Source organism: Nerophis ophidion, linkage group LG25, assembly GCF_033978795.1.
Source record: "Nerophis ophidion isolate RoL-2023_Sa linkage group LG25, RoL_Noph_v1.0, whole genome shotgun sequence".
Classification (NCBI taxonomy): domain Eukaryota; kingdom Metazoa; phylum Chordata; class Actinopteri; order Syngnathiformes; family Syngnathidae; genus Nerophis; species Nerophis ophidion.
Window position 1 is genome coordinate 24,078,940 of NC_084635.1, and position 239,928 is coordinate 24,318,867.

The 239,928-nt window shown below is 40.5% G+C and overlaps 2 protein-coding genes across 2 annotated transcripts; one reads left to right on the plus strand and one right to left on the minus strand.

Moving 5' to 3' along the window:
• Positions 1–519: 519 nt before the first annotated feature.
• On the minus strand, positions 520–116,418 carry iqgap1 (IQ motif containing GTPase activating protein 1). The gene is made up of 37 exons (XM_061887740.1): positions 116,157–116,418; positions 106,178–106,280; positions 67,063–67,219; positions 62,749–62,826; positions 57,768–57,844; positions 57,094–57,161; positions 56,603–56,716; positions 54,619–54,797; positions 53,804–53,891; positions 53,573–53,730; positions 53,408–53,492; positions 53,173–53,336; positions 52,717–52,877; positions 52,513–52,637; positions 52,240–52,403; positions 49,038–49,128; positions 48,704–48,871; positions 45,453–45,595; positions 45,209–45,379; positions 42,955–43,038; positions 42,814–42,885; positions 37,151–37,220; positions 36,690–37,054; positions 36,447–36,610; positions 31,929–32,153; positions 27,507–27,647; positions 27,340–27,424; positions 23,361–23,593; positions 23,147–23,279; positions 22,899–23,001; positions 20,187–20,322; positions 20,015–20,102; positions 14,504–14,713; positions 14,266–14,432; positions 14,075–14,194; positions 12,160–12,268; positions 520–4,055 (listed from the first exon to the last, which is right to left on the minus strand). The coding sequence occupies exons 1-37, from the start codon at positions 116,200–116,202 to the stop codon at positions 3,942–3,944; spliced, it is 4,959 nt and encodes a 1,652-aa protein (XP_061743724.1). The 5' UTR covers positions 116,203–116,418; the 3' UTR covers positions 520–3,941.
• A 26,871-nt stretch (positions 116,419–143,289) lies between these two features.
• On the plus strand, positions 143,290–154,252 carry cartl (cocaine- and amphetamine-regulated transcript-like). The gene is made up of 3 exons (XM_061887373.1): positions 143,290–143,520; positions 146,646–146,720; positions 153,949–154,252. The coding sequence occupies exons 1-3, from the start codon at positions 143,383–143,385 to the stop codon at positions 154,054–154,056; spliced, it is 321 nt and encodes a 106-aa protein (XP_061743357.1). The 5' UTR covers positions 143,290–143,382; the 3' UTR covers positions 154,057–154,252.
• Positions 154,253–239,928: the final 85,676 nt, after the last annotated feature.

Below are 239,928 nucleotides of genomic sequence, written 5' to 3' on the forward strand. Positions count from 1 at the left end.
CATTTTATTTTGTTTATATTTGATAATACTTCAAATAAGTCCCAGCACAGTCCTGTCACCAACATTTTTTATTGATAAATAATAACAGAAAATATTTACTTTTTGTTGTTGAATCGCTAAAATGTGCTTACATGCTATTAGCATGCAGGTGAAACACCAAAAATTACAATATGGTGCAAAAGTCCAGTCATGTCAGCAATTCAACTCCAAAAGTGAAAACTATACGATATAAACCCGTTACATGCAAATAGAGACATGTCAAGCTTTTATTTGTTATGATCTGGAAAACTCCTCATTTTCTGAGATTATCAATTTGAGGTTTTCATAAACTGTAAGACAATCATCAAAATAAATCAAAAAAAGGCTTGAAATATCTTGTGTGGCATGTTATGAGTCTAGGTCTAGTATTAGTTTCACCTTGGAAATTTAATTGCTGCAATAAAAAAACCTTTGCAGGATATTCAATTTGTTTTTATTTGAACCTGTATATTTTCTAAAATTGATAATTCCATGCTCATAACTCATTCGTGTTGCTCAAATGGGTCATCTTCAGCTTGGAAAATGTTTTTTTTTTTGAGATGGGCCAATACATATTTTGAGTAGTTCTATGTACAGTACAGGCCAAACGTTTGGACACACCTTATCATTTCAATGCCTTTCTTTATTTTCATGACTACCGTATTTCCTTGAATAGCCGCTGGGGCGCTAATTAATTTCAAACCTCTTCTCACTCCTGCGCTTATTCAAGGAATGCGGTAAAAGTAAGCAGGCGCTAATACTTTTAAAACCTCCTCTCACCCCTGCGCTTACCAATGGTATGCAGTTGGAAAAAAAAACAAATTAATTAAAAAAAATGTAATTAATAAAAAAAATATTTTGCGGCCCGGTACCGGGGCCGCGGCCCGGTGGTTGAGGACCACTGCTCTACAAAATGTCATTGCGCCCGCCTTTACACCATGTTATCTACGTGCCGGCCGGACATATGCATTTTGCTGCCCCTCGTATGAGATCGCAAGTCATACTTGCTCAACAGCCATACCAATTACACTGAAGGTTGTGATATAAACAACTTTAACACGCTTAATAATATGCGCCACAATGTGAACCCTAACCAAACAAGAATAACAAACACATTTCTGGAGAACATCGGCTCTGTAACATTATAAACGCAACATAACAATTATCCAGAATGCCATGCATCCATGACTCTTGGCTATATTATACACGCGCCAACAACACCGCCCACCTCAACCAACGCACGGAGGGGGGGAGGGTTGGTGCTAGTGGGGTTTGTAAGAGTCATGGATGCATGGCATTCTGGGTAATTGTTATGTTGCGTTTATGTGTCACAGAACCGATGTTCTCCCGAAATGTGTTTGTCAATCTTGTTTGGTGTGGGTTCACAGAGTGTGGCACATATTAGTAAGAGTTTTAAAGTTGTTTTATATCACAACCTTAAGTGTGATCTGTATGGCTGTTGAACAAGACCCCTGGTTTACACATAGTACAAGCAAGAAAAACCTCCTCTGCCATTTTAAAAATGACGACAGGGGAAGCGTCACTCGTGACGTCACAAATTTTACCCGGCGGTAATAGTAAGCATGCGCTAATAATTTTGGGAAGCAAGTTTGACCCGGCAGTAATTCAAGGCAGGCGCATATTACATGCCCGGCGGCAATTCAACGAAATACGGTATTAATACTGTAGATCGTCACTAAAGGCATCAAAGCTATGAATGATCACATGTGGAGTTATGTACTTAATCTTTTCACACACTCTTGATGAGCCTCAAGAGGTAGTAGTCACCTGAAATGGTTTTCACGTCACAGGTGTACTCGAAGCTCATCGAGAGAATACCAAGAGTGTGCAAAGCAGTAATCAGAGCAATGGGTGGCTATTTTGAAAACTAGAATATAAAACATGTTTTCAGTTATTTCACCTCTTTTTGTTAAGTACATAACTCTACATGTGTTCATTCATAGTTTTGAAGCCTTTGCTGCTCCCAATCTGTGGAACACTCTCCCTGACCACCTGAGGGCACCTCAGACTGTGGATGCTTTTAAAAAAAGCTTAAAAACTCTTCTTTTAAAAAAAAGCCTTTTTATAGACTTGCATGCTGGTTCTAGCTATTGGGCTGTTTCTAGTTTTATATTTGATTTATTTGTCTTATCTTTTTATTATTATTATTATTACTATTTTTTTACACTGTGGCACTTTGAGGTTGTTTGCTCAACGTAAAGTTATTTTTTTTACAAATAAAATCTATTATTATTATTATTATTCAGTGACAATCTACAATGTATATAGTCATGAAAATAAAGAAAACCCAATTGAATGAAAAGTTCTGTCCAAACGTTTGGCCTGCACTGTACGTGTGATCAAAAAAAGACATTTATTTTGAGAGTGAAAACAAGTTGATAGTACTGATTCTGGGATATGACTTGGAAGATGTCCTACTTGGCAATATTTTCACTAAACATGTTAGACAGGAAGCTAATTATATACGGGACATATGGAGCATGTCATCATCATCATTGGCTTTTTATGCACACTGGCCTTTATGAATGTATGCTTAATTAAATTAAAATGATGTTGAGAATTACACAGCTCAATGTGAGCATAAGCCTGATATTGTGTTTCACATACAGTAGGATAAGAATCCATATGCCCCATTTGTCGCGGTTTGGGGGGGTCTACTTCAGCCACGAGTGTCAAGTACTGTATTTTTCGGAGTATAAGTCGCACCTGCCGAAAATGCATAATAAAGAAGGAAAAAAAACATATATAAGTCATACTGGAGTATAATTCGCATTTTTTGGGGAAATTTATTTGATAAAACCCAATACCAAGAATAGACATTTGAAAGGCAATTTAAAATAAAAAAAGAATAATGAACAACAGGCTGAATAAGTGTACGTTATATGACGCACTAATAACCATCTGAGAAGGTGCCTGGTATGTTAACATAACATATTATGGTAAGAGTCATTCAAATAACTATAACATACAGAACATGCTATACGTCTACCGAACAATCTGTCACTCCTAATCGATAAATCCCATGAAATCTTATACGTCTAGTCTCTTACGTGAATGAGCTAAATAATATTATTTGATATTTTACGGTAATGTGTTTAGAATTTCACACATAAGTTGCTCCTAATTATAAGTCGCGGCCCTGGCCAAACTATGAAAAACACTGCAACTTATAGTCCGAAAAATACGGTCTCTTAAAATGCATTGAGTGGCAATTCCAACTTTGACCATAGTTCCATCATTTTCAGCAGACCTCTTCTTCTCACAGCAAACCCACCCAGAAAAGGGACCATATAAATCCGTTCCTTACTTTAAGGTCTGGTGGTTAAATTCAGATTCATCAGTGGTTTGGTCAAATATAAAAAAAAACCCAACAAAAACAGTTTGAAAAGTCTTTCAAAATATGATTGGTGAGTGCATACTTTCCAATGTATTTAAAAAAGCAATATAAAACATAGAAATAGAAAAGATAGAGTCATGTCTAATATTATATTTATCTAGCACTTTGGCCTCGGCAGAGAGATGCTGATAAGGCTTTATCAGTCGGGTCGTGAGCCATCAACCAGCAAATAAAAAGACAATCTCTTGACATAAAACATACATTTTATATGGGTGATCAAAGCCTGTGCACCTGATATTCATAATATTTAAAGACACAAAAGCAGCTGGCGACAGAACATTACTCCCGCGAGCACTTGTGGGAACGTAAGTGTCCCGTGAGGAAACCAGCCTGTGTGGTGATGCACGTACTATCAAATGTATTTGCCAAGGCACACAGGACAAGTGTACTAAGGAAACTTTAGACAACCGTTAACGGTTCAGGTCGGGGCCTTTTTTTCGGCAAGCATAAAAAAGGTTATATTTGTGGCTAAATCAGTCTGTTGCGTTCTTATAAAATGTTTTCTCTATTTGCCATAAAATTTCTTGTTGAGCAAGAAAATGAGCAGGTTTACATTGATGGTCGCCCTGTCGAAGAGCTTCATCACCGCCACGCCTTCGTACTGCAGCTGGAGGAGATCCTGGGGGCGAGAGAAGAAGTGAGAAACGCACAATGACTATTCAGAAGCGAAGTTCTCCAGATAATCTGCAAAGGTTGAATAAAAGCAACTGAACTCTGTTGAAGATGTTTCATCCAAAAGCATTCTTCAGTTCTAAAGTTCATGTGTAAAGCTCCCCTGGGCATGGTCACAATAAAGTAGGACTGTCAAAATCGCCATTTGATTTGCGATTATTAATATTTTATACATAAAAATGCGAAAATAACAAGTGAAAGAAAGCATGTAATATTGCTACGGGGTTTGTTCTCCCGGGATGCAAAAAGACTAATCTGGACCAGGCGTGAAGGTAGGAACATTTTTAATGAATAACTATTAAAATAGGAACACATAAGCGTATTTTTCGGGTATTACTCCCAAGGATGCATTTATTCAGGTATTATTAGCCATTTTTTACGTGTAGTTTAGAAGTTGTGTTTAAATAACTGTCATTTTGAGTGTGCTAATTATACTGTCATATTGAGTAAACAAATTAACTTGTGTCTTTGGAAACCTTACAAAAGAAAATGTTTCTAGTAAAACTCACAAATATACATTTCTTCACGCACTATTAGACATTTTTCATGTGTAATTAAGGATTTATGATTAAATAACTGTCATATTGAGTGTGGCAGTTATACAGTCCATCCATTTTCTACCGCTTATTCCCTTTTGGGGTCGCGGGGGGCGCTGGCGCCTATCTCAGCTATAATCGGGCGGAAGGCAGGGTACACCCTGGACAAGTCGCCACCTCATCGCAGGGCCAACACAGATAGACAGACAACATTCACACTCACATTCACACACTAGGGACCATTTAGTGTTGTCAATCAACCTATCCCCAGGTGCATGTCTTTGGAGGTGGGAGGAAGCCGGAGTACCCGGACGGAACCAACACAGTCACGGGGAGAACATGCAAACTCCACACAGAAGGATCCAGAGCCCGGGATTGAACCCAGGACGACTCAGGACCTTCGTATTGTGAGGCACATGCACTAACCACTGTTCCATCGTGCTACCCTACAGTGCAGATGTTCTCCCAAAATGCGTTTTGTCATTCTTGTTTGGTGTGGCTTCACAGTGTGGTGTTTATTTGTAACTGTGTTAAAGTTGTTTATACAGCCACCCTCAGTGTGACCCGTATGGCTGTTGACCAAGTATGTCTTACAGTCACTTGCGTGTGTCCGTAGAGGCCGCTTACTACATTTTATTGGGCCGGCAATATATATATATATATATATATATATATTAGGGCTGGGCAACGATTAAAAATTTTAATCCAAGTTAATCGCACTATTTCTCCGATTAATCACGATTAACTGCATTGTATACGCAAAGCCCAATAATGAATTCAAAAGTAGTGTGTAGTGCACATTTATTGGAATATTCTCCCACATGAACAAAAGCGCCAAAACATTTGTTGTGCAAACACAATTTAAATCAGTCCTTGTTAAACAGCAGCAGTTAAATAGCATATTTTATGAAAATCAACTCAAAAAATGTAAATACAAACATTTAAGCTTATTGCCACTGCCAGGGTATTTAAGTTATCCTGTTTGTTATTGAAAATAAATATAATCTACATACAAATCTCTGAGCCACAATCATAACATCTTAACAGACAATTTCTGAGGTAACAGCAGAAACATTTTTTTTTATCAGGGATCTTATGTTTAAAAAACCTATATTATAGGTAGTGGGCTGTTTTAGGGAATTTTTGATCAAATTATCCGTAGTAGCAATATTAATAATGTTGTGTTTATTCTGTTTAGTGCACTTAAAATAATTATGACCATATCTAGGAATTGATATGATGGGAATTTTCCGATTGTTTGCTTGGTGCTTTGATAAACGCAACGCATCATATACATGGTACTATATTGTGATGTTATGAGCCAGGGAAAAAAAGAACTACCCTACCCAGCATGCAACAGGAGTGACGAGCATGCGCGGTAGCCCGGTATAGGTTGTGTCGCCATGACGGCATCTTGTATGTTGTGATATGCACGCTCTGAAAGCAAACGTTAAGAACTCAGCCAACACTCCTCGTCTGCATTATTCATAAATAGACAGACAACACATATACTCCGCTGCTTCACAGGCCGCTGGATGTAGCCGGCAAAGTATTACCATGCTAGCTAGCCGGTCTAGCAAGCACGCGTCATTCAGTCCAAAACGGCCCGATCTATCCACATTCAGAATTGTCTGGCGGTCGTAAGTGATCCCGGAGTGACCACGCTGTAAGCCAGCCATGAAATTTGCAGAATTGTCCGGTACTTTTGCCGAATGTTCCATCTTTACCAAGAGCCCCTCGACGCCGAAGCCCATCCGGGCGACGGCATCTTGTTAAGAACAGGCGTTAACAAAATAAAGGCATGTAAACAACATACGCAAATGTGCGATAAAATAATTGTCGGCATTAATTTGCCCAACCCTAATATATATATATATATATATATATATATATATATATATATATATATATATAAGGCTGGGCGATATATCGATATATACGATATATCGCGGGTTTGTCTCCGTGCGATATAGAAAATGACTATATCGTAATATTCGAGTATACGTTTTCACGCAGGACTTTTAGCTGCGGGCGTACACTCCAGGCTCTCCTCGCTCATTCCCGTGTTTCGTTCCCGCAGACAAGCAGGCGCACATTCTTACATACGTCACAAACTGTCACGTCACACCTCACATACACGCCCTCGCAGGGCAGAGAGGTAGCGGCGTGGCTAACGTTAGCTGCTAACGTAGCCGTACGAGAGAATGAAGGTGCGGATCTGGTAACAAATGAAGGAAAACTTAATTCCCAATAAAAACAGCAGGGTTTCCATTGTCTGGCGGTGGTTCGGCTTCAAGTGGGAATATGTCGAACAGACAACCGTAATTTGTCAAGTGTGGGGGGGAAAGCGTTGCTATAAAAAGTAGCATTACTGCTAATATGTAGCATTGTTTGTAAAGTCACTCGCTAGAGTATGAATAAAATTTCATAACCGTAGTAACATACCACATAGTGAAGGACGAATACTATTTGATTACTTATTATGCAGCTAATTTTTATTTGACACTTAAAATTTATATGTTATGGAAATGGCTTGAATGTTTGTGCCATTGCTTAATAACTTTATTAAATACACTTTTGGTTAATTGACTTAGTTGTGATTTCCCTCTCTGCATAAAAGTTTAAAAGTAGCATATATTATTGCAGTATGAATATACACATAGAATCATCATACTGCTGTGATTATATGCATCGAGTGTTCATTAAAGGCCAGGGCAAAATATCGTAATATATATCGTATATCGCGATTTGGCCTAAAAATAAGGCAATATCCCCCAGCCCTAATATTTATATATATATATATACACATATATATATATATATATGTATAATCAAAATAAACGCTTGCACAATGTCATGCATTACCAGAATTTCTTTCCTAAGCGCATTCACTTCCGTTCCCATAGCAACACATTTCCGACTTCCGGCAACAATTGCGTGTTGCTGCTTATGGAAACAAACGCGAGTGTGTTCTAATCATGGCAGACTTGGTAACAGACAACTAAGACAACTATTTTTGGACAAATGAGGATTCACAACCTTATATTTTTTTACCTGAATATACCGAGGACAAACTGCTGCTTATAAAAGCGAGCGCCAAGAAGAGGATGAAACGTTGGAGCAGACGGAAGCTGAGAGAGTGCGGCATGGTCACACTGCAAATATAAAACCTTTGAGCCAAGCTATGCCGAATTAATGGAGTGCCCAAATCAACAGGAAACGTCCACGGCCAGCTTGACCAAACAGACAACTGTCCATTGAGTGTGTCACTTCTAATATTGATCATGGTACATGCAGCACATCATGCGTGTTAATACAAATACATACAGCAGACCTGGGCAATTATTTTAAATCGAGGGCCAAATTTAGAGAAAGAAATGTGTCTGGGGGGCCGGTATATCTATTTTTAGGAACACTAATACAAAAACCTCAAAATAATGTCTGATTGATTGCTAAAAACGTTATGACAGACCGCCTTAAAAACGGAATGGAATTTCAACTTCTTTTACTGAATGAGACACCCAGAATGTACGTGAAAATAAAGCATGTGCGATTTACAATCTTAACTATTACCGATAAAACACTGCATATTGACATATGCACGTCACACACCCTCTCGATTGACATATTTTACAATCAAGTGAAACGCAAGAAAAATACAACAAACACAACGAAATATGAACGCGAAGGGTAAAAAAACCCTCTTATAATCTGATTTATCACTAAACTTTAGAACTTTGTTGTACAAATCTCCTTCCGCGTCTGTCCCTGACACCCGAATTTCAGGCTGTGGTGAAATTACCTTTTACATTTGACCCATACCCTTGCTCCACCCCCGGAGAATTGAGGGGAGCAGTGAACAGCAGTGGTGGCCGCGTTCGGGAATCATTTTGGTGATTGATGTTTTGCTGAGTATATGCAAAAGCACATATTCCAACCATTGGAATACTTTGTTTAGTTGAAGACTTATGGTCATTAGAAAACATGACTGCACATCATAATGGCAGCTACACTTTCCATCTTAAAGATCTAAACAAATATTTTGGGAATGTCCGGCGGGCCGCGTTGAAAAAGTTAACGGGCCGCATGTGGCCCCCGGGCCTTAATTTGCCCAGGTCTGACATACACCGTCGAGCTAGCTGTGGTCAAACAAAACATGAAATGTGGGCTAATACTTTACAGATACTATAATATTATTGTTCATGTTTTTCAGTCAGTACAGATTGGAATTATATCACATTGTGTTGGGCATTACAAACTCAAAAGCCATTCAACTACTGACGCAAACGCTAGCTTACGTCTAACACCGAAGCATACCGTCACAAGACTATGTGTTAGTATGCTAGAAAAACAGTTCCTGTGTGTTAGCTCTTAAAATAAAGTCACTAAAGCTTGTTTATTGTACAGGTTACGAAACGTCAATGAAGTATTGTCGGCAGTTTTTCAATGCATTTTAAAAGGGACTTAAAGGCGGAACGGATTGATAACATTAGCTGCATTACTAGCCACCTAGAACGAGCTGATTACTACAAATTTTAATGCAAAAAAACCCAAAAACAACTTTTATTTTCTTGTCTCTCATAAGGATTGTGAAAGAAAAAGAAAGACAAATAAAATAAAACATAAAATGGACTCACAAACATAAACTTAACTCAAATATATATTGAATACCTTAAAGCAGACCTGGGCACTCTGCGCCCTTTGTGCGTCCCTGTCCGACCCGTGTGAGACCAAATATAAATTACAAAATACATTTAAAAAGGTATCTATTTTGAGTGTGCAATACAACTGTGCTGCTTTTATTGTGAAAACTGTTATTTAAGGGCGTATGTCCGTGTGTAACCTGTGAGTGAAGGTGCACAGCGACAAGTGATGCCCGCTTACCCCTGAGACGTCAGCTCACGCTAAAAAAATAAAAGTTGATGACGAATGCAGTGTTTTCAACCAGACATGGACTGCCAAGTATTTCTTTACAGAAATGAAAGGTAAAACTGTGTGCTTAATTTTTGGTACACAGGTTGCTGTGTTTAAAGAATATAATGTGAATCGGCACTACACGACGAAACACGATGAAAAATACCGGAATCTGTCTGATGAAGAGTGCGCAAGGGAGGCTGATGCGTTGATGGTAAAACTGCAAACCCAACAAGGACTTTTTGCCAAATTTCATACCCCCAGATATGCAGCCGTCAGGACAAGTTTCATAATTTCTCACAAAATCGCCAGAAAAAGTAAGGCGTTTTTTGACGGAGAGTTTATTAAGGAGTGCTTATTGGACTCTGTTGCGCTGATATGCCCAAAGAAGAGGGGCGCATTTGACAACGTGTCACTCTCCCGACGCACTGTAACGAGGCGTGTTGAGACCATCGCTGGAAACTTGGAGCTTCAGCTGAAGAACAGAACGGCCGACTTTGACTGATTTTCGCTGGCGTTGGATGAGAGATGCGATGTACGTGACACCGCCCAGCTGCTCATCTTCTTACGTGGGATATCTACTGACTTTTAAATCACGGAGTAGCTGGCAGCCATGCAGTCAATTAAAGAGACAACCACAGGTAATGACTTGTTCACATAGGTAAATGCGTGTTTGGACATGTTAAGACTGAAATAGGACAAGCTGGCAGGTGTGACAACAGATGGTTGTCCAAATCTGAAGGGGAAAAATGTTGGACTTTTAAAGAGGATGCAGGATAAAGTGATAGAAATTGACATTTTTGCATTGACATTAGGAAGTGTTGTGTAAAACAGTGTTAAAAATAAAACCATCAAAAGCGATCTGCTTTTGTATAAAGTAAGGTTAGGTTAAATGAAATAATAATAATAATAATAATTATTATTATTATTAATTATCTTACGGTATTTTAAAAATAATTTGAGCAAAATTTAATTGAAAAATTGCCGGTGTGGTCCTCCAGGAGTGCTTGGGTTGCTCATGCGGCCCTTTGTAAAAATGAATTGCCCACCCCTGCCTTAAAGTGTTTAGGTTTCTTTCCAGTTTAGAAAAACGAGGTCGGACGTTGTCTTTTTGTTCATTGCCATCACATGAGCGCTACATTCTCGCTCGTTCGTCCGTGTTGATGGGCTCAAATTGCCATCCTATTTGAAGCTGAAATATTCCTATAATGAGACATTTGGCTTTGTAGTCATATTTTCCCTCCTAATTTTTGTTCCTTTGCGGCGAGTATGGAGGCTGCCTGTAAGTGCTGCCTTTGTGTAAAGCTGGCGCCTCGCTCTAGTCTCCTCTCATCGAGACAAAGATTGTGTATGACTGAAAAGAGGGCTCACTGCGTTTAGTTAATTCTACTGTTGAATAAATGCGCTCGGGTGCTGAGAGTGAGGCACCGAGTCAAACGTATTTCTTCCTGTTTGAAGCGAGTAATAAAAAAAAAATTCTGATTGGCAAACATGTCTGTCACTCAAATGCTGGTGACGACGAAGGAGAAAAAAAACAAACACTTATTACAACCTCGATTGCAATTTGATGTAAATTAAACATGCAGCCCTACAATTGGGTTGTTGTTACTGTTGCATGGCGTGGCTGGTCGACAACCATGCTGCATAACAAAAGATTATTCACCCTACTAGTGGCAAAACAGCTCATTAGTGGACGCTCTTCCCATGGAATGAGACTGTCCCCACGTTAACGTTTTTAGATGTAAACCAGGAGTCCCCAAACTTTTTGACCCAGGGGCCGCATTGGGTTAAAATAATTTTGCCTGGGGCCAGGCTGTTTTTATTTATACATATATATACATATATATATATATATATATATATATATATATATATATATATATATATATATATATATGCATATATATATATACATATATATATACATATATATATATATATATATATATATATATATATATATATATATATATATATATATATATATATATATATATATATATATATATACATATATACATATATATATATATATATAAAATGGATCATGGTACATGCAGCTAAGATATATATGTATATATATATAAATAAATAAAAACAGCCTGGCCCCAGGCAAAATTATTTTAACCCAATGCGGCCCCCGGGTCAAAAAGTTTGGGGACTCCTGGTTTACATCTAAAAACGTTAACGTGGGGACAGTCTCATATATATATAAGGTTGCAGACCTCCATCCAGCTGGACTTCCCAAATAGTAAAACAGTCCTGAATCCAGATGGTGATCCATATCATCCCCAATATATACTCACATGTTCCTTATCCTTTCTTGAAAGTTCTCCGCCCATTAGTTATGTTTCTAACTAACTAACTAACTAACTAACTAACTAACTAACTGAAATTATTTTAGAACATCCTGGCGGAGGAAATAACCCCGATGTGACCATCCTCAGGGTAAACACCTACTTAAAACACATTTTTTAGAACTGAAGAAGCCCTTTGGATGATAGATGCACCGTCTTCCTTTACATAACTCAATGACCATACACTGTATCTCTGTACTATGTCAACCAACATACAATATATGTAACATATACACAAGCAAACCTGGTATTCTAACTGTAATGTCTCCAAGTGTACCCCCATCAACTTGGCCTTCACTTCAAAAACTCCAACTGTCTCGGACGGAGAGATCTCAAAAATGACATTCTTGAACCTGTGATGAGAGAAACACACGGGAAGGAGTTGATACGGTAACATTTAGAAAAGCAGTCCCTGAAATATTTCTAACCTGCCTTTAAATTAGTCAGTATTGGTATCGGTCCGATACTTGCTATACTTACTGGATTGAATATTGTAAACAAATAATCCAAAGACCCAAACTATAGCCTAAATGGTCCGTCCAACATTACGTAACATGCCATAAACAAAGATGCAGCAGCTACTACTAACTGTAGCTATCTAGCACATTTGATTTATATCACTGCTTCTCAAAAAGTTGGGCAATTAATGCTCGAACAATACAAAGACTGCAAGATACGTAAGGAGCAGGGCTCAAATTAATCTGACCACAAAGGATGAAGAAGTACAGGTAGCCCCTAAATATGGTTGATAATGAAGCTACAGTTTATAAGAATAAGCTCTTTATTTGGCAAAAGTGTCAGTCAATATTTGGCTTGGTGCATAGAGCTAATAAAACAACAAATTATTTTGAACAGTTTTTAAATCCATCCATCCTTTAATCTATCCATCTATCTGTCTATCTATCTATCTATCTATCTATCTATCTATCTATCTATCTATCTATCTATCTATCTATCTAGCTATCTATCTATCTAACAATCCATTTTTGACCGATTGTCCCTTTTGGTGTCGCATGGGCGCTGGAGCCTATCTCAGCTGCATTCGGGCGGAAGGTGTTGTACACCCTGGACGAGTCGCCAACTCATCACAGGGCCAACACAGATAGACAGATTAGAAAGGATAAATGAAATATCCTGGGGCGTGACAGAAAGTAATTGTGAACCACTGGTTTCTACACAGAAACCTCAAGACCACAGGTTTTGATACCTGTGGTCTTGAGGTTCAACTTCCTCAAGGCCTGGGGGCCAAACATGGCTATCTACATCATTGTATAATGCCAAAGAAAGCCTGGAAATAATATGCGTCAATAAAGTACTTTTTTTTTCATACTAAATGTATTCGTTCTTTCCAATTTGACAGAAAAATTACATGTACTGCATGCAATTCCATATACAGTATTTTAAACTTTAATATTGTCTATAATAATACAGTAGACATTTTATTATCATGCATTCCAAAAAATTATTTGTAAAAAAAACAACTTTAATATCTACTTGACTTATGATCAAAGCAAGTTATCCATCAGGTTGTACACTGTAGAAATGATGGTAGATCTTAAGGTAAAAAACTTTTACCATAACAAACTGTGGTACAGCTTTTCTATTTACAGTGATACAACGTAAAAACTACAACTAAAGATTTTATGGTAGAAACCTGGAAGCTCAGTAGCCACAATTCTAATGTAAAATTTTTTTTTTTTCATTTACAGTAATATGCTGTGCTGTAATATTCTATAAAAAAAACTGTCAATTTTGAAGGTAACATTCTGGCACCTGAACTAAATTTTTGTTTAACAGTGTACCTAAATATTTCAATAATCATAAAAATGACAATAACAATAAGAACCCAATGCCTATTATAAGCAATTCAAAATCATGAGGTAAATCCTGACACATGTCAATAAATATATTTTTCACTGTATTAAGCAGCCGTCTGATGGCAACCATAATTGTGAAATAATAAGGAGTTTTAAACACCTGCTCTAACCATGAATAGAAGACAAAACTTTCTGAGGGGAGAGGGCAAAAGGGTAATAATTTTCAGTTTGATTTTTAAAGCTGGTTGAGAGGAATCCAATGGTTTTACTGTCTCATACTATTTAAAAGTTACAAATGTAGTTTAAAAAAGGTTTTAGACAGACAACAAGCACATCACTTACTGGTTGGGCTGCAGATCCTCGATTTCAATCAATACACCCTTCTCATATAAGCGTGACGCAGTGTATTTCTGTGAAACTTGTTTACTCTTTTTGGCCTTGTTGACTCCAGGCTTTGACAGCCTGAAAAGAACCATGTGTGTTAGGATAGTTTAAGATGAATAAACATGGGTCGAAAAGAGGAGGACACTCACTTCCCCTTGCTGCCCAGGTTGTCCATGCACGTCTTAATATACTGATTGTACGAATCAATCTGCACATTGAAAAAGTTGCTCTTGGAATTTAGGGCAGTGTTGGTTTGCTGGAGTTTTACCAGCTCAGCTTTCCTGCGTTGGCGATAACGTCTCTGATTTCTGATGTCCTGAATTACACAATCACAATATTCAGAAAATTTTGACCAATTACACTTAGTTAATACGTTGTTCTTTCAACCTTGGCTATGTCATTGATGAAGTCCTGATAGCGATTCTCAGGATTGACTTTCCCAAGCTCCGATAACCGCTGCAGGTTGTTCTTAATCCTCTCCTTCTTCCCTTGTAATGTGAGGCTGTCATCCACCACTGGTTTGACTTGCTTCATCTTCTCTGGGGTCTTGGCATCTCGGATGGCCCTCCGCTGCATGGCACGCTGGTACTCCGCTTCCTGTCGCCACAGAACAAAATATAGTAAGCACTGTCTTAGCTTTCGCTACAGAAAACCAGCTTTGCTATTATGAGTTAAATTTGTTCTTACTGTATTTTTGGACTATAAGGCGCACTTAAAATGATTACATTTTCTCAAAAATAGACAGTACGCCTTATAACCTGATCCGCTTAATATACTGTATGTATCAATTCTCGTTGTGGTACAATGCTGTGATGACAAGTGTGACCAGTAGATGGAGGTTGACGCCTCTTCAATAAATCATACTAGCAATTACTGGTATGCAAGCAAGAAAAAAACTTTGAAGTTTCATTGAGAATATAGAACATTACACACGGCTGTCAAAAACTCTGTCTAAATGTTTTCGTACAACTTTGTTAAGCTAAGAAGTCGCACCTCCTGACAGAAGGTGGAGCATTACCACTACTGTAGTCTGGTGTACTGCGCTCCAACATACGAATATTGTTATTGTGTGTCCATAAGGACCCCAAAATGGCACCTGTTATGAGACATATTATCTGGTGTTTTGTTTTGATTATGCAAAACCAACTTTTCTTACCTACTGGTACTTTCTGTGGTGCATTCGTGATCTGCATAAGTAAGTCTTTAAAGTTTGCGCACGTCTGCCATTATGGTCAATAAGCACCTATGTTTTCCTATCTTCTTCTTGTCGGGAATTAATCTTCCACTGTTGCCATTTCTAATACAAAGTAGTACAGTTTTTAATCATATACGTCAGTAGGCTCGCTATGAAAGCGCTAATAACTACAACATAAATGGCAGGGAGAAGATGCTGTCGAAGTAGAACCGCGTAAATAAGACTACCCACAAAACAGCGCAACCTGAGAAGACAGTCAAAAAAGCAGCTTGAAAATGGTCCGTAAAACATAATGTATGCAACATTTTGACCAAAGAACTACCGTGACATGTTATGTAGACCACAAGCATGTGTTTTAAATGTAGAACAAAAATCATAAAAATATGGTAATTCAGTAAGGGCCAGATTTACTAAAGGTAAAACATGTGGAAACTTAATAGCACACGCAAAGTTGAGCTGCTAAACTTGTGCATTGTGGATTTTGTCTGTTAAGTGAGCAGAATAATGCCTGCAATCCATTTTGCGTCTATGTTGTCTTTAGTATGCAAAATACAGTATATGATGATCATCAAAACGGCCACACTACTGGGAGGAGAAGATGCAAATAGTATTTGGCACGCGCAATGTGATTAATCAACTCTCATCACTGTTTTAGGGGCTCTAATTAGTGTTTTATTTACCACGTGTCAGAAGGATATGCAAACTGACACCGACGCACAAAGCTGTGAGAAAGGACTGTTTGTTGCATGTGCTGCTAAGACAGACCATGGACAGAGAATCGTCCGGCCTACATGTGTGTTTTAACATAATTGGACAATCAGAAATAACAATTATTAAATATATCCTCTAGTCAGCAATTTCCTTTTATAATTTTATGGCTGCTAGATGGCTTGTGGGGCTGATTAAAATTAATTCAATTAATGCTGTTTGGTCTCTGCTGTTTTTTTTTTTAAATGTTTTTTTATGTAGGAAAAACATGTATATTACTTTAATATATCTCTTGCATGAAAGGATGTCTTTCATTATGTATTTTCTTGCGTTTGAATCATTGTAGACGCACGAACGCGCTGGTGATGTAATCCACAGCCTCACGCACAGAATGAAGTGTCAGTGTTCATGTGTTTCTGTTGTCTGGACTGCGATTCAGAAAAGGTGTTACAGATTATAGATGTGTGCTGCAGGTTCAACACATCGCACAAAAGTAAAACGATAATGTTAATGTGCAGAAAATTATCGTCCCCGTGCTAAAATCCTAATTTGTGTTCGTCGATCACAGGCAAAATGCCCACTGACTGGACTTGCTGTCTAGCGCATGGTATTTGGATCTTAATAAATCAGGCTCTAAGTTTAGAACTTAACAACAAAGAAAAATGTTGAGTTTCCAATTACCGTATTTTTCGGACTATAAGTCGCAGTTTTTTTAATAGTTTGGCCGGGGGTGCGACTTATACTCAGGAGCGACTTATGTGTGAAATTATTAACACATTACCGTAAAATATCAAATATTATTATTTAGCTCATTCACGTAAGAGACTAGACGTATAAGATTTCATCGGATTTAGCAATTAGGAGTGACAGATTGTTCGGTAGACGTATAGCATGTTCTGTATGTTATAGTTATTTGAATGACTCTTACCATAATATGTTACGTTAACATACCAGGCACCTTCTCAGTTGGTTATTTATGCGTCATATAACGTACACTTATTCAGCCTGTTGTTCACTATTCTTTATGTATTTTAAATTGCCTTTCAAATTTCTATTCATGGTGTTGGGTTTTAACAAATACATTTCCCCCCAAAATACGACTTATACTACAGTGCGACTTATATGTTTTTTTTCCTTTTTTATTATGCATTTTCGCCAGGCGCGACTTATACTCGGGGCGACTTATACTCCGAAAAATACGGTAGTCTAGCATGACTGCTTTGGGACAGTGGGAGGTATGGTATCTACTGTATGTTGCCTTAGAAAAAAACCCCACAAGCATCACAATCAATAATCATCACATTCTAACATGTATGCACACAATTTTGCCTATGAGTAAAAATCAATCAATCAATCATCAATCAATGTTTACTTATATAGCCCTAAATCACTAGTGTCTCAAAGGGCTGCACAAACCACCACGACATCCTCGGTAGGCCCACATAAGGGCAAGGAAAACTCACACCCAGTGGGACATCGGTGACAATAATGACCCAGTGGGACGTCGGTGACAATGATGACTATGAGAACCTTAGAGAGGAGGAAAGCAATGGATGTCGAGCGGGTCTAACATGATACTGTGAAAGTTCAATCCACAATGGATCCAACACAGTCGCGAGAGTCCAGTCCAAAGCGGATCCAACACAGCATATTAACATATTATAACATATATATAACATATTAAAACAATATGTTAATATGTGTGGGAAATACTAAACTAGTTGCCTGTGGGTCAAATTCAGCCCATTAATGACCTGTGAGATAAGTTTAAAACTTGGGACAAATATTCTTGAAGTACAGTGGTACCTCAGTTTTGGGATGCTCTGTTTTGCAACAGAATGTTGCCCCCTTTTTGGATACAGTCTTGATTATCCTAAGGACAAACATTGTGTGCAACAAAATAGTCCCTTTACCCGCGTAACATTTCGCGGAAACGAGTGCCTTAACAAAGAATGACGACTTATGGGGCCAAAGAAACTTTGCGTCTGCCAGCTCTTTGATAAGAAATGTCATGGGCACCGAAACCCCGGGCCATTCTGCCATTGCGTGCTAGTAACCAGACCGAAAAAAAGAAGTAGCTATCGGTGCTAAATGAATGCAGACTCAGCAACATGCAACAAGTGTTTGCGAGTTATATTGTGCAAATGACGTGATGTAGCATCTCGACAGAAGCACGAGTCTGACGCTCATTTTAAACTTTATTGCCGACCAAAACAGCCAAAACAGAATCCCTCATAACACTACAGAGCTAGCCAGCAGTCAAAACAACAAGGCAGTGCGAGGACTTACATAATATGCACCAATGACAGTTATGGCGAGCGAGGCTGCATTTATAACCCCCCGTAATAATAATGTATTATAAGCCCTTTTTTGCACGCTCTATGTGTTTTATATTTCTCCAATATAAATGACAATTTGCTGCAGATTTAATTTATTTTGAATGCACTACATAGTTATTTAAATTATATATCCTGAGTATTTAAATTAATCATAAATTCGCTTTGACACAAACTTTCATACAAAAATAAAGGAATAGTTTTTTCCATTTTTTTAAGTACAGATGTAAGGACTGGTGGGCATCGAGGTGCCGGGTTCGATTCCCTCGAGGATGCGTTGACGTGAACACATCAAATGTAAGATCTTAAAAGATTTATTTAACAAAAAGAGAGCTCTGAACAGAAATACTGGAGCTAATAAAAAGGCAAACCAAAAACGCTAGTAAGAAAACTAAGAAATACAAACAGAAAACTAGAATTGGCATGAAAGCACAAAAATGTAAAAACAAAAACAATTAGCATGTGAGCTAAGAAAAGGCAGGTGGCTTAGCATATGAGCTAGCGAGAATAAACATACCGAGAAGAGCAGTCGTCACTTGTTGCATGTGAGCAACTCTTATGGACCCAGACTGAACAAGGAAAAGAGGAAGGCTTATATAGGGAGTAATCAAGTAGAACCAGGTGTGTGTAGAAGACGAGGAGCAGGTGAAATCAATGTGTAACCATGGTAACGGACTAAACAGGAAGTAAGTGGGTCAGAAAGAGAATGAAACAAAGATGGAAAAATAAACATGTGAAGATCCGAGTCACGGATCGCAACAACAGATATCCTATTAATTTTGAAATCCTTTTTTGGTCCGTTCTGATTGGCGTCTTGCGGTCTCCTTAGATCAAACATTGACATTGAGCCCATTCCCAAAGAGGGAATGCTAGTCATTAAGACTGGGAGAGTGCTAAGCATAACTTTGGCTACCAGATACCAGCGAGTATTGGTGTTGAAAAGGCAGATATTTCTAGTTTTACTGGGCAGCAGCAAGAACAGACAATAGGACACAACCAGTTTGGAGTGCTGTGGGGGGATGGACCACCCTGACACCGCATGCCGGAGCAGCTTTAGGTGTGGACAAGAAACCGAGCCGTGGATGTAGAAGCAAGCCTAAGCAGTGCCAACGGAGGACGTTGCTGACTTCAACAGGAAGGCTGTGGATGCTGAATCGCTGCTAAAATTCATGCTAGCAAGGAAGACTGGATGTTTTAGGGCAAATTTTACACGGTTCACTCTGACATTCGCTATGCAAACTAGCAACAGAGATTAGGCTCGTAACTCAAATGTATGCTCGCAATGTGAAGCATAACAAAAAGCAAACGGACAGTTAGTATTTAAAAATATTTGTAAGTTGGAGTACTCATAAATTGAGGTACCACTCTATGTCAACTTACGATCATCGGTTGAAACATCCTTTATCACCAATTGTTTGTGTCTTTTGCCACAGTCACAATTAAATGTGCAAAGGCTAGTTTCGCTTACAGTTTCAGTTAAAGCAACTTTTTATGTTTATTCAGCCAGTCCGAGGCATGTCAACATACGCAGGGTTGCACAGCAATACCGTTTTGATGACGGTGGAAGTGAAAACGTAGCCTTAAGTACATTCTGTCCATCATTTGGTTCATTTCTAGTTATGTTACAGAAAAGCAGACAAATATTTGGTGTAATCTGACCTGCTCCGGACCAGCTGTTGTGTCCAATATCTCAGTCAGAGTCTCCCCAGGCTGAAACCGGATCACATCCACAATCAGCCTCTTGGTGCTAGAGTGACATGACAAATAAAGACTTATGGAAGCACCTAAATGAAGGTAAGATGTAAGCAATCAACCCACAGTATGAACTTACTTGAGCAGGAGGGTCTTGGCATCTACTTCAGTATTGGCCTCACCAGCGACATCAAACTTGTTTGTCAGTGTTAGCGACACCTCAGTCTTGCCCATCAGCTCTTTGTTTGGGTCATCAGGAGGAAGGGGATTTTCACCTGTGTATCACCGATATTAGTAAAGAAATACTCCCCATTGCGTATAATTTTGCATTCCTGATTGTGAATAATCAATCAATAAAATTACATTATCTGCAGTCTGCCTGTGTACAATTCTTCTATATTCTTATTATGTGTAGGTAGTTGCTTCTCAATCATTTTCTTTACGTCTTTCCCAGAAAGAAGAAAATATTTTGAGCCCCCCAACTCTCCGCGGCGACAATAAATATTATTTATAGGATTATTATTTGTCAATAAAATCTGTTATAAGTACACCTCTGCAGAACACTGTATCCTTATTGACACTAAAGAAAAAAAAAATATTTATCAACTTACAACAAAAAATAACTTGGCTAACACTGCTTTTAGTCTGTAACAGGAGAGATTTAAAGTGCATCAATTTGTCTGAAATCAATAAAAAATTAAATCCATCTAGAAATTTTTTGACCAACTTGAACCACTTGATACTGAAAAATAAAAGCGGTAGGAAATGGATGGATGGAACTTCAATAAATAAACACAAATTCAAATTGATCAGCAACAATAATTTGGGGGGACTATATACAAACGTTTGTATAAAACCCTTTAACCTACAAAACAAAAATTCCATCCAACCATCCATCCATTTTCTACTGCTTATTCTCTTCGGGGTCGTGGTGGGCGCTGGAGCTTATCTCAGCTACAATCAATTAATACAACAATTTGAGCAGACTTAGTTTTTTTAAATCAAAATGAGTAAATCAGGATTAGTGGCAACAATGAGCACGTTTTTTTTAGTGCACAGATTTTCAAAGCGGGGTTTGAAGCATGATACTGATAAAGCGTGTTTATGGTCATCACTTCAAGCAATATTTGTAAGTTTTTACAATATAACTAAAACAATTAATTCTTACTAAATATTACTATCATATTTGTACGCGCTACTGTAATGTAATCAAGCTAGCATCGTTAGCATCAGGTAATATGCTAACATGTTTAAGTGTCTGTGTTTTTTATTATTAACTTGCAGTGGGATTCTTTTTGTATTATATCAGTTTCAAAACTTTCTCAATAGATTGACCAAACACCGTGGAGTTATTGAGTCTGTTTAGCTGTTTGAAGAGCTAGCTTACGCAGTTAGTGGGTCGATGACAATGACCATACTTGCCAACCCTCCTGGATTTTCCGGGAGACTCCCAAAATTCAGTGCCTCTCCCGAAAACCTCCCGGGACAAATTTTCTCCTGAAAATCTCCCGAAATTCAGACGGAGCTCCAGCCCACTCCAGCTCCATGAGAACCTGACTCAATGTTGTGACCCTCTTAAACAGGACAATACTGCCATCTACTGTACATAGAATAGAATGTCTGTTCTGAAGCCCACAGTAAAGAGACGTAACTTCATCACGTCGCCTGGTTATTGACTCCAACCCAATATATTACACCTTCGACGAGCAAAATGAAGAAATACGCTTGCAAGTTCCAGAACGATTGGAAACAAGAATTTCAGTTTATCCAGGAGAGTTCAAAGGGAAGGGGGTATGTTACCTGTAAATTTTGTAGAACAGACTTCTCCATTGAACACGGTGAACGGATATACTCGGCCATAACGGTCAGTCAGCAAAGCACAAAGCGTCCGCAGCACAGCATCGTTCACAACCCAGTATTATGGCCCATCTTGCAAAATGGAGAACCGATGATGTATCTTATGTTGAGACAAAGATGGATGGCTATGCTGATAGCTTGAAGCAACATCCCGTTTTAATTTGCGGATGTCTACAACAAATCCGTGAAGGATGTTCCCGGATTCGGAGATCGCTCACCAATACGCAAATGGCAGAACAAAGGTTATTCAAATAGTGAAAGGTAAGTGTTGCTGTTGTTTTTTAGTAACCAGCAAGCACAGTACAGTTAGTAGAACAACTGTGTTTTTATTACTGTGTATTTGATAGGTACCGTCTGAAATTCACTATTTCTTTTATTTATGTATATAATAAAATAAGTATATATAGCTAGAATTCACTGAAAGCCAAGTATTTCATACATATATATATATTAAATAAATGGCTTGTACTTGTATAGCGCTTATATATATATATATATATATATGTATATATATATATATATATATATATATATATATATATATATATATATATATATATATGTATATGAAATACATATGAAATACTCGAGTTGGTGAATTATACGCCACCCCTCTTAATCACACCCCCCGTCCCAACCACGCCTACGCCCCACCCCCGACCATGCCCCCTACCTCCCGAAATCGGAGGTCTCAAGGTTGGCAAGTATGACAATGACTTTTCTGTTTTGTTTGATCAGTTGTTTAACAGCCTTGTTACAGGCACTGTTTAGAAACAAGTAAGGTATGTTGCTGGTACAAAATCATTCTGTGTAAATAACTAATTTTGCAACGTATATATCCGCGGCATTTAAACATTACGGCTAATATATGGAAACCAATTTTTTCTTCTAAAATTTTGTGAATGCTGCTTATATACTGTACGCACTATAGCCTGGAAAAGACGGTATATGAAAGGTGTTCGGGTTTTCTTTTTGCATTATTCTGTTCACTCACCGATGAGGGACTCTACAGTGGGAACTTCGCCAAGATCCTCCAACAGCTCATGGACGGGATCATTGTGCTCTGGAGCAATGGCATCCTGATGGTCCAGGAGCAGCTGCAGCAAATAACAGTGAACCCGTTACGGACAAGTCACAGAAATTATTAATTCGAATGATAGCGATATTGTTCATGGCGCATTGAAGCACATAATGGGTGGGATTTTACAAAGATATGAGGAATTGAGGTGAATACAAACTTACTGTGTGAGTGTTAATAATCTCTCCAATAGAGATGTATATGACCGGTTTGGTGACGTTGACTAGGTCAGAGTACTGATCCACGTTAAATTTATCTTCAAGCGAAGGGACATCGCATGCTGTCAAAAAATAGCGCCTGTGTGAAAATAAAATTATCAAATCAACCATCCAAAAAGGTACAACAGATTCTACAAAAATCTTCAAAAAGATTTAACACCTAAACTTCTGATAAGAATTGCTGAGATATTCATTGATGGGATTCAGGTGGGCATTATCTCCAAGGAACATCTTGTTCGAAGCAGCGTGCTGCAGCATCTTGGCGACGGAGCCCAAGTTTCGCCGCTGCTCGTTGGTGAGCTGGCCACCCGCCGACACCTCAATGATGTCAAAGGCATCAGGGGCAACGATGGCTGGGTTCATGTAACGGTAATACAGAAGGTTGCCCACGATCTGAAATGTCAAAATCAAAATTGTTTGTTACAAGTGGGTAAGTCTGTATGATTGTAGATATATTAATATGTGTTCCACAATTGTTGAACCATGCAAAAAAATGATAACGGATAAAAGGGGTCACCTAAGAATGGGTGAAAAAGGCCAAAAAGTAGAATAATTCCTAGTACGTCAATTTAGACACTAATTGCCATATTTGTCTGTAAATTGGTGGCATATACAATAGTTTTGCAAAGGTGTACGGGAATAAGATCGGAATATTCATTATGTTATTTAATTGTAACGGACCTGCAACCCAAGTGTAAACTACAATTATCGGCATTAACATTTTATATGAAACATGAGAAAGTAGTGGAAGAGCGCAGACCTCATCAAGGATCTACTACTAGTAAAGACTCTTTTACACTAGTAAAGAATGTTTTAAAGAAATCCTGACTCTAAATGGTGATGTCGTTCACCCCCAAAATGTAATCACTTGAAAGTTTCCCTTTTTAAAGTTCGCATCTGTCTACAATGTTGAGGCGAATGCAATGAGTGTGCGACAGGCATCCCAACAACGGTTGGGTCACAACATGGGGGCGGTGATGCTGATCAAACCCAAAATCTAATCACTTTTCTGCCATTTACAGAAGTTTTATCGAAATCTTTAACGAACGTTTTTGGTACATTAATTACTAGCTGACAAACAGACAAGCCCCAGAAAACTTTATGTGCAACACAGGTAATAGTTATGTTTTTTGTATTCCATCCATACATTTTCTACAGCTTGTCCCTTTTGGGGTTGCGGGGGGCCTATCTCAGCTGCATTTGTGCGGAAGGTTGCCAATCAATCTACCCCCAGGTGCATGTTTTTGGCGGTGGGAGGAGCCGGAGTACCCGGAAAGAACTCATGCAGTCACGGGTAGGACATGCAAACTCCACACAGAAAGATCCTGAGCCCGGGAATCCGGGATAGAACTCAGGACTACTCAGGACCTTTGTGTTGTGAGGCACATGTACCAACCCCTGCTCTACCGTGCTACGCTAAAGTAAGTCAGTGTCCTTTCCACAAATACATTTGAACTAGGACTGGCCGATGTAATGATATACAAACCCCGTTTTCATATGAGTTGGGAAATTATGTTAGATGTAAACATAAAAGGCATACAATGATTTGCAAATCCTTTTCAACCCATTTTCAGTTGAATGCACTACAAAGACAAGATATTTGATGTTCAAACTTAGGGACCTTATTTTTTTTTTTGCAAGAAAAAATGGCTACAAAACGTGCCAAAGTAGTTGGGAAAGGGCATGTTCACCACTGTGTTACATCACCTTTTCTTCTAACAACACTCAATAAACGTTTGGGAACTGGGGAAACTAATTGTTAAATTTTTGAAAGTGGATTTCTTTCCCATTCTTGTTTTATGTAGAGCTTCAGTCCTTCAACAGTCTCCGCTGTCGTATTTTACGCTTCATAATGCGCCACACATTTTCGATGGGAGACAGGTCTGGACTGCAGGCGGGCCAGGAAAGTACCCACACTCTTTTTTTACGAAGCCACGCTGTTGTAACACGTGCTGAATGTGGCTTGGCATTGTCTTGCTGAAATAAGCATGGGCGTCCAAGAAAAAGACTGCGCTTAGATGGCAGCATATCTTGTTCCAAAACCTGTATGTACCTTTCAGCATTAATGGTGCCCGCACAGATGTGTAAGTTACCCATGCTTTGGGCACTAATGCACCCCCATACCATCACAGATGCTGGCTTTTGAACTTTGCGTCGATAACAGTCTGGATGGTTCGCTTCCCCTTTGGTCCGGATGACACAATGTTGAATATTTCCCCCAAAAATTAGAAATGTGGACTCGTCAGACCACAGAACACTATTCTACTTTGCATCAGTCCATCTTACATGATCTCGGGCCTAGAGAAGCCTGCGGCGTTTCTGGATGTTGTGGATAAATGGCTTTCGCTTTGCATAGTAGAGCTTTAACTTGCACTTACAGTATTTAGTGACTATGGTTTTCTGAAGTGTTCCTGAGCCCATGTGGGGATATCCTTTAGAGATTGATGTCGGTTTTTGGTACAGTGCCTTCTGAGGGATCGAAGGTCACGGTCATTCAATGTTGGTTTCCGGCCATGCCGCTTACGTGGAGTTATTTCTCCAGATTCTCTGAACCTTTTGAAGATATTATGGACCGTAGATGTTGAAATCCCTAAATTTCTTGCAATTGCACTTTGAGAAATGTTGTTCTTAAACTGTTTGACTATTTGCTCTTGCAGTTGTGGACAAAGGGGTGTACCTCGCCCCATCCTTTCTTGTGAAAGACTGAGCATTTTTTGGGAACCTGTTTTTATACCCAATCATGGCACCCACCTGTTCCCAATTAGCCTGCACACCTGTGGGATGTTCCAAATAAGTGTTTGATGAGCATTCCTCAACCTTATCAGTGTTTATTGCCACCTTTCCCAACTTCTTTGTCACGTGTTGATGGCATAAAATTCTAAAGTTAATGATTATTATTATCAAATTGAACATGAAATATGTTGTCTTTGTAGCATATTCAACTGAATATGGGTTGAAAATGATTTGCAAATGATTGTATTCCGTTTATATTTACATCTAACACAATTTCCCAACTCATATGGAAACGGGGTTTGTACACGATGTATTGCGGGTTTGTCTCTGTGCGATATAGAAAATGACTGTTTTGTGATATTCGAGTATACGTTCTCACGCAGTTGCTTTTCGCTGCGGGCATTACACTACAGGCTCTTCTCAGTCTTTCTTTTGTCTCGTTCTCACAGACAGCAAGCGCAAAAAACTTACACACGTCACAGACTGTTACGTCATACGTGAAGAGAAGTGAATTATATTTATATAGCGCTTTTCTCTAGTGACTCAAAGCGCTTTACATAGTGAAACCCAATATCTAAGTTACATTTAAACCAGTGTGGGTGGCACTGGGAGCAGGTGGGTAAAGTGTCTTGCCCAAGGACACAACGGCAGTGACTAGGATGGTGGAAGCAGGAATCGAACCTGCAACCCTCAAGTTGCTGGCACGGCCACTCTACCAACTGAGCTATACCGCCCTATACGTCACATATGTATACGCCCTCGCGGAGCAGCATGGGTAACGTTAGCTGTGATGCTAGTGGAGCCATGCGAGTGGTAATACGAGAGAAAGAAGGTGCTATGCTGGTAACAAATGAAGGAAGAATTAATTGCCAAGAAAAACAGCTGGGGGTCCATTGTCTGGCAGTGGTTCGGCTTCAAGCGCGAAGATGTCAAGTGTGGGGCACAAGCGTTGTGCCCCACGTTGTGCCCCCCAACACGACCTCGGAGAAGCGGAAGAAGATAGATGGATGGACAGAAACATCATGGAATGCAATAATAAATGCTGAGTATAGATTTGGGTTAAGCTTTAAAAAAATACTGTACATTGCTTGGTGATGAAATCGGTTTATGCTTCTACTGTTATGATGAATATATCAAACTGTTAAAATAAATGTCGCTACTGTATCATTCTTGCGTGGAATAAGAGCAGTTGCTGTTAACAGTAGTCTTTAAGAGTGAAGCTTATAATCGGGGTCACAGTTTCAAGACATGCTGTGGAAGAAAATATAGTGTTGAAGTGGGAGAGCTGTTGGCCCCCTCAGTCTGCTAGCCCTTTTTAGGGTGTTGACACAATAATTGTGTTTAATTCATGTCATTAGGATGAAGAGAAAGTTTGTAACATTAAAAAAATTGTAGAGTCGGCAGACCTTAAGCAGTTCATCCTCTGTAGCATCTGGGAACTTCTCATGGAGGGTGTCCTTCAGGACCTTAGAGATGAAGCGCATCCCGTAGCTAACAGACAAAACAGTGCGATTCAGTCAGACACACTTTAACTGATGTTGCAATAAAGCTGGGATGAAGCAAATGTACTTACGGTATTTTATCTGCTGAGACGATTATTGCAGAAAGGAACTTGTCCGTCACCGTCTTCATGATCTTGATGGAGGCCTCCAGTCTATTCCGGACTTCTTCATGAGCCATTGCCTGCTCAGGTGTTACATCATATGGTAGTTTGCTGTGGACAACAGAACTTGGTTTAGTGATGATCTCTCTTTGGTCTTAGAGATTTAGTACAGCTTTAGTAAAGTCATCAAATTAACAAGTTAAAGCAGTAAGTAGAATAGTAGTGTCGAAAGTGCGGCCTGGGTACAGTTTACTGCCTGCAGCTTATTACAAATAATAATGTATTAGATTTATATAGCGCTTTTGTAGAAACTCAAAGCGTTTCAAAGAGAAGTGGGAACCCATCATTTATTCACTCCACATTCACACAGGTGGTGGTAAGCTACATTGTAGCCACAGCTGCCCTTCCGACCACCACCCATCATCTGGGGGCAACGGTGAAGTGTCTTGACCAAGGACACAACGGCAGTGATTTGGATGGCAAGAAGCAGAGAGCGAACCTGCAACCCTCAAAATTCTGGCAAGGCTGCTCTATCCACCACGCCATGCCGCCTAAATAGAGAATTTAACATTGTACAAATGAAATATTAGGGCAACACTAAAAAAACAAATACAATATATTTTGATTAAACAGTAATGAGACAAGAAATTATACTACAGTGGAACCCGTTAATGTTGATGTGATTTGAACTGGCTGACTCTGATCGACATAAGTGCTTGTAAACACACACTTAATCTAATTGAAAGTAGCCAATGCACTTCTACTTTGGCCAGAGACAAAGCTGAATGGCTTTTTTAACCTGTGTCAGTTTTTTAACAAGATGTTCCTTTATTTGTGCATATTATTATTTTGATTCTTGAGTTAACATATATTTTATAATAGTGTCATCTAAAAGAACTGATAAGGTAACGTCATTAAATGTTCAGAGTACAATGACAATAAAGCTTTCTTTCACATATGCACAATAATTAAACAGTAGATATGTCACCTTTGTTGTTTCACTAAGTTTAGCCGTAATTAAGACCACAATACTACAACACATGTCTCCTTGGACATTTTTTTCATAGTTATATATGTTAATGTTGACCTAAACCAAGCCTTGGCAATTATTTTGACTCGGCGGCCACATTTAGAGAAAAAAATGTGTCTGGGGGCCGGTATATCTATTTTTAGGAACACTAATAGAAAACTTTACAATAATGTCTGATTGAATGCTAGAAACGTTATGACAGACCGCCTTAAAAAACGTAATGGAATTTTAACTTTTTCTATGAAGGATAAAACACTGAATATTGACCAAATATGAATGTCACACCCCCTTTCGATCGACATATTTTACAATCGAGTGAAACGCGACAAAAATGCAACAGTGAAATATGAACACATCACTAAGCTTTAGAACTTTGTGGTGAAAATCTCCTTCCGCGTCTGTGGAAACCCTTCCCACCCACACTGCTTGGTGCCTTGTCTGAGCTGCTGTGACGTAGATTTCCATAGTAAAGATGACCATAGTAACTATTTAGATTACCATAGTAACTAATTTGATTACCATAGTAACTGGTATATCATCCAAAAGCGCAGATCTCAACCATTGAAATACTTTGTATAGTTCAAGACTTACTGCACATCATAATGGCAGCTACACTTTCCATCTTAAAGATCTAAAAAAATGCCCACATATGCAATCCTCTCCAAGGTTTCTCATAGTCATTGTCACCAACGTACCACTGGGGGGAGTTTGTCCTTGCCCTTATGTGGGCTTTGTACCGCGGATGTCATTGTGGCTTGTGCAGCCCTCTGAGACACTTGTGATTTAGGGCTATATAAATAAACATTGATTGATTGAAGGTCCCATTATTCGGTGCGCATACATAACTGTCCCCGCCTCCACTTAGTGGGACAAAGAGAGAGGATGACTGACAAAAGGGTTCGCTCTCTTAATTTAATTACATTATGTATATTAAAAATTACGGCCAGATTTTGATTAAACTTTCAGGAAATATCACAAACTAGTTAGATTGCCAGTCTTGATTCGATTTAAGTGGTGATCCGGATCTCTGTCTGGATGCAGTATCAGGCGATAGGGGCTGACTAAGTGAGGAGAGTATTCTCCGAGTGCTTTTCTAGTTTGATATTTTTAACCTTTTGCTTACTTAATTAAATGCTAAAACCTATTCAACAAAGGTGCAAATATGCGATTCAGTTAAAGATATTTTATGAAAAAAAGTAAATTAGAAACATATTAGCTTTATGTTACATAAAGCATATAATAATTGAACTGTAAATCTGAAGTGCTTAAAACATGCAGAGGTACAATACAAAAATGAACACTGGCTACAAATAGCCTCTGGGCTGTACTTTGGACTAATTTCCTCCATAGGCGCAAGAGGAAGAACAATGCACCTTTCCAAAATTGGTTTAAACTGTGTACTGTTCGAATAATACACCCAAAGGAAAACAACGTTGTAAAAATATAAAACATGCTGGGTAAATAATTCCTATTAATGAGTTTTTTTTAAATAACTAAAACAATGAAGCAACTACATTGTATATACAGTATTTTTCGGACTATAAGTCACAATTTTTTTCATAGTTTGGCTAGTGGTGCGACTTATACTATGGAGCGACTTATGTGTGAAATTATTAACACATTACCGTAAAATATCATGTAATATTATTTAGCTCATTCACGTAAGAGACTAGACGTATAAGATTTCATGGGATTTAGCGATTAGGAGTGACAGATTGTTTGGTAAACGTATAGCATGTTCTATATGTTATAGTTATTTGAATGACTCTTACCATAATATGTTACGTTAACATACCAGGCACCTTCTCAGTTGGTTATTTATGCGTCATACAACTTATTCAGCCTGTTGTTCACTATTCTTTATTTATTTTAAATTACCTTTCAAATGTCTATTCTTGGTGTTGGGTTTTATCAAATATATACATACATTTTCTACTGCTTATTCCCTTCTGGGTCGCGGGGGGCGCTGGTGCCTATCTCAGGTACAATCGGCCGGAGTACTGTACACCCTGGACCAGTCGCAACCTCATCGCAGGGCCAACACAGATAGACAGACAACATTCACACTCACATTTACACACTAGGGATCATAATATTCTATTAGCACGTGTCAAAAAACGTATTGATATGACAGACTTAGCCTTTTTTTGGTTCAACTTGTATCTTACTGACAGGATGCTAAGTCTTTCATAACAACAAGACCTCAGAATTGATTAACGTGGACCCCGACTCAAACAAGCCTGAAAACCCATTCGGGTGTCACCGTCCAGTGGTCAATTACACGGGGTGGCGAAGTTGGGAGAGTGGCCGTGCCAGCAATCTGTGGGTTACTGGTTCAATCCCTACCTTCCACCTTCCTAGTCACGTCCGTTGTGTCCTTGGGCAAGACATTTCACCCTTGCTCCTGATGGGTCCTGGTGAGCGCCTTGCATGGCAGCTCCCGCCTTCAGTGTGTGAATGGGCGAATGTGGAAATACTGTCAAAGCGCTTTGGGCTCCTTAAAAAGGGGTAGAAAAGCGCTATACAAGTACAACCCATTTACCCTTTACCATTCAATTGCATGGAACATGCACTGCACTGTGCAACCTACCAACAACAGTCTCAATCAATCAAAGAGTATTTGAAAGGATTGTGCGGAGTTCCACAGGGTTCGGTTCTTGGCCCTGCACTTTTCAGTTTTTATATGCTGCCGTTCGGTGACATCATACGCAAATATGGTGTTAGCTTTCACTGTTTTGCTGATGACACATAACTTTAAATACCCCTAAAGCTGACCGACACGCCTGTAGTCATCTAAAGGCGTGTCTTAACGAAATCACATTTATCAAATAAATTTCCCCCAATTTCTTTAGCATGCATTTTCGGCAGGCTCGACTTATACTCCGGAACGACTTATAGTCGGAAAAATGCGGTAGTTAGATGTGGTGTCCATAGAAATATTAAAGTTTGTCTGTTAAAATCATGGTTGGTTTTACAAATGATGACAGATGTGAACAAGCGCATGTATTGTCTTTGTGTGATGATGTAAAAGAGGAGTGGTTGTATTGTATATTAAGTATGTGTCCATGAAAGGGCATATTATGATTTTTCTTAATTTGATTACTTGCTATGGTATGATTTTATTGTCATAATTTTATTTCATGATTTTTGTGTCCCTTTATTTTAGGTAGCCGGGGACTGCAGATGGAAATGAGCTATAATCTGGTACAGAACATACTGTATCTGTCTTTGAGCTTAATGTTTCTGTGCATTGTCCCTTGAAATAAAGACTAAACTAAACCAGACTAAACTAAACTAGAAATATTAAAGATGGCACCACCAACATAATTTTTTAGATTTCTCCATAAAGCTATCTCGCTCACCTGGCTTCCCCAGTTTGCGTTTCCATCTGGTTGACCCAACTCTTGTAGATGTCCACTGGGTCAGTCTTGATGTTCAGCGTCTTGTCATCCATGATGTCCTTGACCACCGGCGCCAATATCTGTCTTAATGCATTCTGGCCTCGCGCTCCACGGTGGAAGCTCACCACCATCTTGATGACAGTAGGGTTTCCCGTGACAACCTCCTTAATCTGGTCAACTTTTGACCTGATGACAGTTGATGAATTCCAAATATTATATTACATGTTTTTACAGGACATGTCTAAATAAAGTTGTTGTGGTAAAACACAAATTCCTTTCTTCGGCACGATTTACTGCTAAAATAACACACATCATGGTGTTAATTACCACATTTTCCTTTTTAAAATCATGTTGATTACAGGTGGTCCTCGGTCCGCGTATGACTTCCGTCCTTACAATAGCGATGTAAGTCAAGTTTTAACTGTAAGTCAGAAATTAAACCTTTAAATGGGGTTACGCGATGTAGATGATATAATTTTATAAACGTCCAATATTCTCCATTGCACCGGTCGCCAAAGGGGGAGGGGAATCCGCACATCTGCGGTCCGCTCCAAGGTTTCTCATTGTTATCCCTTTGGGTTGAGTTTTTTTCTTGCCCTCTTGTGGGATCTCAAGCCGAGGATGTCGTTGTGGCTTGTAAAGCCCTCTGAGACTCTCGTGATTTAGGGCTATATAAGTAAACATTCATTGATTGATAGAAATTTGGCCAACTATCATTACATCGTGACAGTGTATGTTGGTGACATATTCCACTGTAGTTGTATCCTGCAAGTTTGACAGCGACAAGCAAACAAACACATCCTCAATGCAGTGTAGCATTCTTGCAAGTGGCTAATGTCCCTCCACAGTGCAAAGCCACTTCTACAAACCCTATTTCCATATGAGTAGGGAAATTGTGTTAAATGTAAATATAAACGGAATACAATGATTTGCAAATCATTTTCAACCCATATTCAGTTGAATATGCTACAAAGACAACACATGTGATGTTCACTTATTTGGAACATCCCACAGGTGTGGAGGCTAATTGGGAAAAGGTGGGTGCCATGATTGGGTATAAAAACAGCTTCCCAAAAAATGCTCAGTCTTTCACAAGAAAGGATGGGGCGAGGTACACCCCTTTGTCCACAACTGCGTGAGCAAATAGTCAAAAAGTTTAAGAACAATGTTTCTCAAAGTGCAATTGCAAAACATTTTGGGATTTCAACATCTACGGTCCATAATATCATCAAAAAGTTCAGAGAATCTAGAGAAATCACTCCACGTAAGCGGCATGGCCGGAAACCAACATTGAATGACCGTGACCTTCGATCAAAAACGGACATCAATATCCAAAGGATATCAACACATGGACTCAGAAACACTTCAGAAAACCACCATTATCTAAGATGGACTGATGCAAAGTGGAAAAGTGTTCTGTGGTCTGACGAGTCCACATTTCAAATTGTTTTTGGAGATATTCGACATCGTGTCATCCGGACCAAAGGGGAAACGAACTATCCAGACTGTTATCGACGCAAAGTTCAAAAGCCAGCATCTGTGATGGTATGGGCGTGCATTAGTGCCCAAGGCATGGGTAACTTACACATCTGTGAAGGCAACATTAATGCTGAAAGGTAAATACAGGTTTTGGAACAACATATCCTGCCATGTACTGTAAGCGGCGTCTTTTTCATGGACGCCCCTGTTTATTTCAGCAAGACCATGCCAAGCCACATTCAGCACGTGTCACAACAGCGTGGCTTCGTAAAAAAAGAGTGCGGGTACTTTCCAGGCCCGCTTGCAGCCCAGACCTATCTTCCAGCCAAAATGTGTGGCTCATTATGAAGCGTAAAATAAGAACGACTGAAGCTCTACATAAAACAAGAATGGGAAAGAATTCCACTTTCAAAGCTTCAACAATTAGTTTCCTCAGTTCCTAAATGTTTATTGAGTGTTGTTAAAAGAAAAGGTGATGTAACACAGTGGTGAACATGCCCTTTCCCAATTACTTTGACATGTGCTGCAGCCATGAAATTCTAAGTTAATTATTATTTGCAAAAAAAAAGAAAGTTAAGGAGTTTGAACATCAAATATCTTGTCTTTGTAGTGCATTCAAATGAATATGGGTTGAAAATGATTTGCAAATTGTATTCCGTATATATTTACATCTAACACAATTTCCCAACTCATGTGGAAACTGGGTTTGTAAGTTAGTAATCCCATTCTTTGCCTCCATAGCGGCAAATAAACTATGTTTCTTACAAGTAACGGAGGATATGCTGTCCTCACGCGAAAGCTCTTGAATGTAAAGGTGGCCGAATCAATACAAATATCAACAGTAATCATACCAAGTATTATAGGATCAGGTCGATAACAGAGTGATTAGGTTGATATTGTCTACCATCAAAAAATATTTTGTCGTTTTTGTTATTGTTTACAGAGTCAGAAAATAACTCCAGAGACACATCAAGACTTAATGCTTTATTTCAGAGCCAATAGTTGGAAATTACTTTAGAAAAAATTGTAATATTGTTACACTGCAATCTTGTGTTTGTGTGTATTCATGGTTGTGATATAGAATGTAACTATTTAAAGGCCTACTGAAACCCACTACTACCGACCACGCAGTCTGATAGTTTATATATCAATGATGAAATATTAACATTACAACACATGCCAATACGGCCTTTTTAGTTTACTAAATTGCAATTTTAAATTTCCCGCGAAGTGTTGTGTTAAAAACGTCGCGGTATGATGACTCGTATGATGACGCGTGCGTTTGACGTCTCGGGTTGTAGCGGACATGCTATAAGTAGTCTGCTTTAATCGCATAATTAAACAGTAATATGGACATCTGTGTTGCTGAATCTTTTGCAATTTGTTCAATTAATAATGGAGAAGTCAAAGTAGAAAGATGGAGGTGGGAAGATTTTAGCCTTTAGCCACACAAACACACGGTGTTTCCTTGTTTAAAATTCCCAGAGGTGAAGCTTTACTATGGATCAGAGCGGTCAAGCGAACATGGATCCCGACTACATGTCAACCGGCAGTTTTCGGTGACAAAATTGTTGTAGTAAGTCGGCTCTTACCGGAGATCAGCGGAGCTTCTGTCCTGCTGCAGCTTCGTGACTTCCCTGAGAGACTCGGCGCCACACCCCTCCGACTTTCAGGTACTATTTAACTCACTAAAACACTAGCAACACAATAGGCAGATAAGGGATTTCCCAGAATTATCATAATAAATGTGTCTAAAAACATCTGAATCGCTCCCACTGCAATCGCCTTTTTTTTTAGTCCTTTACTCTAAATTTCCTCATCCACGAATCTTTCATCCTTGCTCAAATTAATGGGGAAATTGTCGCTTTCTCGGTCCGAATAGCTCTAGCTGCTGCTGGCTATGATTTTAAACAATGCGAGGATGTGAGGAGCCCTACAACCTGTGACGTCACGCGCACATCGTCTGCTACTTCCGGTAAAGTCGAGGGTTTTTTATTAGCGACCAAAAGTTGCAAACTTTATCGTCGAAGTTCTCTACTAAATCCTTTCAGCAAAAATATGGAAATGTTGCGAATTGGGGGTTAAATCACCATAAATGATTCCCGGGCGCGGCACCGCTGCTGGCCACTGTTCCCCTCACCTTCCAGGGGGTGATCAAGGGTGATGGGTCAAATGCAGAGAATAATTTTGCCACATCTCGTATGTGTGTGACAATCATTGGTACTTTAACTTTAGCTTTAAATGATCAAGTATAACACATAGAATGGACCTGCTTTCCCCGTTTAAATAAGAAAATCTCATTTCAGTAGGCCTTTGATGATCAGGAATGTTTTAATCATCAGTATGACCAAAACTGCCCCTTTTGTTATATTATTTGCTCGCAGTCAGCTTTTCCTTACTGGTGTATTGCTTATTGTGCCTCTCAATGAACAGAGAATGCAATACATTAATAAAAATAGTAAATACAATATTTAAATTAAACAATTTTAACGAAACAACTCCTTACCTTGCACACAGAAAGGTATGTTGCAAGGTAGGCTTGTTGGTAGTGGGGAAGTTTTCAATAACGACACCATGACACCGCTTATCACTGTAAATGTCACAGGAGAAAATTCTTCCACATGTTCAAAGATACCATCTTTAACCTGGATAATGGTCATGGGGGTTAAGCGGCTTGGACCGATGTTTTCTCTTTTCTGAGCCTTCGTCTAATTTCTTTTTTTTGAAACACTGCCATCAGAAGAACTTTGGAGACAAAATGAAGGGAAAAAGTGAACTAAAAAGACCAAACGTAACACCTTCCCTCAGACTAGCGAAGCTAGTTTACATATTCTTCCGCCGCACACATATAACATGTGCTCTTTTTTACTTTGTAGAAGTATGTACTGTACGAACTAAGTTTGCAACACGAGGACCACCTGTATAGATGTGTTCAACCTTGAAAAGGACCATAAAATAAATCAATCTCAAGTTGAATATTTTTTAGTGTTTGTTACTCACTTGATCTCTTCCTGCAGGGCGGTCTTGAAGAGCTTGAGAAGCAGGTACTCCTCTCTCTGGTTTGAAGCGTAATTGTACAGTGTGAAGATTACAGAATCCATAAATTTGGTTGATTTATTCTGAGGCATCTGGAAGATCAGCTTGGCCAGATATGTGGGATTGGTCTGAAAACAGGCAATAAAGGGTTTTTAATATCATTAAAGTGGTCATTCTAAAATCCACACCTCAGTACAAAAACAACACCTGTAATAGGTAGAAGAGGTGCTGGTAAGCTTCCAGTTTGACTCTCTTCTCCTTGCTGAGGGCCTTCAGGCCTCCTCTTTGTTTGTTCATCATCATCATGTTGGACAGCTGACCCTTGTTCTTCTTGGTCAGCTTCTTGCTGTGGGACACTACCTCCTGTAAGGTGATCTTGTTCTTCACCAGCAGACCGATCTTGATATCCATCAAGTTTAGGTCATTCTCCAGTTGCTGATTGGAGCGGATGTTAGTGACCACCTCCTCGCGGAGTCGCATCAAATCCAGCTCTTCCTGAAAGTCCTGGTCACTGTGATCCAGCAGGTGGACAAACTTCCTCACGACAGCCATTGGAGGATTATCAGCACTGACTGTGTGAAGATGTTTAGGAGACAATGAAACATCAAAAAGGTACTAAAACATAAAGTTAAAGGTCTGATGAGGTAAAAGGTCTGTCTGCATCTTACTCAGAGTCTTGTAGTCGTCCCTGGCCTTGTTAGCTCTGATGAAAGCCTGAATCTTCACCACATCTTTCATCTGCAGTGAGAGCATCTATCATTAGGCGGATCAATTGTCCATGTCACGCACAAAAAAACAATATGAAAGTCACAAGAGTCAAGGATGCTAAATGAGTACAACACTCCATCAAACTCAAAAGAATATTGAGTAAAAGTCAGCGGATGTGTTTGGGGAAACCATAAACACAGTGTCTCGCAAAATTTCAGACAAGTGTCACACTTTGTACTGGTGAACTACCAAAAGGTTAAGAATGATGCAGCTTAATGAAATATAGCCATCAAAAATTAACAACAAAACTACAATAATGACAGATCAGGAAAATAATTTGCTAATAAATAAGGTATGCCAAATCCAAAAATTTCAAGCAAAACATTTTAGTAATTGATCGAAATTTAGTTACTGACCCTTGTGCACTCCTAGAGCAGTGGTTCGCAACCTGTTTTCAGTGATGTACCCCCTGTGAATTTCTTTTTAATTCAAGTACCCCCTAATCAGACCAAAGCATTTTTGGTTGAAAAAAAGAGATAAAGAAGTAAAATACAGCACTATGTCATCAGTTTCTGATTTATTAAATTGTATAACAGTGCAAAATATTGCTCATTTGTAGTGGTCTTTCTTGAACCATTTAGGAAAAAAGATATAAAAATAACTGAAAAATTGTTGAAAAATAAAAAAACTGATTAAATTATAAATTAAGAATTGTACACATAGAAGTAATCATCAACTTAAAGTGCCCTCTTTAGGGATTGTAATAGTGATCCATCTGGATTCATCAATTTAATTCTAAACATTTATCCCAAAAAAAGAAATCATTAACATAAATATTTATGGAACATGTCCACAAAAAATCTAGCTGTCAACACTGAATATTGCATTGTTGCATTACTTTTCACATTTTATTAACTTACATTCATATTTTGTTGAAGTATTATTAAATAAATATATTTATAAAGGATTTTTGAAATGTTGCTATTTTTAGAATATTTTTGAAAAATCTCACGTACCCCTTGGCATACTTTCAAGTACTCCCAGGGGTACGCGGACCCCCATTTGAAAACCACTGTCCTAGAGGCATTATTAACAGGCATTATATGTGTTGTGCATCCCTAGGGCCTTAAGCCGGTATTACATGTGTACTTAATGTGATATGATTGTTCAGTGTGAAGGCTAGCAGTCTGAAATTTCACCACAGAGTTTTTACACAAGTTTTTTTAAATGAAATTTGCTTTGTGTTTTTGATTACAACATTGTTAGAATAGGATGTAAACATAAAGTGTATATGCTTTCTCTTTTTCATTGACTCTCAATATACCTGCAAAGTTATTAACAAACTGTAATCATGGCATATTACTATGCCTTTTCCATAAAAACCAAATGAAGCTATTCTTGCCAAATAAAGAACATGAAAATATTGTTTTGGTGTATTGCACCCCTGAACCACCATATAGAGCCAGAAAACCATGAGCATAATTTTCAGACCTTTGATTCGCGTAACTGCGTTAACTGCCATTAAACTGCTGAAATGCAATGCAATGAAAATGATATTGGGCAGTTTACTTGTATATATTGATTTTTGAGGTTGCGATTCGATTATATATCCATTTTTTTCGATTAAATGCGATTCTCGATTTAAAAACGATATTTTTCCGATTCAAAACGATTTTGTATTCATTCAATACATAGGATTTCAGAATGATCTACCCCAGCCTGCTGACATGCAAGTAGAGTAGTGGATTTTTGTAAAAAAGCTTTTAAAATTGTAAAGAACAATGTTTTATCAACCGATTGTGATAATGTAAATTTGTTTTAACTGCTAAACGAACCAAAAATATGACTTATTTTATCTTTGTGAAAACATTGGACACAGTGTGTTGTCAAGCTTATGAAATGCGATGCAAGTGTAAGCCACTGTGACACTATTGTTCTTTTTTTTTTGTTTATAAATGTCTAATGATAATGTCAATGAGGGATTTTTAATTACTGCTATGCTGAAAGTATAACTAATATTGATACTGTTGTTGATAATATTCATTTTTATTCACTACTTTGGGTTTGTTCTGTGTCGTGTTTGTGTCTCCTCAATTGCTCTGTTTATTGCAGTTCTGAGTGTTGCTGGTTCAGGTTTGGTTTTGGAATTGGATTGCATTATTATGGTATTGCTTTGTATTGGTTTGTTGGATTGATGAAAAAAAAAAAATAATAATAATTTTTTAAAAATAAATTTAAAAAAAGAGAATCGATTCTGAATCACACAACATGAGAATCGCGATTCATATTCGAATACATTTTTTCCCACACCCCTAATATATATATATATATATATATATATATATATATATATATATATATATATATATATATATATACATACACACACACACTCACACTTTTTTTCCTTCTGCATGCTGCCATGCGGCGGTGACATACAGAGCAGAGGAGTATGTTGAGTGTGTCAGCGCACACACACTCACAGAGCGTACAAGGACAAACAGTGTAGAGAGGAGAAATGGTGAATAAAGGCAATTCTACTGGTTATTAAAGAGGGTGCGTGAAGTGCATAATGAAGGTATTTGGTCTTCAAAACTATCGCTTTACATACTGGTCTTCAAAACTATCGCTATATACACGGAAGCACAACGCTGCAAGCTGTGCTTTAAAACATGCCTCGCCACCTGCGCTTCAAACTCGGGTAAACATTTAAAATAACAATCATCCAGACCAACAAAATGAGTTTCAGCTCCCCTGTTGTGCCCATACAGATACATAGACGCGCACACAGCTGTTTAGTTTGATGCAAAATATCAGCAGATTTAAACCCGCCCACATAGCGCTTACTAATGGTAATGAAATTACTGAATTTTGGAACAAATTGCTACAAGTTGTGTTCTATCTTTAAAAATGTGTGTTTTACCTTCTAAATGTCTTATCTTTGTAGTTTCAGCCATAGTATTGTATTTGTCTTAGAGCACAGACCAAAATTGGCAACCATAAATCATTAAACTGTCTATTGTATTCTAATCTAATCCTAGATTAGGCTATATGTAATATATACAATTTTGTAAATTGTCTATATTACAGTTGCAGTAAGAAAAGCCCAATGTGTTTAATTCCTTTTAATTTGTATCTTTTAAAATTGTTCTTTGAGTGCAATAAGAACCGTATGTTTAATGTATCTCAAGATTATTTTGGTAAAATAATTCCAAAAATAAAACATTTTTGGGGTACCGATTACTTTAAAACATTTTGGTACCAAAATATTGGTATCGGGACGACCCTAATGTATAGACATATAATATGGCATATATATGTATTTATTTATACACATACAGTACAGGTCAAAAGTTTGGACACACCTTCTCATTCACGACACAACTGATAGTCCTAACCCGATTGATAAAGCAAGGAATTCCACTAATCAACCCTGATAAGGCACACCTGTGAAGTGAAAACCATTTCAGGTGATTACCTCTTGAAGCTTATCGAGAGAATGCCAAGAATGTGCAAAGCAGTAATCAGAGTAAGGAGTGGCTATTTTGCAGGAACTAGAATATAAAACATGTTTTCAGTTATTTCACCTTTTTTATTAAGTACAGAGCTCCACATGTGTTCATTCATAGTTTTGATGCCTTCAGTGACAATATACAATAGTCAAGAAAATTAAGGTGTGTCTAAACTTTTGGCCTGTAAAATATATATATATATATATATATATATATATATATATACATATACATATATATATATATATATATACATATACATATATATATATATATATATATACATATATATATATATATATACATATACATATATATATATATATATATATATACATATATATATATATATATATACATATATATATATATATATATATATATATATATATATATATATATATATATATATATATATATATATATATATATATATATATATACATATATATATATATATATATACACACAGTGGGGCAAAAAAGTATTTAGTCAGCCACAAATTGTGCAAGTTCTCCCACTTAAAATGATGACAGAGGTCTGTAATTTTCATCATAGATAAACTTCAACTGTGAGAGACAGAATGTGAAAAAAAAGTCCAGGAATTCACATTGTAGGAATTTTAAATAATTTATTTGTAAATTATGGTGGAAATAAGTATTTGGTCAACCATTCAAAGCTCTCATTGATGGAAGGAGGTTTTGGCTCAAAATGTCACGATACATGGCCCCATTCATTCTTTCCACAACACGGATCAATCGTCCTGTCCCCTTAGCAGAAAAACAGCCCCAAAGCATGATGTTTCCACCCCCATGCTTCACAGGAGGTATGGTGTTCTTGGGATGCAACTCAGTATTCTTCTTCCTCCAAACACGACGAGTTGAGTTCATACCAAAAAGTTCTATTTTGGTTTCATCTGACCACATGACATTCTCCCATGTGCTCTCTGGCAAACTTCAGACAGGCCTGGACATGCACTGGCTTAAGCAGGGGGACACGTCTGGCACTGCAGGATTTGATTCCCTGTCAGCATAGTGTGTTACTGATGGTAAGTAACCTTTGTTACTTTGGTCCCAGATATCTGCAGGTCATTCACCAGGTCCCCCCGTGTGGTTCTGGGATTTTTGCTCACTGTTCTCATGATCATTTTGACCCCACGGGATGAGATCTTGCGTGGAGCCCCAGCTCAAGGGAGAGATTATCAATGGTCTTGTATGTCTTCTATTTTCTGATAATTGCTCCCACAGTTGATTTTTTTTTACACCAAGCTGCTTGCCTATTGTAGATTCACTCTTACCAGTCCAGTGCAGGTCTACAATTATTTTCCTTGTGTCCTTCGACAGCTCTTTGGTCTTGGCCATGGTGGAGTTTGGAGTCTGACTATTTGAGGCTGTGGACAGGTGTCTTTTATACAGATAACAATTTCGAACTACTGCCGTTAATACAGGTAACGAGTGGAGGACAGAAGAGCTTCTAAAAGAAGAAGTTACAGGTCTGTGAGAGCCAGAGATCTTCCTTGTTTGAAGTTACCAAATACTTATTTTCCACCATAATTTACGAATAAAGTCTTTAAAATTCCTACAATGTGAATTCCTGGATTTTTTTTTTCATATTCTGTCTTTCACAGTTGAAGTGTACCTATGATGAAAATTACAGACCTCTGTCATCATTTTAAGTGGGAGAACTTGCACAATTTGTGGCTGACTAAATACTTTTTTGCCCCACTGTATATATATATTTATATATATATATATATATATATATATATATATATATATATATATATATATAACAAACCTGTGTGAATTCAAACTCAACCAAGTCCTGCTTGCTGTATTAACCTCACTCTACAACAAGTGTTATTAAATAAAAACATTTTTGGACAAAAACAGAATTTATTGATATAGTTATCATTAATGGAAGTTGGTAAGTGTTTAGAAAACAAATACATCCTGATCTTGACCATACTGCTTCCCAAGCTGTACACAGATTACCCTAAATTAAATTCAGAATATTAAAAAATGGCTGCTGAAATGTAAAGGATGTACTCACTTTATATATTATATCATGGCTGTTGGGTTTTAATCACAAATCATAAAAGGTATACTCACATGATCTTTGAAGTACTTTAGACGATCCCTATATTTTTTACGTGCTTGATGCATCCGAACCATTGATTGGATCTGAAAGAAACAAAAGTAGGTCGTTCTGCTCAATTTTTGCTTCTGATTGTGTTTAAATTATGTTTTTACCTTTACAGCATCGTCACTATGGTCCTCCAGGTACTTCTTCCGTTCATTGAAATCCTTCCTTTGTTTGTGGCCTTTCCAATGAGCCTGGAATAAAATAATCAGTGATCTACCTGAGAGGAATTTTTCGGTGGAATCATTTTTAAGTCCCACATTAAAACTCATCATAATACTTTAGTATTTAAATAAACTCTGTTTTAAACCTGTTGACCTGCCACTTCTCTTTCTTTTTTGCCCCCCTTTCATACAAAGACAGATTACCAGACGGTAACCGATAATCCCTGGAGAGAACAGTCTGGAGGAAGTGCTAGCTGTTCCAAGTCATGACCGAGATGAATGATGTCATCGTGGTTTGTGCAACCCTTCGAGACACCTGTGATTAAGGTCTATATAACAAAGTTAAGTTAATTTAGTTAAAGTACCAATAATTGTCACACACACTAGGTGTGGTGAAATGTGTCCTCTGCATTTGACCCATCCCCTTGTTCACCCCCTGGGAAGTGAGTGGAGCAGTTTTGGTGATTTAACCCCCAATTCCAACCCTTGATACTGAGTGCCAAGCAGGGAGGCAATGGGTCCCATTTTTATAGTCTTTGGTATGACTCGGCCGGGGTTTGAACTCACAATCTACCGATCTCAGGGCGGACACTCCAACCACTAGGCCACAAAAACATTAATTTATTGACTAGAATGAAAATTAAATCCTTACATGATGAGAAAACCCACAAATATTACACAGTGGAGTAAAATCAATTTTTTTTAACAAAGATTGTTTCTACTTTTAATAGAAATTAATTTAAAAAAAAGCTCAAAATAATATTTTTACGTATTTAAAGACAAAACATTGTGCCAGCTTTGTGCTATAGTGTATTAATTTGTAGTGTTATTAGTAACACTATTTCAACCTTACAACTTTTAGACCATCCCATTTGTTTTTAAGATTTACATATTTTCAAATGTTTATTATTCTCAGTAAAAAAAATAAGATCCATGCCTCAAGTTTTATTTTAATATTATTTTTTACTTTTGTGTTGTATTCTCTTTTATTTATTAATACTACTATACTCTCAATGTTACATTTTTATTACTTATTAATGTTTATATTTTATTTGTACTTATATTTTATAGTATGTTTCATACTATTTTTTACATGGCGTTGTTTTTCTCCAGTGTGGATGCCATCAAAGGTGGCTTTTTCTTTCATTTTCAGTGGCATACCATGTTTTGTTATTATCAATAGTGCTGTGTGAGAGTGTGTGTGTGCATTTGTAGGCTTTTGTTTTTTTCTCTTCTTTCTTTTTTTTTTGGTAAAGCACTTTTGTGTTTGCCACTTGCATGTGTATGAAAAGTGCCATATAAATAAAGTTTGATTTAATTTAATTTATAGTAACTGAATCTGTATGTAGCTGAATCACAATGATAGGACTGCAAACACTCCTCACATTTGATCAATGATAACTAACGATTTGTAACATGAATACAATCTAAAGACTATAAATAATTCAAAATTTAAACCCAAATCATACTAGCTCATGCACGACTACATTTGTGTGCATATTAAAGAAATATCTCACAGGTAATTATAACAGCCGGCACCTTTCACAGTAGAAATAATCCGAATCACTCGAAATAAGAAAAAAAAATCCACAAAATCCGAGAAATCGCAGTTAAGTAATGGGACAAGCAGGGTCGTAACTAGAATTTGACAAATACAGAGGTCAGAAATTGCTGGTCCAAGAGGAGGATCAATTTCAGCTTTTCACATCAATTTCATTCAAGTGAAACCAAAACATTTCGGATCTGATGATGATTATAGTAAAAGTGTACTTCATTGTGTTATGTAGCTGTAAATGTAGCCGGCTGTGCACGACCATAGATCGTGTATTGTGACAGGATGATCCACCGCATGGTGATGTACAGGCACTATACAGTACAGCGCAGAAGATGTCCAACCAAAAGTACATTTGCAGTCAGTTATATTCTTTTTGCCACTTAAAACAAATACAGAGGGCATGACATCGGTTTTCCCTAAATGGTGGTTACGGCCAAGAGGACAAGCGAACGGGCCCTCGTTGGGTTGCTCAGTGTGAGCGCAGGCCACCGGGGGGCCGGGAGAGGCAGGGGGAATGGTGGCAGATAGCCTACTGCAACTACGGCCTTAAATAATGGATTAAAAAGTACAGTATAGAGCATTTTGTGCTTTGATGTTGTATTTTAAGCAATCTGTGAGCGCCTTACATGATCCCGTCCTTCTTACCTGTATGCGTGTAACAGCTGGCTCTTGAGATTTTAGGAAATGCATCCTCTCTTTTAGGGCTTTCCTCGCCAGGTAGCCACGGCAACGGGCTTGGAGCTTGGTGATGAGACTCTCATTCGCCAGCCACAGCTGCTCTCGATTGTAAGCTGTCGTCACCCCCGAAACAACAGACTGAGGCGGATCAGGAAAAAATTAATATTAGACAGCTGGTATGATGCGGAGCTGCACAGTTAGAGGAAGATACCTGAATGTCTTCCTTGTTGAGCTGAGTGTTGTTTTGTAGGAAGCCCACTGGTTCCTCCCAGGTACCTTCCTTTGTATTCATGTTGTAAAAGTAGTTGTGTCCCCCCTTCACCCAGTGTTGTACCCAATCACTCCCGTTATCACCTGAACATCATCACCACAAAGAGCAAAATGAAAATATGAAAAAAATCAGTTAGTACAGTATGTCAGGCCCTGTCCAGAACCTCAGTGTCTGATCACACAAATGTTCTATTGGATGAATCCGGACCCACTCTCTTATGTCCAGAGTGGAACTGGTTTTACTCAACATCCCTCAGATTGGCCGACTCCCATCAACACAAGATGTTTTACATCCATCCATCCATACATTTTCTACCGCTTATTCCCTTTCGGTGTCGCGGGGGGCGCTGGCGCCTATCTCAGCTACAATCGGGCGGAAGGCGGCGTACTCCCTGGACAAGTCGCCACCTCATCGCAGGGCCATCACAGATAGACAGACAACATTCACACTCACATTCACACACTAGGGCCAATTTAGTGTTGCCAATCAACCTATCCCCAGGTGCATGTCTTTGGAGGTGGGAGGAAGCCGGAGTACCCGGAGGGAACCCACGCATTTACGGAGAGAACACGCAAACTCCACACAGAAAGATCCCGAGCCTGGATTTGAACCCAGGACTGCAGGACCTTCGTATTGTGAGGCAGACGCACTAACCCCTCTGCCACCGTGAAGCCCAAGATGTTTTACAACATGAGCAAAAATAGCCCTTACTTCCACATTTACTTTTGTACATAATTTGTCTAGAAATGTGTGAGAATGAGCGATAATAAAGGATTTAAAGCAGTTTGGTTACATCATTTTCCTCCACTTTTCAAACTTTAAATGGCTGCATTGGTCCTATGTGAAAGCTTTGAAGGTTGCAGTTTCACATCTTTTTTGTTTATATTTATTTGGACAATTTTGGTAACTCTGCTTTTGCAATAACGATGATGAGAACATGATGAAATACACACATTTCCCATGCTGGTCTGGATCTCAATGTCAACAAAAGTGGTCGACCGTTAATGTTGACGTCGGCTTAAGCGGGCACTTGCTAGTAGTAAGACGAGCACAGTGGAGCGGGAGAATTGATCAGTTGGTTGAATTCAGACAGGGTTGACTTAAATAGGTTTTAAGATTATGTGGGACATTAAACGAGTCTACTGTAGGTGTAAATCAGGACTAGTCATCCCAACACATCAGCTACTACCTGGTACCACCTTTTAAAGTATTCAGACTGAAGAATATCATTGTGTCTCAAATCGAATACTTCCAATACACTTCAGTAAGCATACTGTGTAGACTTTAGGCCTGATCTACAAATATCCCAAATAACACATGTAAATAGACTGTGCAAACTATAAAAGTGTGTGTATTATTGATATCATTTGATAAAAAAAGCAAAAGCGGTGCAGACGACCCTATTTAAATAAGACTTTTGCGTGTACCCATGGGACACTCTTTTACTGCTCACCCATTCAATCATATAATGCAAAATTGCAGTACATAATTTATATTGTGTATGATCTTTTCTGTGCTATATTGAAGCACGATCTAGAAAAACTGAGTCTATTTCAAGCATGCCAAAGATATTCTATGGGAGGCGCTGCGGTGTTGTGATGGTGCGTCTGGAATAATCCAGATGCAAGAAAATGCACATTGCAAGACATATTTTTTAATAGATATGTACCATATGACAAGGAATTTCAACTGAATTGTGTTGGGGGCCACATTTCCAGGAAAACTCAGAACCCTTCATTATTAGTCGTATTTTGTATACTACAGAGAACCAGCGTCTGCTACAGTAGACATTTAATTTTGATGGATTTATTTTTTTACCGGAGCGTTCTGCTGTTTTTAAGGACCTTCTTCAAAAAATGTAGTCAAAGATCATCTCTATGACAGTACTCACCAGAGTGCTGTTTTTAGGAATCTGATGTAAAAATGTGAGTTTCTCACAATTTCTTTTAACTGAACCAGTTGAATAACCTAAATGATGAAACAGACCTAAAATGCAACCTTTGGGAACACCATTAGTATAACTAAATAAGTTGAATAAATGACTACTGACTAGTGTGTGAATGCGAGTGTGAATGTTGTCTGTCTATCTGTGTTGGCCCTGCGATGAGGTGGCAACTTGTCCGGGGTGTACCCCGCCTTCCGCCCGATTGTAGCTGAGATAGGCACCAGCTCCCCTCGCGACCCCAAAGGGAATACGCGGTAGAAATGGATGGATGACTGCATCTGAAGTAAATAAGCTACATCAATTTAGTTCACATTACAAAAAATGGTAACTGCCAAAAAAGGAGAGGACTCAAAGGGGTGCCTCGAGGAATGCCTCAGTTAGGGAAATCCTAAGTTGGACCCGAGCGTTTTATGTTTGCTTGCAAAGTTTAAATTTCAATTCAAGGATCTGCCTGTAAGTTTACAGTGGTCCAAGTTCCTCAATAAACAAGGACCACTCGTGATTTAGACAATTTGCAACAAAATTATTTGTGTCCCAAGATTTGAGCTGAAATTATGGGCCTGTATGCTGTCATTGCCCGGCCGGATTTGGTCCCCGGCACCGCCAGCTGAATAGCCTTACCCTATGAGAAATATTATTAATATATCGCCTACATTATTAATATATTTCCTATGCAAAACACAAATTACATAAAAAAACGCTAGTAAATACCAAAATGAATCGATTGAATTTGTTTAATAATCCCATTAAATCATTCAGCAATTATAAAATTGTAAAAAGGAAATGCTAAAGAGACGATATGTCTAATATTTTTTATTTCAGACGGTCCAAATATGTTGACACGCACATGGATAAAGGATTCACTCCATCATCTACGTTTGCAGGGATCTTGATTATACAATAATAAACATGAATTTGTTATGGCTTTACTTGTTTCTGCGTACGTGTACTTTCTGCTTCAATCATCACTTTTTGTTTGGTTGTCCCTCCCTCGTCCCACTACGTTGCTAAAATGGCAACTGTTAAGAATGATATGTGTCCAGTACTACACTTACCATTTTGACTGCAACATTGGGGACGGACACAATGTATTTTAATATACTTCTCAATGTACAATGCATTCAAAGTAAAGAAGTGTGCAAAATGAGACATAGGCTATGATTTAACAACTCATCTAATCTATACAGTAGCTGAAAAACATTTTATAAAATTTTTAACCACATTCACCCCTAGATTGTGTCCTCACCGTCTTTCTTCTTCTCTTCTTTGACTTTGGCCAAGTCATTCTGGTACGTCTGCGCACATTCAGAAGTGACCCCATAAAGTCCTGTGCTAGGGTTACGCAGAGCGGGGAGGCTCTGAGCTGCATCGCCGCTATCCACCGCTTCATTTATGTCGTGGATGGCCTGAGAGACTGTTGACACAAGTGCATTATTATAAAATGGACATAAACAGTGTGTATTTTGTAATTTTCAAAATTAATGTGAGATAAATTTAGTGACCCCCTTGATAACAAAATGCTGAATTTCAAGGGGATATTACCCCCCAAAAATTGAATGAACAAAAGAGTGTGTTCCTACATAGCAAGGCGTCTTTTGTGTCCTGGTTAGCCTGCAGAATAGCATCCTGGATCTCATCAAGCCAAAGCACAGCAGAAGGATCTTGTGTCTCCTGGATGGACATTGGAAAGTATGGTCAAGAGTGCACACACACAAACACATACACACATTAGGAGCTACAACAACAGGCCATAACATTAGGTATACAAGTAGCTGATTGTCTGCCATTATAATGCTACAAAATTGACCTTAGACTTAGTAAGTCAGTGGTGTCCAAAATGAGGCCTAACACAAGCACAAAATGAGTATGTTTTGTCCAGATAGTTGAGCATTTATTTCACTTACATTGGATTGGTTTTAGCATATTTGATGCACAAATTATAAATAAGTATACCAAATTTTTCGGAGTATAAGTCGCTCCGGAATATAAGTCGCGCCCGCCGAAAATGCACAATAAAGGAAAAAACAACAACATATATAAGTCGCACTGGAGTATAAGTCGAATTATTTGGGGGAATTTATTTGATAAAACCCAACACCAAGAATAAACATTTGAAAGGCAATTTAAAATACATAAAGAATAGTGAACAGCAGGCTGAATAAGTGTACGTTATATGATGCATAAATAACCAACTGAGAAGGTGCCTGGTATGTTAACATAACACATTAAGGTAAGAGTCATTCAAATAACTAACATATAGAACATCCTATACGTTTACCAAACAATCTGTCACTCCTAATCGCTTAAATCCCATGAAATTTTATACGTCTAGTCTCTTGCGTGAATGAGCTAAATAATATTATTTGATATTTTACTGTAATGTGTTAATAATTTCACACATAAGTTGCTCCTGAGTATAAGTCACACCACTGGCCAATCTATGAAAAAAACTGCGACTTATAGTCTGCAAAATACTTAATGAAGTGGTAGGTGAGTTTTGTCACTGTAAAAACATATAATGTTTACTTGATACAATTAAAAAAGTATGTTTGACTTAGGGTGGAACTTGAAACCATTTATTGCTCTATAATCAAACGCTGCAAAAATACGCATTATCCAAAGGATACCTAAGTATTGAATGTACTGATGAAAGTAAGCAATTCGATTTGTATATTGCAGCAGTTTATTGTAGTAGCCCTTTACTGCATCCAGATGGCGGACTCCTTCTCTATATGGGGCACATCTGCACTAACAGCCACCTCATTTGGTTTCAGCCCTCTCCCTCCCTCTGAGTCCTGCCCCTTCTTGTTAGGCTGCAGGGCAGAAGAGGGAAGGTGTGTGTGTGAGGAAGGGGCGGGTGAGTCAGACTGATACCTGATCTCAAGGCGGAGGGGGCAGGCAGCTATTAACATCTGCAGCATCAGTCAAAGAAGTTCTATCTTTATAAAAGGCAACCTGATCAGCGCATGTTTGCAGTGGGTGTTTCTAATAAGTAGTATTTGCAGACTGTGAATAACGACTGCTGACAGGAACCACCCAGTTAGGGTGTGGTGTCTGAAAGGGTGTTGCAACGACTGTCACATACAAGCTTGTTACATTAAACTAACTTTTCATGCAACATAAGAGGATGTGAAAGTAGAGCGGCCTGGGAAGTTAAATATATTTCTAAAACTCACAACTGAAAACAAGCACAAGATAAGTACAATACGGGTCACTATGTTATGGTTGCAACTAGCCTTCAGGACGCTTGTTTCATCAGCTGAGTCCAAGCGGAACCGTTTGTCTCTGCTCAACCTAGACAATCAAAGCTTTTGGGCTGGTCTAAAACTCATGCAAAGGTAGCGATTTAGAAACAAACAGCAGCCGGTTGATCTGGTTTATTATCTGACCCCAGATCAACTATTACCTGAAACCTCAGCTCTTGCTTTGATTTTTAGACCCTTCTGCCTGTTAAAATACTATTTTGTACTATTATAACCACACTTCTGTTTTTAAACATGGCATTTATGCACAAGTGTCTAGCCAATCAAAAGTAACGGTTAGCTCTCTGCCCCTTTATGGAAGAAAACCCTGATTGCTAATTTCTGTCAAAAAGGCATACAAATGGGGGTTCAGAGTACTTTTTCCCCAGTTTTTGTGATTCTCCATATGATTCATTTAAGAGGAGATGAGAGCTGCTGTTGATATTTGCAACCAAGTGGGCAGTCCTTAAATGTTCAACCCAGATAAGCAACTTCCTTTATTTGTATTTTGGGGGGAACAAAAACAAACCCAACACCGCCCAAGCTCTGAAAAATATAGAGAGCGTATTTAGGAAGATATTCAACGGTATTGTGAGAGGGGAAATGTTTTCTGCTGCGGCAGAATTCCATACCAAATATGGCATGGATTCGCAAAATAAAAACACAACACCGGCCAATAAGTCTGCAATAGTTCAATGGTAAAAGTTGCACAAATAAAACTAATGGAAGTCACGCATTGATACAATCTGCACGGTCTGTGTGACAGGATGTGAAAGGGAGGGATGATGACAGCATGACATCATTAGACTGAATCATGTGCTGCGTTATATGGCTGCACATGACGTGTGTGTAAGCACTGTGATCAAACATTCATGGTGACTCACACTTTTAGTTTAGTCTACAAAACTGTGTACACACAAGAATTATGTCCGTATAGCCAGGTATCACAGCAAGCAGTAACCGTGCATTGTATTTCAAGAAGTGAAAGTGGTGACCTAAGTTAACCTAAGTCTAGATAAGTAACTTCCATTACTGTGAGTTTATTGAGTTGACAGATTTTTGGTGTTTTAAATAAATTTTAATGGATTGATGCAGTGGGTGATCGAAATTGATGTGATTTTAATTCATATTTAATGCATAAATAGGTCATTTTCTCTCACTAATTCACGGGTGAGCTGGAGCCTTTCCCAGCTAGGCAAAAGGCTGACTACATCCTGGACTGTTAGCCAGTCACATCACAGGTCACACATATAGTCAAATGGCCATTCAGTAACCATTCACACTGTAATTGAGTGGTAGCTTAACCCTAAACCTGGAAGGAAGGCAGGCAAACAACAAATCTAACATTGTGGGCAAATAGCTACATTTTTAGAATTTTCAAACATGTCTATCTTTTGAGACACATTTCACTGTTTTAAATGCATTCATATGAAAACGTCTCTAATAGACCATCAAGCACTCTGGAGGTGGTTTGTTTGCTAAAATACAACTTTTTCTGGCAATGTTGTGCTTATTCTGAGCATGTTTATAGTTGTCTTACGTGAGCCTTCTCCCTTCGGGCCTCCAGCAGTTTGTCATGGTAGTGCTGAGCCACAGCTGGGTCTACAGCTGTAAGCTTAGCTGACGGATTCTGCAACATGGCCAAAGTCTTCATGGGATCCCCTTCATCCAATGACTCATTGATCAATCCAATAGCTGCAATACCTAGCATACAGAAATCTACTTTTTAAATTTGGAACTATATCGTTCACAGTACTGTCCATAGAATGTTGGTCCAGTCAATTCCCATCAGGCCTGTGTTAGAGTGTCTTACGTTCATGTTCCTCTTGCACAGTCATGTTGACCTGATCAACACAGGCTTGAATGTCATTCCAGGTGAGATAATCGCAACCATCCTCTCGGGCTGCTGCCTTAAGACGTATCAACTCATCAATGTACCTGATTTACACAGGGCCACACCACTACAGTCCATGTAACAACATGATAATACTATAATACCCCTGAGGTGTGTACAGACCTTTGTGCATATTCAGGCTCCACATTACTAAGCCCAGTGATTGAGCTGGACAGTTGTTTCCATACTGTGTCTCGGTCTCCAACGTCCATGGCCTCATTCATCAGCACCACTGAAGACAACATCTCAACGGCAACAAGAAGCTCTGGGTGGGATAGAGAGCCCTGTAACATAGACAACCCAAATGTTCCATAGTTCATTCACAGCTGTGCTAGATATATTGCAAGAATGTGTGTAAACGTTGTCTGTCTATCTGTGTTGGCCCTGCGATGCGGTGTGGATTTGTCCAGTATGTACCTAAATGCAGCAGGGCTCGGCTCCAGTATTCCACGTGACCCCGAAAGGGACTTGCGGTAGAAAATGTATAGACTTTCTAGCACCTGTGCGAACTTTGCTTTGCAACTTTTCTTTCACCGTGGTACAACTCTGTGCAAGTATGTGTGTTTTGGTAAAAGGTACCTCTGTACTTTGCAGCTGCAGGCTGGCCAGCTCTCTCTGGTAAAGATCAGCAGCACTGGGGTAGACTTCAGACAACTGAGCATCAGGGTTCATCAGCTCCTGCACAGTTTTCTCTGGTACACCGCCCTTAATGGCAGCATTGATCCGCTCCACTGCCTTCAACACTACACACACACAATTGTTTTAAGCCTCTTGAACTTAAGTCAATATTACGTTACACCATATGTGTTCATACTCTTCCTGGAGACTTCTGCTATTTCATTAGCAACGTCAACACCAGCTTGCAGCTCATCCTTAGTCAGTGCATGGCCTGGAGATGCCTAATAAAGACAGTGTCTGGATGAGATTAAAATGAAAAAACACTCATAAAAAATTGGAAATATCTCAGCAAAGATCTTACCAGTTCTTTGTTTTCCCGTTCACCCTGGAGTTGCTTCAAGTACCAGCCTTTGTTTTGGGCCTGCAGGTTTTGAATGCCCATGGCCTTCAGCGCCTCGTACAACCTATCTTCATCCCCACTCAGCAAAGCCTGTTCAGCAGCGCTAAGGGCGTTATGTACTGTTGGGAAAATGTTGACATTTTACTACAGCTACGGAAAACTCACATGCTTGAGTCTAGACAAACCACTCACCATTGATTTTGTTAACATTTCCTTGGATTTCGGCCTGAGTGAGAAGCTCATCGTAGATATCTCTCTCAACGCCTGCATTTTCCATTTGCTGAATAAGCACAACACACATTAAGTTCAATTCCATTTTGTTTACGTAGCCCTAAATTCGCCAGACATTAACTGATAATGACAAAATATTACACATACAGATGGCAGGGGAAGAAACCACCCAAAGAAGGTAAAGGTGATATGCTGGAACCCATTTATCAGTTATAGCAACTTTTGTCGGTTTTATTAGGCACTTTTGGATTCTTTAGTATGCTGCTGTGAGGACACCTCTATCTAAAAGCACACACAAGCGACTCTGTTTAGCTTGTGACAAAGATAAAACACATAATAAAGCAAAAATAATAAATTGTATTTGTATTTGTAAACACATTTGTTTTGCTTTTCCTGTTTTTTTGCTCACTTTTTGTCTCCCTCGTTCATAACAATGACATGCAGATGCACCAGGGCCAATTATGCAAACAGATGACACCATCTTAAATACGGAAATATGATGCATTCCACTGTTGCTACAGACACAAAGAGATTATTTAAAATGTTTGCTGAAAGAACATATTCAAAGCGTATTGTCTGTTATCCTTTATTTGGTGCCTCCAGCAGGTTTAACATTAAATTAGTTTTCTAAATAAAACCAAGACATTGCTTCAATTGACCCTCAGTCTTGGTTACATGCACTTCATATTCTTTACACAAAATGAGCCTCAGGTCCCCATTCCAATCGTAGTCATTTGAAACATCTGCACACTATTAACTGCACTTTCACATCTTACCCGTTTGCGTGAGTTGGCCACCTTCTGCCCCTTGGCCTGGTATAATATGTTGTGATACTGGTGGGCGGAGTTGCGGTCCAGGTTGACCAACATGGCATTGGGGTTTTGCATGGCAGCCATGGTGCTCTCTGGGACGCCTTGGTCGATGGCCTCGTTGATGGCGATCACAGCAGCGTGTACTGATGAAAGGGAAACCTCATCAGTCATTTAACCTCACTGAAGATGATAACATCACTGGCTTTCCTGTCAGGTACTCCATTTTGGAAAGTATTTTATACCTTGAGAACATGGTTTGTCATCATATCCACTACACTAGTATCATCTTTATTGTCTTCCTTGCGGGTTGTATGGAACGCCGTTAAATTAATGACCCTTAGAAATGCAATAAATGAACTTTATGAGGCCACATATCATATCTGCACATTTTATGTTTGTATGTCAATATTTGCCGTGTAAGAAAAAAATGACAGGCGATGAAAATGGAGTAAATGTTGCTCTCTCTACTATTTTACTATCCAAGAAACACTCCCATCTTTATACTCCAATGCATAGATATACCGAGAATCATACGCATCCTAAATTAGTATGATTATCAGAAATTAAGTCGAAAAAAACGTGTGTCATCAACACTTTAGATGTCAAAAAAAAAGAAAAGATCTATACAGCTCTGTGCTTGACTTGAATTTATTAGCTCCCTAAGACATACAGGAAACATTTTGTAGCGATTGTCATTTGACAGTCAAGTGACTATCCTGGATATGACTTCAACAAAATGGAAGTGTGTATTGTAAGATATGTTAGTTACACCATTTTTTGCCATTAAAAGTCCTTTTAAATTTTTTAACAACTGTAATGCTTTAATAAGTCATATAAAACAACTTTAGCCATAAAATAGCCTAATGTGACGTATTGTATTTGTCATAATAACCAACACACTAATAAGCCATGATTTCAATTATTTTCAATTAATAAACATTGGTTCCTTAGGATACCAGTGTCCCATCTATGACTTTTTCGGAATGTAAGCTGTCTCTGCAAATTGTTATGCTTCTCGTTGTGAGCAAATATTTGGGTTACAAGTTTCTCACTGCTAGTTGGCATGGCTACACGATTAACCCAGCAAGATCTGACCAAAACGTTCGGTCTTACTTGGTGGCAATAGTTATCTAGCTAAATATTGACAAAACTTTATTTTACCACCCATAGGAACAAAGCAAGTGAGTGCGAAAGACAGTGCTGAGAAGAAGTATAGAATACAGATGCACAATAAGTCTATAACACCAGCCTAGGACGTTGAAATAATTTCTAAACGGCAGCGATTTATCCTTAAAAATATGAAGAAGCTGCTGATGGTGTGTTTGACAGAGAAGCAGCTTGAAGGAGATACTGTAGAAGTCCACTCCATAAACTAAATGGTGTACTTTATAATTACATTACTTCATAAAAGTACTGTAGTTGTTTTTAGCACTTTATATTGTATTGTCTTTGATACAATACTTCTTATCTAAACGTTAAAAAGGCAAAATCGGGGTGATTTGGCACAGAATAAATGGATTTCAGGATTAGTTTTAATGGGCAATGGTTTTTAAGGTACAAGCTGAATCAGAGAACCAATTAAGGTACCACTTATTGGTCTTTCATTCAATTCAATTCACTTAGCACAAAAAACATGTCATGTTGAGTTATTTTAAAATAAAAATATTACATTTATCATGAACCCTCAAATGTAACATTAAGTAACACCACACATCATTAACATTAACTGCAAATAATCATAAAAACATCAGAAATGTGTTGTTTGTGTTGGTCTCGGGTATATCATCTTTGTCCTTTAAGCAAAATTAGCGTTAGGTTCTATGAGTTAAAGTGCTAATTAAACCGTTGATTAAACATAATGTCAAAAAGATTACTACTGGCATTCATTGGGTTAATTGGATCCCGCCCTCTTGCCTCCCCTTTCCCGTGACATCTGAGCAACTCTCACATGCAGCTTCATCCACTGAGAGCTCATTGGCCAGGATTCCGCCAATCTTGCTGAAGGCGGGCATCTGGATCCCATACTTTTCCAGCTCACTCTTCATGTTGTTGATCTCCTCCTCTGGGAAAAGAGAAGACAAAGCAGAAGGAATAAATCCATGATGGCAGGGAAAAGACTAGAGGGGGCCTGGGTCAGGGAGTTGGATATATCGAGGACAGACTGTTCCTGGCTTATGTGTGATAATGTGCATTCTTGCTCCGACACAGGAAAAGCTCTCACAGTTACTAATGACTTTCACATTGACAGAAGCTCCTGTGCTACGGTTTGCTGGAAAATATTAAAACCCAACTAGGAGGTCTCAGAGTCCTAAGCACAGACTGCAGACAAATTTAACATGTACATGTTAACTGTGTCGATATGGTGACATTCGTAGAAACATAAACGAGTGAACAAAATCGGAGACAAAGGGAGACTTGTTTTCAGGTTCACACTCTTACCAGTAAAATCCACTTTGCCGTACAGATCCTGGATCTGCGGTGCGAGGCCCAGCTTGAACAGGTAAAGGCTGTAAAGGATGAAATAATATGAGAGCACCGCCAGCATTTTGCAGTGGGCACAACATCCTATGTGCAGAAGTTTCAGTCCAAAGTATGTTGTGGTATGCTATGTAAGTGTTAATAAAACCAACTAAAATCACAACAATGCTTGTTTTTTAAGGTAATTATGAACACATTTCTGGTGGAATGAAGCTGGGCTCTCTGGTTTGAAGGCACATACCTGTATAAACAAAAAAAAACCCACCATGACACACTGCCACGCACCAAACCAGACAGTGTTCTTACATCTATTTCACCTTAGGTTGTACTGCTACAAAGAACTCCATAGTGTAAGTCCCATAACATTCAATGCTGTTCTCATGTAAAACTCAACTGTTCACCTCATAAAAAGTTTATTCTCACCTTTTGCAGAAGAATTCACAGTCTTTTGCGCACTCACAGCTATTGATATTTGATACACAGTTGTTTACATTGATAATACCTCTAATTACTAAACTAAACTGATAGATAAGAATTAATGGAGACACTTCATTTGCAGTGTCAGAATAACAAAGTGGACAAAATCAGACAAAGTGATTCGGACAGAAAGAAAGTGAGTCAAACAGAGTGAGTACCTTAGTGCATGTATGCAGTAGATGCAGCGTGGCATGTTCTTTCTGTCATATATGTCTGTAGTCTCAGGGTAGAATATCTGAAACATCAAGATCAATGATTGAATGAATCAATTATGTTGCAATAATAAGGGGACATGAGACAACAATCCTATAAACGATTCACAGAATAAATGGAGTCAAAAAGTGATATGAACATTCATTGCAGAAGCACTTAACTTAAGATCGAGTAGGACAAACCATGACCAGGCTGCATGAAATGAATGCAAAGGCTCTGCCTTAAGACAATCATTGGTACTCAGAGTGCTTATATTCTACATTGTCTCATTCACACAAAGATAACAGTGTCCGCTGTTGGAAAAGAGAAGTCAATTTCTCAATCACACACAGCGATGACCCAGCATCAAGAGCATCTTGGAGTTTACAATATTGAAACAAAGGCATAAGCGATTGTCGACATAACCATAATTAGAAGCAAAACTAACCATTGTTTGCACACATACGTGTTACTTTGGCCCGAGATATAACGAGAATGGGTAATAAAGCATTTTTCAGCCTGTAGTTAAAATTTTCAAACAATGCAGTTTGTTGAAATGGTTTTCCTCTATTAGTATATTTTATTAGATGGTTCTGTTTTCTTTTAATATGTTATACTCTTATCTAAAAGCTTCTGCAGTTATATCATTCTAAAGCAGGGGTCTCAAACTTAATTTACCTGGGGGCCACTGGATGCAGAAATTGGGAGAGGCTGGGCCGCAAGAAAAGATTTCTTAAAAAATCTAACATGCACTTTTTAATGAATTCACCTTCTATGAATGGCTTTCCCACCCTAGCAACATACTTGCCAACCCTCACGATTTTTCCGGGAGACTCCTAAATTTCAGTGCACCTCCCGACAATCTACCGGTGCAACCATTCTCCCGAATTTTTCCCAATTTTCACCCGGCCGACGTTATTAAGGGCTGCCGTGACTGCACTGCCTTTAACGTCCTCTACAACAGTGGTTCTCAACCTTTTTTCATTGATGTACCTCCTGTGAACATTTTTTAAATTCAAGTACCCCCTAATCAGAGCAAAGTATTTTTGGTTGAAAAAAAGAGATAACGAAGTAAAATACAGCAATATGTCAAATTGTATAACAGTGCAAAATATTGCTCATTTGTAGTGGTCTTTCTTGAACTATTTAAAAAAAAAGATATAAAATTAACTAAAAAACGTGTTGAAAAATAAAAAAGTGGTTCAATTATAAATTAAGATTTCTAGACATAGACGTAATCATCAACTTAAAGTGTCCTCTTTGGGGATTGCAATAGAGATCCATCTGGATTCATGAACTTAATTTTAACCATTTCTTCACAAAAAAGAAGTCTTTAACATAAATATTTATGAAACATGTCCATAAAAAGGCTAGCTGTCAACACTGAATGTTGGATTGTTGTATTATTTTAAACACAGTTTATGAACTTACATTCATATTTCATTGAAGTATTATTTGATAAACATATTTATAATGAATTTATGTATTTCTGCTACTTTTTTGAATGTTTTTATTAAATCTCACTTGTCCCCTTGCATACCTTCATGTACCTCCAGGGGTTCGCGCACCCCCTCAAAGAGGACTACTGCTCCACTACATGTCATCGCGCACGCTTTTACATGACACAACCAATGTGCCGGCGCCATAACATGTTGAGTGAGACTTGTGCAGAACAACGTAAGCGACTGCAAGACATACTTGATCAACAGCCATACAGGTCACACTAAGGGTGGCCGTATAAACAACTTTAACACTGTTACAAATATGCGCCACACTGTGAACCGACACCAAACAAGAATGACAAACCCTTTTTGGGAGAATTTCCGTACCCTAACACAACTTAAACACAAGAGAACAAATCCCCAGAACACCTTGCAGCCCGAAGTCTCCCGGGCTACCAGATACAACACCTCAACTGACGCAAGTAGGGAGGGTGGGGGGTTGGTGGTAGCAGGGTTGTGTATATTGTAGCCCGGAAGAATTTGGGCTGCATGGGATTCTGGGTAATTGTTGTGTTATGATGCGGATGTTCTCCCAAAATGTGTCATTCTTGTTTGGTGTGGGTTCACAGTCTGGCACATATTTGTAACAGTGTTAAAGTTTTTTTTACGGCCACCCTTAGTGTGACGTGTGCAGCTGTTGATCAAATATATTTTGCAATACCCCACGTGCGTCTTACATGGCCAGATGCAACATACAAATGGGCTTGCACGCTGTCAGTTCAGGATGTAGGGGGCGCTAAAGGCGGGGCCATTATGGCAATCTCTGAATATTGTTGATCTGGTAAATATCGACAGGGGCTTCGAAATAATTGGTATCCTAAAATTCAGGGGTCTCCCAGGAAAATTGGGGACATTGGCAAGTATGACGCTTTCAAGCGCCCTTCATATTAAACTCGTGGGCCACACCAACATCAAATTGTCATATCGAAGTGCGGGCCGCAATTGGCCCGCGGGCCGCATGTTTGAGACCCCTGTTCTAAAGCTTTCATACAGTACATGTGCAAATCGTACTTCCAGTAGTTGACGTTCTATAAAAATAAAAATTAGTATAAACCCTGTTTCCATATGAGTTGGGAAATTGTGTTAGATGTAAATCTAAACAAAATACAATGATTTGCAAATCCTTTTCAACCCATATTCAATCAATTATTCAGTTGAATGCACTACAAAGACAACATATGTGATGTTCAAACTGATAAACATTTTTTTTTGCATATAATCATTAACTTTAGAAATTAATGCCAGCAACACGTGACAAAGAAGTTGGGAAAGGTGGCAATAAATACTGATAAAGTTGAGGAATGCTCATCAAACACTTATTTGGAACATTCCAAATGTGTGCAGGCTAATTGGGAACAGGTGGGTGCCATGATTGGGTATAAAAACTGCTTCCCAAAAAATGCTCAAGAAAGGATGGGGCAAGGTACACCCCTTTGTCCACAACTGCGTGAGCAAATAGTTTTTCAAAGTGCAATTGCAAGAAATGTAGGGATTTCAACAGCTACCGTCCATAATATCATCAAAAGGTTCAGAAAATCTGGAAAAATCATGTAAGCGGCATGGCCATAAACCAACATTGAATGACCGTGACCTTCGATCCCTCAGACGTCACTGCGTCAAAAACCGCCAATCTCTAAAGGATATCACCAAATGGGCGCAGGAACACTTCAGAAAACCACTGTCACTAAATATAGTTGGTCGCTACATCTGTAAGTGCAAATTAAAGCTCTACTATGCAAAGCAAAAGCCATTTATCAATAACATCCAGAAACGCCGCCGGCATCTCTGGGCCCGAGATCATCTAAGATGGAGTGATGCAAAGTGGAAAAGTGTTCTGTGGTCTGACGAGTCCACATTTCAAAAGGTTTTTGGAAATATTCGACATCATGTCATCCGGAACAAAGGGGAAGCGCACCATACAGACTGTTATCGACGCAAAGTTCAAAAGCCAGCATCTGTGATGGGATGGGGGTCCATTAGTGCCCAAGGCATGGGTAACTTACACATCTGTGAAGGCACCATTAATGCTGAAAGGTACATACAGGTTTTGGAACAACATATGCTGCCATCCAAGCACCGTCTTTTTCATGGACGCCCCTGCTTATTTCAGCAAGACAATGCCAAGCCACATTCACCACATTTTACAACAGCGTGACTTTGTAAAAAAAGAGTGCAGGTACTTTCTTGACCCGCCTGCAGTCCAGACCTGTCTCGCATCGAAAAAGTGTGCCGCATTATGAAGCGTAAAATACGACTCATAACTACTGAAGCTCTACATAAAACAAGAATCGGAAATAATTCCACTTTCAAAGCTTCAACAATTAGTTTCCTCAATTCCCAAACGTTTATTGAGTGCTGTTAAAAGAAAAGGTGATGTAACACAGTGGTGAACATGCCCTTTCCCAACTACTTTGGCACGTGTTGTAAATTCTGAGTTAATTATTATTTGCAAAAAAAAAAAGTTTATGAGTTCGAACACCAAATATCTTGCCTTTGTAGTGCATTTAATTGAATATGGGTTGAAAAGGATTTGCAAAACCTTGTATCCCGTTTATATTTACATCTAACACAATTTCCCAACTCATATGGAAACGGGGTTTGTAAATAAATGCTTGCTATCTTTTGTTGCTGTGCTTTTATTTTGAAGCTTAGAGTACTTTGTACACACAAGTGACTGTGTGCACTTTTTATTACTGTTTGACTATACAGTAGCCATGTTGTTATCGTTTCACACGGATTTGCAGTAATGATGAGCCTGCCACAAATACATTGGGACCACACAAATAGATTTGGTCCTACACGGTCGCACTCACTCATCAACAAATTATAAACCATAGGGTCTTCTATAGAATAAGAAGAAGGCGCAAGAGGGATCTGTGTTGCCATCCTAGTAACGCTGTCTCTATACAGGTTGTATTCCCCTGACGTCCTGTCCGGCTCATTAATTATGCAAGTCTCGAAGTCATAGAGTTCTGGGCCGCATTGTGCCTTTCTCAAATAAAAATGTCCTATGCTTGCAGTTTTTCAGGCTGTTGGAACCGTCAAATTACAAAAAGGATAAGAGTTTATTCAAAGTTCCCCGGGACGTAATCAAAAAAAGCAAAAGATGTCAAGATTTTACGAAAGACGACGAGAAAAGTGGCAGGCACTTTGTTAAAAGCCCGCGACCCCAAAAGGGACAAGCGCTAGAAAATGGATGGACGGACTTTTTTAAAGGTTTATCCGATATACAGTATATTTTTAACATTTAGTATTTCCAATGTAAGTATTATCTTGATATTATTTGTGTTTTATCTTGGTCAGGAGTTCTTAAAATTAGTGTTTGCTACGAACTGTTTCATAAAACACCCACTCGGCGAGTCTAAATAAAACAAAAGAAGAGTTACGTTTTTACCAAAGGCAGCAATCATAAATGTTGTAGTAGTAAACACAGAAGCCTGCTCACCTTTGGCAGGCCTTTCTCTGACATAGCATTAAGCCACTGGATGACATTATCAGTATGTCTGAAATGGAGTCCTGTTGCCTGTGGGAATAAAAAAAAACAGTTACAATCAAATAGTCACTTGCATGTTACAGAGGTTTTTTTTAAGTGTGGCAGAGTGAGTCTCCCATTAAATAATATAATGTAGTGTGGCTTCTGCCTTCTTCTGTACACTGTGGAAAACAAGAGTTTGATTTGTGGAGTTTTTTAATCATCCAAGACAATTGTAGAAATGTCAGCATAATTAACAATCTTTCATGAGTAAACTCTTCATATCATATATTATCATAATGCTTTATCAGACAAGGAACCATATCTGGTTACATACGAGGGTGTTCAAAAATGGACATCACAGAAGCTTTGTTTCCCATACATTGTTCTATTTTATGCGGCGCACCACTGATATATTTAAACTTCTGCAAATAGATTTGGCACTATCTGTTCACCCCCGCTCACAAACACATTATAACGGGACTGTATGTGGCAGTAGCTTTTCATTAAAACTACAGCTGGGCGATGTATCGATATACACGATATACCGCGGGTTTGTCTCTGTGCGATAAAGAAAATGACTGTATCGTGATATTCGAGTATACGTTCTTACGCAGTTGCTTTTAGCTGCGGGCATTTAATTACAGGCTCTTCTCGCTCTTTCCTGTCTCGCCTTCTCACAGACAAGCGCACTTTCTTACATACGTCACATACTGTCACGTCATACGTCACATACGTATATGCCCTCGCGAAGCAGAGGTAGCAGCATGGGTAACGTTAGCTGTGATGCTAGCAGAGCCGTGAGAGTGGTGATACGAGAGAAAGAAGGTGCGAATGAAAGAAGAAGTAATTCCCAAGAAAAACAGCAGGGGGTCCATCGTCTGGCGGTGGTTTGGCTTCAAGTGGGAATATGTCGAACAGACAACCGTAATTTGTCAAGTGTGGGCCAAAAGCGTTGCTATAAAATGTAGCATTTCTGCTATTATGTTGCATCATTTGAAAAGTCACCCGCTACAGAATGACGAGTGCCTACTCTGCATGTCAACATCTCCAGTCTGTGCCACACGCCCACACCATCAAAATGCGGAGGCAAAAATTTCCAGATCAACACCGTATAAAAAATTTGTCAACAACATAATTTAATAACGTCCGTAGTAACCTACCACATAGCGAAGGACGAATACTATTTGATTTCTTATTATGCAGCTCATTTTTATTTGACACTTAAAATGTCTCTGACAATCTTGCACTTTTTGTTTTGGAAATTACATGAATGTTTCTGCCACTGCTTAATAACTTCAATAAATACAGTTTTGGTCAATTGCCTTAGTTGTGATTTCCTTCTCTGCATTAAAGTTTAAAATGAGCATATATTAATGCAGAATGAACAAGAACGTTTTAATGTAGACACATAGAATCATCCTACTGCTGTGATTATATGTATCAAGTGTTAATTCAAGGCCAAGGCAAAATATTGGGATATGTATCGTGATATGGCCTAAAAATATTGAGATATTTAAAAAAGGCCATATTGCCCAGCCCTAGTTATAATTCCATACAGCGGATAGCAGTATGCGAAGTAACTTCACTCGTTAACACACCTTATACTTACGTACCAGGGGCCTCATGTATTAAGAGCTGTTTCAATTTGCAAGTAAAAATTGATGTACGTTCAAATCCAGAAAACATTGTACGCAAGAAAAAAATCAGATGTGTGCATGCACAAAACCAAGTACATTTCTGTGATATATCGCAATCAACATGGAATTGAATGCAGACGTCCGGGCCGCGCCTCCTTATAAATACACAAATCATATTGAAAGTAGTTCTGCCCAATCACAACTTAGTGAGAAGTACTTATTTCTTCTGATTGTGATGAATTTACAACACAATGTGGTCATTTTGTGTGCCTGCTCACAGCCAGAATAGTATTTCATTAGAAAAGTATGTAATTTTTGTAATCATACAGGATTCGAGATACTTAGTTTTATTACAACACAGGAGAGCTTCTTGTGGCAGCACCGTATGTGAAACGCAGACGGGTCATTCCTCCGGTGTCATTAATGGGCTATGGGCGACTAGCCAAGCACAAGTGCTGGAGTCACAGGAACACATAGTGACAGCAATAGGTGGCCAAATGATCGCCTGGATAAATCAATAAACGTCCTCACAAATATTATTATGAATATGAAGCATTACATGCATTGGTGAAAAAGTGAATGTTGTGTCCTTTCATCAATCTTTTTACATTGTCGAAATCAAATGTTGGTTAGTATCCACAGCCTGTAGAAGTGTGCGTACGTCAAGCTTGTGAGGCAAAGCGAATTTTCCTGTCAAATTCACTCTTGGTTCACTCTTGATTCATCTCATATTTGCCATAAAAAAGGGAATATGTCAAGTTTTAATGTGCAAGCAAGCTTAATACATGAGGCTCCTGGTCTGCTAGAGACTTGGAAAACAAAGCAGAAGGGATTGGTGTTGCCAACTTTGCTAATAAGTCACAATATTTAGACCCCTCTAGATTGTCTTTTTTTTTTTTGTTGGACACTTTTGGATATGATAACTTAAAAAGCACTCTTCTCAACAAGCAGTGTTTCAAACCTCCAAACTTAAAAGCACTCACAAAACCGCTCTGTTTTGCTGGTTACATAAAAAAAAAATGTAATTGGAAAAAGAAGCGACGGAGGAAAGTTATTTTCTATTTCTAAACAAAGTTATTTTGGTTTGCATGTGTTTTGTTGATTTCAAATAAAATTAACCATTTATATGGTATACTTATTTTATTGTGTGCTTTACAGAGACACTACTAGTCAGCTATAATCACTAGCAAGAAATGATTAGGCCTTGTCAAGCTAAAAGACATTCTTAAAACCTTCAGCACCAATTATAATAAGTTTTAGGTGAACGTCTATAAACACTATATTTTAGCGTCTATGTATAAATTTGTAAAATTAGAGAACATCAGAGATTAATGATAAATTTGATTCAATTTTGGTGCCAAATTTTCATTGGAGACCCTTGAAATTCTACAAGACGTATAAACTAGGGGTGTAACGGTACGTGTATTTGTATTGAACCGTTTTGGTACGGGGGTTTTGAACCGTTTTGGTACGGGGGTTTCGGTTCGGTTCGGCGGCATAGGGAACGATTTTCCACACGGACATATTAGGTAGCGCACCGCACGTTGTGTAAACAATGCAGATAGAGGCACAACACACGGCATACTAGCAGCGACCGGGCTAGGACAACATGCAAAAGCCAGAGCTGGAAGACCCTCCTACCTAGTTAACATCTCCCCTTTGGGAACACTTCGGCTTCGTGGTGCGATTCAACAATGGAGGACGGAGGTTTGCCGACATTGTTGAGCAGCAGTAGGGCATGCTTCTGCCAACACGTCAAACATGCTAACCCCTTTGAAGCGGCACTACCCTCAAGTCAACCTCTCTTTAAGGAAGAGAAAGAGGAGCGTGGTGCAAACACTGCATTCAAGCAGCCTCTCCTCGGCCAGCCAGGCAGGACTAAAGCAATATCAAATGTTTTTATAGCAGGACATTTAAGACCATCCATCCATCCATTTTCTAACGCTTGTCCTGTCTGGGTATGCGGGGGGTTGCTGTAGTGCATTAAAACTAGATGTTGACCCACTTCTATGGTGGAAGAACAATAAGCCCATATATACTCTTACGACCAAGTTAGTCAGGCTGGGGGGGAAAGAAAAGTTAATATGAGGCTGAGTTGACTTGAAACTGTTTAATGTTGCACTTTTTATATGTAGAAGAAAAGTTTTGTCATTTTATTTCATCTGAGCAACAACTGGAGGCAGTTTAATGTTGATTAACGTGGACCCCGACTTAAACAAGTTGAAAAACTTATTGGGGTGTTACCATTTAGTGGTCAATTGTACGGAATATGTACTGTACTGTGCAATCTACTAATAAAAGTCTCAATCAATCAATCAAAAAAAGCACTTTATATGTAGAAAGGTTTTGTTAACAAACCATGCTGAGCCTTATCTTATTTAGTTTTTATTTTATATATGTTCATTACATTAACCCTGGAAAGTGACCCTGTGTGTATATATGTATGTTATGCCATTGTTTACAATTTGGTAAGTAAATAACTCAAAAATTTATATTTTGTTGTTTTTTTACTGTACCGAAAATGAACCGAACCGTGACCACTAAACCGAGGTACGTACCGAACAGATAATTTTGTGTACCGTTATACCCCTAGTATAAACCCATGATGAGTATATGTAAATATAATTTGAACTGTACTCGTTGTCACCTTGTAGCGCGTTTGCTCGCGGTCGTAGATCTTCTTAAGGGAGACGGTGCGAGGGGCAAAGAAGTTGCCAAGTTTGGCCAGATAGACACCGTTCCGCAGGCCCTCCTCCAGCTCTGTAGTGGGCGGTAATTCCTCATCCAGACAGGCTTCCATCCATCTGCAGGGACAACGAAACAGCCACACTTAACATACTGTATCAAAAGGTTATTATGCCAAATAGACATTTTTACACTGCTATAACAATAATTTGTGTCTCTACAGTATGCTTATGTTCAATTTAGTTCAGTTTCAGTGTATTTCAAACATGCATACGATACAATGTAATGCATCACATATTTCCAGTTGTTTCATTATGAAAAGGAGTATGAAGAAGATGAGATTATTTAATCCTACCCATTTTCATACAATAGCAATTTTACCCCATTTCCGTGTTCTCTGTAACAGAACAGTGAATAAATAAATAATAAATAAATAATATACCACCGTAAATCAAAAAATATTAAATACATTTTTAAAAAAGGGTTAAATATGTTCACAATAATGGTTGTTTTAAAAAAGATTTTCCTCTAAATTTATATTTCTCCTCATTTGTTGACAACTTTGGTTCGTTCTTAACCTGGGTTCGATTGAACCCTAGGGGTTCGGAGGAGCCTCCGCCACGGAGGTCATGACACACCCGACTCATCTTGTAAATAAAAACTTCTCCCTATTGGCGTACGAGAATACCCCCAAACAATTTTCCCTCTAATTTTTCATCTGATTTGCAGGTGTGTATTTTGTTGAGAGTTGATGCACTGTGTTGGTTTTGTTCTTTGAACAAGGTGATGTTCATGCACGGTTCATTTTGTGCACCTGTAAAAAAAAAGTATGACTTTGTTTTGAATTAAAAAAAAAACATTATAAATATTTCACTAAAGAAGGGTTGCACATATGAAACTGGTGGGGTTCGGTACCTCCAACAATGTTAAGAACCACTGGTTGAGAAGATTTGTTGTACATTCTTGGGTAGCTGGTTATAATTTGCTTTGTACATAATTGTAGCTGTTTGCAAATACACAAAATCGTTTAATTTCAATATTTTCAATAAATAAAAGATTTGTATGTTCTCTATATCCAACATTATTTTAATTGATCTTTTTCGTAACACCGTTAGTGAATGAAGCGCCCATTTGCGATTGTTTCCCAATATTTCTACACAATAACTTATTAAGTTATTATACCATATCTGTATGGTAATACTAGTGAGCGGTAGAAAATATAAAGCGATTTTTGGTCCAGAAAATGTTTTGCTTCATTCATTATTGACGTGTTTCTTGCTACTTTGTGTTGTATATTTTTCACATGAAGTTTCCAGTTAATTTTACCAATCACTGATACAGATTTGTCTTTAAATATATTTGAAATATGTTTTTGCCTTTTGAAAAAAAATTGCAAATTTCTAATGATGGACACGCCCCAACTAGGGGTGTAACGGTACACAAAAATTTTGGTTCGGTACGAACCTCGGTTCAGAGGTCACGGTTCAGTTCGTTTTCGGTACAGTAAGAAAACAACAAAATATAAATTTTTTGGTTATTTATTTACCAAATTTGCAAAATCTTCCACCAAAAATATTTTTCTTTGTGGAATATTTGATGTGAAGTAATCGGAACCTTGTAAAGGTCAATAATTCATAATAACATTGATTTTGATTTAATATTATGTTTTGAGCAATGACAGTTTGAAAGCAAAAAAAAAAAACAGCTTTTTTTTTATTAGTCAACGTTGCAACTTTTTCTAAATTACATCTAGCCTTTAAGCTTTTTTATTTCACTTTTGTTTATGTTTTTGTTTATTTTAACAGTATTTTTAGAATGTGCCGTGGGCCTTTAAAACATTAGCTGTGGGCCGCAATTGACCAATTTTGACACCCTTGCTATAGATAATAAAAAATAAAATCTGATAAATCTATGGGTGAAAAGCAGAGCCTGGCGACGCATGCGCGTTTATCATAACTCTCTCGCTCTCTCTGTCTCTGCCCCTCCCTCACGAATGCTGCTGCGTGCACAATTTGTTTTGTTTTTAACCCCTGAACGTACATTGAAAATACACGCAACCCTACCTTAAAATGCCGGACATTTGAGGCATTTAAGAAACTCCACCCGGACAGCCCCGCAAAAGAGGACATGTCCGGTGAAAAGAGGATGGTGTGGTCAGTCTATCGTAGCCCGGTCGCTGCTAGCATGCCGTGTGTTGTGCCTCGGTGTGCATTGTTTACACAATGTGCGGTACGCTACTTAATATGTCCGTGTGGAAACTCATTCGGTACACCTCTGAACCAAACCGAAACCCCCATACCGAAACGGTTCAATACAAATACACGCACCGTTACACCCCTAGCCCCAACAACATTCTCTGCCACGCTCCAACTGCCAAAAATTGATTGCTAGTCTGTAGAAAACATAGCAGCCCCAGTTTTAATGATAACTGGACTTTGAGAAGCGACCCTCAAAATCAAGTCAACATTTTAACAATGACTCTTTATTGGAATTCATATATCAGTCCACCCCCAAGGCGCTTTCACTGAGACACAAACACCCCTGCCTGGTTTAACCTCTTCTCCAGAACATTCCTTGGGTGGGAGACACTTCATTTTTTTAGGCCATATTGTAAGGCCACATTCCTGCTGTGTGCCCGTGTCAGCACTCGGCCATGTGGGAGACCTGCTGAGCTGTCCGACACAGAAAAGACTTGCAGGAATTCCATCCCCTTATATCTTCACCACCTGGTAACAGTGGACAAATTGGGTCAAGTTGTGGAACCAAAGGCTGCGCCTCACACTTATGGTTCAATAATCTGGTCTGGGCAAAAGTAAAAGAATGGAAGATGGTGTGCATATTAGAGCCAACACACTTACCAAAAGTTTATACAAGGACAACATCTGCACGAACGTGATGAAAAAACACACTTATATGACATACTGTATTAGGAGACCAAACTCAAACCATTAAATCATCCAACATAAATGCTGTCTGCTTACCAGGTGACATTTTAAAGCTGTGTTACATCTGATTATATGTTCAAATGAAAAATAAATAAAATATGACCCGTTCATGTCAACAACTCTTGGTCGTGTGACATAACACTAAACAAAACAAGCCATTGTTTGCATATTTACTTGTGACTTTGGCCAGGTATACAAGAGAATGAGTGATAATAAAGATTTTTTTTTGACCTACAGAAGTTTGTTGACATGGTATTCCTCCAATTGTATATTTTTTTATTTTCATTCTTGTGTTTTCCTGTATTTTACACTTAAACTGTAATGAATGTCTTGACTACAATGACAATAGTGATTCCATAGATGTACAAACCTTTCTTTCGATCCAAAATATAAAAACTAAAAATGTGTGCATTTTGTTAGATGTATACTTACTGTATTTGAACTTATTACATACTTATTTTGAAGTAGGGCAGGGCGATATGGCCTTTTTTTAATATCTCAATATTTTTAGGCCATATTGCCATACACGATATACATCTTCGATATTTTGCCTTGGACTTGAATTAACACTTGATCCATATAATCACAGCAGTATGATGATTTTATGTGTCTACATTAAAACATTCTTCTTCATACTGCATTAATATATGTTCATATTAAACTTTCATGCAGAGAAGGAAATCACAATTAAGTCATTTGACCAAAACTGCATTTATTAAACAGTTATTAAGCAGTGGCACAAACATTCATGTCAATTCCAAAACAGAAAGTGCAAGATTGTCAAAGACATTTTAAAACAAGCTATTAGTGCACTCTTGTACATGATGTTACACAAGATATTTCAAAAACTGTCAAATAAAAATGAGCTGCATAATAGGAAATCAAATAGTGTTCGTCCTTTGCTATGTGGTAGGTTACTATGGACGTTATTGACTTCTATTTTTTTCATACGTTGTTGATGTGGAATTGTTTGCCTTGGCATTTTAATGGCGTGGCACCGGAGGGAGAAGTTGAAATGCGGAGTAAGATCTTTTCATTCTCTAGCAGGTGACTTTTCAAATGATGCTACATATTAGCAGTAATGCTACTTTTAATAGCAATGCTTGTGCCCCACACATGACAAATCTTAAACTTTCTGATGACTTGAGGCTGAGGAGAGGATGGAAAGGACAGACTTATTACTCTTAATTTTCAGGAAAATCAAGGGAAGTTGCTTTTGTGTTACATAAATGTGTTCCTTTTGTACACTTTAATAGTACTTCTGATCCAAATGGGAGGTATGTTATTGTCACTGGCCAGATTTCCAACACCTTAGTAGCCCTCGTAAATGCTTATGCTCTCAACTATGACGATGACAACTTTTTCAAAGGCTTTTTTCTGAATCTCCCTGACTTGTCAATGTACTGTGAGGAGATTTCAACTGTTACCTGGCTCGCTCATCACCCAAAACCTGCACACCATCAAAGTCCGCTATGCAAATTCAGTCTTTTATTGATGAATTTTCTGTTTCAGATGTCTGGTGTGTTTTTAATCCCTCTAGAAGGTAATACTCCTTCACTAACATTCATAACACTTTTAACCCACACTGACTACTTTCTAGTTGATAATAAATTACTTTCATCTATATCTATAGGCAAATATTATGCAATTGTTATTTCGGATCATTCTCCAATTTCAATGGATTTTCTCTTCCAAACTTGAGAATCCCACGTCCGTCATGGCGTCTAAATATATGATTACTTTTGAATGAGGACTAAGTAGATTTTTGATTCGCGTCAAAGAGATGTTTTTGTGCTCTTGAACAAGGCTCCTGGGTTGTCGGCTTCTGTACTCTAGAACGCGCAGAAGGCATACATGGGAATAATATCCTATACTAGTTATGAGAAAAAACTCAGGAAGAATAAATTGACTAGTTTGACACAACACATAACTCTCTTAGATAACTTGTACTCTACCTCTCAAAAACCCAGATGCTTATAAGGAATGGTTCGCTCTACAGGCAGAACTCGATGTCCTTGCAACAGACCGTGCAACTGAACAAATGCTCAGTTCAAGATCTCAGTTCTTTGAACATGGCAATAAAACTGGTTGACTATTAGCTCATCAACTACGCCTGATATCAGCATCCCAAAATTTTCCGCCAATTCAATCCGTGTCAGGTATAGTTACAGATGATCTTCATATAAATAATGTATTTAAGAATTTATATGCATCCCTCTAATCATTTGTTCATTATTCTTCACCTAGGTTGATAATTTTTTGACAATCTGGACATCCCCTCAGTTAATCAGTCCACTTTGGTAGAAATATAAATAAAAATTACTGCTGCAAAATTAAATGTTGCAGCGTTATCGCTACAAAAATGGAAAATCCCCAGGACCAGATGGCAAACCTCCCAAATTGTTGAAAACATTTTGGACATATTGGACATGTACAATGAGTCGTTTGAAATTGGCCGCCTCCATTGACCCTTTGCCGTGCACTTCGTATTGTACTATTAGCCTGTTAAATGTATACTTTAAATGCTCTACACTGCTGACTAAACTTCTGGATACTATTCTGTCTTCTGCAAAACCCAAAACCAGTGAAGTTGAGTAAAAACACAATACAATCATTTGCAAATCATTTTCAACTTATGTTCAATTGAATACACTGCAAAGACAATTAACATTCAAACTGAAAAACTTTTTTTTTTTGCGAATATGAACTTATCTGGAATTTGATAACTGCAACATGCCTCAAAAAAGATGGCACAAGTGGCAAAAAAGACAGAGAAAGTCAAAGAATGCTCTTCTAATACTGATTTGGAACATCCCACAGGTGAACCGGCTAATTGGGGACAGATGGGTGCCATAATTGGGTATAAAAACAGCTACCATAAATTGCTGGTTCATTCACAAACAAGGATTGTGCGAGGGTCACCATTTTGTTAACAAATGCGTGAGCAAATTGTCCAACAGTTTAAGAACAACATTTTTCAACCAGCTATTGCAAGGTATTTAGGGATTTCACCATCTACAGGCATATCATCACAAGGTTCAGAGAATCTGGAGAAATCACTGCACATAAGCGGCAATGCCCGTGACCTTCGATCCCTCAGGTAGTACTGCACCAAAAAGCAAAATCAGTGTGTAAAGGATATCACCACATGGGCCAGGAACACTTCAGAAAACCACTGTCAGCAACTACAGTTTGTCGCTACATTTGTAAGTGCAAGTTAAAACTCTACTATGCAGTCGGTGGGAGGTGTAGAGTGAAAAGGTGCCGGACGACTCTGGGTCAGTCTGCGTTTTCAGTGAAAGCCTCACATCTGTGGAACTCTTTGCCACTGGAGTTAAAGTCAAAGTTGGACATTAAACTTTTCTACACAAAACTGAAAAAGCGACTTAAGGAACATCAGCAGTGTGAGCACTAGATCTGGATGTGGTAATGGACAAATGGGGCGAATTATTTTCAATGTGTTTTCATTTTTGTGCTTCTCTTAATCCTTTTGTATGTGTTTTACACTTATCTCAACTTAAAAAAAAAAAGTCTAACCAGGGACAAGGGATGCAAATTAGCCTCTGGCTCGAAGTCTCATGTACTTTGACATCGGTTACCTGTGGGTAGCAATGTTTAATTGTACTGTACCTGTCAAATAAATACATAAATAAATAAATACATTCATGAAGTTGTGGTAACGTTCCCTACATATCACATGCTGCATGATTACCCACATCCATCCATCCATCCATCCATTTCTACCGCTTGTTTCCTCACATCATTAACGCTCAGTCACAGCAGGACGAAAATGAAAGCAACATCTCCCCCATTGTATACTTTTAGCATGGGACAAATGAGTTTGTCTCCAATATTGTCCACACCTGTAGTTATCTAATAGCAGCAGTGCGGTTTTGAACGCACGCCGAGACTCCACAGAAATGAAATGAGGGGAAAGGAAGTTAAACAAAGTGCTCGCCTACGTTCAGTCCGAGAGGAACACTATGGAGCAAAGTCTGTGTAGTTTCAAGCCAGACAATGTTAGTGTGCATGCACCGGCGATGCTGTGACTGTTTCCAGGAGAGGAAGAAGTGTTGCCTAAAATGCAACAATCGATGACGTTTTTACAGTAAATAAAAACTTAAAAGAAATTACTAACCAACTAAAGTTTTACCGGGGTTTATCATTATACCGTTTACCGTTACATCCCTTGTGACAAAAGACCTGCTGACACCCGCTAACTCAGGGTCACCATTACTTCTCCTCCACGTGGACTTGACAGCGGCTTTTGACACTTCAAGCATCTCCATAATACTTTGAGACTGACAGACCACGTACTGATATGGTTTACGTGGAACCGTGGTTTACGGATCATGTCTTGCTTGGAGGATGTCACCATTGGCCTTCCCCAGTGGTCAGTCCTTGCCCCCAACCTCTTTACCATCTGCATGCTTCCCCTCGGCCATGTCATAAGCAAACACGGACGGTCCTCCCATTGTTATGCTACGCATTGTTAAACAACCCCCCCAAACCCTTCCACAGCCCTGTCATCCCTCACCTTCTGCCTTGAAGAAATCAAGACATGGATGAACGGAAACTCCCTTCAGCTACATAGCAATATCCCTAGTTAACTTCAACGGACAGTTCATTCCTCTCTCCCCCTCAGCAACAAACCTGGGAGTTTGCCTCGACCCCAACCTGACTTTTAAGGAGCACACACTGTAAAACATCTGTGCAAAACCTCCTTTCGCGACATCTGCAATATTTCAAGAGTCCCTCATACTTTATCCCTCCCAGCAGCAGAACAATTGGTCCATGCCTTCATTTCCTCAAAGCTGGACTACTGTAAAGGGCGCTTCATCGGGATACATGGCAAGACCATCCAGAAGCTGCAGTACATCCAAAATAGTGCTTCCAGCGTCATAAAGAGAGCTTGTAAACGCGAGCATATCACCCTCATCCTTCCATCATTGCACTGGCTCTCTGTCTCATCCCGGGTTAACTGCACAATTATGCTCCTCACTCATAAATGCATTCATGGTCACACACCCACTTAACTTCAAGACATCATTACCCTACAGTCCACCACCCTTAGATCCACAAACACCCTACTCCTCCAAGTCCCCATCACCAGGGTCTCCACTATGGAGAACCAAAAGCTCGGCCTCACAACATATTTGGAACAGCATCCCTATTGACCTGAAGGCTATTCAGAGCCTGGACTCTTTTTAAATAGGCCTTAAAACCTTCTTTTTTAGAAAGGCATATGATTGCTAACTATCTATATGATTTTGTTTTAATTATGTTTTGCCTAACTCTGTTTTTAACTTTTTAATCTTGTAGCACATTGAGATCCTGTTTGATTAAAAGTGCATCAGAAATAAAATTAATTATTGTTATCACAGTATTATCATTATTATTACACTATTTGTAATACTGAAATATACAATATTTGTAATATTTGTGTATTACAAATACTGTGTATTTGTAATACATTGTTTCTTTTACTTTTTATTCATAGCTGTATGTAGAAGTGTCTGGTTGTATCTGCTGCTTTAATGTCTTTAATGTCCTCTATGTTGTTTGATGTTTGATGTTTCCCTCTTACACACATGTAAGAGGGATGTGTACTATGGCTATGAGTTGTTTTTTTCCCTTGGCCTCAGTCTGCACCCCCTCTCCAGGGCCCAGGCTAAGACCGATTTTTTTAATTTTATTTTAATCTTATATCCTGTTCTGTCTCCCTGTAATGATCTTGAATAGGATTGTGCTGAAAAATGTAATTTTCCTGAAGGAACTCTCCTGACGGAATAAATAAAGTACTATCTAATCTATCTAATCTAATCTAAAAAAGGCTAAGATTTAAATAGATATACTGTGGGCCAATATATGCTAACCTGTCAAGACAAAACAATTAAATCAAGCTTGGTATAGGAAAATAATGTAATAGTTGATAAAATACCTGAATGAATAATGAATCATCCGTAGAATATGTCCGGTCGCACTTTAGACACTTGGTTTAGCAGGAACACCATACCACATTGAATGTGTCAGAATGAACCCAAACGGTTACTTTTTGGTCAAATTAATAAAATAAAATAAAAAGTAGCTTTTTATTAAGGGTAAATGGGTTATACTTGTATAGCGCTTTTCTACCTTCAAGGTACTCAATGCGCTTTGACACTATTTCCACATTCACCTACACACACATTCACACACTGATGACCGGAGCTGCCATGCAAGGCCCTAACCATGACCCATCAGGAGCAAGGGTGAAGTGTCTTGCTCAAGGACACAAAGAAGAGGACTAGGAGGGTCGAAGCCGAACCAGAAACCCTTCAGGTTGCTGCCACAGCCGCTCTACCAACCGAGCCACGATGTTCCCCGGCAATATTTTTAAGACCTTCAAAGTTCAGGTCCGTTTAGAAAAGCCTTGAGTTTATCTTTGCTGGTGAGGAAACTCAGGAGTGAGTGCCTACTGAGTGAGGTCACACTTGGCCTTTATAAAAAGGCACAGTCTCACTTTTTTATCTGCAAGGAAAACACTCCCACTCTTCAATAAATCAGGTCTTTGTCAAACCACGGCATGATTGTGACATTTTAAGTTTTTCTTTCCTTCTATACACCGAGTGCACGCACAATTTCCTCAGTGGTGATTTTCCACTCTCATCACAGTCCCAAAATATATGTTACAGTATATTTAACATGCATTTTAACCAGTTGGACCTCGTACATGCACACCAATGTTCAGCTCAACAACTCCCCTCTAAAGAAGTACGGACACAGGGTCTCCACACAAGCTTGCTATTGAAGCTGGCGTGGCAGACCTGTGGTGCCAGGCCTGGCCCTGCTAGACAGGAACAAACCCCTCCTTTCACTGTGCACTGAAAGTGAAACGCTCCATAAAGACTCTTTCCTAATAGCGCTTTTATCGGGCGACACACCCTTTCCAGCCTCACGCAAACAGAGACACACCCACCACTAAACCAGTAAGCACACAGGAATAATTGGGAGTTTTGAACCTTGAAGAGGTTTCCAACAACAGTGGAAGACAGCCAAATTATTTTTGAAGCTCTAATAGTGTAGCATGCAAAATGTAAATAACACGCCAGAAATGTTTTTAAATTTGTGAGACAAAAACATTATGCCAAATTACCAAATTATTGTTTGACTTAAACAGGTCCTAATATCCAAAATCTGTTGATCCCAAAAGTCCTGAATATTTGAAATCAAACTGTGGAGGCATGGCAGAGATATTTACAAAACAAGTTTGCCATCTTTCAAACTTGCTTCAAACGAGCAGTTTGGAATTTGACACGATAGTGACATATTTTTCCTAAATTACGTTAGCGGATATCTTCATATATGGTAGAGGTTTTCCCAAAAAGCTTTATTCCGCTGTTTTCCAAAGTTGTTTTTTTCAATTGTCCTGTAGTGGGGCAGACTGACTCGAAGATGCACATGAATGTTAAAACCCACTGCTGTTGCCATTTCCAATACAAAGTAGCGTATCAGTTTAACTTATTTGACTTGATATAGCGCTAAAAACAAGCACATGGCTGACGGTGGTAGAAACGCAGTCAAAGGGAACTTGGCATGGAGAAGGTTTTCAGCACGTAAATAGTGGCTTGAATATAGTCTGCATATCAAAATCTACCGCATTTTTCGGACTATAAGTCGCAGTTTTTTACATAGTTTGGTTAGGGAAGCGACTTACACTCAGGAGCGACTCATGTGTGAAATTATTAACACATTACCGTAAAATATCAAATAATATTATTTGGCTCATTCACGTAAGAGACTAAACGTATACGATTTCATGGAATTTAGCGATTAGGAGTGACAGATTGTTTGGTAAACATATAGCATGTTCTATATGTTATAGTTATTTGAATGACTCTTACCATAATATGTTACGTTAACATACCAGGCACCTTCTCAGTTGGTTATTTATGCGTCATATAACATACACTTATTCAGCCTGTTGTTCACTATTCTTTATTCATTTTAAAGTGCCTTTCAAATGTCTATTCTTGGTGTTGGGTTTTATCAAATAAATTTCCCCAAAAGTGCGATTTAAATATGTTTTTTTCCTTCTTTATTATGCATTTTTGGCAGGTGCGACTTATACTCCGGAGCGACTAATACTCCGAAAAATAAGGTATGCTATATTTTGACCAAAGCATCATCATTTTATCATGTTACAGTATGTAAATCACAGTGAAGTGTTTTAAATGTAGGAAAAAAATCATAATACGACCCCTTCAAAGGCCTACTGAAAACCACTACTACCCACCACGCAGTCTGATAGGTTATATATCAATGATGAAATATTAACATTGCAACACATGCCAATACAGCCTTTTTAGTTTACTAAATTACAATTTTAAATTTCCCGGGGGTTTCGTCTTGAAAACGTCGTGTAATTATGACGTGTACGCAAGACGTCACGCATTTTAAGGAAGTATGAGCGCTACGCACACACACAGCTAAATGTCGTCTGCTTTAACGGCATTATTACACAGTATTTTGGACATCTGTGTTGCTGAATCTTTTGCAATTTTTTCAATTAATATTGAAGAAGTCACAGTAGAAAGATGGAGTTGGGAAGCTTTAGCCTTTAGCCACACAAACACACGGTGATTCCTTGTTTAAAATTCCCGGAGGTGAAAATTTACTATGGATCGGAGCGCGGTCAAGCGAACATGAATCCAGACCAAATGTCAACCAGCAGGTTTCGGTGAGAAAATTGTGGTTAAAAAGTCGCTACTTACCGGAGAATAGCTGAGCTTTAGGAGTGAAGTCCATAAAGCTGCCGTCGACTTCCCTGAGACATTGGCGTCAACACACCCGTGGAGACACCCTTCCGACTATCAGGTAATATTAAACTTACTAAAACACTAGCAACACAATAGAAAGATAAAGGATTTCCCAGAATTATACTAGTAAATGTGTTCAAAAACATCGGAATCTGTCCCAATGTAATTGCGTTTTTTTTAACTTCTTTTTTTTTTCTCCTAGTCTGTCGCTATCAATATCCTCAAACACAAATCTTTCATCCTCGCTCAAATTAATGGGGAAATTGTCGTTTTCTCGGTTCGAATAGCACTTTTTGTTGGAGGCTCCCATTAAAAACATTGTGAATATGTGCGGAGCCCCCACACTTGCGACGTCATCGTCTGCGACTTCCGGTAGATGCAGGGCTTTTCTCTTAACACCGACAGTTGCGAACTTTATCGTGGATGTGCTTTACTAAATCCTTTCAGCAAAAATATGGCAATATCGCGAAATGATCAAGTACGACACATAGAATGGACCTGCTATCCCCGTTTGAATAAGAAAATCTCATTTCAGTAGGCCTTTAAAGTGAAAAAATGCACTGCAAGCATCTTCGCTTTCCTCTGCGGGCTATAAGGAAGCTGGAGTTGTGCCGAGATCGAAGGTCAATCTCATAGGAAGAGGAAAACAACGGAAAACTGTCTCTCCAGGAAGAGATCATCACTCCTTCTTCCCCCCACTGCTGTTAAAACACATCATCTTTGTACACCTAAATGTAACATTTATACAATATATTTTCCATAACGTTTATCTCTCTTCACACTGCTTGAAAGGTAATGTTAAAATGAATGTTAATGTTTGATACCAGCTAGGTAAATACAGCCTTACTAACAGGCAAATCAGGCAGCTCAGGCTGAGCAGTATTTTTGTTCTGGACGGCTACACAAAGACCCCCGAATAAGTGCGCCATTGTTTGGAGAGCATGTTGGCCTGTAAACAAACAATGACAGTATACTTCATTATGCACAGTGAATGGTAGTTTATGTGTCTCACGTATCAACCAATGTGGAAAACGATAACAATAAACTAGTATTTTTCCTTTGTTGATTAATATGTTGGTTATTTTAATTTTTAATAATCTAAATCCAAGCACCAGCCAATGGAAATACACCAATTTAGAGTCCAAACTAAGACCTACGTGTCCAAATCAAGGGTCCTAGAAAAAGGAGGCCAGGTTAAGCATTTCAAGCAGCATCCTCGTGTTAAAGGGGAACTGCACTTTTTTGGAAATAATGGCAATCGTTTACAAACATTATGAGAGACAAGAAAACAGATGTATTTTTTTAATGCATTCTAACTTTTAAATAAACATAAATAAAAGTCTGCTTACAATGGAGTCAATGGGAAGTCCTCTATTCCGCCCATAAAGCCCTTTAAATAACCATCCAAAAACCGGCAATAATACTCCATTTACATTTTGTCACCTGAACATGAACCAACTATGACCCTGAGAGGGACAAGCGGTAGAAATGGATGAATGGATAGTAATATTGTTGTAATAAGCACTATCGCAGAAGAAACTATTCATACCGGTGCCGTGATTATCACGAGCTAACAAGCTTGTGCTGCTATATTAATCATGGTGAGCTGCTTTCTCGCTTCGGGGATTGTGAAAGTTTTTTTTTTAAATCATAAATAATCCCTCTCACCTTGATAGTAGAATGACGAGGACATAATCCGACAAATTGGTCAAACTCTAGCTTCCAATTTAGACCCAGAATTGTGAGAAAGACAGAAAAAGACATTTGGTTCCACATTTTTTTCTTTAATAAAAGTCATTCTTCATCTAAACGGGAATATATCCATATCCCATCAGTCGGCATCCCAGTGACAGCAGTCATTGTACACCACAAGATTTTTTATTATGTTTATTGGCTCTCATGAAGTCAACAGTTAGCATTAATCCGTGTTGCAGAAGAAAAAAGCAAACGTTGTGATGCATGTGTGAAATTATTGTGCTGCTGTATGCTTTTTAATGAGCAAAATACGTAAATATTACATGTAATTATGATTGTGCCTGTTACTACATTATACTTACAACATGTACTGTATAGGACATTGATGGATTTCTTTGGATGTTTTATCCGCCTTATAGGCAGAATAGAGCGACTCCCGAAGGCTCCATTGGAAGCAAAAATTTGCTCGCATTTATTTACTAGTTAGAATGCATAAAAACATGAAAAAACATATGTGTTCTTGTTTTTGTCCCCCAAAAAAGTGCAGTTTCCCTTTAAGAAAATCCTGTTCTCTATCCAAACGTATGGGAAAATAATCAACACATACACACACGCGCACACAGTATGTGAACCCGCAACATTGCTTACTCTGATGCGTTCTCTGCTCTACATACCGGTACATTAGGGGCACACACATGTACATGCACAGCATGTGTGCGTTAAGAGGGGATTAGGTTGATGAGGCCGACACAAACGTGCAGACATGCATGCGCACAACATACTCCTCCACAATTTATTTCAAAAACTTTCATTAATAGAAAGCAATGGAAAGACTCCAAAATAATCCACTGAGTAAAAATAATGGTAGAGGGTCCATTTATTTGTTGCCATTTCTCCTACGGGCATGAAACAGGGAGAAGATGAAACCACATTGACACTGAAAAAACATTATTTAACGATTGCATGGACCTGTTCTGTACGAAAGTTAAATTACTTCTGTTGGGTGTCTCTTAACTACCTGTTACTGCTCTAGAACAGTGGTTTTCAACCTATTTCTTGTTCCTGTGAAAAAATTTTTTTTCATTCAAGTACCCCCTAATCAGAGAAAAGCATTTTTTGGTTGAATAAAAGAGATTAAGTAAAAAACAGAACTATGTCATCAGTTTCTGATTTATTCAATTGTACAAAACCCGTTTCCATATGAGTTCAATAATTGTGTTGGATGTAAATATAAACGGAATAAAATGATTTGCAAATCCTTTTCAACCTATATTCAAAGACAAGATATTTGATGTTCAAACTCATAAACGTTATTTTTTTTTTGCAAATAATAATTAAAGTAGAATCATGGCTGCAACACGTGCCAAAGTAGTTGGGTAAGAGCATGTTCACCACTGTGTTACATCACCTTTTCTTTTAACAAAACTCAATAAACGTTTGGGAACTGAGGAAACTAATTGTTGAAGCTTTGAAAGTGGAATTTTTTCCCAATCTTGTTTTATGTAAAGCTTTAGTTGTTCAACAGTCTGCGCTGTCGTATTTTACGCTTCATAATGCGCCACACATTTTCGATGGGAGACAGGTCTGGACTGCAGGCGGGCCAGGAAAATACCCGCACTCTTATACTACGAAACCATCCTGGCTTGGCATTGTCTTACTGAAGTAAGCAGGGGCATCCATGATAACGTTGCTTGGATGACAACATATGTTGCTCCAAAAACTGTATGGACCATTCAGCATTAATGGTGCCTTCACAGATGTGTAAGTTACCCATGCCTTGGGCACTAATACACCCCCATACCATCACGGATGCTGGCTTTTGAACTTTGCGTCTATAACAATCCGGATGGTTATTTTCCTCTTTGTTCCGGAGGACACCACGTCTACAGTTTCCAAATATGATTTGAAATGTGGACTCGTTAGACCATAGAACACTTTTCCACTTTGCATCACTCAATCTTAAATTAGCTCGGGCCCAGCGAAGCCAGCGGTGTTCCTTACTGTTGTTGATAAATGGGTTTTGCTTTGCATGGCAGAGTTTTAACTTGCACTAACAGATGTAGAAACCAATTGTAGTTACTGACAGTGGTTTTTTAAAGTGTTCCAGAGCCCATGTGGTGATATCCTTTACACACTGATGTCTGTTTTTGATGCAGTACCGCCTGAGGGATCAACTGTCCGTATAATCATCGCTAACGTGCAGTGATTTCTCCAGATTCTCTGAACCTTTTGATGATTTTACGGACCGTAGATGGCAAAATCCCTAATTCCTTGCAAAAGCTCGTTGAGAAATTTTGTTATAAAACTGTTCAACAATTTGCTTACAAATTGGTGACCCTCACCTCATCCTAGTTTGTGAATTACTTAGCATTTCATGGAAGCTGCTTTTGTACCCAATCATGGCACCCACCTGTTCCCAATTAGCCTACACACCTGTGGGATGTTCCAAATAAGTGTTTGATGAGCATTACTCAACTTTATCAGTATTTATTGCCACCTTTCCCAACTTTTTTGTCACGTGTTGCTGGCATCAAATTATAAAGTTAATGATTGTTTGCAAAAAAAAATGTTTATCAGTTTGAAGATCAAATATGTTGTCTTTGTAGCATATTCAACTGAATATGGGTTGAAAATGATTTGCAAATCATTGTATTCCGTTTATATTTACATCTAACACAATTTCCCAAATCCTATGGAAACGGGGTTTGTATAACAGTGCAAAATATTGCTCATTTGTAGTGGTCTTTCTTGAATTATTTGGAAAAAATAAATAAAAATAACTAAAAACTGGTTGAAGAATAAACAAGTGATTTAATTATAAATAAAGATTTCTACACATAGAAGTAATCATCAACTTAAAGTGCCCTCTTTGGGGATTGTAATAGAGATCCTTCTGGATTAATGAACTTAATTCTAAACATTTCTTCACAAAAAGAGAAATCTTTAACATCAATATTTATGCAACATGTCCACAAAAAATCTAGCTGTCAACACTGAATATTACATTGTTGTATTTTTTTTTTCACAGTTTATGAACTTATGTTCATATTTTGTTGAAGTGTTATTCAATAAATATATTTATAAACGATTTTTGAATTGTTGCTGATTTTATAAAATTAAAAAAAAATCTCACATACTCCTTGGCATACCTTCAAGTACCCCCAGGGGTACGTGTACCCCCATTTGAGAACCACTGCTCTAGAAATCTCTGTGGCAGAGCAAACTATATATAATTATGCATTCTATAAATGACAACTGGTCATCGAGTTCATCAGGTATGAATTACCACTATAGTTATACAGGGTGTCGGAGCAGTTTATGCACTAACTGACCGAAAAGGTTTGTCCTCAGGTTTTTACAAGCAAGCGTGCTCTGACAGTGTTCACAAAATTAATGAGTGAGAAGTTTTTCATCCATGAATGTCCCCAGCTGAGGCCATCCGAGTGCAAATACCAGACAGAAACAAATGCGAAAAGTTTTAAGAACAGAAACTCAAGTGATGGCCTGAAGGTCCGAATCAGGTAGACCCGCTGATCATAAAGAGAAGGGGGTTCGTAGGGAGGCTTCTGGGTGGGGAAGAACTGAGCTGAGACAGCAGTTTCGTCACCATTCAACACAATGAGATTTCCTGGGCTGTCATCCAAGCAAGAAGAGTAACTTTCAGCCGTCTCAGGCGGCTTAACCAGCCCAGGGGGCTGATGTGGGAATGTTTTGCTGCCTTGGCAGATTCAGCAAAACTCCAATAAGTACTGTACTCCTTTTTTAATTACTGTATTTGGTTCTTAGATGCCTGTTTTGAGCTTAATTAAAGCAACTTTTGTCTAAAACTATAGAAAGAAAACAAGAGAAAATACAGGCCAGTCTTTGTTTAGTAGGTGAGGACATTGAGTGGTTATGAACCACTCACACAAAGACAGTGTTTCTACTTACATAGTATATTATGAAACAAACTTCCATGACAGTACGTCAATGCTGTACATACAGTAGTTTACAATTTCTCAGTATAGCGGTATATGTATACACATACATATATGTATATGTATATATTTATATATTTTTATATATGTATATATATATATATATATATATATATATATATATATATATATACAAACCCCATTTCCATATGAGTTGGGAAATTGTAATTGAATACAATGATTTGCAAATCCTTTTCAACCCATATTCAATTGAATGCAGTACAAAGACAAGATATTTGATGTTTACACTCATAAACTTTTATTTTTTTTTTTAAATAATTAACTTCGAATTTCATGGCTGCAACACGTGCCAAAGTAGTTGGGAAAGGGCATGTTCACCACTGTGTTACATCATCTTTTCTTTTAACAACCCTCAATAAAAGTTTGGGAACTGAGGAAACTAATTGTTAAAGCTTTGAAAGTGGAATTCTTTCCCATTCTTGTTTTATGTAGAGCTTCAGTCGTTCAACAGTCCGGGGTCTCCGCTGTCGTATTTTACACTTAATAATGCGCCACACATTTTCGATGGGAGACAGGTCTGGACTGCAGGCGGGCCAGGAAAGTACTCGCACTCTTTTTTTACGAAGCCACGCTGTTGTAACACATGCTGAATGTGGCTTAGCATCGTCTTGCTGTAATAGGCAGGGGCATTCATGAAAAAGACGGCGCTTAGATGGCAGCATATGTTGTTCCAAAACCTGTATGTACCTTTCAGCATTAATGGTGCCTTCACAGATGTGTAAGTTACCCATGCCTTGAGAACTGATGCACCCCCATACCATCACAGATGCTGGCTTTTAAACTTTGCGTCAATAACAGTCTGGATGGTTCGCTTCCCCTTTGGTCCGAATGACATAATGTCGAATATTTCCAGAAACAATTTGAAATGTGGACTTGTCAGACAACAGAACACTTTTCCACTTTGCATCAGTCCATCTTAGATGATCTCGTGCCCAGAGAAGCCGGCAGCGTTTCTGGATGTTGTTGATAAATGGCTTTTGCTTTGCATAGCAGAGCTTTAACTTGCACTTACAGATGTAGCAACAAACTGTATTTATTGACAGTGGTTTTCTGAAGTGTTCCTTAGCCCATGTGGCGATATCCTTTAGAGATTGATGTTGGGTTTTTGAAACAGTGCCGCCTGAGGGTTTGAAGGTCACGGTCATACCATGTTGGTTTCCTGCCATCCCGCTTACGTGGAGTGATTTTCCAGATTCTCTGAAACTTTTGATGATATTATGGACCGTAGATGTTGAAATCCCTAAATCTCTTGCAATTGCACTTTGAGAAACGTTGTTCTTAAACTGTTTGACTATTTGCTCACGCAGTTGTGGACAAAGGGGTGTACCTCGCCCCATCCTTTCTTGTGAAAGACTGAACATTTTTTGGGAAGCTGATTTTATACCCAGTCATGGCACCCACCTGTTCCCAATTAGCTTGCATACCTGTGGGATGTGTTTGATGAGCATTCCTCAACGTTATCAGTATTTATTGCCACCTTTCCCAACTTCTTTGTCACGTGTTGCTGGCATCAAATTCTAAAGTTAATGATTATTTGCAAAAAAAAAATGGTTATCAGTTTGAACATCAAATATGTTGTCCTTGTAGCATATTCAACTGAATATGGGTTGAAAAGAATTTGCAAATCATTGTATTCCGTTTATATTTACATCTAACACAATTTGCCAACTCATATGGAAACAGGGTTTGTATATTTCTCAGTATAGGGGCGGTATAGCTCAGTTGGTAGAGTGGCCGTGCCATCAACTTGAGGGTTCCAGGTTCTGTCCCCGCTTCCGCCATCCTAGTCACTTCCGCTGTGTCCTTGGGCAAGACACTTTACCCACCTGCTCTAAGTGCCACCCACACTGGTTTAAATGTAACTTAGATATTGGGTTTCATTATGTAAAAGCGCTTTGAGTCACTAGAGAAAAGCGCTATATAAATATAATTCACTTCACTTCACTTCACTTCAGTTGCTCTCTGCATCACTTGCGCAGGAGCTATCACATCAATGAAATACAATACTTATTTTTACCTTTTAGAATATTTTGGACTCCTGCAATTGCTTTCTATTATGTGAGTTTGAACTAGGGCTGGGCGATATATCGATATACGCGATATATCGTGGGTTTGTCTCTGTGCGATATAGAAAATGACTATATCGTGATATTTGAGTATACGTACTCACGCAGTTGCTTTTAGTTGCTGACATTACACTACAGGCTCTTCCCACTCCTTCTCACAGAGTGTAAGCGCACCTTCTTACATACATCACATACTCTCACATCATATGTCACATACGTATACGACCTCCCAGGGAAGAGATGTAGCAGCATGGCTAAAGTTAGCTATGATGCTAGTAGAGCCGTGCGAGTGGTAATACGAGAGAAATAAGATGCGAATCTGGTAACAAATGAAGGAAGAATTAATTCTCAAGAAAAACAGCACGGGGTCCATCGTCTTGCGGTGGTTCGGCTTCAAGCGGCAATATGTCGAATAGACAACTTTAATTTGATGGGGCACGAGCATTGCTACCAGAAAGTAGCATTACTGCTAATATGTAGCATCATTTGAAAAGTCACCTGCTAACAACTGTTTAATAAACACAGTTTTGGTCAATTGACTTAGTTGTGATTTCCTTCTCTGCATGAAAGTTTAAAAGTAGCAGATATTAATGCAGTATGAACAAGAAAGTTTGAATGTTGACACATTGAATCATCATACTGCTGTAATTATATGTATTAAGTGTTAATTCAAGGCTAAGGCAAAATATCGAGATATGTATCGTGTATCGCGATATGGCCTAAAAATATCGAGATTTTAAAAAAAGGCCATATCGCCCAGCCCTAGTTTGAACACGGTTTACGCTCGTGACACAGGACACACGTGGCACATCCAGGCTTCTGAGATTAAAGTCAAAACAAATCTGTAAATTTAAGCGTGTGTACCTGGAGAGTTGCAAAGCGTCAAGGTATATTCATTGGTCAAAGTGCATGGCAATTATAACAAATGCTTGCCTCAGATGAAACAGTAAAGGAGCGATCACATTACAGCCGCTGCCTACGCTTTATGTTTGTGCACCCCAGCTTTCCAAAGCTGTAAAACTACTCTGGAATTCTGCAGGTCATATCACCAAAAAAAAATCTGAACACATCATTAATGTGTCATTGTTCCACTCACACACAAAATAAAGGCAGGTTTGATGTTACGTAACGTGTACTTCAACAGCAGAAATTCACAAGAGGATTTGCACAGTTTGAAAACAGGAAATTACATGTTAATTGGTCGGCGCTTGAGGGAGAATCGGAACAGGCATTGCAGTGAAGGGTCATTGTGAGAAGATGGTGGTTCCGTAAAAAAAAAAAAAAGAATATGATGTGGAAAGCAATGCCGCACAGGAAGTGATTGTGCCATAACAACTGTCACAATGTGTTGTTTAGGAGAATGTTGAGTAAGACTTTGGATTGAGCTGAAATCTCAACTTTTACTGTGAGGACTGATGCCAAGCTACAAGAGAAGATTAATTTAATGCAGCATTTTTCTCTGCATGTTGGATTAGTGTTCATGGTCTGTTTATTGGCATCAACCCTTTATAAAGTTGAGTTTGTACAGTTTAGAAGGATGACGGCAAATCCACAACAATTCCTCCATCTTGCTTTAATACCAGACACAACTAAGTGAATTAGAGAGTGTGTGTGTGCAAAACTGTAAACATATGTATGTACACTGTGCATGGGTTTGATCTTAAACTTAAAGGCAACCTTCACATGGCTGCCTCGAGGGCACTAACTCTCAAAAGTATTGTCAGTGGACCTCTTTGGCTTTCAGCAGGTAATAACATAAACTACGTCGTATGTTACAAACATATACAAGCTTTGTGTTGTCAGCTTATTATAGTGATGGCGACAAGATGACTGGAAATTTTTGGGACTGCTTAAATGAATGTACACACGTTGTGGCGTATACATGTGTGTGACAGCTATTAACGACTGACTGTTTTGGCCAATGAGCAATTTGTATTTAATATAATTGGTAATTGTGAAAAATATAACCTTTTCAAAAAAATATGTTCTGTTAAAGGCCTACTGAAAACCACTACTACCCACCACACAGTCTGATAGTTAATATATCAATGATGAAGTATTAACATTGCAACACATGCCAATACGGCCTTTTTAGTTTACTAAATTGCAATTTTAAATTTCCCGGGACTTTTTTCTTGAAAACTTCACGGAATGATACGTGTACGCGTGACGTCACGGGCTGTTATGAATATGAGCGCTGCGTACACACACAGCTATAAGTCGTCTGCTTTGATGGCATAATTACACAGTATTTTGGAGATCTGTGTTGCTGAATCTTTTGCAATTTTTTCAATTAATATTGGAGAAGTCAAAGTAGAAAGACGGAGTTGGGAAGCTTTAGCCTTTAGCCACACAAACAAGCGGGGATTCCTTGTTTAAAATTCACGTACGTGAAACTTTACTATGGATCACAGCGAACATGGATCCCAACCGAATGTCAACCAGCAGGTTTCGGTGAAAAAATTGTGGTTAAAAAGACGCCTCTTACCGGATATCAGCTGAGCTTGTGCAGCCCATACAGCTGCTGTCGACTTCCCCTTAAACACCCGGCCGTGGATGTACACTTCTGACTATCAGGTACTGTTAATCTCACTAAAATACTAGCAGCACAATAGAAAGATAAGGGATTTCCCAGAAATATCCTAGTAAATGTCTCTAAAAACATATGAATCCATCTCAATGCAACGCGATTGCAATCGCGTTTTTTTTTTTAACTTGTTTTTTTTTTCTTTTTTCTAGTCCGTCGCTATCAATATCCTCAAACACAAAGCTTTCATCCTCGCTCAGATTATTGGGGAAATTGTCGTTTTCTTGGTCTGAATAGCTGTTTTTGTTGGAGGTTCCCATTAAAAATCAATGTGTGACGTCATCGTCTGCCATCAACATGTGACGTCATCATCTGCGACTTCCGATAGAGGCAGGGCTTTTCTCCAGTTGCGAACTTTATCGTGGATGTTATCTACTAAATCCTTTCAGCAAAAATATGGCAATATCGCGAAATGATCAAGTATGACACGTACAATGGACCTGCTATCCCCGTTTGAATAAGAAAATCTCATTTCAGTAGGCCTTTAAATGACTATTGCTAACATAAGGTGTTATTGTTATATGTTCTTGTTTGAGAAATGAGTTTGAGCAAGTTGCAAACAGCACCATTCACTAAAAAGAAGTTGGACACACATTTTACTTAACAGTCCAAGCAAGGATGCCATATCTACTTCCTTAACGTAAATGACTGCGATAACCACAACACCAGGGGGAGCTCCACAAACCACGTTAAACCCAGATTCCCATCTAACAAAGGTCTTAACTCATTCTCCTTCTATGCCACATCAATATGGAATGCACTCCCAACAGGTGTAAAAGAAAGTGCATCGCTATCATCCTTCAAAACCGCACTAAAAGAACACCTCCAGGAAACTTCAACTCCAAACTAACACCCTCCCCCCACCAATCCCCACCTCCCCGGATTGTAAATAATCAAATGTATATTGTTGTTATTATGCTTTCTGATCTCTCTATGTCCACTACTTGCTGTACGTATCCAACCAAGTCAGACCTACACTGTTTCAATGTCCATTTCTCAGATGATGCAAATGTTAATGACTGAAGTGCTGATATCAACAAAACCTAACCCCACCCCCCTCCACATCCCACCCCCAGGATTGTAAATAATGTAAATAGTTCAATGTATATACTATGATAATTAACTTGTGTGATGACTGTATTATGCTGATAGTATATATTTATACCACGAATTGATTTACGTGGACCCGGACTTAAACAAGTTGAAAAACTTATTCAGGTGTAACCATTTAGTGGTCAATTTTACGGAATATGTACTGTACTGTGCAATGTACTAATAAAAATCTCAATCAATCAATCAAATATAAAGTTGTGATGTATTGTTTTCTGGGTTTTTTTGCCTTAAAGAAAAGCAGATCTTCACCATTATCCATCATTAAATCAAATGTGGTGACTATTGTCATTTGGTCCACACATTCAGCAATTATAATTAGCTTAAGGTAAAAATGCAGATTAATTATAGTATTTTTTTAACATCAAAGTACCATACTTAGTACCCATCCCTAATTACAATAGATAATGCTCTTCTTCTCTCTGCTCCTCAATGGGATATATATATATATATATATATATATATATATATATATATATATATATATATGACATCAAATTTGTTTTAAACTATTTTGCGTTCTGTACAAAAAGTGCACTTACATTTAGTGTTGTTTTGATGTGTCATTTTAGTGACATCATGCACAAAAGTGCACTAATAGCTTGTTTTAAAATGTCTCTGACAATCTTGCACTTTCTGTTTTGAAATGGCATGAATGTTTGTGCCACTGCTTAATAACTGTTTAATGAATGCAGTTTTGGTCAATTGACTTAGTTGTGATTTCCCTCTCTGCATGAGTTTAAAATGAGCATATATTAATGCGGTATGAACAAGAATGTTTTAATGTAGACACATACAATCATCATACTGGTGTGATTATATGCATCAAGTGTTAATTCAAGGCTAAGGCAAAATATCGAGATATATATCGTGTATCGTGTTATGGCCTAAAAATAAAAAAAGGCCATATGGCCCAGCCCTACCTTGTATGTGCCTTGTGTGCATAATCATATTTTTTCACTTGTTTGCACTTCATGATCGCACTCTGAAATGTGATATTTATTTTGCGTTAGTTCTTTGTCTTTTCTCAATTTAATTTTATAACTGATGACATTTTTTTTGTTTTATTTTGAAATGAAAGTTCACATACTGTTGGTTTAAAATAGAAAGTAGAATAAAAATGTTTTTCATAACAGTAAATAATCATCCATCCATCCATTTCTACCGCTTATTCCCTTTTTGGGGTCGCGGGGGGCGCTGGCGCCTATCTCAGCTACAATCGGGCGGAAGTAAATATATGTCATTTTAATATTGATAAAAATAATCGTTATTATTATTTTGGTTTTAATCCTGCAGCCCTAACTCCTACCTTGTTTACTTCCGTGACGACCTCCTTAAGACTTAGTAATCAATCAGAAATATCAAGCAGGGGACTCCCAGTGTGGACGTGTGTTGAGTTGGCTCCCTCAGCAAACTTTCCTTATTCACTTTTAAACTTTGTCATTTGAGTAGTTTAAAGTACAGCAAGGTAATATTTTTTTGCACTTTGTGTAAGACTTAGGATTTACTCTTGTCATGTCCAAGGAGAAGACGAAATCAGCCAAAAATGATCCGCCGCCACATGCTTGCATAGCAAAGATGGAGATTAGCTAGCAGAGCTGCGTGCTTTAAGCCTGGACAGGCTTCATACTACTGTTTCAGACCACAGCCAGCGTATTAGCTGTCTAGAAACCACAGCCACCGGTGTGGAAGAACGTATTCATCAGCTTGAGGGCGCCTGCTGCGCTGCAGGTAGGCAATATGAGCTTCTTCAAGCAAAAGTGAACAACCTGGAGGGACGAAGTAGAAGGCAAAACATTCCCATCATCGGATTGCCTGAAACGGTCGAGGGTATTTTTTGCCAATTTAATGGTCGATGTTTTTGGCAGGGAAACGCTGGCTTCTCCGCCCGAGATTGATAGGGCTCAACATAGCCTCGCTCTCAAGCCGGTCGAGGGTGAACGCCCTCGGCCTGTCATACATTGTTTCCATCGCTATCAAGTTAAGGATTTTCTGCTTTTTCTCCTCTTACTCTTATGGTCCAATAGTTATTTCTGATCATGCAACGGTTGTTGCCGACATCTCCCTCCCAGGCGGGCCAATGTGACGCTCTACCGGGTTCTTCAGTCTCCTTTAGCTCTGTGAGTCAGATTTTATTATCTATTGATAACAGTATCCACTTGTTTATCTCAACCAACATGAGTGAAGAAGTGTCCGCATCAACAATTTGGGAGGCATGCAAGGCTTATATTATCTTCACGGGCAGGTAATTTCCCATTCTGCCTACAAAAGAAAGAGTGCCAATGAAAAGAGAGGGCATCTATTAAAAAGTATCACAGAGTTGCAGGATAGATGTGCAAAATCACCTGATGCTGGTCTACTTAAAGAAATACTCACTAAAAAATAATAATTTGATATCATGGCATCTGAGGAGGCAGCAGCAGTATTACTAAGAACACGCTCAAATTTTTACGAATCAGGTGACAAACCCAGCAAATTGCTTTCACACAAAATTCGGCAACACTCTTCACCCATGCATATCTCACAGATAGACACTGGTACTATGATATCGGTGGATCCAGTACTTATGAATTATCTATTTAAGATTTATTGGAAGCCCTATACTCCTCTGAGAGCATGTGCAACAAGTCACAGTCCCAAAAGCTCTTTAAGTCGCTAGATATCCCAACTATTAACCCTAGAATGTCTGACGGGCTGGATGGACCTCTGACCCCTGCAGAACTAATGTGTGTCTTGAGGTCAATGCAGAGTGGAAACTGTCCAGGCCCTGACGGATTTCCTGCTGAATTTTATGAGACCTTTGTTGACAAACTGTCTCCACTTTTGTGCCACTAGAGAAATAGTGAAAAATACCTGAGACCAGGTTTTGAAACAAGTCCACTCCTTAATCTGTACAAGACACAGGGTCATACAATGTAGGGTGGTAGAAACAGTACACTGGTCCAAATCAAACTGGCTCGCATTTTCCCATGACTGGATCTAATTTGCGATAGGTGTCATCAAGGGATAGCTGATCTTACCCATATGTTTTTGACCTACCTTGCCCTTTCCCAGTTTTGAAATCTGGGTTTCTTTCACTCTCAGCTGTCACTACAGTCCATATTAGTCCCTCACCCACAGTGGCGTTATTCGGAGTGGTACCTCAAACATTTAATTGACAATTTATTGTGCCGATCTTGTGATTTTCCTTAGCTTGCTTGCAAGGAGGGTCGTCCTAATGCGCTGGAGAAATCCCGGTCCGCCCTCTCCCTCAACGTTGAATTAAGTTGCTTGAGTTGAGTTTGAGTTTATTTGGAACATGCAAGCATACAACATGATACATCACAATTTTCAGTTTCTCTTTTCAACATGTTCGAAAAGGAGTAGGAAGAAGCAGAGCTCCTACCGCTTTTCTTTTACATAACAGTTGCTAAAACTTTTGTTCACTTCCTGTTCTCAATGTATTCACAATATACTCCATAAGTAATCACAATAAAAATAAATAAATAAATAATTGGAGAAGTAAGTTTTAATGCATACGATGAGATAATGTGGATAAGAGATGATCCGTCCTTAATGAGGTTGGAAAGATAAGGCACTGCCTTTGGGGCTGTGATAAAATTTTACCAAAATATGGCGCTCATTTCAGGATCATGTTGATTCTTTAAGCCTGGATGCTGCCACTGCTGTTTAGGTGCACCCCATTGATCAACTTAAAATTCTCAGTTTATTTGCTTAACATTATATGTTCCAATGCATGGTAGTGGCGGACATTAATTTAGTTATATTATTACTTTAGTAAGGTTTGGTCTTTTTCTTGAGGTTTATGTATGTATGGATGTGTGTATGTATATGTATGTATGTGTGTATGTGTATGGATCATGTGGGTATATATATATATATATATATATATATATATATATATATATATATATATATATATATATATATATATATATGATGATGATGATGGATTAGATTTATATCGCGCTTTTCTATTGTTAGATACTCAAAGCGTTCACAGAGAAGTGGGAACCCATCATTCATTCACACCTGGTGGTGGTAAGCTACATTTGTAGCCACAGCTGCTCTGGGGTGGACTGACGGAAGCGTGGCTGCCAGTTTGCGCCTACGGCCCCTCCGACCACTACCAATCATTCATTCATCATTCATTCACCGGTGTGAGCGGCACCAGGGGCAAGGGTGAGGTGTCCTGCCCAAGGACACAACGGCAGCGATTTGGATGTCAATAGGTGGGAAGTGAACCTGCAACCCTCAGGTTTCTGGCAGAGCCGCTCTACCCACTACGCCATGCTGCCCCAGTATATATATATATATATATATATATATATATATATATATATATATATATATATATATATATATACACACATATATATGTATATATATATGTATATATATATACATATATATATACACATATATATGTATATATATATGTATATATATATACATATATATATATATATATACACATATATATATACACACATATATATATACACATATATATATACATATATATATATATGTATATATATATATATATATATATATATATATATATATATATGTCTACATTATATATTATGTCTACATCGTCAGGACGCTCTCAACGTACACACGAATGTGGACGTCTGTCAAAGTGGCATGTGATAGTGATTATGTTTTCTTTAAAAAAAACAAAAACAAAAGAGCAGAACGAGAGGAAAAAACGCAGGCAGACGTTCACACACCGATGCAGCTTTACAGGACAAACTATTTAAGTATTTTAAAACACGTATACCTTCATGAACGGTATTCGATGTTTTCATCACAGCATCATACAGTATATGTTATTGATACAATTGTAAAAAAACAAAAAAAAACGCCAGCAGCCACAAGCTCACCCTTAACAAGTTGCACAGCACAAATATGTGCTCACACACCCTTCTGTGCACCTGAAGCAGGCATTCCCTTCATACCATTCAGCGTCCAACCACGAGCCGGCTGACAGAAGGCAGGTGCCACACTCACAAAAGAAGCTTGTACAAATTCCTCCACCATGACCTAATTTTTTTCAGGCTTTCTTCCATTTCCTTTGGGACCAAACAAAGGGGCTGTTTGCAACCTTTACACTGATACCTAAAAGGTGCTAACTAAGGTTGTTAAAAAAACAAAACAATAAAAAACAATTCAAACCAATATCCAGTTTGACAAGTGAGACATTCAGCTGTGTTGGTAGCAGACACCTCAATGGATAAGAATATTCTGTGAATCTTTAGATTATTGAGCGTAGAAACATAGACCGGGCATTGCACAAAAATAGAAATCAGTTGTGGTTTTTTGTCTTTAAAGTATCGGTGGAGTGGAAAAACAAGTTAACTTTACATTAGGACTGGGCGAAATATCGATACTGCGATGAGGGGGCGACTTGTCCAGGGCCTTCCGCCTGATTGTAGCTGAGATAGGCACCAGCGCCCCCGCGACCCCAAAGGAAATAAGCGGTAGAAAATGGATGGATATATCAATATACTCGATATATCGCGGGTTTGTCTCTGTGCGATATGGAAAATGACTACATCGTAATATTCGAGTATATGTTCTCACACAGTTGCTTTTAGCTGCGGGCATTACACTACATGCGCTTCCCACTCTTTCTTGTCTCTCCTTCTCACAGAGACATAAACAAACGCACTTTCTTACATACGTCACACGTGCAACATCATACGCCCTCCCCGAGCAGAGAGGTAGCTACAGTGGGGCAAAAAAGTATTTAGTCATCCACCGATTGTGCAACTTCTCCCACTTAAAATGATGACAGAAGTCTGTAATTTTCATCATAGGTACACTTCAACTGTGAGAGACAGAATGTGAAAAAAAAATCAGGAATTCACACTGTAGGAATTTTAATGAATTTATTTGTAAATTATGGTGGAAAATAAGTATTTGATCAACCATTCTCACTGATGGAAGGAGGTTTTGGCTCAAAATCTCATGATACATGGCCCCATTCATTCTTTCCTTAACACGGATCAAGCGTCCTGTCCCCTTAGCAGAAACACAGCCCCAAAGCATGATGTTTCCACCCCCATGCTTCACAGTAGATATGGTGTTCTTGGGATGCAACTCAGTATTCTTCTTCCTCCAAACACCACGAGTTGAGTTTATATCAAACAGTTCTATTTTGGTTTCATCTGACCACATGACATTCTCCCAATCCTCTGCTGTATCATCCATGTATCCATTTTGATGTGCAGTAATGGGAACCTTGGATAGGTCAATAATTCATAATAACATTGATTTTGATTCAATATTATATTTTGAGCAATGACAGTTTGAAAGAAAAAAACAGCTTTGTTTCATTAGTCAACATTGCAACTTTTGCTAATGACATTTAACTTTTAAGCTTTTTTATTTAATTTTTGTTATGTTTTTGTTTATTTTAATAGTATTTTTAGAATGTGCCGTGGGCCTTTAAGACATTAGCTGTGGGCCGCAAATGGCCTCCGGGGCACATTTTTGACACCCCTGCTAAAGATAATAAAAAATAAAATCTGATAAATTTATGGATAAAAAGCAAAACCTGGCGACGCATGCGCGTTCATCATAACTCTCGCTCTCTCCGTCTCTGCCTCTCCCTCACGAATGCTGCTGCTGCATGCACAATTTGTTTTGTTTTTAATCCTTTCTTAACCCTGAACGTACATTGAAAATACAGGCCACCCTAACTTAAAATGCCGGACATTTGAGGCATTTAAGAAACTCCACCCGGACAGCCCCGCAAAAGAGGACATATCCGGTGAAAAGAGGAGGTATGGTCAGTCTATCGTAGCCCGGTCGCTGCTAGCATGCCGTGTGTTGCGCCTCGGTGTGCATTGTTTACACAACGTGCGGTACGCTACTTAATATGTCTGTGTGGAAACTTGTCCGGAACACCTCCGAACCGAACCAAAAACCCCGTACCGAAACGGTTCAATACGAATACACATACCGTTACACCCCTAATATATCATGATATTAGAGGATACGTTCTCACGCAGTTACTTTTAGCTGCTGACTTTACACTACAGACTCTTCCCACTCTGGTTTATCTCCTTCTCACAGACAACAAGCGCACTTACATATGTCACATACTGTCACGTCATACGTCACATACGTATAGGCCCACGCGGAGCAGAGAGGTAGCAGCATGGGTAACGTTGGCTGTAATGCAAGCGCGGCCGTGCGAGTGATAATACGAGAGAGAGAAGGTGCGAATCTGGTAACAAATGAAGGAAGAATTAATTCCCAAGAAAAACAGCAGGGGGTCCATCGTCTGGCAGTGGCTTCAAGTGGGAATATGTCGAACAGACAACCGTAGTTTGTCAAGTGTGGTGCAAAAGTGTTGCTGCAAAAAGTAGCATTACTGCTAATATGTAGCATCATTTGAAAAGTCACCTGCTAGAGAATGAATAGTGTTTACTCCGCCTGTCAACATCTCTATTTGGTGCCACACAGCCCACAAACTCATGCACAAAAGTGCACTTTTTTTGTTTTAAACTATTGTAGTTGCATTCTGTACAAAAAGTGCACTTTATTTTAGTGTTGTTTTGATATGTCATCTTGGTGACATCTTGCACAAAAGTGCACTAATAGCTTGTTTTAAAATGTCTCTGACAATCTTGCACGTTCTGTTTTGGAAATGACATGAATCTGTGTGCCACTGCTTAATAACTGTTTAATAAATACAGTTTTGGTTTATTGACTTAGTTGTGATTTCCTTCTCTACATGACAGTTTAAAAGTAGCATATATTAATGCAGTATGAACAAGAATGTTTTAATGTAGACACATAGAAACAGCATACTGCTGTGATTATGTGTATCAAGTGTTCATTCAAGGCTGAGGCAAAATATCGAGATATATATCGTGTACCGCGATATAGCCTACAAATATCGACATATTAAAAAAAGCCCATATCGCCCAGCCCTAACTACATTACATATATACTTACAGCATGTATATACTGTACAACCTCAATGGAGGTGGTTGTATTTTTTATTAAGGGCTTTACAGGCAGAATAGAGCGACTCTATTGTAAGCAGACTTTTGATTAAATGTATTTATTATTTAGAATGCTTTTTTCTTTTGAAGGCCTACTGAAACCCACTACTACCCACCACGCAGTCTGATAGTTTATACATCAATGATGAAATATTAACATTGCAACACATGCCAATACGGCCTTTTTAGTTTACTAAATTGCAATTTTAAATTTCCCGGGAGTTTCGTCTTGAAAACGTTGTGTAATGATGACGTGTACGCAAGACGTCACGGATTTTTAGGAAGTATGAGCGCTACGCACACACACAGCTAAATGTCGTCTGCTTTAACGGCATAATTATACAGTATTTTGGAGATCTGTGTTGCTGAATCTTTTGCAATTTGTTTAATTAATATTGGAGGAGTCAAAGTAGCAAGATGAGTTGGGAAGCGTTAGCCTTTAGCCACACAAACACACGGTGATTCCTTGTTTAAAATTCCTGGAGGTGAAAATTTACTATGGATCAGAGGTACATGAAACACGACGGAATGTTAACCAGCAGGTTTCGGTGAGAAAATTGTGGTTAAAAGGTCGCTTCTTACCGGAGAAAAGCTGAGCTTGCCCCGTCCATAAAGCTGAGGTCGACTCCCCTGAGACACTGCGCGTCAAGACACCCGTGGACACGCCCTTCCGACTATCAGGTACTGTTAAACTCACTAAAACACTCGCAACACAATAGAAAGATAAGGGATTTCCCAGAATTATCCTACTAAATCTGTGTAAAAACATCGTAATCTGTCCCAATGCAATCGCGTTTTATTTTGTTTTTATTTTTTAATTTTTTTTTCTAGTTCGTCGCTATCAATATCCTCAAACACGAATCTTTCATCCTCGCTCAAATTAATGGGGAAATTGTCGTTTTCTCGGTCGGAATACCACTTTTTGTTGGAGGCTCCCATCAAAAACAATGTGAATATGTGAGGAGCCCCCACACGTCATCGTCTGCGACTTCCGGTAGAGACAGGGCTTTTGTCTTAGCACCAAAAGTTGCGAACTTTATCGTGGATGTTGTCTACTAATCCTTTCGGCAAAAATATGGCAATATCGCAAAATGATCAAGTAAGACACATAGAATGGACCTGCTATCCCCATTTAAATAAGAACATCTCATTTCAGTAGGCCTTTAAATCACCGTCATAGTAGAAGCTTTACGCCAGAATAAATAAATGTTTATACTTTTGGTTGAACTCTTATTGGGGTTCCACTGTGCATAGTGAGACAGAAATGAAAGCATTAAAAGAGTTGAATGAGAGACAAAATGGCTGAAAGTACCCACATTCTTCCACTTGTGAGTTAGTTTAATTGGAGACAGTCAGTCATGGCGTTGTCTGACGCATGCATAAGCAGGTGTGGTACAGTAAGCCAAGTCATTAAGAACCAGAGAACGCTCTTCTCTCCACGGAAAGTAACAATTAACTCTCTATTATACACAAGGTATAAACATACAGTACACGTAAATCACTCAATCATTCAAGAGCATTTTTATATATAAGACAAATGCAGAATAGATGCTTTACATTCAACCAATCAACTGTTTTCAGGCTAGGCTTTCACGATTACACACCTCAGCACTCACACCGGAACCTATTTCTATGGCAACGGCACGTTGCTGTGGCAACTCTGGGGGATATAAAAATCAACAAGAGGACTGAGTCACTTCCTGTTTCACACAATCCTTCCTCTTTTAAATCTGTGAGCCCGCCAGGAGTCTACTCCAGAGTCACCAAGAGGCAAACATACTCTGCCGTTAACACACTCTCATGAATATATGTCAGCAAATAAAGTAGCAGACCTCGCCTACATGTGCATGAAAGCCAAATGGTAGCAACTTTGTAAGCATTTCCACTTGAAATAACGAGTCGGCATATGCATTGCGACGCTTGTTCCCAGAACAGACTTCTAGCACCAACATAAACATGCACGCACGTGAACGTGCACAAGCCTTGCACTGTAATGGGATTGCTCCTTTACGTTTACATTTTAGGTGCACACATGCACGGGTCCGTTGTGTGTGTGTCTAGATTGAGTTTGAGTTTCAGTCCAAGTTTGACTTTATTTCGAACATGAAAGCATACAAAATTACATCACAAATTCCAGTTTCTCTTTTCAACATGTTCGAAAAGACGTAGGACGAAGCAGAGCTTATTTAATCCTACCCCTTTTCTTTTACATAACAGTTGCTAAAACTTTTGTTCACTTCCTGTTCTCAATGTATTCACAATATACTCCACAATTAATCACAATAAAAATAAATAGATACATAATTGGTGAAGTAAGTTATATTCCATACGATGAGATAAGTAAGATTATTTAATGAATGAAAGAATGGACAGAATGGAATAAATTCAGAATGTTTATCATGGTTCTTCTTCTTTGTACTTTGTAAACACTTTAAGTTTGAAGAGTTTCTTGAAGTGGATCATATTAGTACATTGTTTGGTTGCTTTGCTTAATCCATTCCATAAATTAATTCCACATACTGATATACTGAAGGTCTTAAGTGTTGTACGTGCGTGCAAATGTTTTAAAATACATTTTTCTTTAAGATTATATTTCTCCTCTTTTCTTGAGAAGAATTGTTGTATATTTTTGGGTAGCAGATTATAGTTTGCTTTGTGTATCATTTTAGCTGTTTGCAAATTCCCTATGTCGTGGAATTTCAGTATATTTGATTCAATAAATAAAGGATTAGTATGTTCTCTATATTGATTGGAGGGGGATTGGGCTGAAAAAAGCCAACAACAACACACATCCACATAAGAAAAGTAGAATGTATTGCACTGGCTTCCAAAGTAACATTTCAAAGACTTTCATAAAAGAAGATCCTAAAAAAATAAAAAAATAAAAAAAAACGATATTATGGATAAATCAAAATTTTTTTTGAAGGAGACAATTTAAAAAAATAAAAATGTATGTTTTTATTTTCTTGATTTATCATATTTTTTGCCACCAGGAGCTTCCTTAGCTCATACTTGCCAACCTTGAGACGTCCGAAAATTCCGTAGATGGGGGGAGTGAGGTGGGCTGGATTTGGGGTTTGGGGGGGTAACGGGGGGTGTATATTGTAGCGTCCCGGAAGAGTTAATGCTGCAAGGGCTTTTGGGTATTTGTTCTGTTGTGTTATGGTGCAGATTTTCTCCCAAAACGTGTTTGGCATTCTTGTTTGGTGTGGGTTCACAGTGTGGCGTATATTTGTAACAGTGTTAAAAATGTTTATACGGCCACCCTCAGTGTGACCTGTATGGCTGTTGACAAAGTATGCGATGCATTTACTTGTGTGTAAAAAGACTGTGCCCGCACGCTGTTTGTATGGAGGAAAAGCGGACGTGACGACAGGCTGTCCTCAGGTCAGCATGCGGACCTGAGTGAGGGAAGCACGCGGCTGTTAACGTGTGAAGATTTCAGGTGAGAGAGGACGCTAAAGGCAGTGCCTTCAAGGCACGCCCCCAATATTGTTGTCTGGGTGGAAATCGGGAGAAATTCGGGAAAATGGTTGCCCGGGGAGATATTCGGGAGGGGCACTGAAATTCGGGAGTCTCCTGGGAAAATCGGGAAGGTTGGCAAGTTATGCATTAGCTTCCGCCCTCCCCTCAATTTCCTTTAACAGATTCACACACTCATAGCACAACATGGCTAATGCTATTGCATACAAGAGCAAGCGATTTTTTCCAAAGAAAATAATATTGTTGTCAGAGGTTTGGTTTTGCGGCAACAAACCTGCAACAACTGACTGCACGCTGCAAAGATTGTTTAAAAAAAGACAGCAACACAACAAACTCTTTCCAGCATCTGATACAGAAGCCTCCAGCCGAGTGGGGAAAATGTGATTCTTTACAAAGCGAACAAAAACATTACAAAAATCAAACAAACAACCTTGTGACGCTCTGCTGGAATCGTGGCGTGGGTTGCGTTCTCCTGTGGGTGCAGCGAAGATGGACACAGCGTAAAGGTAGGAATAATAATTTATTATACAATAAAACAAACTAAAAACAAAGGCAATTGCACAAAGGCACTAGACAAAACAAACAGAAAGCGCTAGTATGTAAATTAGGGACATAAACTAAACAGGAATAGCGTGGAAGCTAACAAGTAACAAAAGTAGTCTTTACCACAATGCTGGAAAGAGCGACGTCAATCAGGTGCGCGACGACAAACAAGAGACAGGTGACACTAACGATTTACCATGACAACAGAAACAAAACAGGAAGTGCCACCGGGAACCAAAGACGTCAAATACAACACAGGGTAATAACAAAACAAGAACAAAACCAAAAATATGACATGGTGCAAGACGTGGACCATGACCAACCTCCTGCAAAAAAAACAGCTGACTGTGGTGGAATCATTTACACAAAGTATCATGCATGTATGGTAGGAAAGAAGCACTGTGGAATACGGTCGGTCAGTAAAGCAGTCGATCTGCACGTCGCTAAAGACATGGTGCCCAAACAGAGGAGAAGCCTGCGTTTATTCACTTATTAAACTATAGAGATATCTTAATGCTACATTGAAATTTACAGAAGTATGTTATTTAAGACATAAAATTAAGGTTTGTTCTAGTGCTGGGCGATATGGCTTTTTATTAAGATCGCAATATTTTTTGGGCCGTGTCACGATATATGATATATATCGCGATATTTCGCCTTGGCCTTGAATGAACACTTGATGCATATAATCACAGCAGTATGATGATTCTATGTGTCTACATTAAAAACATTCTCCTTCATACTGCATTAATACATGCTCATTTTAAACTTTCATGCAGAGAGGGAAAACATAACTAAGTCAATTGACCAAAACTGTATTTATTAAACAGTTATCAAGCAGTGGCACAAACATTCATGTCATTTCAAAACAGAACGTGCAAAATTGTCAGAAATTTTAAAACAAGCTGAGTGCACTTTTGTGAATGATGTCACTAAGATGACATATCAAAGCAACACTAAATTAAAGCGCAGTTTTTGTACAGAACGCCACTACAATAGTTAAAAACAAATAAAGTGCACATTTGTGCATGATGTCACACAAAATATTTCAATAACTGTTGGATAAAAATGAGCTGCATAATAGGAAATCAAATAGCTGTACAGCTACTTTTTGTAGCAACGCTTTTGCTTCATAATTGTTCAACATATTCCCGTTTGAAGCCAAACCACTGCCAGACGATGCACCCCGTGCTGTTATCCTTGGGAATTCATTCTTCCTTCATTTGTTACCAGATTCGCACCTTCTCTCTCTTGTATTACCACTAGTAACGCACCGTTAGCATCACAGCTAATGTTACCCATGTAGCAACCTTTCTGCTTTGCACGCGTGACGTATGTAAGAAGGTGCGCTTGTTTATGTCTCTGTGAGAAGGAGAGACAAGAAAAAGGGGGAAACGCATGTAGTGTAATGCCCGCACCTAAAAGCAACCTTGTGTGAATATATACTCAAATATCACGATATAGTCATTTTCTATATCGCACAAACCCGCGATATATCAAGTATATCGCCCAGCCCTAGTTTGTACTTTATCAATCTCCAATGTTGGAGTTTATATATTTGCATGCAATGCAGGGTTTACCATTAATGTAACTGAATGTAGTGCATCGCCATGGCAAGATCTTAGCCGGCAAACCTTGAAAAAAAATTTTTATGTGAAAACAAAATAAAGTGATATAATGTATTGTAGCCTCCAGAAAAAGTCTCACAAAGTCAAACGGTATTTTATTATCTTTTATTGATAATCTTATTCTAATAAACGGCACAATTCCAAAAGGTTTTACCGACCGAACACTTGTGTCTCCGTGCTTCCCCGGACATACAACACTTCCTCATTCCCTGCCAATCCGTTTACAGGCACAGACGGTCTGTTTATGATCATTGAAAAATGACCGTCAAATCAAAATTCTACAAACATAAAACATTACCAACATCGGGTCATTACAGTATGAATGGAAATATACCTGTATAACTTATTATGTGTGCACTATTGACGAGTGATGCACCAAAAACTCGGCCACCGAAAAAATACTTTGATTACAGAAAACAGCGCGTCCGAAACAGGATGCACGCAATTGTCTGGAGTGTAGTCAGCATGTATGCCATGTGGACGGGACTTTAATATATCCTAGATATACCCACGGACAGCCATCGACCAAATGTACGTTGGGGACATCGAGGGACAGTAGTAGAGTCTCTAAACATGAGTACATTCTATAATAACACCAGAAAAAGATGCTAGATTTGTTGATAGTTGTTTTTAATTTCAACAAAAAAAAGTAATTTAAAGTCTCTAGACACTTCAAAAATTCTCAACAAAGTACACTGTACAATAAGCAGCAACAATTGCAAATAAAGCAAAAGATAAATAAAAATATATGTTAATACTAATTATTAATAACAGAATTGTTTTTAAATGTATGTATACAGGCTTCACGGTGGCAGAGGGGTTAGTGCGTCTGCCTCACAATACGAAGGTCCTGCAGTCCTGGGTTCAAATCCAGGCTCGGGATCTTTCTGTGTGGAGTTTGCATGTTCTCCCCGTGAATGCGTGGGTTCCCTCCGGGTACTCCGGCTTCCTCCCACTTCCAAAGACATGCACCTGGGGATAGGTTGATTGGCAACACTAAAAATTGACCCTAGTGTGTGAATGTGAGTGTGAATGTTGTCCGTCTATCTGTGTTGGCCCTGCGATGAGGTGGCGACTTGTCCAGGGTGTACCCCGCCTTCTGCCCGATTGTTGCTGAGATAGGCGCCAGCGCCCCCCGCGACCCCGAGGGGGAATAAGCGGTAGAAAATGGATGGATGGATGGATGTATGTATACATGTTTCGGCCTATTTAAAGGAAATCATATCGTTAGAGCAAATCATGCACATTAAGCAATGGCCTCATGGTGACCACACTCCATCACACCCCTAACCACGTCCCAACCGCCACAGGTGCTATGGCAATGATATGCCACTGTACATTTTTGTTTACAGAAGTTTTGACCTCCCATAGGAAGCTCTATGTTGAGTAACTATATTTTATCAGGACAATGCATACTGATCATCGTATAAGCAAAAGCATCAAAGTAAATATTTCAGAATCATCCACAAAAGATAAGTATCATCTGTTTAATAATTTTCAGGGTTTTTAAATCATTGTTTCAAACTCCAATTCAAGTCTGTTTGAAAAAGAACCAACTAAATGAAAATTAGAATTTTGATCAAATAAAAGCTAAACTTTTTTTGAATTACCTGTCATTTGTATTCATTAGTTTATTTAAAAAGTAGAGGGGAAAATTGGATAAAAATCGTAAATTAAATTTCTTTGTGAAAAAATGGGCGATTAAATTTTTAGGGCTCTGAGTCTCTGGGCAACACACGATTCAATTTGATTTGATTCCTTGGGGTAATGATTCAAAATCAATACTTTTTTAATAACATTGGGTGCCTGTTCTATGATTTACTACATGCTTCCATAGAAAAGATAACAGCTGTGATACATTTTTATGTCACCTAAAATAAACTGGTTTTGTTCAACAAAATGCTACCCAAACATGTAATAAAGTTAAATATAAATAAAGTACATCTATCTGTACAGCAAATATTGGCATCTACATCAAAAATATGATTTGCCTGAGTGGCTAGACAGAACAGATTGAAAATAATAAATATATATGTATATTTTGTGGGATTTTTGATGTTTTTTAAATAATTAAGAACCATTACAAATAAGTATCGCGATTCATTCAAAATGTTTTTGTTTTTTTTACACCCCTGTCGCCCAGGTCAAATAGAAAGTAATTGCTAAAAAAGCACTCCCAGAATAGACTTCAAGCTCTTACCGTTTTGCCTCCTCCAGGTGACAAAGATACTCGTAGGCCATATTCTGCTGCCTCCTTTCGTCCATCTCCTCCGCAGTGAGTCGCTCCACGCCATCCAGGACAGCTAGAGAATTAAAAATAAAATTAACATACATGTTAAATAAAACAAACAAAGATGCTTTTGTTGGATTGCAGAACTCAACAGAGTGGAAACATTATGAATTTCATGTCAATCACTGCAGTATGGTTTTTTTTCCACAAACAACTTAATGTTTTTGTCAATCACTGCAGTATGTCTTTTTCCACACAGCCTTCTGGCTTCTTCATAATTCATGACACCGAGGGACTTTTCAAAGGAAGTTAGCTCATTTATTAGTCACCTTGTGTGGGCATTCTTTCCTGATTATCTATACAAGGAAAACAAAAAAAAACAGTGGGTGTTGATTCCAAGAGATTACAGACAGGAGGGAATGAGTCCTCCCAAATTTTGGGTGAGGTGAAGTGAGGTGACGGGGCAAGTAATACAAAGAACTCCCTTTAGTCATAAGTAGACCTTTGTGGCAGTGGTGTCCAATTCTGGGCTCAGATTTAGTTGGTTTTCAATTAATGAAATAATTATTAGATACTACATTTGCTTTGTCAGCTACAACACAAAGTTAACTTATCCTATTATCAGTGATACCTCGGTTATTCTATGCCTCACTTTTCATATATTTCGGTTTTGGCTGAAAATGTTCGCAAACATATTATCCCTGTTTTCCTTTTCCGTTGTTGTACGGCAAAGGAAATTGTTATTTGCTCCTTTTTTTGTTTTTATTTGCCTCACGTATCATTCCGCATAATCGAGTGCCCAAACAAAGTATACCCCGTGTCGGTGACTCAGTCTCTGCTTTTTACAACTGCAAAACAAGCCACCATCTGGCAAAAGAAAGTTGTGAATACCAGCCCTTGAATGAAGAAGGTGAAAAACACATTTGATTTCAATAAATATGGGTGGACGGATCTAGTAGCAAAGTATGTTTGTGGCACTCTTCCCTCCTCTCCTTCTCCACTCATTGACATCTTCTCCAACAAGTCTTCAACAAAGGTAAAAGTAATGTGAAATGTTCATTTATCATTTATCGCTATTTCATAAAAGTGCTTCTATTTTCATATGATTCAGTTTTCGTCTGATCTTTTGGAATGAAAACAGAAGTAGCACTGTATCCATCCATTGCTACACATTATCTATAATTTAACCTTTATATAAAAAATTCCTAAACACAGGAAGTGAACAAACATTAAACTGACACAATGTAAGCAGGGCAAATATTGCAAGTGACAACATGTACAAGTTACTGGAGTGAATAAATTAGTAATAGATATGGAAAAGAGGGAAGGGTGTGTTCCTATTGTAACATGTTAACAGGGTCATAAACACTCTATGCGATTGTTTAGAGCTAGGAGACCAGGAGAGGCCAAATGATTATGGCAACCGGTCACTTCAGTAGATGATCATCATTATAGTCGTCGTGCGCTGCAGGTGTTTTTATTTGTTCTACTTTGATGGACTGAATTACCACATGGATACAATTATACTTTGTTTCAGCTAAACTTCTATTTAGCGGTCACTCGACAAGTCTTTTGTAATCATTTTCGTTCGGTTTAGCAGCATTGTGGCCGCTTCCATTCAAAAGCCCATTCTAATGTTGCTAATTTAGCATCGCTTCACCCGCCGTCATTGTGAGAGATTTACGGATGTATTTTTAAAACGTGCATTTTATTTAAGTATATATTGTAGCCAAATGTTTTCCCGAAAGACATTATGTTGAAAAACCATTACTTTTTTCCTAGTTTTACCAATCTATTGTGTTTTGTTTTCTTTTTCAATCAATGCCAGATTGGCATAACAGTTTTCAATGACCTCTGCGCTCATATGAAGTTTTGACATTATCTGGAATATAAATACATGACTATTGAACATATCCGATAGGACTGAATTGTAGTAGTGTGTATAATAAAAATATTCTAATTCATGTATATATATATATATATATATATATATATATATATCCATCCATCCATTTTCTACCGCTTATTCCCTTGTGGAGTCGCGGGGGGCGCTGGCGCCTATCTCAGCTACAATCGTATATATATATATATATATATATATATATATATACATATATATATATATATATATATACATACATACATTCATATATAGTGGGGCTAAAAATTATTTAGTCAGCCACCGATTGTTCAAGTTCTCCCACTTAAAATGATGACAGATGTCTGTAATTTTTTTCATAGGTACACTTCAACTGTGAGAAACAGAATGTGAAAAAAAAATCCAGGAATTCACATTGTAAGAATTTTAGAGAATTTATTTGTAAATTATGGCGGAAAATAAGTATTTGGTCAACCATTCAAAGCTCTCACTGATGGAAGGAGGTTTTGGCTCAAAATCTCACGATACATAGCCCCATTCATTCTTTCCTTAACACGGATCCATCGTCCTGTCCCCTTAGCAGAAAAACAGCCCCAAAGCATGATGTTTCCACCCCCATGCTTCACGGTAAGTATAGTGTTCTTGGGATGCAACTCACTATTGTAGATTCACTCTTCCCAGTCTGGTGCAGGTCTACAATGATTTTCCTGGTGTCCTTCGACAGCTCTTTGGTCTTAGCCATAGTGGAGTTTGGAGTCTGACTGTTTGAGGCTGTGGACAGGTGTCTTTTATACACGACAAGTTGAGTTTATACCAAAATGGATACATGTATGATACAGCAGAGGATTGGGAGAATGTCATGTGGTCAGATGAAACCAAAATAGAACTTTTTGGTATAAATAAACTCAACTCGTCGTGTTTGGAAAAAGAAGAATACTGAGTTGCATCCCAAGAACACCATACCTACTGTGAAGCATGGGTGGCTGACTAAATACTTTTTTGCCCCAGTGTATATATATATGTTGTGTGCTGACATTGATTCTGCTATTGCATATTTCAATTGTTTTGCCAAATCTATCGGATATTAATTCTTTAAGAGATGAACAGACAACTTTTTGCTCTGTCCTTATCCAATATGTCGGCTGTTCTGTTTTGGATTTCCCAGCGTCGCTCTCATCAGCATCACAGGTTGATTTCGATGTGAGTGGTTGAAGTAACACGTCATTCAAGATAACGGACAAGTCGTTTATCCAGTCACATACAATTATTTTTTTACAAGGCTCCGCCTTCTGAAATACATCTCCTATTGAGAAGTCCCAGATCCTTGTGTGGAGCTCAGCGAACTACAAGGATCTGGCGAGAGTCAGGTTAGTCTGCAGAGGGGACCGGCAGGATAGCTGCACTGTCGAAGGTCCCAGGGGCCTGCCTAGAAGGATGCAAAACATTATCATGAGGCCCAGGTAGAGGGAGCAGACGACCCCAGCGCGGGGGGTACTGCCGTGGTAACCGGCTGACTAAGATCCAAGTGATTCATTATATATTATTGATATTTCTAATCTAGTGCCTGGGGGATCTGTGGTGGACTCTCCTATTTCTGGGGCTGAGGTCGCTGAGGTAGTTAAAAAGCTCCTCGGTGGCAAGGCCCCAGGGGTGGACGAGATCCGCCCGGAGTTCCTTAAGGCTCTGGATGCTGTGGGGCTGTCTTGGTTGACAAGACTTTGCAGCATCGCGTGGACATCGGGGGCGGTACCTCTGGATTGGCAGACCGGGGTGGTGGTTCCTCTCTTTAAGAAGGGGGACCGAAGGGTGTGTTCCAACTATCGTGGGATCACACTCCTCAGCCTTCCCGGTAAGGTTTATTCAGGTGTACTGGAGAGGAGGCTACGCCGGATAGTCGAACCTCGGATTCAGGAGGAACAGTGTGGTTTTCGTCCTGGTCGTGGAACTATGGACCAGCTCTATACTCTCGGCAGGGTTCTTGAGGGTGCATGGGAGTTTGCCCAACCAGTCTACATGTGCTTTGTGGACTTGGAGAAGGCATTCGACCGTGTCCCTCGGGAAGTCCTGTGGGGAGTGCTCAGAGAGTATGGGGTTTCGGACTGTGTTATTGTGGCGGTCCGCTCCCTGTACGATCAGTGCCAGAGCTTGGTCCGCATTGCCGGCAGTAAGTCGAACACATTTCCAGTGAGGGTTGGACTCCGCCAAGGTTGTCCTTTGTCACCGATTCTGTTCATAACTTTTATGGACAGAATTTCTAGGCGCAGTCAAGGCGTTGAGGGGTTCCGGTTTGGTAACCGCAGGATTAGGTCTCTGCTTTTTGCAGATGATGTGGTCCTGATGGCTTCATCTGACCGGGATCTTCAGCTGTCGCTGGATCGGTTCGCAGCCGAGTGTGAAGCGACCGGAATGAGAATCAGCACCTCCAAGTCCGAGTCTATGGTTCTCGCCCGGAAAAGGGTGGAATGCCATCTCCGGGTTGGGGAGGAGACCCTGCCCCAAGTGGAGGAGTTCAAATACCTAGGAGTCTAGTTCACGAGTGGGGGAAGAGTGGATCGTGAGATCGACAGGCGGATTGGTGCGGCGTCTTCAGTAATGCGGACGTTGTACCGATCCATTGTGATGAAGAAGGAGCTGAGCCGGAAGGCAAAGCTGTCAATTTACCGGTCGATCTACGTTCCCATCCTCACCTATGGTCATGAGCTTTGGGTCATGACCGAAAGGATAAGATCACGGGTACAAGCGGCCGAAATGAGTTTCCTCCGCCGTGTGGCGGGGCTCTCCTTTAGAGATAGGGTGAGAAGCTCTGCCATCCGGGAGGGACTCAAAGTAAACCCACTGCTCCTTCACATCGAGAGGAGCCAGATGAGGTGGTTCGGGCATCTGGTCAGGATGCCACCCGAACGCCTCCCCAGGGAGGTGTTTAGGGCACATCCAACCGGTAGGAGGCCACGGGGAAGAGCCAGGACACGTTGGGAAGACTATGTCTCCCGGCTGGCCTGGGAACGCCTCGGGATCCCCCGGGAAGAGCTAGACGAAGTGGCTGGGGAGAGGGAAGTCTGGGTTTCCCTGCTTAGGGTGTTGCCCCCGCGACCCGACCTCGGATAAGCGGAAGATGATGGATGGATGGATGGATATTTCTAATTTTCAAAAACAATGAAATATTTTTTTTTTTAAGGTTTAAAAAATATTTTATGATCTTGAATGGGATTGTGCTGAAAATCTTAATTTCCCCTCGGGGATTAATAATGTATTTCTGATTCTGATTTGGATTATATCTAACCTTCAGACAGTTTACCAAAACAAACTTTGTCAAAAGATATGAAAGTTTTACCACAAAGTTTACCACAAAAAATATTACTAAGGCTTAGGTCAGGCCAGTGCTTCTCAAATATATTCTGTTAGGCCCCTCCCCCCAGGAAGAAGAAAATATTAGCCACCCCCTGATAGTAAAATTTGTATAGAAAATTGTTTTAACTATACCTCTGCATAAGATTGTGCGCTTATTGACAATGAAGGAAAGACACCGGTCTTTTCTCGTCTCCCATCGTGGTTACAATATACGCTTCATCATATTCTAGTACGGCAATAAAAACACGCTCCCCGAGGTCATGCCCGTTGGTTTTCATTGCGTCCAGCGGGCCAGATAAAAGCCCTCGATTGTCGCTGATAATTGGTTCCCATCTAAATTAATTTTTACAAAGTATGAGTTATTATTAGGGAGGTGTTTAGGGCACGTCCGACCGGTAGGAGGCCACGGGGAAGACCCAGGACACGTTGGGAAGACTATCTCTCCCGGCTGGCCTGGGAACGCCTCCGGATACCCCGGGAGTAGCTGGACGAAGTGGCTGGGGAGAGGGAAGTCTGGGCTTCCCTGCTTAGGCTGCTGTGTCTCTGTGCGATATAGAAAATGACTATATCGTAGGGGTGTAAGGTACATGTTTTTGTATTGAACCGTTTTGAGTGCGGGGGTTTCGGTCCGGTTCGGAGGTGTATCGAACGAGTTTGTAAGCTAAAGTCTTAACAAGCTGCTCTGCTTTCTGCCTCTGTCTGAGCACCCAGCATTGTCCCGCCCACACAACCATCTGATTGGTTCCATACAAAGCCAATCAGCAGTGCGCATTCAGAGCGATATAACAGCCAATCAGCAGTGCGTATTCAGAATGTATGTTGTCAATGCTTCCGCGTCGAGCAGATATGTGTTTAGAAGCGGACATCGTACTCTCCCCAAATTATAAAAAACACTTCCCAGTCACAACTACTACTAACGTCACTATGAGCCTGTTGACCTTCTAGAAACTTAAACTGCAGCTCAGCTCGCTAGCAGTTCTGGCTTGAGGTGAAGGCTAATTAGCTTTTAGCGTAATGTTAGCTCATTTTGCTGTGTGTGTGTGTGTGTGTGTGTGTGTGTGTGTGTGTGTGTGTGTGTGTGTGTGTGTGTGTGTGTGTGTGTGTGTGTGTGTGTGCGTGTGTGTGTGTGAACTAACATGAAGTCCATGGTGTTCAGGGATGAATAGTCTCTCCTATTGCTATTGTACTGTTTTTTCAGCTATAGTTATATTAATCATTAGTAATGTAGCAGCCTAGTTTTGAATGGCAGGGTCCCTGCTATTACATGTTGACAAAATATAACATTTACATAATAAAAGTCAACTACAGGCTTCCCAAATGCTGTAATAAATTAACCATGATGAGTTGACTTGAAACTATTTAATGTTGCACTTTTTATATGTAGAAGAAAGGTTTTGTCATTTTATTTAATCAAAGCAACAACATGAGGCAGTTTAATGGGGATTAACGTGGGCAGAATTACTATAGTGTTCCCAACGTTAAAAGGATAAAGCCATTGTTTACAAATTTGGTAAATAAATAACCCAAAAATTTACATTTTGTTGTTTTCTTACTGTACCGACAATGAACCGAACCGTGACCTCTAAACCGAGGTACGAACCAAACCGAAATGTTTGTGTACCGTTACACCCCTACTATATCGTGATATTCGAGTATACGTTCTCACTAGGGCTGGGCGATATTGGCTTTTTTTTAATATCGCGATATTTTTAGGCCATATCGCGATATACGACATATATTGGACTTGAATGAACACTTGATGCATATAATCACAACAGTATGATGATTATATTTGTATACATTAAAACATTCTTCTACATACTGCATTCATATATGCTACTTTTAAACTTTCATGCAGAGAGGGAAATCACAACTAAGTCAATTGACCAAAAGTGTATTTATTGAAGTTATCAAGTAATGGCACAAACATTCAAGTCATTTTCAAAACATAAAGTGCAAGATTGTCAGAGACATTTTAAGTGTCAAATAAAAATGAGCTGCATGATAGGAAATCAAATAGTATTCGTCCTTCAGTATGTGGGATGTTACCAAGGTTATGAAATTCTCTTCATTCTTTAGCGAGTGACTTTTCAAATGATGCTACAAATTAGCAGTAAAACTACTTTTTCCCCACACTCTTGACAAATTACGGTTGTCTGTTCGACATATTCCCACTTGAAGCCGAACCACCACCAGACAATGGAAACCCTGCGGTTTTTATTGGGAATTAAGTCTTCCTTCATTTGTTACCAGATCCGCACCTTTTTTCTCTCGCACGGCTACGTTAGAAGCTAACGTTACCCATGCTGTTACCTCTCTGCTCTGCGAGGGCGTATACGTTTGTGACGTATGATGTGACAGTATGTGACGTATGTAAGAATGTGCGCCTGCTTGTCTGTGAGGAGAGACAGGAAAGAGTGAGAGGAGCCTGAATGCCCGCAGCTAAAAGCAACTGCGTGAGAACGTATACTTGAATATTACGATATTCCGGTAGTCATTTTTTATATATCGCACAGAGACAAACCCGCGATATATCGTATATATCGATATATCGCCCAGCCCTAGTCATACGTCACATACGTATACACCATTGCGGAGCAGAGAGGAAGCAGCATGGGTAACGTTAGCTGTGATGCTAGCAGAGCCGTGCGAATGGTAATACGACAGAAAGAAGGTGCGAATGAAGGAAGAAGTAATTCCCAAGAAAAACAGCACGGGGTCCATCGTCTGGCGGTGGTTCGGCTTCAAGCAGGAATATGTCGAACAGACAACCGTAATTTGTCAAGTGTGGGTCAAAAGCGTTGCTATAAAAAGTAGCATTACTGCTAATATGTAGCATCATTTGAAAAGTCACCTGCTAGAGAATGAAGAATGCTTACTCCGCATTTCAACATCTCCATTTGATGCGACACGCCCATGCCATCAAAATGCCAAGGCAAACATTTCCATATCAGCAATGTATTAAAAAAATAGTCAACAACAGAATTTAATAACGTCCGTAGTAACCTACCACATAGCGAAGGACGAATACTATTTGATTTCCTATCATGCAGCTCATTTTTATTTGACACTTAAAATGTCTCTGACAATCTTGCGCTATCTGTTTTGGAAATGACAAGAATATTTGTGCCGCTGCTTAATAACCGTTTAATAAACACAGTAGTTGTGATTTCCTTCTCTGCAGGAAAGTTTAAAATGAGCATATATTAAAGGCCTACTGAAACCCACTACTACCGACCACTCAGTCTGATAGTTTATATATCAATGATGAAGTATTAACATTGCAACACATGCCAATACGGCCGGTTTAGTTTACTAAATTGCAATTTTATATTTCCCGCGAGGTATCCTGTTGAACACGTCGCGGAATGATGACGCGTATGATGACGCGTGCGCGTGATGTCACCTGTGGTAGTGGACATATTCTCCCAGCACCGAACACGGCTAAAAGTAATCTGTTTTTATCACATTATTACACAGTATTTTGGACATCTGTGTTGCTGAATCTTTTGCAATTTGTTCAATTAATAATGGAGACTAAAAAAGATGTTGGTGGAAAGTGGTGTATTGCAGCCGGTGTTTCTTTGTTTGTTGTGAAGCTTTGATATGGAACAAAGCGGTCAAGCGAACACGGCTCTCTAACACATATCCACCGGCAGGTTTCGGTGAAAAAATAGTGGTAATAAGTCGGCTCTTACCGTAAACATGAGCGGAGCTTGTGTCGTTCCTCCTGCAGCTGTCAAAGAGGCAGCTGCGACTTTCTTGGCTCCTCCATGGCTTCCTTCAGAGACACTGGCGGTCTCCACACCCCTTCGACTTTCAGGTATGACTATTTAATCTCACTAAAACACTAGTAACACAATAAGCAGATAAGGGATTTTCAGAATGATCCTAGTATAACATCTGAATCGCTCCTGCCCTCTTTTTCTTCTTTTTTTTCTTTCTTCTAGTCCTTCACTCTCACTATCCTCATCTGCGAATCTTTCATCCTCACTCAAATTAATGGGGGAATTGTCGCTTTCTCGGTACGAATCGCTCTAGCGGCTGGTGGCTATGATTGTAAACAATATGAGGATGTGAGGAGCTCTACAACCAGTGACGTCACGCACACATCGTCCGCTACTTCCGGTAATAAACTTCCGGTTTATTAGCGACCAAAAGGTGCAAACTTTATCATCGATGTTCTCTACTAAATCCTATCAGCAAAAATATGGCAATATTGCAAAATGATCAAGTATGACACATAGAATAGACCTGATATTCCCCTTTAAATAAGAAAATTTCAGTTATGTAGGCCTTTAATGCAGTATGAAGAAGAATGGTTTAATGTAGACACATAATATCATCATACTGATGTGATTATATGCTTAAAGTGTTCATTCAAGGCCAAGGCAAAATATTGAGATGTGTGTCGCACTATGGCCTAAAGATATTGAGATATTACAAAAAGGCCATATCGCCCAGCCCTACTGTATGTTCATACTGAGTTTAAAGCCTTAATGCAAAAGATATATAAACGTATGTGATGAATACCTTCATCATGTTCATTGGAAGATTTCAAAAATGCGGAAGTCCTAACGATTTTAACGTGCTGCCAGAACTCTTTCAGGGTGTGTTCCAACAAATCAAAGACACTTTCAAAGTCTTGCAGTGGGCGTTTAACAGCAGAAAGCAGAGAGAGGGAGGAAAAGGCGCCATAAAGGTAGAAAAGTGACAACTTACAGCCATATCTCGGCCGGGGTCCGTCCGTCTCGTCTGAAGTTGACATGCTCCTCTCTTACCCGAACTTCCACCTTCAGCTCGTCAAACTATTCAACACTTCAGCCGCCGACCTTCCGAAAAAGTCCCTCCTTGAAGGCAAATAATTCCAAGCGGGACCTTTCGGTCCTCCTGTTGCTTCTCTGCTCACCTCGGGGTTGAAACTTTTTTTCTTCTTCTTCAAACTTGACTGATGTCACTGGGTGTGTTCTTCCTAATCCACAAGTATGCACAAGTATGCGTGTCAGGAAGCCGACTTCTTGCCAGCCTCTCCACGGCGCAACGTGGAGGCGCAGCGCCCTCTGGTGTCTACTGTTGGTGGGACAACGCCTGACTCAATAGCCCAACTGTGCTCTCTCTACTCTAGGGCAGTGGTTCTCAACCTTTTTTCAGTGATGTACCCCCTGTGAACATGTTTTAATTCAAGTACTCCCTAATCAGAGCAAAGCATTTTTGTTTGAAAAAAAAGAGATAAATAAGTATAAAACAGCACAATGTCATTAGTTTCTGATTTATTAAATTGTATAACAGTGCAAAATATTGCACATTTGTAGTGGTCTTTCTTGAACTATTTGGAAAAAATTATATGAAAATAACTAAAAACTTGGTGAAAAATAAACAAGTGATTCAATTATAAATAAAGATTTCTACACATAGAAGTCATCATCAACTTAAAATGCCCTATTCGGGGATTGTAATAGAGATCAATCTGGATTCATGAACTTAAAGGCCTACTGAAATGAGATTTTCTTATTCAAACGGGTATAGCAGATCCATTCTATGTGTCATACTTGATCATTTCGCGATATTGCCATATTTTTGCTGAAAGGATTTAGTAGAGAACATCGACGATAAAGTTCGCAACTTTTGGTCGCTAATAAAAAAGCCTTGCCTGTACCCGAAGTAGCAGAGGATGTGCGTTTGACGACACTGGTTGTAGAGCTCCTCACATCCGCACATTGTTTACAAACATGGCCACCAGCAGCTAATTAATACGTACAGACCTAACTGCTAGGCATCTCTGCCTGTCGCACCTCCTCCAGTGCACTTCGAGGTCAGCTGCAGGGTCGTCAGCTGGTGCCACCGTTCGCCCCCAAGCCAGGACACCTCGTGTTGGGTGGGCAGTGGCTTCGCGGGGGCGTCTCCCCACGCCACTCCCAGCATCTGACCTCACTGGGGTGTTAAGCCCCAAGTGTTGTCCCTCCTTCTTAGCCACATCCAGAAACTTGCCTTCTCTGCCTCCTCTGCCAACTCCTTGATGGCCCTCCTCAGGCTGGAACCGGTCATCCCCGCCGCACGCAGGAGCCGGGTTGCAGAACCTCCTACGAAGCCCCTGCATCCTATCTCCACGGGGTGAATGGACGCAGACCAACCTCTCCCCTTGCAGTCCTCTGCTAGGTCGCTGTACTTTGACCTTTTGAACTCATGTGCTACTGGTATTCCCTCCTCCCATGGCATGGTTAGTTCAATAATGAGGAATTTCTTAGCAGCTGAGGACCACATCACAACGTCTGGTCTTAGCGTTGTCTGTATTACCTCAGTTGGGAAGACTAGCTGCTTGTCCAGGTCAAGGCGCATCTCCCAGCCCTTACCAGGGGTAAGCAGAAGTGATGATCTTCCCTTCTCTGTCTTCTGTCCTACCTCACCTGGTTTGATAAAAGTGATGTTTGGCCGATGGGGATCTGTGGCGTTGTTTGCCCCGACTCTGCATCTCTCTAACAGCTCTGCCAGCTTCCTCAGCACCTGATTGTGTCGCCATCGGAAGCGCCCCTGCGTCAGCGCGATGTTGCAACCTGAAAGGATGTGCTTGAGTCCTGCATTGTCTTTGCTGCACAGGGAGCACTTGCTATCGCTTCCGAACCACTGGGCGAGGTTTCGAGGGCATGGCAGGGTGTCCTACGCTGCCCTCACGAGGAAGATTAGCCGAGATTGAGGAGTTCGCCAGATGTCGGCCCAGGTTATATCCTCCCAGCGAGTCCATGCCCCCTGTTTTCCCTGGGATACGGCCTTGATCTGATACTGGTCTTGTGCCACTTGTGTGACCTCTTCCACCACCATGGCCTTCCTCTGCTGTCTCCTGGCTTTGGACCAGAACTGCAGCTAGAGCGATTCGGGACGAGAAAGTGACAATTTCCCCATTAATTTGAGCGAGGATGAAAGATTCGTAGATGAGGATAGTGAGAGTGAAGGACTAGAAGAAAAAAAAAGACAAGGGCAGTGGTAGCGATTCAGATGTTATTCGACACATTTACGAGGATAGTTCTGGAAAATCCCTTATCTGCTTATTGTGTTACTAGTGTTTTAGTGAGATTATATAGTCATATCTGAAAGTCGGAGGTGTGTGGTGACCGCCAGTGTCTCTGAGGGAAGCCACGGAGGAGCCAAGAAAGTCGCAGCTGCCTCTTTGACAGCTGCAGGAGGAACGACACAAGCTCCGCTCATGTCTACAGTAAGAGCCGACTTATTACCACAATTTTCTCACCGAAACCTGCCGGTTGACATGTGGTAGAGAACCATGTTCGCTTGACCGCTCTGTTCCATATAAAAGCTTCACCGTCATCTTTAGGGAATGTAAACAAAGAAACACCAGCTGTGTTTGTTTTGCTACAGCCGACCGCAATACACCGCTTTCCACCAACATCTTTCTTCTTTGTAGTCTCCATTATTAATTGAACAAATTGCAAAAGATTCAGCAACACAGATGTCCGGAAATCTGTGTAATTATGCAATTAAAGCAGATTACTTATAGCTTGGATCGGGCGGAAGAACATGTCCGCTACAGCCGGTGACGTCACGCGCATGCGTCATCATAAGCGTCATCATTCCGCAACGTTTTCAACAGAATACTTCGCAGGAAATTTAAAATTGCAATTTAGTAAACTAAACGGGCCGTATTGGCATGTGTTGCAATGTTAAGATTTCATCATTGATCAGACTGCGTGGTCGGTAGTAGTGGGTTTCATTAGGCCTTTAATTCTAAACATTGCTTCACAAAAAAAGAAAACTTTCACATCAATATTTATGGAACATGTCCAAGAAAATGTAGCTGTCAGCACTGAATATTGCATTGTTGCATTTCTTTTCACAGTTAATGAACGTACATAAATATTTTGTTGAAGTATTATTCAATAAATATATTTATAAAGGATTTTTGAATTGTTGCTATTTTTTATAATATTTCAAAAAAATCTCACGTACCCCTTGGCATACCTTCAAGTACCACCAGGGGTATGCGTACCCCATTTGAGAACCACTGCTCTAGAGCACTGGCTCTCAAATGGGGGTACGTGTGTCATGCCGGGACAAAGATTGTTTTTGCTTCCTCAATGCAGAGATGATGTGGGGCGAGTCAGGTATGGATGTTAGTACATATTTTTTATTAATACACTATAATACAAAAAAAGGCAAACAAAGGACGTGCTCGGTGGCGGATAATAATCTAAACTAAAACTTCAACAAAAACAGCACAATGGCATGGCTATTTATAAATACACAAAATATGCTATCAAAGATATTCAATAAACAAAAAACTTGCACTGAGGCAAAAAATACAAAGATCTTACGTGGTCCAAATAGTTAACAGCGTGGCAAAGCGTGAAGGTCTGTACGCAAAATGCAGGCATGAAGGCATTAGGCAGAATGCAAAGTACCCAGAACGATGAACAAAAGCAAGTGACATAAATAGTGGCCGTGGTAACTAGAAACAGGAGTGAGAGGCTGAGGGTCGGGGCGTGACTAGGGGAACCAGGTGGAAACTAATGAGTAGCTATGGTGACCAAGAAAACAATGAAGTGCAAACGCAAAAAGAGTCCAGAAAACAAATCAAAACATGATCAAACATAACACCAGATTAACAGGCATGATAACGCGTACCCCTGGGGGTACTTGAATGTATGCCAAGGGGTACATGAGATTTTTAAAACATATTTTAAAAAATAGCAACAATTCGTAAATCATTTATAAATATATTTATTGAATAATACTTCAACAAAATATGAATGTAAGTTCATAATCTGTGAAAAGAAATGCAACAATGTGTTGCAATTCAGTGTTGACAGCTAGATTCTTTGGGGACATGTTCCATAGATATTGATGTTCAAGATTTATTTTTTTTGTGGAGAAATGTTAAGAATGAAGTTCATGAATCGAGATGGATCTATGAAATTAGCAATATTTTGCGCTGTTATACAACTTAAAAAAATAAGAAATTGATGAAGTAGTGCTGTATATTAGTTCTTTATCTCTTTTTTTCAAACTAAAATGATTTGCTCTGATTAGGGGGTACTTGAATTAAGAAAATGTTCACAGGGGGTACATCACTGAAAAAAAGGTTGAGAACCACTGGACTATGTCTCCCGGCTGGCCTGGGAACGCCTCGGGATCCCCCGGGAAGAGCTGGATGGAGTGGCTGGGGAGAGGGAAGTCTGCTTAGGCTTAGGCTGCTGCCCCTGCGTCCCGACCTCGGATAAGCGGAAGAAGATAGATGGATGAATGGATGTTATTCTGAAAAAAACTCTTAATGGTACAAACTGTTGTTCATAATATTGTAAGTTCAAAACTGATCAAATGTTTTCAAAGACTGTGAGTGTGAATCATACTTGCCAACCCTCCCGGATTTTCCGGGAGACTCCCAAAATTCAGCGCCTCTCCCGAAAACCTCCCGGGACACATTTTTTCCCAAAAATCTCCCGAAATTCAGGCGGAGCTGGAGGCCACGCCCCCTTCAGCTCCATGACAACCTGACTCAGCAATGTTGTGGGGCCCTCTTAAACAGGACAATACCGCCATCCACTGTACATAGAATAGAATAGAATAGAATAGAATAGAATAGAATAGAATGGAATAGAATGTACTTTATGGATCCCTGGGGGATTTTCAGCACCACAGTTCGTTCACAATAAACAATGATAATAATAAATAATATAATATATATAATATATTATATATATAATATATGAACAATATAAATATATTCTAAATATAGTCTACATTCAAATGCAGTCAAGGAACATATGCATTAGGAAATCTGTTCTGAAGCAGACAGTAAAGAGACGTAACTTCATCACGTCGCCTGGTTATTGACTCCGTCTCTATCCCAATATATTACTCCGTTGACGAGCAAAATGAAGAAATATGCTTGCAAGTTTCAAAACGAATGGAAACAAGAATTTCAGTTTATCCAGGAGAGTTCGAAGGGGGAGGGGTATGTTGCCTGTAAATTTTGTAGAACAGACTTCTCCATTGAACACGGCGGCCGAACGGAAATACTCAGTCATGAACGGTCAGCGAAGCACAAAGGGTCCGCAGCCCAGCATCGTTCACAATCCAGTATTATGGGCCACCTCGCAAAATGGAGACCCAATGGTGTATCTTATGCTGAGACAAAGATGGCTATGCTGATAGCTGGAAGCAACATCCCGTTCTCATTTGCGGATGTCTACAACAAATCCGTGAAGGATATGTTCCCGGATTCGCAGATCACTCGCCAGTACGCAAATGGCAGAACAAAGGTTACTCAAATAGTGAAAAGTAAGTGTTGTTGTTGTTTTTTCAGTAACCAGCAAGCACAGTACAGTTAGTAGAACAACTGTGTTTTTATTACTGTGTATTTGATAGGTGCTGTCGGAAATTCAACTACTTCTTTTATTTATATATTTAATGAAATAAATATATATAGCTAGAATTCACTGAAAGTCAAGTATTTCATATATATATATATATATATATATATATATATATATATATATATATATATATATATATATATATATATATATAAAAATCCAGGCTCGGGATCTTTCTGTGTGGAGTTTGCATGTTCTCCCCGTGAATGCGTGGGTTCCCTCCGGGTACTCCGGCTTCCTCCCACTTCCAAAGACATGCACCTGGGGATAGGTTGATTGGCAACACTAAATTGGCCCTAGTGTGTGAATGTGAGTGTGAATGTTGTCTGTCTATCTGTGTTGGCCCTGCGATGAGGTGCTTGTTGGCTTCAATCGTGATCCATAGGCCGTTTTCTTTGAAGATTTGGCATATCCGCTTCTTGGTGTTCTCGCTGCTCCTTGGCCAGTCCGTCATCACGGTAAATACCAAGGTTCAGGTTGAGGCTAGCAAGCTGGGAGAGGAGGAAACTCCCAACGAGTTCGCACGTTTCTGCTCCGTCAAAACTCCCCATAGTAACGTCAAATGTTGAATTGTTCTTTTTTTGCCATGGTGTACTGTTGTGGATGAGTATGGAGTTCTTTGCGTGGATGATGATGTTTCTTTCGTTGCCTGTGATTGAGTCGTAGTCCGAGGCGAAGTTTAGTGCTTGGGTCAGTAGGTCTTGCGTGATGGAAGGGTAAAATTATTCGATGTCGAAGGAGATAAAGTTGTGTTGTTGTTTGTCTTGGATGTTGTTAAACCATTTGATTACTGCTGCTGTATTTCTCCATTGGTTGAGTGGTGTTTTGTCCTTGATTTTTGCGTTGATTCTGTCCAGGATAATTTTGCTGATTTTTCCTATTTCGGATTTAGTTGGGTTTATTAGTCGGCATGTTGGGTTATTTGCGAAGTTGGGTTTGTGGTCCTTCAGTGTGATGAAGGCTTCTTTGTTGGCTGTGGCGTCCACCCTGTCCTCAATGTCCAGTTCGGTTGCGATCCGCTTGTTTTCCAGGTGGATGTTCTGTAAAGTGTTAAGTTGCGCTTTTTTGTATGATTTGGTGATGCTTTTGTTCAAATCTACCAAGACTGGCAGTGTGCCGCGCCTCGCCAAGGAGCAGCGAGAACACCAAGAAGCGGATATGCCAAATCTTCAAAGAAAACGGCCTACGGATCACGATTGAAGCCAACAAGCAAACCGTCAACTTCCTCGACGTCACTTTCAACCTGAGAAATAACAGCTACCAACCATTCACGAAACCCAACACAACACTCCAATACGTGCACCATGACAGCAACCACCCACCCACCACCACGAAAAGAATACCTACCGGAATTAATAAAAGGCTATCGATGCTGTCATCTAGCAAAGCTGAATTCGACCAAGCAACCCCCCCGTACCAGAAAGCACTTGATGAAAGCGGATACAACTTCACCCTCACCTATGAACCCACTCCAGGAAACCAACCAAAAAAGAGCAGAAAACGAAACAACATCATCTGGTACAATCCGCCATTCAGCAAAGACGTCTCAACCAACATCGGCCGCAAGTTCCTCACTCTGATCGACAAACACTTCCCCAAAGGCAACACCCTAAGAAAAATATTCAACAAGAACAACATTAAATTGAGCTACAGCTGTATGAATAACATGCAACAAATCATTTCAAACCACAACAAAGCAATTGCAAAAGGACTGCCTACCCCCAGACTAAACGACTCTGAAACCAATAATGAATGTAACTGTCGCAAGAAACCTGATTGCCCTCTCAACGGAAGGTGCTTACAGACATCAGTCGTTTACCAAGCAAAGGTAACACGCAAGGACATTAACACATCCGACACGTACGTAGGATTAACCGAAGGAGCATTCAAAACAAGATGGAATAATCACAACGCCTCCTTTAGAAACCAGACTTTGCGGAATTCTACAGAACTCAGCAAACACATTTGGAACCTCAAAGACAATAATGTTGAATATTCAATAACATGGCAAATTCTTGCATCCAGCACACCTTACAACAGTGGTAATAAAAGATGCAACCTATGCTTAAAAGAGAAACTGTTTATTATATATCATCCAGATCTATCATCCCTCAACAAGCGCAGTGAAATCATTTCAACATGCCGCCACAGACGGAAACACCTCCTAGGTAACACATGAGCCAATCACCACACCCTACGCCTGCTTGTACCCACCCACTCTGTGCCCTATATAAACCATTGTATGTGAATGCTTCCATTAAAATCTCCTGGTGATTGAGGGAACCCCTCATGAAACAGTTCTGTAGAGATGAAGTAGTCTTGTGATTTTTCCCCCACACCTACATATTGCGCTCTACCACGGTATGGAGCACTATTCTCTGGATAATCCAATCAAGACATATATATATATATATATATATATATATATATATATATATATTAAGATGGAAAGTGTAGCTGCCATATGTTTTCTAATGACCGTAAGTCTTGAACTATACAAAGTATTTCAATGGTTGGAATCTGCGCTTTTGGATGATATACTAGTTACTATGGTCATCTAATTAGTTACTACCACCCGAACGCCTCCCTAGGGAGGTGTTTCGGGCACGTCTGACCGGCAGGAGGCTACGGGGAAAACCCAGGACACGTTGGGAAGACTATGTCTCCCGGCTGGCCTGGGAATGCCTCGGGATCCCCTGGGAGGAGCTGGACCAAGTGGCTGGGGAGAGGGAAGTCTGAGTGTCTCTGCTTAGGCTGCTGCCCCCGGGACCCCACCCCGGATAAGCGGAAGTTTATGGATGGATGGATGGATGGCAATCTAATTAATTACTATGGTCATCTAATTAGTGACTATGGTCATCTAATTAGTTACTATGGTCATCTAATTAGTTACTATGGCAATCTACGTCAAAGCAGCTCAGACGAGGCACCAAGCAGTGTGGGCAAGGAGCGTTTCCACAGACACAGAAGGAGATTTTCACAACAAAGTTCCAAAGCTTAGTGATGTATCAGATATATCAGATTGTAGGTGGGTTTATTTTTTACCCTCCGCGTTCATATTTCACTGTTTGTTGCTTTTTTGTTGTGTTTCACTCAATTGTAAAATATGTCAAATGAAAAGGTGTGTGACATTCATATTTTGTCAATATTCAGTATTTTATCCTTCATAGAAAAATGGAAAATACCATTATGTTTTTTAAGGCGGTCTGTCAAAGCGTTTTTAGCATTCAATCAGACATTATTGTGAGGTTTTGTATTAGTGTTCCTAAAAATACAAACCCCGTTTCCATATGAGTTGGGAAATTGAGTTAGATAGTTGCAAATCACTTTCAACCCATATTCAGTTGAATATGCTACAAAGACAACATATTTGATGTTCAAACTGATAAACATTTTTTTTTTTTGCAAATAATCATTACTTTTATAATTTGATGCCAGCAACACGTGACAAAGAAGTTGGGAAAGGTGGCAATAAATACTGATAAAATTGGAGAATGCTGATCAAACACTTATATGGAACATCCCACAGGTGTGCAGGCTAATTGGGAACAGTTGGGTGCCATGATTGGGTATAAAAGCAGCTTCCATGAAATGCTAAGTAATTCACAAACAAGGATGGGGCGAGGGTCACCACTTTGCAAGCAAATTGTCGAACAGTTTCAGAACAACATTTCTCAACAAGCTATTGCAAAGAATTTAGGGATTTTACCATCTACGGTCCGTAAAATCATCAAAAGCGTCAGAGAATCTGGAGAAATCACTGGACGTAAGCGATAATATTATGAGTCTTTGATCCCTCAGGCGGTACTGCATCAAAAACCGACATCAGTGTGTAAAGGATGTCACCACATGGGCTCAGGAACAATTCATAAAACCACTGTAGGTAACTACAGTTGGTCGCTACATCTGTAAGTGCAAGTTAAAACTCTACTATGCATAGCCAAACCCATTTATCAACAACACCCTGAAACACCGCCGGCTTCTCTGGGCCCGAGCTCATCTAAGATGGACTAATGCAAAGTGGAAAGGTGTTCTGTGGTCTGACGAGTCCACATTTCAAATTATATTTGGAAACAGAGGATGAGGTGTCCTCCAGAACAAAGAGGAAAATAACCATCCGGATTGTTATAGGCGCAAAGTTCAAAAGCCAGCATCTGTGATGGTATGGGGGTGTATTAGTGCCCAAGGCATGGGTAACTTACACATCTGTGAAGGCACCATTAATGCTGAGAGGTCCATACAGGTTTTGGAGCAACATATGTTGTCATCCAAGCAACGTTATTATGGACGCCCCTGCTTATTTCAGCAAGACAATGCCAAGCCACGTGTTACAACAGCGTGGCTTCGTAGTAAAAGAGTGCGGGTACTTTCCTGGCCCGCCTGCAGTCCAGACCTGTCTCCCATCGAAAATGTGTGTCCCATTATGAAGCGTAAAATATGACAGCGGAGACCCCGGACTGTTGAACGACTGAAGCTCTACATAAAACAAAAATGGGAAATAATTCCACTTTCAAAGCTTCAACAATTAGTTTCCTCAGTTCCCAAACGTTTATTGAGTGTTGTTAAAAGAAAAGGTGATGTAACACAGTGGTGAACATGCCCTTTCCCAACTACTTTGGCACGTGTTGCAGCCATGAAATTCTAAGTTAATTATTATTTGCAAAAATATTTTATGAGTTTGAACATCAAATATCTTGTGTTTGTTGTGCATTTATTTGAATATGGGTTGAAAAGGATTTGCAAATCATTGTATTCCGTTTATATTTACATCTAACACAATTTCCCAACTCATATGGAAACAGGGTTTGTAGATATACCGGCCCCCAGACACATTTTTTTTCTTTAAATGTGCCCCCCCGAGTCAAAATATTACCAGGCTTGTTCTAGATTATGAATCATGTCTCTCAATAGGAGGATTTAGCCATAGAGGTTGTTCAGTTTATACTCAGAGATGGAGACAAAGACAATTTGTCCGTCGGCAGCAAATTTTTCTTTAACATTTCGTGTGGATTATGATTTATTATTCATCTAAACGTCTAAAAGTATATGTGATTAGAGTTGTAAATAAAAAAAATACAAATTTAGATACCACGATTGTGCTGATATTTGACTTTATCTCCCAATAGTCATAAGTGAAATACCGGTAGTATCAAATATACAGAAAAAGTCTCTAAATGTGGCTCCCGAGTCAAAATAATTGCCTAGGCCTGCCTTATACCATTCTCTTTACATTTTGCATTTTCAAATAGAATTACATAATCACTATCAACTATTATGCACCAACAAAACAGTAGATTGTCACCCAATTACTATTCAGTATTTATTGGAGGTGGGAATCATTGGGGCACCTCACAATTTAATTAGATTTCTCTGACAGTCGATTTGATTCAGAATTTATTCTCGATTCAGCACGATTATTGTACTATATTATTTTGGTATATAAATTAAAATAAAAACGATAGATACTAAAAAAAAGTAAAACCAACAATTAATAGAAGCATCAATATTGATAATAATAATAATAAAAATAAAAAATTAAACATAATAATAATAATATCAATTATAGTTGTTTAATGGTTTTAATCCAAAAAGGGATTCTAATAAAAAAAACATTTTTTTTAAAAGTAACCGATCCCTAAAAATGAGGGACAGATTTACAATTGGTATGAATAAAAATAGCATTTTTTTGGAGCCCACCTCGTATTCATGGCCCTGTATATCCCGCTTTATGACGCTTCATACTAGTTATGCACTTAAGCTATTATTACCGTACACAGAGAAAAAGTTGCACTTCGCTATAGAAAGGACAAAGTCACTTTTGTTCTTTTATGTTGACTTTTTACCCCTCATGATGTCTCCCAACGCTGAGAAAGTGGAGAAATGTCGAGCAACATTGTGCCACATTCTTTGTTCAGGATAAAGATGGTATCTTTGAACATTTGCTCTTATAAAATATAGACAGTCATAATTTAGTAGCATAGTGGTCTCATTATTGAGACTTCCTACTCGTCTGTCTCTACTTCCCTTGCAACAACCCTTCCATTGTGTACAACAACCACAGAATAAAAGTAAGGATTTTTTTTTCTTCTTCTTACTATTTCATTAATTTTTTTCTATTTAATCTTTCATGTTTTTTGTGTACAGTGTGAGCGACTTAGATATTAATTTGGATATAATTTAGATGTACGTTCAGATTAATTTTAAAGCTCAAATTACACCGTCTTTGTGGGACAAAACTTGCACAAAGAGCAAGCACCTCCTGTGTTCTTGTTATTCTTTAAAAAGTAAATATGTTTTTTATGGTAACTTGAATAGAAAGTGCTTGATTGCACTATTTTCAGGGGCTAGTTGGCGCCATTTTCCATTTTGCATAAATGGCTATTTTTTTTTTTTATTATAAATATATTTTAAGATAAATCTTTGGGTTACCATTATCAGCATTTTGAGTTTTCTTATTATTTCATGCCTTTTTTGCTCATTTGTATCATCTGTTTTCGTCGTTCTACAGCAGTGATCGGGATCTTTTTTGGCTGAGAGAGCCAAGAATCCAAATATTTTAAAATGTATTTCCGTAAGAGCCATATAATATTTTTTCTAACACTGAACACAACTGCATTTTTAAGTAAGACCAGCAGGTCTCTTATTCTGAGTAATAACATTGTTATTCTGAAGCTAACTGTGGAGGGGGCGTGGCCTCAGGGCCTGCAGCAAAGAGGGGTGTTGCCAGGATCGGCGTCGAAATCAACGACAGGTGTGTAGAAGGCCCACCTGGGCCTTGTTATATAATCACTTGTCGTTCTGTTATAAGCAGCAGCTAGGAGGAGAGACATGGTTGGGGCTGGAGCCAGAGCGCAAACGAGAACAAAAGACAAAAAGACAATTGCTTGAAAGCAACTGAGAGACTTTTTGAAAAATAAAACAATATTGCAACCCTAAAACAGGCTCTCATGTATGTGCTTGGTGGTCTGAAGAACCCCCAGGAAGGAGAGCAAGCCCTACATTAACCAATAATAAAAAAAATACTTCTTACGCATAATGCAACTTCTTGAACAAGTGCGGTAGAAACAAGGATGGATGGATTGAAATGCATGAATATGTTTTATATTTTTAACGTTATTTTTAACAATGTGATTACAAGTGAAATTATTCATGTATTATCGTGTTAAGCAGAGTCAGCTCAGATTTATCCGAGAGCCAGATGCAGTCATCAAAAGAGCCACATCTGGCTCGCGAGCCATACGTTCCTTACCCCTGTTCTACAGTGTGCCACAGGCCCATAAAAAAAGAGCTGCTCTCAGCAAATGCCCTCTGGATGCACTTTTGGACACTGTGTCAAATGTGTAATGTTTTGTTTGAAAGTGATGAAATTCTCTTGAAAACTAAACACATCGGCCTACGGTCGTAAAATATTGCGGCTTCACCACATACAGTAGCAGATTTGTTTTGGAATATTTTTTTAAGCAATATTCAACATTTTTTGTGGCCTGAATTAAGCATTTTCAAGCATACCAATAGCGAAATAAACTAAAAATATCAACACCACAGTAGTTTTTGCCAGTAAAGCAGACAAAACCAATTGGCTTAAGCCTCAGCCAGCATTATGGATTAAAATAGTGTAAAGGTGACTAAAGGGCGTTATTTAGATTAGATTAGATAGTACTTTATTTATTCCGTCAGGAGAGTTCCTTCAGGAAAATTACAATTTTCAGCACAATCCCATTCAATATCAGACAAAAATTACAAGGAGACAGAACAAGATCGCTGACGGGTCTGCCGGCTTCCAGCGCTCCTTACAAAAAAGATGAGATACTGGTAAACAAGGGGGCGGGGGGGGAAATAGAAGATTAAAATAAAATCAAAATATCGGTCTTAGCCTGGGCCCTGGAGACGGGGTGCAGACTGAGGCCAAGGGAAAAAAACAACTCATAGCCATAGAACACATCCCTCTTACATGTGTGTAAGAGGGAAACATCAAACATCAAAGAACACAGAGGACATTAAAGACATTAAAGCAGCAGATACAACCAGACACTTCTACATACTTCTACATTAATAAAAAGTAAAAGAAACATATCGACTGTGGTGGCCTCTGCGATGTTCCACGCCATCGTCCGCTTGGGTGGAGGGAGCATGGCCAGAGACAGGAGCAGACCCAACAAAGCAACCAAGACAGCCGACTGCACTCTCGGCCAATGTCCAGTCCACATGGATAAGCGAGGATACGTCCAAGGTGACTGAGGTGTCCGACACCTGCTCACCCAGCCAAGACACCAAGACATTTAATATCTCGAAGGCTCTTATAATGTTGCAAAAAACTATAAAAATATATATTTTTATGCTCTAGCTATGAGAATGTTGGATGTATAATAATGATTACTATACTTGGCGCAAATATTTTTATCTCTGTCATGTCCGGAACCAATTAACAGCGATAACTGAGGAACAACTTTAATTGGGAAAATAACGTTTTTGTAGTCTAGTCGGTGTTAGAAGTCCTATTTTTAGTGTGTGTTTTGCCATTAGCCAACACTAAATTGGCCCAAGTGTGTGAATGTGAGTTTGAAAGTTGTCTGTCTATCTGTGTTCGCCCTGCGATGAGGTGGCGACTTGTCCAGGGTGTACCCCACCTTCCGCCAGAACGCAGCTGAGATAGGCTCCAGCGCCCCCCGCAACCCCGAAAGGGACAGGTGGTAGAAAATGGATGGATGGATGGATGGCTTTGCCAATAGCACCATGTGAGTTGTCTTTTTCTTCTACTGCTTCATTGTGACACGTATGCCTCGCTGTTGCTTCTTGCAGAGCAGAAGAAGTTCTGCAAAAATGAAAACTCTTCTCTAGTGAAACTGAACGATTTCATGGTTTGGGTGACATTTATTGGGCCAAATGAAAGGCCGATAATTGAAGCATTTTTAGGGCTTTTTTTCGGTGGGTTCATGATGCACGTGGTGTCTTTGAACACAACCAGGATCTACTGTACTACTACTGCATAATAATAATAAAACAAATAACATGATATCATAATTTTTTTTCTGACTGATGCCTTGACATGGGTCTTTAAACGTTCCACCAGTGGCTGCATACTGAATAAACAAACAATGTTTAGTCATTTTGTTATTTAAATTTATTTTTTCTAAAGGGTAATTATGGACATTATGTCTAAAAAAACTAGCTTTGTGTCAGCTTTGTTTTAAAGGTGACAACACATATACCATTATTTGTATTAGTAGTATTACAGTTTAAACTTTTTCTCTTTGCAGTACACATTTTTGCTTTTTTTGTGCCAATTGTTGCTGTTGTTTCCTTGTCAGGCTTGGAAAAAGGAATGAACTCCGATGCAGAATAAGGATTCTTAGTAGGGCTTTTATTTTGACGACTCTTTCACCTCCAGAGTCAATATCTACAAATAACAAAAACTGTCCGCGAAAAAGGTTCCAAAAAAGGGAATAAGTGAGAATCACTCTTAAAAGGAGGAAAATACAAAAACGACGAATTTGCTCCGTATCTGCTATAAAACTTATTACTTGTCTTGATTACTGTAACGTATCATTTTTGGGTCTCCCCATGTCTAGCATTAAAAGATTACAGTTGGTACAAAATGCGTCCGCTAGACTTTTGACAAGAACAAGAAAGGTTTTACTACTTACATATAAAATACTACACGGTCTAGCTCCAGCCTATCTTGCCGATTGTATTGTACTATATGTCCCGGAAAGAAATCTGCGTTCAAAAGACTCCGGCTTATTAGTGATTCCCAGAGCCCCAAAAAAGTCTGCGAGCTATAGAGCATTTTCCGTTCGGGCTCCAGTACTCTGGAATGCCCTCCAGTTCGAGATGCCACCTCAGTAGAAGCATTTAAGTCTCACCTTAAAACTCATTTGTATACTCTAGCCTTTAAATAGACCCCCTTTTTAGACCAGTTGATCTGCCGTTTCTTTTCTTTTTCTGCTCTGTCCAACTCTCCCTTGTGGAGGGTGTCCGGTCCGGTGGCCATGGATGAAGTACTGGCTGTCCTGAGTCGGAATCCAGGATGGACCGTTCGTCCATAGTCGGGACCCAGGATGGACCACTCGCCTGAGTATCGGCTGGGACATCTCTGCGCTGCTGATCCGCCTCCGCTTGGGGAGCTTTCCTGCTGGCTCCACTGTGGATGTGACTCTCTCTGCTGTGTTGGATCCACTTTGGACTGGACTCTCACGGTTGTGTTGGATCCACTATGGATTGAACTTTCACAGTATTATATTAGACCTGATCAACATCCATTGCTTTCGGTTCCCCTGGGGGGGGGGGGGGGGGGGGGGGGGGGGGTTGCCTACATATGCGGTCCTCTCCAAGGTTTCTCACTTTCATCATTGTCACCGACGTCCCACTGGGTGTGAGTTTTCCTTGCCCTTATGTGGGCTTTACCGAGGATGTCGTTGTGGTTTGTGCAGCCCTTTGAGACACTAGTTATTTAGGGCTATATAAATAATCATTGATTGATTGACTGATTGATTAACATAAAACGCTCCAACAGGAGGAAGAAAATATTTACTATAAAAATTTCTACACTTAATCTTAATCTCCTAAAGGTTAACAAAAAATAATTCCAAAAAATAATTCCAAAACATTTGAGGAAAGAAAGAATTGTAGGAAAAAAATAATAACTCACCACTTTGGTTGAAAAAACTAAATAAAATTCACTCTACTGAGGAGGAAAAAAAGTCAAACTCAAAAAAGCAGCGTGGGAATTCAGGATCCAGGAATATAAGCGTGGGACGAGGCAAGGCATGGACATAGACATGGAAGTGAGACAGGCCTGAAAACTTGAGACAATCTGGCACAGAACAAGGGGAGGCGTAGGCTTATATGACACATGAGGGTAATGGGAAACAGGTGGAAACATTCAGGGGTCAGGGATGATGTCAGACTGATGACACAAGAGGAAGGGCAAGTGATCTGAAAGAAGAGGAGTTACTTTTCAAAATAAAACATGCAATTCACAAGACAAAAAAACCCAAGACAAGCCATCCCTCATCGCGGTGTGAAATTCAGATCACTTCGGCAACGTTCCTCATAAAAAGCAGAGACACCCCTGACTTAATGAAACGTTTAAAATAAATATAAATCCAAAAGGTAAGATTTGTATACGAATTTAAAATGACATACAATATACTGCCAAAAGAATTTGGCCACCCATCCAAATGATCAGAATCAGGTGTCCTAATCACTTAGCCCGGCCACATGTGTATACAATCAATCATTGGTATGTGTTCATCCACACAACCATTCTGGGTATCACTCCATCTTATCTATTTTGTCTTTAAACAAAGAAACAAGGAAGTCACAATCTTCGTTCAGTGAATGTTCTGCAATTTGTCGTCCCCAAAGTAAAAACTGAACTGGGCAAGAAAGTGTTTAGGTTTTCAGCACCGAGGCTTGGAATAACCTACAATCCAATCTCCAACTTCAACCCTTGTTTCATTAAATGAGTTTAAAGCTTCTGTGAAATGATTGCAGTCTACCTTGTCTGTATGCACATGTGGTATGTGAGCAAATTTAATATTGTAAATTTGAAGTTTTAAGTGTTTTTTACTGTTTTTAATGTAGCCTTGCTGCTGCCCTCTTGGAAAAGAGATCTTTGATCTCAATGGGATTTTACCTGGTTAAATAAAGGCTAAATAAATAAAATAAAAACAAGCACTTAGGCATGGAGACTGTGTCTACAAACATTTATGAAAAATGGGCCGCTCTCAGGATCTTAGTGATTTCCAGCGTGGAACTGTCATAGGATGCCATCCGTGCAACAAATCCAGTCGTGAAATTTGTTCGCTTCTAAATATTCCAGTCAACTGTTAGTTTTATCATAAAAAAATTGAAGAGTTTAGGAACAACAGCAACTCAGCCACAAAGTGGTAGGCCACATAAACTGAGAAAGAGTGGTCAGCGGTTGCTGAAGCGCATAGGGAAAAGACTTTCTCCACATTAAGTTGCTACAGAGCTCCAAACTTCTTGTGACCTTCCAATTAGCCCACGTACTGTACGCAGAGAGCTTCATGGAATGGGTTTCCATGGCCAAGAGCTGCATCTAAGACAGATCTGCGCAAATTAAGGCCCAAAGGCCACATGCGGCCCGTTGAGCTTTTAAATTTGGCCCGCCAGACATTCACAAATTATTTTTTTAGATCTTTAAGATGGAAAGTGTAGCTGCCATTATGATTTGCAATCATGTTTTCTAATGACCGTAAGTCTTGAACTACACAAAGTATTTCAATGGTTGGAATCTGCGCTTATGGATGATATACCAGTTACTATGGTAATCTAATTAGTTACTATGGTGATCTAATTAGTTACTATGGTCATCTAATTAGTTACTATGGTAATCTAATTAGTTACTATGGTCATCTAATTAGTTACTATGGTCATCTAATTAGTTACTATGGTAATCTAATTAGTTACTATGATCATTAGTTGGGGGCGTGGTTAAGAGGGGAGGAGTATATTTATATTATTCATATATTATATATATTATATTATTTATTATTATCACTGTTTATTGTGAGCGAACTGTGGTGCTGAATTTCCCCCAGGGATCAATAAAGTATGTTCTATTCTATTCTATTCTATTGTATTGTATTCTATTCTATTCTATTCCATATTTACCGTTAGATTCACTAAGTCAAGTATTTCGTATATATATATATATATATATATATATATTTATTTATTTTATATATATATATATATATATATATATATATATATATATATATATATATATATACATATAAAAGAAATACTTGCATTGCCGTGTGCATTTATTTGAACATTTACACACACATAACACTCATCTACTCATTGTTGAGTTAAGGGTTGAATTGTCCATCCTTGTTTTTCTAACCATATGCATGTACAGTAGATGGCAGTATTGTCCTGTTTAAGAGTGTCACAATATTGCTGTTTTTGGCAGACAAACTGCTTTACGGTAGACGAAAATGGACTGCTGTTGTTTTGTGTTGTTGCCGCGCTGGGAGGACCTTAATGAAACTGCCTAACAATAAACCCACTTAAGACACCAAGAACTCCCCCTCGATCATTCTACAGTTAAAACATCATTGGGCAGACACGCTCTTTATACACGTCACTCAGGTCCGCATGGAGCTGGAGGGGGCGTGGCCTCCAGCTCCGCCTGAATTTCGGGAGATTTTCGGGAGAAAATTTGTCTCGGGAGGTTTTCGGGAGAGGCGCTGAATTTCGGGAGTCTCCCGGAAAATCCGGTAGGGTTGGCAAGTATGGACCCCTGGGTTAGTGCATATGCCTCACGATACGAAGGTCCTGAATAAACCTGGGTTCAATCCCAGGCTCGGGTTCCTTCTGTGTGGAGTTTTTTTTTTTTTTTGTCCTGTCCAGCTTCTCAGGTAAATCCTATAGTTGATGTAGATGCCCATATCGGCTGTTCAGATTTACTTTACAAAAGAGAAGTGTAGGATACTTCTCCTGTTGCCTTATTTGACTTTGACTTTATTAAATGTATTTATATTATCATTTGGCGCAGCCGGGCCGGAGCAGGAGGGGATAGAAAGAAAAAAAAAGGAAGACAGAGGGGGAAATTGTGGGGATAAGAGGGGGATTAGACAGAGAGACAAAAACAACACCAGCAAACACAACAATAACAACACAAACAACAACAATAGAACAACACGAGCACATACGATATGTACAAATATGATTGAAAAAGTGATAGCAAAGAGGCAGTTAGTGGAATAAATAATAATATATAAATGACAATGAGTATTTTTACACTACAACTGGAGCAATACAAATACCAATAGAAAAAGTGCTATTGATCATGAACAATACCAATAGTTTACTTCTATTATCAACAATACAATTGTTCAAATGCAACAATACATATACATAATGATAACTAGAGAGATAAAAAAAAAAGGAATACCGAAAGATGGAGGGGAAGAGAGAGAGGCAAGCTATATTAATCTTGTAGATTGTTAGACTAACAATGGGTTAAGCTTTGTCAGTGTGCCATGTGTTACCCAATTTCCCCTAGGGCAGGGGTCGGGAACCTTTTTGGCTGAGAGAGCCAAGAAAGCCAAATATTATCAGTACCCCTAACCCTTACATGGTCCCCTAGTGTCCAAATAACTCTTAAGTCTTTGTTACTTAGAAAATGTTCCCCATACTAAAGTACTACCGATATTTTTTAACATTGAATACAACTAAATGTGCACATTTTTAAGTTAGATTAATGTTTTTAGAGTATAATAAGTCTCTTATTCTTTTTAATAGCATTGTTATTCTGAAGCTAACAAATAAATGAAATACTTCTTACCATTAATGCGACTTCTTGGATTGATGGAATAAAATGCATGAGAATGTTTTTGATTTTGAACGTTATTTTTAACCCTGTGATTACCAGCGGAATCATTTATTACTTATCGTGTTAAGCAATGTAAGCTAAGATTTATCTGAGAGCCAGATGCAGTCATCAAAAGAGCCACATTTGGCTCTAGAGCCGCAGGTTCCCTACCCCTGCCCTAGGGCAACAACATTGATATATGTTTGATGAAACGTGATTATGTGCATGAGTGTATGTATGTATATGTACTTGTAGATGTACAGAATGTGTATATAAAGGTTTGTACAGTAAATGTATATGTACAGTATGTGTATATGTATATATATATATGTATGTATATATATATATATATATACATATATAGATTGATTGATATATATATATATATATATATATATATATATATATATGTATATATATACATGTATATATATATATACATATATATATATGTATATATATATGTATATATATATACATATATATATATATATACATATATACATATATATATATATATATATATATATCAATCAATCAATCAATCAATCAATGTTTACTTATATAGCCCTAAATCACTAGTGTCTCAAAGGGCTGCACAAACCACAACACAAACCACTACGACATCCTCGGTAGGCCCACATAAGGGCAAGGAAAACTCACACCCAGTGGGACGTCGGTGACAATGATGACTATGAGAACCTTGGAGAGGACGACAGCAATGGATGTCGAGCGGGTCTAACATGACTCTGTGAAATTTTAATCCATAATGGATCCAACACAGTCGCGAGAGTTCAGTCGAAAGCGGATCCAACACAGCAGCGAGAGTCCCGGTCACAGCGGAACCAGCAGGAAACCATCCTAAGCGGAGGCGGATCAGCAGCGCAGAGATGTCCCCAGCCGATACACAGGCAAGCAGTACATGGCCACCGGATCGGACAGGACCCCCTCCACAAGGGAGAGTGGGACATAGGAGAAAAAGGAAAGAAACGGCAGATCAACTGATCTAAAAAGGGAGTCTATTTAAAGGCTAGAGTATACAAATGAGTTTTAAGGTGAGACTTAAATGCTTCTACTGAGGTGGCATCTCGAACTGTTACCTGGAGGGCATTCCAGAGTACTGGAGCCCGAACGGAAAACGCTCTATAGCCCGCAGACTTTTTTTGGGCTTTGGGAATCACTAATAAGCCAGAGTCCTTTGAACGCAGATTTCTTGCCGGGACATATGGTACAATACAATCGGCAAGATAGGCTGGAGCTAGACCGTGTAGTATTTTATACGTAAGTAGTAAAACCTTAAAGTCACATCTTAAGTGCACAGGAAGCCAGCGCAGGTGAGCCAGTACAGGCGTAATGTGATCAAACTTTCTTGTTCTTGTGAAAAGTCTAGCAGCTGCATTTTGTACCAACTTTAATCTTTTAATGCTAGACATGGGGAGACCCGAAAATAATACGTTACAGTAATCGAGACGAGACGTAACAAACGCATGGATAATGATCTCAGCGTCTTTAGTGGACAGAATGGAGCGAATTTTAGCGATATTACGGAGATGAAAGAAGGCCGTTTTAGTATTGCTTTTAATATATATACATACACATACATATATATACATATACATCTACATATACATACACACACACGCGCATATACCCATATACATACATACACATACAGACATACATACGTATTATATAGATACATATATATACATACACACATATACATGTATACACATACATACTCACATACATACATACATACATACATATGTATACATACCCACATATGCACATACCTGTAACCATACATGCACACACATATACGTATATACACACATCTACATCCATCCATCCATCTGTCCATCCACACACACACACACACACACACACACACACACACACACACACACACACACACACACACACACACACACACACACACACACACACACACACACACACACACAAACATGTATACAACAACAAATCCATACACAGGCCGAGGGACAGCGATTACCGCCCGTCATCCACTGCCCACTGAGAACTAGCCGATCCCCCAAACCCCACAGGTCCGGCCATGTACCCACGCCACCCAGGGACAACCCCCGACAAGCTTGCCCCAGACAACGGGAACGCCACGGCGGCGCGGCAGGGTGCCAGGGCCCCCCAGGCCCACACCCGACAAACCAACCAACACGACAATAAACAAGTATAAAGCCGGCTAGTATGTCAGCCCCGACAACCACCACGAGTGCCCGCTACCACCAGTCACAACATCAGCCACCCCCCTCCACCTCCCAGCAGACACAGGCACCCACACCACAAACCAACGGCATCAGAAACCACCCCATCAAATCAAAGTGATCGAGAAAAAAATAATAAATAAATAAATAAATAAACTGTGATCGGCAACCACACGCCAACAGGATCATAGAGACCAGCCCGCGCCAGCCCGCCAGTCAGCCCAAATGCCAACATGCAAACAAGAGACATCAACACCTCCCCCACCAATAGACCCCACCACCCCAACCCAAACCCGCACAAACACACCACCGCCCAAACAACCGGGACACAGCATCTAGACCAGACAAAGGGGCCGCGCTGCCACCGCATCAAGTCACCAACACAGACTCCACAGTGCAAGGACGGGCCACACGGGCACGGACCCCACTCAACAGGAAGCGAGACCCGCGCAACGCCCCACACAAATAAATAATATATAGTACTATTATTTCTTATTTTAAAATTAAAATTAAAAATAATAATAATAAAATAATGATAATAATAAAATCCTCACATTTTCAGCGAGGTCTTTTTGGAGTTTGTATGTTCTCCCCTTGACTGCGTGGGTTCCCGCCGGGTACTCCGGCTTCCTCCCACCTCCAAAGACATGCACCTGGGGATAGGTTGATTGGCAACACTAAATGGTCCCTAGTGTGTGAATGTGAGTGGGAATGTTGTCTGTCTATCTGTGTTGGCCCTGCGATGAGGTGGCGACTTGTCCAGGGTGCACCTCGCCTTCCGCCCGAATGCAGCTGAGATAGGCTCCAGCGACCCCCCGCCACCCCAAAAGGGACAAGCGGTAGAAAATGGATGGATGGATGCTCCAGGATACCAAAACATTTTGGACAATTCCATGCTCCCAACCTTGTGGAAACAGTTTGGAGCGGGCCCCTTCCAGTTCCAACGTGACTGTGCACCAGTCCATAAAACATGGACGGCAGAGTCCGGTTTGGATGAACATGACTGGTCTGCACAGAGTCCTGACCTGAACCCGATAGAAAACCTTTGGGATAAATTAGTTGAGTTGAGTTTGAGTTTATTTCGAACATGAAAGCATACAACATGATAGATCAAAATTTCCAGTTTCTCTTTTCAACATGTTCGAAAAGGAGTCGGAAGAAGCAGATCTTATTTAATCCTGCCCCTTTTCTTTTACATAACAGTTGCTAAAACTTTTGTTCACTTCCTGTTCTCTATGTCTTCACAATATACTCCATAAGTAATCACAATAAAAATAAATAAATAAATAAATAATTGTTTAAGTATAAGTTTTATTCCATACGATGAGATAAGTAAGATTATTTTGAGAATGAAAGAATGAATGGGTGAATAAATTCAGAATGTTTATCATGGTTCTTCTTTTTTGTACTTTGTAAACACTTTAAGTTTGAAGAGTTTCTTGAAGTGGATCATATTAGTACATTGTTTGATTGCTTTGTTTAATCCATTCCATAATTTAATTCCACATACTGATATTCTGAAGGTCTTAAGTGTTGTACGTGCGTATAAATGTTTTAAGTTACATTTTTCTCTAAGATTATATTTCTCCTCTTTTGTTGAGAAGAATTGTTGTATATTCTTGGGAAGCAGGTTTTATAGTTTGCTCTGTGTAAAATTTTAGCTGTTTGCAAATTCACTCTGTCGTGGAATTTCAGTATCTTTGATTCAATAAATAAAGGGTTTGTATGTTCTCTATATCCAATATTATGTATTATTCTAACTGATCTTTTTTGTAACACTGTTAGTAAATTAAGTGTACTTTTGTAATTATTTCCCCATATTTCTACACAGTAACTAAGATATGGTAACACTAGTGAGCAGTAGAGAATATGAAGTGATTTTTTGTGTAGAACATATTTAGCTTTATTCATTTTTGACGTGTTTCTTGCAACTTTATGTTGTATATTTTTTACATGAGATTTCCAGTTCTATTTATCATCAATCATTATACCTTGAAATTTGGTTTCATTTACTCTTTCAATTTCTATTCTGTCCATGTGTATTTATGTTTGACTTTCTCTTCTACTGTTACCCAATAGCATTACTTTAGTTTTACTGAGATTCAATGATAGTCTGTTTTTGTCAAATCATTTTTTTTATTTGTTCATTTCTTCTGTTATTATTTGTATTATCTTCTGTGTGTTCTCTCCTGAACAAAACGCTGTTGTATCATCCGCAAATAATACTAACTTTAAATCTCTTGTAACTTTACAAATGTCATTTTAAGAGATTGAACAATTTCGGTCCTAGTATTGATCCCTGAGGTACACCACAGGATATATTTAGCGTTGTAGAAGTTTGTTCACCTAGTTTAGAACAGAGACTGAGAGCAAGGCCTTTTCAACCAACATCAGTGTGTGACCTCACCAATGTGCTTTTGGAAGAATGGTCGAAAATTCCTTGTGGACAACCTTCTCAGAAGAGTTGAAGCTGTAATAGCTGCAAAAGGTGGACCCACGTCATATTGAACCTTATGGGTTACGAATGGGATAGCACTTCAAGTTCATGTGAGTCAAGGCAGGTGGCCAGAGGTGGGTAGAGTAGCCAGAAATTGTACTCAAGTAAGAGTACTGTTACTTTAGAGATTTATTACTCAAGTAAAAGTAAGGAGTAGTCGCCCAAATATTTACTTGAGTAAAAGTAAAAAGTATGTTGTGAAAAAACTACTCAAGTACTGAGTAACTGATGAGTAACCTGTTCGTTTAATGATTACGGCAACAAATAATGCACAAAAACATAAAAATAGCAATGAGCAAATTCAGAGCCAGGAATATCTCTTAAGTAACTAAAACAATATTATATATTAAATAATAATACATTAAAATAAAAAAATTAAGGCAAATTGAGCCACAATAACTTAACAGCACCATAGGCTCAGTAGGCATTCATTGATTGATTGAAACTTGTATTAGTAGATTGCACAGTATAGTACATATTCCCTACAATTGATCACTAAATGGTAACACCCCAATAAGTTTTTGAACGTTAATCAATTACTTAATAAATGACCAAGTCAGTGTGTATGTATATATACATATACATACACACATCTCATATATATATATATATATATATATATATATATATATATATATATATATATATATATATATATATATATATATATATATATATATATGTATACATACATTTATATATACAGTATATAATTTATATGTATTTATTTTGCCGTTTTTTTTGACTTGTTAAAGGTGTTTTAATGAATATACATTAATGTTTAACACATAGATTCCTATCTTTCATGAAGACAAGAAAATAAGTTGGTGTATTACCTGATTCTGATGACTTGCATTGATTGGAATCAGACAGTAGTGCTGATAACGTCCACGTTTTCAAATGGAGGAGAAAAAAAGTTCCTCCTGTCTGTCCAATACCACATGAAAGGCGTTGGTTTTTGGCATCTTATTTGTCCAGCTTCCATATTCGTTTTTATACACTTTACAAGAAATACATTGGCGGCAAACTCCGTAGCTTGCTAGCTTGTTTGTGCTGGCTTTCAGAGACTTTTATTTTGTTAGCGCAGGAACTGTGCGATCAGTCTTTAGGCTTTTGATGGGAAGTACGGTTGAAATAAAAAGTGTCTTTTTTCCTTTACACTTTTGATTGATTGATTGATTGAAACTTTTATTAGTAGATTGCACAGTACAGTACATATTCTGTACAGTTGACCACTAAATGGTAACGCCCCAATAAGTTTTTCAACTGTGACGGTCATGTGACCGCCCGGCTCTGTTTGATTGGTCCAACATCCCCGGTGACTGCTTTTGATTGGTGAAACGCAGGCATGCGTTGATCCTAATTTGAATGTGTGTCTGACAAAATCAAAACAAACAAAGCGTTCATTAACAGATCGATTAAAAAAAAGTAGCGAGTAGCGAGCTGATTGTAGATAAATCATCATCATCATCATTTTATTTTATTCCTTTCATGAAAATGCATATTTACAAGCCACGTACAACTGTTTTTTTTGGTTCTTCTACATTTCCATGATCAGAAAGGAGCAGAGGGAAGAATAACATTCTTATATTTATCTGCCCCTTTTTTTTTTAACACAAATTACAGTATTTTAGATGACTTTATAACCGTTCCCTCCACCAACACCCAAACTCCAACATACTTTTCCATTTTCCTTTAAGCGTTTTCAAAATGACACGTTCAATCTAAATCAAAACTCAGTTTGCTATAATTCCAGTTTTCTCTTTTTATAACTCTTTTTAAATCCAAATATATTCTTACAACTTTTTAAGTCTTTGTTTAGAGAATTCCATGGTTTCACACCAACAACAGACGAGCACATTTGTTTCAAATTTGTTCGCACTCTTGGATGTTTAAAGTCATACGGCCTTGTTTGGTTCTCATCTTCAGATGTGAACTCAAATAACTTCTGTATGTCCTTCGGAAGAACTTTGTTTCTCGCTTTCAACATCATTAATAGAGTATTCAATTCTACAATGTCTTGGAGCGGAGTAACAGTAGTGTTTCTTCTCTATGAATGTACTCAAGTAAAAGTATGTTGCATAAAAACTACCCCTAGAAGTACAATTTATCCCAAAAGTTACTCAAGTAGATGTAACGGAGTAAATGTAGCACGTTACTACCCACCTCTGCAGGTGGCCAAATACTTTTGGCAATATAGTGTATATTGATATGAATAATTATGATAACATGTATTTATTTTTGCATTTTTAATAAAAATGGGAAAAGCAGTGCTGCCTGTCCCCTTGCAAGCAGCATGCTTCATTCAGCCTGCCGCAGTGGGCTCGCGGGCGGGGCCACAAGTGCTTATAAGGCGGCAGTCATTCCTCGGAAGGACGCTTCCACTTGAACCTGCTTGCCACGTCCCTGCGCCTCCTCACATCTTCTCCTCCTCACCACTTCGGCGCTCTTTCGTCCAACTTGCAGGAGCAGAACCATGGAGAGTTCCGCTGTTCTCCGCGGGCTGCTGCTGGTCAGCCTGCTGGCATCCCTCAGTCACGGCCAGACGTCCCAGGAGATGTCCCTGGAGGACTTGGAACGGGACAGAGCCGAACCAGCAACAGACCGAGAACTGGTCAGTTTGGTCCCTTTCTGAATTGATTTTTTGGGAGCGTTTACCCTCTTTTTTTATTATCATTAGTATTATTATCATTGTTATTATTATGATTAGCATTATTTATTGGGATGCACACTCACACAAACACACGCACAAAAACACAAATCACGGATATAACATTACAAATTTATAAATAAAATCAATAAAAAAAAATATTGGTTTGTTAATGCACGTGTTTACTTTTTTGTATAGTCTTCATTTCATTTATGTCTCGTTTTAATTTCTGAGACACAGAAGAATAAAAGTTGCATTTTGTTGCATTAAAAGGTTAAAATAGAAGGTACAATATGCTGTTTTGGTTAAAATAAACTATCTATATTTCAATTATTATATATATACTATTATATATATATTATAATTATTCCTTGCTGTCTATTTTTTATGTTGCAGTATATCAATATAGCACTTTTTTTTCTTAAAAAATAAATAAATAAATAAATAAAAGAAGAATAAAATTTGTGTTAAAAAGTTAAAATATTAGGGACAATATGTTGTTTTGGTCAGAATAAATTATATTTCAACTGAATAATTATTTCTTGCTAATTTTTTTTTTATATTGCGGTATCAAAATAGCACTTCTTTGTGAAAAAAAAACAATAAAAGAAGAATAAAAGTTGCATTATGTTGCATTAAAAAGTTGAAATATTAGGTACAATATGTTGTTTTGGTCAAAATAAACTATCTATATTTCAACTGAATAATTATTTCTTGCTGCTTTTTTATTTTGGGGTATATCAAAAGAGCACTTTTTTTATAAAAAAAAGAAATAAAGGAAGAATAAAAGTTGCATTTTGTTGCATTAAACAGTTAAAATATTAGGTACAAGATGTTGTTTTGGTCAGAATAAACTATCTGTATTTCAACTGAATAATTATTTATTGCTGCCTATTTTTTATATTGCGGTATATCAAAATAGCACTTTTTTCAAAAAAAAAAAAATACATTAATTAATTAATAAAAGAAGGATAAAAGTTGCATTTTGTTGCATTAAAAACTTAAAATATTAGGCACAAGATGTTTTGGTCAGAATAAACTATCTATATTTCAACTGAATAATTATTTCTTGCTGCCTATTTTTTTTATGTTTCAGTATATCAAAAAAGCCCTTTTTTTTTTAGTAAAAAATGAATAAATAAAAGAAAATTAAAAGTTGCCTTTTTCTTCTGATAAAAACTTAAAATGTTAGGTACAATATGTTGTTTTGGTCAGAATAAACTATATTTCAACTGAATAATTATTTCTTGCTGCCTATTTTTTATGTTGCGGTATATCAAAATAGCACTTTTTTTTGTTAAAACAAATAAAGGAAGAATAAAAGTTGTATTTTGTTGCATTAAAAAGTTAAAATATTAGGTACAATATGTTGTTTTGGTCAGAATAAACTATCTATATTTTAACTGAATAATTATTTCTTGCTGCCTATTTTCTATGTTGCCGTATATCAAAAAAGCACCATTATGTAAAAAAAAATTTATAATAATAAAGGAAAAATAAAAGTTGCATTTTGTTGCAATAAATAGTTAAAATATTAGGTTCAACATGTTGTTTTGGTCAGAATAAACTATAATCCCACTGAATAATTATTTCTTGTTGCCTATTTTTTATGTTGCAGTTCATCAAAATAGCACTTTTTTGTAAAAAATAAATAAATAAACAAATAAACAAATAAATAAATACATAAAAGAACAATAAAAGTTGCATTTTGTTCTGATAAAAAGTTAAAATGTTAGATACAATATGTTGTTTTGGTCAGAATAAACTATATTTCAACTGAATAATTATTTCTTGCTACCTATTTTTTATGTTGCAGTATATCAAAATAGCACTTTTTTGGTTAAAACAAATAAAGGAAGAATAAAAGTTGTATTTTGTTGCATTAAAAAGTTAAAATATTAGGTACAATATGTTGTTTTGGTCAGAATAAACTATATTTTAACTGAATAATTATTTCTTGCTGCCTATTTTCTATGTTGCAGTATATCAAAAAAACACTTTTATGTAAAAAAAAAAAATAATAATAAAGGAAGAATAAAAGTTGCATTTTGTTGCATTAAAAAGTTAAAATATTAGGAACAATATGTTGTTTTGGTCAGAATAAACTATCTATATTTTAACTGAATAATTATTTCTTGCTGCCTATTTTTTATGTTGCAGTATATCAAAATAGCACTTTTTTGTAAAAATAAATAAATAAACAAATAAAGAAAAAAAAAATAAAATAAAAGAAGAATAACATTTGCATTTTGTTTCTTTACATTTTTCAATATTAGGTACGATATGTTGTTTTGGTCAGAATAAACTATGTTTCAACTGAATAAGTATTTCTTGCTGCCTATTTTTTATGTTGCTGTATATCAAAATAACTGTTCTTAAAATAAAACAATTAAAAAACATTGGTAACTGTCGCTTTGAATTTGGAACATTTTTGGCTTTAGAATGTGGTTCCTATGAAATTTGCCACATTTTTTTTTTAACTCGCATTATAAATGACACATTTCTTGCTTACACACCAATATTTGTGCATCTTGACATATTATTTGCCTTTTCATCATGTGGTTCTGTATGAAAAAAAATAAGTACATATATGGTCTCTGTATCTTAAAATTGAAAACCACAGATTAAACACTTTTGCCTTGCGCTTAAAAAAATAATGTCCACTTTTAAAACCCCAATAACTATATAAAAATCATGACAAATGGCTGGTTTTATTTAGTTGTAGTGTTTTGCATTTACAAAGTTTGTCCATTATAGTAGACAAAAATAATCGCTGGTAATACTGGTCTCCGAACATCACCAAATGTATTTAGATTATATTTGAAATTAAGAGAAAATGAATCCTGTTCATACCCTAAATGACACAAGTAAGCCCTAAAACTGCTAGGAATAATTCATGTTTTGATAATTTCATAAATAATGTATTTACTGTAGTAAAACAAATATTCTTAATACAGAAATTGGTGTTGTTTATAATATTTTGTAAAAAAAATTAAAATATAATTTTATATATATTTTTTATATGTTATAATAATCCCCCAAAGTGTTCCACATCCATTGACGTTTAGTTGTGTTTCTTTGCTAAACAGGTGGAAGCTCTGGAGGTGTTGCTGGGCAAGGTGCATAATGGTGTTTCCACGGAGAAGCGAGGCAGCATCCCGCTGGTAACTCAATATTATTGGCATGTTTATGCAAATGACCCGGCTGTGCTCCCTATTAAAAGTTGAGCTGAATGAAGCGACTGAAAGTCCGTGCTTTTAATGTATTTCATTAATCCCTCCAAGTTCTAATTAACAGAAAAGGTAATAACCATGTTTTCTTGGATCAATTACAGAGTAATCTACAATAGACTGCTGGCCAAGCCAAATTAGCTGAGGAGGCGGGAAAAAAAACAACTTTCCAACTCTCCTGTTTTCTTCTTACTAAGACAAGAATAAGATATATCTGACTGGGGGTGAGAGATACGTTTGATTATGGTATTTACCAGATAACAGTAAATACAAAGGTAACATTGATTATGCCAATACTTCCTTTTAATTTGTTGGACAATTATATTCAAAATTGAACACTGAATTAAGACTTAACTACAAAATTGAAAGTAAACACATTTACAGTAAATCAGAACTTGCAGGATTACGCAAGGTTGCAATCGGTTAAAACTATGCACTCATTTGTGAGCAAATTAATTTAGTTTGATCTGTTGAAACAATGTGTTTTTAGGGGTTGTGTATGGTAACCACAAAATCAGACCTGGTCTTAAATCCTGAATCCAGACTGCAGTTTGGATTACCCCCTCATGTTTTGTGATCATGTTTTGTTTAGTTGTGTTATGTTACTTCAAGACTCCATTAGTTCCTGTTTTTTCAGTCCCTTGTTTTGTCTTCATGTCAACTCATTGGTTTCACCTGTACTCATTTGGACTCACGCACCTGATTTGTTTGGAACTCACGCATCTGTGTTAATCATGTCATTATTATTTAAGCTTGTATTAGCCAGGCAGTCGGCCTGGCGTCATTGTTGTTGTTCCTTGCACTGTTCATTCTCTTCATCCTAAGTGTTTTGCCTTTTTGGTAGTTTTTGTTTTTTTAGCCAAATTTGTTCTCCGCCTCGTGCGGAGAACAAACACCATAGTCCAAGTTCTGTCAGCAGAACGAGGACTATGGTGTGGTTTGTTTTCCTGGAATGCAAAAGAAGGTGACGGGACATGGCGTGAAGGTAAATACATATTTTAATTCATCTATAAAAAAAAAGTGCAAACTAAAGGCGCGCACAAGGCGGAGAACACACTTGGATAAAAAAACAAAAGCTACCACAAAGACAAAAAACTTAGGACATGAAAAACTCACTAACTGTGACTTGAATAAACAAAACTTAAGTGCAGGGCATAAAGCATGAACTATTGCATGAAGAAAATGAACACAGCATCGAGCAACAACAATGACGCCAGGCCGACTGCCTGGCAACTACAAGCTTAAATAATAGTGACATGATTAAAACAGGTGCATGAGTCCAAATGAGTACAGGTGAATCCAATGAGTTATTATGGAAACAAAACAAGGAAGTGAAAAAACAGGAACTAATGGAGTCTTGAAGTAACATAACACAACTAAACAAAACATGACATCCCCAAGATCCAATCCCTTTTTCCTCATCCCATTTCTGACATTTCCTGACAGTTTAATCCAAATCTGCCCATAACGTTTTGAGTTATGCTGCTAACTTACTGACAAACCCAAATGTCACATCTTTCTTCCTAAAATTACAAGCTGATGCACTCGTTTTGAAAAATAACAAGCCTCATACCGTCGCAACTTTTTGAAAAAGCAGCAGTGAAACAAAATATTTTAAGCCACAAAAAGCTAGCGTCCTGATTTATAATACAGTCATTCCTCTCCACATGGCGCTTCGATTACTGCAACTTCACCACATCGCGGATTTTTTTTTCTGACGTTGGAAGCATATTCTACAACATTTTTTAATTTTTTTAATGAGCATTTTTATAATAAAGATGGCCCATTGAACTAAAAATATCAATAATACTGTTAGGGTCTTGGTAAAGTGGGGGTGACCCCAGGATGCAGAGACGGGAGACAGGGTGGAATTACAGGAATGAAAACATTTAATTAGACAAAAAGTGATAACAAAGGGCGATGGGGCAGAAGCGCACATCAGGAAATCTGGACAAAAAAAGTTCCTCAGCGGTCAGCAGGAAAAAGGGCCAGGGCACACTGAGCAGGGCAAGAGTCCAACAAAAGTTATCCATTTTACCTCAGGGGGACTAGGTGATAAACACACAGTAGGTTAGGGAATTCAGGACAAAGGAGCGAAAACATACCAGATCTGGTGAAACAGGTGCATGCATGACAGGAGTACTGGAGACAATAACCGGCGAGGCCAAGCTGACAGTGACGAGCCTAAACACTGGTGTGCTAATTGCGAGCAGGTGTGCTTCAAGGTCCGCCCCTCGCCGAGGACGAATCACTAAAAGCACAGGTGCAGACAAAAAACAAGGCAGGAAAACACTAAAAACACAACAACTACAGTAGTTTTGGCCACCATAGATGAAACCGTGGCAACCGATTGGATCAGCCTCAGGTAGGATTAATATATTGGATTAAAAGAACGTGAAGGTGACTACAGGGTGTTATTTCAAGTCTTGAGGTACGTCATAATGTAGAAAACGTCAAGATGAGGGGGGTCGCAGCTTGCTGAGGGGTCGTTCTCCCAAGAATGCAAACATGATTTAATCTTTAAGTCAGAAGCTACAAAAAAGTACAAACACAAGGCGCGCACAAGGCGGAAACACAATTTAAACAAAATTATGGAAAAAACACAAAACTTATTTCACAGGAAAATAAGCATGAATCTATGGTAGACCTAGGCAAATTAAGGCCCGGGGGCCACATGCGGCCCATTAAGCTTTTCAATCTGGTCCGCCGGACATTCCCAAATCATTTTTTTAGATCTTTAAGATGGAAAATGTAGCTGCCATTATGATGTGCAGTCATGTTTTCTAATGACCGGAAGTCTTGAACTATCCTAAGTATTTTATTGGTTGTAATCTGCGCTTTTGCATTGTATACTAGTTACTAGGGGTGTGGGGGGAAATCGATTCGAATACAAATCGAATCGAAAACGTTGTACGATTCAGAATCAATTCTCATTTTTTTAAAATCGATTTTTATTTTATTTTTTAATCAATCCAACAAACCCCACACAGCAATACCATAACAATGCAATCCAATTCCAAAACCACACCTGACCCAGCAACACTCAGAACTACAACAGAGCAATTAAGACACAAACACAACACAGAACAAACCAAAAGTAGTGAAACAAAAATTAATATCATCAACAACAGTATCAATATTAGTCATAATTTCAGCATAGCAAAGATTTAAAATCCCTCATTTGACATTATCATTAGACATTTGTCAAAATTAAAAAAAAAAGAACAATAGTGTCACAGTGGCTTACACTTGCATCGCATCTCATAAGCTTGACAACACACTGTGTCCAATGTTTTCACAAAGATAAAATAAGTCATATTTTTGGTTTGTTTAATAGTTAGAACAAATTTATATTATTGCAATCAGTTGATAAAACATTGTCCTTTACAATTATAAAAGCTGTTTAAAAAAATCTACTACTCTGCTTGCATGTCAGCAGACTGGGGTAGATCCTGCTGAAATCCTATATATTGAATGAATACAGAATCGTTTTGAATCGGAAAAATATTGTTTTTGAATCGAGAATCAAATCGAAAAAAATCGATACATTATCGAATCGTGACCCCAAGAATCGATATTGAATTGAATCGTGGGACACCCAAAGATTCGCAGCCCTACTAGTTAATATGGTCATCTAATTAGTTACTATGGTCATCTAATTAGTTAATATTGTAATCTACGTCACAGCAGTTCAGACAAGGCACCAAGCAGTGTGGGCGGGAAGCGTTTCCACGGACGCGGAAGGAGATTTTCACAACAAAGTTCTAAAGCTTAGTGATGTATCAGATTGTAGGTGGGTTTTTTTGTACCCTTCGTGTTCATATTTCACTGTTTGTTGCATTTTTGTCGCGTTTCGGTTGATTATAAAATATGTCGATCGGAAGGGGGTGTGACATTCATATTTTGTCAATATTCAGTGTTTTATCCTTCTTAGAAAAAGTTACAATTCCATTACGTTTTTTAAGGCGGTCTGTCATAACATTTTTAGCATTCAATCAGACATTATTGTGATGTTTTGTATTAGTGTTCCTAAAAATAGATATACGGGCCCCCAGGCACATTTTGTTCTTTAAATGTGCCCCCCGGGTCAAAATAATTGCCCAGGCCTGATCTATGGCATGACGAAGCAGCATGAAAAAACTAGCAATGTCACCAGACTGACTGACATGCAAAGACAGGTTTAAATACTGCCTCTGATGAGTGCTCGGGAAGCAGGTGAGCGGGCGAGCACTAATCATGTCACACCACGGTGAGGGATGTGTTGTCTTGTGAATTACATGTTTTATTTTGAAAAGCAACTCTTCTTGTTTCCGATCACTTGCTCTTCCTCTTGTGTCATCAGTCTGACGTCATCCCTGACCCCTGATTGTTCCCACCTGTTTCCCATTACCCTCATGTTTCATATAAGCTCACGCCTCCCCTTGTTCTGTGCCAGATAGGCACGAGAACTCGAGACAGTCTCGCTTTCATGTCTCTGTCCATGCCTTGCCTCGTCCCACGCTTATACTGTATTCCTGGATCCTGAATTCCCACGCTGCTATTATGAGTTTGACTTTTTCTCCTCCTCAGTAGAGTGAATTTTGTTATTTAGTTTTGGGTTTTTTTAACCGAAGTGGTGAGTTATTATTTTTTCCTACTAATCTTTCTTTCCTCAGATTTTTTAAGTGATTTTTTGTCTTACCATTATTAGATTAAGATTAAGTGTAGAAATTTCCATAGGCATTGTTTTCTTCCTCCTGTTGGAGCGTTTTATGTTAATAAGTTTCATAGCAGATACGGCACAAATTAGAGTTCGTCTTTGTTATTGTATTTTCCTCCTTTTAGGAGTGATTTTCGGTTATTCTCTTTTTTGGAAGATTTTTTCCCCAACCGTTTTTTGTTATTTGTAGATATAGTACAAACCCCGATTCCATATGAGTTGGGAAATTGTGTTAGATGTAAATATAAATGGAATACAATGATTTGCAAATCCTTTTCATCCCATATTCAATTGAATGCACTACAAAGACAATATATTTAAAGTTCAAACTCATAAACTTAATTTTCTTTTGCAAATAATCATTAACTAATCATCATGGCTGCAACATGTGCCAAAGTAGTTGGGGAAGGGCATGTTCACCACTGTGTTACATCACATTTTCTTTTAACAACACTCAATAAACGTTTGGGAACTGAGGAAACTAATTGTTGCAGCTTTGAAAGTGGAATTATTTACCATTCTTGCTTGATGTACAGCTTAAGTTGTTTAACAGTCCGGGGTCTTGTTGTCGTATTTTACGCTTCATAATACGGCAGACATTTTCGATGTAGGACATGTCTGGACTGCTGGCGGGCCAGGAAAGTCCCCACACTCTTTTACTACGAAGCCACGCTGTTGTAACACGTGGTTTGACATTGTTTTGCTGAAATAACGTAGCTTGAATGACAACATATGTTGCTCCAAAACCTGTAAGGACTAGTCAGCATTAATGGTGCCTTTACAGATGTCTAAGTTATCCATGCCTTGGGCACCAATACACCCCCATACAATCACAGATGCTGGCTTTTGAACTTTGCGCCTATAACAATCCGGATGGGTATTTTACTCTTTGTTCCGGAGGACACCACATTCACAGTTTCTAAATATAATTTGAAATGTGGACTCGTCAGATCACAGAACACTTTTCCACTTTGCATCAGTCCATCTTATATGAGCTCGGGCCCAGCGAAGCCGGCGGCGTTCCTTGGTGTTGTTGATAAATGGCTTTCGCTTTGCATAGTAGAGTTTTAACTTGCACTTACAGATGTAGCAACCAACTGTAGTTACTGACAGTGGTTTTATGAAGTGTTCCTGAGCCCATATGGTGATATCCATCACACACTGATGTTGGTTTTTGATGCAGTACCGCCTGAGGCATCAAAGACCCGTAATATCATCGCTTACGTGCAGTGATTTCTCCAGATTCTCTGAACCTTTTGATAATTTTACAGACCGTAGATGGTAAAATCCCTAAATTCCTTGCAATAGCTCGTTGAGAAATGTTGTTCTAAAACTGATTGACAATTTGCTTACTAATTGGTGACCCTCGCCCCATCCTTGTTTGTGAATTATTTAGCATTTCAGGGAAGCTGCTTTTATACCCAATCATGGCACCCACCTGTTCCCAATTAGCCTGCACACGTATGGGATTGATTGATTGATACTTTTATTAGAAGATTGCACAGTTCAGTACATATTCCATACAATTGACCACTAAATGGTAACACCCGAATAAGTTTTTCAACTTGTTTAAGTCGGGGTCCACGTTAATCAATTCATGGTAAATGATCCAAATAAGTGTTTAATGAGCATTCCTCAACTTTATCAGTATTTATTGCCACCTTTCCCCACTTCTTTGTCACATGTTGCTGGCATCAAATTCTAAAGTGAATGATTATTTGCAAAAAAAAAAATGTTTATCAGTTTTAACTTTAAATATGTTGTCTTTGTAGCATATTCAACTGAATATGGGTTGAAAATGATTTGCAAATCATTGTATTTTGTTTATATTTACATCTAACACAATTTCCCAACTCATATGAAAACAGGATTTATACTACTCTGACTATGGAGGTGAAAGAGCCGTCAAAATAAAAGCCCTACTAAGTATCCCTATTCTGCATCTGAGTTCATACCATTGTCCAAGCCTGACAATGAGTAACTATGGTGAGAAAGAAAACAGGAATGAATGGGGTCTTAAACAGAAAACAGAAAATATGATCCAAACCACAGATCATGACAGAAAAACGAATTTAGAAAGTCCTAAACTGTTTTTTCAATGCTCTACCAGTACATAAAGATTTGATTTAGAAATAAAAAGGTCCTACTATGAGGCTATTAACAGATTACTGTTTAACAATAATACCTTCCTTAGATAACATTGTGTGAGCAAAATAAAGTCCATCCATCCATCCATTTTCTACCGCTTATTCCCTTTTGGGGTCGCGGGGGGCGGTGGCGACTTGTCCAGGGTGTACCCCGCCTTCCGCCCGATTGTAGCTGAGATAGGCAAAATAAAGTCATTAGTGCAAAATACTAATGAACTACTATTGGCTCTCATTTATTTTTCTGTGGCTCTTTGTCCCTGAGGCGCTCTTGCGTCCTGATGTGAACTTACAATGAGTGTGTCTGTTTCCTCCCCAGTGTGGGATCGGTGACCGCTGTGCCATGAAGTTCGGACCACGAATTGGAAAGCTGTGCGACTGCGGCAGGGGAGCCAATTGCAACTCCTACCTGCTCAAGTGCATTTAAAAAAATCACTCGCATTTTTAAACTGTAAGGACCAATGAATCCTTGGACATTTAACGTCAACATTTTTTGGCCTAGTGAGGCTTAAGATAGTGAGTTTTTTTTTTTGTTTTGGTCCCATGAGGTATGCTTTTGTGGGGAGGACACTTTAAATGTAGCATGGGAATGCATCATCTTCAATAAAGAGATTTATCAACAAGGTTGGCTTATTTTGTTGGGATGCTTGAATTGTATAAGTGTGAAGTGAAGTGAATTATATTTATGTAGCGCTTTTTCTCTAGTGACTCAAAGCGCTTTACATAGTGAAACCCAATATCTAAGTTACATTTAAACCAGTGTGGGTGGCACTGAGAGCAGATGGGTAAAGTGTCTTGCCCAAGGACACAACGGCAGTGAGTAGGATGGCGGAAGCGGGGATTGAACTTGCAACCCTCAAGTTGCTGGCACGGCCGCACTACCAACCGAGCTATACGGCCCCTAATTATGATGTGCACTCATGTAAGTGAGCATTGGAACCGTTTGAGTTGACATAACTCATATTGGCTGACTTACGTCGACATATGCCACCCGAACGCCTCCTTAGGGAGGTGTTTAGGGCCATCCAACCGGTAGGAGGCCACAGGGAAGACCCAGGACACGTTGAGAAGACTATCTCTCCTGGCTGGCCTGGGAACGCCTCCCGATCCCCCGGGAGGAGCTGGACGAAGTGGCTGGGGAGAGGGAAGTCTGGGCTTCCCTGCTTAGGCTGCTGCCCCCACGACCCGACCACGGATAAGCGGAAGAAGATGGATGGACGTCAACATAAGCATTTGTCAACATAACCAAAACTAGCCACTGCTGGGCCATTTAATTGTTAAAGTAAGGAAGGGATTCATAATGCCCCATTCTTGGGAGGGGATCTTCCATGAGCGGAAGAGGTGGGGTTCATCATTTTGCAATCCTGTCTGTTGAAAATGATGGAAAGCGCCATTCTGCAACCGATGCCGTGGTCAAAGTTGGAATTGCCACAAAAAAAACATTTTAAAATATTCAATTCTACTGCCGGGCAGCACGGTGAAAGAGGGGTTAGTGTGTCTGCCTCACAATACGAAGGTCCTGAGTAGTCCTGGGTTCAATCCCGGGCTCGGGCTCTTTCTGTGTGGAGTTTGCATGTTCTACCCGTGACTGCGTGGGTTCCCTCCGGGTACTCCGGCTTCCTCCCACTTCCAAAAACATGCACCTGGGGATAGGCCCCTCCCACTCCCAAAGACATGCACCTGGGGATAGGCCCCTCCCACCTCCAAAGACATGCACCTGGGGATAGATTGATTGGCAACACTAAATTGGCCCTAATCCAATCCAATCCAATCCACTTTATTTATATAGCACATTTAAACAACAATAATGTTTCCAAAGTGCTGCACAGCCATGTTAAAAACAATATTAAAAACAATATTACACTCCACCAATGACTGAATAAAAACTAAAAATAAATAAATATAAAACCAATATAAAAACAATATAACAATAAATAAGATTAAAAACTATTTTAAAGGGTAAAAGCAATTAAAACAATAAAATAGAAATCAAAATGTATAAAAAAAACCCACAGAGGACAACAGAGGACAGAGGACCACACAACTCTCGTAGTGTTAAAAGCCAAAGAATAAAAGTGGGTCTTAAGACGAGACTTAAACACTCGACTGTGGAAGCAGTTTGAACAAGGAGGGGCAGAGTGTTCCAGAGCTTAGGGCCGACCACAGAGAAGGCCCTGTCTCCCCTGGTCTTAAGTCTGGTCTTGGGCACCACGAGCTGGAACTGGCTCTTGGACCTCAGAACGCACGCAGGAGTGCACATTTGGATGAGGTCCCAGATATATTGAGGTGCCAGTCCATGTAAAGATTTAAAAACAAACAGCGATGTTTTAAAATCAACTCTAAAATGAACAGGGAGCCAGTGCAAACTCTGAAGAATTGGGGTTATATGCTGGCGTTTCCTGGCCCCTGTTAAAAGTCGTGCTGCCGTGTTCTGGACTAACTGCAACCGGGAGAGAGCTTTTTGGTTAATGCCAGCATAAAGTGCATTGCAGTAGTCCAGGCGACTTGAAATAAAAGCATGCACGACTTGTTCAAAAAGGTTAAAGATAAAAACGATTTTACCTTTGCTAAAAGACGAAGATGATAAAAACACGATTTTCAAACGCCATTGACTTGTTTGTCAAGTTTAAAATCGCTCTCTATAGTGACGCCAAGGCTGGTGACCTTGGGACGCACATCATTTTGCAATGGTCCCAAGTCACTGAGGGCCGGACCAAAAACTAAAATTTCCGTTTTTCCCTCATTCATTGTTAAAAAATCCTGGGCTAACCAAGCCTTGACGTCGCATAGACAGTTAAGAAGGGGTGTCAGGGGGCCGTGGCCTTTTAAAATCGGCATATAAATTTGACAGTCATCTGCATAAAAGTGATAGAACACTCCATGTTTCCTAAAAATCTCTCCAAGAGGGAGAATGTATAAGGAAAAGAGAATGAGGCCTAAAATAGATCCCTGGGGGACACCGCAGTAAAGCGGGGCAGAAGAAGAGATGGCGTCCCCCAGCCTGAGAGAGAAGGACCTCTCTGATAGGTAGGATCTGAACCACTCTAACGCAGTCCCCCTGACGCCCACACAGTCTCTCAGGCGGTCTAAAATAATTGTGTGGTCGACTGTGTCAAAGGCAGCTGTAAGATCTAAGAGCACTAAAATGGCAGAGCTGCCAGAAATAAACGTTAAAAGCAAGTCATTAAAAACCTTTAAAAGTGCAGATTCAGTACTGTGTAAAGCTTTGTATCCAGACTGAAATGGATCTAAAGAGCTACTTTCATCTAAAAAAGGCTGCAGTTGTGCCAGAACACATTTCTTCAAAATTTTTGACACAAAAGGTAATTTGGAAATGGGCTTGATAATTTGACAAACTTGTCGGATCAAGCCCTGGTTTTTTAATCAAAGGCTAAACAACAGCTCTTTTACAAAAGGAGGGGACACAGCCAGAAATCAAGCTGCTGTTGATGATGTCCCTAACAGACAAGTCAAAAGTGTCCCAGATATTTTTTTAAAAGCGAGGGGGGTCTGGGTCTGTGGGACAGGACGAGGGTTTTCGCTTGTCAACTATTCCTGTAAGTTCAGTCATGGACACAGGCTCAAAGTGAAAGAACACAGCCGAGCACTGAGTGGCCACGTTAAAACTCATCGGAAAACGAAAAAGATTTGCCCGAATAGAAGCAACCTTGTCATTAAAAAAGGAGAGAAATTTTTCACAAGTTTCACTTGTCATCTCCAGTGAAGTGGCTGTATTCGGTTTAAGAACATTACTAAGAGTATTAAAAAGAACACTGACCACCCTGGTGTGTGAAAGTTGTCTATCTGTGTTGGCCCTGCGATGAGGTAGCGACTTGTCCAGGGTGTACTCCGTCTTCCGCTCAATTGTAGCTGAGATATGCTCCAGCACACCCCACCACCCCAAAAGGGAATAAGCGGTAGAAATGGATGGATGGAACTCTACTGCCATCTGGGGGATAAAGTAGATAGTGCAACCACCACCAATTTAAAAGTTAAAAAGTTAAAGTACCCATGATTGTCACACACACGCTAGGTATGGCGAAATTATTCTCTGCATTTGACCCATCACCCTTGATCACCTCCTGGGAAGTAAAGAGAGCAGTGAGCGGAAGTGGTGGCCGCGCCCGGGAATAGTTTTTGGTGATTTAAACCCCCAATTCCAACCCTTGATGGTGAGTGTCAAGCAGGAAGGTAATGGTTCCCATTTTTATAGTCTTTGGTATGACTCGGCAGGGGTTTTTGTCACGTTTCATGTGTTAGGAAAACCGTGACGAATGTGGTCGTATAAACTACTGTATAATTACCGGAGACATAAGGACAATCAAGAGGATAATAAAGGATTTGTAACCTTTGTACATGGACCAGGACTTCATAAATGTATTGTGGACATAAACAGACCCAGCTTGAACGGATTTGACTGCACAATGATTTGCTATTGACATAAATACACTAAGTTACTTTTTAAGTCAATATCACTTGAATATTAAATTACTTTATATTTGTCTTAAAAAAACGAAAAGGTTGTACTAAAGGTAATACTTAATTCATGAAAGTATACAGGAAGTGTACTCAACTGAAAACATGAGAACAATACAGAGAACAAAATGTTTTTGAAATGTTTTTGTGATACAAGGTTTCAACTTTTGCTTACCCCACTTTATGTATGATTTGTCACGATCCGCTATGCGGATTGTTTGTGTTTTGCCGTTTATATGTCTTTGTTCATGTTTAGTTCTGGACTCTGCCGATTCCTTGTGTTTGAGCACTTCCCCGTTTTTTTAGTCACCATGGCAACGTAATCCGCTCCTCCTCACGGGCTCCTGTCACACACCTGTTTTTGATTATTATTTGTCTATTTAAACCCACCTGATTCCTCAGTTTGTCCTCGGCTCATTGTTTGCTTCACGCAACAAGTCACGTTATGTAGTCTGTTCTATGTCTTTCCAAGTGCTAAGTTCCGCCTTAGCTTCGCGTGCGGTCGGCACGTTATATTTTTGTATTTTTTGTCTCCAGCTAAGTTTAGCATTAGCTTCCCGTGCGTAGGCACGCAATTTATTTTTCAATTTTTGTGTCAGTGTTCTTTTGTTTTATTATATTAAAAACAAGTCTACCTGCAATCCTGCTGACTGGTCGTTGTGCATCCACAAAGTGGCAACTCCGCGCAACAAGTGCGCCGAACGCGTGACAGAATGAGCCGAGCCAAAAGCCACTTCGCACTCCTCCAGCCCCAGCCAGAGCAGGTGTTCCTCTCCGAGGAAGAAAAGATGGAGATCTTCCGGGAGCTCCGAGCAGACTCTTGTCCATGGGAAAGCGAGGACGACATTGAGCTGCCGGAGGACGATCTCCTGGCCGAAGCAGTGGTGGCCTGGGAGCTATTCATGGCGAGGATAGCGGACGCTGAGGGACGCTTTCGCCCCCAGTCTCAAGCCACCCCGACGTTCCCCTCAGCGCGTTGCACGCCGCGCGGTGACGTCACACCACCCATGAGAAAAGGGCTCCAGCGGCGGCCAGGCGCCGCGCAGGTGCGTGCACAAGAAAAGAAGTGCAGGACTTTCCCTTCAGCAGCGACTGCCAGGCGCTTTCCATGCGGCTTCTCCTCCCCGGCACCTGCTGACAATCTGCCAGAGGGACACGTGCGGCGCACACGCAAAAGGCCAGCTCCGAGGCTTCCAAGTGCCCACCCTCCCATGCCCTCGACTACCTCCAAGCTCGTACAAATGCCCCCCCCCCGCTCCATCTGGCATCTGGAATCTGCGTCCTGAGGGGGGGGACAAGGCTGATGGCGTGTCAGTGGGACAGGCAGACCTCCTCCCATCGAAGTTGCTGCCTGCCTTGCCGCTGGCTCCGCCCGCACCAACAGACGAGCCACCTGCACCAATGCTAGCACCTAGCCCAATGGCAAGTCCTCGTCCAAGGCTAGCCCCAGTGCCAGCACCACGCCAACCTCCCACGCCGGCACCACGCCACCCTCCCACGCCGGCACCACGCCAACCTCCCACGCCTGCACCACGCCGAGCTCGACCGCCAAGTCATAGCCGGCCTCCAAGTCCAAGCCCGAGTCCAAGCCGGCCTCCAAGTCCAAGCCCGAGTCCAAGCCGGCCTCCAAGTCCAAGCCCGAGTCCAAGCCGGCCCCCAAGTCCAAGCCCGAGTCCAAGCCGGCCCCCAAGTCCAAGCCCGAGTCCAAGCCGGCCCCCAAGTCCAAGCCCGAGTCCAAGCCGGCCCCCAAGCCGAGTCCAAGCTGGCCCCCAAGTCCAAGCCCGAGTCCAAGCCGGCCCCCAAACCCGAGTCCAGGCCGGCCCCAAAGCCCAAGTCCAAGCCCGCCTCCAAGCCCGAGCCCAAGCCGGCCTCCAAGCCTGAGCCGGCCTCCAAGCCCATGTCCAAGACGACGCCCGGGTCCAGGTCGACGTCGATGTCCTGGTAAGCGCCGAAGTCCAACTCGGGGTCCACGCCGAGCGTCAGGTCGACCGCCTCGCCAGGCGTATCTGCCTCCACGTCGGCCGTGGGTGTGGCCGTGTCCAGGTCGTCCACCTCGCTAGGCGCTTCCATCTCCACGGGTGTGGCCGTACCACGGGCGTCCTCCTCGGCGGGTGCGTCCACACCCACCCCGGCCATGGTGGTGGCTCTACCCAGGGCGTCCTCCTCGCAGGACGCGCCCTGGTCCTCGTCAGCCACGGATGTGGCCTCTGCGGGCCCACCCGCCTAGACTTTTGTGGTGGCTGCCTGTGGTGTCCTTGGTGGAGTCAAGGATGCAGGATTTGTCAGCCCTCCGCCAGGTTCTCCCTCCGCCCTCCCTTCTCTTTTGGACTGTCTCGTTGTGGGGGGGGGGGGGGGGTGTTGTACGTTAGGATTTTTGGGGCATCTGGGATCTGCCCCTTGGGGGAGGGGTAGTGTCACGATCCGCTATGCGGATTGTTTATTGTTTTGCCGTTTATGTCTTTGTTCATGTTTAGTTCTGGACTCTGCCGATTCCTTGTGTTTGAGCACTTCCCCGTTTGTTTAGTCACCATGGCAACGTAATCTGCTCCTCCTCACGGGCTCCTGTCACACACCTGTTTTTGATTATTATTTGTGTTTTTAAGTCCACCTGATTCCTCAGTTCGTCCTCGGCTCATTGTTTGCTTCACGCAACAAGTCACGTTATGTAGTCTGTTCTATGTCTTTCCAAGTGCTAAGTTCCGCCTTAGCTTCGCGTGCAGTCGGCACGTTATATTTTTGTATTTTTTGTCTCCAGCTAAGTTTAGCATTAGCTTCCCGTGCGTAGGCATGCGCTTTATTTTTCCATTTTTGTGTCAGTGTTCTTTTGTTTTATTATATTAAAAACAAGTCTACCTGCAATCCTGCTGACTGGTCGTTGTGCATCCACGAAGTGGCAACTCCGCGCAACAAGTGCGCCGAACGCGTGACATGATTAGGTTTTCTAATTAAATAACTGTTAAAATTTAACATCATTTTTAATGATACCAAGTACAGGTAGGTATCAAGTCAATACTACTATGATTACGTCGATATTTTTTGGCATCACAGCATGTTCTTTCGTTTTTTTTTAAATGTATATAATGTTTATAAACACAGGAAATATGTCCCTGGACACATGAGGACTTTGAATATGACCAATGTATGATCCTGTAGCGACTTGGTATCGGATTGATACCCAAATTTATTGTATCATCCAAAACTAATGTAATGTATCAAACAACAGAAGAATAAGTGATTATTACATTTTAACACAAGTGTAGATACAACATGTGAAAATAGAAAGTAAGCAGATATTAACAGTAAAGGGGACGGCGTGGCGCTGTTGGGAGAGTGGCCGTGCCAGCAACCGGAGGGTTCCTGGTTCAATCCCCACCTTCTACCAACATCGTCACGGCTGTTGTGTCCTTGAGCAAGACACTTCACCCTTGCTCCTGATGGTTCGTGGTTAGGGCCTTGCATGGCAGCTCCCACCATCAGTTTGTGAATGTGTGTGTGTGTATGTGTGAATCTGGAAATAGTGTCAAAGCGCTTTGAGTACCTTGAAGGTAGAAAAGCTATACAAGTATAACCCATTTCCCATTTAAATGAACAAGCAGATTAATAATTAATTTTCTAGCGCTTTGTCTACCCCTGTGGTAGTTTTTAAATGTGCTTTATAAATAATGTTGACTTGATTTGATTTGACTTGTCCTTAGTAATGTTGGCTGTCATGTTTTGTGATCATGTCTTGTTTAGTTTTGTTATGTTACTTCAAGACTCTATTAGTTCCTGTTTTTTCAGTCCCTTGTTTTGTTTCCTTGACAACTCATTTGTTTCACCTGACTCACTTGGACTCATGCACCTGTAGTTAATCATGAGGAGACTATTTAAGCCTGTCATTTTCTGTTGGTCGTTCTGGCGTCATCACTCCGTTCATGCTTACTCTGCACTCTGATTCTGCTTCACGCCGTGTTTACAGTTCCATTTCATAGTTCATGCTGCTCTGCTCTGCTCTTTTCTTGCCACGTAAGTTTTTGTTTATTCAAGGCACAGTTAGCGAGTTTTTGTTTCATGTCCATAATTTTGCCTTTGTGGTAGTTTTTGTTCCTTAGCCAAGTTTGTGTCTCCGCCTTGTGCGCGCCTTTTGTTTGCACCTTTATAGTAATAATTAAAACATGTATTTACCTTTACGCCTTGTCCAATCCAGTTCTGTTGCATCTCGGGGGAACTATCCACGCAGAAAGCTGCACCATAGTCCAAGTTATGACAGTTAACTGTCACAGTTATTTGGTGACGAACCCCAAGATGCAGAGATGGAGGCAGGCATTGAATGGGAAAACATGGTTTTAATTTAAAATACTACAACTAGAACAAACAAAGGGTACAAACAAAAAGCACACACGTGGGCGGATATAACAAACTAAGGGCTATGAACAAACAAATCGGAAGCAGGGAACAAAAACCAGTAAGCTACAAACATTTACTAAATATAGCTTACCGCTACGCTGCAATCACAAGACCAGTAGGAATGACAAGTTGAAAATGACATTGACACGACAATACAATGATCCAGCCCTGACTGGAGGAACAAAGCAGGTAAAATACGAGCTGGCTGATTGACATCAGGTGTGACCAGATGCCAATCAGCCGCAGCTGAGTGAAAACAGGACACAGGGAGACAGACAGGAAGCCAAACCAAAATAAGAGCACTAGACAGGAACTAAGGACAGGAAATACTAAACACAGAGGAAACAAACAAATGCAGAGGAAAAAACTAAAACGTAGTCAAACTGTCAGAGGAAAGCCTAACATTAACAAAATAATAGAATGGAATGTGACACAATATCTTACTGCATATGTCAGCAGCTAAATTAGGAGCCTTTCTTTGCTTACTTACTACTAAAAGACAAGTTGTGTTGTATGTTAACGGTTTTATTTAAGGACAAACTTGAAAGAAGAAACATATGTTTAATGTACAGTAAGATTTTTTTGTTAAAATAAATCCAATAATGCAATTTTTTGTGGTCCGCTTTATTTAGAAAAGTATCACAAATAATTTTGGTACTGGTATCTGTACCAAAATATTTTGGTATCGGGACAACAGTAGTTTCTGTGTACAAACCCCGTTTCCATATGAGTTGGGAAATTGTGTTAGATGTAAATATAAACGGAATACAATGATTTGCAAATCCTTTTCAACCCATATTCAATCGAATGCACTACAAAAACAAGATATTTGATGTTCAAATCATAAACTTTATTTAAAAAAAAAAAAAAATTAACTTCGAATTTCATGGCTGCAACACATGCCAAAGTAGTTGGAAAAGGGCATGTTCACCGCTGTGTTACATCACCTTCTCTTGAGGAAACTAATTGTTGAAGCTTTAAAGTGGAATTCTTTCCCATTCTTGTCGCTCAACAGTCTTCACTGTCCTATTTTACGCTTCATAATGCGCCACACATTTTCTATGGGAGACAGGTCTGGACTGCAGGCGGGCCAGGAAAGTACCCGCAGTCTTTTTTTACGAAGCCACACCGTTGTAACACGTGCTGAATGTGTCTTGGCATTGTCTTGCTGAAATAAGCAGGGGCGTCCATGAAAAAGACGGCGCTTAGATGGCAGCATATGTTGGTTACCGGCCATGCCGCTTACGTGTAGTGATTTCTCCAGATTCTCTGAACATTTTGATGATATTATGGACCGTAGATGTTGAAATCGCTAATTTTTTTGCAAATGCACTTTGAGAAACTTTGTTCTTAAACTGTTTGACTATTTGCTCACGCAGTTGTGGACAAAGGGGTGTACCTCGCCCCATCCTTTCTTGTGAAAGACTGAGCATTTTTTGGGAACCCGTTTTTATACCCAATCATGGCACCTACCTGTTCCCAATTAGCCTGCACACCTGTGGAATGTTCCAAATAAGTGTTTGATGAGCATTCTTCAATTTTATCAGTATTTATTGCCACCTTTCCCAACTTGTTTGTCACGTGTTGCTGGCATCAAATTCTAACGTTAATAATTATGTGCAACAACAAACATTTTTTTATCAGTTTGAACATCAAATATGTTGTCTTTGTAGCATATTCAACTGAATATGGGTTGAAAAGGATTTGCAAATCATTGTATTCCGTTTATATATACATCTAACACTATTTCCCAACTCATATGGAAACAGGGTTTGTATATTTTTTCACCATGGTACCTAAGAAAGTTTTGACGAAGAAGGTTTGGAACACGTCTGTAATTCCATTCGTTCTCTGCATGTAAAACAATAGTCGGCTCCTATAAAATGTGATTTGTGGTAAAAGTATTTTAGTATCTGGCACAGGTTCATTGGATTCACAAGATTTGTTATTGGAAAGCATTGCTTAAGTACCACAGTACTTGACTTTTAAAACAACTACCAACAGTACAATTGAAGGTAAAAGACTAGAATGGGACACGTGGGAATAACCTCATTTACTCGCAGCTTACAGCACCGATAAAGTTTTCTTTATTACCCAGCTTATCTTTATTTTTTATTTGTTGTTTTGGGCAGAATGACATGGGGTCAATACCGCTCCTGGGGTTTGTGTTGTGCTGTGTGCGTCAACAGTAAAGAGACAACAAGTTAATGTAAAAGTGCCGAGAAAATACAGCAGGTAGCTTATCACCTGAGTGCAGGGATTCTCAAACTGTGGTATGCATACCTCATGTGATACGCAGGCTCCATCTAATGATACACCAAATACCGTATTTTTCGGACTATAAGTCGCAGTTTTTATCATAGTTTGGGTGCAGCATATACTCCGGAGCGACTTAAGTGTGAAATTATTAACACATTACCGTAAAATATTAAATAATATTATTTATCTCATTCGCGGAAGAAACAAAGAAAATGTCAGCAATCGTCACACACACGTCAACCAATAAGAATTCGGCGGGGGAGGGTCATGGCAGAAGTGCATTGTGGGTCATGGGATGCTAACCGCTATATGCTATATGCTGCTGCCATAGTTATTAAAATGGATCATTTCATCCTTTGCGGTAACTTATAAAAACTGAGAAGGGCTGAACAAAAATGGCACCGAAAAGGAAATCATGTAGTGCAGATTACAAGCTGGACGTAGTGAAATATGCAGCAGAAAACGACAAGAGGAAGCGGCGCATACCTTTGGAGTTGGCAGAGTTGTTTAGAAGCGACATTGAGGAAGAAGATTTCAACGGATTTATTGATTAGGAGTGACAGATTGTTTGGTAAACGTATAGCATGTTCTATATGTTATAATTATTTGAATGACTCTTACCATAATATGTTACGTTAACATACCAGGCACATTCTCAGTTGGTTATTTATGCGTCATATAACATACACTTATTCAGCCTGTTGTTCACTATTCTTTATTTATTTTAAATTGCCTTTCAAATGTCTATTCTTGGTGTTGGGTTTTATCAAATAAATTTCCCCCAAAAATGCGACTTACACTCCGGTGCGACGTATACTACGGTGCGATTAAAATCCGAAAAATACGGTAATCACTTGACTAAAGTACTGTGTTTAATTTTCCTATATTCAAACAAATTGCTAGTGTTCAAGTTTTGTGCAAAGTTACAGTGGCCATAAATATTAAATATATTTGTTAAATATAAACCTCCTCTCTTAGCTGCCACCTTACCGTGGTAGAGGAGTTTGCGTGTCCCAATGATCCTAGGAGCTATGTTGTCCGGGGGCTTTAAGCCCCCTGGTAGGGTCTCCCAAGGCAAACTGGTCCTAGGTGAGGGAACAGACAAAGAGCAGCTCGAAAACCTCGAAAACCTATATGAAAAGTAAAAACAAAGGACCCAGATTTCCGCGGGTCACCGGGGCCCCCCTCTGGAGCCAGGCCCGGAGGTGGGGCACGATGGCGAGCGCCCATGGGGCCCGGCCGGGCACAGCCCGAAGAGGCAACGTGGGTCTCCTCTCCAATGGGCTCACCACCCATAGCAGGGGCCATAGAGGTCGGGTGCAATGTGAGCTGGGCGGCAGCCGAAGGCAGGGCACTTGGCGGTCCGATCCTCGGCTACATAAGCTCGCTCTTGGGACGTGGAACGTCACCTCACTGGGAGGAAAGGAGCCTGAGTTAGTGCGCGAAGTAGAGAAATTCCGGCTGGATGTAGTCGGACTCACTTCGACGCACAGCAAGGGCTCTGGAACCACTTCTCTTGAAAGTGGCTGGACTCTCTTTCACTCTGGCGTGGCCGGCAGTGAGAGGTGACGGGCTGGGGTGGCAATTCTCGTTGCCCCCCGCCTCAAAGCCTGCACGTTGGAGTTCAACCCAGTGGACAAGAGGGTAGCCTCCCTCCGCCTTCGGATGGGGGGACGGGTCCTGACTGTTGTTTGCGCTTACGCACCAAACAACAGTTGAGAGTACCCACCCTTTTTGGGTACACTCGAGGGAGTACTGGAGAGTGCTCCCTCGGGTGATTCCCTTGTTCTGCTTGGGGACTTCAACGCTCATGTTGGTAACGACAGTGAAACCTGGAGAGGCGTGATTGGGAAGAATGGCCGCCCGGATCTGAACCCGAGTGGTGTTTTGTTATTGGACTTTTGTGCTCGTCACAGTTTGTCCATAACGAACACCGTGTTCAAACATAAGGGTGTCCATGTGTGCACTTGGCACCAGGACACCCTAGGCCGCAGTTCCATGATCGACTTTGTAGTTGTGTCATCGGATTTGCGGCCTCATGTTTTGGACACTTGGGTAAAGAGAGGGCGGAGCTTTCTACCGATCACCACCTGGTGGTGAGTTGGCTGTGATGGTGGGGGAGGATGCCGGACAGACCTGGCAGGCCCAAACGCATTTTGAGGGTTTGCTGGGAACGTCTGGCAGAGTCGCCTGTCAGAGAAAGTTTCAATTCCCACCTCTGGAGGAACTTTCAACATGTCACGAGGGAGGTGCTGGACATTGAGTCCGAGTGGACCATGTTCCGCACCTCTATTGTCGAGGCGGCTGATCGGAGCTGTGGCCGCAAGGTAGTTGGTGCTTGTCGTGGCGGTAATCCTAGAACCCGCTGGTGGACACCAGCGGTGAGGGATGCCGTCAAGCTGAAGAAGGAGTCCTATCGGGTTCTTTTGGCTCATAGGACTCCAGAGGCAGTGGACAGGTACCGACAGGCCAAGCGGTGTGCAGCTTCAGGGGTCGCAGAGGCAAAAACTCGGACATGGGAAGAGTTTGGGGAAGCCATGGAGAATGACTTCCGGATGGCTTCGAAGCGATTATGGACCACCATCCGCCACCTCAGGAAGGGGAAGCAGTGCACTGTCAACACCGTGTATGGTGCGGATGGTGTTCTGCTGACCTCAACTGCTGATGTTGTGGATAGGTGGAAGGAATACTTCGAATACCTCCTCAATCCCACCAACACGTCTTCCTATGAGGAAGCAGTGCCTGGGGAATCTGTGGTGGACTCTCCTATTTCTGGGGATGAGGTTGCTGAGGTAGTTAAAAAGCTCCTCGTTGGCAAGGCCCCAGGGGTGGAAGAGACCCGCCCGGAGTTCCTTAAGGCTCTGGATGCTGTGGGGCTGTCTTGGTTGACAAGACTCTGCAGCATCGCGTGGACATCGGGGGCGGTACCTCTGGATTGGCAGACCAGGGTAGTGGTCCCTCTCTTTAAGAAGGGGGACCGGAGGGTGTGTTCCAACTATCGTGGGATCACACTCCTCAGCCTTCCCGGTAAGGTTTATTCAGGTGTACTGGAGAGGAGGCTACGCCGGAAAGTCGGACCTCGGATTCAGGAGGAACAGTGTGGTTTTCGTCCTGGTCGTGGAACTGTGGACCAGCTCTATACTCTCGGCAGGGTTCTTGAGGGTGCATGGGAGTTTGCCCAACCAGTCTACATGTGCTTTGTGGACTTGGAGAAGGCATTCCACCGTGTCCCTCGGGAAGTCCTGTGGGGAGTGCTCAGAGAGTATGGGGTATCGGACTGTCTTATTGTGGCAGTCCGATCCCTGTACGATCAGTGTCAGAGCTTGGTCCGCATTGCTGGCAGTAAGTCGGACACGTTTCCAGTGAGGGTTGGACTCCGCCAAGGCTGCCCTTTGTCACCGATTCTGTTCATAACTTTTATGGACAGAATTTCTAGGCGCAGTCAAGGCATTGAGGGGTTCCGGGTTGGTGGCCGCGGGATTAAGTCTCTGCTTTTTGCAGACGATGTGGTCCTGTTGGCTTCATCTGGCCAGGATCTTCAACTCTCACTGGATCGGTTCGCAGCCGAGTGTGAAGCGGCCGGAATGAGAATCAGCACCTCCAAATCCGTGCCCATGGTTCTCTCCCGGAAAAGGGTGGAGTGCCATCTCCGGGTTGGGGAGGAGACCCTGCCCCAAGTGGAGGAGTTCAAGTACCTAGGAGTCTTGTTCACGAGTGGGGGAAGAGTGGATCGTGAGATCGACAGGCGGATCGGTGCGCCGTCTTCAGTAATGCGGACGTTGTAGCGATCCGTTGTGGTGAAGAAGGAGCTGAGCCGGAAGGCAAAGCTCTCAATTTACCGGTCGATCTACGTTCCCACCCTCACCTATGGTCATAAGCTTTGGGTCATGACCGAAAGGATAAGATCACGGGTACAAGCGGCCGAAATGAGTTTCCTCCGCCGTGTGGCGGGGCTCTCCCTTAGAGATAGGGTGAGAAGCTCTGTCATCCGGGAGGAACTCAAAGTAAAGCCGCTGCTCCTCCACATCGAGAAGAGCCAGATGAGGTGGTTCGGGCATCTGGTCAGGATGCCACCCGAACGCCTCCTGAGGGAGGTGTTTAGGGCACGTCCAACCGGTAGGAGGCCACGGGGAAGACCCAGGACACGTTGGGAAGACTACGTCTCCCGGCTGGCCTGGGAACGCCTCGGGTTCCCTCGGGAAGAGCTAGACGATATCTGGGCTTCCCTGCTTGGGCTGCTGCCCCCGCGACCCGACCTCGGATGAGCGGAAGAAGATGGATGGATGGATGGAAATATAAACACTGCCTTGCTTTTAATGAAGAGAAATACTGTATTACTGTATTTTATTGATGAACACTATAGTGGTACATGAAGAGCCAAATGTTTTCTGGTCTATTGCATAGACTGACCATATGTCCTCTTGTCCCCGGACATGTCCTCTTTTGCGGGACTGTCCGGGCGGGGTTCTTAAATGCCACAAATGTTCGACGTTTTGAATCAAGGCTGCGTGTATTTTCAATGTACATACAGAGTTCGGAAGGGGTTAAAATCCAAAACAAATTGTGAAGATGTGTCAATCAAGACATACTTGGTCAACAGCCATACAGGTCACACTGAGGGTGGCCGTATAAACGACTTTAACACTGTTACAAATATGCGCCACACTGTGAACCCACACCAAACTAGAATGACAAACACATTTCGGGAGAACATCGGCACTGTAACACATCATAAACAACACAGATCAAATACCCAGAATACCCTTGCAACACTGACTCTTCTGGGATGCTACAATATACACCCCTCCTGCATATTTTGTGTGTTTGCCATAAAAAATTGAGTTTTGTTTGACAAAAAAGGGCGGAAAACAAACAAACAAAAAAAACAACATACAAAAACTAAAACATTTTGAAATGAGGAATAGATGTGATATCCAGAGATTTAAGCATTAAATATAAAACATTTGTATGCCCTGGCACACCATTATCATCATTTCATGACCCAAAAAAAACTTTTTTTACACTTTTATACTGAAATAAATACACCTACAACTTATTAAATAAAATCATAGAACAAACTACCAGCAGCGGTAACGTTTAGATCCATGAAGGAAAGAAGAAACTGAATGAATTGTTATAACTGAATACATTTACATATGCATACACATTTGTCTTCTTTTTATATTATTTATTTTAATGCAAACTGGCAGCCACGCTTCCGTCAGTCTACCTCAGGGCAGCTGTGGCTACAGATGTAGCTTACCACCACCAGGCGTGAATGAATGATGGGTTCCCACTTCACTGTGAGCGCTTTGAGTATCTAACAATAGAAAAGCACGATATAAATGTAATCCATTATTATTATTATTATTATTATTATAATGAATTAAGTAGCGTTTTTAACAACCTTTTTCCAAAACACAATATATAATGTGAGATATAACTGGACAATGCATACGTTTAGCATTTGTTTTCAAAACGCTTACAAAAAAGTGGGTCCCCAAAAATGTACAGTGGGACCCCATTTTTCTGACTTGATGGGGTCCATGGGACCCCATTTTGAGAATTCCTAGCGCCAACACTGATGTCAACAGAGGAGAAAAAAATGTTTTATTTAAATAAATATATTATTTATAAAGTAAGTTTAAGTATCATTGGTACTATATATGTGTCCTCTTTTTGGCATTTCACAATATGGTCAGCCTACTATTGCAACACTGTCTCTTTACTTTCTACAAAGTAGGTGTTAATTGTGCTGTACGTGTTTTACTTATCCAGTTTGTGCATGTGGAACAGCATAGTCCAATTCCATTGTGTTTTAAACTGCGATAAATGAAAGCCAAACATCCAGCTGTGACTAAAGCTGTGTTCTCGCAAATAAAGAACATATCTGCTTCACCAGCATGTGTACTCCTCATTCCTCCCCAGAGTCTTAATCTACCTTCCACATGAAAGACGGAAGGGCTCATTGGAGGCTCCTCTGGGCTTTGAGCCGTAGACAGGAGATAAATAGCGGCATGGTGTTGTCCTGAAGCAATCTGGACTGTAATCAAAACAGGTCAATAAGCTCAACAAGTTGGCTTTGCAGCTGAATTTGCTCAGCTAAGCTCGCTTGTAATTTGTCTGTTGCATCCCTTTGAGCCATTTATGGTGCAAATAACATTAGGTTAAGGTACTTTATTATTGGCACCTGAAGGTAAAACTTGTTTTTGCAGCCAGCAAGTTCAGTACAGCCAGTAAAGGGGCCCTATATCCATCCATTTACTACTGCTTGTCACTTTTGGGATCGCTGGAGCCTATTTAAGCTACAATCGGGCAGAAAGCAGGGTACACCCTGGACAAATCGCCCCTCATCGCAGAGGGGCCATCTATTGCTGACAAATTTCATAGTTCTGGAGCTAAAATTATGTCTACAGGTAAAATCCATCCATCGATCCATCCATTTTCTACCGCTCATTCCCTTTGGGGTCGCGGAGGGCGCTGGTGCCTATCACAGCTACAATCGGGCGGAAGGCGGTGTAAACCCCGGACAAGTCGCCACCTCATCGCAGGGCCAACACAGATAGAAAGACAACATTCACACTCACATTCACACACTAGGGCCAATTTAGTGTTGCCAATCAACCTATCCCCAGGTGCATGTCTTTGGAAGTGGGAAGAAGCCGGAGTACCCGGAGTGAACCCACGCAGTCACGGGGAGAACATGCAAACTCCACACAGAAAGATCCCGAGCCTGGGATTGAACCCCAGACTACTCAGGACCTTCGTATTGTGAGGCAGATGCACTAACCCCTCTGCCACCGTGAAGCTCTACAGGTAAAATACCACACAAAATAAAATATAAAAGATAAAGTAGCAAGAAATCTGCATTCAAAGGACTCCGGCTTATTAGTGATTCCTAAAGCCCCAAAAAAGTCTGCGGGTTATAGAGCGTTTTTCCGTTCGGGCTCCAGTACTCTGGAATGCCATCCCGGTAACAATTCGAGATGCTACCTCAATAGAAGCATTTAAGTCTCACCTTAAAACTCATTTGTATACTCTAGCCTTTAAATAGACCTCCTTTTTAGGTCAGTTGATCTGCCGCTTCTTTTCTTTTTCTCCTCTGTCCCCCCCTCCTTTGTGGAGGGTGTCCGATCCGATGGCCATGGATGAAGTACTGGCTGTTCAGAGTCGGGACCCAGGATGGACCTCTCGTCGGGACCCATGATGGACCGCTCGCCTGTGTATCGGTTGGGGACATCTCTACGCTGCTGATCCGACTCCGCTTGGGATGGTTTCCTGTGAACGGGACTCTCGCTGCTGTCTTGGATCCGCTTTGAACTGAATTCTCGCGGCTGTGTTGGAGCCACTATGGATTGAACTTTCACAGTATCATGTTAGACCCGCTTGACATCCATTGCTTTTGGTCCCCTAGAAGGGGGGGGGGGGACATATGAGGTCCTCTCCAAGGTTCTCATAGTCATCATTGTCACTGGTGTCCCACTGGGTGTGAGTTCTCCTTGCCCTTATGTGGGTTCTTCCGAGGATGTCGTAGTCATAGTGGTTTGTACAGTCCTTTGAGACATTTGTGATTTAGGGCTATATAAATAAACATTGATTGATTAATTGAATGAAGAAACACATCAATAATGAATAATGCCCAACATGTTTTAGACCAAAAATCACTTCATATTCTCAACTGCTCACTAGTGTTACTAAGTGACGTGCTGTCAGGGTAGGCAAGTGAGGCACTGCCTCCTGGTGGCAGTGCCTCACCTTGCCACCAGGAGGGGTAAAAGGCTTAACAATGAGATGTTCAAAAAACAGAGTCATAAGATAAATTTAAATATTTCTCTTTTGGTCTATGCTTTCTATGTGATTTTGATGTGGTTCCTGTATATTTGGATAATTTTCATTGTCAAAATCGCAGAAATTCTGTGTTTCCTGATCTAAATAACGCAGCAGACCGGAAGTGAGGCAGACACAGGTGGTGCCTCCACGGCTATACACATTGTGTATTGGGGGTGTGCATGAGAGGGGGCGCGTGCTTGATGCCACGGGGAAAAGGCAGGCCATGAGGCAGCAAGTGCTTCTGCCTCAAAGTAGGGGGCGATATATTGTTCAATGCCTCAGCAGTAATCTGACTCGCCACACTGGGAGAAATTGGGGCGCTAAAGCTAGCAGACACATGTCTCTCCAGCGAAAGCCAACCTTTTTTTTTTTTTAAACTGTATTTATAACAAACATGGCATTTTTGTTAGAGTAAGCCAGCATTTGTGGGTGTTATTGCTGCTTCAGATACAAATACAGAAAGGTAAGATACACTCACAATACTTGATTTATTTTGTTAAAATAAAATGGGACCAAAAAGTATTTAATAACAACTTTGTCAAATACTTTTTGGACCAATTTGTCAAACCATAATACCATTATGATAACGTTTTTATAAAAGCAAATTACTCCCTTCGTTTTCCTGTTATTCTAATGTGCAACCTAAATCAACAATGTGTAGAACTGCTCATATGTATTTAGGTAAAAAAAAAAGAAAAAAAACTCCAAAAGCATCTGCACGTCACTAGTGTTACCATATCTGAGTTATTGTGCAGAAATATGGGTAGACAACTTCAAATGTGCGCTTAATTCACTAATTGTGTTTGTTCAGTTCGAATAATACATAATGTTGGATATGGAGAACATATTAAATCATAGTTTTTAAAATTAATCGATTTGGTGCATTTGCAAACTGCTAAAATTATGTGCAAAGCAAACTATAACCCACTACCCAAAAATGTACAACACTTCTTCTAAAAAAAAGAGCATACAATATAACTGTGACGGGTCTCCAGCCGTCCTCGTGTGGGTTGCAGTGACACTCGATACAGGACGCATCATAACAGGTTTGTCTCTGGTTTATTGTTTGAATAAACATGTCGGTCGTGCCAATTTCTAGCACGCCGGCTTTTACTGCTTGTTGCGGTGCACCTTTCGGTGGCCGGTGGCCGATGGCTGCGTCTGCCGCGGGGCTCATCTTGACCTGGGTCTTTTTCGTCGTGTGCGTTGTCTTCGTTTGCCGTGGTTTCCTCGCCTACTTCTGCCGCCATGGTTCCTCCTTCTCCCCTTTTATACTGCAGTAGAAGATGTAAAGATTGAGAGCAGGTGTGTCGCTTACGCACCTGACACGGCTGGCTGCAGCTTCGCTCCGAGTGCACCCCGCCTCTCCTCTCCGCCGCATGCCCCGCCTCCTTGCCGCCATCTTGGGTAGGACCGCTGTCTGTCCTATTCCTCTGTCGGCTCGTCGGCTCCGTCTCTCCACAATAACCTTAGAGGAAAATCTAGTTTAAAACATTTGTTTGCTCGTACAACACTTAAAATCTTTAGCATATCAGTATGTGGAATTAAATCACGGAATACATTAAGCAAATAAATCAAACAAAGCACCAATATGATTCAGTTTAAGAGACTGTTCAAACTACAAGTGTTCACAAAGTACAAATCTTGAACCCTTTTCTAAAATTATTTTTATTTTGATTTAAAAGAAATCCAACACGCACCGACAAAATTTACATTAGTTAATTCCACACATAGTTTGCATTCACTTACTAGTGGTAGCATACACATCCCACACATTCATTAAAGGTTTAAATAAACCTTTAAACGCAGTTATGCCTTGCTGTCGCCTCCTTCCCTTTGCATAGTGCACAACACAATACCCCATAAGGACAATGTGAAAATATAAACCCATCCATCCATCCATCTTCTTCCACTTATCCGAGGTTGGGTCGCGGGGGCAGCAGCCTAAGCAGGGAAGCCCAAACTTCCCTCTCCCCAGCCACTTCGTCCAGGTCCTCCCAGGGGATCCCGAGACATTCCCAGGCCAGCCGGGAGACATAGTATTCCCAACGTGTCCTGGGTATTCCCCGTGGCTTCCTACCGGTTGGATGTGCCTTAAACACCTCCCTAGGGAGGCGTTCGGGTGGCTTCCTGACCAGATGCCCGAACCACCTCATCTGGCTCCTCTCCATGTGGAGGAGCAGCGGCGTTACTGTGATCTCCTCCCGGATGTCAGAGCTTCTCACCCTATCTCCAAGGGAGGGACCCGCCACCCGGCGGAGGAAACTCATTTCAGCTGCTTGAACCCGTGATCTTGTCCTTTCGGTCATAACCCAAAGCTCATGACCATAGGTGTGGATGGGAACGTAGATCAACCGGTAAATTGAGCGCTTTGCCTTCCGGCTCAGCTCCTTCTTTACCACAACGGATCGATACAGCGATTATAGTTTTGTTTACCAAATTACAGGAGTTGAATCGACAAGTAAAATAGCTCAGGCTAATCAGTAGCATCTCTATGGCATATCCAACTAGCATCGATTTGTAAATTAGCAAGAAAAAGTGGAGCAAGACATTTGAGGGCTTTCTATCAGAGCTTTGGTGGCATTGAAAATTGCAATATGACCTTAAAAGTAGTCCATTTGCCCGCCATGTGCTTGAGCCAGTGTTGAGTCTGCAACCAAAGTTACGTCACGTGCAACAAAGGTATCAAAATATGGCTAGATTTCATGCAAATTGGTGTCCCATAGTAGAGACTGAATTTGATCAATCACTATATAAGTACTAGATTTGGCAAAAGTTGAAAAAATACAACATTTTAAATGTATTTTGAAAGCGTTTCAGCAAGTGAATTGCACCAACTCAACACTTGTTAATAAGCATAACAGAATGTTGCCTCCTTCTCTAAACACATACCTCGGTTGCTTAGTGGCTGGAAAAGAAGGTTACAGTAAGTGCCTTGAGTTACATCGTAATTACTTCTCAATATAAGGTCTTCCTATTTATGTCACGGTGTTGACTGCAAAACCCGTTACCTAATAAAAACCTTTTGCCCACAGATGTACAGTACCTGATGGATTATTGTCATAAACTTGCATGGCTCAGAGGCTCCATATGGAGTTTTCCAGAACATGAAACATTCATGTGTTTTCTGGTTGTGTAGTTGGAAATAACTTACGCCAAGCGGCCGAAATCAGTTTCCTCTGCCGGGTGGCGGGACTCTCCCTTAGAGATAGGGTGAGAAGCTCTGCTATCCGGGGGGATCTCAAAGTGAAGCCGCTGCTCCTCCACATGGAGAGGAGCCAGATGAGGTGGTTCAGACATCTGGTCAGGATGCCATCCGAATGCCTCCTTAGGGAGGTGTTTCGGGCCAGTCCAACCGGTAGGAGGCCACAGGGAAGACCCAGGACATGTTGGGAAGACTATCTCTCCCGGCTGGCCTGAGAAAGACTCGGGATCCCCTGGGAAGAGCTGGACGAAGTGGCTGGAGAGAGTAAAGTCTGGGCCTCCCTGCTTAGGCTGCTAACCCCGCGACCCGCCCTTGGATAAGCAGTAAAAGATGGATGGATGGATGGATGTTATTCTAAAAGAACAACTCTTAATGTTAAAAACAGTTTTTCATAAAATTGCAAGTGAATCCATTGCTTTTGTTTCTAATGAATGTGGGTGTGAATGTTGTCCATCTGTGTTGGCCCTGCGATGAGGTGGCGACTTGTCCAGGGTGTACCCCGCCTTTCGTGTATTTGTGGGCCCTGCCTACAGGGTGTTGTGATGTGGAGAAAAGGGGTTCTCATTGTTATTCTAAAAAGTGAAGTGAAGTGAATTATATTTATATAGCGCTTTTTCTCTAGTGACTCAAAGCGCTTTACATAGTGAAACCCAATATCCAATTTTACATTTTAAACCAGTGTGGGTGTCACTGGGAGCAGGTGGGTAAAGTATCTTGCCCAAGGACACAGCGACAGTGACTAGGATGGCGGAAGCGGGGATCGAACCTGCAACCCTCAAGTTGCTCGCACGGCCACTCTACCAAAAAAACACACATTACAATACAAATGCTAGTGTGTAGTAGGTACAATACTTATAGTATAAACACTTTGTCTGAGTCAACAAAAGACAAGACTGCCACATTCAACTCAATGGCAAAGACTGCTTCCTGACTACGGCAACACACAGGACAAATTTAAACAAATACATACTTGCAAACAAGAACAAGATAATTAATATTATCAGCTCAATGTTGAATTGTACAATAAACACATTTGATGTTATTATTAAAGGCCTACTGAAACCCACTACTACCGACCACGCAGTCTGATAGTTTATATATCAATGATGAAATATTAACATTGCAACACATGCCAATACGACCTTTTTAGTTTACTAAATTGCAATTTTAAATTTCCCGCAAGTTTCTTGTTGAAAACGTCGCGGAATGATGACGTATACGTGTGATGTCACTGACTGTCAGGAAATATTAGCTCAGCACCACTCGCGTCTAAAAGTCGTCTGCTTTAACCGCATAATTACACAGTATTTTGGACATCTGTGTTAATGAATCTTTTGCAATTTGTTCATTTAATAATAAAGACTATAAAAAACAATGCTGTTGGTGGAAAGCGGTGGATTGCAGCTGTCTTTAGCACCGAGACACAGCCGATGTTTCTTTGTTTGTTGTGAAGCGGAGCGGTCAAGCGAACATGTTTTCTCTATGTCAACCAGCATGCTTTTGGATGGGGAAATTGTGATATATGTCTTACCGGAGACATCAGTGGATTATTCGTCGTCCTGCAGCAGCGGCAGCTGTGAGCTTGGCTCCTCGGCTTCTCTCTGAGACACTTCGTGTTCACCGCAGCCATCTGAACTCGAGGTATGTCTTTACAATCTTTTACAATCTTTAAAATCTCACTAAGACACTATTAAAACAATAAGCAGATAAGAGATCTTCCAGAATTATCCTAGTAAATATGTCTAATTACATCTGAAACGCTCACACTTTTTTTCAAATGGAGGAGAAAAAAAGTTCCTCTTTTCCGTCTAATACCACATGAAAGTCGTTGGTTTTTGGCATCTTATCTGTCCAGCTTCCATATTCGTTTTTATACACTTTACAAGAAATACATTGGCGGCAAACTCTGTAGCTTGCTAGCTTGTTTGCGTTGGCTTTCGGGGACTCTTATTTTGTTAACGCAGGCGCGATGGAGCGGCGCTTTTATTGTGAATACAGGAACTGTGCGATCAGTCTTTAGGCTTTTGACGGGAAGTATGGTTGAAATAAAAAGTGTCTTATTTCCTTTACACTTTTGATTGATTGATTGAACATTTTATTATTTGATTGCACAGTACAGTACATATTCCGTACAATTGACCACTAAATGGTAACACCCGAATACGTTTGTCAACATGTTTAAGTCGGGTTTTACGTATCACGGTCATGTGACCACCTGACTCTGTTTGATTGGTCTAACGTCACCAGTGACTGCATGTGATTGGTGAAACGCAGGCATGCGTATATTCTACTTTGAAGCTCTGTCATAAACCAAAACAAACATTAATAGATCGATACAAAAAAAGTAGCGAGTAGCGAGCTTAATGTAGATAAATGGAACGGAGTAAAAGTAGCGTTTCTTCTCTATAAATATACTCAAGTAAAAGTAAAAGTATGTTGCATAAAAAAATACTCGTAGAAGTACAATTTATCCCAAAAGTTACTCAAGTAAATGTAACGGAGTAAATATAGCGCGTTACTACCCACCTCTGGATTTCAGTAGGCCTTTAAATAAATGAGCATTTATTACCACATACACAAACATACAAAAGTACCAGAATTCATTCCTGCAGGTACCGAGAAGTTTAACCTCATGGGATCAAATGCGAAAAGGTAAAAGGTTTCTAAGCCAGAGATAATTAATTTGAGTACAGTAATAGTACTGAAAGTAACAGGAGCATACTTTATGTGTTTTATTTTGCATAGAACTAGCAAATACAGTATAGCCACTTGGCATATATGCTAATAGAAATGTACACTAAGCACATTACAGTGAGTCAACAAAAAGTAAAAAAATGTTAACTGATTATTTAGATATAAAAATATATAAATTAGGTAACAGGACTGTGCTAAGATTTTAATCCCCATGAATACAAAATAGGGTATTTTCTGTATTGTATTATTCATTTAACTATGTATGAAGTATGATTACAATTAAGATAAGGGTCAGTGGAAAAAAATATGATCAAACCAAACTGACAAAATGAATACTGCTCTATGCTCCAGTGCAGGGACGTGCACATGATTATAGAGGGGCAGGGGCTCAAAGTCAGAAAATGGCAGGAATTTTTTTTGGGGTCCTTTACACAATATGTAAATGAATGTAAAATTAAATTTGCTAATAGGAAGTTAACTATTTAGCTGTGTGTCCTTTGCAGGTAAAAGTGATTGCCATTTCTTTTGTGTCAACAAATTATTGTCATAATGAGTTAATTCACATTATCATAGGCTTGGAAGACATGAAAAGCAACAAAACACTGGTTTATTGTTAGGCTATTTATTGTTAAAGATAAGCACTTTAATATTGAACATTGAACAGTGCAACATGAACTTCGAAAAAATAAAATAAAAAAATACCCAAATGGAAAAAACTTCAATGTGAAAATCTGTCCTTCTTCCCTTAACCTGATGAAAACACCATCAAGTTGTAACTTATGGTCTTTCTCACTTAATGCTCGGACTAAACAACTGAAACGCAATACAACTTTATATCTAAACCTCTACTGTGGGAGAAATGTGATCCGCCGTAAACACAGTGCATTTTATTTTGAAAATTAACCCGGTGTTTTATTTTGTATTCTGTACACTACTTCCTGTCCCGCACGATCCGCTCTGTTCTGTGCGGAATTGATGTGCTGTGCTCAATTGATGCGCTGTGCTACGACGTCCGGCAAAAACAGAAGCTGACACATTGAATAATAGAATAATACAGCATTTTTCTGAAATATTACCCATATTAGATGTTGAATAAGTGGACGGCGACTAGACCATAACTCACAGGTTCAAGTTGCTCCACTGTCACGTGTCCTCTGGGGCGCAGTTGGCTCTCTCTCCTCTCTCTCACTCACTCACTCGCCCTCTCTGTCTCTCTCTGGCGGAAGGCAGGCTCAAACAACCCGGTATTACAAGAAACGTGGAATTTTTGTACCGCTGTTTTTTGTTTTTTTTTGTTTTTTTACATCCCTAACAGGAATTTATGAATGTTGTTTAAAGAAAAAAAAAAAAAACCCACAACAAAAACACACACACAGGCAGAGGGCACTTTTTAAGACGAGGCAAAAAAGTGCAGGGCCTCAAGCACCCTTAGGGCCCATTGTGTGCACGTGCCAGCTCCAGTGGGCAGGGATGTCCTGGTACGTAGACAACTAATCAGCCACACAACTAAACACAACTCTTATCCTAGTGCAACCAGAAGGTGGCAATGTTTTCTCACGTTTGTTCACTTTCCTTACAAAATCACTAAGAGTGGGTGAGCAGATGAATAAGATCTGAAAAAGTGAAACATTTCACATTTCAAGGTTTGTTTTGGCATCTGCTGATAAAACTTGCCTTGTTTTGATAGTTGTTTTTTTTCATCAGTTTTGTAAGAGCAGTCCTTGTGACTGAATGCTGAGGGACAAGCATTGTTTTGTAAGGCCGCATGTTAGTTGGCCCACGCAACAGCCGCACCACTTATCAGCAGGCCTGGGCGATACTGAAAATGTTGCTATTAATACAAACCCCGTTTCCATATGAGTTGGAAACTTTTGTTAGATGTAAATATAAACGGAATACAATGATTTGCAAATTCTTTTCAACCCACATTGAGTTGAATATGCTACAGAGACTACATATTTGATGATATAACTCATAAAAAAATTTTTTTGTTGCAAATAATCATTTACAATAGATTTTGAAGTCAGCAACACATGACAAAGAAGTTGGGAAAGGTGGCAATACATTCTTATATAGTTGAGGAATGCTCATCAAACACTTATTTGAAACATCCCACAGGTGTGCAGGCTATTTGGGAACAGGTGGGTGCCATGATTGGGTATAAAAATAGCCTCCCAAAAAATGGCCGGAAACCAACATTGAATCACTGTGACCGTTGGACTCTCGGACGCCACAGCATCAAAAACCGACATCAATCTCTAAAGGATATCACCACATTGGATGGGGAAATTGTGATATATATGTCTTACCGGAGACATATATCAAAAACATCCAGAAACGCCGCCGGCTTCTCTGGGCCCGAGATCATCTAAGATGGACTGATGCAAAGTGGAAAAGTGTTCTGCGGTCTGACAAGTCCACATTTCAAATTGTTTTTGAAAATATTCGACATCGTGTCATGCGGACCAAAGGGGAAGCGAACCATCCAGACTGTTATCGACGCAAAGTTCAAAAGCCAGCATCCGTGATGGTATGGGGGTGCATTAGTGCCCAAGGCATGGGTAACTTACATATCTGTGAAGGCACAATTATTGCTGAAAGGTACGTACAGGTTTTGGAACAACATATGCTGCCATCCAAGCGCCATCTTTTTCATGGACGCCCCTGCTTATTTCAGCAAGACACTGCCAAGCCACATTCAGCGCGTGTTACAACAGCGTGGTTTGGTAAAAAAAGAGTGCGGGTACTTTCCTGGCCCGGCTGCAGTCCAGACCTGTCTCCCATCGAAAATGTGTGGCGCATTGTGAAGCGTAAAATACGACAGCTGAGACCCCGGACTGTTGAACGACTGAAGCTCTACATAAAACAAGAATGGGAAAGAATTACACTTTCAAAGCTTCAACAATTAGTTTCCTCAGTTCCCAAATGTTTATTGAGTGTTGTTAAAAGAAAAGGTGATGTAACACAGTGGTGAACATGCCCTTTCCCAATTACTTTGGCACGTGTTGCAGCCATGAACAGCCATAAGTTAATTATTATGTGCAAAAAAAAAAAAAAACCTTGTGAGTTTGAACATCAAATATTTTGTTTTTGTTGTGCATTCAATTGAGTATGGGTTGAAAAGAATTTGCAAATCATTGTATTCCGTTTATGTTTACATTTAACACAATTTCCCAACTCATATGGAAACGGGGTTTGTATAAAGGTTTATTTGAAATAGGGACATATAGAAAAACATAGACATCTGAAACAGTTATCCAATGTATGCATCATAGTATTTGTAGCCAAAGCTAATTTACATCACTTGTCCCCAACAACAACAACAACACAGATCCAACATCATTAAAATAGGAAAATAAAAAATAGAATAAGGCAAAGATGAGTCGATAATAATGATGATAGAAATAATACAGACAAAGTGCAGACTAGATAAAAAACCAATTAGTAAAAATGTGTAAGAAATAAACATGGGAACACGATTGTTGCTCAACTAATCATACTTTTGTTTGTTTTTTGAAAGTGACAAATGCAGGTATACTTTTCAAAGTGTCGGATAAAGAGTTCCATCGTTATTCTCCTTTTATTGAAAAGGCAGTCAGTGCAAAAGATGTTCTACGGAATGGAACACAACAGTTGCCTTTTGACATTCCTCGTGTGGTAGATCTGCTACCACTTTGCAGTCTTGTAATTGTTTTGCAGAGTTACTCAAACATTAAAAAACAGTTTGACTATGTGTAACAAAATAAAACTGGTAAAACTTAAAATATTTTATTTGGTTCAAATTTGGCAATGATGATATTGTGTCACATTCGAAACGCATTGTGATGCGCGGAGATATCACCTCAGGATGCAGTGGGACCAGACAGGCAGGATTGCAGGTAAGGATCTGATTTATCATACAAAAAATAAAAGAACACTTGTAAAAACAGCAAAGTAAAGGCATGCCGGAGCGCACAAAAAGCTAAAGCTAATAGCTAGCACTAGAGTCCAAATAAGTGTCACGGACGGGCGTGTCAAGCGCACAGCAGCTAAGGCGGAACTTAGCACAGAACAGACAAGGCAGAGAAAACCAAACGTGACAGTTGCGCGTAGCAAACCATGAGCTAAGACCGAACTGAGGTAGAAAGCAGTCCTAAATACTAAAGTAAACAATAGCCATCAGGTGTGCGTCGAAAAACATAACAGGTGGAACAAATGAGAAACCATGGCAACGAGATAAAACAGGAAGTGCAAAACTCACAACAGGAAGACTCTAAAATTAATAATCAAAACACAAACAAGGACTCAAATATAGACAAAAGATATGATCCAGGAATCGGATCACAACATATTGTATACTCTTCTTGTCTAGGACTTTCAAGGCGCGGTTATATAGACACTCAATGGTCTTGATTGATGATTGGTATGCCTGGGACCGTGTGTCAAACCGCGGCGAGGGATGTCTTGTGTGGTTTCGTATTAGTGTTCCTAAAAATAGGTATACCGGCCCACAGGCACATTTTTTCTTTAAATGTGGCCCCCGGGTCAAAATAATTGCCCAGGCCTGATCTATGGTATGAAAGAGCAGCTTTAAAAAACTAGCAATGTCACCAGGCTGACTGACATGCAAAGACAGGTTTAAATACTGCCTCTGACGAGGTGAGCGAGCGAGGACTAATCATGTCACACCGCGGTGAGGGATGTGTTGTCTTGGTTTTTTGTCTTGTGAATTGCATGTTTTATTTTGAAAAGCAACTCCTCTTGTTTCCGATCACTTGCCCTTCCTCTTGTGTCATCAGTCTGACGTCATCCCTGACCCCTGATTGTTTCCACCTGTTTCTCATTACCCTCATGTGTCATATAAGCCCACGCCTCCCTTTGTTCTGTGCCATATTGTCTCGAGTTTTCGTGCCTGTCTCGCTTCCATGTCCATGTCCATGTCCATGCCTCGTCCCACGCTTACTTTCCTGGATCCTGAATTGCCACGCTGCTATTTCGAGTTTGACTTTTTCTCCTCCTCAGTAGAGTGAAATTTGTTATTTAGTTTTTTTTTTTCAACCGATGTGGTGAGTTATTATTTTTTTCCTACTATCTTTCTTTCCTCAAATTTTTTGGGTGATTTTGTTTTTTACCATTAAGATTAAGCTTAGAAATTTTCAAAGTCATTGTTTTCTTCCTCCTGTTGGAGCGTTTTATGGTAATAAGTTTCATAGCAGAAACGGCGCAAATTATAGTTTGTCTTTGTTTTTGTATTTTCGTCCTTTTAGTAGTGATTCTCGGTTATTCCCTTTTTTGGAACCTTTCTTCGCCGACCGTTTTTGTTATTAGTAGATATTGTATTAATCTGACTCTGGAGGTGAAAGAGCCTTCAAAATAAAAGTCCTACTAAGTATCCCTACTCTGCATCTGAGTTCATTCCTTTGTCCAAGCCTGACACCATGCAGTTAAGCCATAAGATAAGTGCGAAAGAATCATTGAATTCATAAAAGTAAAAGCACAGCTGAGAGTTAAGCAATTTTTTATCATCTTAAAACAGCCCAGGTTGGCCTTCAGGGTTACACATTTTCTTAATGTGACTTTTAAAATTCAGCTGATAGCCTGTGATTATGCCCAATTATTTTACTTCAGGTACTTGTTCAATGAGCTCCTCATTAATGTTTATATTCAGGTTTGTTTGCGGTAGCTTTTTTTTATGGAGAAGCAGACAGAGTTAGTCTTTTTAGTGTTTAGGGTTGAACTGGATGATGCTAGCCAAGATGCTATTTTGTCGAGTTTAGCATTTAACTTCTCAGCAACTAGAGTACAGGTCTTTCCTGACGTATATATGACTGTGTCATCCGCATACATCTGTAAATCTATATCTGTGCATACATCTGGTAGGTCATTGATGTATAGACTAAATAGTATCGGTCCCAAGACACTACCCTGAGGTATCCCTGTTTCAATTGTACGGAAGGAAAATCTCACATTATTAATGCTGGCAGACTGTTCACAGCCTTTTAGATATTTAGTTTAGTTTAGTTTATTAAGGATCCCCATTAGTCTACACCGCAGTGGAGACTATTCTTCCTAGGTTCCAGACAAAAAACATCCCACAATCACAAAACAAAAGATTAAAATGCAGTACAACATGATCCAATAAAAAAAATGTCATAATGAAAAAATAGCAACAACAAAGAACACAAAAATTAATAATAACTTCCATCCATTCATTTTCTACCGCTTATTTCCTATCTCAGCTACAATCGGGCGGAAGGCGAGGTACACCCTGGACAAGTCGCTACGTCATCGCAGGGCAAACACAGATAGACAGACAACTTTCACACTCACATTCACACACTAGGGACCGTTTAGTGTTAAATGATAAATGGTTTGTACTTGTATAGCGCTTTTCTACCTTCAAGGTACTCAAAGCGCTTTGACACTATTTCAACATTCACCCATTCACACACTGATGGAGGGAGCTGCCATGCAAGGCGCTAACCAGCACCCATCAGGAGCAAGGGTGAAGTGTCTTGCTCAGGACACAACGGACGTGACGAGGTTGGTACTAGGTGGGGATTGAACCAGGGACCCTCGGGTTTCGCACGGCCACTCTCCCACTGCGCCACGCCATCCCTGTTGCCAATCAACCTATCCCCAGGTGCATGTCTTTGGAAGTGGGAGGAAGCCGGAGTACCCGGAGGGAGCCCACGCATTCACGGGGAGAACATGCAAACTCCACACAGAAAGATCCCGAGCCCGGGATTGAACCCCAGACTACTCAGGACCTTCGTATTGTGAGGCAGACGCACTCACCCCTCTGCCACCGTGAAGCGCTAATAATAACTTATGTTACATAATAATGTTTATACCATAGATAAAAATAGCAATATAAAAAGAAAAAAATATATATATATATTTGCAAAAAAAAAACAAAGAACCAATGGCCTAAAGCAGGGGTAGGGAACCTATGGCTCTAGAGCCAGATGTGGCTCTTTTGAGGACTGTATCTGGCTCTCAGATAAATCTTATCTGACATTGTTTAACACGATAAGTAATGAATAAGGCCGCTGGTAATCACAATGTTGAAAATAACGTTCAAAATCTAAAACATTCTCATGCATTTTAATCCATCCATCCGTTTTGTAACGCACCTGTTCAAGAAATTCAAGATTCAAGATTGTTTATCGTCATATGCACAGTTAAACAGACAGTTTGCCGTACAATGAAAATCTTACTTTGTTTTACAATGTTACAATGTTTCTAAAAAGAATTAGAGACTTATTATACTCTAAAAATGATGGTTTTACTTGAAAAATGCATGCATTTAGTTGTACTCAGTGATAAAAATTATGATATGGCTCTCACGGAAATACATTTTAAAATATTTGGCTTTCATGGCTCTCTCAGCCAAAGAGGTTCCCGACCCCTGGCCTAAAGTATACACATTAGTGTACTAAACCAGGACAATGACTGTTTGGATAAGTTGAATTAAGTTAGTCTTGAAATTAAAATGTCATGACTGACTGTATCAAATGCCTTTTTAAGTCTATAAATACTGCACAGACCACCTTTCCGTTGTCAAGGGAATGTTTGATCTTTTCAGTTAAAAACCAAGCGGCAGATTCTGTAAAATGGTTACGTCTGAATCCGAATTGCAGGGGATTCAAATAGTGATTTGTCTCAAGGTGGTGCATTAGTTGTTCCGAAACAGTCTTCTCCAGGACTTTAGATACAACTGAAAGAAGGCTGATAGGTCTATAGTTAGATATCATTCTGTGAAGGTGTGGACTATGGTGTGGTTTGTTTTCCCGTGGTGCAAAACGATTGGAAAGGACATGGCGTGAAGGTAAGGACATCTTTTAATTAAAAACTCAAAAAAGGAACAAACCAAAGGCGCTCATAACGGAGGTACACAACTTGGCTATGAAAACAAAACTTGCACTAGGGCAAAACTATAGTAATAAAACAAAAACTTGCACTATGGCATGAATAACGAAAATCTTACTTGGAACGAGAAAAGGAACAGGGATCATCGGCATGGATAACAAGGTTGTGTCGAGGGTGAGTAGAAGGTGATAGAGGGTGATGTTGCCACGCTGACTACCTGGCAACTGCAGCCTTAAATGGTGATGTGGTGATTGACAACAGGTGCATGAGTCCAAGTAAATCAGGTGCGTGAGTCGTGAGAACAGGTGAACTGATTGGTAGTCATGGAAACAAAAACAAACCAGGGTGCGGAAAAACAGGAACTAATGGAGTCAAAAACAAAACAGAACATAACTAAACAGAACATGATCACAAAGACATGACAGAGCGCCGTCGGTGCGCGGCCTGCCCGGACTGTCAACTAGTCAACCCAGCGGCCACCCTAGAGCCCCTTTGCGGCCATTACCACTCAAAGAGGTCCCATTTGAGCGAATTAGCATGGACCTCGTCGGGCCATTTCACCCAAGCACCCAGGGATATCGCTTTGCGCTAGTCCTGGTGGATTATGCAACGCGCTATCCCGAAACAGTGCCACTGCACTCCATCTCTGCAAAGAGTGTCGTGCAGGCACTGTTTCAAGTTATCTCCCGAGTTGGAATGCCGAAAGAGATTCTAACTGACCAGGGCACGTCCTCTATGTCAAGCACGTTAAAGGAGCTGATAGATAGATAGATAGTACTTTATTTATTCCGTCAGGAGAGTTCCTTCAGGAAAATTACAATTTTCAGCACAATCCCATTCAAGATCAGACAAACATTACAGGGAGACAGAACAGGATCGCTGACGGGTCTGCCTGCTAACAGCGCCCCTTACAAAAAAGAGGACATACAGGTAAACAAGGGGGGTGGGGGGGTTGGGGGGGAGAGAAGAAAAAAATTGAAGATTAAAATAAAATTAAAAAATCGGTCTTAGCCTAGGCCCTGGAGTGGGGGTGCAGACTGAGGCCAAGGGAAAACAAAAAAAAAACAACAACTCATAGCCATAGAACACATCCCTCTTCCATGTGTGTAAGAGGGAAACATCAAACATCAAAGAACACAGAGGACATTAAAGACATTAAAGCAGCTGATGCAACAAGACACTTCTACATACAGCTATGAATAAAAAGTAAAAGAAACATATCCACTGTGGTGGCCTCTGCGGTGTTCCACGCCATCGTCTGCTGGGGTGGAGGGAGCATGGCCAGAGACAGGAGCAGACCCAACAAGGCAACCAAGACAGCCGACTCCACTCTCGGCCAGTGTCCAGTCCGCATGGATGAGCGAGGATACGTTCAAACTGTACGGTTTATTGGGGATCAAATCTATTCGGACTAGCATTTACCACCCACAGACGGATGGGTTGGTGGAGCGGATGAATAGAACTTTGAAATCCATGATCCGGAAGTTCGTACACGAGGACAAACCAATTTGGCATAAATGGTTGGATCCCCTGTTATTTGCAGTGCGGGAGGTTCCCCAGGCCTCAACAGGATTTTCTTCATTTGAACTGTTTATTCGACCGGAAGCTGCGTGGGGTACTGACACCTAGTTAAAGAAAGCTGTGAAGAAGGTCCAAGCCCCAGTAAAAACAAAATTTAGTACGTCATGGACTTGAGAGCAAAACTCTACACATTAGGGCACTTGTCACGTGAGAATTTGCTCCAAGCCCAAGAACGTCAACAGCACCTGTATAACAGGGGGGCGCAACTTAGACAATTTTCAGCGGGAGAGAAAGTACTTGTATTACTCCCAACATCCAGCTCCAAATTACTCGACAAGTGGATGGGACCCTTTGTGGTCACACGACGAGTAGGTGACGTGGACTATGATGTCAGGCGATCTGACCGGGGCAGGGCAACACAAATATACCACCTCAACCTACTAAAAGGGTGGAGGGAAGCGGAGCCCGTCTCCATGGTGACGGCGATAGCGGAGAGCGAGGAGCTGGGGCCAGAGGTTCCCCCCTCCCCTCTGCCCTCCCCTCTCCGCTATGATAAACATCTTACGCTGTCACAGAAAGCAGATGTGGCCAAATTGCAGCAACATTTTGCTGACGTGTTCTCCCCCCTGCACTGTAAATTCTAACTAGTTAACTTTACTTTAAAAAATCTAGGAAACCGATTACCTTGAGAAACTCAAGTAAAATAACTTGATTGCATCAAGTGGTGTGAAATTATTGTAGCAAAGTTGTGAGCACTTAATACATCTAAGTATAGATTATTTCAAACAAGTTGTTAAAACTTAACTATTTTGAGTCACATGAACTTAATATCTTTTACCAACTAAGTAGGCTTTACTTAACATTATAAATACACTATACTATGGATATCCAAGTGTAATCAACTTGATGAACTCAATAAAGATAAGTTATAAGTACTACACGTAATGTGCCAAAATAAGTGAGCAATACTTGATATACCTTAGTTTAGCATACTTACGAAGTCACAAAAATGTCAATATGGAAACCATAATTTATTCATCTTTGTAAATAACATCACAGGCCGAAAACGGCAATATGGAACAACAATATGACAATTTTGAGACCCTGTGTCACAAAACCACAAGTTTAGCACTAAACATCACATATTGTACTGTACGCTATGTATGCTCATTTTCAAGAGCTTTACCCCAAACAAAAAAAACAGTACATACTGAGAGGGATCAGTATTTGAACCAAAAGTTTTCTTTCTTTGAAAATACAAGAAGAGACCTCTGCAGCTCAACAAAAGTATTTCACAGTTTCGTAATCAAAACATAAACATTAGTTTAACATTAGTTAAAAAAAATAATATTCAATATTCAAAACGGTAAATAAAAGTGCATGGCAAAAAAGTGCATGGCATATTTAAAAGTATATGATATTCAAGAGTTTGTTTGTTTAGCCCCATCTTGCTCACACATGTAGACAGCCAGTATACAGTAGCTATCCCTAGCCACTTCACCTACCTCAAAAGAGCATTTTTTTAATGTTTGAATTTTTGGGCTGAGCTTTTTTTGTCCGAGGTTTAACAAGATTTTCTGGATGAACTCAAACTTGTTCTTCATAACTTTGGGGTAATCCAGATGAAGTGCGTATATTAGGCCGAACAAAAGACAAAGTGCTTGAGAGGTTGAGGGAAGGTCATCCATGACAATGTTTCCTTCAAGGATAATTGCAATGCTGTTAATCTCTGGAGGCTTGTCCTCACTCACGACTCGAAGAACCCCAACAGGCACCTGGGTGAAGTCCCTTTCAGTGTCCGAATCCTGCATTCAAAATAATAAAACATAATTAACCCTCAGGGATCCCTTCAATAAACTCCCTTTCGTACTCCCTGGGAGATTTAGGTCCTCTGCATTAAAACTGCTGTAAAAATGTGATGCACATTTGTTTGCATAAGTCCCATTGTTTTTTTACTCAAAAAATAAAAATGATTATTAAAAAAAAAAAAAAAAAATTCAAGTAGAATTTGATTCTTATTATTGTTAGGCCCTGAGATGGGTCAAAGATTACAAACATTGATTTTCATTAATTGTTTTTTTTTTCGCAGTCAGATTTAGTATTTTTTGTTTGACATCAGACCTAAACAATAATGCTTGTTTCTGAACTCTGAGAACAAAATTCAATTTCTGATGTCTTAAGATGTTCACTGTACAATCACATGTTCATCATTATGAATGTACTTACAGAGCAGCTGAGGAAGAATTCACTGGAATCATCCCCAAGATACAGGGGCAGACATTGCAGGACAGCAGTGCCTGTTGTGGTGATGTCATTTGTCTGATTGGAAGATGACAAAAAACAAGGATATTAGGAATTGTGGTATTATTAAATAATTACTGGTACTGTAGTAGTCACTGCAAAGTAGTAGAAGGAGCTACAGGACGTGTTGAAGGAAGCAACAAGCACACTACCAAAGGTGGTAATGACGAAGAATCTGAAACACTTACTTGTGAATATATTGGCTGGAAGAAGAGATCAAGTGACTGGCCGACAAATCCTTTCCTGGATTTGAAGAGGTCAAGGAGAGTATTTGTGTGGTGATCCAGAGCTTCGTAGACATCTTTCTGAAGGTTCTTACAGGCAACTCTGGAGAACTCTGCAAACACCGTTAGGAACAAAGCAGAAAGCAGAAATTGGTGTGTTAGATCTACTAATTATTACTTGAGGTGTGTTTCATTATAGTGCAGCACAGGTGGGCCATACCTGACTTTCTGTGAACAACGCAGGCCAGCGTTGCATCGTCCTTTGGACTGGAGGCTGTTCTTGAATAATTTCTTTGCGGCGCAATCTTTCTGGAGCTTCTTACTGGCAACTCTGGAGAACTCTGCAAACACCTTAAGAAACAAAGCAGAAAGCAGAAATTGGTGTGTTAGATCTACTAATGATTACTTGAGGTGTGTTTTATTATAGTGCAGCACAGGTGGGCCATACCTGACTTTCTGTGAACAACGCAGGCCAGCGTTGCATCATCCTTTGGACTGGAGGCTGTTCTTGAACAATTTCTTTGCGGCGCAAAGAAAAGGTCTGGTCCATCATTTTCTTCACATCAGCTGAGTCTGGGAGCCTTTTCTTTGCTTCACTTTCAAGCCGTCATCTAACTGACTCAAAACTATCTTCATTTTCACCTTCAGGATCATTTTTTCTGGACACCTGTGAGTGAAATCTAGATAAATGGACCTTAAGGGCATTGAACGATTTGAATGTACAAATACATTGCTGATGAAGACATGGTATTGGGGAGGTTCTTGTGAAGGTACCTTGTTTTAATCTGTAATGGTTTAATAGCTGGCCTCGTCTTGGAGAGACAAAAGTCCAATACTTACAAGTCCACTGCATTCCACTTCTAGTAGATACCTGAGAAAATACAAGAGGACAATAAATTAGTATATACATACAAGACTAGATGAGCATCATTAGTCAATGTGACCAGCATTCTAGAATTTATAATTGAAAAACAACACCACCTTGTCCGTTATCTTCTTCATGTGTTTAAGAGCACACCAGGATCTGCACAACCTGCTTTAAATAAAACAAACTGAGTAAAGTCAACAGGGCCAGTGATGCAGGATTGCTATTTAGCATTATATCGTTCTATAAACCAGGTTGTCTCCAATCTAGCGAGCAGCTCGCGCTAACGTCCAGCAGCTGGTAAAGGTTCTGCTGACGGCTACCACCGTTAGCACCGGTTAATGGCGACGGTGGGCCCTAGCAATTTATTACCTGTCCATGACAGTCACGTGAAATAGCCACGCCAACCGGTAGCCGTGTTAGCAGTAGATCACTGAGGTTCCGTCCGGGCCGTTCCGACCGAGCCAACGTCTTCGTGTGCGTATTCAATCAGACTGAGCGGCAGCTAACCATTTGGCGTGTGCTCTGTGCTTCAAAATTAAGTTAAAAAGCCCAATTGGCGGCAAGATAGTTTTAGCCGACGGCTAACTCTGTCATTAGAGTAGATATAAAAAGTTAGCAACAGCTCACGAGGCCCCGACAGGCCGTTTGGGCCAAGTGAAGGCACTTTTAAACGCTCGTGTTAAACTGCTGCCAACCTAAAAGCATGTGCTCGGTGGACACACACGGGGGTAACATGCAACTGCCCAACGGACTCTTTCCGTCGGCTAACACGGTTAGTCACGGTTCGGCGGGGCTACGTCACTTAAAATGGCCGCTAGCTCTGACAGGTGACCACAACACCGAAACTCCTCCCGGGTCATACAGACCGAGCGAGAGCACGAACAACCATCGCTTCGAAAATTGAATCATATCACAAACAAAAAAAGCTTTACACTTACCGAAATCACCGAACTGAGGCTGCGTGTACAGGTTGCATTCGCACTCGTTGGGAATGCACATGAGCAATATGGCGGACAGCCCTGTGACGTGAGTATGATACCACACATCATACTAAACACTCATAAAAACCAAGTACATATTACTGAATGGAACAAGTAAACGTGTAAAACGTACAGGCAACTCGGTGTAATAGAGTAAACTTGAAAAACAAGTATGAATCAAGTTAATCCACAATTTAGACTTAAGTAAGGACAATGTTTGCATTTACAGTGTGCCAGGCCGCACGACTCTCACCCAGCATCACATAAAGAGGTCCCGGCATATAGGCTGCCCGAACACAAACGCAAAGTAGTTCGGGAAGAATTAAAAGCCATGCTGGAATTGGGAGTGATAGAAGAGTCACACAGTGCGTGGTGCAGCCCCGTAGTTCTGGTAGGGAAGAAAGATGGGTCTGTGCTGTTCTGTGTGGACTACCGCAAGGTAAATAAGGTGTCACGGTTTTGACGCCTATCCAATGCCCGGGTCGACGAGCTCCTGGACTGGTTGGGCACTGCTCGTTTTTTTACGACACTGGATTGGACTAAGGGCTACTGGCAGATTCCTTGTCTCCAGAGTCCAAGGAAAAAACAGCATTCTCCACTCCGGAAGGTTTATACCAGTTCGTGACCCTTCCGTTCGGCTTGTTTGGTGCGCCCGCCACATTTCAGAGACTCATGGACCGGGTGCTACGACCCCACGCTGCATATGCCGCCGCCTATCTGGATGATGATGTCGGAGCATATGCATGGAGAGGGGGCGGTACTTGAGCCCCTAAGGCGGGCGGGGCTCACTGCCAACCGGCGAAGTGCGCGGTTGGCCGGAGGGAGGTACAGTATCTGGGGTACCACTTGGGGGAAGGCCAAGTGCGGCCCTCAGTAGATAAAACCGCAGCAGTTGCAGCCTGCCCGACCCCGAAGACGAAAAAGGAGGTGAGGCAGTTCTTAGGGCTGGTGGGCTACTACCGGAGTTTGTCCCCCGGTTTGCGGACCTGACCAGCCCACTAACTGACTTTACCCGGAAAGGTGCCCCAGGTCTGGTCCAGCAGGCATTCGAGAAGGTAAGGAAAGCACTTTGATCGGAGCCGGTACTGCACATGCCCTGATTTTTCCATCCCGTTTTGTTTGCAGGCGGATGCGTCGGGCAGAGGACTGGGAGCGTTTTATCTCAGCAGCGGGGGGGGGGGGGGGGGGGGGGGGGGGGGGGCACCGACCATCCGGTCCTGTATATCAGCAGGAAACTGTCAGAAAGAGAGGCCAGATATAGCACGGTGGAGAGGGAGTGCCTCGCCATCCGGTGGGCGGTCGGTGCCCTCCGGTACTATCTGCTGGGACGCCCATTCAGCTTCTGCTCGGACTACAAGCCCCTCCAGTGGCTCCACCGCATGAAAGATGCCAACGCGCGGATCACCCCGTGGTATCTCGCTTTACAACCCTACAATTTCAGAGTGATCCATAGGCCGGGAGCGCAGATGGCCGTGGCGGACTTCCTCTCCCGCGCTCAGGTGGGGTGGGGGAGTAGGTCGGCCGGACGATGTCCCCGGCCTAAGTCTGGCGGTGGAGGCATGTGGGGGGAGGTTGTGATCAGCACACTGCAGATGTAAAGGTCAGCGACCTTGTCTGGGATACTGGAGACCGTGCACCCTCAGACGGGGGCGTGGCATGGGAGGGACGGCGAGACGCAGCTGGCAGGTGATTAGATTTCGCAGGTGGTACGCTTGAATCTAATCAGCTGTTGTCTTTAAGAATGAACGGCCGGCAGAGGAGGAGGAGAGAGGATTGGAGAGACTGAAAAGTCTACACAAAAATGCAGTTTGACAAAATAACTATATTAAAAACCCTGTCAACTCTGAGCAACTGGCTTCTGGCGTGGATCTTTGGCACTGTGAGTAGGAAAAAGCTTACAGGGTGCATGAGTCCAAGTGAATCAGGTGCGTGAGTCGTGAGCACAGGTGAAATGATTGGTAGTCATGGAAACAAAAACAAACCGGGGTGCGGAAAAACAGGAACTAATGGAGTCAAAAACAAAACAGAACAAAACTAACAGAACATGATCACAAAGACATGACACATTCCAGCATCACCAGATTTTAAAAGTGGTATTACCTGTACAGTTTTCATCCATCTGGAAATTGCCCAGTTTTAGTAGAAATATTAATAAGACGGGTAAGAGTCTTTTTAAGGATGCTGTTATATTTTTGATGTAGCGGCATCCTTAGTGGTGGCAACATCGTGTTGTGGAGATGTTCAGCAGCTGGAACTGGTGGACGGGTCAGGATAGAGGAAAAGATGAATGCAACAATGTACAGACACATCCTGAATGAAAACCTGCTCCAGAGCGCTCTTAAACTCACGCTGTAGAGCAGTGATTTGTGTTTGTGCCTCACAGCGAGAAGGTCCTGGTTTCGATTCCCGAACTTGGGGCCTTTCTGTGTGGAGTCGGCATGTTCTGCCAGTGACTGCGTGGGTTAGCTTCCTTCCACCTGCAAAAACATGCACCTGGGGATAGGTTGATTGGCAACACTAAATTGGCCCTAGTGTGTGAATGTGAGTGTGAATGTTGTCTGTCTATCTGTGTTGGCCCTGCGATGAGGTGGCGACTTGTCCAGTGTGCAGCTGAGATAGGCTCCAGCACCCACCCCTGCGACTCTGTAAGAGACAAGCGGTAGAAAATGGATTGATAGATCACAGAAGAGTTCAATATGAGAAGTAGTAGAGGCTGTGAAGTGGTTACAAACAAAGCCTTCTCACTAGGCGCTAAGTGAGGTTTTGGCGACTAGTATGAAAGATTCAAACACAAATCAATAGGTTCAAAATCCATCCATCCATCCATCCATCCATCTTCTTCTGCTTATCCGAGGCCGGGTCACGGGGGCAGAAGCCTAAGCAGGGAAGCCCAGACTTCCCTCTCCCCAGCCACTTCGTCCAGCTCTTCCCGGGGGATCCAGAGGCGTTCACAGACCAGCTGGGAGACATAGTCTTCCCAACGTGTCCTGGGTCTTCCCCGTGGCCTCCTACAGGTTGAACGTGCCGGGTGTTTTCGGGTTGGGTCCTGACCAGATGCCCGAACCACTTAATTTGGCTTTAAGCTCCTCCCGGATGACAGAGTTTCTCACCCTATCTCTAAAAGAGAGCCCCCAACCCGGCGGAGGAAACTCAATTCGGCCGCTTGTACCCATGATCGTGTCCTTTTGGTCAAAACCCAAAGCTCATGACCATAGGTGAGGATGGGAACATAGAATGACCGGTAAATTGAGAGCTTTGCCTTCTGGTTAAGCTTCTTCTTCACCTCCATTACTGAAGACGCCGCACAGATCCGCCTGTCGATGTCACGAGCCACTCTTCCCTCACTCGTGAACAAGTCTTCTAGGTACTTGAACTCCTCTACTTGGGGCATGGCCTCCTCCCCAATCCGGAAATGGCACTCCACCCTTTTTTGGGCGAGAACCGTGGACTCGGACTTGGGGGTGCTTATTCGCATCCTGGTCGCTTCACATTCGGCTGCGAACCAATCAAGTGAGAGCTGAAGATCCCGGCCAGATGAAGCCATCAGGACCACATCATCTGCAAAGAGCAGAGACCTAATCCTGCAGCCACCAAACCGGATCCCCTCAACGTCTTGACTGCGCCTAGAAATTATGTTCACAAAAGTTATGAACAGAATCGGTGACAAAGAACAGCCTTGGCGGAGTCCAAACCTCACTGGAAACGTGTCCGACTTACTGCTGGCAATACAGGGAGCGGACCGTGGCCTTAATTTGCCCAGGTCTGCTAGAGAAAAAACACATTTGGTACACATCCCTAAACAGAAGTAGGATTTAATTGTGAGGCAATGGCCAGCCACAAGGAAGAACATCCATCATCGCAACGGTCCATCAACTGCATGTGCCCTGTTGGCTTACACTGCACGGACCATAGTCCCTGTGGAGGGGGGCGTGGCCTGTGGGCCTGCTATGGAGTGGGGTATGCAAGAACCGGCCTCGACGACAGCCACAGGTGAGTGGATGGCGCAGGGGGAGCCTTGTTATCGAATCACCTGTCGCCCTTATTAGCAGCAGCCGGCACGAGACATGGAGTGGGAGTTAGAGTAGGAGCCAGAGAAAGAGAAGGACACACGAACTGAGACACGCTGGACTGAAAAGACCAAAAAATATATTGCTGGAAAGCAATCCCTGCATTAAAATAAAAGACTGTTTTCTCAGACTCCCAGGCTCACAAGAAGAATCATTGTGTCAGGAGAACCCACAAGAGGGCAACTTCCACAATCCCAAGGCAGGTTTCTAAAATAACACACATAAGACTTTAAAACCAAGTTGACAGAAATAAGAACCAAATAAATAAGACATCATAAAACAGACAAGAACAAGCAGTTGCAATACACAATTACAAGACAATAGACCAGGACACTCACAGATTCAAATACGCTGGCCAGAAGCTCATTAGAACGAGCTGGAGTCTGGAAACAGTGTTTAATGGTTTAATGGGTGCATGTCTGATTCATTTCTAACCAGTGTGTATTTTTTTTTTTTTTTTGGAAAAGTGGATAGTTATTACAGTCTCTAATGCAGACCTGGGCAAATTAAGGCCCGGGGGCCACATGCGGCCCCGTAAAGCTTTTAAATCTGGCCCGCCGGACATTCCCAAATACTTTTTTTTAGATCTTTAAGATGGAAAGTGTAGCTGTCATTATGATGTGCACTCATGTTTTCTAATGACCGTAAGTCTTCAACTATACAAAGTATTTCAATGGTTGGAATTTACCCTTTTGGATGATATAACAGTTACTATGGTAATCTAATTAGTTACTATGGTCATCTAATGAGTTACTATTTTAATCTACGTCACAGCAGCTCAGACGAGGCACCAAGCAGTGTAGGTGGGAAGCGTTTCCACAGATGCGGAAGGAGATTTTCACAATAAAGTTTTAAAGCTTAGTGATGTATCAGATATATCAATGAATGTTTATTTATATAGCCCTAGATCACAAGTGTCTCAAAGGGCTGCAGAAGCTACAACGACATTTGCGGTACAGAGCCCACAACAGGGCAAGGAAAAACTCACCCCAGTGGGACGTCGGTGACAATGACTATGAGAAACCTTGGAGAGGACCACATATGTGGGCAAATTCCCCCCCCGCCCTCCTCTAGGGAAGACCGAAAGCAATGGATGTCGAGCGGGTCTAACATGATATTGTGAAAGTCCAGTCCATAGTGGATCCAACATAATATTGTGAAAGTCCAGTCCATTGTGGATCCAACATAACAGTGAGAATCCAGTCCATAGTGGAGCCAGCAGGAGACCATCCCAAGGGGAGACGGGTCAGCAGCGCAAAGATGTCCCCAACCGATGCACCGGCGAGCGATCCACCCCGGGTCCCGACTCTGGACAGCCAGCACTTCATCCATGGCCACCAGACCTGTCCCCCTCCCCCTCCCCCCCGGCCCCACAAGGGAGAGGGGAGCAGAGGAGAAAAGAAAATAAACGGCAGATCAACTGGTCTAAAAAGAGGGTCTATTTAAAGGCTAGAGCAGTGCTTTTGTGTTGAAAAAATCTGGAGGCACAGCACCAGCAGAAATAATTAAAAAAACAAAACTCAGTTGACAGTAAAAAGTCGTTGTCGCGATTGTTGGATATGCCTTTAAACCATAACCAAACCTGCATAAATATAGCTCTTGTCTCAAAGTAAATGTACTGTCACCACTTTTTACATAACGCTGTTGAGTTTTGTGCTGCTTTAGTTCTTGCCTTGCGCTCCTTTTTTTGGTATTTTCCTGTAGCAGTTTCATGGCTTCCTTTGAGCGATATTTCCTGCATCTACTGTTTTGGCAATCAATAATATTTCAGTTGCTTTTTATCTTTCTTTGTGGAGACATTGATTGTCATGTCATGTTTGGATGTACATTGTTGCCGTCTTTGCTCCACAGTAAGTCTTTGCTGTCGTCCAGCATTCTGTTTTTGTTTACTTTGCAGCCAATTCAGTTTTAGTTTTGTTCTGCATAGCCTTGTCTTCAATGCCTTTTCTAAGGGGCACTCACTTTTTGTTTATTTTAGGTTTGAGCATTAGACACCTTTTTACCTTCACACTGCCTCCCGCTGTTTCCGACAACTACAAAGCAATTAGCTACCGGCTGCCACTTACTAATTTGGAATAGTATTACACGGTCACTGCCGAGCTCTAGACAGCACCGACACTCAACTACAACACAAAATTTGCAGACTATAATTACTGGTTTGCAAAAAATATTTTTCACCGAAATAGGTGAAATTAGATAATCTGCCATGGCACACCAGACTGTATCTCACTGCACACTAGTGTGCCGCGGCACAGTGGTTGAAAAACACTGAGCTAGAGTATAAAAATTAGTTTTAGGATGGGACTTAAATGCTTCTACGATATCAAATTTTAGGTGGGTTTATTTTGTACCTTTCGCGTTCATATTTCACTGTTTGTTGCATTTTTGTCGCGTTTCACTCGATTGTAAAATATGTCGATCGAAAGGGGGTGTGACATTCATATTTTGTCAATATTCAGCGTTTTATCCTTCATAGAAAAAGTAAAAATTCCATTATGTTTATTAAGGCGGTCTGTCATAATGTTTTTAGCATTCAATCAGACATTATTTTGAGGTTTTGCATTAGTGTTCCTAAAAATTTATAAACCGGCCCCCAGACACATTTTTTCTTTAAATGTGGCCCCCGAGTCAAAATAATTGCCCAGGCCTGCTCCAATGTGTGTAGGCAACTTATTCCAGGAATGCGTTCCTCTTACAGAGGTGACCATCCATCCATCCATTTTCTACCGCTTATTCCCTTTCAGGGTTGCGGGGGGCACTGGCGCCTATCTCAGCTAAAATCGGGCGGAAGGCGGGGTACACCCTGGACAAGTCGCCACCTCATCGCAGGGCCAACACAGATAGACAGACAACATTCACACTCACATTCACACACTAGGGCCAATTTAGTGTTGCCAATCAACCTATCCCCAGGTGCATGTCTTTGGAAGAGGGAGGAAGCCGGAGTACCCGGAGGGAACCCACGCAAACCCACGCAAACTCCACACAGAAAGATCCCGAGCCTGGATTTGAACCCAGGACTGCAGGAGGGGGTGTGAGGCGGACGCACTAACCCCTCTGCCACCGTGAAGCCCTACAGAGGTGACCATTTGACCAAATTTAGTTCAACTTCTTGGTGTATTGCAATCACCTTTTGGATTCTGCTGGCCCTGATGGCCCAACACTGCAGTTGTTATGTGCATGTGTGTGTGTGCATGCAAAAGAGCATAGAAAATGAAATAAAATCTGTCTTTGGACTTTCTCTCAGTCCTGTAATTACAGGACAGAGAACATGCATTATTTAGGCACGAATGTAAGCCGTGTAGGCAGACAGAAACAAACAGGTCCTGAACTCCCAACCCTTAATTACATCACAGTGACGCACAAGAGGGCCTCCGAAGGATGCTGGGCTGACAGAGTGAACTTGTCAACGTGTGTGTTATTTACCCATCCAGCGCACTTGAAGCAGTTTTATCCTGAGGCTTCCTTAGTAAAGGGCAGACTGAGATACTTTTATCTTATGAATACTTTATTATGAAGTGCAATGCCATTATTTTTGCCCCTTTCTTTTGTATTGGTTTCTTCCACTTCAGGGAAGTTGACATATTAATGCACGTGAAGGAAGCTGAAAGCTGCTTCATCATCCATTTAGAATGCTGGAATAAAATTTGCAACGTGAAGCTTTAGAAGGTTCAAAGAAGACTTGAGACTTTCATGCATGCAAAATCTTCAAGGGACTCATTTTGCATTCTGATTTAATACGATTGACAACATTTGCATTAATCCTTCGCTCCCTCATTAGTTTTGATACAGATGCTTTTGCTTCGAGAAGTTAGTGATGCATTTTGGGTGAAAATTAAAAGTGGAAAAATAAATTGAGTTTTTAAAGAGGTTGTTTGAAAGAAAGTGGATGTGACAGATCAAGTGAAGTAATTCCTTGTGACAGAAGGTCTTCGGTAGTGCATGGATTCCGCCGGGAGGTTTCCGCAAAACGGCTGCTCTGAAGAGCAAGGATGACTTGAGTGTGTTTTAGCCCACTAATTGGATCATACTGTTACCGCCGGAAGTCATCAATGGAGAAAATACTCTTTTCGCTTTGTCATTCACAAAAATAAAACCTTCAGGGGACATTCCACTGAACGCTGGTCAGTGTAAGTTGCATCCACAGGAAATAAAAATGCTAGGGGTGTAACGGTACGTGTATTTGTATTGAACCGTTTCGGTTCAATTCTGCCTCTGTCTCAGCACCCAGCATTGTCCCACCCACACAACCATCTTATTGGTTACATACAAAGCGATAACAACCAATCAGCAGTGCGTATTCAGAGCCAATCAATCTGAGTCACTTATTAAAAATGATATCATGCAGGACAAAGAATGTAAATTTGAATTCTCAGTCACTAATGTATTGGAAATTGAATATCTATTGTCTGAATTAAAATCTGACAAACCTTGTGGTCATGATAATCTAGATATCAGATGTCAGGACTTTGGCGTGGATTAATTTTGCTTCTTCGATGCAGAGAGGATGCGGGACGAGCCAGGCATGAGTTCAGGTACATGGTTATTTATTTATACACTAAATACAAAAATAATCAAAACAAAGGGCGCTCACAATGAGGGTATAATACTAGACTACAAAATACAAACAGGAAACAAAAAAAACATTTTCACGATGGCATGAATTAACTATAAACAAAAACAGCACGATGGCATGGCTATAAACAACTAAAACAAAACACTTACTGTGACCAAAAACAAGTGGTATGAAAAGCAAAGGAGCGTGGCAGGTGATCGAGGGCATGGAGCATGAGCAGCATAGATAGGTCGGCAAGTACAGCAGAATGCAGGCAAAATGCAAAGTTCCCAGACCGATGGACAGAAAGTAAATGACTTAAATAGTAGCTGTGCTAATGAGAAACAGGTGCGGGACTGAGGGCAGTGGCGTGACAAGGTGGGAACTAATGAGTAGCCATGGTGACAAAGAAAACAAGGAAATGCAAACGCAAGAGCTGAATGTCCAAAAAACTAAACATAACATGATCAAACAAAAGACCTGCTTCACAGGCATGACAGTAGACTTTTAAAGTTGTCAGCTGGAATAATAGCCAGTCCGATATGCCATATTAGGTTTTAAAGAAGGAATCTATCCTCAAGTATGGAAGGTTGCTAGAGTGACTCGTCTACCAAAAAATAGGAAAGAAGCATTCACTGAATCGAATAGTAGGCCTATTAGCATTTTACCAGTATTAGGAAAATTAATATAAACAATTATATTTAAGCAAATTCAAAATTACTCCTCTATAAATAACATTCATTCGATTTTCAACGTGCATGTAAAACTGGCTATTCAACATGCACAGCTCTCACAAAATTAACAAATGGCTGGCTACAACAAATTGACAGTCAATTATTAGTTGGCACAGTGCTATTAGATTTTTGTGCAGCTTTTGATATTTTTGACCACAAACTACTACTTATAAAACTGTCTGCTTATGGTTTTAAAAGCTCAGCGATTAACTGGATGAAAAACTATCTAGTCAACAGACAGCAATGTGTCATGTTCAATGGAACCCTTTCCAGTATTAAAACATTATATTGTGGTATTCCCCAGGGAAGTTGCCTGGGACCTTTATTATACTCAATATTTGTAAATGATATGTCATGTATTTTAAAGAATGGTTGCTGTGCAATTTACGCAGATGACACAACAATATTTGCATTTGCAGATAATTGCACAGACCTGAGCAGTATACCACAAGACAAGGTCATGCGGATTTCTAAATGGGTTACAGAAAATAAGATGAAACTTAGTATTACCAAAACAAAATGTCTTGTTATTTGCTCAAAACATGATCAGAGAAAGGAACGCATATTGAATGTTTCTCTGAACGGAGTTCATATTGGACAAGTTAAAGGGGAACATTATCACAATTTCAGAAGTGTTGAAACCAATAAAAATCAGTTCCCACTGGCTTATTTTATTTTTCGAAGTTTTTTTTCAAAATTTCACCCATCCAGGAATATCCCCCCCAAAAAAAGCTTTAAAGTGCCTGATTTTCGCTATCTGTGAAGCCACCGTCCATTTTCCTGTGACGTCATCCAGTGATGCCAATACAAACAAATGGTGGATAACACAGCAAGATATAGCGACATTAGCTCGGATTCAGACTCAGATGTCAGCGGCTTAAGCAATTCAACAGATTACACATGTATTGAAACGGATGGTTGGAGTATGGAGGCAGATAGCGAAAACGAAATTGAAGAAGAAACTGAAGCTATTGAGCGAATAGCTATTGACGCTAATCGGCCATGTCTGCCTTAGCATCGCGGGTAAAATGTGCAGACCAAACGATCGGAAGTTTCGCATCTTGTGACACTGGATCAATTTAAATCCGTCAATTGGTAAGTGTTTGTTTGGCATTAAATGTGGGTGGAGGGAAACGCTGGATGCAAATATAGCTACAAATGTACATAAAGCTAGCCTAAATAGCATATTAGCATCGATTAGCTGGCAGTCATGCCGTGACTAAATATGTCTGATTAGCACATAAGTCAATAACATCAACAAAACTCACCTTTGTGATTTCGTTGACTTTATCGTTGGAAATGCATCTGCAGGTTATCCATACATCTCTGTGCCATGTCTGCCTTAGCACCGCCGGTAAAATGTGCAGACACTCCGGCACATTCGATGGGGGTCTGGCGGCAGATTTCTTTGACTTTATCGTTGGAAATGCATCTGCTTTGAGTGTGGCAGGATATCCACACAATATTGCCATCTCTGTAGTAGCATAGCTTTCGTCTGTAAAGTGTGCGGAACAAACGACTGACCATTTCGTCGGCTTTCCCAACACCCTCGTATTTTGAACAAATTTCGTCCAATTTCTTGCCACTTTCGCATCTTTGGGCCAGTGGTGCAACTTGAATCCCTCCCTGTTAGTGTTGTTACACCCTCCGACAACACACCGACGAGGCATGATGTCTCCAAGGTTCCAGAAAATAGTCAAAAAAAACTAAAATAACAGAGCTGAGACCCGGTGTTTGTAATGTGTTTGAGAAAATGGCTGCTTTATTACCTAAGTGACATCACGTTCTGACGTCATAGCGATAAATAGAAAGGCGTTTAATTCGCCAAAATTCACCCATTTAGAGTTCGGAAATCGGTTAAAAAATATATGGTCTTTTTTCTGCAACATCAAGGTATATATTGACGCTTACATAGGTCTGGTGATAATGTTCCCCTTTAAAGAGGCCAGGTTGCTGGGAGTTACAATAGATGAAAGACTATCTTGGGCCACTCACATAAAAACATAGTAACAAAAATGAGCAGAAGCATTTCAATCATAAGAAGTGCCTATATTTTAACTAACACAACTACGATGCAAGTTATACAATCCCTTGTATTGTCACATATTGACTACTGCCCAGCAATCTGGTCTAATGAATCCAAACAAGATCTAAATAAAATCTAGCTTACCCAAAACAGAGCCGCCAGACTAGCTCTCCATTGCTCATTTAGGACCGGCATTGAGATCATGCATCATGAATTGTCATGGATGAAAGTTGGTGAAAAACTAGCGTGTAGTTTGATTCTATTTTTAAAAAACATCTATATATACCATAAACCTTCATATCTGTATTCTCAGCTGTTGCTTGCTAGTGACAGTCACAACTACAGTACCAGGCTAGCCCTAAGAGGTGCTCTCACCCGTCTTGAACCCAAAAGTGATGTTTTGAAAAAGACTGTAATGTATCGGGCAATCACTTACTGGAATCGACTTCCACAATATCTGCTATCAATCACTAGCATTGTGGGCTTTAAGAATAGACGAAGAGGAGAAGAATTGCGGAAAGAGATTATTCTAGATTGTACCTAATGTCATGACTGTTTTTATTGACTATTGAGTATTTTATTGATTATGGGATAAGCAGTAGAAAATATATGGATGGTACTTTTTCGTCACTTATTGTTTGTCTTTGGTACACTAATGTGTATATTTCAGGCCATTGGTTCTTTGTTTTATTTTTGCAAAAATATATATATACATTTTTATATTGATATTTTTTTATATTTGGTATGAAAATTATTATGTAACATAAGTTTTTATTTTTTTTTTGGTTCTTTGTTGTTGGTATTTTTGTTTTATGACATTTTATTGTTGGATCATGTTGTACTGCATATTAATCTTTTGTTTTGTGATTGTGTGATGTTTTTTGCCTGGACCGCAAGAAGAATAGTCTCCACTGCGGTGTAGACTAATGGGGATCCTTAATAAACTAAACTAAACTAAACTGTGCGTATTCAGAGCGCATGTAGTAAATGCTTCAGCGTCGAGCAGATAGGTGTTTAGCAGGTGAGCATAAGGCAGCGTACTCTCCCCAAATGATAATAATCACCTCCCAGTCAACTACTACTAACATCACTACGAGCCCGTTGATCTTTTAGAAACTTAAACTGCTCGCGGTTCTGGCTTGAGGTGAAGGCTAATTAGCTTTCAGCGTAACGTTAGCTCATTTTGCTGTGTGTGTGTACGTGTGTGTGTGTGTGTGTGTGTGTGTGTGTGTGTGTGTGTGTGTGTGTGTGTGTGTGTGTGTGTGTTAGGAGCAGCAAAGCGCTGTCTGTCTGTTATTTCACTTGAACTTCATGGTGTTCAGGGATGAATAGTCTCTCCTATTGCTATTGTACTATTTTTTTCAGCTCTAGTTACATTAATCATGAGTAAAGTAGCAGCCTAGTTTTGAATGGCAGGGTCCCTGCTATGACATGTTGATAAAAATAAACATTTACATAATAAAAATCAACTAAAGGCTTCCCGAATGCTGAAATAAATTAAGCATGATGAAATGACTTGAAACTGTTTAATTTTGCACTTTTTATATGTAAAAGAAAAGTTATGTCATTTTATTTAATCCGAACAACAACATGAGGCAGTCTAATTTTGATTGACTGCCTCAATTATTATAGAGTTCCCAATGTTAAGAGGATAAAGCCATTGTTTACAAATTTGGTAAATAAATAACCAAAACATTTATATTTTGTTGTTTTCTTACTGTACAGAAAATTAACCAAACCGTGACTTCTAAACCGAGGTATGTACTGAACCGAAATTTTTGTGTACCGTTACACCCCTAAAAAATTAACAATCAAAATACTGTAAAATATATATATTTTTTATTTTTAAGCAGCCGTCCTGCACTTTGATGCAAAAACAAAACCCCATTAAGTTGGCACGCTGAGTAAATCGCAAATAAAAACAGAATACAATGATTTGCAAATCCTTTTCAACTTACCGGTACATTCAATTGAATAGACTGCAAAGACAAGACACTTAACGTTCAAACTGGTAAATTGTATTATTTTTAGCAAATATAATCTCATTTGGAATTTGATGCCTGCAACATGTTTCCAAAGAGCTGGCACAAGTGGCAAAAAAGACAGAGACTGCTCATCAAACACTTATTTGCAACATACCACAGGCGAATTGGGAACAGGTGGGTGCTATGATTGGGTATAAAAGCAACTTCCATGAAATGCTCAGTCATTCACAAACAAGGACGGGGCGAGGGTCACCACTTTGTGAACAAATGCGTGAGCAAATCGTCCAACAGTTTAAGAACAACATTTCAACAAGCTACTGCAAGGAATATAGGGGTTTCACCATTTACGGTCTGAAATATCATCAAAAGTTTCGGAGAATCTGGAGAAATCACTGCACGTATGCGACAAGGCTGAAAACCAACATTCAATGCCCGTGAATTTCGATACCTCAGGCGGTACTGCATCTAAAACTGACATCATTGTGTAAATGATATCGCCACATGGGCTCAGGAACACTTCATAAAACCACTATCAGTAACTACAGTTTGTCACTACATGTGTGAGTGCAAGTTAAAACTCTACTATGCAAAGCAAAAGCCCTTCATTAGATTAGATTAGATAGTACTTTTTTTATTCCGTCAGGGGAGTCCCTTCAGGAAAATTACAATTTTCAGCACAATCCCATTCAAGATCAGACAAACATTACAGGGAGACAGAACAGGATCGCTGACGGGTCTGCTGGCTTACAGCGCCCCTTACAAAAAAGATGACATACAGGTAAACATGGGGGGGGGGGAGAAAAGAATAGAAGATTAAAATAAAATTTAAAAAAATCGGTCTTAGCCTGGGCCCTGTAGTGGGTGGGGGTGCAGACTGAGGCCAAGGGGAAAAAAAAAAAAAAAACACCCAGAAACGCCGCAGGCTTCGCTGGGCCCAAGCTCATCTAAGATGGACTGATGCAAAGTGGAAAAGTGTTCTGCGGTCTGACGAGTCCACATTTCAAATTGTTTTTGGAAACTGTGGACGTCGTGTCTTCCGGACCAAAGAGGAAAATAACCATCCAGATTGTTGTAGGGGCAAAGTTCAAAAGCCAGCATCTGTGATGGTATGGGGGTGTATTAGTGCCCAAGGCATGTGTAACTTACACATCTGTGAAGGCACCATTAATGCTGAAAGGTACAAAAAAGTTTTGGAGCAACATATGTGCGGTATAGTGTAGTGAGCAGCGCTGCCGTGCCAGAAACCTGTGAGTAGCAGGTTCGCTCCCCGCCTCTTGACATCCAAATCGCTGCCATTGTGTCCTTGGGCAGGACACTTCACCCTTGCCTCCAGTGCCGCTCACACTGGTAAATGAATAATGAATGAAATGGGTCGTGGTTGGAAGGGCCGTAGGCGCAAACTGGCAGCCTCGCTTCTGTCAGTCTACCCAGGGCAGCTGTGGCTACAAATGTAGCTTACCATCACCAGGTGTGAATGAATGATGGGTTCCCACTTCTCTGTGAATGCTTTGAGTATCTAATAATAGAAAAGCCCGATATGAAATCTAATCCATTATTATTATTATTATTATTACATGTTGCCATCCAAACAACATATTTTTCATGGACGCCCCTGCTTATTTCAGCAAGACAATGCCAAGCCACATGGAGATTTTGCTCCAAGTGGAGGAGTTCAAGTACCTAGGAGTCTTGTTCACGAGTGAGGGAACAATGGATCATGAGATCGACAGACAGATTGGTGCGGCGTCTGCTGTGATAATCCGTCGTAGTGAAGAAGGAGCTGAGCCGGACTTCTCAATCTACCAGTTGATTTACGCTCACATCCTCACGTTTTACATTCACATCCTCACCTTCGGTCACGGCCTTTGGTTGTTTAGGGCACATCTGACCGGTAGGAGGCCACGAGGAAGACCCAGGACATGCTGGGGAGACTATGTGCTGGCCTGTGAACACCTCCGGATCCTCCTGGTAGGAGCTGGACGAAGCGGCTGGAGAGAGGGAAGTCTGGGCTTCTCTGCTTAGGCTGCTGCCCCCGCGATCCGACATTGGATAAGCTGAATAACATGGATAGATGGATTTAGAATGCATAAAACAAAGAAAAATGTGTTCATGTCTTACACACATCTCTTCCTTATTTTTGCATTTTTCCAGTACTGATCTGCTGATATGATCTGAGTGCAGAAGCATTGCCATTGTGTTCCCACCAATTCAGAGCAAAATATTCAAAATGGTCATCTAAAATTGTGGCATTTAGTGATGTTTAGACGGTATTTTCACATACTTTGCGGATTGGAAATCGAATTGGATATGGTTTTTGGATCTAATGGAACATTAATAAGCATGTAAATTCGCCTTATTTTTACATTTTACTGGTACTTTAAAGCAGTGGTTCTCAACCTTTTTTTCAGTGATGTACCCCCTGTGAACATTTTTTTTAATTCAAGTACCCCCTGATCAGAGCAAATAATTTTTGGTTGAAAAACAGAGATACAGTAGTAAAATACAGCACTATGTCATCAGTTTCTGATGTATTAAATTGTATAACAGTGCAAAATATTGCTCATTTGTAGTGGTCTTTCTTGAACTATTTGGAAAAAAGATATTAAAAAAAACCTGAAAACTTGTTGAAAAATAAACGAGTGATTCAATTATAAATTAAGATTTCTACACATAGAAGGAATCATCAACTTTAAGTGCCTTCTTTGGGGATTGTAATAGAAATTCATCCGGATTCATGAACTTAATTCTAAACATTTCTTCACAAAAACAGAAATCTTTAACATCAATATTTATGGAACATGTCCACAAAAAATCTAGATGTCAACACTGAATATTGCATTGTTGTATTTTTTTCACAGTTTATGAACTTACATTCATATTTTGTTGAAGTATTATTCAATAAATATATGTATAAAGGATTTTTGAATTGTTGCTATTTTTAGAATATTTTTTTTTTAAATCTCACGTACCCCTTATACCTTCATGTACCCCCAGGGGTACGCGTACTCCCATTTGAGAACCACTGCTTTAAAGATTTACAGTTGAAAAAGCACAAATTTAAACTTATTTTGAGAGTTACAAGTTAATGGCACTGATTTGGTGGAATGGCTCTCAGGTAATCATGATCAAGGTTGGAGTGTCGGAACTGACGCCTGCTGTGTTAAATGCATCATGTCAGACCTGATCACCTGTCATCAACAGCAGAGTAGCTGTTGATGAAAAGTACAATAGCAATTTACAAAGCAAGAATACTGTTCAGCTTGTGCTGGCTATCTAAAATTGCTCAGTACTGCAGACCTATTTAAATGAGGCTTTTACTATAGTCCAGGTGTCGGCAACCTTTACCACTCAAAGAGCCATTTCGACCCGTTTCACAGGATGAGGAAGACAACTGGAGCCGCAACTATTCTCGTTAATATCTGCTGATGGTCACCCAGATGACAAGAATAAGGGCATGCTATGTGGCCATTGCCTTACACACCTTCTACAACATGTACAAACTGCTTGCTAGTCCAGAATCATGTTGTGAGAGGCCTCCGCAGGTGCACGCGCGCGACTGCAAGGCATACTGGGTGACACAGAGTACGCTGACGGTTGTGATATAAACAACTTTAACACTCCTACTAATATGCGCCACATTGTGGCACCAGCACCAAACCCCGCCCACCTCAACCACGCATGGGGGGGGGAGGGGGGGGGAGGTAGGTGCTCGCGGGGTGTATAACATAGTCAGGATGTGGCATGGATGCAAAGGATTCTGGATATTTGTTGTGTTGCGTTTATGTTGTCTTACTGTGAGGATTTTCTCCTGACATGTGTTTGTCATTCTTCTTTTGTGTGGGTTCACAATGTGGCGCATATTAGTAGGAGTGTTAAAGTTGTTTATATCACAACCGTCAGTGTACTGTGTGTCACCCAGTATACCTTGCAATCTCATACATGTGCCGTTGGAAGCAGCGAAATGCATGTGTCCGGTCGACATGCAAATACTATTCCGCGAATGGCGGGCGCGATGTCTTAAGAGTAATATCATCACGGCACGCCCTTAATATTGTAGTCTGAGTTAAAATTGGAGAACGTTGACTCCGGGTGATGTCCAGGAGAGGAATTGAATTCAGGAATCTCCCTGCAACAATCTGGGGGGTCGGCGATTGTGCAGCTGAGCCGCATCAGAGTTGCCAAAGAGATGCAGCTCCGGAGCCGCGGGTTTCCGACCCTGTTCTAGTCTCTCATTTACTGCACATTCATGTCATCAAGCTCCTCCGAGCTGTAAAGCTTTATTGGTGTGGTATAGCTCGGTCAACACCTTGAGAATTCCAGGTTCGATTCCCGCTTCTGCCATCCTAGTCACTGCCACCCACGCTAGTTTAAATGTAACTTAGATATTGTGTTTCACTATGTAAAGCGCTTTGAGTCACTAGAGAAAAGTGCTATATATATATAATTCACTTAATTTTATTTTGAAACATGCAGCAGACATGCACCACTTTTTCTGGGCATTTTCGATGGAGTCCTGCTGTGCGACCTAGAACAGAAACCACTGAAGATGCACCCTGGCACTCAGATCCTGGAACTCACAAAATGCATATTGCAAAAAGTTATTTTCATATGGAAGAAAAAAAGTGTAATTAAAACAAAGATAACTGTTACCACTAGAAGACATCAATTGAATTTGTTTCAATCAGACTTTATGTCATTAAAAAATGATATTACCAAATTATATTGCTGTATAACAATGTGTCTAATATTTTGGTTTTTGACAGTCATTATTTATTGAAAAGTATACGTAGGACAAAGTTGCAATGCTGCTTTCTCACAGCTATTTTCTCACGCAACTGCTGGCACATTTTAGACATGCTAAATAAGATGAAAAACAATTTTAGTCTTGATAAATCACACTGCATGGGCAAAATGAATATATTTGCATATTCTCCTCCCAATATTGTGGGCATTCTAATAATCAGAATTTACTGTACATAAGATAGATAGATAGATAGATAGTACTTTATTGATTCCTTCAGGAGAGTTCCTTCAGAAAAATAAAAATGATCCTGCATTATCGTGAAAACGGACACACCAAATGGATTGCGCTACTTATTTTTTCTCACTTATGAGACGCAATCGCATAAACTTAATTGCACGCACATCTTTAGTAGATCAGGCCCTATAACAGGCCTGGGCAAATTAAGGCCCGGGGGCCACATGCGGCCCGTTAAGCTTTACAATCTGGCCCGCCGGACATTCCCAAATATTTTTTTTAGATCTTTAAGATGGAAAGTGTAGCTGCCATTATGATGTGCAGTCATGTTTTCTAATGACCGTAAGGCTTCAACTATACAAATCAGGCCTTTTGGGTGATATACCAGTGACTGTGGTAATCTAATTAGTTACTATGGTAATCTAATTACTTACTATGTGTGGAGAGGCGGAGCCGACGGGCCGACAGCGGGATAGGACAAATCATGGTCCTACCCAAGATGGCGGCCAGGAGGCGGAGTATGCAGCGGAACGGAGAGGAGGGGTGCGCCTGGAGTGCCGCTGCAGCGATCAGAGCCAAGTGCGTAATTCACACACCTGCTCTCAATATGTGCATCGAGGAGGTGCAATCGGAGCAGAGGACGGAGGAGAAACAGCAACAGACGACGACGACGAGAGAGACCAGACCAGAGATGAGCCCGCGAGGAAAACGCAGTCACCGGCCACCGAAAGGCGAGCGGAGACAAGCAGCAAAGAAGGTCGCGCTAGAAATTGGCGCGACCGACTGGGACCAAACATTGTTCATTGAAATAATAAACGAGTGTCAAACCTGCTACGAGGCGTCTTGCATCGATGGTCCATGCAACCCGCACGATGACGGCTGGAAACCTGTCACACTATCGTCATCTAATTAGTTACTATAGTCATCTAATTAGTTACTATAGTAATTTATGTGTGGGTGGGAAGCGTTTCCACAGATGCGGAATGAGATTTTCACAACAAAGTTCTAAAGCTTAGTGATGTATCAGATTGTTGGTGGTTGTATTTAAAATTTGAATACAGGTATGTACAAAATATTTTGCCGAGTCAAATTTCTAAAAACTAAATGCAAGGAAACTCTACCAAAATATAGTCTGTTTGTATATTCTGACGGATCAAACGGTAACCAACGGAACGGAAAATGACAATGAGAAGGTTCTCCGGAAGTGTAAATGCGGGTGGCAGAAGGTGACTTCCTTTAAAGGACTGCGGATTCATCAAGGGAGAATGAAGTGTGGGAGTACTCCTGACCAGCATAACCGCGCTGCTTCGGCAGGTCAGACGGAAGAGACCCAATGCCAGGTGACAAACCACAGTGCAGAGGGTCCCAGCAATGCTGAGGGGGAAACGGCAGTGGAAGCAGTAGGGGAGATGAATGCAGCGCCCGAGAGCGAAACTCATGCAGTGCCCCAGAGAGTTGCACAGTCAGAGAGCCAACGCAAACATCCAGAAAGGCTCAAGAAGATCAAGTGGCCAAGGGCGAAAAACCAAGCAGAATGGCGCAAGCTTGATAATCACCTGAGAGGGGTACTGGAGCATTCTCTGCGAGGGACGGTTGAGCGCAAACTAACCTCGCTGAGTAACATCATTTATGAGGAGGGCAGAGAGAGGTTCGGAGAGAGTGAGACCAAGCGAGCCACAGCTCAGAGGCACAAAGGACGGAGGGAGAGGGACATCGAGGGGCTCATAATCAACAGGCGCCAGTTGCGTAAGAGGTGGAGGAAAGCAGCCGCAGAGGAAAAAGAAGGCCTCAAAGTGCTATGGGACGATCTCAAGCAGCGTCTTGCCAAGCTGCGTCGGGCAGATAGACTCAGAAGGCGCCGGAAACGAAAGGAGAAGGAAAGAAAAGACTTCTTCAAGGATCCTTTCCGGTTTGCCCGTCAGCTTCTGGACGAAAAGCGAAGTGGCAAGCTGTCCATCGCAAAAGAGGATCTGGAACAACACATCAAGGACCAGTATACGGATGCAGGAAAAGATACACCACTTGGCTCACCAGGCCATGTGCCACGTCCAGACCTCCCAGAGACCCCTTTCGACACGTCCCCACCTAGGCTGAGTGAGATAAAAGAAGTCCTTAAAAAAGCCAGATCAGCCTCTGCACCAGGACCGAACGGGCTTCCGTACAAGGTGTATAAAAACTGTCCGCAAGTGACCGCAATCTTGTGGAAGCTCATGAGTGTTGTGTGGAAGAAGCAATCCATTCCAGCAGAGTGGCAAGAGGCAGTTGGAATATTCATCCCCAAGGAGCAAAATTCCACCAACATCAGCCAGTTCAGGACAATTGCTTTACTGAACGTGGAGGGAAAAGTATTTTTCTCTGTCCTGGCAAGAAGGATATCCAGCTTCCTCAGCAACAACTGCTACATCGATACAAGCTGTCAAAAAGCCGGACTGCCAGGCTTTCCGGGGTGCATTGAGCATGCATCCGTGATCTGGGATCAGATACAGCGTGCCAAAAGAGAAAGGAGTAACCTCCACGTGGTATGGCTCGACCTGGCAAATGCCTATGGCTCAGTACCACACAAGCTGGTTGAGTTTGCCCTGAATTTCTTCCATGTTCCTGTGAGTGTCAGTAACATCATAGCCAAGTATTTCAACAACCTGCACATGTGCTTCTGAGTAGATGACTACATGACAGAATGGCAGCGGTTGGAAGTGGGAATTGCCATGGGCTGCTCCATATCACCAATCCTCTTTGTAGCTGCATTTGAAGTGTTACTCATTGGAGCAAGGCAAATGGCCAGAAGCCTGAAAACACCGTCAGGAGGAAGACTCCCCGCTCTGAGAGGTTTCATGGATGATGTGACAAGCATCCTACAGACCGCCCCATGCACAGCACGACTCCTCAAGCGTTTCGACGAACTGACCATCTGGGCGAGAATGAAGATAAAGCCCGCTAAGTCCAGGAGCCTGTCAATCAGGAAGGGTGTGAGAGATGACAGGACAGTCTTCACAGCAGGAGGTGAGAAGATTCCACTCCTGGCAGAGCAGCCCATCCGAAGCCTCGGGAGGAAGTATACAGCAGAGCTCTCGGACAGGCAGATGGTGGTCCAGAAACAACTAAAAGAGGGGCTCGTAAGGATCGACGGGAGCCAACTTCCTGGGAAGCTGAAGGTTTGGTGTTACCACTTCACACTTTTCCACCGCGTGATGTGGCCGCTGAAAGTAGCTGAAATTCCATCTTCTCAGGCCAGCAAGATGGACAGCACCGCCAACGGTTATATCAGGAAGTGGCTGGGCCTCCCCCGCTGTTTCTCGGACACAGGTCTTTTTGGCAAGAACATTCTGCAACTTCCTCTAAAGTCCATCAATCTGGGTTACAGGCAGGAGAAGACTCGCCTTGTACTGGAGATGAGGGAATCAAGAGACGAAGCTGTGAAGAGTGCAGTGGTGACTGTCCGCACTGGACGAAAGTGGAGGGCCCAGGTAGAAGTGGACCAAGCTGTCTCGAGGCTGAAATATAAGGAGATCCTGGGAAGAGTCCAAGACAGCCGGGCAGGACTGGGATGGGGGAAACCAGTCCAGTTCTGGTCCAAAGCCACGAGACAGCAGAGGAAGGCCATGGTGGTGGAAGAGGTCACACAAGTGGCACAAGACCAGTATCGGGTCAAGGCCGTATCACAGGGAAAACAGGGGGCATGGACTCGCTGGGAGCATACCATTCAAAGAGTCATAACCTGGGCCGACATCTGGCGAACTCCTCAATCTCGGCTAAGCTTCCTCGTGAGGGCAGCGTATGACACCCTGCCATGCCCTCGAAACCTCGCCCAGTGGTTCGGAAGCAATAGCAAGTGCTCCCTGTGCAGCAAAGACAATGCAGGACTCAAGCACATCCTTTCAGGTTGCAACGTCGCGCTGACGCAGGGGCGCTTCCGGTGGCGACACAATCAGGTGCTGAGGAAGTTGGCAGAGCTGTTAGAGAGATGCAGAGTCGGGGCAAACAACGCCACAGATCCCCATTGGCCAAACATCACTTTTATCAAACCAGGTGAGGTAGGACAGAAGACAGAGAAGGGAAGATCATCACTTCTGCTTACCCCTGGTAAGGGCTGGGAGATGCGCGTAGACCTGGACAAGCAGCTAGTCTTCCCAACTGAGGTAATACAGACAACGCTAAGACCAGACGTTGTGATGTGGTCCTCAGCTGTTAAGAAAGTCCTCATCATTGAACTAACCGTGCCATGGGAGGAGGGAATACCAGTAGCACATGAGTTCAAAAGGTCAAAGTACAGCGACCTAGCAGAGGACTGCAAGGGGGAAGGCTGGTCTGCGTCCATTCACCCCGTGGAGATTGGATGCAGGGGCTTCGTAGGAGGTTCTGCAACCCGGCTCTTGCGTGCGGCGGGGATGACCGGTTCCAGCCTGAGGAAGGCCATCAAGGAGTTGGCAGAGGAGGCAGAGAAGGCAAGTTTCTGGATGTGGTTAAGAAGGAGGGACAACACTTGGGGCTCAACACCCCAGTGAGGTCAGTTGCAGGGAGTGGCGCGGGGAGACGTCCCCGCGTAGCCACTGCCCCCCCACCGCGAGGTGTCCTGGCTTGGGGGCGAAACATCAGTGAACGGTGGCACCAGCTGACGACCCTGCAGCTGACCTCGAAGTGCACTGGAGGAGGTGCGACAGGCAGAGATGCCTAGCAGCTAGGTCTGTACATATTAATTAATACATCCAGGAAAACAACACAAAATCAGTTTTTATGATTTGTTTAATTCAGGGGTCAGCAACCTTTTTCAAAGTTGTGTGAAAATGGAAAACATTTTTTATTAATTGTTGTTTTACTATGGGTTCAGTAGGAAGACTAAAATGACACAAACAGCCCTAATTGATTGAAATCCCATTGTTTATGTTATACATGCTTCACTGATGAGAGTATTCGGCAAGCATCGTTTTGTCCTAATTTCAGCGATCCTTGAGCTCATCGCAGTTTGTTTACATGTACAACTTTCTCAGTCGCTGCCACAGATAGACATGTTTTATGCCACTCCTTATTTGTCTCATTTTGTCCACCAAACTTTTTTAATGTGGGTGAATGCACAAAGGTTAGCTTTGTTGATGTTATCGACTTGTTGTGCTAATCAGGCATATCTTGTCAGTGCATGACAGCAAGCTAACATGCTAATTAGGCTAGCTTTATATACATATTGCATCATTATGCCTCGTTTATGCAAACCCCGTTTCCTTATGAGTTGGGAAATTGTGTTGGATGTAAATAGAAACGGAATACAATGATTTGCAAATCCTTTTCAACCCATATTCAATTGAATGCACTACAAAGACAAGATATTTGATGTCCAAACTTATAAACTTTTTTTATTTTGCAAATAATTATTAACTTACAATTTCATGGCTGCAACACATGCCAAAGTAGTTGGGAAAGGGCATGTTCACCACTGTGTTACATCACCTTTTCTTTTAACAACACTCAATAAACGTTTGGGAACTGAGGAAACTAATTGTTGAAACTTTGAAAGCGGAATTCTTTTCCATTCTTGTTTTATGTAGAGCTTCAGTCGTTCAAAGTCCGGGGTCTCCGCTTCCGTATTTTACGCTTCACAATGCACCATCCGTTTTCAATGGGGGACAAGTCTGGACTGCAGGCCGGCCAGGTAAGTACCCGCACTCTTTTTTTTACGAAGCCACGCTGTTGTAACACGTGCTGAATGTGGCTTGGCATTGTCTTGCTGAAATAAACAGGGGCGTCCATGAAAAAGATGGCGCTTAGATGGCAGCATATGTTGTTTCAAAACCTGTATGTACCTTTCAGCATTAATGGTGCCTTCACAGATGTGTAAGTTACCCATGCCTTGGGCACTAATGCACCCCCATACCATCACAGATAATGGCTTTTGAACTTTGCGTCGATAACAGTCTGGATGGTTCGCTTCCCCTTTGGTCCGGATGACACCATGTCGAATATTTCCAAAAACAATTTGAAATGTGGACTCGTCAGACCACAGAACACTTTTGCATTTTGCATCAGTCCATCTTAGAAGATCTTGGGCCCAGAGAAGCCGGCGGCGTTTCTGGATGTTGTTGATAAATGGCTGTGGCTTTGCATAGTAGACCTTTAACTTGCACTTACAGATGTAGCGACAAACTGCATTTTGTTCTAGTGGTTTTCTGAAGTGTTCCTGAGCCCATGTGGTGATATCCTTTAGAGATTGATGCCGGTTTTTGATACAGTGCTGTCTTAAGCATCGAAGGTCATGGTCATTCAATGTTGGTTTCCGACCATGCCGCTTACGTGGAGTGATTCCTCCAGATTCTCTGAACCTTTTGATGATATTATGGACCGTAGATGTTGAAATCCCTAAATTTCTTGCAATTGCACTTTGAGAAACGTTGTTTTTAAACTGTTTGACTATTTGCTCACACAGTTGTGGACAAAGGAGTGAACCTCGCCCCATCCTTTCTTGTGAAAGACTGAGCATTTTTTGGGAAGCTGTTTTTATACCCAATCATGGCAACCACCTGTTCCCAATTAGCCTGTGCACCTGTGGGATATTCCAAATAAGTGTTTGATGAGTATTCCTCAACTTTATCATTATTTATTTCCACCTTTTCCAACTTCTTTGTCACATGTTGCTGGCATCAAATTCTAAAGTTAATGATTATTTGCACAAAAACAAAAAAAAAATGTTTATCAGTTTGAACATCAAATACGTTGTCTTTGTAGCATATTCAACTGAATCTGGGCTGAAAAGGATTTGTGAATCATTGTGTTCCGTTTATATTTACATCTAACTCTATTTCCCAACTCTTATGGAAAGGGGGTTTGTACCATTGCCATCTAGTGGGGCGGTATTTAATTGCACTGCCTGAACATCGCAGTAAATAAATTATCATTTTCAGGCTGATTGAATATTTATTTGGCTGCGGCACGGTGGTTGTAAATCAGTGGTCAAGCAGAGGCCAAAGCAGTCTAAGGAAGACCCTGTGCTGGTAGCCCCAGGCCTTATACTGGCCACATTGGCCAATGTCATCCCACTGTCTGTTTGGATAAGCATCTACCGCGCTCTCTGAAAAGTATATTTATAGTAAGCAAGGCTGTACGACTACAAAAGTTAAACAATGTTTGCAGTTTTTAATAAGTCAAGAAATACCAATATAATGGAAAAATAAATGCATTTTTATATGCTCAATTGTGAAGTGAATCATATTCATATAGCGCCTTTCTCTCTGGAGACTGTAAGCATATTTACAAAGTGAAACCCGTTATTTACATATTTAAGCTACATTTAAACCAGCGTGGGTGGCACCGGGAGCAGGTGGGTAAAGTGCCTTGCCCGAGGATACAATGGCAGTGACTAGGATGGCAGAAGCAGGGATCGAACCTGGAACCCTCAAGTTGCTGACACAGCCGCTCTTCCGCCCCAATCCTGTGTCATTTTATTCCAACCATCCATCCATCCTTTTTTCTACCGCTTATTCCCTATGGGGTCGCGGATCCTATCTCAGCTGCATTCAAGCGGAAGGCGGTGTACACCCAGGACAAGTCGCCACCTCATCGCGGGGCCAACACAGATAGACAGACAACATTCTCACTCACATTCACACACTAGGGCCAATTTAGTGTGGCCAATCAACCTATCCCCAGGTGCATGTCTTTGGAGGTGAGAGGGGCCTATATCCAGGTGCATGTCTTTGGAGGTATGGAGGGGCCTATCCCAGGTACATGTCTTTGGAGGTGGGAGGGGCCTATCCCCAGGTGCATGTCTTTGGAGGTGGGAGGGGCCTATCACCAGGTGCATGTCTTTGGAGGTGGGAGGAGCCTATCACCAGGTGCATGTCTTTGGAGGTGGGAGGAAACTGGAGTACCCGGAGGGAACCCACGCAGTCACCGGGAGAACATGCAAACTCCACACAGAAATATCCTGTGCCCGGTATTGAACCCAGGACTACTCAGGACCTTGGTATTGTGGGGCAGACACACTAACCCCTCTAACACCGTGCTGCCCCTATTTGGAATCCATCCATTTTCTACCGCTTATTCCCTTTTGGGGTCGCGGGGGGCACTGGCGCCTATCTCAGCTACAATCGGGCAGAAGGCGGGGTACACCCTGGACAAGTCGCCACCTCATCGCAGGGCCAACACAGATAGACAGACAACATTCACACTCACATTCACACACTAGGGCCAATTTTAGTGTTGCCAATCAACCTATCCCCAGGTGCATGTCTTTGGAAGTGGGAGGAAGCCGGAGTACCCGGAGGGAACCCACGCATTCACGGGGAGAACATGCAAACTCCACACAGAAAGATCCCGAGCCTGGATTTGAACCCAGGACTGCAGGACCTTCGTATTGTGAGGCAGGCGCACTAACCCCTCTGCCACCGTGAAGCCCCCTATTTGGAATCTTCTGCTTCAAATGACTTGGGCAATTTAGGTATGGCATCTGATGACGTAACAGCTGAAACTCCACTATATGAGTCAGGTGAGTCATACTGGAAAAAAGCAAAAATGGGACAGAGACGTGCTCTTTATCACTCACATTATATCTGATGCATTCCAAATTAATAATTAAAAAGGCCAGCTAACAATGGAGTAAGCAGGGTATCTTCCTGAAATTAAATATTTACTTTACTACATACTTGCCAACCCTCCCAAATTTTCCAGGAGACTGCCAAATTTCAGTGCCTTTCCCGAAAATCTCCCGAGACAACCACTCAGCCGGACCTGAGTGAGGAGAGCTTGCCGTCACGTCCACTTTTCCTCCATATAAACAGCATCATGTAATAACATCTACAGCTTTTGGAGAGTGCACAACTGCACACACAACAAGAAGGAGACTATTATATAGGTCTCCTTTATTCATAGGTTTATCTATAAGCCATAAAATAGGCAGGCACTGAGCTATTTTTCAGCGTATGTTTATTCCAGCCAGCACGTCAATACACTGACACACAACATCCGGATTCCCATCATGCATTGCTTCAAAACTACGGCAAGTAGTAATGTCCGAAAACAACAGAGACGAAGCAGAAGAACGAAGAATAGACAACCATGGCGACAACGAGTAAGAAGAAGTACGCTTGCAAGTTCCAAAGTGATTGGAAACAAGAATTTCAGTTCATTCAGGACAGCTGGAAGGGGAAGGGGTATGCTAGGGAGAGATGGAAGATTCCAGACTCTGGTGCATTTGATGAAGGCACTTTTGTGTGTGCCACACAGCAATGCATCATCAGAGAGGGTGTTCAGCATGGTTAGAAAGATAGAGACAGAGAATAGAACGAGGATGGACAATTCAACCCGGAACTCATTCATTTCCTGCACATTAAATGTCACAGATGCTGCCCCGCCTTCCGCCCGATTGTAGCTGAGATAGGCGCCAGCGCCCCCCGCGACCCCAAAAGGGAATAAGCGGTAGAAAATGGATGGATGGATGGATGCTGCCCATACCTATGCTCCTTCAAAGGCTGTGTTACTGGCTGCAAAGCATTGCACTTTCAAATACAACAATGAGTAGAGGAGTGTTATGTGTGTGTATAAGTGTAAATAAATGAACAATGAAATTCAAGTATATCTATATATATATATATGAAAGAAATACTTGAATTTCAGTGAATTGTAGCTATAAATATACTCCTCCCCCTTTAGCCCTGCCCCACAAGACCCGCCAACTACAACCCCCCACCCCCCTTTCTCCCGAATTCGGAGAATACTTTACTAACGCAGTAAAACGTTAATCAAACAAATCAGAAAAGTTCAAGTTGATCCATCCATTTGACCCATCCCCTTGTTCACCCCCTGGGAAGTGAGGGGAGCAGTGGGCAGCAGCGCCCGGGAAAGTCATTGATGTCTTTATTCATCAATTATGGGATGAAAGAGATGTTCTCCTTTTTTATTTAGGTTAAAGCTGTTTATCAGAACTCTTCTTCCTTGTACTTGGTAAACACTTTTGAACAGTTTCTTAAAGTGGATCATTTTAGTACATTGTTTGATATCATTGTTTAATCCATTCCATAATTTAGCCCAGGGGTAGGGAACCTATGGCTCTCGAGCCAGATGTGGCTCTTTGGAGGACTGCATCTGGCTCTCTGATACATCTTAGCTGACATTGCTTAACAGGATAAGTAATGAATAACTCCGCTGGTAATCACAGTGTTAAAAAAAACGTTCAAAATATCAAACAATTCTCATGCATTTTAATCCATCCGTCCGTTTTGTACCGCACCTGTGCAAGAAGTCGCGTTAATGGTAAGAAGTATTGTATTTATTATTGGTTAGCTTCAGAATAACAATGTTATTGAAAAGAATAAGAGGATTAAAAAAGGTTGGTCTTACATAAAAATGCACGCATTTTGTTAAAAAATATGACATGGCTCTCACGGAAATACATTTTTAAACATTTGGCTTTAATGGCTCTCTCAGCCAAAAAGGTTCCCGACCCCTGATTTAGCCGTTAAAAAAAAAACAACTCCATAGATTAGCTGCACCTTTGTAAAATCTGCAGGGTGCAAAGCTATGGGAAAACACTGCAATGATATTTGTTCTCTCCCAGGGTGTTATTGGTGTTCATTGCAGTCCAACTCTTAGGCCCCTTCTACGGCTAAGGTTATCAAGGGTAAATCCCACCTAACCCTGTCCTTGTCCACACTGACACAATGGTCGTTTAACAACAACTGATACAGTCTGCCTTCCCAGTACAAAAGCATTCGCAGTTTTCCGTGGTCTTCCCTCGACGGCCAGGTTATACAGAGCACGCGCTATCTTTTTTATTATTACATCCAGGGGAGCCCGCATTCTCGTTGTCTCTCCTTGGACAAATGGACAACATTTTGTCAAGGCGTGGACTATGGTGTGGTTTGTTTTCCCGTGGTGCAAAGCGATGGGAACGGACATGGCGTGAAGGTAATGACATCTTTAATCTTAACTCACAAATATTACAAAAACAAGAGTATAAACAAAAGGCGCTCTCAGTGGAGGTTCAAAACTTGGCTATGAAAACTAAAACTATGAACTATGAACATAAAACAAAACTTACAAACTATGGCATGAAAAACGTATTTGGACCGAGAAAGCGCATGAATCATCGGCATGGATAACATGGGTGTGTAGTAGGTGATAGAGCAGGGGTAGGGAACCTAGGGGTCTAGAGCCAGATGTGGCTCTTTTGATGACTGCATCTGGCTCTCGGATAAATCTGAGCTGACATTGCGTAACACGATAAGTAATGAATTATTCCACTTGTAATCACAGTGTTAAAAATAACGCTCAAAATATAAAAAATTCTCATGCATTTTGAATCCATCCATCCGTTTTCTACCGCACCTGTTCAAGAAGTTGCGTTAATGGTAAGAAGTTATGTATTTATTATTGGTTAGTGTGGGGCTCTCCTCCTGGCTGCTGCTTATAACAGAGCGACAGGTGATTAGATATCAAGGCAAAGGTGGGCCATCTACGCATCTGTCGCTGATTTCGAGGCCGATCCTGGCAACAATCCGCTTCGCTGCAGGCCCGCATGCCACGCCTCTTGCACAGTTAGCTTCAGAATAACAATGTTATTACAAAGAATAAGAGACCTATAATACTCTAGAAATGTTGGTCTTATTTAAAAATGCGCACATTTAGTTGTTCAGTGTTGAAAAATTGTTTATATGGCTCTTACGGAAATACATTTTAAAATATTTGGATTCTTGGCTCTCTCAGCCAAAAAGGTTCCCGACCCCTGTGATAGAGGGTGATGTCGCCAGGCTGACTGCCTGGCAACTGCAGACTTAAATGGTGACGTGGTGATTTAGAAAGGAGATTAAAGATAATGCGTCCCAGCTACAACTGGGTTATAGTAACACAGATACGACTGTATACACGGCGGATACTGCAAATATCCAAAATAGTTTCTCTCGTTTTGATGAAATAACATTAGAAGAATTGTTACAACGTGTAAATGGAATAAAACAAACAACATGTTTACTTGACCCACTTCCTGGGAAACTTATCAAGGAGCTTTTTGTATTATTAGGTCCATCAGTGCTAAATATTATAAACTTATCACTTTCCTCTGGCACTGTTCCCCTAGCATTCAAAAAAGCGGTTATTCATCCTCTCCTTAAAAGACCTAACCTCGATCCTGACCTCATGGTAAACTACCGACCGGTGTCTCACCTTCCCTTTATTTCGAAAATCCTCGAAAAAATTGTTGCAGAGCAGCTAAATGAACACTTAGCGTCTAACAATCAATGTGAAACCTTTCAATCCGGTTTCAGGGCAAATTACTCGACTGAGACAGCCCTCGCAAAATTGACTAATGATCTATTGCTAACGATGGACTCTGATGCGTCATCTATGTTGCTGCTCCTCGATCTTAGCGCTGCTTTTGATACCGTCGATCATAATATTTTATTAGAGCGTATCAAAACACGAATTGGTATGTCAGACTCAGCCCTGTCTTGGTTTAACTCTTATCTTACTGATAGGATGCAGTGCGTCTCCCATAACAGTGTGACCTCGGACTATGTTAAGGTAACGTGTGGAGTTCCCCAGGGTTCGGTCCTTGGCCCTGCACTCTTCAGCATCTACATGCTGCCGCTGGGTGACGTCATACGCAAATACGGTATTAGCTTTCACTGCCATGCTGATGACACCCAACTCTACATGCCCCTAAAGCTGACTAACACGCCGGACTGTAGTCAGTTGGAAGCGTGTCTTAATGAAATTAAACAATGGATGTCCGCTAACTTTTTGCAACTTAACGCCAAGAAAACGGAAATGCTGATTATCGGTCCTGCTAGACACCGACCTTTATTTAATAATACAACTTTAACATTTGACAACCAAATAATAAAACAAGGTGACTCGGTAAAAAATCTGGGTATTATCTTTGACCCAACTCTCTCCTTTGAGTCACACATTAAAAGCGTTACTAAAATGGCCTTCTTTCATCTCCGTAATATCGCTAAAATTCGCTCCATTTTGTCCACTAAAGACGCCGAGATCATTATCCATGCGTTTGTTACGTCTCGTCTCGATTACTGTAACGTATTATTTTCGGGTCTCCCCATGTCTAGCATTAAAAGATTACAGTTGGTACAAAATGCGGCTGCTAGACTTTTGACAAGAACAAGAAAGTTTGATCATATTACGCCTGTACTGGCTCACCTGCACTGGCTTCCTGTGCACTTAAGATGTGACTTTAAGGTTTTACTAATTACGTATAAAATACTACACGGTCTAGCTCCAGCCTATCTTGCCGATTGTATTGTACCATATGTCCCGGCAAGAAATCTGCGTTCAAAAGACTCCGGCTTATTAGTGATTCCTAGAGCCCAAAAAAAGTCTGCGGGCTATAGAGCGTTTTCCGTTCGGGCTCCAGTACTCTGGAATGCCCTCCCGGTAACAGCTCGAGATGCTACCTCAGTAGAAGCATTTAAGTCTCACCTTAAAACTCATCTGTATACTCTAGCCTTTAAATAGACCTCCTTTTTAGACCAGTTAATCTGCCGCTTCTTTTCTTTCTCCTATGTCCCCCCCTCCCTTGTGGAGGGGGTCCGATCCGATGACCATGGATGAAGTACTGGCTGTCCAGAGTCGAGACCCAGGATGGACCGCTCGTCGGGACCCAGGATGGACCGCTCGCCTGTATCGGTTGGGGACATCTCTACGCTGCTGATCCGCCTCCGCTTGAGATGGTCTCCGGTGGACGGGACTCTCGCTGCTGTCTTGGATCCGCTTGAACTGAACTCTTGCGGCTGTGTTGGAGCCACTATGGATTGAACTTTCACAGTATCATGTTGGACCCGCTCGACATCCATTGCTTTCGGTCCCCTAGAGGGGGGGGGTTGCCCACATCTGAGGTCCTCTCCAAGGTTTCTCATAGTCAGCACTGTCACTGGCGTCCCACTGGATGTGAATTCTCCCTGCCCACTGGGTGTGAGTTTTCCTTGCCCTTTTGTGGATTCTTCCGAGGATGTTGTAGTCATAATGATTTGTGCAGTCCTTTGAGACATTTATGATTTGGGGCTATATAAATAAACATTGATTGATTGATTGATTGATTGACAACAGGTGCATGAGTCGAAGCGAATCAGGTGCGTGAGTTGTGAGAACAGGTGAACTGATTGGTAGTCATGAAAACAAAAACAAACCAGGGTGCGCAAAAACAGGAACTAATGGAGTCAAAAACAAAACAGAACATAAATAAACAGAACATGATCACAAAGACATGACAAATTTTTTGCTAAGTAGAATCACAGTCGACCTGGACATTCAAAAGTTCTCTTGCCGTCTGAGAAGTTTTGTATCCGAATTAGCTGAGAACACTTTCTTTTAAGGCAGGGGTAGGGAACTTATGGCTCTAGAGCCAGATGTGGTTCTTTTGATGACTGCATCTGGCTCTCAGATACATCTTAGCTGACAATGCTTAACACGATAAGTAATGAATAATTCTGCTGGTAATCACAATGTTAAAAATAACGTTCATAACATAGAACATTCTCATGCATTTTTTAATCCATCCATCCGTTTTCTACCGCACCTGTTCAAGAAATAACAATGTTTTCTAAAAATAATTAGACTTATTATACTCTAAAAATGTTGGTCTTACTTAAAAAATGCACACATTTTGTTGTATTTAGTGTTAAAAAATATGATATGGCTCTCACGGAAATACATATTAAAATATTTGACTTTCATGGCTCTCTCAGCCAAAAAGGTTCCCGACCCCTGTCTTAAGGTATCAGTGGACAGTTTTCCGATCAGCATTATTTAAATTTATGTACTCAGGAGGAACTTTTTCTCGTGACTCATGCTACCACCAAATGGGATTCAACACCACACATAAAGCTGGGTTTATTGTGTATATCTCATTGACACCAGAGCTGTAATGATGCACATTAATCTTGGTCTTATTTCACACACTCCTGATGCAGCAATTAGTGATGAGTCAGTGCGGGAATTAGAAGTCCACCCCGCTGCTTCTCCATTGTACGCCAAATGGCCACCGATCAAAGACGCAGGAAAGACATGTAGTGATGCACGGGTTTGAGACCGAGAAGCTGAGCGAGGAGCTGTGATGTGATCCTCTTATGTCATCTTATCTTTACTCTGCCTTCCGTTCCTTTAAGTAGCAATTTGAGGAAGTTTCATTGCTAACAAGACAGCTCAGAGGCTGTCATACTGTTGCTCATTATTTACATGTACATGGATACCTCACTAAGTCAACCCCACCCCCTTTTCTGTCAGTGTGCCCTTTCATATTTTATTGTGTGATGATAAAATACTAACTGTAAACAGGACAGGAAAGTACTACTTAAAGAACCATTGCATAAAAATTAGGGCTGTCAAACGAACATAATATTCATTTGCGATTAATCGCAGTTTGTTGATAGTTAGCACAAAATTAATCACCAATAATCGCCATACTTGCCAACCTTGAGACCTCCGAATGCCATTTTGGTATTTTTCATTTTCATAACAAAATATATGGATTTATTTTGTATTTTTTTCTACCTTTAGGGCTGCCGGTATTGTTAAAAACAAGTCAAACTATTATTATTTTTGTTATCATTTAATGCTTATAGTAAATATCTACAGCAGGGGTCACCAAGAGCTACTCTTTGGGTACTGATTAATGTGAAGGGCTACCAGTTTGATACACACATAAATAAATTGCTAGAAATAGCCAATTTGCTCAATTTACCTTTAACTATATTTTATTATTAATAATTAATTATATTTATCTTTGTGGAAACACTGATCATCTTAATGATTTATCACAATAAAGAGATGTATAGAAACAGATAAATATCAATCAATCAATCAATGTTTACTTATATAGCCCTAAATCACTAGTGTCTCAAAGGGCTGCAATATCAATATGCAACACTTTATTTTTATATTTTTATATTTTCTCTAAGTGCACATTGAACATTTTCAAATGATCACTTCTAAGACAGTCTTGTGAAATCACAATAACCCATTTTAACTAGCTAGCCACTAACATTTTTTAACAAATCATGAATTACTTTGCACCATGTTTGTACAAATAATAACTCATGTAAAATACAAAAGTCAACTCTCAAATTTTTGAATAAATCATGTCACACTTTGAACTGGACACCAAATCTGTTATCTGTTTCTTTGTCAGTTAGTGGGAAGCCTGGCATTGCTGTTAACTAGTGTGTTGTATTCTGGTGTGTAACTTGACACTGCAACTCTGAATGAGTCTTGCAAATGTGCATCAGTGAGGCGTGTTCTGTGTTTGTTCTTGATGAAGTTCATGTCAGAAAAGGCTGATTCACAAAGATAAGTTGAACCAAACAGACTTGCAAAACCTTCATAGCTGCCGTGCATACACTACTGTACTTTTCTGTGTCAACAAGGCACCAAACGTTTGGTGCAGTCTGGTGGGCTTTAAATTTTAAATTGTCAGGAAAGAAGAGTAAGGAAATTGAAAGGTAAAAAGGTAAAAATCCCAAAATCATTTTTAAGGTTGTATTTTTTTTCTAAAATTGTCTTTCTGAAAGTTATAAGAAGAAAAGAAAAAAAAAAATACATTTATTTAAACAAGTGAAGACCAAGTCTTTAAAATATGTTCTTGGATTTTCAAATTCTATTTGAGTTTTGTCTCTCTTAGAATTCGAAATGTCGAGCAAAGCGAGACCAGCTTGCTAGTAAATAAATACAATTAAAAAAAATAGAGGCAGTTCACTGGTAAGTGCTGCTTTTTAAGCTATTTTTACAACAGGCAAACGGGCGACTCATCTGGTCCTTACGGGCTACCTGGTGCCCGCGGGCACCGCGTTGGTGACCCCTGATCTACAGTATATCAACTTCAGGTTGATATAAAGTTAAAAAAACAGAAAAGTTTTATGCCTTTTCTGCCGAAGACAACTTTGTTTTTTATAATAACACTGAATTATGCAGTATTTCTCCCAATGCGCAAAACATTCAGAAAGCAATGGTTGATGCGACGTAATTAGAGCCTTAAAAAGATCAATAATGCAGGAAACCATTGATTTTAATTCATTATTATTTTTGAGTAATCACAGTGAAAATATAAATAAAATCCCATTAAATATATTTGGGATTCAAAAGGTGCCCCACTCAGAAAGTGATAAATTGTTATTAGCTTTTTTTTTTTTTCAACACGAGTACAACTTCAGATATATCTGTCGATTTTACATTTGAACTATTATTTTGTTTGTTTTATGCTCTTTTGTCAAAGAAAACGTTGATGTTTTCGTATGGCAACCACACAAAATATGCAACATTTTCTACATAAAACATTTTAAAGTGAAATATTTGAAATAATTGGAGTGTTGAATAGGTCAATAATTCATTACTACATTGATTTTTTTTTTCTTTTGGAGCAATGGCAAAAAAAGAAAAATAAAGATAGACAAAAGAAAAAAAACAGCCTGCATAGCAGCTTTGTGTCAACATTGCAACTTGTTCTAGTTTGATTTCACCTCATTTCACTTTTTAAATTTTTATTTCTTTATTTTTGCTATAGCATTTCCAGAATGTGTGGTAGGCCGGTAAACAAATAGCTGCAGGCCGCAAATGGCCACACTTTGGACACCCCTGCTGTAGATATATATGTAGAGGGAGAGAGAGAGAGAGCAAGGGAGGGAGGAAGAGCGCGTGCGGGTCCAGTGGAAAAGCAGCAAAACGTTTCTCTACTTGCATCACGCAAGTGACGTCAATGTTCGGCCCTCGAGAGCCATATACCACACCGTGATTGGTAGATTCCTTCAGCTCCGCACACAACGCTGTCACGCGCCATTCATATAAAACTCGGGGCCACACTAACATTACATTTTCATACAGTTTGTATTTTGGTGGGGGCCACAAAATAATATCTCGCAGGCTGCAATTGGCCCACGGGCTTCGTGTTTGAGACCACTGCTGTACAGATAACTATTGCGTTTTATTTCCATGACGAGACAATTAGTTTGATATAATACTTTCTTTTTTTAAACATTATGCTTTTTTTATACAGCTCAACAATAAAAGGACATTAACATGTTGTGGTGGGCGTGGCCTGCGCGCCTGCGGGGAAGCGGGGTGTGGCAGGGCCGGCCTCGAGGTTGGCGACAGGTGAGTGGATGATCCAGCTGAAATTGTTTATCTAATCACCTGTCGCTCTGTAGAAGGCAGCAGTCGGGAGGCGGCGGGAAAGAGAGACGGACATATCTTGGCTGGAAAACAGAAAGACTTAGGGCTAAAGGAGAGACAAATTGCTGGAAAGCATTAAGACTTGGTGAAAAATAAAACATTGTTGAACCTGAAAGAAGCCTGTCATGTCTATACCTGATGGTCCGGAAAACCCGGAAGCAATAGTCTTCCACACATGTTTTTAATGACAAGGAAAAAAATGACCTGCAGTGTGTTACTGTCTTGCCAGGTTTTGTATTTTGTAGGCCTAGAGACTTTATGTTACTGCTGTAGAGCACTTGCATTCAGAGGAGACGCTACACAATCTTTCGATACCAGTTTCAAGCCTTAGTAACAGAAAATGTGGATTGTTACAATCATGGTGTGATGATTCATGTCCCGGATCATGTTTTGTTATGTTCTGTTAGTTTTGGACTCCATTACTTCCAGTTTTTTGTGCACCCTTGTTTGTTTTAGTTACCATGGTTACTTATTATTTCCACCTGCCTCTGATTAGTGTTCGCCCGCTCACCTGCTGCCCGAGCACTAATCAGAGGCATTATTTAAACCTGCCTTGCCCTCCAGTCAGGGATGGAGTATTGTTTTCTGTATGCTGTGGACTGCCTGTTTCTTGTATGCTGTGAACTATTCCTTGGATCCCGACTCCTGTCCCTGTTTGCTGTTTCCTGTTTTCTGGTTCGTGTTTTCCTTGCTTTTTTTTTTTTGGAACATTAAAACAATGTTTTCTTGTACCAAGCCTGTCATCTCTGCATCTTGGGGTTCGTCACCACCACTTTGTGACACATGGTTTGATTGTCAATGATGTTTGGGAATGTCATCTGTGTTGATACTGCCTGAATAAATGCTTCTGATATTCTTTACATCAGTGGTCCCCAACCTTTTTGTATCCGCGGACCGGTCAACGCTTAATAATTTGTCCCGCGGCCCGGGTGGGGGGGTGTCCTTTTTTTTTTTTTCTTTTTTTTTTCTTTTCTTTGACATGAAAAAGGGAGGTTTTTGTCTTGAAAAAGGGAGGTTTTTGTGGTTGGTGCACTAATTGTAAGTGTATATTGTGTTTTTTATGTTGATTTAATTAAAAAAAATAATAATAAATATATATATATATTTTTTTTTTTTGAATAAAAAAATCTTCTGCGGCCCGGTACCAATGGTTGGGGACCACTGCTGTACATTACATGTTGTGCAAGTTAATGGTATTTATATTCTGCATGGGAATGTTTTAACCTTTTTTACTTATAAATAAAGTGTGATATTCAGCATCCTCAACATTCTGCCTGCAACCCATCAGTCAGAACAGGGTACAAAAATATATACACTTTATTTTATTCACCCACAAAACATTTTTTTAGGTTGGAATATCACAGATTACATTACAAAACATCTTGGAGACGGTGTGGTGCGGTTGGGAGAGTGGCCCTACCAGCAACCTGAAGGTTCCTGGTTCGATCCCCACCTTCTACCAACCTCGTCACATCCGTTGTGCTCTTGAGCAAGACAATTCACCCTTGCTCCTGATGGGTCTTGGTTAGTGGGTCGTGGGTCGTGCCTTGCATGGCAGCTCCCACCATCAGTGTGTGAATGGGTGAATGTGGAAATAGTGTCAAAGCGCTTTGAGTACCTTGAAGGTAGAAAAGCGCTACACAAGTATAACCCATTCACCATTTATTTACCATCTTTGACAAAGCATGATGGTAATGTAAGACAATTTTTAATTTTGTTATGGTGGTTAGACCGAATGTGACGCCTGGCGCTATTATTGTGAAATGAATGAATGAATGAAATATGTTTATTTTGGTCATATAATCAACCCTCAACCATTAACAATTTTGTGTGACCAGTTTAACAGTACATATTATACATATATAACAATCATACACATATACACACAAAAAGAAAAGAAAAAGAATGACCGAAAAAAGAACAGGCTGAAGCCAAGGCTTATATTTGCCTATCCTATACCTTCACTGCAAATAAGATTACCTGGAACATCAACGTTAAAAGAAAATAATTGGGATGACAAAGCATGATGGTAATGTAAGACAGTCATGGTTTGATTCTCAATGGTGTGGCACAGTTGGGAGAGTGGCCGTGCCAATAACCTGAGGGTTTCCGGTTCGATCCCCACCTTCTACAAACCCCGTCAAGTCCGTCGTGCCCTTGCACAAGGCACTTCACCCTTGCTCCTGATGGGTCCTGGTTAGGGCCTTGCATGGGAGCTCCCGCCATCAGTGTGTGAATGTGTGTGTGAATGGGTGAATGTGGAAATAGTGTCAAAGCGTTTTGAGTACCTTGAAGGTAGAAAAGCGTTTCCATGTGAGTTGGTAAATTGTGTTAGATATAAATATAAACGGAGTACAATGATTTGCAAATCCTTTTCAACTCATATTCAGTTGAATATGCTACAAAGACAACATATTTGATGTTCAAACTGATGAAAAAAATATTGTTTTGCAAATAATCATTAACTTTAGAATTTGATGCCAGCAACACGTGACAAAGAAGTTGGGAAAGGTGGCAATAAATACTGATAAAGTTGAGGGATGTTCATCAAACACTTATTTGGAACATTCCACAGGTTTGTAGGCTAATTAGGAACAGGTGGGTGCCATGATTGGGTATAAAAACAGTTTCCCAAAACATGCTCAGTCTTTCACAAGAAAGGATGGGGCGAGGTACACCCCTTTTTCCACAACTGTTTGAGCAAATAGTCAAACAGTTTAAGAACAACGTTTCTCAAAGTGCAATTGCCAGAAACTTAGGGATTTCAACATCTACGGTCCATAACATCATCAAAATGTTCAGAGAATCTGGAGAAATCACTCCACGTAAGCGGCATGGCCGGAAACCAACATTGAATGACCGTGACCTTCGATCCCTCAGACGGCACTGTATCAAAAACCGGCATCAATCTCTAAAGGATATCCCCACATGGGCTCAGGAACACTTCAGAAAAACACTGTCACTAAATACAGTTTGTCGCTACATCTGTAAGTGCAAGTTAAAACTCTACCATGCAAAGCGAAAGCCATTTATCAACAACATCTAGAAACGGTGCCGGCTTCTCTGGGCCCGAGATCATCTAAGATGGACTGATGCAAATACATGCCAATACGGCTTTTTAGTTTACTAAATTACAATTTTAAATTTCCCGCGGAGTTTCTTGTTGAAAACTTCGCGGACGTCCCGGGGGGGACATATTAGCGCATTTGCTACTAAAAGTCGTCTCTTTTCATTGCGCAATTAAACAGTATTCTGGACATCTGTGTTGCTAAATCTTTTGCAATTTGTTCAATTAATATTGGACAAGTCAAAGTAGAAAGATGGAGGTGGGAAGCTTAAGTTTTAGCCACACAAACACACTGCGTTTCCTTGTTTAAAATTCCCGGAGGTGAAGCTTTACTATGGATCAGAGCGGTCTAGCGAACATGGTTCCCGACCACTTGTCAACCGGCAGGTTTAGGTGAGAAAATTGTAGTAAAAAGTCGCCTCTTACCGGAGATCAGCTGAGCTTGCGCCGTCCATGCAGCTGCCGTCGACATCCCTCAGGGACTGGCGTCAAGACACCCGTGGACACACCCCTCCGACTATCAGGTGCTATTAATCTCACTAAAACACTAGCAACACAATAGAAAGATAAGGGATTTCCCAGAATGATCCTAGTAAATGTGTCTAAAAACATCTGAATCCGTCCCAATGCAATCGCCTTTTTTTTTTTTTATTGTATATATTTTTTTTCTAGTCCTTCGCTATCAATATCATCATCCACGAATCTTTCATCGTCGCTCAAATTAATGGGGAAATTATCGTTTCCTCGGTCCGAATAGCTCTTGCTGCTGGAGGCTCACATTATAAACAATGTGAGGACGTCAGGAGCCCTCACCCTTGTGACGTCATCGTCTGCTACTTCCGGGAAAAGACAAGGCTTTTTTATTGGCGACCAAAAGTTGCCAACTTTATCTAAGAGATTTTCTACTAAATCCTTTCAGCAAAAGTATGGCACTATCGCAAAATGATCAAGTATGACACATAGAATGGACCTGCTATCCCCGTTTAAATAAGAAAATCTCATTTCAGTAGGCCTTTAAGGTCATCCTCGTTACAAGAGGCGGAGCGTGCCAGAAGGCGTTCCTCTCCAACGATAAAATTATCTTGGCTTGTCGGGAAAACGACTTGCCGTGGCCTTGGGCCTGGGATTTCCATTATCTCCCCTTTTCTTTCTGCATTTCTGCTCGCTATTTCCCAGCTTGTGGCTCAATGGTTACTGAACTCCTTTACATTTCCCCAAACTACGGAATGGACCGAGGGTCCAAAAAAAGGAGTCAGGACTCATGCGCTTTTATTGCGATGACTTTGCAAGGCCTAATATAAATATGTAGTATGGAATCAAATACAAAACAATAAGCTACAATAAAATTTCCAACTTTTATATAAAAAGATCAGGCTTTTTTCCACATTGTCTAACAAAGTCAGGAAGCCGTCCCCTCAGTAAAAGATGATGAACTCATGAGATTTATAAATAAATGATAAATGGGTTGTACTTGTATAGCGCGTTTCTACCTTCAAGGTACTCAAAGCGCTTTGACACTACTTCCACATTTACCCATTCACACACACATTCACACACTGATGGAGGGAGCTGCCATGCAAGGCGCCAACCAGCACCCATCAGGAGCAAGGGTGAAGTGTCTTGCTCAGGACACAACGGATGTGACAAGGTTGGTACTAGGTGGGATATGAACCCGGGACCCTCGGGTTGCGCACGGCCACTCTTCCACTGCGCAACGCCGTCCCTATTATGTGAGTCCTTATGTTTTATTTCAGTAAATAACAAAACAGTACATAAATAATAAATGTTAGTTTATTCCATGGCAACAACATGAACTTGTGATTAAGCATTAGCTTGCTTGCAGTAGAATTTGATTCACTCGTGTTGTGACAATTACCTATGGTAAATGGTAAATGGGTTGTACTTGTATAGCGCTTTTCTACATTTTTTTTTTAAGGAACTCAAAGCGCTTTGACACTATTTCCACATTCACCCATTCACACACACATTCACACACTGATGCTGGGAGCTGCCATGCAAGGCCCTAACCAGGACCCATCAGGAGCAAGGGTGAAGTGTCTTGCTCAAGGACACAACGGACCGTGACTAGGATGGTAGAAGGTGGGAATTGAACCAGGAACCCTCAGATTGCTGGCACGGCCACGCTTCCAACTTTGCCAAGCCTACACGAATGGTGTTTCGCTGACTACTGTTACAGCATGTAACAAACTAAATACTACATACTACATACAAATATGCATTGGCGTTGTTAGACCTATTTTAGGGGGCTCTAGCCTCCCTAAAATATTCTTAAGCCCCCCGAAATAATTTAGAGTTATATATATTTTTATTTTATTTTATTTTTTTTTTTACAAATACATGCCGAAATATTCAGTACAAAGTGACCCGAATATGAGTTTAAATAAATAATCATATAACCTGTCATTATTCACTCAGTTTCCCCTCACTTCAAAGCGTAAGGTAGAGAGGCCCTCTAGTGCCTCTCTACCTGGTCATATAGAAAATACCCACATCACTGAAATCCAGTCCAGATTTTCTCAGCGACCTTGCTTGCGGTCCTGCAGGTGGGCATCTTTGACGCACCCAGCGCTGCAGAACAAGAGCGTGGACGGATGCAAAGTGGACATAAGAAACTTTTTCTAGAAAGAAAGTATTCATCACTGCTTGTACTAAAATGTATTAGCTCCACTTTACACCAGGTCTGTGTTTGACTAACAAAAACCTGTCTAGCATACTATAGACAACCTATGTGCACGTAGTACATTTGTTGTTTTGCAGCCAAAAGTTACATTCTCACTCTTAAACAATGCTGCTACTTAGTTAGCTAGTCATCATGAAGATCCTTGTTATTTATAAAGTTAAATGTGCACTCTTTTTTACCTTTTGCTATCTTTGGGGTTACTTCCTTCTGGAGCATCAGCTGTTGTTTCTCACTCTACACATGGAGAACAGGAGCTGAGCTCATTCACGTATGACTATCATCAGTAGATAATAATAATAATCATCACTCCACAACCCCTATTGACCTGTCGGAGTCAGGGCAGAGGAGCACAGAAAGTGAAAGGGGAGAGGCCTCTACTGGAAAGAAGAGTAAGAGTATAATGATACATATGAATAAATATAAAAAAAAATCAAAATAAATGGCTTATCGATAAGCCATTTGTTTATTTGTTTCTGGGTGGATCATGTTGACTATTGGTCCTCGTAATTGTCAATAATTCTGGTGATGTTACGTAAAGATATACATATATATATATAATACGAATCGAATCGTTTATGTTGTGCGATTCAGAATCGATTCAAATTTTTAAAAAAATCAATTTTTTTTTATTTAAAAAAAATGTTTATTTAAAAAAATAAAATAAAATGTTTTATCAATCCAACAAACCACTACACAGTAATACCATAACAATGTAATCCAATTCCAAAACCAAACATGACCCAGCAACACTCAGAACTGCAATAAACAGAGCAATTGAGAGGAGACACAAACACGACACAGAACAAACCAAAAGTATTGAAACAAAAATGAATATTATCAACAACAGTATCAATATTAGTTATAATTTCAGCATAGCAGTGATTAAAAATCCCTCATTGACATTATCATTAGACATTTATAAAAATAAAAAAAAAGTGTCAGTGGCTTACACTTGCATCGCATCTCATTAGCTTGACAACACACTGTGTCCGATGTTTTTACAAAGATAAAATAAGTCATATTTTTGGTTCGTTTAATAGTTAAAACAAATTTACATTACTGCAATCAGTTGATAAAACATTGTCCTTTAGAATTATAAAAGCTTTTTACAAAAATCTACTACTCTGTTAGCATGTCAGCAGACTGGGGTAGATCCTGCTGAAATCCTATGTGTTGAATGAATAGAGAATCCTTTTAAATCGGGAAAAAAAATGTTTTTTGAATCGAGAACCGAATCGAATCGAAAAAATCGATATATTATCGAATTGTGACCCCAAGAATCGATATTGAATCGAATCGTGGGACACCCAAAGATTCACACACACACACACACATATATATATATATATATATATATATATATATATATATGGGGACATCTCTGCGCTGCCGGTCCGCCTCCGCTTGGGATGGTTTCCTGCTGGCTCCGCTGTGAACGGGACTCTCGCTGCTGTGTGTTGGATCCTCTTTGGACTGGACTCTCGCGACTGTGTTGGATCCATTGTGGATTGAACTTTCACAGTATCATGTTAGACCCGCTCCACATCCATTGCTTTCCTCCTCTCTAAGGTTCTCATAGTCATCATTGTCACCGACGTCCCACTGGGTCATTATTGTCACCAATGTCCCACTGGGTGTGAGTTTTCCTTGCCCTTATGTGGGCCTACCGAGGATGTCGTGGTGGTCTGTGCAGCCCTTTGAGACACTAGTGATTTAGGGCTATATAAGTAAACATTGATTGATTGATTGATATATATATATATATATATATATATATATATATATATATATATATATATATATATATATATATATATATGTATATATATATTGTTACATATTGTTTATTTATATAATAGATTGTATTTGGAATATACTTTACGTTTGATTCCAAATCTCAAAGTGCTACAGAATTACAACCATTGACGTTGATAGGCCTATTTTGGCGTTGTAATAAATAAATAAATAAAAAATGGCTTATCGATAAGTCATTTGTTTTATTTTATTATATATATATATATATATATATATATATATATATATATTTATATATCCATCCATCCATCCATCATCTTCCGCTTATCCGAGGTCGGGTCGCGGGGGCAGCAGCCTAAGCAGGGAAGCCCAGACTTCCCTATCTCCAGCCACTTCGTCTAGCTCTTCCCGGGGGATCCCGAGGCGTTCCCAGGCCAGCCGGGAGACATAGTCTTCCCAACGTGTCCTGGGTCTTCCCCGTGGCCTCCTACCAGCTGGACGTGCCCTAAACACATCCCTAGGGAGGCGTTCGGGTGGCATCCTGACCAGATGCCCGAACCACTTCATCTGGCTCCTCTCGATGTGGAGGAGCAGCGGCTTTACGTTGAGCTCCTCCCGGATGGCAGAGCTTCTCACCCTATCTCTAAGGGAGAGCCCCGCCACCCGGCGGAGGAAACCCATTTCGGCCGCTTGTACCCGTGATCTTATCCTTTCGGTCATGACCCAAAGCTCATGACCATAGGTGAGGATGGGAACGTAGATCGACCGGTAAATTGAGAGCTTTGCCTTCCGGCTCAGCTCCTTCTTCACCACAACGGATCGATACAACGTCCGCATTACTGAAGACGCCGCACCGATCCGCCTGTCGATCTCACGATCCACTCTTCCCCCACTCGTGAACAAGACTCCTAGGTACTTGAACTCCTCCACTTGGGGCAGGGTCTCCTCCCCAACCCGGAGATGGCACTCCACCCTTTTCCGGGCGAGAACCATGGACTCGGACTTGGAGGTGCTGATTCTCATTCCGGTCGCTTCACACTCGGCTGCGAACCGATCCAGTGAGAGCTGAAGATCCCGGCCAGATGAAGCCATCAGGACTACATCATCTGCAAAAAGCAGAGACCTAATCCCGTGGCCACCAAACCGGAACCCCTCAACGCCTTGGCTGCGCCTAGAAATTCTGTCCATAAAAGTTATGAACAGAATCGGTGACAAAGGACAGCCTTGGCGGAGTCCAACCCTCACTGGAAACGTGTCCGACTTACTGCCAGCAATGCGGACCAAGCTCTGACACTGATCATACAGGGAGCGGACTGCCACAATAAGACAGTCCGATACCCCATACTCTCTGAGCACTCCCCACAGGACTTCCAGAGGGACACGGTTGAATGCCTTCTCCAAGTCCACAAAGCACATGTAGACTGGTTGGGCAAACTCCCATGCACCCTCAAGGACCCTGCCGAGAGTATAGAGCTGGTCCACAGTTCCACGACCAGGACGAAAACCACACTGTTTCTCCTGAATCCGAAGTTCGACTATCCGGCGAAGCCTCCTCTCCAGTACACCTGAATAAACCTTACCGGGAAGGCTGAGGAGTGTGATCCCACGATAGTTGGAACACACCCTCCGGTCCCCCTTCTTAAAGAGAGGGACCACCACCCCGGTCTGCCAATACAGAGGTACCGCCCCCGATGTCCACCCGATGCTGCAGAGTCTTGTCAACCAAGACAGCCCCACAGCATCCAGAGCCTTAAGGAACTCCGGGCGGATCTCATCCACCCCCGGGGCCTTGCCGCCGAGGAGCTTTTTAACTACCTCAGCGACCTCAGCCCCAGAAATAGGAGAGTCCACTACAGATTCCCCAGGCACCGCTTCCTCAAAGAAAGACGTGTTGATGGGATTGAGGAGGTCTTCGAAGTATTCCCTCCACCGATCCACAACATCCGCAGTCGAAGTCAGCAGAACACCATCCGCACCATACACGGTGTTGATAGTACACTGCTTCCCCTTCCTAAGGCGGCGGATGGTGGTCCAGAATCGCTTCGAAGCCGTCCGGAAGTCGTTTTCCATGGCTTCCCCGAACTCTTCCCATGTCCGAGTTTTTGCCTCCGCGACCGCTAAAGCTGCACACCGCTTGGCCCGTCGGTACCCGTCCACTGCCTCCGGAGTCCTATGAGCCAAAAGAACCCGATAGGACTCCTTCTTCAGCTTGACGGCATCCCTCACTGCTGGTGTCCACCAACGGGTTCTGGGATTACCGCCACGACAGGCACCAACAACCTTGCGGCCACAGCTCCAATCAGCCGCCTCGACAATAGAGGTGCGGAACATGATCCACTCGGACTCAATGTCCCGCACCTCCATCGTGACATGTTCAAAGTTCTCCCGGAGGTGTGAATTGAAACTCTCTCTGACAGGAGACTCTGCCAGACGTTCCCAGCAGACCCTCACAATGCGCTTGGGCCTGCCAGGTCTGTCCGGCATCCTCCCCCACCATCGCAGCCAACTCACCACCAGGTGGTGATCGGTAGAAAGCTCCGCCCCTCTCTTCACCCGAGTGTCCAAAACATAAGGCCGCAAATCCGATGACACAACTACAAAGTCGATCATGGAACCGCGGCCTAGTGTGTCCTGGTGCCAAGTGCACATATGGACACCCTTATGTTTGAACATGGTGTTTGTTATGGACAATCCGTGACGAGCACAAAAGTCCAATAACAAAACACCACTCGGGTTCAGATCCGGGCGACCATTCTTCCCAATCACGCCTCTCCAGGTTTCACTGTCGTTGCCAACATGAGCGTTGAAGTCTCCCAGTAGGACAAGGGAATCACCCGGAGGAGCACTTTCCAGTACTCCCTCGAGTGTACCCAAAAAGGATGGGTATTCTGAACTGCTGTTTGGTGCGTAAGCACAAACAACAGTCAGGACCCGTCCCCCCACCCGAAGGCGAAGGGAAGCTACCCTCTCGTCCACTGGGTTGAACTCAAACGTGCAGGCTTTGAGCCGGGGGGCAACGAGAATTGCCACCCCAGCCCGTCGCCTCTCACTGCCGGCAAGGCCAGAGTGGAAGAGGGTCCAGTCCCTCTCGAGAGAACTGGTTCCAGAGCCCTTGCTGTGCGTCGAGGTGAGTCCGACTATATCCAGCCGGAACTTCTCTACCTTGCGCGCTAGCTCAGGCTCCTTCCCCCCCAGTGAGGTGACGTTCCACGTCCCAAGAGCTAGCTTCTGTAGCCGAGGATCGGACCGCCAAGTGCCCTGCCTTCGGCTTCCGCCCAGCTCACAATGCACCCGACCTCTATGGCCCCTGCTATGGGTGGTGAGCCCATTGGAGGGATGACCCACGTTGCCTCTTCCGGCTGTGCCCGGCCGGGCCCCATGGGGACAGGCCCGACCACCAAGCGCTCGCCATCGTGCCCCAACTCCGGGCCTGGCTCCAGAGCGGGGCCCCGGTGACCCACGTCCGGGCGAGGGAAATCTGGGTTCATTTTGTTGTAATTCCATAGAAGTCTTTGAGCTGCTCTTTGTCTGATCACTCACCTAGGACCTGTTTGTCCTGGGAGACCCTACCAGGGGGCATGAAAGCCCCCAGACAACATAGCTCCTAGGATCATTTGGCCACCAAACTCCTCTACCACGGTAAGGTAGCAGCTCAGATATATATATATATATATATATGTATA

Coding starts and splice junctions, on each gene's coding strand:
- iqgap1 (XM_061887740.1), bottom strand. CDS start 116,202: ATGTCAACTTCAGACGAGACGGACGGACCCCGGCCGAGATATGGCT. Junction 37,221..42,813: donor TAAAGTACTTCAAAGATCAT/GTGAGTATACCT, acceptor CTCTCACTGCAG/ATGAAAGATGTGGTGAAGAT. Junction 23,594..27,339: donor CAGAGGATGAACTGCTTAAG/GTCTGCCGACTC, acceptor TTGACATTTCAG/ATCGTGGGCAACCTTCTGTA.
- cartl (XM_061887373.1), top strand. CDS start 143,383: ATGGAGAGTTCCGCTGTTCTCCGCGGGCTGCTGCTGGTCAGCCTGCTG. Junction 143,521..146,645: donor CAGCAACAGACCGAGAACTG/GTCAGTTTGGTC, acceptor TTTGCTAAACAG/GTGGAAGCTCTGGAGGTGTT. Junction 146,721..153,948: donor AGCGAGGCAGCATCCCGCTG/GTAACTCAATAT, acceptor TTTCCTCCCCAG/TGTGGGATCGGTGACCGCTG.